Consider the following 276,600-nt stretch of genomic DNA (forward strand, 5'->3'; position numbering starts at 1 on the left):
AAAACATACTTATTTTATGTACCACATACAACTCCAGTATCTGTGAAATTCATTTGACAACTTGATAGTACATGTTATTTTTTTTTTTCTGGTGAGGAAGATGGGCCCTGAGCTAACATCTGTTGCCAGTTGTCATCTATTTTACGTGGGATGCCACCACAGTGTGGCTTCAGAAGTGGTGCTAGCTCCACACCCAGGATCTGAACCTACGAATCCAAGGCTGCTGAAGCAGAGCATGTGAACTTAACCGCTATACCAACAGGTCAGCCCGTTAAAACTTTCAAGGAAAAGCAAACTAGGGATGACAAAACAGGGGAGCAGAACTTGGATTCTTGACTTTGCCGTGACACCTGGAGCCTCTAAGAGAAATGAGAGGGGCCGGCTGGGTGGCACAGTGGTTCAGTTCATACGTTCCACTTCTCGGTAGCCTGGGGTTCACCAGTTAGGATCCTGGGTGCTGCGGGTATGGCACCGCTTGGCAAAAGCCATGCTGTGGCAGGTGTCCCAGATATAAAGTTGAGGAAGATGGGCATGGATGTTAGCTCAGGGCCAGTCTTCCTCAGCAAAAAGAGGGGGATTGGCAGTAGTTAGCTCAGGGCTAAACTTGCTCAAAAAAAAAAAAAAAGAAAGAAATGAGAGGAATCATTTTAGGGAATACTGAAATGAAATTCTTGAACATATACAATGTAGAATTCTTTTCAACCATGACTCTGTTGTTTTTCCTAGGAATCAGGAGCAAAAAGGAACTCAGGACAGAAAACAGATTTGTGACTTCCAGGACCTCAAGGGAGGAGCCAATGGGGACTGAGCACTTAATGGGTATGGAGTTTGTGTTTCTCTTTCTTTTTTACTACCAAAAGTTTGGAGCTAGACACTGGTGATGATTGCGCACTATCATGAATGTATTTAGCGCCACTGAACTGTACACTCGGAAGTAGTTACAATGGTAAATTCTACATTGTGTGTATTTTACCATAATAAAAAAATAAGTAAAAAAATAAGAAAGAATTCATGAATGCCTCCCAAGGACCTGGAGCTGAGGAAAACATGTCCAGTGGGTGCATTCAGCAACACAGGGACAGAAGTATACTTCAAACTACATGACAACTTCCAAGGGAGTCTCCAAATCATTTTCATCAGAAAGTCACTCTGTGGGAGTAAGAGAATTGACAGGGCCCAGCCCCCAGCGACTTCATAAGCACTCAGCCACCACCCCTCAGCCCCTGCCCCCACAATCTTCCAGAATGAAGCACTCAGATACCAACAAGACATATTTCAAATAGTTTAATTTTAAAAATATTCTATTCAGTGCTAAAATATGTCTTCACTCACTGTTGCCCATTTCCATTTTCTTAAATTTTTGAAACAAAAAATAAAATCATAAAGTTCAATTAAACATGCAGATTTCAAAGAAAAGGGAACTTTCTAGAAAGTCTGAGCTGAAGGAGTACTGTGGGGGATGGGTATTGTTGTCAGAACCTCAAATTCTTGCTGGGGGAGTTTGTGGCAGGAGGCAGGGGAGGCCGGAATGAAATGTGCAGTTGAAAACAGGGAAGGCTGCATGTGTGCATGTGTGTGTGTTGGGGGAAGGGGATGGTTACGGTAAGGGACAAAGAACTGTCAGCAGCTAGACAGCCCACGAGAGGCAGGATAACCTCAGGAATGGGCAGAAGCGCCAGGACAGCAAGAAATCTATATGGACTTTTCTGCCCTCCTGTAGAGAAAAGCCCTTCCCTTCCCTCCAAAATCTCTACCCAGGCCTTCAACAGCAGCCTACAGGGCCCCTAGCCCCAGGGAAAGTCCATGAATCTACAATCTCCATTCAAGTTCAAGTAGCCCTAAGCCCTCTCTTCTCTAGAGGGCGCCTTCCACATCTCTTTCCTCTTGTAGAAGCGCCAGCAGCTCCATCCAGAGGTTCTAGAGCAGAGACTGCTAGCTGGAGGTGACAGATGAAGCTTGGGATGGCTGAACCTCCAGCCTACTTGAGGTGGAAAAAGGACATGAGTGCTCCTCTTCCCAAGAGCAAGCAGACACAGATGCCAGGGACAGGAAGATGACGCTACCACCCAAGTCCAGTGTCGGCCTTCCAGCCCAGAAGGTTCCTATGTGCAGGCTCTGGGCCCCAGGGCTTGCCCTTACCCCAGCAACACAGCACGGCCAGAACCAGAATGCAATAAATAGAGGCAGGGGGTCAGGAGGTGAAGGGCACAGGATGGTGCTAGCTTTCTGACGTTGTCTGCGGCACAGCAGGTTGGTCCACACAAAAGCGTTTCAGGGGCGGAGCACCTGAGTCTTCCTCTTCCTCAGCAATCTAGGAGCAGCCAGAGAATGAAATTATAGGGCCACCCCTCTGGACCAGAACCTCCCCATCCATCCTAATTACAACCTTGAAGCCCACTCCCAACCGCTCGCAGATAACCAAACTTCTTCTCCTACCTTCTAACCTGGAGACACCAGTTCCCCTTGCTGCTTCCCCACCCTACTACAGCACACTCGCCGCCGCAGATCCTTTCACATCAGCAGAGCCCTTACTTTCTTCCTAGACACTGGGAAACCCACAGTGCCTCCTTACCTGCGTCTCTAGTGGAACTGGTTCCTCCTTTGTGAGGGTGGGAGGTTCATCAGCAACTTCTGAGGCGGGCAGGGAGGGCTCTGAAAAGGCAGCAAGGTCAGCGTCACTGCGGGGCCTCCTGAGGGAGACGCCTGTGGAATCTCTGCCTCAGGCTGGGGGAGCTTTCCTCCCAGCTATGTGGAGGCGCTGTGGCGAAGAGGCAACACTGGCCGGAGAAGCCACATATATTATAAGAAACTCGTAAGACATAACGCAAAGTGCATCAACTCCGAAGTTAGAAGGAATGCAATTGGAGACAACCAGTTCCACCACTCACTAGCTCCGTGATCTTGGACAAGCAATTTAACCTTTCTAAGACTCCAATTCCTCATCTGTAAAATGAGACAATAGCTGCCATTTCATAGGGTTTTTGAGGGACTTATCCCAGGCATCAAATATGAAGAGTACCTGATTCCTTTATTCTGTGAAAGGAGAAAATGCAACCATTCCTCAAAACAGCCCAAACTGCTAACAAATGGCTTGAGACTGCCAGGCTTTGAGGCACCTCCTCTAACCTCTTACTTTAAAGAGAAGCATCAAGAGCAAGAGGCAAGGCCCCTCCAAGATGCTCATCCGGGGTCAACTGAGACTCACCCTCAAGGATCTCCTGGCCCAGAGTAGGGGGCTGGGAGTCGTCTGTGCGGAAGTCAGAGGTGTGTGCGGGGCTCAGGGACTCGCTCTGCTGGGGGCTGGGGCTCGAGTTGGTGCTGCTGTCCACCTTGAGTTGATAGACGTCGGACACAGAACTCTGATTGCTGTTTTCATCTGAAAACCAAACATGACACAAAGGCAACAGCTGAGGGTGGTCACTTTCCTTGAGAGTAACTCAGTACAGAACCAGGGGCCTGGTGTCTCCTTAGGCGGCCACAGACACCAAAGGGTACCAGGATCACTGCAGACACCCGTTGAGCCGAAGGCAGCACTTACGGGGCTTCTACACACTGCACATTATCAACAGAGTCTGTGTCGACTAATTCAGCATTTTCTATTTCACAATGTATTTCTAAGCACCAGATGCAGCCAGAATCTTTAAGTGTATACAACATCTGTATTTCAGGAAGATCAGGATCTGCTTATTAATCCCTTCTTTATTACCTGCCAATTATAGATTGGACCTGGTGTTTTCTCACTGTCCAGCGGAAAGGAGGGACATAGCTGTGCCTCTCAACCTTCCCCACAACACAAGATGAGTAGAAAATGATCAAATCTGCCTGGTACTCTGGGCCATCTGAAGGAGGCTGGTGGTGTGTGATGGTGGTCAGCTCTTTAGCTGCCCAGGCTCCACCCGAGTGCCTGGAGGATCAAGGGATTCCCACCTGGAAAGCTCTGTCTGAATGCATAGTCACCACCTAAGTTAAAAACACAGGAGTCAAGGACTCCTTCCTCTCCCTCACCTCCAGCGGCCAGCCACCAGATCTGCTCTACCCTACTGCTCTGACAGCACTTGCGTTCGTTCCTTCCTCTCCTACTGCCTTGGGTCAGGCCTCATTATCTCGGGCCTGCCTCCTGCAACAGCCACTGACTGCCCTTCCTCAGTCTCATGCACTCCCAACTGTACTTCACACCACTGCCACAGTGATCTTTCTAAATCCTTCGACAGTTCCCTGCTGCCTAAAGGATAAACTCAAACTCCAGTGCTTCTCCAGGCAGGCATGAGATGGCCCTATCACGACCTACAAAGTCCCTTCTGACCTCTAGGCTCATTCACCGCCTGCGTTCTTCTATACACACCCTTGGCTCGAGCCAAGCTGGACCCTGACCTAAAAGGTGCTGCGTGCACAGATGTCTGGTATGACGCGCTCTGTCCAGGCTTTCTGAAAAGCCCCATACATGCCAACATTCAGCTCAAGCATCACCTCCTCCACAGAGCCCTGCGTCCCAGGCTCCCTTGGGTGGAAATGACCATCCTGTCATTTCTGCTCCTGTTGTATCCTGTGTACACCTGCATTTATTTTACACACCAGTTTCCTTCCACTATACTCTATGCAGGAAGGCTCTGTGCCTGACTGGTCTTTGAATCTCCAGTGCACTACACAGCACCTGGCACACAGTAGGGGTTCATTAAATGTTCACTCGTGAAAAGGATGAGATGGTGGCCAGACTGAGGAAACGAAGCCTCCTACCTCTCCCAGAACCTTATGATTGTGAACACCCTCCACACAGCTAGAGAACCTTTTCTCCTTCCTGTATCACCCTGACCTTGGGGGCCGGGGGAGGGTGGGAAGGGGCTACCTGCAGGCTCTCAGTCTAGCTTCAAAGAGACAACTGTAAGTCCTTTCTAGTCTTTCCTCCTATAAGACCACTACCTTCTACACTAGGTGGAAGTAGCATTTTATTATAAAAAGAATAAAGCTCCATCACTTTTGAGCTTAGGCAAACACTTTTCTCCCCCGAACATCAGTTTCCTTAAATAGGGATAATGATAACTGCCTGGTTTACATCACAGGCTGATGTAAGGATACAAATGAGAAACTGAAGTGAAAGTGCTTCCAAAACAGTAACTGCCACGTCGGCGTGAAAGGTGGTATGAGGCCGGCAGCGCTGACACACGCAGGACGTTCACTGAGATGGCTGAGGAGCACAACCTGTGCTCACAGTGGACAGCAGGTGCCCCGGCTTTGTGTGGCCTCCTCTAAGGCGCTATTAAAATATACAGTCTAAAGAAAAGAGCTTCTGATCCAGAAAACCAGGACCTAACACAAGGTCTGTCACTCACTAGTTACGTGACTTTCAATCCGTAACTTCACCTCTCTAGGCCTAGGTTTCCTTAAATGGAAACTGAGGATATTATCATCTATCTTGCAGGGTTATTGTAAGGTTTAAATGAAAAGACTTATGTAAAGTGCCTAGCAAGATACCAGCAAAATAGTAGGCACTAAAATGATCCATACAACTATTCCTCTTATTATTAACTGGTTCCTCTAAGTTTTCATTTTCCTGCAAGGAAGACATACGGATGCAACTCACCCTGGAATTCAAGAAGGAGAGAGGAATTGGCTGAGGCATCAGAGGGAAAGCCATTAGGTTCCCGGGCTGCTGAACTGTTCGATTTTGACTTTTCTTTCTAGAAAAGGAAAAAAAGAGGAATATGACAGAGCCAAGCAGGAGATTCACAGAGAGGGAGAAGGGTGCTGAGACACCACAGACGTCTGGATTAGGACTGAACAGGAATAATGAGAGCAGTTTGAGAATCCAGGACGCAAGGAACAATAGAATCCTGGACAAAGTGCCCCCAAGCCTCAGTGTCTCTATCTATAAACTGAACCATTCCAGAACTAATATGATGACTCAAAAGTGAGAGGCAGTGACATAGCTTCTACTCGAGCTCCCTGTGGTACTCTTTCTTTCTGCCCTGATCAGAATGCTCTATCCAACCTTTCACTATGTCGATAGGTGAGAAACATGAAATACCCCTTTGAGAAAGATTCCTGTTTTAGTACCACAGCAGGAAAAAAAAGTAAAGAACAGCCCTCTAACTGGACAAAGGAAGGAGTCACTTTATACATAATGCAAGCAGTGACAGGACAAATGGGCCCCTGCTGGCTCTATTCCTGACCAATCAACCCCATCCATTCAAAATGATCACCCTGTGTCCACCTTTGCCTGTAATATTATTTCCTTCAAGCAGGATGCAGGTTACACATGTAGGGGAACCACAGTGGGAAGGTAAGCACTAACTTGCAACAAACAACCCGGGAAAGGACATAATCTAAGCATTTGCAAATGAGACCATCCCAAAAGGCAAAACGTTCAAATCTGGGTAATCTCAGATTTCCTAATTCATGGGCCAGCCCTGATGGCCTAGTGGTTAAAGTTCGGTACGCTCTGCTTCAGTGACCTGGATTCAGTTTTGGGTGTGGAACCACACCACTCATCTGTCAGTAGCCATGCTGTGGAGGCAGCTTATACAAAACTAGAAGGACCTATGACTAGAATATACAACTATGTACTGGGGTGGAAAAAAAATTACTAATTCATACTTTTAATACATGTCTATTTATTGTACATGCATCATACTAGCATTACAATTTACAATCCTACCTCTGTAATAAACCAACTGTACACATTTATGCATGTCCTTCCCTTCATTCTTTCACATGCAGACATAATTTTAATGTAATAACACTTCACCATTTTACTACACAAGCTACATAAACATGATTTTTAACAGCTGCATAACATTCCATACAACATAATACACTCAATCACTTCTCAACTACGGGGCATTTAACTTTAATTTATTTAGGATTGTGTTTATTTATTGCTACTAGGAATAAAGCCCCATTGCTCAACTTCTACTTCTTCCTGGATTATTTTATTTGAATAAATTCAGAAAAGAATATTCCTTCTAGATCAAAAAGTATAAACATTATTTTTCTTGTAAAACACTGTACCTCACCACTCTCTAAAGGATGATGGCAATATATTTGATGTACTAGTTTCACTAAGAGTCATGCCAACATTTGGCTTTACCATTTTCTTTTTCTGATCTCTGACTTATCTTTATTTTAATGTTCTGTGTTCAGGTAAAATACGTAATTCATTATAGGAAATGCTGAAAATACAGAAAAAGAAATGAAAACCACCCACACAACCAGAGACAATCTATACAGATATCTGTATAAAAATGGATCATGATGCAGTATTATAGCTTGCTTCCCTTTTCCCCTTCACCACATTAAAAACATCTTCATATGCCACTGAGTAATCTTCTACATATCTTTTATAATGGTTACAAACCTTTACAAGATACAGGTACACAATAACTTAATGAATTCTCTACAATAAGATCTTTATTTTGCTTGCAATTTATAAATACAACAAACAATATTCTAATGCTCAACACCACAGATGTACCTTGCACACATCATGATTATCTCCTTAAGATAAATTCCTCGAGGTAACACGTCTAGAGCAAAGGGATAAATATTTTGAAAGCTTTTTTTCCCTCTCGGCTTTATTGAGGTATACTTGACAAATAAAATTGTAAGACACTTAAAGTGTATGCTGTGGTGATTTGATACACATATCCATTGTGAAAGGATTCTTATCATCCAGTCAATTAATACATCCATCACTGAAAGCTTGTAAACATACATATATGATCCACTTAACCTGTAGAAAGTTTGCACCAATTTACTCTTCCATCAGCAGGGTCCCACTCCCTTGTATCCTTCACATTTTTTCCTTACCAATTTGATCACCATTTTCCATTTTTCCCAATCTAATAGGTCTATGCTAGTACCTTAGGAGATGGCACACTACCATGGACCACTGGAGGGTGGATAAACTGATGGACCTCAGTGCCCAGCTCAGAAATCAACACAAACACTGTGAGAAGCCCTTGGGAGAGACAAAGGGACCTGAGCCCTGGGCAGGGAGAATTTGAAATAGGAAAGGGCCAGGGGCTTATTATGTGAGAAGTCGGTTGAGGGAGACTTTCCAGCACTGTCCTTCCCCCAAATATACACACACTACCCAAGAGATTTAACTGTCCAACCTTTGGGTAATGGCACCAGCGGAGCCAGGGCTGGATGAAGAATAAAGGGGGGCTCCAGAGCCCCCCCAACTTTCACCCACCAGCTCCTTGGGCTTGGCAATGACCAGGAAGGGTGGCTGCTCCCAGATAAAGGTAGCACGTGTAAGACCAGTACTTGGGAGTTCCCTGGCAGGCAGGAGAGGATAGGAGAGGGAGAAAGGGAAAGGCTGAACCTTGAGGCTAACCCCATTCCCTGAATTCATTTAGAGGAGGGCAACCAGAGTTTAGGCTTACATCCTCCCTTCAGTTACATATTACTAGCCAAGGCAGCTCAGAGGGAGCAAGAGATGAGTACATAGAAAAAGCGAACCAGACATTAGAGGGAAATTAGCACCATGAAAGACAATAAACAGAACAAGGTATACCAGAAGCAGCAGACTAATGAGACAGAAGAATTTAAATAAAACATGGCAAGTCTCCTCAGAAAGATAAGGATGATAGTGGAAAGCTGTTTTGAAGAAGAATCAATTAAGGAAATTTGGCATGAATAATCTAATTGTTCAAAATAAAACCTGAGTGAGTTTAGTAGTAGATATAGATACAGCTGAAGAAAAGAGTAATCAGCAAAAACTAGGCTGAGAAATCAGAATATATGAGGAAAGAACAAAGAGATGAAACAAATGAGAGAAAGCTAAGAAACAAAGAAGCTAGACGTGAACATCACAGGATATTCTTACAAAAGTTCTAGATCAAAGATAGAGAAGTAGTCTAAAAGTTTCCAGGAATACAAGAGGATCACCTATAAAGAATCCAGAATTAGACTGACAGCAGAGTCTCAACAGCAACACAAGAAGCACAACAGCTGAGCAATAGTTTCAAAATGCTGACAGAAAATATAATTCTTTTTTAAGATTGGCATTCAAGCTAACATCTGTTGCCAATCTTCCTTTTTTTTCCTTCTCTTTCTCCCCAAAGCCCCCCAGTACATAGTTGTGTATTTCTAGTTGTGCGTCCTTCTAGTTGTGGCATATGGGATGCCACCTCAGCATGGCCTGATGAGCGGTGCCATGTCTGCACCCAGGAACCGAACTGGCAAAACCCTGGACCGCTGAAGCAGAGTGCATAAACTCAACCACTCGGCCATGGGGCCGGCCTCTAGAAAATATAATTTTGAACTTAGAATTTCATATACAGGTAAAATGATTAAACGTGAAAATAAAACAAAGATATTTTCAGAAAGTTTTCTCCACAAAAGCCCCCTTTGACAAAACTCTTGAAGGATGTATTCCAGCAAGAAGAGAAACGAATCCAGGAGAAAGCAATAACAAATAGGCATAAAGGGATAGTAAATACTTAGTAATGTTTATTTTGTCTAATTAAACAATGACTAAAACAAGATATATCTGTAACAACTGAAATATCTGAACTGAAATCCTAGTCAAAACTAAGGACAGCGTAAGGATGGACGTGGGAAGGGGCAGAGACCAGAGTTAATTAAAATGCGTTATGAGTGTTATCAGGTTCAGAGGGAAAACACAGATTTGGATAAGCTTTATACATTGATAGGGATAAATAATAAGTATAAGTTTTACTAAGTTAGAGGTAGCCAATAGAAAAACAAAAGTAGAATGCAGAACTTTCAAATCATAAGAAAATTTGTCTAGTCATCATGAGGTGAAGAGAGAGAAAAAAAGAAAGTGTATCATGGCAGAAATTCTTGTCTATATTAATGAAATTTTTAGGTGGTCACATTTTCCCAGCCTTCCTGGCCACTAGGCAAGCCACGAGCTATTATGAGCACATACAGTGAGTGTATATATCCTGAACTGAATTCTAGAAAACTCCTTAAATTCACGAAAATACTATTTGCCCGTCCTTCCACTTCTCCTGCTGCCTGCAACCCGAATGTGTTGAATGAATGGCTCAACCTTGGAATACAAGGTCAAAAATGAAGCAGAAGGAAGGGGGTTCAGAAAAAACAAATGGAGCAACGGAATGAGGAGCTGTCAATGAGTAAAGAGTTTTAGTTTTGCAAGATGAAGAGTTCTGGAGATTGGCTGCACAACAAGGTCAACGTACCTAACACCACTGAACTGTACACTTAATAAATGGTTAGGGACTGGCCCCATAGCCGAGTGGTTACGATGGCACGCTCCACTTCAGCAGCCCAGGGTTTTGCCAGTTCAGATCCCAGGCACGGACATGGCACCACTCATCAGGCCATGCTGAGGCAGCGTCCCACACAGCACAACCAGAAGGACCTACAACTAGGATATACAACTGTGGACTGGGGGGCTTTGGGGAGAACAAGAGGGAGAAAAATTAAAAAATAGTTAAGAGGGTAAATTTTATGGTATATGTATTTTACCATAATTAAAAATAAAGTAACATGAATAGTCATTACTCTCTGAAAGATTAAATTTTAAAAAAAGGAGTAGAAAGGTTGGAAGAAACCTGGGTCTCTTAGAGCAGAACCATCACACCAGCCCTGGACTGTACACTTCTGTTCCTCTAAGAAAAAGAACAAAATAAACTTCTTTTTGTTGTGAGGAAGACTGACCCTGAGCTAACATCTGTTGCCAACCCTCCTCTTCTTGCTTGAGGAAGATCGTCACTGAGCTAACATCTGTTCTAACCTTCCTCTATTTTATGTGGGATGCCACCACAGCAGGGCTTGACGAGCGGTGCTAGGTCTGTGCTGGGGATCTGAACCCGCGAACCTCGGGCCACCAAAGCAGAGCGTGTGAACTTAACCACTATGTCACTGGGCCAGCCCCTAAACTTCTTTCTTAAACCACTGTCATTTTGAGTTTTCTGTCACCCACAGCTAAACCTAATCCTAACGTGCCCAAAAAGCAGAAAATGTGAAAAGGGGGGGAAAACTGAATTAGAAGACATAGCAGTCAAATATAAATCAAAAGAAGACAGGGTAGAAATTATAATACCAGACAACATAGAATCTGAGGCCAAAAAGAGGTGGACATAAGGGACAAAGAGAGACATTATACACTGGTAAGAGGAATGACAGATCAAGATGATATAACAACCACGACATAAACATACACACATCAAAAACAGAGTGTCAACGACATAAAGTCAAAATTGACTTAGCCACAAAGAAGCAAACAAACGCACAATTTCACACACTCGTCTCAGAAACATATAGAAAAAAACATACAAAAAAAAGCAAAGATACAGAAGATTTGGATATCATGATAAATGATTCAATTGTTTCATTTCATACCTAAGAGTATATTTGTTTTAATCACAAGTAAATGGTCCAAAAATAAATCATGAACTAGGTCACAAAAAAAGTCCCAATAATCCCAAGGAACTAATATCCTGCCAATTTAATAAAACAGAGTACCAATTTTAAAAGGATAGCTAAAAAAACCTCACATATCTAGAAACTAAAAATCTTTCTATCAAATAATCTTTGGGTTAAAGAGGAAACCAAAGAGGAACTTACAAAAAATTTAGCTGATGATACCATCAATGATATTTTGACATTCATATATGTCAAAAGTTATGGGAAACTACTAAAGAAGTGAAATGTATTTCAAAAACAAGAAAAACTAGAAAAAAGATCTAAGTGTTCAATACAAGAAGCTAGGAAAACAACAGAGTTAATCTAATAAAACACAAAAAAGGGAAATGATGGTAAAAACTAATGAAATAGCATACAAAAGACTGACAAAATTACAAGATGATTTTTCATAAAGATTTTAGAAGAGGTGACAAGACAGATCACATTGAGGGAAAAAAATGCAAATAACAAATGTGAAAACGGCAAAATAATTACCAATATAACAGGGACTTCAAAGTACAAAAGAATATGATAAGTAACTATGTATCAGTACACGTGAAGCTCTGACCAGCGTTCTTCAGCAGGGGTACTGCCGACATTCTGGACAGGCCAATTAACTGTTCACTGCACAGGACTGAATGACACACTGCCAACAGTTCAGCATCACTGGCCAATGAAGAAACACCCTGCCTCATTTCTAAACGCTCCTGGGGAGGCAGGGAAAGTGGGGAAGACCCAGCACTGCCCCCTATTAAAGAACCAATGGCACACGTGAAGTGGGGAAATTTCTGGAAAATACATAAAAGAGCAAAACAAGTATCAAAAAAAAGAGAAAACCTAAATACATCAATTACCATTAAAGCCACTGTACTCCCCCCACCAAAAACTCAGACAGGAGTAAAAGTGAGTTCCATTAAACTTTCTCATTTTAAACCAGTTGTTCCAGAAATCAAAAAAGAAGAGAAATTGCCTAATTTGTTTTAGGAGGCTGGTGTAATCTTAATACCAAATCAACGTAAAGACAGCATAAGAAAAGAAAGTTACAGACCAATTGTACTAATGAACAGATGCAAAATCTTAAATGAAATATTTGTGAATTGAACGCAATATTGTATTAAAAAAGTCTCAAAAACCAACAAAAACAAAGCATGTCCACATAGAATTTGTCTTAGGATCAAAGAATGGTTCACCATCAGAAACTTTATTAATATAATTCCCCATATTAATAGATTATTGATTAGAGAAGGAAAATCACATGAACATTTCAGTAAATACAGGAAAAGCAGCTGGATAAAGACCAACACCTATTCATAAAATTGAATAAATCTTAGAAAACTAAAAAAAAGGAATTATTTACTTACTTATTTATTTTGTTGAGGAAGACTGGCCCTGAGCTAACATCTGTTGCCAATCTTCCTGTTTTTGCTTGAGGAAGATTGTCACTGCACTAACATCTGTGCCAATCTTACTCTATTGTATGTGGGATGCTGCTACAGCATGGCTTGACAAGCACTGCTAGGTCCATACCCGGGAACCGAACCTGCGAACCCTGGGCCACAGAAACAGTGTGTGCGAACTTAACAACCACACCGCCAGGCCAGCCCCCGGGAATTTTTTTTTTTTTTTGATGAAGATTAGCCCTGACCTAACATCTGCTGCCAATCCTCCTCTTTTTGCTGAGGAAAACTGGCCCTGTTCCTCCACTTTATATGTGGATGTCTGCCACAGCATGGCTTGCCAAACGGTGCCCTGTCCACACCCGAGATATGAACCTGTGAACCCTGGGCCGCCAAAGCAGAACATGTGAACTTAACCGCTGCACCACCGGGCCAGCCCCATCCCAGGGAATTTTTTATTTTGATAAAGGCCACCTTCCCAAAAACTTACAGAAAGAGAGAAAACTCACTCTACTTGACATTAAGCCATTCTAAAAACTGACAGTACATAAAACAGTCACTCCAGTGCAGGAACAGATAAAACAAAATAGAATATAGAGTTCAAACAGATATAGATAGGAACAGGTACACAACAGAGATGACATCACAAATCAGTGGAGAAAGGATAGATTACTTAATAAACAATATTGGGGAAATGGCTCACTGTATTAAAGAAAATTAGATCCATATTTCCACTATTGAAAAAAAACCAAGAAACCTACATGGATTAAACATCTAAATGTGAAAGTTAAAACTGAAAAGCTAACAGAAGATACAGAAGTTCTTTTTTTCTTTTGGTGAGATAGATCGGCCCTGAGCTAACATCCAGTGCCAATCTTCCTCTTTTTGTTTGAGGAAGATTGTCCCTAAGCTAATATCCGTGCCTGTCTTCCTCGATTTTGTATGTGGGATGCTGCCATAGCATGGCTTAATGAGCAGTGTGTAGGTCCACACCCAGGATCCGAACCAGCAAACCCCAAACGCTGAAGTGGAGCATGTGAACTTAACCACTATGCAACCAGGCCAGCCCCAGAAGTCCTTAATGACCATGGAACAGAGAATAATTTAGAAACAAGACCCAAAAGGTAAAAAATGTAAGGACAAATTCATTAATTTGACACAAAAAAATTAAAGGACGTTATGACAAAGTTATCAGACAGGTGACATGTCAAAGACATCTGCCATGTACAAAACTGGCCAGTTTTTTTATATCTAAAATATCAATCAAAGAATCCATGCAAATCAGAAAGGTAAAGACGTGAAAGGCACTGCAAAAATGGGTGCAGCTGTGGGGCTGGCCCCGTGGCCGAGTGGTTGAGTTTGTGCGCTCCGCTGCAGGCAGCCCAGTGTTTCGTTGGTTCGGATCCTGGGCGCAGACATGGCACTGCTCGTCAAACCACGCTGAGGCAGCATCCCACGTGCCACAACTAGAAGGACCCACAACGAAGAATATACAACTATGTACCAGGGGGCTTTGGGGAGAAAAAGGAAAAAAATAAAATCTTTAAAAAAAAAAAAAAAATGGGTGCAGCTGTTCTGGAGAGAAATCTGGCAGCATTTAGTAAAACTAATTACATACGTACACCCTGTAACAGAGCAATCCCACTCCTGGGCATCCAGTTCAGAGAACACCTCCCACAAGTCCTCAAGAAGAATGGTTTAAGGGATGCCCACTGCAGTCATCTGTGCTAGTAAAAAGCTGGAGACAACACAAAGAAACAGACCCATAGACAGACACCTGAAATATGACAAAGGTGGTTCTACAGGGCAGGAGGAAAGGAATAGTCTTTTCAAAAAACGGTTCTGGGACAAATGCATATCCACATGGAAAAAAATGAAATTGGGCCCTCTACTTCAAAATATACAAAAATCAACTCCAGGTGTGTTATAAACAGTTACAGAATAATAAGCTTGTAGAAGATTACAGGAAGAATATCTTTGTGGCCTCAAAAAGTAAAAGATTTCTTAAGACATTTAAAAGTACTAATTATAAAGAAAAAGATTATTTTGTCTACATTAAAATTTAAAAAGTTCTGTTACTCAAGGCAGCATAAACAGAGTGCAAAGCCAAGCCACGGAATGGGCAAAGATACAGAAAGTATAATCAATAAAAGATTTGTGTCCAGAACAGAGAGAATTCCTGTAAGTCATAAGAAAAAGACTACAACCAAATAGACTTAAACAGGCACTTCCTAAAAGACAAAATCCAAAAGGCTAATAAATACCGAAAAGGTGCTCAATCTCATTAGTAATTACACAATTAGCCATCAAATTAAAACCACAACGAGGGGCTGGCCCCGTGGCCGAGTGGTTAAGTTCGCGCGCTCCGCTGCAGGCGGTCCAGTGTTTCGTTAGTTCGAATCCTGGGCGCGGACATGGCACTGCTCATCAAACCACGCTGAGGCAGCGTCCCACATGCCACAACTAGAAGAACCCACAACGAAGAATACACAACTATGTACCAGGGGGCTTTGGGGAGAAAAAGGAAAAAATAAAATCTTTAAAAAAAAAAAAAAAAACCACAACAAGACATCTTTACATATGAGTCCAACAATGCCAACTGCTGATGAGGATTGGAGCAATGAGAACTCATATTTCTAGTGGAAATATAAATTGGTACAATCACTTTGGGAAATAGCTGGTATAGGTCAAAATATACATAACCAAAGACTCAGCAATTCCACTCCTAGGAATATATCCTGGGAAAACTCATGCACATGTTGACCCACATACTGAATAAGAATGTTCACAGGAGCACTGGTCCTATTACTCCAAACTGGGAACACCCCAAATATCCATCCACGTGAGAGTTGGAAAGATCAATCACGGTACAGTCCTGTAATAAAATTCCATACAGCAAGGAAAAGGCACAAACAGCTCCGAAGACGAACGGATGAATTTTACAAGTGTAATGCTGAGCAAAAAAGCAAGACACACAAACATAGATACTTCATGATGCTGTTTATATAAGGTGACAAATGTTTACGAATGACCAGAGAAGTGGTAAGAAAAGCAAAAGCAGGACAGTGATTTCCTCTAGAAAGGAGGCAGGGGTGCTGGGAAGAGTCCAAGAGAGGCCTCTGCGGGAGTTGGCAATGCTCAACGTTTTGACCTGGGTGGCTTTTACAAGGGTATTAGCTTTATAATTATTCACTTTACTGTACACTTATATTTTATGTACATTTCTATATGTGTTTTATATTTGAGATATTTTTAAATAGGTAGGGAGAAAAAAAGTGGAGACAATCTGGGTGTTGATCACCCAGGGAATGTGTAGATAAATGTAGTCGCTGCAGATAAGAGAATATAATGCAAGGGTGAAAGGTTAACAACTCTATTTACAATTACAGAAACACAGAGAGTTCTCAAAAACAACGCTGAACAAAAGAGAAGAAATAGAGGTTTATAGGACAAAGCTATATATAGAAGTAAATTTTTTAAAAATACAAACATGAAACAACCCTATGTATTTTTCAAGAATAGACAGGTGTCCAAATAAACCCAGGGAAGAGGAATTAGAAAGGAATATACACTTAATAAACACATAAAATACACTACAGTGGGTAGCTAAGTGGATAAGAACAGGAGTCAGCAACTTCTTCTCACAGGGCCAGATAATAAATATTTTAGGCTTTGCCCACCATTAGGTCTAGGGCAACTACTCAACTCTGCCATTACAACTCAAAAGCAGCCACAGACAACAGGGAAACCCAAGAGCATAGCTGTGTTCCCATCAAACTATACTGACAATCACAGGGAGCAGGCACACCTGGGCTGGAGTTCGCCAAGCCCTGGAAAAGAGGAATGGGTTAAGGAAAGGGAACAAAGGGGAAAATAATAAAGTGAGAGAGGCTCTGCGTGGACCAATGACAGAGGGTGCCTTCAAGTATTTTCAACTCAATTCTGGGGAAATAAATTCCTTTAAAATGAAGAGGTGATCAAAGAAAGAAAAAAAGGAAACGGTACCTTTTTGTTGTTTTGATTTTCTTCCACACTTACCTCCTTGCTGTCTGTCACAGGAACCCACTTAAATATCCTAAGGGACGTGTCACCCACAGTCACCCACTTTTTCTCCCTAAAAGAAAGACACTTCTTAGAACTGACAAATAATAAAATTGATTTTCTGTTCACAACTTGTGCTTTTCTACTTTTCAGCAGACCATTCAATCCTAAACGCCTTCCAAACTTCCTCTGTCAAATCATACCTTAACTTTCAGTGCAAAATCACCCCTTCCAGAAGACTTCTCTACCAAGCTCCTTTACTCTGAAGCCTCTGCTTACCACCTTTCCTTACGTAAAGTGTACCAAAGCCTTGTTCCTCAAAGACTGCACCAATACAGAGTACCAGCACATTTTCACACTCAGGTATCGACCCGGCCATCATTTATTTTCCAAAAACTAACTCAATTCCATTGATACTCATAAAGCCCTATGAGACAGGGCCCTGCGGGAGGTAAAGGATATGTAAGATATGGTCCGTACCTTGGGAGCTCATAAGAATGCAAAAGGTAGATAAGCAAATCATTCTAACACATGAAGGCGGCAGGGAAGGTGAGAAGGAGGCTGAAAGACAGAGTAAGATTAGGATATACCACGGAAATGTGGAGAACTCCTGTGACTCCTGTGGAACTCTGGGTTGAACCACGATTCCATTTAACAATAATTGCAGGAGCGGGATAGGATGCTTGCAGCTAACAGAACCGAGCCTTACGTTGGTTTCAGGAAGAGGTGAAGGATGAGCCACGGAAAGACTGTTTTAAGGCTTTATTTCACAGAGGAAGTTACTTTTGAAATAAAGCTTTAAAAAAATGAGTAGTTTTTTTCCCCCAGGCACAGTTTTTTTCTCCTGTGGAAAGACAAGTGATATCCTCGAACAGAGGAGTAGCTTATGGACAAGTAGGGCTGGGGAGCTTGAAACATGATTTCTGAAAGTTTCATGTCCAAATTTGAGGTTACAAAAAAGCAAAAAAAAAAAGAGTAATGGCTGTTACTGTTGCTATTGCCGATGGTGTTCAGCAAATAATGATTTCACAGAAATGCAGAGACTGTGATGTAACAAAAAGAAGAATGGACTAAAGACTTAGGAAACTGGAATTAATTCCTGGATAAGCCACTCCATTTCCTCATTTATTCAACAAATATTTAATATTCAAGACCATACGCTAGGCCCTGGGCACACAGGGAACAGGATGCACAGTCCCTACCCTCACAGAGCCTGCGCTCCAGCTGGAAGCAGACATCAACCAACTCGCTTCACAGCCACTCAACCGTTAGGTTTACCCATATCAAATCGCCTTTTGTGTAGGTTACAAAGTCAAATACAAAAAGCGTCATGCGATTCAACTTAATACAATTGTGGAAAGTTCTATGAAGAGGACCTGACTTAGACTGGGGATCTTAAAAGGTGTCCTTGAGGAAGCAACTTTTGAGCAGAGCTGGGAGTTAACCAGGCAAGGGGGAGGGGAGGGTAGAGGGAGGAGGCCAGGCAGCAGAGCAGTAGTGTGGCTCCCGCTGATAGAGGGCCGGCATCCTGGGAAAGACGGTGGTTTGAGCTAGGCTGGTGAGGCAGGAAGGACCATCTTCCGTCTTTTTCCTGAGAGCAAGAGGTCACTAAAGCATTAGCCTAAGCAGTGGAGTGCTGTGAGCAGACTTACACTTGAGAAAAATGAAATCACTCAGTACGACAACATGGACGGACTGGTAACAAACAGGAGCTGAGGCAGGGAGATGGCAGGGAGGCTGGTACACAGTTTCAGCTGAGAGAGGATGGATGCTCCTCTGGCCTAGGCTGCTGACCCCGCAGAGATGGCCAGAAGAGAAAGAAACGCCTGCCAATTCTTAGGTTTCACCAAAACCCAAGGACGACTCGATTTGGAGGGGGAAAATCATTAATAACTTATCACTCATTAATATTTATGAGTCCCAACTATATATGAAGCCCTTAAAGAGAGAAGGAATTTGGTCTTGTGGGGAAACGGACAAGTAAACAGGCAAATCAAGTCCAAGGTACGGATGCCCCCAAACGGGGTGGAGGGCTGGCAGCGGGAGGACTTGCGGTAGGCTCCCCGGAGGGAGCCAACACCCACCCGGGCTCTGAAATCAGCAGTAGTAACTAGAGAAAAGCAGCCAAGAAGGTGGCGCACACAGGCGGCCGTGAAAGTCTAACGTGATGCGCGGACAGCCGGCGCCGGCAACGCACGTTCCGGGAGCCGGTCCCAAACGAGGCAGGTGTAGACGACCCTACTCACGGCTCCAAGGCCCCCTAAGAAGACGCCGACCCAGCGCGCCGCGTGGGGGCCGGCACGACGGGAAGAGAGGGCTCCGATGTGGACGACCACGCCTACTCCCGCGGCAGACGGGGGCACCGAGAACCTCGCCGCAAACTCAGCCCAGGTGGTACGTGGAGCGCTCAGGATGGCCCGCGGGAGACACTCAGAGATGCCAGTCTACTACGAGGGGCAGTTCGGGACGCTAAGGGATCCAAACGCCGGGGGAACGGCGTGGGGACGAAGCCCGCGGCCGGCTGCGCGTGGGAGCCAGACCCCGGGCCGGAGGGCGACCGAAACCCGGTGGCTCCTCCCGGCGGCGCGAGCCCGCGGGCAAGTGGGCGGGCCCGCGAGCCGGGCGGCCCGCTGATTGGTCGCGGCCGGCACACCCTCTGACCTCACGTCGACGCGAGCTGCACCCTCCTCCCGCCTTCTCCGGCTCCCCCTCCCCCCAGCGTCTGCCGGTCGGCTCCCGCCCCGCCCGCCAGTCCGGCGCTCCTCAGGGTCTGGGCCGGCGACCCCGGCCAGCGCCCTCAGCCCCGGCCCCTCACCATTTCCGCACTTTCTCGATGGCCGCCATCACCTTCTTGATGTCGTCCTTGGCCCGGCTGCGGGTCTCGGCCCGGACCGACCGGCCCGACATGGCGGCGGAGGAGCGGCGGGGGCCGGGGCACTGCTCCCAAGACGGGAAATCGCGCGCCTCACGCGCCGCCGCCCGCCCGCCGCAGCAGCGTCACCGCGGCCGTCGCCCCCTCCCTGCGCGCGTGCGCGAGGAAGCGCGCGCACCCGCCCGCCCCTTGGGGCTCGAGGCCTCAGCGCGCCTGCGCACCCCGCCCCGGGCGTCCCTCCCTGGGCGCCCCGGGAGTCCCCTCAGCCGGCACGCTGGCCCCGGTGCGGGGAGAGCGGCGGCACGTGCTGTGGGCAGGGCGAGGTGCGAGGCCCTGCCAGGTCCCTGGCTGTTTCCCGGGGGGTTTGAACCTTTGTCCTCTGGGCAGGGCCGCGGCCGTAACCTATATGTTAGGGGTTTGACCTTAATGGGACCGCGGTTCTGCACCATCCTGTCCTGCCTCCTGTCCTGTCTGGCGCCCTACCTCCTCAGATAATACTGCTGTGCTCCAACCAACCGCAGAGAATCTCACACGTTTCTTCAGTATGCCTCTGGGCCTTTGCACACACCTGTTCCCCACCTGGAATTCTCTTACCTCTTCGTCTGATGAAGTGACCACTTGCTCTTTCAACTCGGAGAAGCTTTCCCCTGATGTCCCGGGGTTCTGTTCGTTCATACTTAGCACGCTACATCACTGTCTCATTTAATCCAGCAGTTATTGATTAAATGATACCTGCGTTGTGCAAGACTCTGTGCTAAGTACTGAGAACAAAATCTGGGCTTTTGCTTTAAAAGAGCTTATAGTTTAGTAGAACATGCAGACCAGAAAACAGGCATTTAACATGCCATTTTATAAATGCTAGACTAAGGGAGGTACAAGGTGCTAGATGAGGAGTGTCCAGAGGCTTCTGGGAAAAAATGACCTTGAAGCTGAGCTCTGAAAGTCAGGTAGATGTAATTGCTCCAAGGCCTGACTGTGCCCTCAGACATTGAAGACACTCAATAAATGTTCGGGGGAATGTTGAATCTTCAGTGCAGCGTCCTTTCTCTTTGCCTCCCCCCAACCACTGCCACTACCACACAGGCATTTATTGATGCCTGCAGGATGCAGGGAGGGGCCTGTAGCAGCTGCTTCGGGAGACATAAAGGAAACAGGAGACAGCTTGCATCGGTTGGTAGTGGCTACTTCTCTGACCTCTACAGAAACTTCCTTCTGTGTGCCTAGAGAAATGCCTAGCTAAGCCTGAACTTGACGCAGCCTCTGACTACGACTGTTCAGCCTTTCATGATCTACCAACATCATGGCTTGATAGCAAATGTTATCTTGCTGGTGAGAGGTGGAAGAATAGCATCTGCCTGACCCGGGAGTGGATGAGCGGAACCAGCATGAGCCAGGCCAGACCTCTGCCTTGGGCAAATTGCTCTCAAGGCAGTAGCTTCCCTTCTCAGAGTAAGAGCTACAGTGGCCTTCAATGCCCCATCTGTCCCCACACCTCCTCTCATTAATTCTGTGACCTCACCTTCTACAACTCTACCCTTTGCTGTCTCTGCTCCAACTACACTGGCCTCCTCGCTCATGTGAAAACACTCAGTCAAGCTCCTGCCTGAGGACTTTTGCACTGTAGGCCCCTCTATCTGGAACACCCACCTGCATATATTTGCGTGGCTTACTCTCTCACCTCCTTTAGGTCTTACCCAGATGTTATCTTTTCAATGTAGCCTTCCTGGCCACCCTCTCGAAGACTGCAGTTCTGTCGCCACACACTCGGTATCCCCCTTCCCCAGTTGATTTTTCTCTGGAACATTCATCACCATCTGAAATACTATTTTATTTGTCTGTCTTGCTTATTATCTATCTTCCTTCCGGTAGTTCCATGAAGGTAATAACATGGCCTATTTTATTCTGTTCACTGATTATCCCTAGTCTGGAACAGAACCTGGCACCCAGTGGGGGCTCATTAAATATCTGTCGAATGTTCCACCTCAATGCTTGCCCTTCCAGGAGGCCTTCCCCAGCCTCCCTCCGCTGAACCCCCACAGGACCCCGAATACAGTCTGCATCACACTCAGAGGTGAGGATTCCAGGGCAGGCAGGAGAAGCCACCTCAAAGACCACATAACTTTGGGTGTATGTCCTCGTATGTTCCTGAAGATCACGTGGTATGTTCCTGCTTAATCGCAATTTGAGGTTCTTTTCTTCCTTCATTTGCTCTTTATTATCTGCCACCCCCTGAAATGTCAGCCCTGTGGGGGCAGAGACCCTGTCGTCAAGTTCACCTTTACATCCCCAATGGCTAGCACAGCACTGGGCACAGAGGGGGGCGCTTAATAAAAAGTTATCACATGAATGAGTGAACGTATGAATATGGTTCTTCTCCACGGGCTCTCTTTAGGGCCCACCCTCAGCTGTTGTCTCCCTTTCTGTCCTGTCCACGTGGCCTGTAAATCGTCGCACTTTCTTTGTCAGAGCGATGTAGCTCCGTGGCTGCACTCGGTCCTTGCCCCAGCCAGCACACGTGCCCAAGGCCCAGCACATCTCTGATAACTTCTCACGCCTCTTCTAAAATCCTCTCCGTGGCTCCCATTGCCTACGTTCAAACAGATACCATAGCCCAGTATGACTTAGGGCTCCAAGTATGATCCCAGTCACAGGGAAAGGGTGCTGGGAGACAGAAAGCCTGCGCTGGCATCCCAGCTCAGCCATTTACTTGTCTCGCGGCTTTGCGTGGGTTCCCTAACCACTCTGAATCCCAGTTTTGTTTTGTTTTTGTTTTTTTCCTGTGAAATGACTTCAATAACAATGGCTCTGTACTTTACAGAGTTGACCTGAGGACCTGGTGAGGGAGGGAGTGGACGAGCTTTGTAACCTGCAAAGTGCCTTACAGGCAGAAATATTCTTTTTGGCTTCCAGTGCCGCTGCTGCTGCCTGTGCTCTAAATTCCAACTGAACAAGACCCGTCCCGTGTCCCCTGAGCAGACCCCGCACATCCTGCCTCGGGGCTGTTCCTCACGCCATTTCTGCCCCTGAATGCCGCTCCCTCTCCTAACCCACTCACCACCCTCCTTTTGAAATACCCATCTTTCAAGACTCAACCTCCTCCACAATTGTTCCAAAAGCATGCAATCCCACCCTTATTAGGCCCCCCAGAGCATTGAGTTCACCTCTCAGCCCTTTTTATTTTACCTCTCAAAAAGCTGCGATCCTCACCTGGGCTGCTTCAGCGGACAACAGGCCCTGAGGAACCTGGTGGTTCGAGCCTGGAGTCCTGCATGTTCGGCTCCCACACTGGTATCCGTGAAGATCTGTTTGAAGAGAAGCCTTGAGGAGAGAGAAGGGCCTGAGCTGTGCTGAAATTCCTGTCTCTTTCCTTCTTCTTGGGTTCTGTTAAAAGCCCTGTTGAGAGAGAAGACAGAAGACCAGGATCAGGGTCCCCTTCTTTCCAGGAAAGCCACTTTGTAAGGCCACAGAGGCCCAAGAAACAGTCCTGAGGAGTAAAGGAAACCTGTAGGAGGTTGTGAAGGACTCTGCATGCCTTGTTAAGCAACAGCGAACTTTCTGGAATTCATTAAGAGAGGTTGTATGGGCTGAAAATGGAAATGGTTCAAGGAGGCCTTCAAAACATTCACAGGTGGGTCCGTGATGCATTGCTAATGAGAGTGCTGGGAAGTGAGAAACCAGAATACAGTCAGTGAGGGCCAGTGGCGGCAGAGAGAGCCTGGTGCTGCCCCCAACTGTGAGGAGCTTGTTAAAATGCAGGTTCCTGGGCCCTGTCCCCAAGGTTTTGTCTCCACAGTTCTGTGGATTTTATTTTTGGCATGTGTATTCTATTTCATATTTTTGAAATTTATCTTAATATATAACACATGCATGTGCTGGAAAATTAAAAGGGTACCAAAATGTTAGCAAGTGTTGAAGCTGGCTGATGGATACACGGGGGTTCATTCCACTGTTCTCTCGACTTTCATATACTACTCTGAAATTTTCCGTAATAAAAAAAAATTTTTTTAAGGTATATAGTGAAGTTCAAAGGTTAAAGAAAACAAAGCAAGTCCCTCCCTCTTTCCCTCCGTGGTCCTGCACTCGCCCTGTTCCCCACTGCCTACCTTTCCAGAGATGGTCTACACCAATGGTCTCAACCTGGCTGTGCCTGGGAAGCTTCAAAACATGCTGATGCCTGGGTTCTTCTCTCCCCCATCCCTTACTCCAGCCCCAGAGGTTCTGATTTAGGGGCCTGCAGCCTGGACATTGGGACTTCTTTTTTAAGCTTTCCAGATCCCTCTAATGTATAGCCAAGGTTGGGCACTACTGGTCTACACATTTACAAACATACATACAAAAATACACATTCAAATTGTAGTACACTTATGCATTATTCTGAACTTCTATATTTTAAAGATTTTATTTTTTCCTTTTTCTTCCAAAGCCCGCCCTGGTATGGTACATAGTTGTGTATTTTTAGTTGTGGGTCCTTCTAGTTGTGGCATGTGGGACGTCGCCTCAGCATGGCTTGACGAGCGGTGCCATGTCCGCACCCAGGATTCGAACTGGCAAAACCCTGGGCCACGAAGCAGAGCACGCAAACTTAATCACTCGGCCACGGGCCGGCCCCTGAATTTCTATATTTTATGTACTATATCATTGTATATGTTTTTTGTTGCTGCTGTGACAAATTCCAACAAACCTCGTGGCTTCAACAGCATGAGTGTATTATCCTGTAGATCAGAAGCCTGACTCAGACGGCGCTGGGCTAAGATCAAGGTGCAGTCCTTCCCAGAGGCTCTAGGGGAGAATCTCTTTCTTTTCCTTTTCTAGCCTCTAGGAGCTGCCCACTTTCCCTGGTTCACGGCTCCTGCCTCCATTTTCAAGGCCAGCAGCATCAGGTGGAGTCCTCCTCACACTGTCATCTCTCCTATTCTCTCTTTTGCCTCTCTCTTCCACTTTTAGGGACATTGTGTCCCTGTGATTACATTGGGCCCACCCAGATAATCCAGGATAATCTCCCTATTTTAAAACCAGTTGATCACCAGCCTTAATTCCATCTGCTATCTTAACTCCCCTTTGGCATGTGCGATGGACTGAATGTGTCCCTCAAAAGTTCATACATTGAAATCCTAAACCCCAGTGTGATGGAATTAGGAGGTGGGCCTTTTGGGAGGTAATTAGGTCATGAGGGTGGAGCCCCCACGAATGGTATTTGTGCCCTTATAAAAGGGACCCCAGGGAACTCGCCCTCCCTCTTTCTGCCCCATGTGAGGACACAACAAGAAGATGACCATCTATGAACCAGCAAACAAACTCTCATCAGACACCAAATCTGCCAGCACCTTGATCTTGGACTTCCCATCCTCCAGAACCATGAGAGATAAGTTTCTCTTGTTTAAGCCAGCCGGTTATGGTACTTTGCTATGGCAGCCTGAACTGAGAGCGCAGGAAACCTGACCTAAGACAGCAGGCTCCGGGGATTAGAATGTGGATGTCTTTGGGGGTGGGGGCATTATTCTGCTACCACACTGTAGAGATTTGTCTATACCCGGGGAAAATGCATTTAATGTATTTTTTTAAAAGATGATCTTATGTGTAGCCCAGTTTTCAAGCAAATGCTGGGGCCCTCCTTGGAAAGAGTATGCAAGATTGAGTAGGGAGCTCTGATCCGGTTTCACTATTTGTTTAAATATTCGCCTTACACAAGAACCAAACCAGCAAAAATATCCTTTATTTGTAACCTAGGTGTGTACAGCCAGGCCTGCCTTCTCCCCACAGCCACAGGGAGGAAATATCTTGTGTACTCCACACAGCCCATGGAAGGTGCTCAGCAACTATTTGTGGCAGGAAGGAAAGAAAGAAAAAAGGGAAGGAGGGAGCTCTCCTTACCCGCCTCCTGACACTGGGTGTGCCGGCTTCCCACCTGCCTCTGACTGAGCCTGTTCTCTCTTCTTCCCCAGCCCTGTTGCTACTTCCAAGCCCCTCCAGCCGAGGGTTCTATAATACTCTATGACACCCTGGATGTCCTCATTTTGTCATTTCTGAGTGCCAGGTACCATACTGGGCAGAGGGCTGTGCCTCACCCATGGCAGGTAACCACATTCTGGCCCATGTTCTGGGTACAGGCATGGCTGGGAGGCTGCAGAGCAGAGGAGGGTAAGAGCCCAAGTGCTGGAGCCAAGTTCATGTCCTAACTCTGCCCCTTGGGGAAGTCCCTTACCTCTTTGTTTCTCAGTCTCACCATCTGTAAGGCGGAAACAGAAAGATCCACCCAACTGTGTGGCGAAGTTTAAGTAGCCTAATGTGCATCAAGCACTTCGAATCTTGCCTACCCCATAATCAGTATTCACAATGTTACTGCTATTGTTGTATTTCCTGATGCTAGATCAGGCTCCTTCTGGATGGAAGGAATGCCATCCATCCATCTTTGCTTCCCAGTGGCAAGCACTGAGTATGGGGTGCAAAAACTATGCAAAAGATGGCTTTTGAATTAACGTGTGGCGAGCCACGTACTAGGGGAGCACGCTTCTTCAACAGAGTCCACACACTGAGTCTTTGACAATGATCATCAAGAGCCTTCATTTGTCACATGTATGTAGGTAGCTATGAGTGGTGGTCATCTGATGCTTTTGACTGCTCAGCAGCTCTCTCTCTGTAGCCAAACTTCTCTCTTCTTTGTTGGAAAACCACCTTCCCCTACCTCTGTCCCTGGAGTTTGGGTGAGACTGACTCTGCCCTTTGCCTCCAAGATGGACACAGATGGCCCAGGTGGACACAGGTGGCTCAGGTCTGGCCAGTCAGAGCACTGCATATCATCAGTTACAGCATCGGCTCAGGGATGGATATGTGAACTAACCAGGGTCCTCTGCAGGACTTTTTCTGGAAGTCTTTAGAAAGAGTCACTCTCTTTCCACCAGCAGCTAAACTGGAAGATTGTAAGACTGGAGCCACTGAACCATATTGATCACCATCTGAGGAGAGCCTTCTTGATAGTGAAGTCAGCACACAGGAAAACAGAGCTAAGAGACGGAGATGGGCAGATTCCGGATGGTCTCTGTTGAGCGCCTAGATCTAGCCATGCCTGAAGACCTAAAATTTTCATTACATGAACCAACAAACTCTTTTTCTTTGCTTAATACAAGATGAGTCAAGTATCTGACACTTGAAACTGAGGGAATCCCAATATAGTTCTGGTTAATTTATCAAACAAAACAACACTTCTTGAGTGCCTCTTAGATATAAAGAACTGTGAAACAGCTGAACAAGTTGAGACCAGAAAGGTTAATGAGTTATACAAGGTTGCATATAACCTGTGTGGGGCAGAGCCAAAATAGAACTCAAGTCTTTCCCCTGCTGTAGCTGCCTGTACAGCAGCAAAAGTAAGTACCCCTGAATTGGAAGAGAAGGTGTAAGTAACACGATCACAGTTGGGGTGGGGAACCCAAACACAGGATCTTTTACCTGCTGCAAAATAGGGCCAATAACTGAAACATCAGACTTGTGGCAAGGAAAGAGGTTTACTATAGAAAGGCAGCCAGATGAGGACATGGGAGTCAGAACTCAGATCCTCCTCCTCGAGGGGAAAAAGGCAGGGCTTTTTTGTCTGGGGTTTTAGGTAGGGAAGGGGGAGGATGTGGCCTTGCTGGTTGTCATCTTCCCACCAGTCTGTGTTTGGCCTTGAAGACTGAATTTCTTTTCCTTGACTGTCTGGGTTTTTCTGGTTAGTTTTCCTCTTCAGCCTGCATTTGGCCTTGTGAGGCTGAATCTTGATGTCTGGACCTTGACTTTCTAGGAAAGACAGTTTGCTGTTATACTAAGGACGGACAGAAAGACGTGGTTAGTTTCAAACAACAGTTGATGCTGCTGAATATGCACGGCTGAGGTTAGCAAAACTTAACTCAAAGTTTTTGTCCTCTTCTTCGAGCCCAGGGAAGAGTTTTTAACCTCTTCGTTCTCAGTTTCAGGGTAGAGTAAGGTATTAGGGATCATGGTTTAGATATATAGAAATCTGGCTGCCACACCATTTCCAGTCCCCCAGACTCAGGGGTTGTTTAGGAAAAACACTTTGATTTCTTCCTCTAGAGCTTTCAATTCTGATCATCAAATGTGTGGGGTTTTCCCACACCAACCAACTCTCCAACAACAGTGGGATGTCCTACAATTCAATTCGGTTCTGACACTCTCTACCTGGAGTTAGCACATCAGATGCCACAGGTTAAGGGCTCAGTCCTACAAAACTGCCTCTACCCCTACCAGTCCCCATTCGATTCAGAGGCCAATGGAAAGTCGAGGTTGTCAACTGTACTTCTGACTGACTGGCCATAAATCAGAGGATCCCATGACTTCCTCCTTGGGTTTGATTAATTTGCTAGAGCAGCAAACAGAACTCAAGAAAACGGTTTACTTACTAGATTACCAGTTTATTATAAAAAGATGCAACTCAGGAAGAGCCAGATAGAAGAGATGCTCAGGGCAGGGGTCAGGGAAGGGACACAAAGTCCTATGCCCTTTCTGGGTGTACCACCCTCCCAGCACCTCCACATGTTCACCAAACCAGAATCACTCCAAACTCCTTTTGGGATTTTTATGGAGGCTTCATTACATATTCGTGACTAAGCAAATCATTGGCCATTAGGGTTACCTTAATCTCTAGCTGGAGGTTGGGTAGGGTGGGGCTGAAAGTTCCAACCCTCTCATCCTGTGGCTGGTTCCCTTGGCAACCAGCCCCCATCCTGTGGTTATCTGGGGGCTTTCCAAAAATCACCTCATTAACATAAACTCAGGTGTGGTTGAAAGCATCTCGTTATGAATAACAAAAAATACCCATTTCACCTTTATTTTACCTTTGGAGCTATTTCTAGAGCAGCAAACAGAAACCAAATATTATAACAAAAGTTGCCCCTATTGCTCCAATCACTTAGAAAATTACCAGGCAATATGTATGGGACCTGTGAGCCAGGAACCATGGACAAAGACCAAAATCTGTGTTTCTTCTTATAAATCACATCACAAGGATAAATGAAGAGGTGTTCTCTACTAAGTGTATTAGTCAGGATAGGCTAGATTAACTCCCACACATCCCATGGCTTTAACACAATGCAAATTTATTTCCTGTTCGCGGTCACAACACAACACTGGGGTCGGGGAGGACCTGCTCCACCTAGTCATTCAGGGGCCCAGGTTCCCTCCATCTGCTGGCTCGTCCATCTAGAGCCTCAGCAATCTCCACTGCATCCTCTGCTCCCAGCTGGCAGAGAAGAGAAGAGAGAGCCTGGAGAACCACAGGAGGGTTTCTAGAAGCAGTCCCAGACTCAACAGACCACTTCCGCACACATGCCAGGACTCAGCACCTGGCCTCTCCTAATCTCAAGTCTAGGCTTGTATCCAGGAGAAAGAGAAGCATGGACACTGATGAGAACTAGCAATCTCTGCCACAGTGGGCAAGTCCCTGGCAGTCCTACTGATGAGGATCAAGGCTGCCCCGGGAAGAGAACCCCAAGATGTCTGCCCTTCATACTCATCTATATCATCTTCTGGGAAGCATAGGACATCCTGACTTGATCTGATCTGATTTTTATCCAAAGTTATAGGGCCACCCAATAACCAGACTCCAGCTGCTCTGATACCATTTTAACGACTTTTTTTTTTTTTTACATGATCTTCCCTTTGTCTTGTAAAGAAATAACTCACATACCTATGCCTTATAAGTTTAGCCCTAACCCTCAACCCATCGCAGCTCTTCACTGCCCGTGGGTCCTGTCTCCATGCTGCAGCTCCTTGCTACCCATGGGTCCTGTCCCCATGTTGCAGCTCTTTACTGCCCATGGGTCCTGTCCCCATGCTGCTCCGTGCTATTCTCTGAATAAAAGAGCACTACTGCCAGACCTTGAGAGTCCAAGAAATCTTTCTTTCGACTGCTCAGCTCACTGAGCCTGCATCACTACCACTCCCAGTGAATGAACATGGGGTTGGGGAAACTTGGGATGCAGCACATCAGGAAGTTCATGTTTGCCCTGGGCTCCAGATCACAAAAGGCTTAAAGACATTCAGGGCAGAGGCCACGTTGTTAGGATGAAAGAAGCACTCAAGGACCAGAGACTACTACAGTCATCAACATTACCTCCAACATCATCAACACCTCTTTCATTTTGGGTTTGTTGTTATGGTTGCTATTTTTCCTGCCTCTGGGCTCCCAAAGCCTCTGAAACACACCTGGGCTGTCAAACCTGCTGGCTCTATGGGGATGGTTTGTGTGCATGCCTGTGTCTCAGACTAAACATCATTTTATAAACTGTTAATGCCAAGGCAGAGGACTTAGCATTCATTTAAGATCTGATTGATTAGCTGGATCCAAGCCTGGCCCCGTGGCCTGGTGGTTAAGTTAGGTGCGCTTTGCTTCAATGGCCAGAGTTTGGTTCCCAGGCACGGAACCATACCACTCATTGACAGCCATGCTGTGGTGGTGACCCACATACAAAATAGAGAAAGATTGGCACAGATGTTAGCTCAGGGCAAATCTTCCTCAGGGGAAAAAAAATCTGATTAGTTGGATCTGAAAGACTTGAGAGAAAGTGAGAAGGGGGACCACTTATTGGACAGAGGGAAAAGAGATGATGCTGTCAGCAAACACCAGGGTGTGGGCTGTTGAATCTTGCAACATCACAATGGCCTCTGGAAGCTTTGTCATTGATGTGGAACAGCCCCCCTGCCCTCTGCTTCCATCAGCTGATTCCCCAGAATCACCACATGGGGAGACAATGATTCTGGGTTGCAAGGATTCCAGGCAGTCTTGGAGAGACCAGGGGAGCAAACAGGTCTGAGGGGTCTGGCAACTGCAGATGCTCCTGCCCCACCCCCACTGCACGGCTGCAAAGGCTTCTCGGTAGCTGCTGCCTTTTCTTGCCCATGTGCAGAGTTCAAATCGTCTGGTTGTGATGAAGGTGAGCTGAAGTCCTCAAGGTACTCAGGTGACTGTAGCCTCCAACCCCAGGGTTTGGCGTTTCAGTTCTGAAGCCTTAATGATCTCACTCAGCAGCTGTCAGTCGCTGGGAGGATCATGCTCCAGTGTGTAAACACAGAGGACGGAGAGACCCCAGAAAGTGATGGAATGATTTCTATTGGCAGCACAGTTGCATGGTGGATGGGGTAAGTGGTGGCCATAGTGAGCTCATTCACTGCTGAGCAGTAAGTATACGCGTTCATCATGTTAACCAACAAATACGCAGTGGTGCTGTGTGCTCACTTGTGTGGGTGCACTAGGGATAGAGAGAGGAGCAAGACACACTCCTAAGACTATAAAGTCCCTGCTCTCAAGGGACTTACCTCCGGATGCAAGGTCAGAGGCGGTGTGTGGTAGCACCACAAACAAGCTTCAACTCTATACTCCATCCCAGGGTTGAATTCTTGCTTGCCACTTAACCTCAACAAGCCTCAGTTTTTCCATCTGCAATATGGGAGTAATAATTGCTTCCTCACTAGAGCAGCCATGAAGTGAGTGAGAAAATATATGTCACGAGAGGTTATTATTAGGATTTTCCATATATCATGTGATGATCTTACTGATTTTATAAAAGAAGTACACGTTCATTGTGGAAAACATGGACAACACAGACACAGAACTTTATGCACCTTTTCCCAAGATGTTAGTCTCTGAAACACTTTACTGGGGTAGCTGTAATTATAAAAATATGTCCACATGCAAGACATTATCCAGGGCTTCAAGAATTAGAGAAAGATCAGCAAATGAAGGAGCTGGTGTCCTTGATGCTCCTGAGGGGTTGGGTGCAGGGGTGAGAAGACCCTGCTGCCCCTGGGAAAGTAGTCAGCCTGAGGCAGGGAGAAGGAAGGGAAGAGTCCCTGGGACAGAAGAGCCCCCTGTTAGGATGGGAAGGCCATCTTAATCTGTGTATTGTGTGGTTTAAAAACCTACAAGTCAAGTCTGTTTCTGACCCTCATCTTACAGCAGCCTCAGGTTCTGGGAGTTTAAAGGATGTGCCCGAAACCACAGGCTGGTAAAGGCCTGCTGCCCTTGCATCAGGTGTTGGAAATGGGCGCTTCAGAAGGGAGGTATCCAGAACAAGCACCCAAGTGGGCACCCAGGGATCATGAGGCCCGGCGTAACTGGGGAAGGTTCCAGGGAGGCGGAAGTTCTTTTCTTTGACTGATTGGCCCTCTATCAGGCTGTGAGGATACTGAAATTAGTCAGACATGCCACCTGCCCTCCAGAGAACTGTAGCACAGATAAATGACAGTACAACGTGGGGTAGCGATGGAGGAATGCTAAGGCTCGTGAAAGCGCTGAGGAGCCGTTAAGTAAGTCTGCGGTAATGGGGGAAAGGCAGTTTCCAAAGAGGGACTCCTGAAAGAGCCAAGGTGATGGCCCGTGTGACCAGGGACAAGCGTCGGGGGATTTCTCGGTGCTGAGCAGGGAGTGGAACAGCCCGCTAGAGGCTCCTTGGATGGCTCACCTGCAGTTTCTCCTCTCCTGGGCACAAGCAAGAAAACACTCACCCGTAGGAATAGGAACACAGCCTCAGACAGGGCAGTGGCGTGTGGATAATATTCAAAATCAAGGCTGAACAGCTCAGTGCAGTGGTTCCCAGACTTGGGCATCAGAATCACCTGAGAGCTAATAAAGGCCACAGAGGCCTGGGCCTGTTGAGGCAGGACAGGACCTGTACCCTTGTAGCAATACCCAGGTCCCAGGTGATTGTGGCACCTGCCACAGCTTAAGGACCGTTAAGAACATAGACCCAGACTCTATGGGTTTGAATCTCAGCTCAGCCACACGCCTCTTAAGAAGTGACCTGGGCAATGCTGTTGGTTCCTGATCTGTGATATGGAAATTATAACATAACTATCTCATGGAAATGCTGGATGAAACGAGTTATTATCAGGACAGCACTGGGAACAGTGTCTGCATGATAATGAGTGCTCCGTGTTAGCCACTATTATCAACTCTGTTTGAGCTGTGGGAGAAAGGTGCCATTAAAGAAGAAAAGAAAGTAAAGCAGAAGATTAGAGTATAAAATAGGGTCTTCCATAAGAAGTTTGAGATTTTTACAAAAACAAACAAAAAACCTCCCACTCGATTAGCTGGCATACACTACCAGCCAGTAAGCAGTCTGAGACATTTAAGCATGAAAAGGCTGAGCTCACTTGCTGCAGAGAGGACATCTACGAGGAAGGCAGGAGGAAAAGCTCTATCAGCGTGTCAGAGAGAAAGCTGGCGAGCTCAGCTCCCATGGCTTCCTTCCTAACGTGTCAGATGGATCCCGGGATGCGATGCAGGAATGACCACAGTGTGAACGGTTTCTGCATGGTACCCTGGCTGCAGCTGGTCTCTGGCATACTCGGAAGAACTTGAAGGCGAGAATGGAGAGCCAAGAATCAGGACCCAGATACTGGTTAAGGAAATATACAAGGCTGCTCCCACATATCCAGAACTTTCAGAAGAGCTCTGAGACAACCTGGCCAAACCCCCAGGAACTCACAATAAAATACTGTGTTTAATTTTGGATGTGTTAAGAAGAGCTCAGTATACTGCACTTGAAACTGCAGGGAAAAGATGAAGTGTGGTTAACAGAGAGGTTGACAGGGCTCCACGTGGGAAGAGGACTTCTGGAGAGAGCTGTCCTGGCCCTTCTCCTGCCATGCCTCTTTCCATGAGGCACAGAGTTTGCAGGACCAAGGAAATGTGACACCCAGAGCTTGTGTCCCCACCTCACCCACCAGACCACAGTCCAGGTACCCACGACCCTGGAATCCCTGTCCAGATTCAAACCTGCTTCCAGAGCCTCTATGAGCCTCTCCCTAGGTCCATTCTCACAGAGGTGATGCCACCATGGTGCACACCCTAAGGCCCGAGTCGTGGGCAGCCAAAGGGTGGTGGTTTGCAAGGATGTGATGGCACTTGGAGGTGTGGGCTGGAGTGTCCCTCGCAATGTGGGAAAGAATGAGGAGGGAAGAGAAGTGGAGCCATGGGATGGCCTGCTTTGACACCGTATTGTGGCACAGACCTGAGTCTGAGAATTCTAAATTCGAACTTGGCCTTCCTGGATGTTCTGTCAAGATAGGAGGGTAGAACACATTTGAGCTCAGCTTGATTTATAACTTTTAAATATCAAGACATGGCATGTGGGCCTCCATCTGTAGTCTTGCCTCTGGCTTTACAAATGTCAGAGATGGGCCTAGTGGTTAAAGGCATGTGCTTTAGCACCAGATAGGCATAAACCTAAATATCTGGGCATGCCGGTTATTGGTTATGTGCCTTGGGCCATTTACTTGGACTCTCTAATAATACTGATGTTAAGGTTCTTTCGGTTGCAGGAATATCCCAATGCAAATGGACTTAATCAGAAACAGGAATTCATTGGCTCTTATAACTGACAAGTCCAATGGTGGAAACCTCAGGAGTGTCTGGATCCAGCAGTGTAAACAGCATCCTTAGCAAGTAGTCTCTTTACATCTCTGGCCCTGCTTTCCCATGTTGGCTTCATTTTCAGGCAAGACCGCACATAGTAACAAGCTTACATCCTACTTACTAAGCAATCCCAGCAGAAAATTAAAGAGATTTTCACTTTCCTAAAGTCCTAGGAAAGTCCAGGGATCTGCTGATTGAATGTCCAGGAGGGTCTGGGTCTATCCTCTTTACATCACATGGATTAAGAGTTGGGGAAGTGTAGTTCACCAAATAAAAACAAAGATGTGGTTACTGGGAGAATGGCTGAGGCAGAGACACCAGTGAATTGGTAGGGATTAAATAAACACTCAGCACTCAATGTTGGCTGCTATTAATGTGATCAAGAAAATCCAAATGGACTCAAACTGGAGGATGGATACTGAATAGAAAGCAAGTGGAAACTGCACTTATTTTCCAAGTGCCCTGAATTCTGAATCAGAGCTGGAAGCTTGAAGAAATGAAGATTTGGAAATGCAGTCACAATCTCAGAAGACATTCAGAGGTTTGTATGAATCATGCTTTCAGCAGCTGTGGCTGGCTCTGCACTGCCAACTAGTGCCCATCAGTGGGACTCAGTCTTAAGAGCTGTGTGCTGAAACCAAGCCATGCTCACTGGAAGGCCTATATTTCTGGAATTTTGTGGAGGAGTATATGAATCTCCAAATTGTTAAGTTTCTAGACATGTGGCTAATTTGGGGCAATGTTGGGTCTATCTAATGCTATATGAAATAACCTACCATCACTGATAACTCATCACAGTACTATGTGCTTCCTTCCTACTTACCTCCTATAATTTCCCATTATAGAACAATCTTTTACATACGATATTCTTATTACCTTGATGGAAACTGACTATCAATAGGTCTCTAAATGTACTTTCATGGCTTATATTTTCTTTCTTTTTTTAGTAAGGAAGATTGGCCCTCAGCTAACATCTGTTGCCAATGTTCCTCTTTTTGCTTGAGGAAGATTGTCCCTGAGCTAACATCTGTGCCAATCTTCCTCTATTTTTTGTATGTGGGACGCTGCCAAAGCATGGCTTGATGAGCAGTATGTAGGTCCATGTCTGGGATATGAACCTGCCAATCCCGGGCCACTGAAGTGGAGCCTGCCAAACAACCACTATGCCACCAGGCCAGCCCCTATTTTTTCTTTTCTTTCCTTTTTTTTTTTTTTTTGAGGAAGATTAGCCCTGAGCTAACATCCACTGCCAATCCTCCTCTTTTTGCTGAGGAAGACTGGCCCTGAGCTAACATCCATGCCCACCTTCCTCTACTTTATATGTGGGACTCCTACCACAGCATGGCTTGACAAGTGCTGTATACGTCCATACCTGGGATTCGAACCAGTTAACCGTGGGCTGCCGAAGCAGAACATGCAAACTTAACCACTGTGCCACCAGGCGGGACCCTATTTTTTCTATTTTTGATGACTGGTAAAAATAGGCTATATACCGCCATTTTTAATATTTCTCAACTTTTATTTTGAAAAATTTCAAATCCACAGACGTTGAAACAGTAATATTAAAATATTAATGCTGCCTTCACTCACAAGGATTTCTGATCAAAATCTACGGCAGCCTCAGCTCTATGTTAATACCCAGGTGCCTTCTCCTTGCTTACAAGAGCAGCAGCCTCGTCTTTAGTGAGAGGAGCTCTGTCCTCAGGAAGTCTCCATAATGACTTCTCTGTAGTGCTTTCACTGAGCTCATTAGAAACTCACAGCCCCGCAAGGTACACAGGGCAGGATTTATTCCCATTTTACAGTTGAGGAAGCAAACTCAGAGAGGTCAAGTGATCTGCTCAAGGTCTCAAGCGAGTAATGACCCAGCTGAAACTGAAACTGAACACTTCTGACTCCAGTAACTCAACCTTCTCTGGGCACTTGCTCTCCTGGATCTACAGTGAGAGTAAAGCCAGAGCCAAGCAGATAGGCAAAGAAGTGTTTGAGTCTCATAATCCGACAACCAGAAAGCAAATATTCACCAGGAGCCATACACATAGCATTACCAATCAGAAGCCTCTTACCAGGAACATAAAACCACAGTGCAAACCGGGAGTGGGAGGATACACAGAGGGCACTGAAACGTCTGTCGGCTGCCCCTGGTTTGAGTTCAACACTTACTGAGTGCTTACTCTGTCCCAGGTACTGTGCTTGGGATACGGAGCAAGTCAGACAGACAAGCATTCTATTCTTATGGAGCTCACCTTCCAGTGGGTTAATGAACAATCCAGAAGCCGCCAAGGAGAGACTGGTGGGCTGCATCTGGCCCACATTAGTGTTGTTTGGTCAACACGGTGCTTAATTTTTTCCTTTTATAATTGCCAACTCCTAGCTTCTCTCAACTGGCAACTTGTGCGGGATTCCTTAATAGTAAGTAGCGGCCACTCCTGCCCCTTACCCAGGACACATGCACCCCCAGAGATCACTTCAGTCCCATTTCCTACTGTCTTATATCGGACAACTGTGGCCCAATTCATGCATTTACATTACCCACTTGATATCCACAGCATTTAAGCTGAAACCCCTGAAGCAAACAAATATCCAAACAAGATCATTTCAGCTAGCATTAAGTAGTACAAAATAAATAAAGCAAGCTAACGTGATGGATGTGATATGATTGGTGGAAAGGGCTACTTCAGACTGGGTGGTCAGGGAGGGCCTCTCTGAAGTCTAACTGAAACTGAGAACTGAATTATGACATGCACAACAAGTCTGCCAACCTAAAAGCAAAATGCTTCCAGGCAGAGGGAACAGCATGGGCACAAGTCCCCCTTGAGGCTGGAAATAACTTGGCTTGGTTGAGGAACAGCAAGGTTGGGGTGGCTGGGAGAGCAGTAACAAGATTACAGAGTAAGGAAGAAGCCAGATTACACGGCCCTTGAAGGCCATGGTGAGAATTTTGGATTTTATTCTAAGTGTGATGAGAAGCCTTTGAAGGGTGTGGGACCACTATAATCTGATTTATATTTTCAAATGGTCACTCTGCTATGTAGAAAAGTGATTTAATGAGGCACGAGAGGAAGCAGAGAGCCCAAGAAGCTATGTTATAGCAACCCAGTAGGTGCTAGTGGCTAGGACCAGGCTGGTAACAGAGAGATGGAGAGAAGTAGCAGATTCAGGATATAATCTGGACTATAACCAGAAGAATTTTCTGATGGGGTGGACAGTAGTAGTGGCAGTGGGGCGGAGGGAGTAATGAAAAGGGAGTAATTAAGGAGAACTCCAAGGTTGTGGCTTGTTCAAACCACAATTTATGAGTTGGAGGCAACTAGGAGAAGTCCCAGTTTTAGGGAGAGGGAATAAGAATTTGATTTTGGATGACTAAATTTTGCCTAGACTCAATCAAGTCTTCCTAGATCCCTCATTTCCTTCACCTCCCACATCCAAGCAGTCCTCATATCCAGAAGTTCAGACTTCTAAATACCTAATCTCTTATCAAACCTGTCCCTTCAACTTCAAACCCATTGCCTCTGTCCTGATTTAGACCCCTCCCTTGCCCTGACTTTGGCGACAGCCTTCTACAGCTATGAGTAAGTGAAGAGAAATCACTTAACAGACACGTGTCCCTCTCTCCCACCAGCCACCTCTGATGGTAGAGATCACGTCTTCTTCATATCACTCTCCGGTGCCTAGTGCAGTCATGGGCACAGAACAGGCACTCAAATGTTTGAGGAGCTGAAGACAGGATATAACTCTTGGAAGAGAGCAGCCCCATCTTCAGGTTCTATGATTGCTCCACACAACTTAAAGCAGAACCAGATACGAAATGCATGATCAAGTTCCAGAAACTTCACCTTCTCAAGGCATGTGTTTCTAATTTAGTTTCAAACTACACTGTGTGAGACCCATTTTCACCCAGTAGTTAATAAATGATAGTGGACAACGGATAACATGTATTACTACTCTTTTCCACTTGTCTTCCAGATCTAGGGACTGTATACTCTCTTACCCTGATAACATCTTTGTAAGGAGGTCAAGAGAGGATTATTCTCCATTTTACAAATAAGAAAACTGAGGCACTGAATGAAATCCCTTAATTACTTTGTGATGGAGTTAGGAGCTTTGCCTGGCTTAAGTCTAGCCTTTCCCTGACACTATCCCGCAGTCCTGTAATTGGAAGATAGCCCAGTTCCCATCCCTGCAGAAGCGCTGGTCAGTACTCAAGTGTTCCTTATGGTTTGCCTCCACTACTACAAACTTCTTTGGGTACCAGGGTGTGTGTTGCCACAAGGTCAGAGACCACATTCTCTCTCTCTTCTACGTACCACTCTCCTCAGCGCCTGGTGAAGACAGATTCCACCTCTTGGGCCCGGGACAAAAAGAAGCACCTTGGTCATTAGCCTGGGAGGTCTAGCAAGGCCAGGAGTCACAACCAGCAAGAAGAGAGATCTAAGTAGGCAAGAACAGTTTCAACGGGAAAAAGGAGAGAGGGGCCACCATTAAGAAAATCAGGATACTCTTTTCAAAAGGTTTCCAGTTGGGGAGCACCTGGGAAGAAAAGTGGCAGCAGGCAAGATCCTTCCTGCCACACCCTCCCAGAGTCATTTCTTCAAGACACCCAGGCTCTTCAGGGCCTCTTGGGCCTGGCTCAGCTGCTGCTGCAGCCTCTGGCGGGTGCTCTCGTTGGACGCCCGCTTCAGGAGGCCCTGCATTTCCTCCACCACCGCCCGGTGGCCGGGGGTGTTGTGGAAGAGCCGCACTGCCCGGTCCCCACAGGAGGCCAGGAGCCGGCCAGTGACGTCAAAGGACAGGCCAGCGACGCACTCCCCATGGACCTGCTCAAAGTGCTCCTCCTCCTCACCCCGCCGGGTGTTGTAGAGATGAATACTGCTGCCACTGGCCAAGGCCAAGACCTGGGCGTCAGGGGACAGTGCCAGGCGGCATGGCATGGTGCTTGCCTCTTCAAAGCGGCCTGTCCTCAGCAAGTAGGGGTCCTGCTGCTTCTTGTATTCCACGTCTGTGTCCCACAGTTTCCATGTGCCATCCTTGGAGACAGAGGCCATCCTGCAGCGTGGAAAATCATGGCTCTAGGCCCAATACACCCTGGAAGGGAGGGTGCTGGGACAGCACTAGGGGCTCCAGCTAGGAAGCCAGCTCCACTGCTGTGTCTACTTCCTGCCGAGGGCTGGCCACCCCACCCACTTCAGAGCTGCCAAAGAGACAGGCAGAAGGACCCAGGGTGCCAAGAGGGGCTGAGGGCCAGGAATCAGGTAAGAAGTCAGAGAGGATTCACTCACCTCCGGGAATCATTGGAGAAAGCGAAGAAGAGGACAGCTGCTGAGTGGCCTTTCAGTTCAAAAGCTCGCACAACCTCTTGGAAGTCCCCTTTTTTGCCAAAGCAGACTTCCCAAACTTTTACATCCGGAGTGAAGCCACATGAGGCCACAAACCTGCCATACAACCCAGGTTCCTTTGAAACTTAATTTTAAAGGCAGCTTGTTCCTGCAAACCCACTAAACCTCTTTCCTGAGAAAGTTAATAATCTTATATCTAAATGACACTGTATCTTTTAAAAGTGCTTTTATACACAACCTCAGTTCATCCTCACAGCCATGCTATAAGATACGCAGTACCCCCAAGCCCCCAGCCCAACCTTTTAAAAACAACAGATGAAGAAATAGAGACTAAGGACTTGAACCCAGGTGTCCCGATTGCACATTATATGCTCTTTCCACTACATGAAGCTAGCTCTCCGCTCTGCCTCTGGCCCCCAGCCCCAACCTTCGCCCGTCCCAGATGCCAAATCTCTCCTTCCTCACCTGCTACAAGGGGATATAGCAGCATGTATATTGTTCATCTGGTTGGTGTTGATGGTAGACAACACTTGACCTTTCAGATTCCAGATGAGGATAGTCGTGTCACTGGAAGCAGTCATGATGAACTTCCCTGAGTGGGGAGGGGAGTGACAGGAGCTGAGGTCAATGACCTGACCAACTGTCATTCTCCAAGGAGACGCTTATGAAGGCCTCTGCTGTCCAAAGTATGCATGCTCCCCTCCAAGGCCAAGGGTCACCACAGATGAGGACTTTGCTGAAGACTGTGGCTCTTACCTGCTTCCCCTGGGGACTTGCTGTGGCTCCTAGGACTCCAGGGGAGCCCAGAGGCAGACCCCCTTTGCCATACTGAGGCTAGGCATAACTCTCAGGCAGCATGAACTCATTCAGCAAATATAACTGAGGCAGTTCTCTCTTGCCTTGGGCGAGCTGCACCCTCTCAATGCCTCTCACCTGTGTCAGCAATGGCGATGTTGATGATGGGTGCCTTGTGCTTTTTAGGAAAGTCCTCTGGGGTGGCCGTGAAGGTATAGCCCCCATCCTCTCGCTTGGTCATCTTGAAGACACGGAGGGTGTCTCCATTGGCCAGCCAGACAATGAAGGCTCTAGGGACAGGGAGCGGACAAGTCACTCATTTGGACACGGAGGCCTGTGTGTGCCAGGGCCTATGCAAGGCTCTGAGGAAAACCAAACCTCCCTTCACGCCTTACAGTCCAACCTCAGAACTTAACCCCTGGGTTCAAAATCTCTTAGAACTATCAGAAGATAGTTCTCATAGCTTTGGCTCCTTTGGTTTCTCTCTAGGGTTTAGAAAACCATTATGGCTCCCAAGACTAATCTGGGACCCAGACTTTGGTACTTCCCAGGTGGGAACAGATCTTTCCTTCTCTGCTTCCTTGCTGTGTAGCTGCTTAGCCCTTCAGGAAGCCCCGGGCAGTGCTTAGGCCATCTGGATGCTCTCTTTCTGCCACTCCAAGGGAGACTCTGGGTACCCCCACTCACTATCCCAAACCAGGAATGGGAAAGACATAAGCCTGGAGCTGGGCTTCTGCAGGCAAACCTGAGGCTCCATCCTGTCCCACCTGCAGTCAGGGCTGAAGCGCACCAAAGTGGCATGGTCCAGCTCCACATTGGCTCTCATGCTACGGTGCTCCCGCTGCAGGAAGTCCTTGGTGCTCCAGATGCGGACAGTGCGGTCATCTGCACAGGTGGCCAGGTACTTGCCATTGCTGCTAAAGTCCATGCAAGATATGTTCCCACTGTGGCTCTAGGGGAGGGGTTGCAGGAAGTGTGAACAGGGACCCCTTGGCTAGATGGGGAAGCCCAACCTGCAGCCATGACTCTGGGACCCTGCTGCCTGGATTAACAGCAAGCTGCTGATGGGATGTGATGAGAAGAGACAGTATGAGGCATCCCCACTGATTTTGGTCAGAAGCAGAGGGGTCTGTAACATGCACAGAATGCTACAAAGGAAAAGTCTGCAGGGGTGTGAGTGTTTGTGCATGGGTACCCATGTACCTTCAGTGCCGCAGCCAAGAGGCGATGGGTGAAGTTGTGTTGTTGAGGTTTCTCCTTGCGAATTCGCTGATGCTGTTTCTGCTTCTTGGATCTCGAGGACTTGTCAAGGGGAAGTCCATTTGCTTTTTGGCCTATAAAGAAAGGCCATGTCAACCATCCATTCACTCAATCAACAAGCATTTACTGATCACCTTTGATTGGCCAGGCATTGAGTGGAGCAGCAAGAAATGACAAGATGTGGCCCATCCTCGAGAAGACAGTGATGTGGGCAAAAACAGAGGCTTTGGAATCAGACCTGGGCTTGGATTGTGTCTCTACCACTGAGTGATCCTAAGGAAGCTGCATGCTGTTAGTCCATATAGAACCTTGATGCACACTAGAAAAGGCAGCATGTCTGGGCTGGGGCAGCTCAGTGGGTACATGGCATGGCCAGGGGAGTAGAGATCCTTGGCCAGTCATCCCTACGTAGGGAATAATGTGCACAACCCAATCTGGTGGCCCTGGCCATGCGTAAGTTACTTAATTGCTCTGGGTCTTGGTTTCCTTAAAGAGAAGTTGGGAGAATTGAATGAGATAATATACACAAAAATGACAAGCAGAGTACCAGCACAAGTATTCAAGGCTCAAAGGAATCCCAGAGAATTCAGGACCAAGAGGTAGTCAACATGTTGAGCACCTAGCCTGTGCCAGGAATAGTGCCTGTCACTTTTGCATAAGATAGCTCACTTAAGTGAGAATCAGGCCAGGCACAAAGTCGGCATGTGTTAGATGGCTGCAGATGCTCCCCAATTCCTACAGGAAAACAACTCCTGCGCCCCCCACATAAAGATGGCCACAACCTGCCCTCTGCCTACCTGTCCAGCCCTCTCTGCTGAGCTCCCTCCTCTGCTCTCACCCTGGGGTCACACCACGTGCTGTCTCAGGGCTCCCTGCCTTCCCTGCCAGCAGCGTTCTTCCCTCCTCGGCCTCCGGGGAAACTCCCACACATCCTTCCTCAGGACCCCATCTCACATGTTCCCGACTCTTAGTGAAGATTTCCTGACCTGCCACCGTTGGGTTTCCCGTTTCAGGTACTGACCTCTTCTATGAACCCTCTTACGCTCTACCTTTCCCTTACACTTTCAGATGCTCCTCTCCTTCCCCGACAGTGGACTCCCTAAAGGAAAAGACCTCAAAGCCCACGGAGGTGGCCGCATGTCGGGGAGCTAGTCCGAGCGCCCATGAATGAACGCCCCCCTTTTTCATGAAGTAACGACCTAGCAGTGCGCTTGCGAGTTCGCAGGGCCCTCGCAGGGCCCGGGCAGAGGCCGGGGCTCGGCCACCGACAGCGGCAGCGCGGGACGCCGCTTCCCACTGGGCCTCCGGACGGCGCGCGACCAGCCCGCGAGGCGGCACGTCGTCCCGGGAAGCGAAGCTCCTTTCACCCGAGGAGAAACTGAGCGGTCCCCGGCACCCTCGCAGGTCGGACCACCCCGGAGGCGGGAGCGCGGTCCCCGCGGCGGCCCCTCCCCGCCCCCGCCCCACTGACCCGCCGACCCGCCGCATGTCTCCTCCTCCGCGCGCAGCCAACCCCGCGCTACCGCGGCCGTCGCCATCAGGGCCAGCAACCCGAGCAAGAGCGACAGCCCCATCAGCTCCGGGATCTGCGGCAGCTCCATGTTGGCGGGGCCTCTGCCACCTCAGCCTCTGCCTACGCGGGCGCCTGCACGCCTCCGCGGGGCCGCGCACGCACGCGGGGCGAGGCCTGGCCGTTGGAGCGTCTCGGGGGCGGGGCCTGGCCGTTGAAGCGTCTCGGGGGCGGGGCCTGACCTTAGGAGGGTCTCGGGGGCGGGGCCCGGCCTTAGGAGCGCCTCGGGGGCGGGGCCTGGCCGTTGGAGCGTCTCGGGGGCGGGGCCTGACCTTAGGAGGGTCTCGGGGGCGGGGCCTGGCCTTAGGAGCGCCTCGGGGGCGGGGCCTGGCCGTTGGAGCGTCTCGGGGGCGGGGCCTGCTCGTTAGAGGGGCCTGGCTGCTGAGGCCTTGTTGTCGCCGAGGGCTGGGGCGAAGATGTGCAGGCCCCGCTCAGGCTTTCCCTTGAACAAGTTACTGATAATCGTTTATTAAAGGCGTTGTTGCAGCCGTCACAGACTGGATCCTTTCAGGGAGGCAAGGCGGCGTTATTACTCTCTTTAACGGGAAACTCCGGGGCTTTTACAGTTAATGGAGAGGGAAAGGGTAGTCCTGGGCTCGAGCGCGGGACTCTCTCCGCAAAGACCTGAGATGGAGAGACACGGTGGGGAATCGGGGCACAGCAAAATAAACAGCCGCAGATAAGATTGGAAGGGTCTGGAGGGCCTTGAGTGCCGGCTCACTCCCGCAACCAGAGAGGAGCCCCCGCCGGTTATTACAGGGCAAGACAGGGCAAGATCCGGTCTCAGAGATTCTCTGGGAGGGCCAGCGTGAGCCAAGACTAAAGACAGGAGGAAAACCAGGGGGTGGTCGCAAGTATCCAAGAGGGAAGTGATAATGGGTGGCTGGGGAGTGGAAAGGAAGTTGAAAATGAGATTTTTAACAGGACATTTTTTACTTTGAACTAATTATAGATTCACAGGGAGTTGAAAAAAATGAACAGGAAGGTTCCATGTACCCTTCGCCCAGTTTCCCCCAATGCTAACATCTTACATAACTGTGACACAATATCCAAATCAGGAAATTGGCGTTGATACCATCTACAGAGCTTATTCGGATTTCACCATAAAGGAGCTATTCTGAAAGACTAATTTGATAGAATTTGGATTAGACCTGCTTAACTGGAGAGGGAATGTTCCCAGAATAGGCATGCTCCGTGGGCTTCCCAGCCCCGCACCCCAGAGCGAGTGGAAGTACCAGGGCCAGGGATTCCAGATTTGAACATTTCCATGTCCACGAGGGCGCCTCTCCAGATGGTGCAGGACTCTCTGAGGAGAGAGGCTGCTGCAGAGACTAGATGACAGACAGACACGCCAGCAACCCCGGCTGAGGAAACAGATCCAGTCAGAGAGCAAGTAAAGTGGCCTCATTTCCTTCCCTTTTGTCCTTGGAGGGAAGGGGAGATTGGCATTGACTCAGCTGTGGGCAGTGAGGTGGGGAGGGCTGGGAGGAGGTATCCAGAGCATCCTGGCGTTTTTCCTCCTTAATTTGCTATTCAGAACTGTAGGCCCAATGATGGACCAGTTTCTCCACCACCTAGAGACGAAGCTGTACTTTTAAGAAGAATTTCATTCACCAAGCATTTTGCATGTGACATTTATTGAGCTTTGCATTCCATTGCATTTTCTCACATTCCCATCCCACAGATTAGGAGACTGATGCTCTAGGAGGTGCTCATTAAGTGACTTTCCAGAGGTTGTGCGGGTGAAGAGTGAACCTAGGGACACATGCAGGTCTGTGACTCCAATCTATTGATGTAGGGACAAGGAGAAGCAAGAGTAGGGCTCAGCTCTGTACAGCTCAGTGGAGACTACAAGATTCTTTCACATCGATGAGTTCAGTTGATCTTTAGAGCGGCCTTAAGACAAGTGATGCTATGAACTAACGTAAACAGGTGAAAAAAAACTAGGCTCAGGTCAAGTAACTTACCCAAGGTCAACGAGGAAGCCAGCCAGAGAACCCAGAGTCCAACTGGAGTCTGCTACACTCCAAGATCCATGCTCCTCCCACCTTGCCACTGGGCTGTGGAAAGGCCTTGCCCTCACCCTCAAGTGTCATACAGCCCAGTTGGAGGCCAAGGCCAATACTCAGAAGGACAGCTAATGACACAAAGCAGGATTTGGGAAAGCTGGGCAGATCAGGGAAAGAGATGTGCTGGTGGATCCTGAGGGACAGTGAGACTTGGCTGTCCCTTTAGGGTGAGTATTTAGACAGGTGAAGCAGAGGGTAGGAGGGAATTCTGGGTGGGAAGTGAGTCATGAACAAAGGTGTGGAGGTAGAAGTAAGTGATTCCTGTGCAGAAGGGAGTGACCGTGCCAGCTGGTCTGGGTGAGTGTTGCAGATGGTGCCATAGGAAAGGATGCAGTGGGAGGGGGCATGTGCTGGGAGACAGAAAAACCTATGCCGCCTCCCTCCTGGGCTGATCATGCCTTGCGAGGGCAAAGCTGAATGAAACATCCCAAGAACCACTGGAGATTCAGGACTCCTTGGAATGTGAAGGGAAGGAGGCTGTGGAGAGAAATGAGGCTGGAGGGGTAGCGGGGCCCAGCCCCAAAGCACCTTGAACATCTGCTGGGAAACTTGGCCTCACCAGAAAGCAGGAGCCAAAGAATGAATGGAAGCACAACTTCAATTTGCAATTGAAGATCCACCTTGCACTAACTGGAGCCCTCCCTACCCCTTGCATCTGTGTTAGGTGAAACCATAAATTTCCTCATTGTTTAAGCATTGGTTCTCAAAGTGTGAGCCCTGGACAAGCACCATTGCAAATGCATGGAATCCATCCCAGACCTGCTGACTCAGAAACTCTGGAGGTGGGGGCCTGACAGTCTGTATTGTAACAAGCCCGCTAAGTGACTCTGATGCATGCTAAAGTTTCAGAGCCACTGATTGACCTAACTCGAGCCCCAGACATGTTATTTGCAGCTCAAAGTCTTTATTACAGTGGTTCTTAGCCTTGGCTGTATGTTGCAATCACCTTAAAAAATGCTGATGTCTGAACCCCACATCCAGGAGTTCTGATTTAATTGGTCTATGTTGGACCTGGTCATGAAGAGTTTTTAAAGTCCCCCCCCCCCAGGTTATTCAAATGCACATTTAAGTTTGAGAAGCAGCTGTAAGGGATACAGGAAGCTAATGCAAGAGGATATATAAAAGGGGATGCTCTGAGAGCCAGCCCTGATGGCCTAGTGGTTAGAGTTTGGCACTCTCACTTCCAGGTTCGCTTCCCGGTGGTAGAACCACACCACCCGTCTGTCAGTAGCCATGCTGTGGCAGGGGCTCACACAGAAGAACCAGAGGACTTACAGCTAGAATATGCAACCGTGCACTGGGGCTTTGGACCAGGCACTGGCCACGGGGATTGATCTTACAAGGTCAACCAGCCAGGCCTCTGTAACAGATATCATAGGGCAGTGGGGTGTGGGGAGGAGCTGAAAATGACTGTTTTCAGCTTGCAAAGTGTCTGGATGGTGGTGCCTTTCCTGGGGATGGGGAGCATGAGGGTCAGGTTGAAGGAGGAAGCCTGTGGGCTACAGTCTTGGAAATGATGAGGTCTGTTTCAATTCCTTCAAGGTTAAGGGAGCTGTGGAACATTCAGAGGGAGAGGTCGAGCGGCAGTGCGATACGTGGTTGTGTAGCTTTGGGGGAAGGCAGGGCAGATAGAGGATAGAGGGTCCTCAGCAGAGGCCAAAGGGGATGGCATTGCCTGGAGCTTGCCATAGGGTAGAAGGAGAGCAGGCCGATGAGGGACAGGCAAAGGAAGAGGCACTGTCGAGGAAGGAGAGTCTGGTGAGAATTCTGGATTGGCAGAGAAAGAGTGGTTCAAGAAGGAGGTCTGAGGGGAAGGCAAGAAGAGCGCTGGAAAGCAAGTGTTGGATTTGGCAACGAGGGAGGCAAGTGAGTCTGTGCATCAGCGAGCCTGGGGTGCATGGGGGGAGGAGGAGCCCAAAGGCAGGGGGCTGGAGGTAAGTGGGAGGGGAGGAGGGACAGACAGCAACTGTAGGTGACCCTCTCAAGGGAAAGTGGCATCTAGAAGGGAACACAGGGTCAAGGGGGTGTCTTATGGGGACCTTCCTGGCAGGGTGTGAGTACGTGAAGACAGCAGAGCACAAACTGCCAGGATTTCACCTTTCAGAGAGCCACTACAACCTGTGTCTGCAGCAGCAAGGAGCACTTAAGAGGCTGGGTGCATCTGTCACCCACACAGTAAAAAGTGGCTGAAAGCAGAGGCTCTGGAGACAGACAGTCTGGCTGCGCACCTCCCCAACGATGCATCCTTGGGCTAGTTGACCTCTCTGAGCCTCAATTTTTCCTCTATAAAAAGAGGATGATAGTAATATTGTGATAACTCTTCCATAGTGCTATTTGCCAGGCACTGTTGCAAGTGCTTTATGTACATTTACTCTTAAATCCTCATAACAGGCCTGGAGAGGCGGGTGTTGTGGGGAGTAAGTGAGTTAATATACATAAAGCACTTAGAATTGTGCTTGGCACGAAGTAAACACTAGATAAGTGTGTTATTATTATCATCCACATGAATGAGGGAAAGTCAATGCCCACGGAAGACCGTCTCCTGTTTACATCCTGCAAACGTCTCCAGAAGTCTGAGAAGATGTGAGAAGACCGGCCTCATGGAGCTTGAATGTCAGCTCCATGAGGACAGGGTACGGCAGTGAGGAATCCCAGAGCCGAGACCAGCGCCTGGTCCATAATACTCCCTCAGTAAATATTTGTTAAATGGATCAATGAAAGGATCAATGAAGTATTGGGGCCATTTACCCCGACTCCCCATCTGGAGTTTCAGTTCCTTCTAAGCCATCCCAACCAGTTGCCATCCACCCTCTGCTTGCACATCTCAGAGTGGGGAGATCACTAGCCCCTGTGGCAGCATGTTCTCCTTCTGGATAGTTCTGATGGGAGACCCTGTCACTTCCCCTCCTTGGTCCTGCTCTGCCCTCTTCCAACCTGGAAGGTGGTGAGCCTCTCGGAACCCTCTCCTGGCCATGGAGGGAGGATTTCCAGGACGAGTATCTGTCATCTCTCAGCTGGATGACAGCAGCGGCCTATGACGGCTCTCCCTGCTTCTGCCCTTGCCCCATGTGGGCTGTTCTCAACTCAGCACCTGGAGGGATCCTGTTAAGAAGTTGTGTCTGATCTTGTCCCACCTCTACTCAAAACCCTCCGGTGACTTCCAGCTCAGAGGACAAGCCAAGGCCCTTTCATGGCCTGCAAGGCGCTCTGCAAGACCACCTCTTGCTGCCAACCAGCTCTCTCTCCCTCCCAGATTGAGACGTGCTGACAGCCCCCAACAGTTTTTGTTTTTATTGGTCAAAAATTCTTTACAAAATCCATACACACTCATCCACACACACAAGATGCCTGCCCTGGTTTGGCCACCCCCTGCCCAGGTCTCTCCTGGGATCAGACCTTCCTGGCCTCACCCAGGGACGCCAGCCTGCAGCCCCTCCAGGCTACCAGTGAAGGCACAGAGAGGGAACCTCCTCTTCTGCTTATCTGCTCAGAAACAGGGGCCTGTGCCCCACCGGCCGGGGAGCAGGGGGAGTGACAGGGAAACAGGATTGTCCACGTCCCTCCTTCAAGCTCCCTGAGTTGCCGGCTTAGGCCTCTGAGTGTCACAGCTGCTAAAGCTTCCAGATCATCTTCTGGTTGAAGCTTTCCCATCCCCCCTTTGCAGACTGGAAAATGGAGGTCCAAAGAGGGAGTATGAGTCCCCCAGGTCACAGCGTTAGTCACTAGTACAGCAGGGACTGCAACTCAGTTCTTCCCAGCTTCCAGGACGCTGGAAGAGACTTGGGCCTGGCTCGACCCTCAGGAAAGGGGACAGCCAGGGCCTGGGGCAGGAGGGAGGGCCCAGAAGTTGTCCCTGGAGCCCACACCCAGGGAAAGCAGCCCCAGGGCAGCTGAGTAAGCGGCAGGGTCTGGCCAGCGCTATAAAGGGTTGCCAAGGGTGCCCTCTGTGACCGCCCGTGTGGCTTGCTCGGGTATACAGCCCGGGTCCGTCAGGATACTGGTGGATGTGCTCAGCTGGCGTAGGGAGTTCAGGACAGCTGGGGAAAGAGAGAGACACCTCCTGGGGTTAGGGCCCCACCCTTGGATGCGGAAGACAAAAGGATGGGGGAGGTACTAGTTGGCAAGACCGTCAGCACCTCCTAGGACCTCTGTCTGCAGGTGTCCTGGTGGCCGGAGAACCATTGAGGGGGCATGGTGGGATGGCTGAAACTCCAGGCTGTTAAAGACAGGCTGGACCTGGGGCTGAGAGAGTGGAACCCCCTGTTCTGAGGCCTGGACACTCTGGTGGGAGGGAGGTGGCTCACGTACTTGGTCGGAGAGCAGGCAGAGAGCAGTACTGGTCCAGCCAGGCCAGCGAAGTCTGGCGGAGGCTCTGCAAGCTTGCCGTGGACACCATCCCGTTGAAAGACTCGAACAGAGGCCGGATGAGGATGCTGAACTGGGCCCAGGTCAAGGAGCAGGCCTGTCGTCCAGCCGATGCCCTCACACACCTCACATGTAGGCCTCACATCTGGCCCAAAGCAGGGGGAGGGCCTGGCCGGTGTGGAGTCTTGAACCCGTAGGACCCCTACTGTAGCTGCCCTCCACCCTGCCAAGGCCTGCAGCTCTCTGGCTCTCAGCCCCCTCCCGCAGCCCCTCCACCACCCTTCTTCTGGGCTGGACTATCCCCCATCCCTGGGCTTCCTGCCCTGGATCAGTCAAGAGCTTGACCAGGTAAGGGAGGAGAGTTTCCACGTCCTCCCCAGGGCCCAGCTCACTTCCAAACCGGCCTTGGAACTTTCTGAGGGAAGGGCTGTGGTCTCCTCACCCAAGGGCTCCCCCCTTGGTTTCTTTCTGCTCCCAGCCCATCACTGGGCAATCCTGCTAGCCACAATGCCAAGGGCCTAGAAGGAGGGGGCGGAACCGGAGCCCCTTCCCCTGGGAGCAGCTCTGAGACCCTGCCTGGCTGTGGAACCAAGCCTGTAGTCGGGCATAGCCTGGTCCAGCTGCAGTGCTCACCCGGCCACTGGCAGGTGAGGATACCACCCAGAACTTCCAGTTGTGCAGTGTGCGGGCCCGGACATAGTCATCAAACATGTCTCGCATCTGGTCGAAACGCTGGTGTGTGATGGGCACCCCGGTGGCAGGCAGCTGCTGCTGGCACAGGCTGGGGGAATGGGGGGTGGGGTTGGGAGTCAGGCAGCATGCCCCCCGTCCCAGCGCCTGCACGTCCTCCACCTACTTAATGGCAGCGTTGAGCTCCTCGATCTGGTCCCGCAGCTGCTGGGCCTCCTCCTGCATGGCTGCCCGCTCCTGCTGCAGCATGGCGATATACTCGGCCGTCTTCTGCAGTGTGGTGGCTTTGCTCATCTGCGGGCATCACCAGGGAGGGCTCAGGTGCTGGAGGCCCCTCATCCCGGGACCCACTGAAGCACTGGGGCCGGAGGAGGCAACTGTGCATGTGGAGGGCCCTGGGATTTGGTCTGGGTTCTAGGAGTGCCAGCCTGGGTGGGGCCTCACCTTGAGGCTGGGCTGGGCACTGAGCGTGCTCACCAGCCCGTGCAGGGTGTCAAATCCCAGCTTGATATTGAAGCGCCGCTTCTGCTCCGCAGAGATGTGTGTGATGCGCCGGCTCTCAGTCTTGAGGGCAGACAGCGAGTAGGGTGAGCCTAGGAGGGAGTGCGGGAGGCCCTGGGGGTGCACACAAATCTTGGGGTGGGGGGATGGTGCCACCTTGTTGTTGTCTGGACGGCCCCGGCTTAGGATGGGTTGAGGGGGAGAGATGCGGACGCTCAGAGTTCCCGGGCCTGGCATGGAGCTGAGCTCCCCAGACAGCCGCCGCTCACCTCCTGTGGCAGGGACACACAGACCCACAGACAGACCGACACAGGGGAGAGGGTCCTATTGTCTGTCCCTTCATCCTGGCCCCAGATACAGTCCCCCACTCCTTCCCTCACTCTGTCCCCGAGAGCCCCCCAATTCCTGTAACCCCTCTTTACCGCTGGGTGCTGGAGGCGAGAGCCGCTCCACTTTGGGGACAATCAGGGGCCTGGGAGGGGCCAGTGTGGCTGGGCCAGGAGGTGGCCGGGGCGGTGTAGGGGCCGGGGTCGGGGGAAAGAAGGTGCAGGGGAACTCAGGGACCGTCTCCTGCTGGGGTGGAGAAGGGCGGAGAGTTGGGGTGAAGCCCCGGGGCTCGCCCCCACCTCCCAGTGCCGGCCATCTTACCGGGGACCCTGGGGGCCGAAGGAGTGTGCTGGACACAAGTGGTGGCTCCAGGGCTTGCTCAGGCTTGGCTGTGCACAGGCAGAACTGTGAGGGCCACTGGGGCTGGCCCCAACCCCATCATCACCCACACTCCTTATGGGTTCAGAGCCCACGTCCCTAATTCCTCGCCACCCTGCCCCCCAGCTGAGCCTGCCCCTTAACCTTCTCCTCTACTCCCACAGGCTCCCTGCTTCTGCATTTGGTCCCCATCTGCCCCTCTCTCGACCCTGCGCCTCACCTGCTGTGAGTAGCTGTGTGAGGCAGGGGTTGTTGTCCCCAGCAGTGGCAGTGGGGCTGGCAGTGGCAGGGGCCAAGGTGCGGGGGCTGGGCTTCTGCCCCCTAGAGGATGGGGTGGGGGGCTTGCCTCTGGGCCGCAGGCCTTGGGGCACTGTGAAGTGAGGCCCCAGTGGGGGCTCCGGATACCCAGAGGGGAGAAGGGGAAAGGAGGAGGGGGTGGAATGTGGGGCAAGTGGGAAGGCAGTGGGAGCAGGCAGTGGGGACACTCCCGGGGCAGGAGGGACAGTAGGGAAGGAGAATCTGGGAGAGAAGAGAGACTCTTCCTGAAGCACAGCAGGGGGCGGAGCCATGGGAGGGAAGTGGGGTGGGGGACAGGGCTCCAGGCCAGGCCCTTTGGCAGGGGTAGAGTATTCGAGGAGGGGTGTGGGTGGGGGAGGGGCTGGGAGCTTGGGCTTGGGGTCTTCAGGAAGGAGGAAATCAGAGCTCAGGAAGGCACTGGAGTCCAGGGGGCCAGGGCAGCTGCTCCGAGCCTGGTTGGGAGGACAGATAGAGAGCAGGGGAGAAAGCTGGCCTTTGCGGCCACCCCGGCAGCCTCCTGCTTTGGCTGAGCTCTGGACTGGGCACTAGGAGAGAGAGGAGAAATGATCCCTGCCCTCCAACACACACACCAGGGAAATTATAATTTAATAAGGAGAGGGAATGGAATACATTGATGCACAAATTAGGCATAAGAAAGAGCATCAATCTTCCTGCCCACCCATTCATTCACCAAATAATTTATCCATCCATCCACCAATCCATTCACTAACCCATCCATCCATCCATCCATCCACCCGCCCATCCATCCATCCATCCCTCCTCTATCCATTCACCTACATATTTATTCTCATCTATGAGCTAGCTCATCTATCTTTCCATCAGCCCACCACATACTAACCCATTCACCAATCCATCCAACCATCTATGCTTCCTTCATTCATCTACCAACCCATCCATAATCCATCTATCCACCATCTATACATTCACCAGCCATGTATCCAGCCCATTCATTGATTCACCAAACTCATTTATGAATTCATCTACCAGCCCATCCATCCAACCAACCACTCACCCACCTATGTATACACACCAACCCATGTAAGCATCTACCCCCATCTACAACCTGTCTATTCACCAACACACCCATCCATACACTCATTCATTCATCACTTGCTCAACCATTGGGTCACCATTTACCCAGTGCTGTTAATGTGCTTGAACTGTGTTAGGCATGGAAGTGCAGTGGTGAGGAAAACACAGCCCTTCCAGCAAGGAGCTCACTGTCTAGTCCAGGAGAGAGACCCCTCAGCAATGAACTGAAAAGTCTAATGATGGAGGGAAATGGCACCTATCTAACCTAGCAGCAGGGAGGCAACATCTGAATTGGGTGTGGCAGTTCCTGAGCCAAAATGGTAGACTCACCGTTTCCTAAGCATGCCTGCTCAGCTTCCTGACTCCACGCTCCCATTCATGCTTCTCCTCCCATCTGGCTTGCTTTCTACTGGTCTTTTCTTCTGTCCAAACCTGACCCGTTCACTAAGGCCCAGAACTCCCCCTCCTCCAGGAAGCCCTCCACAAGCAACCTAGCCCTCGGTGGTGCCTGCTCCATGCTCCCCTGCCCTCAGCCTCCCTCCCACAATCATCTTGTCAGTTCTGCTTCACCAGGGTCTTTCCTCCCCAGCTGAATTGCACCCTCCTGGAGGGCAGAGATGGGGTTTTTCTCCTGCTCCAGCCTCTTGGTCGACCAAGCACAGGACTAGCACCTGGGAAGTACCCTGAAAAACTCCTGGACATAGGCAGGTGAGTGGGACAGGGCTGGGGGGGGTGGGTGTGTGGCGAGCTCACCTGCAGGCGGTTATGCCCTGAGAGGTGGGTCATGCCTGAGGAGGCAGGGGGCACTTCTGAACCCAGGATCCCACTGCTGAAGGGGGAGTCGGCCATGGGGCTGAAGCTGGGGGGCTCTGGGAAGTTTGAAGGCATGGGCGTCTGTGGGGGGCGGTAGTTGGTGAAGAAATCTGTAATTGAGACACACAAGGCAGCAGCAGTCAGGGCTAAGGCCTGTCTGGAAGCAGGGGGAGGAGAGCGGGCCTCGTGCCCTGTCCCCAGGCCAGAGTGGCGGTGGGGTGGGGGCCAGCGGGGGAAGGGGGGGCTTCCACAGGAGATTGTGAAACTGGGAGAGTTTCTGTCTCACTCAGGGGAAGCAGCAACAGAGGCTCGAGTGGGATGGGCCTGAGTGGGAGACAATGGGGGACTGTGTGGGGCTGTGAGCAGGACCCCAGGCAGCAGCCCTCCCATGGAGCCCCACACTTGGCTCATGAGGCCCCCTTCCCCATCCCCATCCCCAGCCCTGGGCACTCCCGTGTCTGCTCCTGTTACCAGCCCTGCTGGGGACATAAAGGGCGGTAAAAGTGCCAGGGAGGGAAAGGGGTGGGGTCCAAGGGAGGAGGTCTGGGACGGGGAGGAGCCCCAGGGTGACAGGAGTTCAAGGGGTGAGTTAGGGGTGAGGGGGCGGGCAGTCAGCGAATCTGGGACAAGTTGCTTTGTTGGAAGGTCAAGAGATGGGGCTACAAGGATGGAGCCCGGGCGTGGAGTGAAGGGGCTGAGGGGGTGACAGCAGGGGTCAGAGGGTGGGCTCAGAGTGGGGGCAGGAGTGGGGGGCTGGAAAGCCTGGAAGAGCTGGCGGGGCGGGGGCCGACGGCTTGTTTGAGGTGCGGGTTGTGTGAGCCCCAGGCTATTCTGGTTTGGGGAAGCAGCTGCCCGCGGCTTAACCACATCCCGGCCCGGGCGCCACCCGCCCACCCGCTCCCTTCCGGGCACCTTTCTCTGACCCTGACCAGCCTTCGGTCTGCACCGGCGCCCAAGGCCTCCTGGTCTGGTCAGATCTGACCTCACCAGCCTTTGATGGGCCCAGGCCCCCAAGCCAACAGAGCTGGTCAGGTCTCTCTCCCAGGGGCCACCTCGAAGGAGACCCAGCAGTGGGACAGATACGACCACACAGAACCTCCAGCCTGACAGGGTTAAACCAGTGTGTGCCTCTTGTGTGACTCTGGGGCTCGGGTGTCGCTGGGCAGCTGGCTCTACGTGTCAGTGTGTGGTCTCCCCCGTGTCTGTCCCATGGTCTGTAGCTCTGTCTGTGTGCACCTGCCCTGATGTGAGGTGTTCTATGCTCACGTCTGTGTGTCTGAGTGTGTGTGTATGTGTGTCTTTCTCGGCCACAAGGTTAGAAGGCAGGGATCGTCTTGCTGTCCTGCTGCCTCCCTTTAACAGCAGGACTGGGTGGCAGAGGGTGAGCGGTCACTGATCCTCCACTCCCCCAGGACGATAAGCCTTGTCACTAGGCCCCTTGAGGCCTGGGCTCTAGAACCAGCTGCCTACTCAGCCCAGTCCCAGGATGACGGCCACAGAGCAGCTCCCTGCTCTTGTTGCTGCCCACTCCCCAGGTGTCACAGGCCTCATGGCGCAATGAGCTGCTGGGTCCATCACTGAGGCCCACCACCCCCTTACCATAGATTGCCCACTTGTCCTCATTGGCCTTGAGAGAAGTCGCTTCCTAGTCCTAGCCACCCACTGAGCCTGAGTCCCTTCCTAGCCGCTGTCCCCCCACTGACCTGCCGTCCTCTCCCCAGCCCCTCTCCCATCATCAGCCCCTTCCCCTTCCCTCGGCACCCCTCACCAGACCACTTGTACCTCACCGAGCCCTCCCCTCACTAAGCCTCCTCCCTCCCTCGAGTTCCGGCCCCCTCACTGGGTTTCCTCTCAAGTGAGGAGCTCCTGGGGAAAATCAGAGGCAGCCCCGCTGGCCCCTGTGCTCCTGCCCTCCCTGTGCATGGAGCTCTTGAAGGGGCCACACCAGCCACCTCCTCTGCATGACATCCCCTACCACAGGTTGCCCATGCTCGCCCCCACCAGCAGCCACCCTGGATTGAGAGACGTCGCTTCCTAGCCCCAGGTTTGCCCAGAGCCGGGGGTGGGGGTGGCTGGGCTCCTACCTGTGGCAGGGGTCTGTGTGCCCAGACAGGGCCGCTGCCCTCCCAGGCCGGTTTGCTCCCAGGGCACTGCCATCAACACTTCTGCCCCCACAGTCCCCACTCCCGCCCAGGGCTGAGGCAGGGGTGGGGGTGGTTCCTCATTCCCTAGTTCCCGCCCCACAGGCCTCCACCTCTTGACTGATGGGCCCAGGACCCTGTGGGGAAAGAGTGGAGGGGTCACCGAAACTACGCCGGGACCTCCTTTCTGTCCCCTGGGTCTTGGCTGAGACAGGCTGAGCCCCGATGTCTACCTGACCCCCAGAATGGCTCCGGAGTCCCCAAAGTGTATGAACTTCGGGAGCAGCCTCCAAGACCCGCGGCTGAATGAAGAAAGCAACGTGGGAGAGTTGGTTGTGAAAATAGAAAGAGATATCTGTCCCCATGCGCTATTACAGACATCAGTACCTCTGGTGGGATGGAAGAAATGAGTGACCCGGTGCCCTGGGGGTCAGGAGACGGAGGCAGGGAAACACACCACTTTAGAAAGTGCCTTACAAGACACGATACCTGAGATTTTCTTAAAAATAATATAGCAGGGGAGAAGTGTGTGAAGTCTAGAAGAAACAAGACTGGCCAAGAGTGATAAATGTTGAAGTTGGTGATGGTTCCACGAGCATTCATTGAACTACTCTCTCTCTACTGGTGTGTATGTTTGAAATGTTCTTTAATAAATAGCTTTTAAAATTAATTATGTAAATAATAAATAGACCCAAACAAATCAAAGTCCCTGAGAGAGTCCCAGCATCCATTGCTTTCCTGGGAACTCCCAGAGCCTGCAGCTCCAATGCCCCGGTCCCCTCTTCCCTGCCCAGGTTCCCTGTCTGACCCTGCCCGTCCACCCCACCCAGGGGGAGGGGTCTGCCCCACCTGAGATCTCCATGAAGTCATCCAGGCTGGGCTGCAGAGGTGTCAGGTCTGGCTGGATCATGTCAGCATTGCCGACGTAGGCTGGAGGGGGCAGTGGTGCCGTCAGGAACAGCAGGAAGGGTGGAGTAGGGGCACCCATCCCCGCTGTCCCCTCTTGGCGGCCTGCACTCCCACAGGCCTCCTCCCCTGGGAGCAGGCCCTCACCGTCCTCTGGGGGCAGCTGCAGGGGCTTCGGGCTGGGCTGAGTCATGGTGAAGAGTGTGTCGGAGATGTCGGACAAAAAGCAATCGAGGTCCAGAAGCTGCCGCGTGCCGGGATCCTCCTCCGGGCCCCCCAGCAGCACGGGCACCACGCTGGAGAAGAGCTGCTCGCACCATCGCTCCGGTGGCTGCCACCCGCCTTCCGCCTAGGAGACAGAGCCATCAGCAGCCCCGCTCCTCCCCATCTGGGGACACAGGGGTCACCCACTGCCCCAGGCCCTTCCATATCGCCCCGGCCTGGGAGATGAAATGATCAGCTGGCTAGAAGGCCTCTCTTTGCACAGACCCTCCTCACTTCTCTCTGGTGGGCCCAGTTTGCTGCCTGGAAGGCTAGGGTCACCCCACTGGCCTCTTAACATCGCCCCCCAGGTGACAGACAGGGATGGCCCGCTGAAGACACAAGGGTCCCCTTCCTGCCCCTGTGCTTATTCCCATCTGGACCCCAGTTCTTAGGGCCCTCCGTTCCCCCGTGCCTCCCCACCCCTTGCTCAGTCAACGAGAAGCCTTGGTGTTTTTCCACCACTGTGTCCACCAAGGCTTCCCTCCCCAAGGGGAGAAGGGCTCAGTTAGTCAGAGGACAACAGCCTCGCCCACTCCCTCACTTCCCATCCTCACCCACAGCCACTGTCCTACTCCCGCCACGCCCCGCCCCCACCCCCCCAGGAAGGAAGCTGTCAATTCTCTGGGTCCAGGGAGCACCCACCTGCTTGGGGGCCAGGAGATCCCCTTCTCTGCTGGACTTACGGAGCTGCAGGAACACAGAGAGGTGGACACTGTGTCCCTTGACCCCTCCTCCATCGTTCCCGCCAAGGCCTCCCCTACTCACAAGCTCCCACAGATCAACGAGATCCCCCACTTCCCCTCAGGAGCTCCTCTGCCCTGGGAGGTAAGGAGCTGCAAGGGGCCCCTGTGGCCACACGGTGGCGCTGTCGGCCTGGATCTTAATGGAGGGCGGAGTCGGGGAGAGCCCCTCCAGCGCTCGCAGGGGAAAGGTCCGGAGCCTCCCCCGGGCCCCACTGACCCGCTTCTTGTAGTAGATGCGCCACTTGTGGTACTCGCGCATCACCACCTCGATGCGCCGCTTCCAGTAATTCCCCTCCAGGACCACGGCCTGGGGAGGGTCGGGGAGAGGCTCAGTGCGAGGGTCAACACCAACGCGTCGTCCCCCCGCCGCGCCCAATCCGCGTCTGGGCCAGACCCTCCCGCCCAGGGCGAGGAGTGACGGAAAGGAGGGGCAGGCTTGGTGGGGAGGCAGGTGGGCGGTGGTCCTCAGTCTCAGCTACCTCCGGTTTCCGGTGCTCATCAGCCTCAGGCCCCTGCAGTGGGGTCACGAAGCCACACACGGGGCTCTTCCTCCGCTCCACATCTAAGAGAAGGGGGCCAGGTCAGCGGTGCCCAGCTCCGCCGTCTCGCACCCAAAGGGGACTAAGACTCAAGTGCCACACTGTGAAATCCTGCCTGGCTTTGGATCCTCAGATTAAGTGCCACCTCCTCCAGGAAGCCTTCCTGCCTGCTCTAGCCCTGCCATATCTCCCATTTCTATGCCCCTCTGTGAAACCTACCCCCCACACCTCCTCTGCCTTCCTTGGAAGCCTAGTAGGTGTACAGACAATGCTTGCTGAATGGGATTGTGGGGCGGGCCACAAGAACTGAGCTGCCCCAAGAAGGTTCTGGTCAGATTGGCAGGCCAGGGGTCCCCTGACTCAGGCTCCTTAGTACGGCCCTCGCTCATCTCAGAGAACCACTGCTTGTCCTTCAGGCCACCTACTTGAGCCTTTTTTCCACCTCCTCCACTCCCCTCCCCTCTCCAATCCTTTTGACCTATAAACACATGCCAGGCTCTCTGTCGCCTCCCAAACTTTCCCTTCCCTTGTTCCCTGGACAAGTTCACCTTCTTCCCCTCACCTCTTTGGTTCCCCTGAGACTCTGGCAGAGTGTCACTCACCACCTGCACTTCTGCATCTCCCAGTCCCACCTTCACCTCCTGTAGCTCAGCCTCCGCCCCCACGCCCGTCCCACCGACCCAGCTCCTGAACTCAGGGCCCTGGCCCTCCCCAGTCCCATCCTCCTGGACCTCAGCTGCTGAGCAGCCCCCTCCTCCCTCACCACCCCTCTCCTGCCTCAGCCCCGGGAGCCTTTGCTCTGTTTCCCAGCCTCCCTGACCGCTTTTCACCGGCCCCTCTGCAAGGCCCGGCTTGCGGCCTCTCTCATCCTGCCCTTGTCCAGTCTCAGACCCATTTCCCAGCTGCCTGGGGAACCTCCACTAGGATGTCCCAAAATGTGTTCCTCTCACATGTTTGGGAGCATCCCTCCCAAGCCTTTGCCTCCCTGCCAACACAGCCTCTCAGTCACAGGAACTCCCCATGACGCCCGGGGTTCCCGTCTAATCCCGGCACTCTCTCAGTTCCAAGGACCTGGGACATTTTCTCCTCCACATTCTCCCTGTCACCCCCTGGTCTGGTGTCATTTCTCACCTGACCTCCCTGTCTCCAGCCTCAACACCCTCTAGTCCCTCTTCCTGCTGTGGCCAGGCCAGTTCCCCCTGAAGCGCACTTCAGGCCTGAAGCCCTCCACGGCTCCTGAACCCTCCAGGATAAAGTCCATATCCCTTAGCTTGGCTTCCAAGGCTCCACGACTGGCCCTGCCTGCTCCTCCCCTTTCGTTCTCCTTCATATGCGCCACCTTGAAGCCAAACAGTGTCTTGCTGTTGCCCCACACAGCCCACACTCTGGTCTTATTCTACACGGCACTGCCCTTCCCTCCTCTGCCTTGTCCACATCTGCCCATCTGTCAGGAGAGCCCGGGGTAGCCCCCTTCCAGGAAGCCTTCCCTTCTCTGAAACCCCATGGTCCTGTCTGCCTCACTCTCCGCCCAGCCCTGGCCATTTCTCTGCGTGCTGGCCCCCGCTGGGAAGGAGAGCAGGAGCTGTGTCCTTTGGCCCCGAATCCCGGCATCTGGCACGGAGCTTGGCACACAGCAGGCCTTCGAAACGCTGGAACCCCCAAGCAGTGACTCTTCCTGGCAGTCCTGACAAAGAGGACAATCGCTCACCCTTCATGGGTGTTGGTGGGGGCCCATCCTGCCTCAGCCCTCGGCAAACTTCCTCTGGGACAAATGAGGACACAGAGGAGGAGGTCCACCCAAACATCAAATTTATTGGGACCTTCAGCATCATTTACAAAGTTCTGTCCTAAAGGACATTTCCGAAACTATTCCCATGGGATTGGGGGAGGGGGTCTGTCCTGGTGGCTGAGCATGGCTTGGACAGAAAACAAAGGATGGGCCCAGGGGGTGAGAGCAAGGAGGGTCTCCAAGAGTATCTGCCCCTGGCTTATACTCTTGAGACAGGGCTGAGCAGGCCCGGCTGGGCTCTCCCTCCCCTGCCAGGGATCCTGCACTCTGCACGGAAGGGCAGTGACCATGTGGCTTCCTGGAGCTGGGGCGGGCTTTATCGATGAGTTCACCACTGATAAGTTCATCCGTTCATGCAGCCACCTAATACACGCTGGGGCAGGGTAGCCCCGGGGGGTCAGGACGCTCCAAGCTTAGGTGGGAGAGCTAATGAGAGCACACATACAACATGAGCGAGTGCATGGGGAGAGTCGGCCCCCAGAGGCGCACAGTGCTCGGGGTGGGGGGGGGGGGGCTCACAGGACACCCAGACGAGTTTGGGATGTGGGAAAGGAAGGCGTCTGGGAGGCCAGGAGCCTGGGGAGGGGTGGCAGGCTCGAGGAGGCGGGGCCAGTCAGCCTTCCAGCAGTCTCCTTGTCTCCCTTTCCTGAAGCCCACCCTCCAACCTTGGGTGCTCAGGGAGGAGGGGGCGTCCTGACATTTGTTGTGTGCCTGCGTGTGCTGCCCCTGCGACCACAGTAATAACAATAAATGCCAGCAGCGCACCTTCCGGGGGCCCCTGAGCATGAGGGCCTGGGCTGAGGCATGGATGCTCTCACTGAAGACCCACGGCAAACCTCAGCAGCAGGCTTCCTATTATTCCCATTTTACAAGTGAGCAGGCTGTGGCTAGCAGAGGCCAGGGACTCTCCCAAGGTCACACAGCTAGCGCATGCTAGAACTTGCCTCAAACCCACCTCCATCTGTCTCAGAATCTGGGGTCCTCCCAGCACCCTATGCACTGGCTGGAGACCAGAGTCTGTCTGTCTGGGCCAGGACCCCCGGTGGCATCAGAAATTTATTCTGCAGAGACAGATATTTGTGTCCCATCCAGCTTTGGGGGGGCAGGGTGAAACTCTGTGGGGGGACACTGACTCCCCCTGGCCTAAAAGCCTTATTGTTTGGCCAGGGCCCTCCTGCAAGTTTCAGAAATGGCAGAGACCCAAGAAAACATTCAAAAGGCACAGAGCTCCCACTGCCCGGCCAGGCGACCTGCGTGTTCTCAGATGAGGACGGGAAGCCAGCCAGCTGGGAGCTGTGGAAGGAGTGCCAGGCTGAGAGCTGGAGAGCCCTGACCGGCTGGCCACACCTCTGCTTCTTTTATGCCCTGTGACCCTGAACAAGTCACTCACCTTCGGGGCCTCAGTCACTCCTCCATAAAATGGGGGTAATAATACCTATCTCCCCGGGTTGCTAGGAAGCCTTAGAGAAGATGATCTGTGACAGTGCCAGGCACATAGGTGAACAGAGACGAGAAAACACTCCCTCTCTCTGCTTGGATGGAACCCAGCGGGGCCAGTACAGAGAATGCCCTGTGTGCGCCATCCTGGGCCAGGCTTCCCATTGCAGTGCAGCCTTTGATCCTGCAGCAGCACCGAACTGAGCTGGACAAGGTCCCAGCACACGGCCGACAGTCCAAGCCCTCTCAGCCTCTGCTACCCTGCCACAGGGGTGAGTGAGTCTTGTATCCCCAAATAAATGACCGTGACCTCCTCAAGGGTACATTGGATTCAACCATCATTTATTGAGCACTAACTTTGTGCCAGGCCCGTTCCTACCCATTATCCTTGTGCCAACCATGCAAGGTAGGACTACTAGCCTCATTTTATAGATGAGGAAATAGGTTCAGAGAGGTTAGACACTTGCCTGCAGTCACACAGCCAGCAAGAGGCAGAAACAGGGTGGGAAACCAGCTCTGGGTGACTCCAAGTCCAGAGTCCCTTCTACTATACCACATGACCTCTCTGGGCGCCCTCCCCAAAATCTCCATCGGGGGGGCTCCTACTGGGTGTTCAGAAAGGACTTCAATGAAAGGCTGGTGGAGACCAGTGGAAGATTCTCAGTTTCCCCATTTGCAAAGTGATGCAATCGGCCCAGACATTGTCTGACGCCTCTTTCTGCCCCGGCCTTGGAGGCGCCTGACTACACTAATGGGATGTAGAATGGGTCTTGAACTCTTCCCCAAATCTCAGCCCACCTTAGGACTTCCAAGGGGTGACCCCTGCTGTGCCCAACTTCACATTCCCCAAGGCCCTCTGGGGGTCCAAAGCTGTCCTGGTGCTGGGGGCCTGGTCTCCCCAAAAGACCAGCAGCCCTCTGCTGGTGCCGGCCCCGAGGGTCCTGGGGGTTTCCTGGGCAGCCCCACATGCAGCCCACTCACACTGGATATACCAGGCCCTCCAGATGGCGTTGTTGAGGCGGATCTTGTCTCGGCAGAGCAGCTTCAGCCCTTTGAAATTCTTCCACTTGGGGGAGACCAGCTTGCCGCTGTTAGAGGGAGAGGGCTGGGTCAGGGGGTGCTGGAGAAAGGGGAAAGTGGGAGGGCGCTTCTGCAGGGCTGGCTCCACACTCTTCCCCTGCACCAGGCACTCACCTAGGGTGGGCCATTTGAGGGACCCCCTCACTCTAACTGGCCTGAGATTCCTACCAAGACTCAGACCTTTAAAATACCCTCCCAGGTCCCCACTAGGGGCCCTTGTGTTCTCTGGTGAGACCTGCTTGTTAATCTGCTGCCAGAACCAAAGCCAGGGCTGAACCCTGTTGATCAGCTCAGTCCTCATACCCACAATGCCCAGCGGCCTCACAGGCCTCGTCTTCTAGGCTGGCGAGGGAGGGTTCTGGGACCCATTTCTTACTGAAGGAAATTGAGCCTTGGGAAGGGTAAGGGACATGCCCAAGGTCACATGGGGGAGACTCACTCAGGCCCTGTGGCTTTTTCTCCATCAGTCCTGCTGGGCCCCTTAGGCCCAGGGGATGGATAAAGTTTGTCCAGGTGGAGAGGGAGCCTTTTCACTGCCTTTCTGCTGTCTGTCCAGTCCCGAACCCCAAGATGCCAATCTGGACCAAGTAGGAAGGTGTGCCCCATCTCAGGGGTATGCACAAGACAATAGTAATCAGGGCCCAAAGGAAGGCAGCTAGGATGGTGGAGTGGTGGCAGTGGACAGACAGCACCCTGACCCTGACCCTAGCAGTCAATCAAATCCACCAGACGGAAGGGCTTCACACAGGTGAGGAGCTTGCTAGGCACAGGCCAAGCCTGCCACCCGCCGGGAGCTGACCTAGGTCATGATGTTCAGGGTCTTAGACCCCTGCCGGTCCCTTCCTCCCTCCCGGCCTCCTCGTGGTCCACAGGCCGGGGGTGTATCCAAGTCTCCTCTGGCCCACTTTCTCCAACCCTTGCTCACATGCAATGCTGAGGCCCCAAGGCTTAGGCTGCAGAAAGCCAGGCCTGCTCTCTCCAGGGACCTCTCCCTCATCCTAGGGGTGAGGGGTGACTGGGTGGTAGTCTGACTCTGCAACCCCTTGGGTACATGGGTCACTGGATCCCCTCTCCTCTCTGGTCTCCAGGATCCTGTGTTTGCTTTGGGGATGGCGGGGGGGGGGGACTGCCACCCAGGGCACAACAGGCCTCATTACCCAAATCGAGTACACAGCCTAAGCACCCAGGCCTGCTGGCCGGCCCTCTCCCTCCCGAATGAGATAAACACCATCTGTCCAGCAGAGAGACATGAGGGGAGGGGCACTCTGATACCTCCTGGGCCAGCTTCTTTTGTGGCACCTGGGGGGACTCCTGAGTTTGTTGCGCCTGCCTGTATCCCAGCAACCTCCCAGCCCACTCTGACCACTCAGTGCCCCACCCCCAGCCTGCCTGCCCTCTCTCCTCCATTTCCCTGCTGAGCCTGTGGCTTTGTGGCCAGGCAGGGTTGGGGGAGATGAGACAGTGACAACATCCAGGCCCAGGAGGAAAAGATTTGGGCTGTGCTGGGCCAGGCAGGGGAGGGGAGTGGAGGGGTCCAGCCTGGAGCAAAAGCCTGGGGCCAGGGTTCAAGATCTTCTTAGACCAACAGAAAATCCCGGGAATCTTGGGGATGGGATGGGATGGGGAAGACTCAGAACTAGCTCAGCCCCCCACTCCGCCCCCGTGTCTCCCTATCTCCCTAAGGAACTCCTTTAGTCTCCCTGACTGGGTCTTGCTTGCTCCCCCACATCCCTGAGGCCATGAGTAAGTGTTTTCTTGGAGGTTCCAGAACCTGCCTCCCTGGGGCTTCCACCCACAGAACCATGGAACATGGACCTGCTTCTAGAAGAGAAGGCCCCCCTCAGCCACACTGCCCTGCTGAAGGGAAAGCTGGCCAGTCCTCCAGCACCTTGCCTTGCTGTCCCCTTCCCATCCAGTCACTCTCTTGGGACACCCTGGCTTCTGCAATCCTCTCCCCTCCCGGGAACCCCTGTAATTAGGGGTCTTTAGGGGCTAAAACTGTTCCAGTCTGAGCCTGTGTTTTCTTCTACCAAATGGGGGAATCCGAAAGTTCCTCTAGAACTCAGCCACCTCCCTGCCCTGTGCTTAGGCCCCCAGCCAGGGCCGGACAGCTAGATGGGATATTCCGGGGGTTTAGGGGAAAAGCACAGCCCCCTTCACCTCAGCTGCCCCGACTGGGGTCACCTCAGCCCCCAGTCAGCCTCTTAGTGGGGGTCGTTCTCGCAGTGTGCTCCCTCCCCTCCCTTGCCACCTCCCCTGAGCCTCCTCGCCTTTTGGTCACCCAGAGTCCAGGGTGGAGGGTGGGCATGAGCCAGCGCAGGTAGAGCGGCGTGTAGTATAAAGCAGGAAGCTGAAGTTGGGGGTGGGTGGGACATGGGGGGCCCTGGGAGGACCTGGGGTGGAGAAGTGCCCGCATCCGGTGTACCAGAACCTTGGATGCCCTGTCTCGAGCGTCCCGTGATGCCCGAGTGGGGGAGGGAGGAAAGGGACGGGAATTTGAACTTTCCACATCGTCCGGCGCCCTGGACGATCAGGTTGCAACATGACCTGGGCTGGGGCCAGAGCTTGTGGGCCAAGGTTACACCGCTCCAGCCAATGGGGTCGCGGCTGGGCGGCCGCGGTTGGGGGTGGGCCGCACTCCCCCGCAATCTCCACCCCGGCTCCAGCTCCCGGTCAGAGCTACAAGTGCGAGTCCGTAGCCAGCAGTTCTCAGAAGGGGAGGAGGCGCCGCGGAGGAAGAGGAATATTTGCACAGAGAAAAGATCAAGGCTGGCCGATCCTCCTTTCTCCCCTACGGTTTTCGTTGATAATTTATCCTGGCCCCTCCGCTCCAGGGAACTTTGCTCCAGGGCACTGGGCCAGGACCCTGGTTCGCGCCCTCCCCAGGGACGCGGGTGTGGAGCTCTGGGCGGGCGCGGCCCTCGCGCTCTGCAACGCGCTAGGCGGGGGTCCCATGCTGCGTTAGGCGCTCAGCCCCGCGCGGCGACCCGGGTAGGCGAGCCCAGGCCTCTCGGGTACCAGCCCCGAGCGCCTGCAGCACCCCCTGCCGGGCCACGGCTGGGAACCTCTGCAAGCTGCGCCCCCCTGGGTCCGCCCAGGGCACCCTCCTCCCGCCACCCTCGACCTAGTAGGTCAAGAACAGGTGTCCCGGCAATTAGGGGGTGCGGGGTGGACGAGAGGTTGGGTTTCGGTCGACTTTGCTATGAATTAGGACAACCAGGGGCACGAGGAGTATCTCGAGGGTGCAGGAATAGAGTGGTTCTGGGCCGGGGCTGCAGGGGAGGGAGAAGAGGGCTGCAGGTGGTCGGGTGGAGTGGCCCCGGGGTGGAGAGTGGGGTTAACAGCATGGCCTAGGGTCCTGGGAGCGCGAGAGTTGCCCTTGCATTTCTTTGAGGGGCTAAAGGAGTCGGGATCGCGGAGAGGGGCCCGCGGTGGGCCTGTGGAGGTCGAGGCGGAGGGAAGGTGGTGCGCGCCCTCGGGAGGGAGGAATGGGAACCAGGAGGTATGCACGCCGGTCGGGGGGCCGGTGCGCTGGGCCAGGGTCAGAGGACGCTCGGGGCTTGGGTAGGGGTTGTCCAGGGTGTGGCTGGAGTATCCAAGGGCAGCCAGGGACCAAGGCTCGGGGCCGGGTCGGGTGTCCGGGGCCCCAGCGCGCCGTCCCACCAAGGAGGGCCGAGGCCGTCGGGCCCCGGAGCCGCCCTCACCTGTAGGCCAGGCTCATGCACTCGAAGAGGCGGGTGAGTGTGGGGTCGATGCTGCGCGGCCCGAAGTCGGCGAGCCCCACGGGCCCCTCCTGGTCGCGCCGCCGGGTTAGCGAGTCGCTGTGCGGCGACGACACCATGAAGTGACCGCTGTGGATGACCTGCGAGCGGAGCAGCACGCTCGCGCTGCGCCGGATACTCGGACCCTCCGAGTCTGTGTCAGAGTCCGAGTCCGGGCAGGGGACGACCCGCTGGCCCTGCAAGCCCGCGGCCAGACCTGCCAGCGCTCCAGCCATGGTCACCGCTGCTGCCGCCGCCTCGCCTGGGCACGCAGGGTCCCCGGGCACCGCTCCTCGGGCCAGACCAGCCTCATTAGCATAGCCCCGCCCCACAATCCCAATTGGCAGTTCGGGGGGACCCCGCCTAGGGAGCGGACGAGGCGGGGCTTGTATTAGCATAATCAATACGCCAGGTGTGCGCGCTCGGGCCGGGGAGTTCCCGCGGGTCTGGAGTTTGGAAGAGGAGGAGGTCCCTATCTCCTCTCCCCCCTTTCCTTCTGCTGTGACCACTTCGAGTGCCGGTACAACCGCCCCTACTTCGCTCAAAAAGGGTCTCTGGAGGAGTCAACTATCAGTCGTTCACCCCTGAGCCTGGAAGCGCCTCAGTGCCTGGGGTTCCTGCTTCCAGGGGCGCCCTCCGGTGAGGCCCTTCACCTAATTACTACCAACCTGCCTTCCCCGATCTCCGGCTCACATTCACCCCCTCTCAGTCCTCCACAAAGCTGGAAGCACCCACCTCTCCCGAGTCTTGTGTGGCACACAGGGAGGTCTCAGCACCCCCAGTTACCATTATGATCATCACTACGCCTGCACAGAGGCCCCAGAGGGTTACATGAATCCCGCGCCGCCGGCGGGTTCGGTACAGTGGTGATGGGTGACGCTGGCAGGGTGGAGCCTTGGTCACCCTGCCCTGGACATCCCCAGGCAGGCCATTGCTCAGGAGCTCTGGACCCGTCCTCTCACCGACCATGAGGTCCAGCTTATATTCTTGCTCTGCAGGCCCTCCTCTCAGCCTGAGGATACAAACCAGACTGTTTGGTCTGAGGTATTCACACCTGTCCCCTCACTGGCACCTTTAACAACCCTCAGAGGTGGGGTTCTTGCCCCACTCCGAGGGGACACCAGAGTCCACAGGAGGAAACACACCCAAGGATCTACAGAGGGACAGTAACAAAGCCGGATCTAGGATTCGAGGCTTCCCACCCAGAGCTGTCCCTGGTGGGGGGCAAGGGAGGGCTGGAGGCAATGCTAACTAACCTTCCTTGGCTTTTGCAAGGTGTGGTCCATGTGTGGTCATAGGAGGGAAAGGGGAGGAGGTGGTCAGCTGGGGGCTAGAGGCTTGGAAAAGGGTCCCACACAGTCCTACACTCAAACGGCAGTGCCCTGAGGGCCCGGGGAACTCCTGACATACTGAAATGCTTACCAGAGGCTGCTGATAGGCCCGCGCTTCCACCCACCCATGTCCCTTGGCCAGGTACCCTCTGTCCCTGCCAAACAGTCACCTCATGTTCCCAGGAACCCCAGCTGCTCTCCCCCACTTGCTCCCTGATGCTCTCTGCAGGGGGTGCATTTTCCCTGCTCATCTCTGCCGAATTCTGGGGGCCCTTGGGTGCCCACCTCAGCCTGCCTCCTCTGGAGAGAGAGCCATCCCTAAATGGCCCTTTTGGGACCCATGGCACAGAGACCAACAGGATGACTACTTATCCGTTAGGTGCCTGTCTGCCTTCTCCCCCAGCCTGTGGGCCCTAGAGTGTCTGAACCCCCACACTGGTCACTAGGGATTTGGGGATGCTTGGAGCAGGGGGTGCTTAGTGCACTGAGAGGAGATGGTGGCCACGGTGGGGGGGAGGGCGGGGAGAGGAAGCAGGGTCTCTTGGAACCTCCTAGCTAGCAGAGACCTGAATTGATCCTTGCTCTGCCCCTAATTCCATGAAGGACCCTGGGCAAATCGCTGTCTTGCTGGGGTTCTGTCTTTCCACCTGTAAAATGGGGAAGTTGAATTCAGTGATTTCTTAGGGTCCCGCAACTCTCACCACCCTTGTGTCTCTGCTCTCAGTGTCCCCAGCTCACCCTACCATGCTCCCCCAGGCCTCCTGTCCCCAGGAGAAACTCTCAGCATTGTCTCCTGCGCTTCAAGAGACTCTTCCCTGAGCCAGGCCTCATTGGGTGCATTGTCTCCCTCGTTCCATGAGGCTCCCTTTCCCCTGCCATCGGCTGGCCTCGACAGGCATCTGCACCCCATTTCTGCCCTCCTCAGGGCCAAGTGACACCTTTGGAGGCCGAAGCACTGAAAAGACAATCCCTCCATGTGTCATTCAAAACAAAACAGCACTACATTGTACAAGAAATGCAAGGAAGTCCAGAAATTCTGATTTCTCCCATGATGACATCTTCAACTAAAAAAATACACATATCAATTACTAAATTTTTTTTCCAAAAAAAAATTTTAACCCCCCAACCTTGCTGGGGCCTTGAATGTGTGCTTCATCTGCCTTGTCCAGTCTCCCCAAGGCATCCGTACGGCCGTCTAAGGAATCATGCACTTCTCATTCCAGGCACTGTGTCCAACTCTTGGGCAGCCTCATCTGTAATCCTACTGGGGTAACACTACCTCCTGTCTACAGTTGAAGAAACAGGCTCAGAGAGCTGAACATTTGCTCAAGGTCCCCAGCCAAGAAAGGCCAGAGCCAGGTCTGACTCTGAAGTCCAGGCTCCTTCACCTCTGAGACTGCCGCCTTCTCCTCTTAAATATGATGCTAGCCATAGTCAAACTAGCTGGTGGTACGGGGGCCATGGCGTGCCTAGCCTTGGCCCAGCCCATGCAGGGTGCCCTTGCCCAGATGGCAGTGCAGGCTTGTGTGAGCCAGCCCGGCTCACCCTCTAGCTCCCTTTCCCACTCGGCCTCTCACTCGCTGCCTGGTGCTTATAGCTTCTCTACAGACAAGTCTTGTTCTCGTGGAGGTGCAGCACAAGGTCCTGACTGGGGTGTGAAGACCTGGCTGTCCCGGCGGCGATCCCGCCTCACGCAACACCATCCCTGTCTCCCAGCCTTTGTTCTCAGGTCCCTCCCCTAGGCTGCCCCTCCATGTCAGGAGAGCTCACCCATCCTAGAAGCGCCACCTCCACCTCTGACATCTTCCCTGAGTTCCCACAACCCTGATTCAGACACAACTCTGATTTCATTGGGCTTTGCATTCGAGTGAGTGGTGCATATGCCTCTCTGTCCCACTAGATGGCGAATTCTGTGAAAGCAAGAATCACATCTTACTTCTCTCTATAGACCACTTTCCTTCCATGTGCAAACGTGCAAATGGGTAATTGTTGAGTGAATGAGTTTATATTATATCTGTCTACTTAGTGTGCTCATTCTTTCTATCTATCTGCCTATCCATCTATCCAAACACACACACGCAGAGATAACATTTATTAAGCACATATTATGTGTCTGTCCCAGTGCAAGGTATTTCACTTTTGCAAAAGTTAAAAAATATAAGAAAGCAAAGATTCAACACTTTTAATACTCATAGAGACAGAAAGTAGATTAGCAGTTGCCAGGGTTTGGGAGTAGTTGGGTGTGGGGAAATGCTGAGTAAGTGCTAATGAACACAGGGTTTCTCTTTGGGGGATGAAAATGTTCCAGAATTAGATAGCAGTGATGGTGGCACAACTTTGTGAGTATACTAATAGCCACTGAAAAAAGGTGAATTTTGTAATATGTGTATTATATCTCACATCAGGCACTTTAATACCTTATTCCCTTCACTGGTAATCCTCTCAACTGTGTGTGCATGTGGGTGTGTTAGTATTTTTATCGCCATTTTACAGAAGAGGAAACTGAGGCTCTGAGAGGTGAAATGATTCAGAGAGTTATTGTGAGAGTTAATTACAAATAGCTAATATTTATGGAGCCTAACCTAACCAGTCTATGGAATCTTCATAACAGCACCATGATTTTCAACCAATTTTGTAGACAAGGAAACAGGCTTTGATGAAGGTCACAAGGTAAGAAGAGAGCTGAGATTCGGATGCAGGCATTCTGATGCCTGCGTGCCCCACAAGTACCTACCTTCTCAAATGAGAAGGACTAGCAACCATTCACGAGGACGTGGTGCGAGCAGAGCCTCGCCAGGATAGGGCTGCTGCCAGTGTCACTCTGCACAATGTCTTTGGAAAACTATTTGTCAGTATCTGCCAGAGCTGAACATCCACATACCTCACGACCCAGCAGTACCACAGAAATGTGTGCCTATGTGCACCAAAAGGCACATCCGAGACTATTCATAGCAGCATTATTCTTACTGACTCAATACTGGAAACAATCCAGATGTCTATCAACAGGCAAACGGACGACTACAGCGCCGTGCAGTCACTCTACGGAATATGAAGACAGCAATGAGAACGAACACTCTACAATCAAATGCAACCATATGGATGAATCTCATGGACAATATGTTGAGCAAAAGAAGCCTGACATGGAAGTGTATCTGCTGTAAGACTGCATTTATCTAAAGCTCCAAAGTGGGCGGGCCTATGGTGTTGGGAGTCAGGGCTGTGTTTAGCCTCAGGGTAACTAGAAGGGCTAGAGAAGGGTTTTCTGGGGTGCTGCTAACATTCTGTTTCTTTCTCTGGGTTCAGGTTACATGGGTGTGTTCACTGCGAATATTCATTGAGCTGCATACTTATGATGCGTGCACTTTTTATACGTATGTTAGATTTAAAAGTTTTTTAAAAGAGAAACCAAGTTTGCACATGCGCACACACATACACACACAAAATCTGCCGCTCCACCTCTGGAGTCACCTCAGATCCTGTTACCAGGCTGGACAGTCAGGAAGCCTCACTCAAGCCTGCCATGGCTGGGGGTGGATGGGCATGTAGGTGGGGGGAGGAGGGAGAGGACGCATCAGCCCCAGAGGAGAATTTGGCAGAGGGGGAGATCGTTGAGTGAGTGGAGGAAGTAGAGGATGGAGAGGTGGACAAGAGTGAGGAAGAGGAGTCTTAGCTCTGTTGCTAACTGGCAGCATATTGGGAAGTCATTTCCCCTATCTGGGTCTCAGTTTCTGCATCTGTAAAATGGATGAACAGAATCATGAAGGAAAAAATCATTAAACATGGCTACATTAAAGTGAGGAAGTTGGACCAGATTAGTTTTCATATCAGAGGCACCCAATTGTTTATCAAAAAATATGAGTCTCAATCTATTAGGAATGAAGAAAATCACTTCCCTTTGCAAGAAGCACACGTCACCTTTATAGACTTTCTGTTTCTCTATTCATGTTTAGCGATACTACAAGTAGCAGTCACATTGTTCAAACACTCTTAAATTATGAAAATACCAAGAAAAAAAAAAATCCTATGTAGACTACTCAGTCTGGTCTAGATGGGAACCACTGATCTTTGTGCCCTGAGATTGTGAGAGTGGAGGAGGAGGTGAGGGAGGAGGAAGCACAACAGAGTAGAGATCAGGTGAGTACCCAGTTATCTGTCCACTCATCCATTCATCTGTGCATCTAGTCATTTCCCTACTCGTCCATCCATCCCCTGATAGTCGATCTGTCCACCTATCTGTCTGTTCATCCACCTGTCTATCCCTTCGTAATCTGTCAGTCCATTCATCTGTCTCTTCTTCTGTCCATCCATTCATCCATCCAGTTCCTATCAGTCAATCTGTCCTCCTGTCCATCCATCCTTCCATCTATACATCTCCCCAAACTTCCATTTCTTCATCCATCCACCCACCCACATGCCCACTTGTCTGCCCATCCAGCACGCACATTAACTGCCCGTTGGTCTCAAACCCTTGGTTAAGCCAGGGGTGGGAGAGTAGGGGGATGCTCGGGTGCTTATAACCTGCCTCCTGCCTCCAAGCAACGCAGCGTGGGAGAATGAAGTGTACCCACCAGCAACGCAGAGGGGGCGGATGTAGTGCCTGGGATTATGGAAGTCCAGTGGAGGGAGGGCTGACCTGCAGCCTGGGCATCAGGGAAGGCTCTCAAGAAGAGGGTGTGCTTGAGGTGGGCCTCGAAAGACAAACCGGGAGTTAGCCATGCAGAGAGGGGAGAAGGTGTTCTGGGAGGGAACAGCAGGGGCAAAGCCCACAGAGCTGCCATGCTCCCCAGCTCCCTTGGGGCAGGACACAGGCAGCCACCCTCTGGCCCCACCCCTAAGCCTGGCTCCAGTGGGCACTGTGGTGTCTACACCAGTGCCACTCAAAGTGTGGACCGTGGACCAGCGCCAGGCCGTGGATTCCTTTATTAGTTAGTGACAAGATAAATACATAAATTGAGAGTGTTTAGAAATATTTATATCAATTTAACAGAGTTGAATATAATTTAAAAACTGGGTTTATAATTTGTATATTTTTTCAATTTAATTTTTCTAATAATTCATTTTTTGTTGTATTTTGCGTACTTGTGGCAGATTGAAAATGAAAATGGGCCCCTTGCCCATTTCCTTTGGGCTGCAGGTAGTTTGAGAAACACGGTAGACAGCACAGCTTACGCTCATGTATGCTTTGCCAAAGTGGCTTCCCGATCATTATCTCGTTTCCCTGAGTGCGGGCAGGGCGAGGACTCTCATCCCCATTTTATAGCATGACTGGCCCAAGGTTCTCACAGACGGTGAACGGCAGGGCTAAGATGTGAACTTAGGGCTGACTCCACATCAGGCAGCCTCCCAGGAGCTCCTGCCCCAGGCTAGGCTGAGCTGGGGAGGGGTGGTTACTGCCCAGAAGAGGAAGAGAGAAGCAACTGGAGAGAGAACAGAAGGCAAGGTGGGAGTGAGGTGACTGTCCTAGAGTGTCTGTGGGCACTGAGGGAGGCCAGAGGAGAGAGGCTGAGGGTCAGCCTGGGCTGCCCCAGATGGTCCTAGAAGAACCAGGCGGGCCCACTGGGATCTCCGCTTGGGAACACGCAGTGAGGCTAGTTCCAGGCCCAGCCCACTTCCATCCCTCTCCATCTTCTTCCCTCCTCTCCCCCATCAGCCAGCCTGGAGCTCCCCAAGGCCAGGGCCTTGGCCCATCCATCTGTGTTCCCAAAGGCAGCCCAAACTTTAGCCAGCAAAACCACCGGTCTCTGCCCGGCCCTTGGCAGGAACCACAGCCTTTTCAGACACATTCTTTCATCTTGTCCCTTGGGGAGACTAGATGTGCAGGGATTATGATTATTCCTTGTCACCTATGAGGGAACAGGCCCGGAGAAGTTAAGTCACTTGCTTGAGGTCACAGAGTGAGTAATCTAAGACTCTAATTCCCGACCCTGGACTTCTTGACTAGTAGGGTTAAATGGTAGAGAAGAGAGGGAAGCCATTCCCACAGGGCCCTGGGGTGCAGTTCATGGTGGGGCTGGAGCAGGGTAGGTGGTGTGCGAGGCCAGCTGTGCAGGAAGAAAACCAGTGGCACATGGCATGACCAGCAGGGTTATCTGTCAAGAAACTTTCCCTTCTCCAGCACTTTGGTTGCCTCCTGGGCAGCCTGAGAACCCCATCCCAGGCCAGGAAGAAGCAGGAATGACACGGGAGGGGCAACAGGCCTTTCTCCTACTCTGCTGCTAGGAGGGTAACACGGGATTATATTTTTGGAGGACCCTTTGGTAAAATCTGTTACACCAAAAATGTTGGTACTCTTTGACCCACCAAGTTCAATTGCAGGAATTTGTCCTATAAATATTTCCATGAGCGTGCAAAGATGTACAAGGATATTCCTTGCAGCACTGTTTATAACGCTGAGAACAGGAGAATGGTTGAATAAATTTTGATAAATCCCTACAGTGGAATACTATGGAGCTGTTAACAACCTCATCTGTAAAATGGGGATAATAACAGAATCCACCTCTCACAGTTTTTATGAGGATTAAGTGAATTAATACCTGCACGGCACTTAGATGGTAAATGCTAGTGATCATTATCATCATAGGTGTAGAAACAGAGGAAGGTAGCTAAGATGCAGTGCCGATTAAAAAAGAAAGTTACAGAAAATTATGCGAAGTATGATCCCATTTGAGTGAAAATTTATAATAGTAAACATTCACATACGAAAAGAGAAGAAAAGTTGGGACATATAGGCACCAAGCTATGACTTTGGTGGTCTTTGGGGTTAGGATAACAGAGACATTCACTTTGTAAATTTCTACTAGTTTTAAAGTTGTATAATGCCTGCGTATTGCTTTTGAAACCAGAAAAAATAAATCCTCCAAAAAAGTAAGGAAAATAAGTGGAGACAGTGGGGTAGATGACGGCCTGGGAACCCTCTCCCCTCTTCTTGAGGACTCCAAAGTCCAGAGATCATGGCTGTCCAAACAAGACGATGGGCTCCCTGGCTGGCCGACCGGACACTGGGGAAGATGGAGGCACAGCCTCCACTCTAGCCTCTCTGGACACTCATTCTCCTTCTGCCGGGCCAAAGACCCAATGGGGGATGCCTTCTCTTTAGGGCACAAGGCCCAGGGGCTGGTTCATCAGGGATTTGTGGGTCATCTCAGGCAAGCCATTCACCCTCTCTGGGCCTCAGCTGCCCTTCCTGTAACATGGACAGAAGCAGCCCAGCCTCTTGGTATGTTGTGAACAGCCAGGGGAGGAGAATGTGTACCAGTGTCACAGCAAGGCAAGGGTTGGGGGTCCGCCTGGAGTTGGTGTTTCACTAAGAAGAGCTGTTACGTTGGAGTCTGTCAGTCTGTAAAAATGTCAATGGCCACCATTTGCCGGTGGATAATTTTTACTCACAACATTTCTGACACCAAATGTATGATATCTTTTCCAAAACCACTTCTCCAATTCTCTGACACCAGCCAGGTGTCCTACAATTCAATTCAGTCCTGACAGTATCTACTCGGAGATAGTGTCAGATCCCACAAGTTAAGGGCTCAGTCCTACAAGACTGCCCCCCACTTCAGAAGCCAATCACAAGTCCAGGTTGTCACCGGTACTTCTGACCGACTGGCCATGAATTGGGGGATCCCATGACCCCTTCCTCAGTTTCAGTAATTTGCTAGAAAGGCTCACAGAACTCAGGAAAACACTTATGCACAATTACTAGTTTATAAAAGATACAACTCAGGAAAGCCAAACGGAAGAGACACACAGGGCAAAGGATGGGGTGAGGGTTGCATGGAGCTTCCGTGCCCTCCCCGGGTGCACCACCCTCCAGCACCTTGATGTGTGCACCCACCCAGAAGCCATCCCAACTCCTCCATTTAGGAGTTTTTATGGAGGTTTCATTACATAGCACAATCGATTAAATCATTGGCCATTGGTGATGCACTCAACATCCAGCCCCTCTTCCCTCCCCAGAGATGGGGGTGGGGTTGAAAGTCCCAACCCTCTGACCAGCCTTGATCTTCCTGGTGACCAGCTCCCATCCTGAAGCTATTAGGGGCCCCTCAAGCCACCAGTCATCTCATTTGCATACAAAAGACACTCTTATCACTCTGGAGATTCCAAGGATTTTAGGAGCTGTGTGCTATAAACCAGGGATAAAAACTAAATATATGTATTTCCCTTTGTACCACAACCAAGCATCCCAGTGGGCTGCCGGGCCCTGTGTATTTGTTGTCCTGTCTTATCAATCCACCCAACCACGTGTCACACAGGACTGGCTGTCCCCAGTTTATGGAGCACACCAAGGCTCAGAGAGTTTGTTAGTTTGTTTCTCCCACACAGTAAGCATACGTCAGAGAGTACAGCACAGTCACCCAGGTCTTACATTTGATGAGTAGTGTAGTTCGGATTTGAACCCAGTTGTGCTTGATGGCAGAGCCCAAGTGTGTCCTTCCATAGGGCTGCTCGGAGGAACTGTCCCTTTCACCTCCTCCCCCAAATATCACATGTCAGGTGAGCCCACCCAAGACTGAGCTCAGGACAGGCACTGGGTGGGGGTGGGGGGCTGCTAGCACATGGTAGGCACTTTGTGAATACTTCCCGAGTAGACGAAGGTCTGGCCAGTCCAACTCCCTGTGCTCTCCAGGAGGGGATGTGAGCAGCAGGGTCTCGCCAATGGCTCTGCACTCACATCCACTCCCTAGGACATCAGGTGTGTCAGAACCGGAATGAGCTGTGGAACTCAGCAAAGGCAACAGGCCTTGTGTCACTCAGAGGGCAAACTGGGGCTCAGTTTGAATCAGGGGCTTGCCTCAGATCACCCAGCATGTCATGTCAGTGACCAAGCCAGGTCTCCGAGCTCCCGGTCCTGGGCCCTCCGTGCTGCACCATGGAGTCTCATGAGAGAGAGCAGAAGAGCAGAACAGTACCACCGCATCAGGCTATCCATTCTGCAGATGAGGAAACAGAGGCCAGGAGGGCAGGTGTGCCCAGAAGTGCAGCCCTCTTCTTTGTGCCTGGATGGCATTTCTGGCCACCTCAATGTGCCACGGTGGGGTCTGTGCCTGGTCTTTCAGTGAGTCCCGGGAGAACAGATGTCCCTCAGGGCATCAGGCCCCTGGACTGACATGGAAAGAGGGTCCCAGGGAGGCATATCTCTCAGCCAGAGTCACATAGCTGGTGGAGCTCTGTGTGGGACAAGAGCTGGTATGACTCCCAGGGCTGCCCAGCATTGGGGAGGCCTGGGACTCCGGGCAGGGCAAAGCTGACTGTCACCCGCCCACCTACATACTGGCCAGCCTGCCCCATATCTCAGGGCCAGACAGGGGGCTGCAACATCTATTTGTCATCGCCAGGCCTTGCCCTGAAAATGTTCTGTTCCTTCCTGTCCTGCTGGGGCCCCCCTATGCAAGGTCCACTAAGCCCACCTCAAAGAGGAAAGGCAAAGGTGACCTGCCCGGCGCCTGAGGCTCAGGAGCAGGAAAGGCAGGAGGGGAGTGCATGAGGTGGGCAAGGGGCATGCAGGCCATATGGACACCCAGGAGCTGACCTGGGGAGTCAATGGGCAGCCAGCGCAGCCCCCTCTTGTGTGCTGCTCCTCGAAGGCAGAGCACATGCTTGCCCACAGCTGCCACCCGACAGTCCAGGCAAGCCTGCTTGGCCCCAGGTTACTGATGACCAGGGTGAGGCCTGGAAGAGGACGGTCATCCAGGGGTGAGGCAGAGGTAGCAGCAGGAGCAGAAACCAGAGCTTTGGAACCAGGCTGCCTGGGTTTGAATCCCAGCCCTGCCACTTCCGGCTATGTGACCTTGAGCCAGTGCATGGACTTTTTGGGGCCTCTGTTCTCTCATCTGTAAGGTGGAAAGAATATCTTTTCCATCTCAGGTTATCAGGAAGAAGGAAATAATGACAGAAAAGCTACACATTGTGCCTGGCACACAGTAGGTGTGCAGTAAATCTCAGTTCTTCCTTTCCCCTGCCCAGCTACCCTGAAGCTGAGGGAGCCCTCTCTGTCTTCCCCCGCCCCACCCCCGATCTGAGCCAAACTCCCTTCCTCGGCGGCCCTGACCAGGGAGTGGGAATTGGGCTACAGAGGGCCTCTCCCAGCCCAATAGCTCCACACAGGTCTAAACCTGCCTTTGCCCACCATGGGGCCAGCAGCAGGGGCCAGGGAGCTAAGGAGGGCCCTAGAGACAGTGGCCGCCTGAAGGCAGTGTGAGCATCTGGGCAGGTGTGGTCTGTGGATCCTCAAAGCACGGCTCCTGGGGCTTCTGTTCCACCCAGCAGTTTGTCAAAGCTCATTATGCCGGCCACCTCAGTTTGCAAATATCACCTCCACTGTGCAGCCCACGTATAGCCAGGTGATTTCATTCACAGCACTCCAAGACCCCAGCTCTCAGCGGCCTCTTGTCCGGGCCCAGGTTGAGCCCTGGCCTGGGATAGATTGTGTCTTTAGGGGGTCTGAGGGGTGTGCAGTCCGAAGATCACCCCTCAAGAGAGGGAACATGCTGGGTGCCCCAGCTCAGAGCTCCTTGGCTGGAATCTCCCTCCTCCTCCAGAAGCTGCTCCTGCCTGGGGCTGAGGAGCTGAGCCGCCCTGGGCTGGGCCGGAGTCGCCCATCTGGATCGCAGACCTGAGATTCCCAGGCCCCTATATGAGCCTTCCCCTGGATCCGGGGGCCTGGGCAGGAGATGCGGCAGGCCAGACACTGAGACTAAGGGGGGAACCTGGGCAAGATGGAGGCCTGGGCTAGATCCCTGCCACACCTGCCACCTGATTCAGCTGACCCTGTCACATCATCCCCTTGTGAAGGACCAGAGGGACTTTGCTGGGAGTGGGCTGCCCTGTCCTCCGAAGCATCTCAGTGTCCCACTTTATTGTGTCCTTGTCTCCATGCCAGTGGCCCAGGAACAAGCCTCCCCACGTCATGGAGGGAGCCAGGCCCAGAGAAAGGAGGTAATGTGCCCAAGGTCACACAGCCAGACACAGACAAGAACCCCAAATTCCTAAACCCAGCCAAGGCCCGACCACGGCCTTCTCTCCCAGCACGGTGGCCTCAGGTGACACAGGGCTGGGGGCAGAGTGGCCAGGAGCAGAAGGAAACCCTGGTCTTCCTGGCCAGACCAGTGGGAGTCCTTCGCCACTTCTCTAGCCCCTACCTGTTGGCCAGAAGCCTGGTGACCGTGAATCCACATGGCTTCCCTGCCCTACGGAGACATCTGGCTTCTCCCTGCCCAGTCAGGGGGAGCTCTGGTCCTTGCTCCTGATCCCAGGGCCCACCTGGAAGCAGCTTCTCTGCTGGCACCCACACCTGCCCTGGGCAGGGGGCAGTGACAGGGAGGGAGGCCCTCCTCCTGCCTCCCCAGGCCCACACTCAGCTCCAAGGAGAGTCCTCCAGATTGCAACGCAATCTCAGCCCAGACAGTGGGACCCAGGACGCAGCAGGAACCTGTGCACCTCACCCTTTGCTCCTGGAAGGCAGGGAGGATGAACTCTTGGTTTCTCGATCCTGAGCCCTCGTTGGGGTATGAGCTTGCCCCTCTCCCCCTGGCAGCTGAGCCTGAGTGAGGGGGGCAGGGACACAAGTATTCCCCAGCAGCCCAGCAGAGCCGCAGAAGTGCACGTCTCATTTGACAGGTGGGGAGGCTGAGGTCCAGGATACGGAGAGGAGACTACCACTCCCCTGGGGCCGATGCCCTCCACGCCCCTCACCTGGATTCTGCGCGGTCCGCGGGTGTGGCGGGTCCCAGACGGCGTCCGGGGCCGGGCCGCGAGGTGCTCGCGGGATGCTCGGCCGCGGAGGCTCCCACGTCTTTTCTGCACCGGCGGCAGAGTGCTCCGTGCTCTGCGCTGCGCCCGCGGACAGCTTTTAGCAGCGGGTGTGGACGCGGGCACTACCTGGCCCCCGCCCGCCCGCCGCTCGCTAGGGGTGTCCTTTGCCCCTTGATCCGGTGCCTCCGTCTCTCCTTAGCACGTGGGTGGCAGCCGCTCACCCGGCTGGCGACCTGTGGGGCAGCCATGGCCCGGGCTATGGGCCCAGGCGCCTGCCAATCCCCGTCTGGGGCGAGCTCGTGCCCGTTCACCTTTAACCCCCTCTCCCCGGGGGTTTGGTGTCTGGCTCCCAAACCTCGGGCTTGGCTCGAGAAGGGAGGAGCCACAGGTGTGGGGCCAGGCTCAGGTGGGCAGAGACAGAGCCTGGGGCAGCCTCGGTTACCTCCCTGAGCCCAGCTCCTCTTCAGCCTCATTCTAGTCCCGGGGTCCCTCTGTCTCTTGACCTCCCATCCTGCTCACTGAATCCCATTCGTTCCATGGGCGCTAGCTCCATCCGGTGTCTGCTCCTGAGCCATCTCCGGCTCTAGGCCCCCTTCCTCTCTGACTCCCCATTGCCCTCACTGAACCCCACTCCCACTCCCTAAGCAGCCCTCGCCTTCCCTTACCGAGCCCTCCCCCGAGCCCTCCACAGCCTCTACCTTCCCTGAGTTCCCATTACCTGCGGCAACCCCTCTTTCTGACCTCCTTTCTCTCCCCTGAGTCCCTGCCTCCTCCTAAGCTTGCCCCGCTCCCTAACTTCCCCCATCTGCCCTGCACTCCCAGCCTTGAGTCTGTCCCCCTCCCTGAACCCAACCACTTTCCTGAACCCCCCTCCCTCCCTCCTGCCTGCTGGAGCCCACTGTTCTCCCCTCATGGGTCCTCACGTTCCTCCTGACTCCTACATTCATTCCACAAACACAGGGTAACAGCCCAGAGAGCATGGGCCAGGCCAACGGTGGCCAAGCCTCTGATTCTCAGAGTCCACAATGACACATGCAACTCCTGGGAGGCCCTGCTGAGTGGGCTCCACCTGGGAAGGGAGGACTCAGGGCCCTAGCTCACCTGCCAGCTCCAAGGGGCCGTGTGGGGTTGAGGTAGCATGGCCCTGGGGCAGAGCTCGGCCAGGAGCAGGCAGTCCAGGGTGAACAGAAGAAAGAATGGGTTGATGGTGGATGTCCCAGGTGATGAACAGTTCCTACTGGTCCCATGAGCTTCCTTCCTTCTTTCTCTTGCTGGAGGTGGGCAGCAGAGTTTGAGGGAGCCCTGCCAAAGGCAACACCCAGAGTTCCCTGCTGACGGCAGGAAGTGGAGCACAGGGGTCTGTGACAAGGGGGATTCGAGGATTGTACTGGGCACAGAAGAGGCCCTGAATTGTTCAGGATCCTGCTCACCCTCCAGCCTGAATTTACGCTGCCTAGGGTGGGCATCTTGAGAAGGCGAGCAGATGAGGACGTCCCCTACTCGGTCCAAACCCCTCATACTTGGGAGTCTTCCTGGTGGGTTAGTCTGGCCCTTCTCTGCCCACTCTTCCCTCTTCTCCATGAGCTTCATTTCACATGGTCTCTTACTGTGGGTCTCAGTCCTGCTACCTTGGACAGGCACTTGTTCACAGGCAGAGCCAGGACCCAGAGAATGAGATCAAAGGCAGCGTGCATGCGCACGCACACGCACGCATGTGTGTGTGTGTGTGTGTTTGTAAGGGGAGTGGGGCATGAGCCAGGCCAGGGGCAGCCTCAGAGTATAGCCCTGGTTCTGCCACTGACTGGCTCTGCAACCAGACAAGGTACTTACTCCATCTCCCAGGGCCTCAGTTTCCTTATAGATACGGTTGCCAGATTTAGCAAATAAAAATCCAAGGTGCCCAGTTAAATTTGAATTTCAGATAAACAATGAATATTTTTTAAGTATAAGTATGTCTCATGCAATGTTTGGGGCATACTTATACTCAAAGATTACGCCTAATGTTTATTGCAAATTCAAATTTAACTGGGCGTCCTAGATTTACCCTGCAGAGGCAGGGAAGTTTGGACAAGATCTTCCCTCTCCAGGGCCCCTCTGAGCTCCAGCTACACCCTGTGAAAAACCTCAGGTTGACCTGAAAGTGGTCAGGAGGTGTTTGCATCCCTTGAAGAATAAGAGGAGAGCCAGGTAAGATGGGAAGCAGGATGGAGGGGATGGCTGTGGTCATAGGACCCTCAAATAAGACAGAAGGGGCAGAGGGAAGGAGAAGTTCCTTGAAGCAAGGCAATCCTGGAAGGCTTTCTGAAGGAGGAAGATTTTCATGGTTACTTTGATGCTGGGAAAGAAGGGAGGTGGGTTAGATGGTCTCTGGTGATTGCTCCCCCTCCATTAATGGAAGCTGGGGAGGCCTGGGGGGGGGGTCTCCTCATTTAAGGAAGTCTCCTGAAGATCAGTAGAAAGTATCTCCTCGTCCACATGTAGAGTCTCTAGAGTGAGAGGGCAGGGTCTCATTTCAACTTAGCAAGTCACTACCACTTCTAGCTACTGTTGGCCAAGCATTTACTACTGGCCAGGGTCCCGCCTACATCTCGTAAGCCCTCTATGGGTGAATCCCTTCAACGACCAGATGGCGTGGGCGTTTTCTCCCCATTTCACAGATGAGGAAACAGAGATGTTGAGTAATTTGTCTAAAGTTCATACAGGCGGTAGGTGGCAGAGCTGGAATTTGAGGCCAGTGTCCCGGCCCTGTACCTGCTGTATAATAGATCCTGTGTGGAGGGCTGGGACTGGAAAGATGAGACAAATGCTGTCCCTGCTCTCGGGAGACCTCTAGTCACGCAGGGGGGACGGCTGAGTCTTTAATGACTCCGGTACTGGTCAGGCTGGGATCGGGGCTGTGACAGAGAGTACGGGAAGGAAGGACCAGAGCGGGAGGTGTGCGCTAGGCCAAAGAGTTCTTCAACAGCTTTAGGACAAGGCACTGGGGGAAGGGCGTTCCAGGCGGAGGGACATCCTGCGCAGAAGCAGAGGGCTGTGGAAATGCAGCAGAAGACTGGGGAACAGTCAGGAGTCCGGCTTGACCGGAAGGGGGTCTAGAGGTCGAGTATGAGATTGGGGAAAAGGAAAAAGAGAGAGAATCATGTAGGAACACAGACATCAGACAAAGAAACGTCGACTCCATCTGGGAGAGGCAGGGAGCCATGGAAGAATGTCAAGCAAGGGCAGGGCTGGCTGGATTGCCTGGTGCTGCAGCAAGAGGGAGACACTGCAGGGGACAGCCCGGACCCCATGAGGTGGGGGCCTCAGCCCAGGAGTGGGAGTGGGGAGGTGGATGGGGACTTGCCAGCTGCGGGGTCTGACTGTCGGTGTGATTTCTGTATGTGCTTCTCCAAAAGGCTTGAGTCTCTATCAACTCTGGATCCAGCCCCAGAACAGGACCTGGAACAGGATAACATGCTTGTAAATGTCAGCAGAATTGTGTGAAGAGGATTTGGGGACAGATGGGAGGTTTAGGGTCAGAAAGGGATGAGAAAGACTTTCCTGACTTGAGCCTAAGTGCCTGACAGGATGCTGATGCCCTAAATCAAATACAGGGGTATGGGGGGAGACTGGCTGTGGGCAAAGGTGGGAAATACTGCACTGAAGGTTTGCCACGGGTGATGTCAGCAGGCTGTTGTCCTTGAGATGGCAGGTAATGTCCGAGCCTCTGAGGAGGCAGATGGCGGAGCTCTGAGGCAGCTGGGGGTGTCGGGCTGCTTATCTCTTCAGCCTGGATCAACGCCTCCTGTGTGCCTCTCCCTGTGCTGTGGGAACATGATTAAAATGTGGTAGGAGGGTGTCCCCTTCAGCAGAGACAAGATAGCTGAAGTCAAAGCCTTCACTTTTTACAAGGTTCAAAACAGCTACAAATAGTAGATTGTTTAGACACGTGTCTATATAATAAAACTATTTTTAACAAAACAAAGGGCCCACACATCCGTTAGAATGGCTAAAATGAACAGACTGACCATATAAAGTGTTGGTAAGGATATGGAGTAACTGGAACTCATACTTTGCTGGTGGGGATGTGAAAACTGTTTGGAAAACAGTTTGGTAGTTTCTTAAAATGTTAAGCATACAGTCACCGTCTGACCCAGCCATTTTACTCCTAGATATTTAGTCAAAAGAAATGAAAGGATACGTCCTCACAAAGACTTACATGCAAATGTTCACAGCAGATTTATTTGTAAAAGCCTCAAACTGGAAACAATCCAAACGACCACCAACAGGTGAACGGATAAACAAATTGTGGTATATCCATACAATGAAAGACAGTACTGTGATAAAAAGGAACAAACTGCTAATAAATGCAACGGTATGGATGAATATCAAAATAACTATTCTGAGTGAAAGAAGCCAAGCAAAAAAATAGTATGCACTGATGATTCCATTTATATAAAGTTCTAGAAAATGCAGTGACAGAAAGCAGACCAAGGGTTAGCTGGGGATGGGGTTGAGGGGTGCAGGAGAGACTGGAGGGAGGGATTACAAAAGACCATAAAGGAACTTGTGGGGGTGATGGACATATTATTGCCTTGATTTTGGTGGTGGTTTCACAGGTATGTACCTATGCCAAAACTCATCAAACTGTACACTTTAAATATGTGCAGTTTATTGTGCACCAAGTGTACCTCAATAAAATTATTTTTCAAAATGCAAGGGGGTGATAAACCCAAAATTCAGGAGTGTGGTTACCTTGGGTGTGGGCAGACAGGGGCACAGGCTTGGGTGGGAGCACCCGGATGCAAGATATTGGTGAGGTTCCTGTTCTGGGGTTGGGTGGTGGATTCACTGATGTTCATTATAAATTAATAAATCCACAAATAAATGAAATAAAAGCAGGCCAGCTATGGACCAGAGATGAGAGTGTATTAAAAAAATCAGGATTAATCAATTTCTGTGTACCTGAGGTCCAGATTTTATTAATTAATTAATTAATTAATTAATTAATTTTTTCTGCTTTATCTCCCCAAACCTCCCCTGTACACAGTTGTATATCTTAGTTGCCAGTCCTTCTAGTTGTGGGATGTGGGACACCGCCTCAATGTGGCCTGATGAGTGGTGCCATGTCTGCGCTCAGGATCCGAACCCTGGGCCGCCACAGCAGAGCGTGTGAACTTAACCACTCGGCCACAGAGCCGGCCCCTGAGGTCCAGATTTTAAAAGGGGGGAGTATGTGTATGCTGGGATAACTGGATATCCACATGCAAAAGCGTGAAGTTGGATCCCTACCTCACACCACATACAAAAATTAAGTCAAAGAGGATCAATGACCTAAATGGAAGAGCTAAAACTATAAAACTCTTAGAAGAAAACACAAAGGTAAATCTTTGTGATCTTAAGTTAGGAAATGGTTTCTTAGAGATGATGCCAAAGCACAAACAACAGAAGAAAAAATTGATAAATTGGACTTCATCAAAATAAAAACATTTGTGCTTCAAAGGTCACCATCAAGAAATTGAAACAACAATCTACAGAATGAGAGAAAATTACAAACCATATATCTGATAAAGACTAGTTTCCAGAAAATATGAAGAACTCTTACAACTCACCAATAAAAGGACATATACCGAATTGAAAAATGAGCAAAGGATCTGAATAGACATTTCTCCAAAGGAGACAGAAAGATGACCAACAGCACATGCAAAGATGCCTAACCTCATTAGTCATGACAGAAATGCAAATCGAAATCACAAGATACCACTTCACACCCACTGGGATAGTTATAATAAAAAAATTAAACAATAACAAGTGTTGGTGAAGAAATTGGAAAACCCTCATACGTTGCTAGTGCGAGTATAAGATGGTGCAGCTGCTTTGGAAAACAGTCTGGCTTTTCCTCAAAAAGGTTAAACAGAGTTATCATATGCCCTCTCATTGCTATATAACCAAGAGAAAAAAACACGTCACATAAAAACTTGTATTCGAATGTTCATAGCAGCATTATTCATAATAGCCAAAAAGTGGAAAAACCCCATGTTCATCAACTGATGAGTGGATAAACAAATTGTGGTCCATACATACAATGGAATATTATTCAGCCTTATAAAGAAATTCTGACACCTGCTACAACATGGATGAACCTTGAAGACATTAAGCTGAGTGAAATAAACCAGTCACAAAAGGACAAATACTGTACGACTCCACTTATACGAGGCCCCTAGAGTAGTCAAATTCATAGAGACAGAAATAGAACGGTGGGTGTCAGGGGCTGGGGGGAGGGGATGGGGAGTTTGTATTTAAGGGGTACAGAGTTTTAGTTTGGGAAGACGAAAAAGCTCTGGAGATGGCTGGCGTGATGGTTGCAGAACAATATGAAAGTACTTAATGTCACAGAACTGGATACTTAGAAATGATTAAAATGGTAAATTTATGTTATGTATATTTTACCACACACAAAAAAATCAAAAGGATCCATGTACCAATAAATGCTACATGAATGAGTCTTGAAAACATTACATTAAATGAAAGAATCCAGTCACAGAAGACCACATATAGGATTTCTTTCATATGGAATGTCCAGAATAGGCGAATCTATAGAGACAGAAAGCAGAATAGTGATTGCCTGGGGTTGGTGGTGGGGGTAGGGGTGGGAGTCGGGAAATGGGGAGTGACTGCTAATGGGCAGAGTTTCTTTGGGGGCGATGTAAATATTCTAAAATTGCGCCAATGGTTGCCTAACTGTGTGAATATAGCAAAACCCACTGAATTGTACAATTTAAATTGTTGAATTGTACGGCATGTGAATTATATCTCAGTAAAGCTGCGGTATTGTTTTTTAAAAGGGGGTGGCAATTGGATCCTTGGAGAAAAATGAATTTAAAGCTGAAGCAGGGAGCAGAGCCCTGAAGATGAAGTGTCCCCTTTGCACGGTCAACTTCTGGAAGTCGCTGGCAGATAGGTGCTCCATAAATCAAAACCAAGGGAGTGTTTCCAGAAGGAGAAACCCATTGCAGCTGCTGCTTTGGGGTACCGACTAGGTGCCAGGCTAGACACTTCTATCATGACGTCTAATCTTTCAATGCCCGTTTCACAGATGATGTAACTGAGGCGCAGGCAAGTACGGAATTTGCTCCTGGTCACACAGGAAGTGGCAGAGCTCAGAACGGGACCCAGGTCTGTCTGACTCCAAGGCTAAGGTTTAAAAACAAACCTTAAAAATTGTTAATTTCGTATGCAAGCTTTCAGACTTACCAAAAAGTATAGAGAATAACACAGTGCACACCTGTGTACCCCCACACAGCTGAAGAAACGGAACTATCAGTGCCGTCGGAGTCCCTGTGTCTCCTGCCTGACTGCACCCCTCCCCTGCCAGACAGCCGTGCTCCTAACTGGTATTGAACTGGTGTTTGTTGTGCGCATACTTTGACTTTGAACATATCTCTAAGCAATACGAAGTATAGTTTTGCATGATTCTAAATATATAAACAGTATTATACTGAATGTACTCTTCCGAGGCCGTCTTCTTTCACTCAGTGTTGTTTGTGAGATTCATCTAAATTGACGTGTGCAGCTGTAATTTGCCCATTTCTGTTGCTATGTGGTATGCCATATTCCACTGTCTGAAGGTTCACCAGTTCCTCTCCGTTCTCCTGGGGTTGGACATTTGGGTTGATTCCAGTTTTTTTTTTCTTAATTACAAGTAGAGCTGCTGTGAACATTCCTGTTCTTGTCCAAGAGAGCGAAAATTCCTTGGAGCCCGTATTAGTTTCCTATTGCTGCTGTAACAAGTTACCAAATTAGTGCCTTAACACAACACAGATTGATTATCTTACAGTTCTGGATATCAGAAGTCCAAAACGGGTGTCACTGGGCTGAAATCAAAGTATTGGCAGGGTCACACTCCCTCCAGAGTCTCCAGTGGAGAATCCACTTCCTGGCCTTTTCCAGCTTCTAGACGCTGCCTGCGTTCTTTGGCTCGTGGCTTTTTCCTCCATCTTCAAAGCCACAACATAGCGTCTTCAAGTTTCTCTCTGACTCTCACTCTCTGCTTCCACTGTCACATCTCCTCTGACTCTGACCCTCCTGCCTCTCTCCGGGATAGTCTCCCCATCTCAAGATGCTTAACTTAATCACATCTCAAAGTCCCCTTGGACATGGAAGGTGACATACTCACAGGTTCCAAGGATTAGGCTGGGGACATCCTTGGCGGCCATTATTCTGTCCACCACAAAGGGGAACAGCTCGGGGGTGTGAGATGAGTGTCTTTGAATCACGAGTTTGTCAAACTGCTCTCCAAAGCGGATTGATTCTCTCTCTCCCACTAGCAGTACATAAGCATTCCTGTGCTTCCCATCTTTGCCAACACTTGATGTTATCTGACTTTTTAATTTTTGCCGACCTGACAGCTATGAAATATCTGGGCTCTGACTGCTGTGTGGTCAATGGTGTTGAATGAGAAAAAGAGGGGCTCTGGCAGGAAGAAGCGGGTCGCTGGCCTTGGCCAGAGCAGTGCCCTTGAAATGGTGAGGGGGTGAAGTCAGACTGAGTGCAGGAATAAGGAGGGGAGGAAATGGACACAGGGAGTGCAGAGTGTCGAGGGGATGTCTTAGTCAGCTCGGCAGCTGTAACAAAACACCACAGACCAGGTGCCTTGAAACAGCAGGTCTTGATTTCGCACAGTTCTGGGGGCTGGGAATCCCAGGGGCAAGGCGCCAGCAGATCTGGTTTCTGCAGAGAGCTCTCTTCGTGGAATGTAGACAGCCACGGTCTTGCTGTGTGCTCAGGTGGTAGAGAGCGAAAGAACTCAGCTCTCCTTCTCTTCTTAGAAGGACACTAATCCCATCACGGGGGTCCCACCCTCATGACCTCATCTAAGCGTGATTACCTCCCAAAGGCCCCACCTCCAAATACCATCACATTGGGGATTAGGACTTCAACATATGAATTTTGGGGGACACAAGCATTCAGTCTATAACAGGCTACTTTCAAAATATTGGGGGGTATCAACGGAGAGGAAGGTATCCTCTCAAGGCAGAAATTAAAGGTGAAAGAGACAGAGCGAGCGAGAGAGAGACATAACAACCAGAGTGGGACAAGGCATCTTGGAGGAGGCAGGTGAAGGTGAGAGCCAAGGCGAGGGTACCTGGGTTGGCTCTGGCTGAGGAGAGGCTGCCCCTCCTGGAGACAGAGGAAAGGCAGGGCGCTGGGGCAGGTGCAGAGAAAACCCACAGAGGCGAGGCAGGAAGCGACAGAAGTGTCTCCCCATAATGGGCAGCGGAGTTATCTACTGAGTGGGGTGGGTGTGGGTGTGGGGGTCTGAGGAGTGTGGGGAAAGTTTACAGGGGACATTGTTGTGGGGCATTCAACAGGAGGCCCACTGGGCTGAACAAAGAGGGGTGGGGAGAAAGAGAGGATAAACTGAGGCAGGGGCCTCCCATCAGATCTCACCAGGGCCTCTGGCAGTGAAGAAGGCCTGTGGCTCAGAGTAGGAGGGGCCAAAGCAGGGCCGGGAAGGGGGAGTGTGTAAGAGACACCTGGAAGCTGGTTGGAAATAGTGGGTCCTGACGAAGCAGAGCAGAACCAAGGAAGGCATAGTCAGGAAATGGGGAAGCGTGGAGGGGCCCAGGACCATGGTGGAGGGACAGCAGGGACTGTGGGAGCCCAGAGGAGAGGGGCACACAACCCCACCTGGGGAGGTGGAGAGGGCTTCCTGGAGGTGGTGATGTTCCAGCTGAGCCTTGAAGGGGAAAACCAAATTTCAGTTATCATAAAAATGTAGAAAGCATTGCCTTCACAGTCTGTCGACAACCCTGTCCTGCCCCACTCCATCAGTTTTGTCTCTCTTTCTCAGACATCTCCACCATGCCCAGTGTGCTCTGGCTGGATTGGCAGAGTCCTTGTTGGGCTCTTTAGCCCCCATGCCTTGGCTTATAGACTTCTGTTTGGTTTCATTATTTTCTCCTTCAATTTCAGAACTCCTACTCATCCCTCAAAACCCAGCTCAAATGTCGACCTTTCTGGGGAGACTTTCTGGTTGCCCTGGTCCCAACTCTGTCCTATCTTAGTAGTGTGATGACATAGAACAAGCTCACTCCTCACTGTTTGATTTTAAACTAGCGCTTTAATCTCTGAGTGTCTGTTTCCTGACAATGGCACTGGCCAAACCTAGTTATGAAGATAAAGCACATGGCATCTTCTTGGCCTCACATGGGAATCAAAGAGGGAGACATCGTGTGGTGACACCTGCCATTTTGTCTCATACTAAAGTAAGCTGAGTGAGAATGTGACTCTGCCTTAATCCAGGAGCTCTCTGAGGGCAGAGACAACGCCCCACAGGGCCTAGCCCCGTGCCCAGCACAGAGAGGCATCCTGTGCTCTGTGGACACCGCACAGACAGGAAGAACTGAGACTGTCATTTACCTGTAATGTCACTTTGGGGAGGTGACATCATCTCTGTGAATCTCTAAAATAACAATAATTCATGTGAGGTGTTCACTTACTACAGGTAAGGCCCTTAACACGCACACGCTCTGATCCTCAGTGTGTGTCATCACCCCATTTTATGGAAGAGGAAACTGAGGCTTGCGGAGATGAATGACTTGTCCAAGTTAGCAGAGGAGGAGCTCCTGGCGCCCAGCCAGACTCAGAAAGTTGTTGGGTGAATCCGAGGGGGAAATGTGAAACAGCCCTGCAAACTGTAAAGTCCTGCCCACGGGGCGTGGTGAATGACGGCCGGGAGAAGGGGTGCGGAGAGACGCAGCCTCGGATACCCGGCGGGCGGCGGGAGGATGAGTTTGCGGGGCAACGCGCGGGCGCGGGAGGCGCGGCGCCGGGCGGCTCGGCCGGGGTGGGCAGGGGTGCGGCCCGCCTCTCCGCGCCCCACCCGCAGCCCCGCGCCGCGGCCCCTTTAAGAGCGGGCGGGGCGCCCTCTGGCGGCGGAGCGGCGCGCGGCCGGAGCCGGAGCCGGATCCCGGAGCCGGAGCGGAGCGGAGCGGAGCCGGGGCGGAGCGGGCCGAGCGGGCCGAGCCAGCAGCCGAGCTGGGGGCGCGGGCGGGCGGCATGTACCGGGCCCGGGCGGCGCGGGCGGGGCCGGAGCCCGGCAGCCCGGGGCGCTTTGGGATCCTCAGCACCGGGCAGCTCCGGGACCTGCTTCAGGATGAGCCCAAGCTGGACCGGATCGTGCGGCTCAGCAGGAAGGTAGCGCGGGGGGCGCGGGCGGGGGGCGCGGGGGACGGGCCGCGGCCTGCCGGACCTGCCGACCGACCCAAGGGCCGCGCGGCCCGGGCCGCGAGGCCGCCGGTGGGCGCGGGAGCCTGGCACGTATGAGTGGGCCCCGCGGAGCCGCCCCCGGGGGAGGGGGCGCCCGGAGCAGACCTGGGGCGGGTGGGGCGCGGGAGACCCAAGGAGGCGCCCGCGCACCCCCGGGATGGCCGCAAGGCGTGTCCTACGGCGGATGCTCCGGGGAGGTGTGTTCCGGGGGACACGGGGTGGCTGTGTTGTGTGGGGCCCTGGCTCGCACACCCACGTCCTGTAGGGCCAGAAAGGGGAGGTGCCTTCCATAGGGAGAAGTAGGGGCCTGTTTGACACCTGGGGGGACCATTGGGGCGGGCGTCCGGATTCTGGGGGTGCAGGAGGGGGCTTTGTGTCCTCCGTTGGGGAGGGGTACTGAAAGCTGAGGTGTGTATTCCATAGGCCACCATAGGAGAAAGTTGTATATTTCACAGCAGATAGGCCCAGGCGGGTTGTCTGGGGGGGCAGAAAGGGAAAGTGTCTGTTGGAGGGCGGCAGACAGGAGGGGCATGTGCATCCTACAGGGGACAGATGGAGGGTAGTGCGTTCTCCAGGGGCAGGGAGGGGAGGCTTGACCCTCCTAGAAACACAAGGAGAAAGCGTTCTCCAGAGCAAGAAAGGAAGGGGGTCTGCTTTCTGCAAGAGAAGGCAAGCTGGGAGCAGGTGCTAGGGGATCAGGGAGGAAAAGGGGGCGTGTATTCCTTGGGGTGTGGGGATTCCGCTGGAGGGCAGAAGGAGGGGGCGTGAAGAGAAGAGAGGGCGCCTTGAGGGGTTACTATGCGGGGACAGGGTGGAGACATCACTCTGGAGAGTAAGAGCAGGGGTGGGAGTGTTTTCAGCACAAACACCTGAGGAGGAAGCAGACAAAGGCCTGGAATGAGAGGGAAGCTGCCCATGCATGGGAAATAGGACAGGAGGGAGGGGGACTCCTCAGGGACCTGAGCAGACGGAGTAATTGAAAAATTAAAAATTAACTAACATTTGTAGAGGCCTTCATAGTTTTCCTCACTCCAGTCTCACAATAACCCTATAAGGTAGTATTTTCAGCTCACTTTGTAGAAGAGGAAACTGAGGCCCAGAGAGGGAGCTCAAGGCAAAGCCTGGTCCGGGCCTCGTGCAGTCTCTCCACCTGTTGGCTCGCCATCCTGAAGGGTGGGGTGCCTTTGGCTTGGCCCCTGGCACTGTTGCTCAGGGTGGCAGTAGGTAGACGTGGGCAGACTCCCTGAGTGGGCCTCTTGGCTCTTCTCTGCCGGCAGTTCCAGGGCCTGCAGCTGGAGCGCGAGGCATGCCTGGCCTCCAACTACGCGCTAGCCAAGGAGAACCTGGCGCTGCGGCCCCGCCTGGAGATGGGCCGGGCTGCCCTGGCCATCAAGTACCAGGAGCTTCGAGAGGTGGCCGAGAGCTGCGCAGACAAGCTGCAGCGACTGGGTGAGGGGACAGCTGGGAGAACCGCCTGGGGTGGGGGTCAGTTGGCCATATGACTGGTTGGCCTTGGGAAGTGCTAGGCTCTGAAGCGTGGGACTTGGGCAGACCTATTCCCTGGGCAAGTTTGATGGGTGCTACTCCTGGAAAACTCAGTTGGGGAAGTGAGCGGTCGGTGAGCAGAGCTGGGTTGGAGAGGCCAGAGGGGGCGCCTTGGGCAGTGGGAGAAAAGGGGGCCCGATACCCAAGGGCCTTCGGTGCTCTAGGAGACAAAGCCCCTGCTTCCTCTTTTGCACCAGCACTGGGGACAGAACCTTGGCGGGAGGTGCACAAACTGATCCCGTGGGCATTGTACAGAGGAGGAAACTGAGGCTCCAGAGGGGAAGGGAAGCACAGAATCACAGGCAGGTTGAGTCAGGATTGGGCCCTGGGGCTCTGTCCTGGGCGACAGGCCCTGAGGGCAGGGGCTATTCATTGTGTCCCTCCGTGGCCCTCAGAGGACAGCATGCATCGCTGGAGCCCCCACTGCGCACTGGGCTGGCTGCAGGCTGAGCTGGAAGAAGCTGAGCAGGAGGCTGAGGTGAGGGGAGCAGTGGCTGGGCCTGGGGACAGGGAGGGAGACCCATCCTATCGTCATCCCCCTGCCTTTATTCTTACAATGCAGGCTTGAGAATGCCTCCCCCAGGAAGCCTGCCTGAGGGCCTGGCCCCAGGAGGGCCCCCTGCATTGCTGTCCAGCTGTCTGCACTGGACTGCAGGACTCACTCTCCCCACCTGTGACACCGCCCCCACCCCGGGCTCCCCTGTTAATGTCTCAGGGCAGTGAAGGATGGGTCTACAGAGGAGCTGGGACAGACTTCTCAGGGCTGGGGTGGGAGCACAGTGCTCAGTGAAGGAGGTGGGGGAGGGAGGCCCTGGCCATGGCCTTGGTGAGAGACATGCAAGTCTATTTCAGGTGTGTCCCCTTCTCTGATCCTCTCATCACTGACCCAGAAGGTCTGGCAATGGTAAGGAAGTCAAAGGCTTGAGAGTAGAGGACATTTGTCCACAGTCACTCAGCAAGTCAGAGGCAGCCCAGGCTGGAACTCAGGTGCCCTGTCCCCCAGTGTGGGGTGCTCGCCATTGGAAGGGATTCAGGGTGGGAGGGAGAGAGGTCTTGGCCATGCTCCTCCCAAACTGTCCCTTCCTCCTGTCCCAGGAGCAGATGGAGCAGCTGCTGCTGGGGGAGCAGAGCCTGGAGGCCTTCCTGCCTGCCTTCCAGCGAGGCCGTGCCCTGGCCCACCTGAGGCGGACCCAGGCCGAGAAGCTGCAGGAGTTGCTGCGGCGCCGGGAGCGGTCTGCTCAGCCGGTCCCCACTGCTGCTGCGGATCCCCCCAAACCCTTCCCCGCTGCAGCCGTCCTGCCCACCGGGGCCTCCCGGGGGCCACCAGCAGTGCCCCGGAGCCTGCCCCCCTTGGACTCCCGCCCAGTGCCCCCACTGAAGGGCTCCCCCGGGTGCCCCCTTGGCCCAGCCCCTCTGCTGAGCCCACGGCCATCGCAGCCAGAGCCCCCCCACCGGTAGGATCCAGGGTAAGGCCCCCCAGTGGGGGGCCCAGACAAACTTGATGCGTGGCTCCTCCTCCTCCCCCATTGCCTGGGTGGGGGGAGGGGCAGGCCCCTCCCCTGGCCTCAGGCAGGCCCTGGCCCTGGAGGCTGAGCTGGGGAGGAGGGTCACCTGGAAGATGCCCAATGAGGGGGCCGGGGTGGGATGGGCAGGGTGTCATGCCTCTGGCACTGAAGAAACTCTGCCTTTTTTTCTCCCCGGCCGGGGCCTCTTGGTGATGGGCCAGCCCCAATGAAAGAACTTTACTCTTGGGGGCCTGGGAAGGTGCCCGCTTCCCCCAAGGGCCCTGCCTAGGGGGCCTATTGCACCCACCATTCCACTGGGCTCGCACAATGCCAAGGCCGACAGGAGTGTTTTCCATCATGTCCTGAGCCTATCTTTCCCCCAGTTCTGGGGCCGCCGCCTAGGAGCCAGGTGGTCAGGCTCCAGCTGTGGGGCCAGGGTCACCATGGCCCTGGGGCTACTACATGCCCCACTCATGCTCCAGACCCTGGGGCAAGGTAGGCCAGGGGCTTCTGACCTGCATAGGTGAGAGTGGGCCATCCCCAGGAAAGACCATTCTGTATTTTTCTGTCCCTGTCTCCTTAGAATGGAAGCTTTTTGAGGGCAGGTCCTTGTCTTTGTATGTTCTGTCCCCAGCCCCGCCTCCCAGGGGCCGTCAATAAATGTGATGATGAGGATGATGCTGCTGCCCGCCTCCTCTCTGCTCCCTCCACCAGCCACTCTGCTGTTGCAGCCTCCACATCTCAGCTCCTGTACTTCCTCCTCCTGAGATGACCTCCCTTCCTCTCTGCCCATCCAAAGCCCAGCTGTCCTTCGGGTCCAGCACTGCTCCTGCCTCTTCCATGAAGCTTCTCTGATTACCAACCCATGGGAGTCTTTCCTAACTCTTAACTTCCCAGCACCTCTGGCCAGAAGCACATCTCCATCACTGTTCTCCAGCTGTGTCAGCTGTATGCACCTTCTTTTCCTGGGTTGCCTGTAAGCCCAATCAGGATGGTACCTGCTCCTTCTCTGGCCTGCCAAATGACCACCCCACTGAGCGACAGAGGGGGTGCTACAGGGCTGAAGGGATCTGTCTTCAGCTAGGGTAAATACTAGGTGGCCAACTTGGCCAGTGAGCGTGGGACAAGAAGTTGGGAGAGCGGGAACAAGCCCTGGATCAGCTTAGGTCAAGTCTAATGAGATGAAGTTCGGCAAGGAGGCATGGAAGATCCTGCACATAAGAGGGGAAAGTCAGAGTGCTGTTGAAGCTCGCGTGATCTTGGTCCTTGTTAACAGGGATACAACCATCTAGAAAGAAGGAAGTACTGGGTTGGCTCTATTTTTCACTGAAGTTTTACAATGTAAGAGGGACCCCTCCAAAACAGCACCGTTGGAGTAAACGATGAGAAAGAGGATCGGGACTAATTCCCCTGAGGAAGAGTTGAGGGATCTGTTTGAGATGTGTGTAAGGTTAGTCTTTGACTCTCTAAAGGCTAGAGAGGTAGAGGCAGAGGTCCTGTGGAGCTTGACTCACATCAGAGCCGAGACCAAAGGGTGGGAACCACAGGGAGCCAGATTTCAGCTCAGTGGGTGGCCGTTAAGTCAGGGCTGCCACTGGAGGTCAATGGTCCCCATTCCTAAAGACGTGCAAGCAGTGCCTGAGTGCCTGCTTGATGGGATCTTTAGAGATTTAGGCAATGGTTGGAGGGACTGGCCCGTTTGAGTCCAGACACTCGGATTTACCCAGTAGGGTGCAGTCAGAGCACGGATAGCGCCCACTTGAGAATCTCCACCCCACACTGGCCTTGGCTCCCCTACTCCCTTCACTGCTAGCACGTGAGCTGCTGGGGGCTGAGGGACACTGGAACCACAGGGTGTCTGCCTGAGACGGTAGAAGACTGGCCCTGGAAGACCTGTCTTCTCAGTGCAGCCTGGGATAGGCTGGGCCCTTCTTGCCTTGACCTCTCATTCCTGGTCCATGCTTCTAGGGAGATTTTCGTTTGTCACCAAAAGGAGGAAAGGGGCTCAGGCTGGGCGTGTCTGAGCCTTCCTCCACTATCGTGAATTGGAGCCTAGTTCAGCCTCCCCTCCCCAGGGCAGGTAAGAAGAGAAAGGAAGGACTCAAGCAAGGGAAGGCCTGGGAGGGGAGAAGATGGGGTCCTTCAAAGGGCATTCCACACCCCTCACTTTCCTCACTGAGCTCTGACTCAGTGTTAGAGGGCGTAGGCAGTGAGGCCTCAGTGCTCAGCTCCAGCATGAAAATCACCTGAGGCAGGTGGGTACAGATACCACCGGAGTGGAGTGGGCCCAGTTATGGGCATGGGAAGGCCTTAGTGTTGGATAGTTAATTTAACCCACCTGCTTGAAGGTACATGGAATATTCTGGAGGGTTCCAGGCAGTCCGGGCTCTCTCTTGCCTGACAACTTCTAGAATTCTGTTTCAAGGTTCTGGGGCCCCAGGGAAAGTTCCTGGCTGTAATCCTCTGTGAGAGAGAACAAACTTGAGGGACTACATCAAGGGACCCATGAGAAAGGTCCCACCTATTACAGACCACAGGTGTTTTTACACACCAAAACCCAAAAATTGCCCAAATAACAAAACTCTCACCCCTTTTTGATAAAAACAAAGAGTTCCTGCCCCTCAACAAAGTCTGTTCTGTACACCTCCTTGTTTGGGAATCACTAGCTTCTTAGCATTTTCCTAAGCTTCCCTCCTTGTTTTCCAAATATGAAACATAACATTAAACATTAAATGTACCTTTTTGCCAATCGAGGCTTACCGAGCTAAGCAGGCCTGAACCAGTGTGGGCTCAAATCTTTACCACTGAATCGTGTGGTCACTGCAAAGCTGTGACTAAGAACTTGCCCCTGACCTCCAAAGCTAGAGAGATTCGAATGGTTTCCAAGAGACCAAGTTGGACTAGCTGAGGGTTTATCCCAATTTATACAAGGATTTTACACAAAAGATTGAGTGCAGGAATTGGTGTTACTGTACCAAGGGACCTCTGGCTTTGTCTAGGACCTTGCCATTGCCGGGGACTTCTCAAAGACTCTTCCTGTCTCACAAAGAAAGTAAGATTGACATTCTTCCTCCCTGCATAAAGTGTGAGCTCCGGTAACAACCAATGATGTAGCCTAGGCATCTGCAGACTCAAATGCCTGCGGGGGCCAGGAAGGTCACAGAGGCGTAAGGCAGTCCCTTTCCACAGAGATACACTCTCCCCCATTTTCCCGGAAATGCATGGTCCTTTTTTTGGTTTTTCCTCTTGATAGACATGGGGTACAGAGATACTTCTCTACTGTGAGCAAAATGGTGCAAGCGTGTGGAGCAAGGCCTTTTACACTTGCCCCTCAGTGGCAGTGCAGTGAACTGGGGAGCAATGTCCTATCTAAAAGGCAGATGCTGCAGCTTCTTCCAGCTGGTAATGCAGGTATGAGTGAGCTCAGTGGTGACACATTTTCTCATTTTTTGAGAGAAGTCAGAAATCTAGATTTTTATGCAAAGTCTCCCACGTTTTGAATGTTGGCTAAAGTTATTTTAAGGCACCATGCCAACCACAGCCAAACACTGTGTGTGGCCTGTGAACCACGAATCTCAGTCTGTTCTTGGCCCTCCTGAAAGGCCTTCTTTTGTCAAGCAGAAGTCCCTTCCCAGGACTGAGCATGTGAACGCCAAAAGGGCAGATGCAGAATGGCAGGGCCAACTGAGCCCAGGACCCCAGGTTCCGACAGCTCTAAGAGACAGTGGTGAGACAGGTAGATCTGGAGTGACACCATGACCTCCTGACAGATGGTAAAGATGACCTCTGCACTGGCTTCTTGGGGATGAGTGTGCTGAGTGTTCTCAGTACACGCAAGTTCACGAGGTGCAGACCCAGGTCTCACTATCATCCTAACACACTAACAGAGGAACCTCAGCTGCCTTGCACAAACCCTATGGCCACCAGAGCTACAAGCCAGGGCTGAGAGCCAAGTGGCTGACGGCAGGTAAGGCAGGCCTTCTAGGATCCTGCTCATAGGCAGGTGGCAGCCTGTGACCTCATTACAAGGCTGGGGACCTGAGAAGAGGCAAAGGCCAGGACAGAGCCCACTTTTCTTGAGCACTGAATTCAAGAGTGGACTGAAGTAACACCACCACTTACCAGCTGTCCCTCTCAGAATTGCTTCATGAGATCTGGTGACCTTCTAGGAAGCCCAAAGCTCTGAGAAATAAGCACCTCCTGCTCCCCCCATCCCCCACCATTTCCCCAAAAGGGAGTGTGGTGGCCACTCACTTGGGCTCCACTCATGGTGCCTCAGCCTCAGCTGTGGCTATGAGGACAACATATATATACATAAGGAGGCAATAATGACCAAATGGACAATCCACTGACCTAAGAGAGACTATCCTTATTCATTGTGGCTCATGCTGGGACCATTACAGAGGACAGGGTGCACCCAGTGAATGAAATGCCAGAGTCTCAGATGGTAGCAAGAAATCCTACTCCCTCAGAACTGGAATCTGTATTTCACTCAGTAACAAAGAAAGGGCAACAGCGGGAAAAGCAGTTTGGCTCAAGAGGAATAAAAGAAAGTCCTGACCAAGTCCAAAGACAATACCACAATTCCCAAGACACGTACACCTCTGAGTCCGGTCTTGTCTGTGTCTCCCCATTTACGACCTGTGTATGCTGCTCACTCGCCTCATACTGTACTTGCCCCCATTTCCAGCCCAATGAGCACAGCCTGGGGCAGGCTGGGCCCCTCCTGTCCATCTCCATCGTAGGTCCAACCTTCTAGGGAGTTTTGTTTTAGTTTGTGACCAAAAGGAGAAAAGGGACTAAAGTTGAGCATGTCTGAGCCTTCCCGCATTCTCAGGAATTGGGGATCAGCCCCTTGAAGGCAGGGGCTAATGTCCACGGCCTGATTCAGCCTCTCTCCCCAGGGCAGGTAAGAAGCTGAGAGAGGAACGACCCAGGACAATTGTGGGTGGTGGGCGGGCAGGATGACACTACGGGAACCAGTCAGGGAGTCCTTCAAAAAGCCTCCCACACATGGGGCCACCTGGTGCCATAGCAATTAAGTTCACGTGCTCCGCTTCAGCAGCCCAGGGTTCACTGGTTTGGATCCCAGGTGCGGACCTACACACACATCATGCCATGCTGTGGTGGTGTCCCACATACAAAATACAGGAAGATGGGCAAAGATGTTAGCTCAGGAACAATCTTCCTCAGCAAAAAGAGGAAGACTGTCCCAATAAAGTTCAAACATTGTAAAAATAAATAAGTAAACAAATAAATATTAGTATAAAAGGGATTGGTAACAATACTTGTGAATGACAGCACTTTATTAAAGTGCATTTGCCTTATCTGTTTCACTGAAGAAAAAAGAAGAGGATTGGCAGTGGATATTAGCTCAGGGCTAATCTTCCTCCAAAAAAAAAAAAGGAAAGAAAGAAATGAAGTCTCTCACACATCTCCCCCTTCCATCAAGAGCCCAGACTCAGTTTAAGAAGGGTAGGAAGGAAATGGGGTCTCTCAGAATTCAGCTCTGGCCTAAAAAACCTGAGGCAGGCAGGATGGCACTGCAAGAGTAGAGTGGGCCTAATTCTAGGCCTAAAGAGAGACTTACAGTTGGATGGTTAATAAACTTTATTGACTACCCTGCTTCGAGTTGCATGGAATGTTCTGAAACGTTCCAGAAGTTTCACACAGTCTGGACGCCGCCGCCCCCACCCCACCCCCCCTACCCCCCCCCGCCCCAGCTTCTGGAACTTTTTTTCTACCTCCATGTATGTTCTGGTGCCCCAGGGAATGTTCGTGGCTGCAATCTTCACTGAGAGAAAACAAACTTGAGAGGTCTATGTCAAGCAGCCCATGAGAAAGGTCCCCAGCTATTACAGACCACTAGTACTTTTACAGACAAAATCCAAAAGAACTCCAACCCCTTTTGATAGAAACTTTCACAGAATCTTGCCCCAAGGACACTGCTATGCTCCAACTCCTTGGTTGAGAATCACTAGTTTCTGTACGTTTTACTAATCTTCACTTACTGTAGTTTGCATTTAAAAAAGAACAGACCTTTCGCCTTGTTTTCCAAATATGAAACATAATAACATTAAATGTTCTTTCTAAAAGTACATTTGCCCCTCCCCCAAGCCCAGGCTTGCTGAGCCAGCAGGTCTGAACCATCACTCCTGAACTGTATGATCACTGCAAAGACAATGACTAAGAGCTTGCCTGCAGTCTCTAAGGCCAGAGAATCGAATGGATTCCAAGCGACCAAGTTCAAATCGCTGTGGGTTTATCCCAATTTATACAAGGATTTCACACAAAAGACTAAGTGCAGGAATTGGTATTAATATACCAAAGCACCTCTGATTTTGTTTAGAACCTCGACTTTGGTCCACACCCTTGTGGTAGATCTCTTGCACAGGTTTCCTATCCCACAGCTTTACACTCAGTGCATAAACGTTTGAGCACCTACAATCTCACAGCCAATCCACACCCGAAGAACAGGGTTAAGGGAGCCTGACTACTACAGTTCCAGCCAAGCGACGACCAACTGCTTAGCACAAACGAGACAAAAAAAAAAAAGCTTCAGCCAGCTCTCCATAAGAAACTGAGTTTCCACCACGTGCCTCCTGTGCCTCTAGCAGTCTTCTCTACTCCAAACTCCCCAAATTACCCACAGCCGCAGCAGCCGTGTTGCAAGGACTTGGCTTATGGGGCGTATGATAAGCACTGCAAGCTAAACAGGAGGCTGGGCCACATTCAGGCGACTCAAACTCTCAGTTAGTTGTTCTATTTCTGGGAGGGGATGAGTTGCACACTTAGCGATGGGGTTGGCTGGTAAAGGGATGACCAAGTGACAGGTACACTGTCCCAAGGATAAATCTGACTCTACCAGCATCATATTTTAACCACTGAGCCCATCAGAACTATGGATAATAAAGTGTGACAGACCTCAAGAGAGCAAATGATTTGCTCCTCTGCAGTCATGTGCACAGAGTAACTGCTCCAAGGTCATCCATTAGATAAGTATGGGCACAGGAAAGTCCATTGCGTACTCGATGACCTTGCTCTCCCAATCCCACATGCCACCCACAGAACGGGGAGCGGGGTCTGGGGCTGACCACAGAAGAATGGCAAGGTTCCCACATATCACATTCTTACCCTACATCAGGTCTCACCTGTAGCTTGGGGAACTCACAGAAAGACAAGGTTCGTACAACCCCAGAAATTTTCTTTTGGTAGCCAACAATTGGTCACATTGCACGTTTCAAGGTTACAGAGGAGCCCCACGGTACAAGCGTGGGGCAGGAGCAGCCAATGCTTGCTCGGGACTTTACAACAAAGCCAGAGCAAGTGTTCCAGAAGTTGTCAACCTCTGGAAGCAGGCACCCAAGGGACTCTAGAAAACCCTTCACTCTTGGGCTTTCGGGACTCTTCATCTTGGGGCCTTTTTCTTGGGCATCGAAAAGCCTCCCTTTCTGGACCGGAGTGGGAGGGATGTGCAGGTCCGCGGCTAAGCTGGGTGGGTGGGGAAGGACGGGGAGAGCAGTTCCTTCGGACCCCAGCAGAGGTAGACTATAAATGGCAAAGGGTTCGAGAAGACGGGAAAGGTCATCTTCGTGGGGCTGACCGGCTGCTCCCTGCCCTCCTCTCTCCGGTTAAAACCGAAAGCCCACGAGGATGAAGATGGCAAGGAGGAGGAAGACGAAAGCCGTGTCCCGGGTGTCGTCCCAGCGGAAGCCCTTCTTGGCCCGCTCCTCCTGCTGCCTGCGGAGGGCCTCTCGCCGGGCCCTCTGGCGCCGCTCGCGCTCCAGCTGCTCTCCGTAGTGCGCCTGGTAGAAGGCGTCAAAGTCGAACATGGTGCGGCTGGCGTCCGGCGCGGCCTGACCACGGCCGTGGGCCCGCGAGGCGGGCGGCGGGGCGCGGGGCGGGCCGGGGTCGGCGGCGGGCGTCCTGGAGGGCCGGACGCCGGGTCCGCGCAGGTCCTCGTCGCTGAGCAGGCCGCGGTCATACTTGCGGCGCAGGGTGGCGCTGCCCAGCACCACGTAGGCCTGGGAGATGCGCGTGAAGCGCTCGGCAGCCTCGGCGCTCCCCGAGTTGCGGTCCGGATGGTAGAGGAGGCACTGCCGGTAGTAGGCCGCCTTGATTTGCGCCTGTGTGGCTGTGGAGGGGACGCCGAGCAGCTCATAGAGCGCCGTGCGAGAGTAGGGGCCGTCGCCCGGGGAATAAGACCTCACTTTCAGGCGCAAGCCGAATCCCAGGTTTTGTGGCGCTCCACCGGCCTGCCACAACCTCCACATTAACAGCCGCGGGCACCTCACACCGCGCTTGGCTGCCATCTTGGATGGATAGGGCGGGCGGTGCAAGATGAACTGGCCAATGGGAAGCGCGGTGTTCGCGGCGCGTAGGCCCTGTAGCCCAATCGAGTGAAAAAGGAGGCGGGGACAGGGATGGAGCATGCGTATTACGAGGCGGTCGCGGGGCTGATGACATAAAAGCCGGGCTCCGGGAAACGCCGGTACCAGTCGTGCTGCCGAGGCTCAGGGATGGCGTGTCGCGGGCGGAGACCGGAGCACGGCGGGCCCCCGGAGCTGGTGAGGCCTCTGGCCAGCGGGCACTCCTCTCTCCTTTAGGGCCTCTGCGTTCTGATTCCTCCCGCTATTCCCTTTTTCTCTTTTCCCCGCAGTTTTACGACAAGAATGAAGCCCGGAAATACGTGCGCAAGTAAGGGGAGCCTGGATGTTGCGCGGCCTCGGGGGTCGGGAACCGGCAAGTTGCCCGGATTGCGGACGTTGCTTGTAAAACACGCAGAATTTGGGGGCTGAGGAAAGGAAGGGACCCAGCTTGGTCCCGTTTTTCCCACTGGCAAAGTTAACTTTAAGTAAACCTCCGAACCCTCTGGGCCTCGGTAATCTCAGTCTTTAAATGGGAGTGATTATATCTACTCTCTCTAGGTCGTTTTCAAAGTTTAATGTGACAGCGTGTTTTAAGCGTGTGGTAAAATAGGAGGCAGTGGATATGTGTAAGGGGTCAGTGCTGTTGGGGGGCAGGAAATGACATTCTTAGAATGCTTACTCTAGAATTCCTTTAGAATGTGTGCGCCTGTTTACAGTTACCTAGTTAACTCCTCATGACAACTGTTGGTGTAGTATCTGAATTTCTCGGAGGGCACTTATTTGTATAACTACGAAGTCATTTAGCGGGTGAAGGCTAGAGCGGGGACTCCCAAGCCTACCCTTTCTGATACATTACTCTGTAGAAAATTCTGCAGATACCTCTTCTCTCCTTTCTGTTTAGAGTCCAAGACCAGGAAGAAGGTCAGCAAAAATCTCTGGCCCAATCGTCATTATGTAGCAAATGCAAAGTTTTTTCCAGCTGCAGAGCCCTGTGTTTCACATTCTGAAAACTATTATGTGTGATTCTGTGATTCTTTCCCTTGATCCTGGGAAAGTCAGATATGCTATAGATCTGTTTGTTCAATATGGTAACCGGTAGCCATCAGCCAACCATTGAAATGTGTTTGGTTTAAATTAGTATGAAGAAAATGTAAATATTTTGTTGATCATTTCATATGTTGATGTGTTGAAATGATATTTTGAGCATATTGGGTTAAGTAAAATGTATTATTAGATATTTTGGGTTGGAGAAACGACTATTACAGTTAATTTTACGTATTTAATTTCATTCTAACTGTGGCTACTAGAGAGTCATATGTAGGGGCCGGCCGGTGGCGCAGCGGGTAAGTGTGCACGATCTGCTTCGGTGGCCCAGGGTTCACCGGTTTGGATCCCTGGTGCGGACATGGCACCGCTTGGCAAGCCATGCTATGGTAGGCGTCCCACATATAAAGTAGAGAAAGATGGGCACGGATGTTCGCTCAGGGCCAGTCTTCCTCAGCAAAAAAAGGAGGATTAGCGGCAGATGTTAGCTCAAGGCTAATCTTCCTCAGGAAAAAAAAAAGTCTCATGTGGCTTGCGTTATATTTCTCATGGACATCACTGCCATAGATTTTCGTTCTGCGTTGTTGATCCCTATATAGCAGAGTAAATTCTTCCAGAAAACTCTTTCTTAAGTAGTACAACATCAAATCCTGATTGAGTTGAAAATACCCTATGGTTAGTCATTAGTTAATCCCTTCACATTAGCTTTGCAGCTGGTGTAGTTAGAATTTGTGTCACAAAATAACTTGTTGCTGTATTACATGGACTTCTGGGTCATTTTCAAATAGTTGTGGTTGAGTTTGGTGACTGAGTTGGGTGACTGGGAGAGTATCTCTGGGTGATTGTGCCTTTTTTCCTTTCTCTGGCTGTTTGTGCTCTGGGTGAGGTTTTAGCCTAGAACTCCTTTATCACTCGCTTGTGTTTCTGCCTTCCCAGCTCACGGATGATTGATGTCCAGACCAAGATGGCTAGGCGAGCACTGGAGCTCCTTTATCTGCCCGAGGATCGGCCCTGTTACCTGTTGGATATTGGGTGAGAACCTGGGGCCCAGTTCTAACTGTCCAGGTAGTGGAGTGTCTTTGCTGCTCACACTGTCGAGTTCCTTTTTGATTGTCTTCCAGCTGTGGTTCTGGGCTGAGTGGAGATTATCTCTCGTATGAAGGGCACTACTGGGTGGGCATTGACATCAGCCCTGCCATGCTGGGTGAGTACGTCCTATTTAGCACTGGGGTAGACTGCCCTCATGAGTATGCAGCAGCTGTGCATCTGGTCTCTTTCCCTGAATTACTCTTCTTCGATGTAGATGCGGCTTTGGACCGAGAGATAGAGGGAGACCTGCTTCTGGGGGACATGGGCCAGGGCCTCCCCTTCAAACCAGGCTCCTTTGATGGTTGTATCAGGTAAGAGTCTTCACGTCCTGCCTTTAGTCCTTCAGGCCAGTGCTTCCCAAACCTGGCTATACAGCAGAGTCCCACAGGATACTTAAGAATATACATTCCCCAGGATTTTCAGATTTATAAGGTTAGAGCAGGGCCCCCAGATCTGTATTTTTCTGTATTTGGAAACTATCTCCTCTGATTCTCTTGCACTGCTGGCTTCAGGGTTCAGGGTTCAGGCAGCTCTGGGAGAGGTGCTTTGTCTGCTTCATGCCGGGATGGGGGAGGGGTGGAGGTCCCAGCCTCTGGGAGCCATTTTGTCGCCCCGGCAGCCATCTTGTTCCCGTCTCTCCACTCTCTGTGGTGGAGAGTGCCCCCACTGCTCCAGTCACTTCGGTGGCTTAGGAGTCCTTTCTGTGTCAATTTTGAGTTTGTACATAGAACTTTGATAACGGAGCTTAGAACACTGAAATTTCTGTCTGGAGCGTGAAGTTGTCCTTTCTCTTTGGTGAGTTGTGTTGAGTGTGGTGTGGTGTGTGGTCCATGGGGTGGAGAGAGGGCCTGGGGAGGAAGTCATAGTTAGCCCTCCCTGGAGGGACGCCTCCTCCTCTGGTCCTGGGTCAACAGTAGGTACCTGGGTAAGTAATGAAAATCTGGGTTTGCAGATTTTCCTCCAGGGTAAGGGATCAGCTTATCTCTGCAAGCAAGATTGTGGGAAACATTTCAAGGATAGCAATTGCGTTTTCGTGATGATTAGGTGAGATGTCCTAAGCTGTGGAAAACCAAAGACCAGTGATATGGTCTGTGTGTTTTAGGAGTAAATAGTCATTTTTTTTGTTTGTCTTAAAGGAGAGATGGTATGGCAAGCTTTTTTTTTTTTTTTTAACATTTGTTCTGTGTAAGACATTGCACAAGGTGCTGTGGAGTTTGGAACTAAAACAGTCCCTGTTTTTAAGACTCTCCGTGGTTGGTTGGGTGCTGTAAGATGTGGGCGAGACAGCTGAACACGAGGCCGAGTGTGGGGTGTGACTTGGGAGTTGTGGGACCCACCATCGTTGTGAGGAGAAGCAAGAGAGCACAGGAAACCCCTGAGGAGGGAGGAGGGGCTGAGGCTGGGCCTTGAAGATGGGGAGGGATCTGGAGAGTTGAGGGGGAGGGTTTCTGAGTGAAGGAAAGTGTGAGCAAAGGCACAGAAGTGGGTGGAGAAAGGAGTCTGATAGATCATAGGGATGAATGAGCAATTTCATGGAAGGTGAGATTGCATGGGGTTGGTTCCTAGAAGGCTTTTAACTCCATCCTTCAAAGTTGGGGCTTTATTCTGTGGTTGATGGGGAGTGGCAAGATCAGATCTGTGTTTTAGGAGTATCATGTAAGAGGAGAAGAGAGCTAAGTTCGGTGGTTGAAGCAATCGAGACAGTAATGCGTGCTGACCCAGGAGAGTAGTGGAGGGAAGTAAAAACTGGGAGAGGCAGGCAGACAAAGCTGTGGGGTTTAGGGTTCTGTGGATGTGTGTGCGCAGCACTGAGGAGGGGCATTCCCGAAAGGAGGACATGGTAAGTAGCTGCTCGAGGTTTTCAATCTGGGGCTTATGGAGACGCTTGGCAGGTATCCTTGAAGGAGGTGAGTGAGGAGGAGAGTGAGTGAATGGCTTTGTGTAGGTACTGTAAGGCATGTTCTCTTTGATTGGAGGAAGGGAATGAAGAGGTAGGTGGCAGAGGCAGCCTTGACATGCTGAGTAATTTTAAACTTAAGATGCATGTAGAAACAAGGACTGGCTGCAAGGAAGTGAATGCTCCCCCTCTCTATACCCTGTTTGGTTCAGTGCTGTAGAATAGTGACCTGCAGTGGACCTACACAGGCCAAGAAAGAGTGGTGAGCAGGAGGGTTTCACCTGGAGATCAAGGATGTGTATGGTGTTAGAGTCTTGAAGAGGCAGGGGGAGCAGTGGGTATTGGTCCCCTTCCTGACCAGATTCCTTTCCTTTTTTAGCATTTCTGCTGTGCAGTGGCTCTGTAATGCTAACAAGACATCTGACATCCCTGCCAAGCGCCTGTACTGCTTTTTTTCTTCTCTTTATTCTGTGCTGGTGAGTATGAGATCACCTCCCCATGTGGGCTGACTGCCTGTCCCTCCCTTGCCCTGCAGGTAGAGTGATGAAGTAGAGGCATCCTATGGGAAGGCCATTCAGATGGGACCACATGGGATGGCAGGACCTTATTGTGGTTACTTTGTCCAGGTCCTCAGGCTAAACAGAAAGTTCAGTGGGCTGAGACTCCCTGATGAAATGCAGAAGACACTGATGTCAAAATCTGAGACTGATTGCAATTCCTCTGTCCACTATGCCGAATTTTTTTTGGTGAGGAAGATTGGTCCTGACCTAACAGCTGTGCCAGTCTTCCCCTGTTTTTTGTATGTGTGATGCCAACAGAATGTGGCTTGATAAGAGGTGGGTAGGTCCACGCTCTGTGAACCCTGGGCCACTGAAGCAGAGCATACGAACTTAACCTCTACGCCACTGGGCTGGCCCCCACTATGTTGAATTTTAATCAGAAGTTGGTTTGGGGCATGGACTTCACACAGTGAGGGCAGGGGCATCATGTCCAGGCCACACAGGATGCCTTCCAGAGTGCTCACAACCCCCCCCAACCCCCTCCCGTACTGCCCATGCTCAGATGGGGAGCAGGGTGGTTAATTACCATCAAGAGAACCTTTGTTAGCTTTACTTTTGTGTTTATAACTGCTTTCAGGTCTCTGCTCCGGTGTCCCTCCGAGAGGCCTTCCTTGAACCGAAAGTAAACTCAGCAGTCTGCGTTACTCATCATCCCTTTGTCCTAGTTTGTTTTCTCTTTGGCACTTCATCACTACTGTAAATTAGCTGCCTCCCTCGCTAAAATGGGAACTCCAAAAGCTCAGGGGCTGTCTCTCTTGTTCATGGCTGTGTCCCTGGCCCTAAGGACAGTGTTGTGCACATAATAGGAACTCAGTAACTATTAGTAAATAAGAGGTGTCTGTGTCCTGACCCGTGGGATGTTTGTAACACAGCAGTGTCTCTCTCGGCAGGTTCGTGGATCCCGAGCAGTCCTGCAGCTGTACCCTGAGAACTCAGAACAGGTGAGCCCCTTGGCTGCTGGAGGCGCAGGGAAGGGGAGGGACCCGCAGCAGGTAAACTGTCCTGCTCCTCACTCACCTCTCCTCCTGCTGCTGGAGAGTGACAGAACAAGGATCCTTATGCTGATAGGTGGGAAAAGGAGGGAGTGAGCACCCGAGAGTGGTCCCTGTGGCCCCCGAGGGCACGTTTTATGACCTAATGTCCTAAGGAAGAAGAGTGGTACCTGTAGGAGTAGGGTAGGACGTTTGTCCTCTCTTGACGGATAAGATGGTATAACAGGTGATTTCCATAACCAAATGAGTAGACAGGGCAGTGGGTGAGAGAACATTAACAGTTGTCTGTTCTCTGGAGTGTAATGTAGTAGGAATGAGGAGTGAGGGGGTGAGGTAGGAAGTACAGACTCTGAAAGACAGTGGTGAGCTGTCCCTGACCAATAACATGAATGAGTCTGCCTCCGCATAGGTGGCCATTCATTTCCTGAGATTTGAGTGGGGAAGATGGGTGCCTGGGCTAGAAAGTGAGAATTAAGGGCTTGCCTGTTCTGTAATCCCCCCAAGGGAGGTGTATGCCATGGCTGGTTCTAACCTGCAGTTTCATCTATGTGGCTTTTGGGGACTTAGAATTGGGAACAGTCAGATACAGAAAACCTTCAGTTCTCCCAAGCAAGGTCTGTCCTGGGACCAGACTGGCTTAAGGGGAATGGAGGGGAAGCTGCTGCTTCTCCAGCCTGCCTTCCTAACTCACCACCGTTCTCTCATCAGTTGGAGCTGATCACCACCCAGGCCACCAGGGCTGGCTTTACTGGAGGTGTGGTGGTGGACTACCCCAACAGTACCAAAGCAAAGAAGTGAGTACTGGGGGCCACCATGCCGCCGTGCTGCAGGAGAGAGGATGGTGGTATGGCCTCGTAGGCCACTGATGACTCTAGGCCAGAGTGGTGCTGGTGGGTCACAGGGCCCCGACGGGCAGGAGGCTCTCCCTTTCTGGACCTGTAGATGGGAGGGAGGGGGAGGACTTGTCTCGCCCTGCAAGACTTTATTAGCCCAGCCCTCTGCACTTTCTTGTTTCAGGTTCTACCTCTGTTTGTTTTCGGGACCTTCGACCTTTGTGCCAAAGGTGAGGGACCTTGAGTTTGCAGGCCTGTGTCTTTTTGGTTCCCTTGTGGGGCTGGGCCGAGTACCTGTTGGAAGGGCTCAGGCCTTATGAGGTGGGGCAGAGGGCTTGAGAGATTTCCAGGGTGATCTAAGAGTACTTTGGTTCCTTCAGGGCCTGAACGGAAATGTGGAGGAAGAGGAGGCCGGGGAGTCCAGGTTCACGAGTGGGAGGTAACGCCTGAGGTGCAGGGAGTTGCTGCCACCAGGTTTGTCAGACATGGCAAAGCAAGTGGCGACAAGACGACTCCTCTACTCTCTGCTTTCACGAAACCTCTCGGGTTCAGAGTTGGCAGTGACACAAGGGTGGTAACAGGACTAGGGAACCTTTTGCGACTGTACCTGCACCTGCCTTGGGCTGAGTGGTGGGGCCCTTGTGGATGTCTGGGCAGCCACACAGCCTTATCCCCTTCCTCTCTGTCGTCCGCCTTGCCATTCCTGGCGGGCTGTCCTCCGTCCGAGGCTGCCACTTCCACCAACATCCTGCACCCCCTCCCCTCTTGGCTCCCGTGGTTCTCCCTTCCCTCTCCCACATCCTTGTCTTTACTCTCCTGGGTCGTTCCCATCCAGCATCCAGATGTACTGCAAGGTTTCTGCTGTTTTTGGACAGGTCCTCCCTTAACCTCATAACAGCTCCTAGCTACCACCCTGTTTGTTGGCTTCTGTTTATAACAGAACTTCTCGCACTTGCCTGTCCTTGCTGCCTCCCCTACCATTCTCTCAGACCTCTTTGGCTCATCAGTTTGCTCTTGTGGAGGCCACCATCAACCTATCTTGCCAAATCTGTTGTCGCTTCTCATCTTTTTTCCTTCTCTGTCTTCACTGTAACTTGCCTGCTCAGTAGGAGCTGACACAGCCGATTACTCCCTAACACTTTCCTCACTTGGCCTCCTGCCCCCCTCCTGGTTTTCTCTCAGCCTTGCTGGCTGTTCCTTCTCGGTCTTACTCTGCTGGCCCGCCCTCCTCTGGGGCACTCTGGGGCCCAGCCTGGACGCTTGCTGTTTCTGCGCTGCCTTAAACACCAACTCGAGGTTCGTAACTCCAGCTTTACATCCTTGCTCTCAACCCCGCCTCTCATTTCCGAACTGCCTCCTAAGTGTCCGTACCTGAACTTCCCACTGGTGTCTCCAACAAGACAGAGCTCTTGGTTTTCACCCCCAAACTTCCCTGCTCCATTCTTACCATCCTCAGTCATTCCTGTCCTCCTCACATCTCCCATCCGGTCAATCCATCGGCCAGTCCTGCCACCCCCAGCCTCAATGTACGTCCTGGTTCCAGCCGTTTCCCCTCTTCCGCCTGGCTGAGTCCCCGCCACCCCTGCCTGGATTATTGAAAGCTGCCTCACTAGTCTCCCTGCTTCAGTCTTTGCCTCTTTCCATTTATTTCCTGTGCAGCAGCAAGACTGATCTTTTCCTTTTTATTTTTAAAAAATATAAGTCATATGTTGCCATTTCTCTGTTCAGTATCTTCAGTTGAGTTCTCCTTACCTTTTAAAATTTTCCTTAATACCTTTAACTGCTCTAAATCATATATTTGCTTAGTTGGTTGTTATTTATATCCCCAACTAGAATGAAAATTTGGTAGGGACTGGTATTATATCCCTGACATCAGAAGAGTATCTTGTTGCTAAAACATATTTATATTTGTTGAATGAATAACTGATTACAAGGTAGTGAAGAGGGAGGTTATTCCTTAGTTCTGGCTGATAGGACTGAAAAGTCTTGAAAAATGGGCAGAGAAAGAATGAGTTTGGAAGGCCCACGGGTGGTGGAAATCATGAGTGTGTTCCTCGTGTCCACTACATATTTGTGCCATCTGACCCCTTGGCCCTCCGTGGTCATCCTCTTAGTTTCCTCAGGCCATTCCTGATGGGGATTTGGAGGCTCTTCTAGGTGTTGTCTGCTCTAAGGTGCCCACCACTTGCTCCCAGCGAGTGCTCTCCTCTCCTTCACAGAGGAAAGAGTTGTTTAACTCCCTCCATCCATCTTAGGATCCCTCTTGTCCTCAGACCGGTGTCTACAGACGACACGTCCTAACTGTAAACTGGGGTAAGTTGTGTGACCTGAGCATCCATTTCGCATCTGTCTACAAAGGGGGATCCTGCCACCCACTTGGGCAGTGTGTTGAGGAGTAGAGAGTGTGTTCGTGCAGGACTCAGCACGGTGCCGGGCACAGACCTCGTCTCCCCAGGGCTGCAGGCTCCCGCTCTTCAAGTCCTCAGGTGTGGGGAGGGCAGGGGAGGAGGCTGTTGTCTATTGGAAGGATATTCAGGGGCTTCTCCTGTTACTGTCACTTCTGTCTAATCACATTCAGGTCACTTACGATATATAAATAGGTGAAGAAAAAGTGTTTAAAATCTTTACCTAATTTATCTCTGATTTTTTCCCATCCACTTTGTTTCCCCTGTGTGTTCCTGGATCCTCCCCACCCGGCCTCCACCCTGCCCTTCCTAAACTGCTCTCCTGAACGCCTCAGCCCGCCTCTCGCATTTGCTGCTGCTCAACCACCACTTCCCTCTTGGCGCCTGTGGTGTGGGGCGCTCACCATCTTCACCTGCTGCCTCTCTCTCCGCCGATGCTCTTTCCCCTTGTCCTTCTGCGGCTCACATCTTGCCCCTGTTCACTGCCCCAGCTTGTGCTTCCTCAGAGACTCCTGGGGTTTAGTCCTGCATCTGCGCCCCCCAGTCGCAGCTGCCTTCTTTCTGCTTTGCACCTGTCCCGTCAGACCTCCCGCCCCTTAGCTGTAGGCCCTCTTAAGGTTCTTCCATGACCCGCTGCCTTTCTGTACCCTACAGTCTGGGTCTGTGTGTTGTTCCCTGGTTCTCCACTGCTTATTGAAGGGAGAACACATTCCTTGCTGGCGTTCTCCCCTCCGTGAACTGGCCCAGCCTGCCCTTCCCTTTCTTGGACCGCTGGCTCCAGGCACAGGGGACTGTCTTCTCTTCCCTCACCTTCCTCTTCAGTCCTTTGACACTCCCTCATTTTTGCATATTGCCTGTTGTCTAGAATGCTGCCCCCATCTTCTGCCTGTAGAAATACCAGCCAGCTTGTCTCTGTGGCCCACTTGCTTTTCCCAGACCATGTGCTGCTTCCCCGTCACTCCCTTAGCAGCTCCTGGGCCTCCCTGCCCTCGCTGTGCTTAGTGTGGGTGGTCTCTGCCACAGCCCCATCTCAGGCTAGTGAAGGGCCAGGCTGGCCTATATCCAGTGTAGAGCATCTGTGGGCCGTGCATGCAGGTGCTCAGGAAGTGGTCATTACTCCAATGGCAAGTGGCCTTGCAAGGTGTGAGTTATGCTGGAAATGGTTTGATCCCAGCTGCGGATGTGGTTTGGGGCCCAGGCACCCCCTGTTCTCAGGGCCTCCCTCCTGTGGGGCTGTGGGGGCTCCCTTTTCTCCTCAGCCAGGATTGGAGGCCCAGATCAGGCTTTGAGGATCATCGTTGGGGCTGCCGTGAGCTGGGCAGCCTTGTTTTCCTACCTCAGACATTTATGGTGGTTGGGAGCCCCTGCTTGGTTTGTACCAGGCTAGGGCCTGCAGTAGCAGCAGTGGGCATGGGGCTCTGGCTTTCCTTGGATAGTGCCAGGCTCTCATGAGCCAATCCTGGCCTGCGTTGCCCCAAAAGTAGCTTGGCCTCCTGCCTGCTCCACAGGCAGACTGTACCCATACCCAGTAAGTGGTCATGTACCACAGAGATGCCTGTGAGTGAGTGGGGCCTCCCATCTCCTGCCTTCCTGATAGCAGCTGCTGTGGCCCCAGCAGATGTTCCCAGGAAGAGGGCTGTCCAGGAGTGGGGACTTCTGTTGTAGAAGGGGCGTCAGAGGCCACCTAACTTGGAGGGAAGCTCACTGCTTTCCCTGCCTGGGTTCACATGGGAGACAGCCAGGCTGCTCCATCCCTCGGCTCATAGCTGTGTCTCCTGCCCAGGATCCCATACCGGATTGCGCGGCGGGGAGTGGTGAGGAAGAGCCGAGAGTGGGTGCTGGAGAAGAAGGAGCGCCGCAGGCGTCAGGGCAAGTAAGTACCAGTGGGCCAGGCTGGTGGGGGCGGGGGTCTGCCACTGAGGGCTCGCCTGCATCCAGAGGGGTCCCTGGGGTTCGTTCTTTCTTCTGAGACTCTCTGTTCTGCCCGCCCCATCCTTTCTTCACCACAGGGAGGTAAGACCTGACACCCAGTACACCGGCCGCAAGCGCAAGCCCCGCTTCTGAGCGGCTGCTTGGTCCGCACACCCGCGAGCTGTGCCGTCAGCCCAGGCACTCGCCTCCACCAAGTTTTCTACATTGAACTGCCTACTTCAGTTGACAACATAGTGTTTTAGAAAAGTTCTAAAGTTCTAAAAGTTATTTTTTTCACTAAAAAATGTTCTGAGAGCATCTTATTTTGTTCTAAAAGCAATAAACCACTTTCTGTGGCACTCTGGCGTTTTCCAGCTCTGTGGTCCTAGAGAGACATACTACTTGATTCTCCAGGTACAAGTGAGGTTTAAAGAATATAATGTACAAAAGCACTCTTTGAACCTACAGGGGGCACAGGTAGATTCCTTTAATTTAGGGCTGCCTTATATATGTTATATATATAATTATATGTTTAATACATATTTTATAATAACTAAGAATATCTATTACGATACTAGGCAAAGTTGGGGAGGATGGGCAGGATGCAATGTATCTGTGATACCCATTGGCCCGAGGCTTCTGGGTTTCCCTTTGGTCTGAAGGTATTAATCCAGCCCAGTGGCCCAGGCTGACCTTTGGCCCTGAGCCATCATTAGCTGCTGGCCTCACCAGCCCAGCGCCTGGTTGCCTCAGGAGCTTGTGTCCTGTCTGATCATTAGTGGTCAGAAGGGCAGGTCCTGCACTGGACTGTGTGGGGGACTGTCTAGCAGGCTGATAAGAGAGGGGATGCAGTAAGTGGGAAGAGGGGGTGGGTGTGGGCTGGCGGTACACAACAGGCATCAGGTGTTAAGCGGGAGCTGAGACTCAGGCTGGGGTGGAGGGGCCAGAGGGACTGGACACTGAAAGCCGAGGAGGAGAGGTTGGGATGCTGAGCCCACTTTCCCTTAGCCACACATACATTCATTCACCCCCAAGTTCTAAGGCCATGACATTGTGACAGTAAGAAACCTTGGGCAGAGGCATGGTACAGATACAAATGTTTATTCTACATAAAAACTTCACAAAATGGGCAGCTGGTTGTACCAAGACCTTTGGTGGAGGGGTGAAGGAAGGGGTAAGTCGCTGTTAAAGAAGGCAACACGGACAGTGGTCACAGTCACTGGGCAGGAGCAAAGCTGAGGGAAGGTGGGGCACAGACGTGGCCCGTCCCCTATGGCATGCACTTGCATGCACACTCCCTGCCTGCCAACGAGGAAGAGGGGTCTTGGGGTGGGGGCACATCTCCAACTTGCAAAGCCCCAAGATGGGGAGACTGGAGGTACCCCTCCTGGCTGGCTGCTGAATACTGCATCCGAGACACCTGACACCCATGTGGCACATCAATGGGGGACAGCAAGCGCAGGACGTGATTGCAGGCCTGAAGTGACACTGACTTTCCAGAGCACAAGAGAGCAGGGATCACTGTCCCAAACATGCAACACGATGGCTTGAGGACCTGACTAAGGCCTGCTGGGGAGTGGCTGGCCCAGGCTGTGGGCTTCAGCCAGGGCAGAGGCCTGACTGGGGCACCAGCCAGCCTCTCCCAGAATGTTACCTGGAGTCAGGCATAGCCCAGAGGGGTTGCTCCTGGTGCTGTGGGAATGTCAGGCTGAGGCATCCACAGACCTGTCAGACTCTGCCCCTAGGTAGGGGGTAGGAGCCCCAGGTGAAGGCGGGGGGCGGGGATCCTGGTCTTGACACTGCCAGAAGCCACCTGGCCACGGCACCCTGAGCCTCCCTGGCAGTGATTGGCTGTTAGAGGCTTAGAGCTGGGCTGTCTCTCAGGGCCACCCCTCCCCTAACCTGAAAAGCAGCACCATGTGGCCAGCTGGTCCCCACCCCTCAGGGGGCATGGCTTAGGGGGACAGCTGGAGAGGACAGGATGGGGCAGATGGGTTGGTCAGGAGGAGGTAAGGTTGGGGTCCAGAGAGGGCCTTGATCCCAGGAGAGGGGGGACCCCAGGCCAGAGTGGGATGATTGGGATTGTGGCAGGGGAAGGGGCCCATGGCTACCCTGGGCAGCCCTGCCTGGTAAGGGTGAGACAGCCTGGGCCAGGGCCTGAGTCTGTCCCTTGCTGACCCATCGCCACCCCGCTGGCTGTTTCCAGCCTGGCTCCCCTCTGCCTCTTCTGTACAGACGCGCACTGTTACAAAGATCATGCACATGACGGCTCAGGGCAGGGTGGGTACGGAGGGCCCTGTGGCAGAGAAAGGAGCAGGATGGAGTAGGAAGGACGGAGCTCCAAGCCACAAGGCGGCAGCAGCCAGGGGGCCTCCTCCAGGTGGACCATCCAGAGTGGAGTGGCAGGTGGGGTGCTCTCTATCCGAAAATGCCTCCAAAGGTGGAAGCAATGACAATGCCCAGGACCACACAGCAGATGATGATCATGATCTTCTTCTGTACCAGGGAGGCAGGAAGAACAGCTTCAGACAGTGCCTGGGAGGGTCTGGGGCTCAGGAAGGCTGAGCGCTCTGGGCAGAGCTTTGGGGCGTGTGGCACAAAAGGTGAGTGAAGGGGCTTGGGGCCACTGGGGAGGGGGCTGTGATGAGGGGTGAAGGCTGGAGAGTCTGGGGGATTGAACTGGGGGGAAGGTGATGGCCAGAACGTGTCTGGGCAGGTGTTACAATGGGGTGCCAAAGGCCTGAGAGTCGGGTGAAGGATTTGTGATGGTCTGGGGGCTCTAATGGGTGCATGCGGGACGGAGGCTGAGGCAGAGTTGGGACCACTGACCCGGCGGGCCTTGCTCTGGTACTTGACAGCCTTCTTGGTGTCAGACACAGCCCTCTCTACGTAGTCCACCGAATGCTCCACGTTGTACTCGATCCTGTCAATCATCTCCCCCTGCAGGGCGGGGGGTACTGGAGCTCCAGAGGGCCCCCCTCAGGGTCGGGAGGGGGCTCAGGGCAGGACATCGGGAAAGCACCCTGAGGTTAGGAGAGAAAAGTGGGGTGGTGAAGAGGATAGGGTCCAGTGTCTCCCTGTGCCCCTCTGGCCAGGCACCCTGGGGAGCTCCCGCCTCTCCCCGCAGAGCAGCCATCATGGGGAGGGAACTGGCCATGCAGTCTCAGCCAAGGGCGTGGGGACCATGCAGAGAACTCAGCTGGAGCCCTGACCTCAGTGCCTGGAGCCTGACAAAGGACAGCATCAGGCAGAGGAAGGCAGGGGCAGGTGAGCTGGTGTCTGGCTATAGCTCACAAGGTGACCACAGTGAGCCCCGCCACACTGTTGGGCCCAGCAGTCTGGTCCCATGCTGCCCCCAAAGGCCACTCCAACCTTGATGCTGCCCCACAGGACTCTCAGCAGTGGTGTGCCCACTCTCTCTCCAAGTCCCAAGTCCCCCGCCCTACTGGTGTCCACATCACCAAGCGCTCTCACCCGGTGGCGGCAGGAGCCTCCTTGGGGCCTCCCTGCTTCCTAACTTGGGTGACACCACTTCCACACTTAAGACCCTGTGGTCTAGAAGAGAAGCCAGACACCCAGCACCGCCCACAAGGCCCTGCCTACCTCATCTCCAACTACGCCTGTGTTCCAGCTGCATGGACCCCCTTTCTGCTCCTCAAATATGTCAGGCTCTTGCCAGTTTCAGGACCGTGGGGTTGCTGGTCCCTCTGCCCAGGCCGGCTCTTCACTCTTCCCCCGAGAAGTCTTCAGAGCCCAAAGGCCACCTCCTCAGAGAGGACTTCCCTGACCACCCCGTCCAAAACGGCCGCCGCAGGGACTCTATCATAGTGTCACTCCCAATGTGGCCCTTGGACTAGTAGCATGGGCATCCCCCTTGAGCTTGTTAGAAATGTCAATGCAAGGGCCCCCACCCTGAACTACTGACCTCTGGGAACTGGGGCCAGGAAGCTCACAAGCCCTCCAAGTGATTCTCAGGCACTTTCGAGTTTGAGAACCACTGCTCTATCACATAGCCTCCTAACATTCCTGAGCACCTGGCACAACTGGAGAATATTCCATTTATTTACTTATGCTACCCTTTCGCCCAACAGACGATAGCTCCAGGAAGTGGGCCCTCAGCTGTCCTGGTCACTGCTCTGCCTGACAGGGCCCACATGACAAACAGCTAGTGAAGAAGACAGGACAAGGCTGGGTGTAGGTGGCCAGGGCCATGCAGAGCCATGCAGCGCCTGGGGCCTGGTGGCCGAGCCATGCAGAGAGGGTCCTTCAGGTGGCAGGGCTCTGGAGGCAGTTTCAACAGCGGGGGCTTAGTTACCTGAAGACTTGGTCCCTCCCGGGCAGGGCAGCATGTCAGGCAGAAAGGATGGGGTCATTGCAGCCCTGGGTGCTGCTGGGGGCTGGGGCGGAGGGCAGTGGACCCAGGCCTCACCTGGCTCTCCACGAGCATGGCCATGTCCCTGAACATGTCGTGCAGCTCACGGATGCTGTTCTCCAGCTTGATGATCTCACTGTGCCGGGTCTCAATCTCGCTCAGGGCCTGCTTCGAGATGCTGGAGTCCATGATGATCTAGGAGGTAGGAGCAGGGGGCTGGGACCCAGGGGCCTGCTTAAGGGGGACCAGGATAGCAGGATGCCAAGGGTGAAGGCACCTGGGATGGGCAGGGCTTGAGCAAAGTGTTCTGGAAGCAGGACTGAGGCTTCCCCCAACTTCCTGCTTGGCCCTTACTTGCCATTACCTAATTTCTCTGAGACCCGATTTGCTGTCTGCACTATGGGGTTAACAACACTCCCCCTGTGCTTGCACGGAGTCCCTGCTAAGTGTGAGTGCTCACCACCAGCCTTGTACAGACCCGGAGTGGACTGCCCCAAGGACCCAGGCTTGACCCAGGTTCCTCCCACTGATTGTAACTGCCCTCCCCTCTCTCTTCCTGGGACCCACATCCCCTAGCTGCCTCCCACCCTGTGTGCCACCTCCTTCACAAGGCCCCCCTGCTCAAGCGTCACCTGAATGTAGAGATGGCTAAGGGCACCGAGTCCTCTGGGACGAGTAAAAGGCCCTGAGAATGGGGGAAGGGGTAGCAAGGAAGTGGGAGGAGCCAGGAGACGGGTCTTAATTCCACCTTTGCCACTAACACTTAGGTGACCTCAGCCTGGTCCCTTCCCCTCTCTGGGACTCACCCTTCTTTAAAACCTGTCTCACCAGGTGGCTGTGTCAAAATACTGCCCAGACCCAGCACTTTGCACACACACCAGGGGTCCTGGTGGGCGGGGTCCCAGTGGGAGGGTTGGGGTCCACACTCACCCCAGAAGCAAAGATGGCCGGGTTCCCACTCTCCAACATGTCCTCCAACTCCTCACTGGTTGTAGTCCGGCCAGCTGCGAGCAGGGGTCACACTGAGTCCCACCTCCCCAGGAGCAGAGCAACGGCCAGCCCCTCAGCCCGGCCCCACCCGCCCAGCTTACTGATCTCCAGCTGCCTCTGGATGCGGCCCTTGCAGCGCTCACGGTAGTCAGACTGCGTTGCGTTGTACTCGGACATGACCTCCACAAACTTCCGGGACAGCGTGGAGTGCTGGGGGTCCGGGAGGGGGGGGTGCATGGGTCAGGCCCCGCTCCAGAGCCTCAGGCCCCTGCCCACCCCAGAGTCTGGCCTGCACCTGTGTCTTCCGGATCCTCAGGTCTGCCGAGGAGCGATTCAGGCCTTCCTCCTGCTCGATGCTCTGCTCGATGCCTGGGGGACAGATGGCTGCTAAGCCACAATCTGCCCCCATTCACCACTGCCCCCGACCCACACCCCCCAGATCTGGCTCAGGACTGCCCCTGGGGGTCTTGTGTGGTCTGTCAGTGGGGCCACATCAGAAGCAGAGGAAGAGAGGGCACCAGGCACTGATGGAGAAGGCTCTTCCCAGTGTGAGGCATGTGCAAGTGTGTGCATAAATGCACACCCACTTGTGAGGCCTCGGGTACGTACAACGCTGCGTGTGTGAGCGCTTCTGTGCTGGGCCGGGTGGCTCAGGCCCACCCTGTCTCTCTCCTGCTCAGGGAGGCTCTGCACCCAACCAGGGGCCATGCCCAGAGTGGGGAGGGCCAGGTGTCCCCAGCCTGCAGGGCACGGGCCTGTATGTCTGTGCTCACACAAGCACACGGGGGCTTCGGAGTGGGCCAGGCAGTGCTGGCCACTCCTTTAACCCTATTTAGCTGAATGGGGGCACAGCCCAGAGTGGAGCATGCCCTCGATGAAGCTTCAGGCATCTGTCCGAGGCCCAGCCCAGAGCCTGGCACAAATGGGCCTTGCCAGGTAGCTGTTGAGTGGATGGCACCCTCATGAAGGAAAGCAAGGCCCAGAGTACCCCCTCAGAGTTAGTGAAAGCCCAGGGCTGTGTGGGGGAGGCAGGCCTGGGGTGCCGCCCACCCCCAGACAAGGCCCAGAGCCCAGACTCACCCTTGAGCTTGGAGCGCACTTTGTTCGCTGTCTTCTTTATGTCGGACATGAGCTCCTCCAGCTCCTCCTTCGTCTCTGGGAAGGGAGAAGGAGTGAGGGGAGGCACCCTGGGTTCCTCACACCTGATGTTCAGGCTCAGGCTGATGGGGACTCTGGGCAGACCCTGAGTCCTGGGTCTCCCCTCTTTCCCTGGTTGAGGCTCTGCCTGCCCCTACAACCCAGGGCCAGGGCCACAACAGCTGCAGCCTCACCCCCTCTCTCATGCTGCCTTCCAAGGAGCCTCCCTTCCTCCTTCACTGGCTCCCCCGCCCCCTGCAGATAACAGATGGGTCTAAATTTAAGGCAGAAATAATTGTGGAGCAGCTGGTGATGCTGGAGTTGGCTCTGGGGAACAGTTACTTGATACTTGGTTGAGGCAAGGTGGGGGGTGTGGGCTCACCTAGCATTACCTGGTGGCTCGGGGGGTAAGCATCCAGTCAACAGGCTGCAGGGGCCAGAGGCGTGGAAGCCAGCCCCTCTGTCAAGCACCCTGGGTGGGGCAACCATTGCTCTCCTCACAAAGCCCCCTCCATAGGTGCTGACGAGTAGAGGCCAACTGTTGAGTGCCCAGTGGGGACAGGAGGCACCTGGCCTGGGTGGGAGCTGATGGAGAAGAGCTTCAAATAGGCAGGCCCCCTGGGGCATAATCGGCTCTGGACGTAGCAGGGAGCTGGGTGTATGAGGGTGAAGTTGGGGGAAGGCAGTGGCATGGTGTTGCTGGCCTTTGTGCCAACTGGAACCATCTCCCTGAAGCTGGCAGAGGCCATGGGGGTGCCCAGCTTGCCCTACTCCTTGTGAGGGGTTGACTGGCAAAGTGGTGCAAGATGGCTGCTTCCTTCTGGGGTGCTGGGGGGAGTAATGGGCCCCAGCAGCGCTCCAGCCTCAGGGCAGCCCCCGGATTGAGCTCCTGGCTGCAACCTTTCTCATCCTCCTTCTGCTTGCCTCTGGGCTGGGGCTTCTCCTCTAGGGGATTGGGGAGAGACACTGACAGTGGCCGATCAGGTGGGTGCCACGTCCCAAGTGGAATGTGAGAGGAGCGAGGGGCTTCAAGGTGCGGAGGAGGGCTCCTGATTTGTATGAACAAAGGAAAACTTGGTTACCAGCTGCTCTGACGTCTCAGCCTCTTTTGCTCAGACCCAAAATAGCCCAGCCCGGATGGCAGCCCCCAGAGGAGCAGAGCAAGTCTCGGCCCAGGAAGGCCCCCCACTCCCTGCCATCTCTTCTTGTGACTCCTTCTTACCTCTGCTCTGCCTCTGTGCTAGAACCCTTCAAGGGGAGCCTCTCCCCTTGGGAAGTGCCCTTAGCCCACATCACCGACAGCTGGGTCCTGACTGCTCAGCTCATGGGTGGTGATTCTGAACTGGTGGCGACTGACATTGTATGACACAGGGAGAAGTGAGTGTTGAAGGTGGCACAAGGGAGCTGAGGTGGGGAGCTGAGCAGCTCCACTGCCGCACGGCCACCTGTCTGCCAGCAGGTGAGAGGCCAACTCGGCAGCTCTTTACAGTACTCTGTTCACACAGGCAGCGCCCCCTGACCAGGAGCCACCCACCCACTGCCCCCAGACAGATCTCTGGGGAGAGGGGAGCATGATGGCTGCCCTAGACGTGTGCGCTGCTTTGGGTTGTCCCTCTTCCCTTCCCACCCCTTCCTGGGACAGTCTCCTGGCTCCCAGCGCACTCATTTTGCCTTCCAAAGGCCTGGCACTTGGTTTGGTTGGTTTGGCACTGGCCTCGGGTTCAAGTGCACCTTGGGGCTGTGGAAAGATTTCCTCTGGGTGCTTGAGGATGCCACTGTGCCTGGGGTGAGGGCCATGGATAGGGAGGAAGTGCTGGAAATGAGCCTGACGTCAAGCCCTGGGCACCTCCCCTTGACCACAAGAGCAGCCAGGGCAGGAACTCGCCCCGGGCTTTCCCACCAGGTGCAGGCTGCACCCTCCATGAAAGCTGGAGAAGCGAGAGAGGAGGCAAGCAGGCCCATCACTGCCCCTGGGGCTGAGGGGGCACCCCCTTGAGAGGAGGGGATGTGGGGCCTGCGTGCTGCCAGCCCGGCACATAATCGTGTAGTAATCAGCACCTCACCAGGAACTCTGACAGCCGGGTTGGGGACCCGTCTGGGGACAGAGTGGAATGCGGACACATGCGGGCTCCCTGTGTGTGGGGAGAGAGGTGACCTCCTGGAGCCCTGAGAATGCCCAGCTCCGGGGTACCGGTGGCCAGGTGCCAGGGCTGCCAGCTCTTTCTGGAAGCTCTGCCTGTTTGGCTGGCCTGCCCTCCCACAGCGCTGACGCCTCAGAGCTGCCATCTGCTCCCCAGGGAGGCAGGGAAAGGGAGGGGCTGGGCTGAGAGGTCTCCTATTGATCCGAGGCAGCTCCCTCCCTCCTTCCCTCCCTCCCAACATCCTAGGGCTGCAGCCAGCAGCTGCCTTAGAAAAAGGCCAGCTTACCTGGGGGGCAGGGCTGGCTGCCTGACCCCACCCCTCCCACCATGCAAGTCTTTGCGTGAGGCCCTGGGTCCAGCAGGGATACTGGGCACTGACCCCCAAGCCCAGGCCTGGGACAGCTATTTCCTGAGGTTGCCTAGGGAGCCCTCCCCAACCTGGCCAGGCCCAGGTGCACCGCCCCGGCAGCAGGCCTTCCTGGAGGCCTGTGGGCCTGAAGCCGGCCCCCACCTACACACTCACTCTCATCAGGGTTGGGGGAGGCCAGGATGGCGCTGTGCTTCCGCTTCACCTCCTCCACATTCTCAGAGATCTTGTCAATGAAGCCGCGGATCTCCTCCACCTGTGGACCAAGGCCAGGTGGCCAGGAGGAGAAAATCCAGGGAGGGGTTTCTTGGGCCCAGGGCTCGCTCAGAGCGGGGCTGGAGGTCAGGGCTCAGGGAGAGACTGGGCTAGGCTTCAGGTCGGGGGGCAGGGGGCGTGAGGTGAGGCTGGCTGCTTCTAGTATCCTGGACCAGGGTGGGGAGAAGCAGGCAGTTCTAATCCCAAACTTGACTCCCCTCTGAGCTTCAGTCTATTTACCCTCAAAACGGGTTCATTAACTGGTGCCTGTGGGCTGCTGAGCCTGGCACAGGTGTGTAACAGCCCTACCAGTGTCCAGGGAGAGGCGGGGTGTGCTGGCTCCCACCTGTTCAAAGAACTCATCCATGAAGCGGTCTCGGTCCACAGTGACAGTGACATCGTCATCATCATCGCTGTCCTTGGCCTGCACAGGGGTGTGCACACATGAGCAGGACCTGTGGTGGGACCACTGGGTCCTGCTGGACTGGGATCCCAAACTGTCCAGCATCCATATATAGGAGGCTCGCAGGCTGCAGCTCCAGGGCCCCAGCCACCCGTCCGACCTCTTGGTGGGACAAGGCCTGGCTGTGCCCTCAGCGCAATCACAGAGAGGCCTTGCCTATCAAGTGGGTGACAGGACCAGGTCTCCATCTCCAGGCCAGGCCTCCTTCCCCTGCTCAGCTCCTGCCCCTTCCCACAGGACACGTGTCCTCCCAGCACACCCCACACCCTCGGTCAAGCAAACCTCAGGGCTTGGTGCCTCCGCCAGTGGCCCCAACTCACAAACTTGGCCTGAGACAGGCTTCCTGGCAGCCAGCGTTCTCTACTCTCCTGGCCCGATGGTTTTAATTAAGATGGGGCCTTGAGTTCCCAAACTCCGTTCTAGGGAGGGCCCTGGAGGGGGAGGCTGGGGGCTGTCCAGCCTGGGTACCACCATCTCCCTCCCAAAAGGTTGGATGGCTCAGACACGGCCGTGAGAGACACCGCCCTAGGGGCTCTGTGAGGTGCTGGCCTTGCCACTCAGCCCTCTTGGGGATCCGCTCTCCTTGTCAGTCCTGACACTGGACTTTGATCCTCTTTCCTTCCGGGCCCAGAGAGGCCAGTCATGTTGTCACCTGGCTGGCGGCCTGCCTTGGGCCTCAGGTGCAGGTGCAGGCCCCACCCCGCTGACCCAGGCACTGGCCCAGGAGCAGCTGTACAAAAGCCAGCCCATCGTGGGGTGGCGTAATTACACCTCTGCCTTCCCTGCATGCTGGCCATGCTCATTACTGTCTGCCTAATACACCTGGAGTCGCCAGGGTCAGCCCACTCTGGTGGCAAGACCAAGGGTCCTCTCCACAGTCATGGCAAGGACATCCAGGGCAAGACCATCACCCCTTGGACTGGGGTTCTCGGGCTTGGTCACACCTCATATCTCAGTGCCCCACAAGAGGTGGTGCCAGCTGGCTCGGCACTGGCCCTCACCTCGCTACTCTCTCACACCAGAGCCAAGGATAGGAGCAGGCCAAGGTCAAGGGGGTGGGGAAGCTGAGGGACCCGGCAGGCTGGGCCCCACGAGTGTGCTGGGGAAGGGCCGGTTCTGGGCCAGCAGATACTGACTGGCCGAGGGACTTCCCCCTGGGTCTGTTTTCTCCTCTGTGAAATGGGGACAGTGATGCCTGGCTGCAGAGGGGGAGGCTGGAAAAAGGTAGACACACAGCATGTTCTGAAGGCGGTGCCCCTGGGCTCTGGGGTCCTACTACCCCACCAAAGTGGGGACCAACCAAGAGAGGGGGTTGCTTGGAGTTTTATGTAGGTGGCTTGGGGGGGGCCTCTCATCAAGAGCTCACACCTCCTCCCCCAGCAGCTAAAATAACTCCTCGCTCCCACAAGTGCCTGTGGCTGCTACCAGGTGGCCTCCCTCCCCCCACCAAGCCCACCCATAGAAGCAGAGCATCTAGGAGCCATTTCCACCCTTTTAAGCCACTTTTAGGCCAGGCCCAGGAGCTGAGCCAGAGTGCAGCCTGGAGGAGCCCGGTTCCCCCTCCTGGGCAGCCTGCCAGGTTGGGAGGTGGCCCCAGGAGCTCCTGCCGTTCAGCGCCCTGCCCTCTCTGGCCTTCTGTGCCCAGAGAAGGGCAGGGGTGGATGAGAAGGGGTAGAAGGAGAATTTTCCTGCTCCCTTCCCAGAAAGAGTAATGACAGCTAGGGCCAAAGACAAGCCGCCTGAGTTCTCAGAGACGAGAGTCACTGCCACAGACCTGTGGGAGGCCTCTGTGGCCTCAGCCTGCCCATCTGTGAAATGGGGACCTATCTTGTCCAGGCATCCAGCTCTGACCTGCTACCTCCACAACCTCCTCAGAGGACTGAAGGCTGGACTTGAGGGGTGGCAGGAGAGATGCCCACACCCTCCTCCCGGCTCTCCACCTAAGAGGGTAGAGCTGAGAAAGGGAGACCTGAGGCCTGGGTTGGACTGGGGCGCGCAGCTGGGCGCTCACCCTGGAAGTGGCATTCAGACTGGCCCCAAAGCCAGCTGGAGGGTCCAGGGCCTACCCTCACAGCTGTGGTCAAACCAGCCGTGGCTCCAAGCAAGCCCTTGAGGGGATGCTGCAGGGGACCCTTTCCTCCCCAGTCCTACGGCTTCTTCCGCCCCAGGACTTCTCACCCAGCCCTCCTCTTCACCTCACTGCCCCACCCCACCTACAACGATCTCCCGTCCCCTACAATCCACTGGCTGTCCTGCTTTCCCCACACAGTTCCCTCTGATTGGAATGTGATTCCACGAGGCTGACATTCCCCACATCTGTAGATGCCACCTCCTCCCAGAAGCCTTCCTCAGGTCCCCTGGGTCAGTATCTTGCTCCTCTGGCTCCCCTCACTCTATTCACATCCCTGCTGGAGCCAAAGTCACAGACTCTCGGGCTCTAAGGGACCTGAAAAGTCACCCTGGCCGCAGCTTCCAGCCTTAACTTGCATGCTTCCTGTGATGGAGAGCTCACTAGCTTTCCCAGGTGGCTCTGCCTATCTGAGCCAGCCGCAATTGTCAGAAAGTCCTTCCCTTTCCTGCGGCTTGTCCCCAGACCATAAAGAACCTGTTGGTGCCCTCTCCCTGGGCTGGCCCTGCCAGAGGTCTGAAGCAGCATCCACACCCTCCCTAGGTTTTTCTTCTTAAGTTGACCATTCCCTCCCCTTCAGATCCTTCCCAGGGGCTCCAAATTATAGCCTCTGCCCCAGACTTGTTCCACTCGGCCTCTGTCTTCTCCTGCAGTACAGGGATACAAACTGAATCTGCCTGCTGATTGTGGTCTGAGCAGTGCCAAAGAGCTGACCCATCCCCTCCCACTTTCCACATGGCCTACCTCTGTTAATGCAACCAGAGATCACCTAAGTGAACATACAGCACTTCCTAACAAGGAAAGCCCCAAGCTCTTCCCCACCACTGTCTACTCAGTTGGATTTGGGGCTCAACTGAAGGTCCTTTTTCCTGTTTCATTTCTTCATTTGTTCTGATCCTTGTTCCAGTTTGTGAGAATCTGATGGCTTGTGACTCTGTTGCCCCCGGCAACTTCATCCACATCTAAGCCAGAGCCCTGTGGCACCTTTCTAGAGGTGTCCTCCAGATTAACTCAGACCCCACTGGACACTCAGTTCTCACTGGACACTGAATAAATGACAAGGATGTAGGATGTCAGCTCCCACCTCTCCTGCCCCCAACCCAGACACATTTCTGACCAAAAAAAGAACTAGGACCAGGCTGGCATGCCGTCTTCCTAGTGTCCTGCGCTAGCCAGGGTGGTCATCATACACAAGGTGGGCACCCAGATTTTTGCTGAATGATCAGGGCCCCAGCGCCCTTGGGAGTCTGCCAACCCTCTCCGAGTGGCAGTCACAGCTCCGGAGACAGGGCTGGGCTGGAGGTGGGGACTTGGGCAGCACCGGCAGGGAGGTAGCAGCTGGAGCTGTGGGGCAGGCACAAGCTCGAAGGTTCACACATCTTCCGGACGAAGCCACCGAGACATCATATGGGCACCTTGCCTGCCACCCGGCCAAAGTGGCTCCACCTCTTTCTCCTGAGCCCCCTCCCCTGAACCCCCCTTCCCAAGGGCCCCACAAGGCAGAAACTGGGGGACATATGCAATCAGGAATGAAAGGGGGGGGAGTGCTGCCCCCACCAGGCGACCTTCAGGAAGAGAAGACCACCAGGCAGAGAGCCTCTGGTGGAGGCCCAGCAGCCCTGGTGGTCTCTCCTGGCAGAGGCTCCAGGATTCCAGGATACCCTGGGGGGCGGGGGCAGGGGCCGGTGGGGAGCAGGCAGCCTCCAGGCCGGTCCCAGGGGAGGGGCCGGCTGGCAGCTGCCGGCAGGGTTGATTCACTCCTGCTAAGCAGGAGTTGCTGTTGTCTGCTTTCAGGTCTACTTTTCCCCTTCATCTTTTTAATGACTAATCAGAGTCACATCACTAGAGCAGAGCTGAGTCAGGGGTGTGTGAGAGGCCAAGCTGGGTCTCCAGGGACGAGGACTCTCCATCCCGCTCCCTTCACCCTCCCCCCATCCTGTGTACTCCCTCCTCCACTAGGTCCTTGCTTACAGCAGGGTCTGCCCCTTAGCAGGGCCCCAGAGGAGGTTGGGAGGCAGCTTTAGGCCATGGAAAGGGACTGGGCTCTGTTCCCAGGGGCTGTGTGACCTTGGATAACTCCCTAGCCCTTTCTCGACCTTAGTTTCCCAATTTGTAAGATAGGAGGTTGGACCAGATAGTTCCTGCAGGCCCTTCCAGCTGCGCCCCAGATGAAAATACGCCCAAATCCATGGTTTCTTCTGGGGAACGCCAAGGATGTGGTGGGAGGGAAGGAGGCAGCCCCACCCTGGGCCTATTCTTCACCCGTTTGCTCTACTCTACAAGGCAGATCCTGCTGGCTCCATTGTACAGACGAAATGAGCAGAGGGAGGTTAAGGCACCAGCCAGCCGGGTGTTGCCCCAGGACCCTGGTCTCTGCCCAGCAATGAGAGCTAAAGGGGAACTGGTGGGTGAAGCGGGACCTTGGGTTTCCCCATCCAGGCCTGCCTGGCCACTCCTGTGAGCGGGGCCCTGCTCTAGAGCGGGTGTCGGGACCACCCACCATTCTCTCTTGGTTGGGCATTCCCACTTCTCTGCTTTACTGGTCCTTTCTTTTGGACCCCCTTCCCACCCTCCTCCCATTCAAATCCAACTCCTCCTTCTGGGCCACCCCAAGTTCTCTTCTTCCAGGAAGGCCTCTTCCAGGGTCTGGCTGCCCCAACTCCCCCTCCTCTGTCTGTCCTCTGGCTCCTGCAGCAGGTTCCATGTGCCCCACATGGTCTAGCACGTAGATCAACACTGTTCTGGGCCAAGGGAGGGGTGTGCCAGCTCCAAGAAGTCCTCAGAAAGAAAACCAGGGAGGCCTCTGAACTCGGGAAAAGTGGCAGCTGCATCCAGGGTACCTGGGATGGAACGGCGTTGCCTGGGGACACCTTGCCCCAAAGTCTCCCAGCTATGTGAGTCTGGACCAGTCTGTGCCCCTTAGGCCTCCAGGGTGCCCTTCTGATCTCTGAGGGCTGCCTACAGCATTGAGGCCCCCACAGTGGCCCCCGATGATCCCTTTATGCTCTGTCTGCACAACGGGAGGATGAGCCCCATGAGAGGTGGGGGCTGGAGAAGGCTGGAGGGCTGGAGAGCACGGAGGAAACGCGCCAGCTCCTTCCCCAAGTGTGACTTTTATAAATAAGCTCCCTTCCCTCCCTTCCAAATGTGGTGGCGTCGGAAGGGAAAGGAGGAGGAGGGGACGAGGGAGCGAGTGTTGGGGGTGGTACAAGTCACTGTCCCAAGCACCACCCCTGTCCAGCCCAGCCAGTACTGGCCTCTTGGTTCTGGGGATTCTGGTCTGAAAATTCTGACTCCTGGGGCGCCAGGTCTCCCCCAAATATGGAATCAGAGACAGGAGACCTGTGAGCACTCCTCTTGCCCTGAGAAGCTGGGTTCTAGGTTTTCCTGCCTCCACTTCATAGATGGGAACCCAAGACCCAGAGGGCAGGAGCCTTGTGGGAATGGCAGCCCCCCAGACTAACCGTTCCACCCCAGCCGGGGTGGGCTCCTGCCAGCTCTTCCTTGAGGCGGCTAGAAACACCAGTGGGCAGGGCCACCCAGCAGTGAGTACAGCAGCCTGCAGGGGCTCCAAACGCCTGGTGTGGCGTCTGGAGAGGAAGCCTCAGTAGACTCAGAGAAGCAAGGCCTCACCGTCTAAGGGACCACCCTGGACCACCCTGTGTGTGTGTGTGTGCGCGCGCGCGTGTGTGTGTGTGTGTAGGGGGAAGGGGTCAGAGAGACACACACCAGAGCACGAGACCTAGGGTTAGCTCCCTACAACCCAAGTTCTGAGGATCCCCCAGTCGCAGGCAAGCCTAAGTCTGACCATCTTCATGACCAGGCAAAGCCTCTTTCTACCACCCCACTTGATCTACCAGACAAGTCAATTCTCTCTTGTGCCTCAGTTTCCCCTTCAGCAGAGGGGATGAAGGCTGATGAGCCAAAGGCCCTGTTAGATGTAAAGGACGGTGCTCACCCAACCACATGGTGCCCACATGTACTCTCATCTGACCACCAGGCGCCCAAACATCAGCAGATGCACCACACAGCCATTCATCGCAACCTTCTTTCTGACTCACCCAAGGACAGGAAACTGAGGGCAGCCGCAAGGGCTGGCTGGTGAAGTGTTTAGACACCACATAAGACAAGAGGGACCAGCTTCTTCTCTCCAGGGGCTGGGCACTCAGCCAGGAATCACACAGGTCTGACAGGAGGGTGGGGGCTGGCAGCAGGGCAGGGGAAGATGGAGGCAGGAGAGCACAGTTCCCAGCTCCACGACGCCCAGCAGACAAGGCTGGATAATGGGGGAGACCCAGGCATGAACGCAGGGAGCCCCCGAGCAGAGTGGACAGCCAAGTGATCGAAAGGCCAAAGGACACTTGAAACTTTCCCTATGAGGGAACCAGGTCTCTGGCTCTAAGCTGGGCAGCAGGGGGAGGACTGGGGAGCCCAGAGTCTCCCCAGAGACTGGCAGGCAGGGTCTGCCAGCAGCGTGCTCTACCAGAAGGTCTCATGAGACTCAACCCCGTCTAGACCTCTGATGCCTCCTCCCTACAGCCAGGCTTCATCTCCTTCACTGCCCCAACAGGCCCCCGATAGCCATCCCTAAGGGCAGAGGTGTGAACATCCTGGTAAATGGCAGAGGCCAGGGGAAGGGGGCCCTGCTGATGAGGAGCAGGCTGCAAGGGTCTCTGTCAGGGCTGGGAGAAGGTGGGCTCTGACTCACAACCTTTGCGCATCCTCCTACCCCCCCAAAACCCCGCTCCTACAGCCACACCCCAGGGGCCTACCAAGGCACAGGTGGAAAAATAGGTTCAGGTAGGAATCAGACCAGGGAACCTCGGAAGGGTCTGGAAAAGCCAGCCCGGACTGCCCAGAAGCCGGGAAGGTGGGCTGAGGGCAGGTCTGGACCTTTCAGGGACCCCGGCGGGCAGCAGATCCTGGTCGCAGGCGGATGGGAAGCCACAGGTGATGCGAGCTACAGGTGACGGGAGGGGATGGGGGCGGCGGGGAGCCCCGGGAGACCACGCCCGTCGGAGGAGCGCGCCCCACCCGACCGCCCGCCGGGTTTCCGCAGCGCGCCCGCAGCGGGCTCTGGGCAGGGGACCGCCCCGGCCCCTTCCCACCGCGGTCCTGCCGGCTGTCGAGACCACAAGGGGGTACAGGAGGCTCAGTGATGAGGCACAGTGGGGGGACATAGACGGGACCTGCTCCGCGGGGCGAGGGAGAGGTCAGGCTCCTGTCCCGTCACCGATATCCGATGATACCCCTCCGACCCCCCAAAACACGGGGGCGCCGAAAAGTTTATCCAGGACCCCAGGCTCCAGCCTCCAGCCCGCGGGCCAACGGGCCCGAGCTCACGCGAGCCCGTGGCCCCGAGAGGGTCCGAGGGGCGGGACCCGGAGGGGGTCGGGGTCTCCGGCCCCGCACCGCTCCCTCCGGCGCGGCCGGGGCGCAGGGGCTGTAGCCCGCGGGGCCGCCGGAGCCCGGCGGGGAGAGCGGCGCGCGGGGCGCCGGCGGCGCGCGGTGACGCGCGGGGCCGGACTCACCGTGCGGAGCTCCTGGGTTCGGTCCTTCATGCTCCCGGGAGTGGCCACGGCGCCGGCTGCAGCCTTATGAGCCCCGCATGCGCGGCGGCCGCCCCGCGGCTGCGCAGCGCCAGCCCGGCCCCGCCCCGGCCCCCGGGACCCCGGCCCAGCCCCCAGCCCGGCCCCGCCCAGCGTCGGCCGGTCCCGCTGGGCCCCAGCCTGGCACCTGGGGCTGGGAATCCGGCTCCCGGCCCCCATCCCCCACAGGGTCCCCTGCTGGGGTCGAAACCTGGGACCTCGTCCCCCTGTGTTCTCGACGCGGGTTCTCTGCCTGCGATCGGGCCCCAGAGCACCTGCTCCCTGCCCTGCTTCAAGCTGCCCTCGACTCAGCCGCTCAGCATCCCTCGTTCTGGATCCCGGATCTTCACCCCCAGAGCCCCTCACATCCCTGGGTACTTGCTGGAGGTTGGACCCCGCCCCGCCTTGATTTTATTGCCTTGGAACTTCCAGCACCCCCCTCCAAAAACCTCCTCCCCAGTTCCAGCCTCGGAGCCCCTACCCTTACCACTTTCCCCCTCATCTCACCCCGACTCAGGCTCTGGGCCCTCTTCCCCAGGATTTCTCCGTTCACAGGTCTGCTGCTGGGTGACCACGCTTTTCGTTTAGTTTCCACTCCCAGAAGGATATAGGAAACCTTCTGTCTTTGGGGAAGGGCGATCTGACTTATAGCCCTCACGTCCCTCTTTCCCTCATCTCAGCCCTAGGTCCCAGCCTCAGGCCTGAGATCCTACTTCCTATCTACAAGCTGGGGCATCCCAATCAGAGGCCCAGCTCCCTCTGGCACTAATGGGAAAATCTTAGCAGTACCCTAGAGGGGTGGTGGGTGGGGGCTAGTCAGTAGCAGATGCTCCTTTTCTGGTCCCTGCCAGACTTTGTTCAGATGGCAGCCACACACACCCAGCTGTTCCTTCTGTGTCCTGGCCCAGACCCTCTTGACCTCGAGCCAAGTGCTCCCCCTCCTTTTCCCCAGGGCTGCCAAGGTGTTGCTCTGGAGCTGGGCCAGCCCCCTGCTGCCCAGTGTGTCCGAGCCTGGCATTTCTCCCAGACTGTGGGCACAGGTTAGCTGGCTGGCAGGCAGGCTGGAGACACTGTCCCAGCCATCCCTCCTTTCTTGGAAAATCTGGCCCCGAGACTAGCTCAGATGTGGCCTGGCAGGAGAGACAGCCACACCCCTTCCAATTGTCCAGACCTCAACCTTAAGTGTCCCACAGAGCAAGTATTGGTGGTAGTCTGACAGACGCGAAACCGGGACTCATCTGCTAGGACTTGCCCGGGGTTACAGGGAACAGGTGGCAGGGAAGGTGCTGCCTAACTGTGTGCAGGCTGATTCAGTGGGGTAGGTCATGGGTACACCCCCAGAGCCCAGTGTCTGACCCTGTGGGGAGAGGGCAGGAAGGGGAAACACAGCTTCTGGTCTTAGAGAACCCCAATGTCATGCCAACCATCACTTACTGAGACGCATATTAAAGGGTAGCAGAAAAAATGAATAAAGAATGAGTGTGCGCCCTTCACCTCAAACTCTGCCTTTCTGATAATAGGTCTTACCCTCATTCAATCATTCATCAAACATTTCCTGGGAAACCACGCTGTGGGGCCACTGTTTCGCATTCAAGATGCTCCTAGCATAGTGGGAGAGACAGACATGGTTTCAATATGTGAGGGATCCTGGAGGGCTTCCCAGAGGTGGCGTTCGAGGAGTGAGGTTGCATCAAGGAGTGGTACAGGCATTCTGGACAGAAGGAGTGTTCCCAACGACACTGGGGTGGGGGCGGGGGTGGGGGAGCATTTGGAGAAGGTCAGCAGCCTGCTGTGGCGCTCACGTGTGAGGGTAAGTGTGGGTGAGAGATGAGGCCAGAGAGGGAGGCCTTGAATGTTAAACTTGATTACACAGACCAGGGGAGGCAATTGAGGGTCAGATTTTCATTCCTTTAATTAAAGAGTATTAATTGAGCATCTACTATGTGCTGACTGTTCTAGATGCTGGGGACGTGACGTGAAAACAAGACAGACAAAAGTCCTTGCCCTTATGGAGTACGCATTCTAGCAGAGGAAAGAGATGGTAAACAAATGAATAACATCTATAATGGTGAGAATATGCTATGGGGAAAATAAAGTAGGAAAGAAGGGGTGGGGTTGCTGGGTTTAAGGGGGGATCCCAGTTTTAAATTCGAAGGTCAAGGAGGGCCTTGCTGAGAAGGTGGCATTGGAGTAAATATCTGAAGGAGGTGAGGGAGTGAGCCATGTAGGTCTCTAGGGGGAGAGCATTCTGGGCAGAGAGAACTTCAACTGCAATGACCATGAGCAGGGAGCATGCCCAGCATGTTGGAGAAACAACAAGGAGGCGAGGATGCCTGGTGCATGGCGGGTGGGGCAGAGCTCAGAGGAGGTGAAGTCAGAGAAGTCGCAGAGGGGCCTTCTAAGTGACTGTGGGTCCTTGGGCTTTTCCACTGAGTGGGATGGGAGCCCTGGGAGGGTTCGAGCAGAGGAAGGACCTGATTCATCTTGGGCTTTCACAGGACTGCTCTGACTGTGGGAAGCGATTGCAATAATGCAGGTGGCTGGGACAAAGGTGGTGGCGGCGGTGGTGGTGAGAAGTGGCCATATTCTGGATACGTTTTAAAGGTGGAGCCAGCTGAGAGAAAGACAGGGCTCAAGGATGAGTGGAGTCTGGGTTTTGACCTGGACACCCGGAAGGACGGGGCTGCCGTTTGCAAAGGTGGGAGCTGACTGGAGGAGGAGCAGCTTGGGGGCGGGGTAAATCAGCATTTCAGGTTTGGGCCTATTAAGTTTGAGTTGCTCGTCAGACATCCCAGTGGGAGGGCAAGTAGGCCATTGCCTCTATGAGTCTGGAATTCTTGGGAGAGTTCCAGCCAGAAGCAGCCAGCATAGGCGGTTCTTAAAGCTGCCTCTTTCACAGCATGGAGGACAGCTGGACGCTGGACGGCCACTGTGGTGTCCTGAGAAACTGTGACTGAACAGAAGCAGGACCCGTCCGGCTGGAAAGAAGGGTCAGAGGCATTCAAGAGACTTATTTAATAATACTATACTTTATTTCAATTATGAAAAGAATATGTTTGTTGTAAAACCATGACAGATATTACAAACTAGAAGCAACAGGCCCTGGTGACTGACCATGTGCAGATAAGAGCGTAAGTGTCACCTGGAGGAGGAGCAGATCCCAAATGTGGGGGCGGGCAGGGGAGGAGTTCAGACCTGGACGGGTAGCATTTAAGGGGCCTGGCCCCACATCCAGGGGAGACGTGCAGATGGTCAACGAGCAGTTAACGTGGCTGCCTGGCTGGAAGGAGTAGTCTGGCTTGGGCTGGAGATGAAAGTTGTGGGCCACAGTGCAGGGAGTGTGTGCATGTGTGTCTGTGTGTGTGTGTTTCTATGGAAGAAGAAACAAGGGCTGAAGATAGAACTGGAATGTTCCCTGACAGGTGACGGACAGGCAGAGATGGAGGAGGCAGAAACATGGTGGGGGCTAGAATAGAAACTGCTGCACAGGGGCCGGCTCCGTGGCTGAGTGGTTAAGTTCGCGCGCTCCACTGTGGCGGCCCAGGGTTCGGACCTGGGCGCGGACATGGCACCGCTCGTCAGGCCACGTTGAGGTGGCGTCCCACATCCCACAACTAGAAGGACACGCAACTAAGATATACAACTGTGTACAGGGGGGGTTTGGGGAGATAAAGCAGAAAAAAAAAAAAAGGTTGGCAACAGTTGTTAGCCCAGGTGCCAATCCTTAAAAAAAAAAAAGAGAAACTGCTGCACAAGATACCATGGGTCCCCAGGGCAGCCTACTCCCTGGGATCAGGACCACTCGCAGAGGCAGGGCATTTGAATTGGGGCTTACCGGATGAGTAGGAGGTGGCCAGGTGGAGAGTTGGGGAAAGGCATTCTGGACCAGGGGTGTGAACAGGGACAGGGATAGAGAGAGAGCAGGGCTTCCTCCCCGGGGGAACCAGGCAGTCCCCATAACAGAAGTCACTCCCACCACATTCTTTACTGTGGATTATTGATGGACATTCAGTCCAGACCAATGCTCTGTAAAGCCCTGTCCCCACTCTAGTCCCAGGGGCATCTCTAAGCCCCAATATTGGCATTCTGCACCCCTGCACACTTGTTCAGGGCCGTGAGATTTCCCTATTGCCCTGGGGGCAATCCTGATACCCTAATATGGCTTTCCATGTCCTCTGCGGTCTGGCCCCGCCTCACCTCTTGGAGGCCGCAACCCTCCCAATAACGCCCACTCCACACCCTCCTCTCAGGCCTGGCACACTCTCCCCCAGTTCCCTCTTCCTCCTGTGCACCTGGACATCGTGTCCCTGACTGCCTAGTTTTGGGCTCCTTCTGTGTGGCCCCACAAAGACTTGTATTTATCCCAATTGTAGCACTTATTGTCCTGTGTGGACACAGTCTGTGTGAGGCATCTTTCCCCCAATTGGATGGGCACATCTCAAGGGAAGGAACAGGGTCATGTTCTTGCTGATTTCCCAAGGCTGGCACAGAAAGTGTGTTTGTGGAGTGAGCGATAAACACGTGCAGGCATGACTGAGCAGTGTCCTATAAAGGAGGACTGAGGGAAAGGCTGGGCATCTGGGGCTCCCACAGCCCCTGGGTGTGGTCTGGGGTTTCCATCCCACAGGCGGGCGGGTGGGGGGGTGCCTCTTGCCCAGAGGCCTGGTATTGGGAACTGCTGCCACCTGCTGGGCAAGGCCGGTGTTGCCTCCAGGACGTCGTCCCTGCTGAGCACCTGAGTGCCTAGGTTGGGAGGACAGTCACCACGTGTCCTCCAGCAGCCTCAGGCTGGTGGGGGAGACACCTTGACAGCAACAAGAGAATGATGGGGAAGTGGAGGGGCTGTAGAGCTCTGGAGGAGGAAGAGGAGGCAGCTGTGTGAGATTCAGGAACAGAGCTGTCCTGGGGGCAGAGTTGTGGGGGTGCAGAGCAGGAAGGGCAGCTGACCCAGGCTCCGTGGCTGGGGGGGAGAGTGTGTATGTGTGTGTGTGCGTGTGTGTGCGAAGTTCTGTTGTTGTTTCTTGGGTCTGGCAGGCTTATTCTTTCTCCACTCCTGGGAGGTCTGACCCGGCCCATTATTGTACAAAGTGAGGGGCCTCGCCTCGTTTCACCCTATCAGGGAGGCCCTGCATTAGTTCCACTTCATAGATGGGGACGATGAGGCTTAGGGAGATAAACACACACCAGGTCAGGAGGGTTGGGTGACACGGTTTGTAAGCCCCCCAGCCCTGCAGATCCCAGCTGTTTTGCCCACAAAGCCCAGCCCGCCATCCTGCTGGCAGCTCCTTCCCTCTCTTGGCGCCCCCCCACCCCAACCTGTAACTATCTTCCAGCTCCGCCCTGAGGTGAGGGCTCGGCCAGCCCAGGCAGTGGGGAGGAGGGAGATGTGGGCAGCTGAGGAATGAGTCTGACTGCTCGGCGTGCGATGTCTGAGGCACAGCCTTGTGATGGAATTCGCTATATGCCTGAATATAAGCTTATTTCCTCCCTTCCCCAGTGAGAAGATTAAAAGAAAATAAATTTGGCCCCAAATTCTAATTTAAACTTTTAGGGCTACATGTGAGGTTATCAACTCCCTACTTAGAACATTTAGTTAAAACACATAGCATTTAAATATTTAAAATCACATTTTTGGAATAACTATTTCAAAACAATTCTTTTCCACTCTCACGGCGTGTGCAAGTGTATTCCAACCCTTCACTTGCATTTCTGCCTCTCATTGTCACGTGTCATCCCTAGCACCTCCTGGGAGCCCCCTAATGCAGTTTTCTCGAATACGTCATCTTCACTTCTGCTTAGAAATACAAAACTTTTTGAATCCACGCATGACGCTGTTGCTGGAAATATTATTCCAAGTCATGAGAACGGTTATTTTTCATCTAAGTGGTAGGTTAGTATGTGATCTCCTTAGGGGAGCAGAGAATTATATAAAATAGCAATGCCCTGGCCCTTCCCCATTCTCCTTCCCCGCTTTCTCCTCCTCCACAGCACCTCCTACCATCTGGCCTCCCTCCCTTCCCTAGAGGGCGAGCTCCGTGAGGTCAGGGCATTTCGTCCGTCTTCCTCTTAATGTCCCTCACCTGGAAACATGCCCGGAACACAGCAGGTGCCCAGTAAGTATCTGTGGAACGAATGAATGAATGTGACGCTCCTAGGAATGTTCGACAGCCCAGCGGCAGGCAGGGCCGTGCCCGAGGATGGCGCTGGAGTTGGGTGGGAGGGCAGCCCTGCAGGAGCCACGCCCACACAATGGGGGCATCTATATCAGGGAGAGCCCAGAGGTTTTGGGGGGACTAGCTACATACAGGGAGACTGAACAAATTATGAAATATATTGACGACATTGGGGAGGGGGGTAAAATATGGAATGGAGGAAGGCTAGGATGAACCCTGTGCCATTGGACTGGAATTCAGGATTAAATATAAACTTTTTTCAATATGTATAAGTTCTATTAGAACCAGAACCAACAGGATAAACATTGAGAAAAACATGTATTATGAGGCATTGACTCATGTGATTATGGAGGCTGAGAAGTCCCACAGTCTGCTGTCTGCAAGCTGGAGATTTAGAAAGCCACGGTGTAGTCCAGTCTGAGTCCGAAGGCATGAGAACCAGGAGCACCGATGGTGCAAGTCCCAGGTGGAGGGCAGAAGACCGATATCCCAGCTCAAGCTGTCTGGAAGAGAAGAGAATTCAACCTTCCTCTGCCTTTTTGTTCTATTTGGGCCCTTAACAGATTGGAGGATGCCCACCCACATCAGGGAGGGCCATCTGCTTTACTCAGGTCACCAAGTCAAATGCTACTCTCTTCCAGAAACACCCTCACAGACACACTCAGAAATGTTTAACCACCTATCTTGGCACCCTGTGACCCAGTCAAGTTGACAAGTAAAATTAACCACCACACAGAAAAAGAAATAAACATAGATGTAAATGTGTTTACGTATGTGTAAAAATGTGTGTCTGCTGAGCGGGCCTGGGCATACAGATTACTCTAATTGCAATGAGCACAGCTGACACCCAGATCTTTGTTTCTAAATACCATTCTCCACCAAAAAGAACCAGATATTCTTGCAGAAATGGCTAATTCCAGGGCTGGGGCAGGGAAAAACAAGACGACCCTGGAATATCTTGTGGAGCTAGAAGGAAAGGAAGTGTTGAAAGAGTGATGGCACATATCAACACAAGAGGTCAGCAAGGGGCACCCAGTGACCAAACCTGGGACAGCGGGAGCATCGAAATAAATGATAGGAATGGGTTATGATCCATTGAATGAAACAGGAAACCACAAGTCCATCTGATATAAATAAATGGAGATGAAGAGAAAGTTCTTTACAATAGAATGCCATATAATAAATGTAAAAGGAATGATGAAATTAGAAAATCGCCATTTGTCTGGGGATGGCCCCGAGGTACGGTGGTTAAGTTCGCAGGCTCTGCTTTGGTGTCCAGGGTTTCACCGGTTTGGATCCTGGGCACAGACATGGCACTGCTCGTCAGGCCATGCTGAGGCGGTGTCCCACATGCCACAACTAGGACCCACAACTAAAAAAAACCCTGCAACTGTGTACTGGGGGTATTTGGGGAGAAAAAGCAAAAAAAGAAAAAAAAAGAAAAAAGAAAACAAAATCACCATTTGTGAACCATTGTAGTAATAATTAATTTGGGCAAGAAAACATCAACAGATGCTGAAACCTATGGGTGAAAGTCGGATGAAGGAAAGGATGTTTCATAGCTTCAAAGTACCTCCGTTCCCCAATACTTATTAATCATGATCAAGTGATCAACATTAATACCACTGGTCATGGTTCCAAATGATACTGGATACAAGAACACAGCCCCATTTCTGTGATATTTCTGCCCAAAATGTCTAATAGAGGTCTAATCATGAGGAAAGATTAGACAAACCCCAACTGAAGGACAGTCTACAAAATAACTTCCCTGTAGTCTTCAAAAATGTCAAGGTCATGAATTCAAAGTAAGGCTGCAAATTGTTCCAGATTGAGGGAGACCAGAGAGATGTGACAACTGGGTACAATGCTTGGTACCATATTAGATTTTTTTTCTTTTACCCTAAAAGGACACTGAAGAGCAATTTGAAGTTGTTTCCAAATGAAAAGTTAAAATAAACGAAATGCCTCGCTGCTTCCGGCTGACTCCCACCAGCCTGCAGGACGCATTCTGGACAAGCTCCTGCGGAACTCCTGGGATTGTCTGGGCACGGGGGGCCTCCTTTGTGCCCCCACTGCCCCAGGCCTCTGACTCTCTTTTCTGACTGTATCTGTGCTTTATCTCTGCTCGCCCTGGAGGTCCCTTAGACCGGGGGTCCTGCCTGGATCGCGCAGAGCAGTCTCTGGAAACACAGTGAATCTCCTCCACAACAGCAGTGTCTTTGGGGGCACAGCTCAACCCCACCTCTTCACCTAGGGTTCAACCAAACAAACGGTGGAGTCTGGCTGTTGTAGGCACACCTGGCTGGGTGGGACCCACAACAACCAGGAGTCAGGTCTGCAGGGGGTTTCCTGGGGGGTCTTGGAGAAAGTATTTACTGTTCAGGGCTGACCTGAGGACCTGATCCTCGAGAAGTAACCTTGCTAAAGAGGCCTCTCAATGGAGGAAATTCCCTCTTACATCTTAGATGTCAGTGGTGTGCTCAACAGTCACCATAAGGGACGTGTGGGATACCCAGACCCATGCCCCCACCCCCAGAGCACAGTGGACCCATCCACGCTCAAGGATCAGAACGTTGGGAATGTTGGAGGAATAATGAGCCATATTGCTAGGGAGGATGGACATTCAAGATGTCAGGAAGAATTTGCCAGGAATGATGAAACTTTTTTCCTTTAATTTTCTGAACTAAGGTTGTAGTTATATGTGTGGGTGATGCCATTCAGGGTTCCAAGATGCCAGCTCTTCAGGATGGGGGTCTGGGACACCTGTGTCCCAGCATGGGAGCAGTCCTGGCTCTTTTCCTCCTTTCTCATCTCCTGATGTGGGTAGAGCGCCCCCTTGGGGTGAGGGATGTATGTGACTGGACAGGAAGGGGCTGAGGAGCTCCGGGTCTGGCCAGAGCTCCAGGATCCAGAAGAGAAGGCAGGGGCCTGGCTGGCCTGCTGGGGGCGGGGCCTGACCGGGAGTGCCTTACCCGGAAGGGAGGGCAAAGGGCCCTGTCCTCTGTCTGCCACACCCCGCTGACAAGAGTCCCAGTCACCAGGCCAACCTGTCTGGGGCCGTCGAGAGGTAAGTGTCCTTCTGAACCCACCTTGTCTCTTTCCTGGGGATCAGGTGAGAACTCCTTTCCCCGCTGGGGGGGTCCAAACACCTCCCCCTCGGCATGGCAGTCCAGTCTGGAAGTCTGCTCTACTTCCGAGGTCCACGAGACTGGGGCACTGGGGGGAGGGTGCAGAACGTCCCAGACCCCCCCCACTCCTGACATCAGCATCAGGACCAAGGCCAGGGTGGAAGGTCCCAGGGTGGGGCCTCATCCCAGATCACGGCTCCCTCCTCTGTCACCCAACCAGACCCCAGAATCCCAAGCGGCTGGAGCACTGGGGGACACCCAGACAGAGCCCTCGCTGGACCAAGTCCTCCAGGAGCGGGATGAAGCCATTGCCAAGTGAGAGGCAGCTGCCTGCAGGGGTGGGAGAGCAGTGGGCGGCTCACCCTCAGGGCTCAGTCCTGCGAGAGGAGGGGAGGGGGGAAGTCAGGTATTCCAGGAGAAAAGCCACATCAACACCTACCCTGTCACAAGGTAGAGGCTGTGGCCATACTTGCTCAGCCCCAGGGCCCAGAACCAGATCGGCAGGGCCTGAGCCTCAGGCTGCTCTCCCTGTCGTCTGCAGGAAGCGGGCAGTGGAGGCTGAGCTGGACACATGCAGAGCTAAGTTGCGAGCTGTGGAGGCCCAGCTGCTGGAGGTCCTGGAGGAGAAACTGAGACTGAGGCAGGAGGTGGAGGCCTGGGAGGTAGGGTGGGAAGGCTGGCCGGGCCTGGGAGGCAGGGGGAGAAGGGCACCGAGTGGGCCCTGAATCAGCTCTCCTGCCCTCAGGAGGACATGCAGCAGCTGGTGAGGCAGCGGGTCGAGAGTCAGCTGCAGAGAGAGTCCAGGGGCACTCTGGGAGACCCCGTGGACCCCGGAACTGCCAGGGCCCCGCGGGTCCGATTCCCCCTGGGTCGGTGGGGACGATGGCGGTGAGCGAGCTCAGCCCAGGACCTTGGGAACAGTGTCTTTATTCATTAAAGCTTGAGGTCTGACCCTCTGTACCCTCATGCCCTCAGTGCCCGCCTGAGTTCTTCCGTGCAGAAATGTGGAGCACACGACAGGGCCTTGAAGCCTGGGGTTCTGTGTCCCCTTTGGCCAGCAACTCTTAGGCCAGGAAGCCTCGAATGGCAGCCAGGAAGTCCTGCGGGCGGTCGGCGTGGATCCAGTGGCCAGCATTAGGCACGGTCTGCATCTGGGCCCGAGGGAAGAGCCGCCTAATCTCAGGGTGGTGGCTGGGACTGTCCACCGAAGAGAACGTCGCCCAGAAGGGGTGAAAAAGGGAAGATGGGGAGAGAAAGAGAGGAGGCAGAGCAGGGAGAGATGGAGAGTCACATGACCCCACCTGCCCAGTGCTGCTTCTGGCTCTCAGGCGCCCCCTGCCCACGCCCAAGTCCTCCTGGAGGCAGGCTCCCCAGGCGGAGGGGCTGGGGACTGAGAAGTAAGGCATGGCCCTCCCGCCACCCAGTCTGGCTTACGGCACATATTGAGAATTTCCACCGAGGAGGAAGAGGGTTGGCCCAGGGTAGGATTCTTGTCGTGGTGGGAAGGCCATGATCTTGTCCACATGCTGGGCCAAGGCATCCAAGTTCACCCTCCACACGAAGCGCCCGTCTACCTCCACCAGGTTGGTGAGCAGGAACTGCCGCACAGCCATGTCCTGTGGAGGGTCTGGCAGTTGGGAGGTGCTCCTTGTGAGGCCTGGGGCTGCCACTCTTCCCTTAACGGGTCCCGGCTCACAACACTATCCAAGGGTTTGGGTGCATCACCTGGACGACAGGGCTGAGCTGCTCATCGGCCAGTTTGCGGGCAGAGGAGCGGGACACCTTGTCGGGGATACTGATGGCCCTCATGGCTGCCATGTAGGTTGAGAAGTCTGAGCTAGATGTGGTCTCCACGGGGCTGATGTCCACAGCAATCAGGCGTTCCACTAGCTCTGGCTGCGGGAGAGAACTGGACTGGGGACCAGCCTTAGGGCAGGTACAACGGGTCTCAGGCATAGTTCCCGGATCCTGAACTTGGCCATTCAAGGCTTGGGTCCCAGGTTGACTGCTGGGCACTCAGGCTCTACAGTGGATGGGAGGATGCCCCAGAGAGGGACAGCTCACCCTCTGTAGTGCCAGCAGCATAGCTGTCTTGCCTCCCATGCTGTGGCCAATGAGGACACAGGGCACTAGGTCCAGCTGGGGCAGGAGGTCCTGCAGGTCCTGGCTCATGGCCTCGTAGCTCACGTCTGGGCTGTGGGGGCTGTCACCATGGTTACGAGCATCCACTGTCAGCACCTGGGAAGTGGGGTGAGAAGGAGGCAGCGCTGGCATCCATATTTGGGGCACAGACAGTCAAAGGCCTGGGAGACTTGCAGGTTGAAGGGTGGAGAACCTGGGGAAAGATCCTGAAGTGGAAGAAGGGCCCAGAGGGTGAGAGGGCCTTGTTCCCAGGCCTAGGAAGCCCAGATGAAGAACCTGGAGCCACTCTGCCAAAGAGGAGAAGAACCAAAGAGTGTGACATCTTTTCTGAAGGTCTGGCCTGGCTGAGTGGCAACCCCAGAAAGAAGAGACGCCAAGAATTACAAGGGTTGGAGCACAGAAGGATGGGCTGCTGTAAGAGGTATACGCCCCCTGTCGTCCCTGGTGAACGAGTAGCTGCTAGCCCCTTGGCAGGGAGGGTGTTGTTGCTTAGGCATTGGACAGCTGAGCCTAGCCCAGAGTGGACCCCACAGATGGAAATCTACAACACGAACGAAGGACTGGATGAATGCAAGCACGAGGGAAAGAATGGGGTCCATCTAGGGCCTGGGTCTGCCCTGCAGCCCATATCCTCAGATGGCCAACCTGTCCTTTCATGTCTGCCCAGAGAGACACGCCACTCCTCAGCTGGAGCCCAGCAGCGAGGGCAGAGAAACTGGCCCCGCCCGCCCAGTCCCCGCCTCCCGCGGGACCCCACCTCTCCCGGAAGCTCACCCTCCGGCCTGTCTGCTGGGCCAGGGCCTTAGCGATAGAGTTGAAGTTGGTTTTGCAGCCGAAGAGTCCGTGCAGAAAGACGAGGGCCGGGCGGGCCGCCTCCCCATCCAAAAGCTTGTAGGAAAGAGGCACCGACCTGTCGGGAGGAGCAAGGATGGGGGAAGGGTCTGAGCAGGCTGGGGAAGGGGTTTGGGGGAGGGGCCGGGGGGGCGGGCCTAAGGGAGGGGGCGGGGCCGTCGGGGCCGGACTGGAGGGGGAGGAGCGAAGGACCGTCTCCCACCGGGTGCCCTTGACTGACCTCGGCTCGGCGCCGCCTCGGCCGCTGCTGCTGGGTGCGACGGGCCCCGTGGAGAAGCTGGGACTGCAGGGACGGAGGCCCCTACGGGGGAGCCCCCAGGCGCGGGCCCAGCAGAGCATGCTCCAGAACCGCCGTCCGAAGCGCACCTGGGCCGGCGCGCTCGTTCCACCTCCCGCCTTCGCTCAGAGCCCCGCCCACTTCCGACTGGAGCTCCGGTCTCTCCGCCTCCTATCGCGGGATTCCTCTCCTTCGCTCACGTTTCCTTACGTAATCCCAGAGAAGAGTGTGTTTCCGTACCCCAGCTCCGCCCCTTACGTAATCCCCGCAGCCAACGCGCCGGCAGGCGGGAGCACCGCCCCTGGCCACGCCCCTGGCGGTGCCACCCAATCACCTGTCCCCGCCCCTGCGGAGCTCCGCCCAGCCCTTCCCCGCGCAGCCTCCTCGCAGCGTGTACGGGCCCTGCGGTCTGGGAATCCGGTCTCCGCCGCTCTGGATGTCCTGGGTTTGGGGCGTGAGGTCTGGGCTGCAGCGGGGCAGGTCCATGGCAAGCCGAGAAGGCCCTGCCTCGGCCCATGCCCGGCCGCGCTCCTGGCCTGCTCCTCTGCCCTCACGCACCACCCTGGGTGCGTGCCATACTTTCCGTGCCGCTGGCGGCCGCGGGCGAGAGGCGTCAGGAGTGGCTCTCGTCGTCAGGGCGCCAGCTTGGAGGCGCCGTGCTCCACAGCCCGGGGCCCAGGCAGGCCGGTGGGAGTACGTCTTACCCATCTTGAAGTCGTCGACTCTAGAAAGAGCTAGGAGGGGCTCTAGAGGTCATCTGCAACTACTCTCCACTCGCGTCCTGTATAGAGGGGGAAACTGAAGCCAATGACTTGTACAGGAGGCAGAAGCAGAACCTCTGTCTGGTTTGTCATTCCTGATGTGGTCAAGGGGGGAGGCCAGGTATTTGTCCTAGAGAGGGCGTTGATTGCGCTGAGCTGAAATACCTCAGATATGCTCCCGTCACCCACCCCCACCCCCACCCCCACCCCCATTTACCAGCAGAGAAATAAACAATCCTCCCACCCATAGAACTCAGCACAGTCTGCAGGGAAATCGCCTCCCTCAGGAGCCCTGACCTGTTGCCATCTTTATCTTTTCTCCCCAGTCTAGAGTAGTGGTGGCCGCAGTGGCATTAGCTCAGGTCTCAGCTGGCTTCCACTGCAGTACATCCTTCAGCAGCTGCAAGAGTACCTGCTCTTGCTGCAGCATACTTCTGCTCAGAGACCTTCAGGGACTCCCCTTCTGTAAAGTTGAGAGTTGAAACTTCACAGCATCCCAAGCTTCTCCCAGTCTGATCCTACCTGCCTTCCTACCTATGCTCCACATTCTTTTACTCCCCAACCGGGCACCCCAAGGATGACACTGTGCACCTCCCTTTAGATCTTTACCCCACAACTCCCCCTGCTGGGACGTTGTGTCTGCCCCTCAGATAGCCAGCTGTCCAAGTCCTATACATCTTTTAAGGTCCCGGACAACTGCCACCTCCTCAAGCCTTCCCAGATTTCCCTAGTTGAAACGAATCTCATCCACCCCATGTCCTCAAAGCATTTGTCAGAGTCTACTGTACAGTATTATGGAACCGGCCTTCTCTGTGTCCACCATGGGCTGGGGGCTCCTGCAGGACTGGAGTCGTTTGGTTTATCTGTTGCAAAGTGCAATAGTAATTTTATTGAATGGTCCTGGAGAGATTCAGGGCATGAGCTGAGGCTCAGGTGAAGGTTCAGCTGGTGGCTGGGTCAGTGCCCCCTCCAGGAGATGACCCCTGGGCTAGCCAGGGTTACCCCGGCCTCTCCCCAACCTCTTTAGGGCAGGCCTGATGGAGTAAGGACCAGTAGGATGCATCCTAACTCTAGCTGGTAAATGCCTTACCTAATAAATGGCCCCCGTCTTGAGTCAGCCTGGGGACTGGCAGGTGTTTTCTTCTAATGAGAGGAGGGCTTTGAGGTCACTGGGGACTCTAAACACACCAGGTGCTGTGATCATTTCTTGCCAGCATAGTCATTAGGGGAATGATGAGGGCATCTGAGCCCCAGATGGGGAGTGGTCCCAGGCCTGGGAGGGGTCCTTGGAGGAGATGATGAAGCAGGGTGTTTTTCTAGAGTTTGAGACTGAAAGGGAAGGGAAGTGACATAATGTTGGTGATTCAGAAGGGTGGTATTTCAAAGGTGGTTTCCAACTGTCCTCCACCCCCACCCCAGCCTAGTCTGGCCCAGGACCCTTGACCATCTGCTGGGAGCCAGAGCCCTGGGTCTAGGGGCAGAAAGGGCCTTGAGACATCCCTGAGTCCTGGGCCCCAGCCCTGTCACATGGCTGGTTAGGGCCTCGCTGGCAAGCAGAAAAACCAGTCGGCTTGAGGTTTCCACTTGAACACTCCAAAGAAAGCAAAGGGGCCAGGAGACGGGTTGTTGCTGCCTGGGAAGGACTCGGGAAATGGTGTGTTGGGGAGGGGTCAACCTGGGGCTACCCACCCCTCCCCAACATGTTAGGACCTGGCCAGTGGACTTGCTGTCACTCATGGGGGATGTGAAGCTGCTGGAGGAGTGGTCTCCTGGAGCCCCTGGTAGGCTGAGGTGATGGGGGAGAAACGGGGTGCAAACGGAGTACGCGCTACGTCCTTGAGGAGGTCACATCTACACTTGCACGTCCATGTTCCCAGCAGTCCCGACCTCCCTGTGAGTGGGAGGGTGTCATCCTCATTTTACTGGGGAGAAAATGGGGACGCGGGAGGCAAAGTAGGTCAGCCCCAAATCACTCAGCCCGTGCACAGCCCAGTCCGAACTCCTTCCTGGCCGCTGTGACTCCTAGAGCAGTGCTCCGTGTGTTTCGTCCCACCCAAGGGGAGCGGCCCGAGGCGGCAGGGACACTGCGGCCAGCCCGGGTGGCTGTGGCATGGAATGGGTTAAGGCTGGGAGGCGGCGGGTGTCCCATAACTGCACCTGGCCCAGTATCGGTCACGTGGCCAGGGTTTCACCTGCCCCGCTGAGCAGGGACAATCAGGCTGCTTGTTCCGCTGTTGGTCTCCATGGTGACAGGAGGGCGCCTGGGGAGGTCATGGGGCAAATTCCTGCCAGCTGGCCGGGTGGGGCAGGGGTGTCAATAGTGCTGAGGCGGATCCAGCTCCCGGAAGACCCTTGGAGGTTTAGGGGAGCCCCTGTGTGACTCCCACCAGCCTCTTCCCCTCCCATCTCCCTAACGCCCAGCCCCGCTTCTCTCTTCTCAGATTTTGAACCTGAGTTTATTAAGCTGCCAGGACTTTCATATACATTATCTTGTTTAATCCCGCAGCAGCCTGTCCCACGTGGGAATGGTAATCCCATTGCCTCCCCAGACTCCCTGAGTACTTTGAGAACATTCGATTTTTCCTTCAATGATCAACAGATACTTTTGGGAGCCTCTACTGTGTGCCTTTCTAGACATAGCCATGAACAAAACAATAAACTTGTGAACCATACAACAGTGGATCATATTTATTTTTTTCAGAGCAGCTGGGGAGGCCTCTGGGGACCATTGGTAGAAGGCGGGTCTGCATGCTGATCCCCTAGCTCTGGTGTAAAGAACACCTCTGGGGGCCTCTCTGCCACCTCCGGGCCCCACCCGCACCTCCTGCCTCCGAGCTTCCCCACAGGCCCACGGGTTCTCCATCTCCTGCTTTCGTCTCCCACTCCTCTGCTCCAGAAACCCCCACAGGCCCTGCTAACAGCAACTCTGTTCAGCTTTTCTCCTTTCAGACTCCTGTGCCCAGCCACTGTACCCCCAGCAACAGTCTCATCACACACGCACAGATTCTTAAAGTAGGCGGAGTGAGGGCATCTCTTTTGGAGCAGAGGTGGTGCGGGGAGTCTATGTATTTTGCACCCCAGCAACTTCCATTCCCCTTGAGAAACACCAGCGTTCGGAATACACTCTAGCCTCCTCTGCCTGCATTTTGGAGCCTTCATTCATTGAGGACCTACTATGTGCCAGGCACTGGGATGCAAGGGTGAGCCCAGATCAACTCAAGACCTGACAGTCTAGTGGGGAAGATGCTAACGGATGTGTACTCACACGCCCAGTAAATATGCAAAGGAGAGTGAGAGCATAAAACCCAGGAATCTGACGGGCCCTGGGGTCAGGTAAGGTGGCTCTGCAGGAGTGACGTTGAATGGAGATCTGAAGGATGAGTAGGAGTGGGCCAGGTGGAGGGGTTACAGCGGAGGAGGGTGTTCCAGAAGTGGGAACAGCGGGTGCCATGGCGAAGCCTTCTCTATCCCAAGGCAGACTCTTTGGAGTTGTTCCGACACCTCCTTCTGCCTTCCTCCCCCACCCCCATCCACTCCCTCACCTGGTTCTGATGATTATCTCCCAAATAGCTCTCACATCCATCCACTTTCCATCTCCGCTGCCCCATCTCTCCCTTGCGTTCCACCGCCTCCCTGGACTCGCCCAGTTTGGCCCCTTCGGTCATTTCCCTGCATGGTATTCAGCATGATCTTTTCCAAACGTATAATGTATTTCCATGCTAATCTAGTCTGTTCCTTCCTGCAGTTTCCTATTTTTCTGTGTTCTGGGTTCTGCCCCCGGGGAAGCGTGTGGCAGACCTAAGAGTAGAAAAGCTGGTTTCTGTGTTTCAAAAGCCGAAGCCCCCAGGGGAAGGAATACCTCAGCTGAGACAACCATCTTGGCCAAGAACGGGAGGGGGGTCTGCCACCTGTTTCTTGGCAGGGTCCCCAGAGAGGAATGGCTCATGGGTCTACCAGGCAGGTAGGGCCACAGGCAAGCTGCAAAATATTTCCCAGTCCCACACTTGAAGCAGACACAGTGCAAGCCCCAGGACCAAACGGCCACTGAGACAGGATGCTGATGTCTCAACAGTGACCATTCTGGCCTGAGTGCTGCATGCTCTCCAACTTCTCCTCCCCTCAGCCTCCTACCTGCCCCCCCAGCACATCTGGCCCTGCTGAATATCCTAGAATTGTGGCCCAACCTCAGGAGGATTGAAGTTCAACTCGTTTCCAACTGCCTCAGCAGAATGGAGCATCAAGGAAATAATGTCATGGCACGTCTGTCTGTAGACTGACTTAAATCCCCTGGCTCTTCTACTCTGCAGTGGGGGAGGAAGGCCATGAACAAATAAACAAAGAAATAAATATGTAGGGGCTGGCCCGGTGGCGCAGCAGTTAAGTTTGCATGTTCCGCTTCGGGGGCCCGGGGTTCGCTGGTTCGGATCCCAGGTACAGACATGGCACTGCTTGGCAAGCCATGCTGTGGTTGGCGTCCCACATATAAAGTAGAGGAAGATGGGCACGGATGTTAGCTCAGGGCCAGTCTACCTCAGCAAAAAAAAGAGGAGGATTGGCAGCAGATGTTAGCTCAGGGCTAATCTTCCTCAAAAGAAAGAAAGAAAGAAAGAAATATGTAAGTACAAACTGTGATAAGTTCAGTGAGTGGGGTGCTGTGTTTACTAATAATTGGGGTGGGAGATATTAAGTAGGGCGGTAAGGAAAAGGCTCAGGTCAGGTGAAATCTGAAGGATAAGAAGGAAGTAGTCATATGAACGCCAGGAGGAAAAGTGTTCTAAGGCAGCGTGAATAGCATGTGCAAAGGCCCTGAGGTGCACAAGAACGTCTCTTGTTAGAGGAACAGAGAGGAAGGCAGAGGAAGCTGGAACAGAGAAAGCAAGAGGAGAAGGCATATATGAGATGGGCTGGGGTTGGTCCAAGCAGGGGCCCGTAGGGGATTTAGTCTTTATTCTAAGAGAAATGTGAGCCAGTGAAGGGTTTAAGCAGGGAGAGACAGGATTTACATTTTTGTAGGACTGTTCAGCTGCAGGGAGAAGGGAGAAGGTGGGGGCACAGATTAGAGGGGAAGTGAAGGCAAGGAAAGAGGCTATTCTAGTTGTCCAGTTGAGACATGATGGCAACTTTTGACTGGGAGGTGGCTGCAGAGGTAGACAGAGGTAATGAGTTTCAGATATATTTTGAGTTAGAATTAATAGGATTTGATGAAGAATTGGATGGGTGGAGAGGAAGATGATGAGAGAAAGGAAGGAATTGGGACAATCCCTAGGTTTCCGGACTGAACATAAGGGTGGGTAGTTGCAGCAATTACTGAGATGGGGAAGGCTGGAGCAGAACTTTTTTTCCCTCCACTATTGGTGGAGGTTCTATTGGCGGGGTTCTATTGGAGTTCCACTTGAGGCATGTTAAGTTTGAGATGCCCATGAGCTATCATAAGTTACCATTTACTGAGAGCTTAACATGTGCCAAGCTCTGTTCTAAGTGCTTTGTATCCATTAATTCATTTAATCCTCATAATGACTATGAGAAGGTCCATGTATTATTTATGGTCCTTCCTTTATAGCTGAGAGAACTGAGCTACAGAGAGGTTAATTAATTGCCCACGATCACACAGCTTGGAAGCTGCAGGGCCAGGATCCAATCCCAAGTAGCTGGGCTCCAGGGGCCATGCTGTTAACCGCTGCCCTCCACCACCTCCACGGCATCCAACGAGGCAGATAGGTGCATGAGTGGGGAGCGCGGAGGAGAGGTCCAGGAGCTAGAGGATGTTAAAGCCATGGGAATGGGTGAGACGCTCAAAGGGGACAATAGTGCATTGAAGGAAGAGAAAAGAGCCCAGGACCGAGGATGCTTGGGGTCAAGTAGAGGAGGACTCTGGAAGGGAGACAGGGGAGTGTGGGTAGGGGAGGAGGAAGGCCAGGTGAGGGTGGTGTCACAAGGAGAAGCATGCTGAGAGTTCTGAGGAGGAGGGAATAATCAACCCACCTATGTCAAAAGTGCTGAGAGCGGGAGTAAGCCCCAGATAGAATAGCGACCATTGGCCATGGCAACCTGGAGGCCACTGGGGACCTTGCCAGGAGCAGGTTGGAGTGGGGCAGGAGCAGACAGGAGTGGCTGATGGGCATGTGGGCGGGGAGGGAGGAAAATCAGGGGAGAGATAACTCTTGAGAAGGTGAGCAGAGAAAGGGGCTGGCATCTGTTTGGAGATGTGAAGTCCAGGAAACTTTTTTTTTTTTTAAAGATAGGCAATACACAAACGTGTTTACATGTTGGTGTGAAGAGTACACTAGAGAGGGTGTGGCATTTCACAACGTAAGTGAACGAAGATATTTCTGAGGGAGATTCTTGTATGTCAATACAGATCCACCTTTTTTAAATAAACTTTTTATTTTTTTAAAATTTAATTTAATTTAATTAATTTTTTTTTGAGGAAGATTAGCCCTGAGCTAATATCTGCTGCCAATCCTCCTCTTTTTGCTGAGGAAGACTGGCCCTGAGCTAACATCCGTGCCCATCTTTCTCTACTTTATATGTGGGATGCCCCCCCCACAGCATGGCATGCCAAGCGGTGCCATGTCTGCACCCGGGATCCGAACCGGCGAACCCTGGGCCATCGAAGCGGAACATGTGAACTCAACCGCTGCACCACCAGGCTGGCCCACAACTTTTTATTGCAAAAAATTTTAAACACGTATGAAGGAAGATCGAATCATTATCACCATCGCCCAGCTTCAACAATTATCAACTCTAGGCCAATCCTGTTTCATTTACACCCCGCGTATCTTCTCTCCCACCTGCACGTTATTTTGAAGTGAATCTCAGACATCATACCATTTTGTCTGTAAATATTCCAGTATGTTTTTCTCAAAGTTAAAGATTTTTTTAGTTTTTTAAATATTAACCACTGCATCATTTACACACTTTAACAAGTAGTACTTAATTCCTCAATGTTATCAATTATCCACTCACTGTTCAATTTTCTAGTTGTCTCACAAATTCCGTAAACTTGAAGTTTGAATCAGGAGGCAGTGAAGGTCCAGAACTCTGATTGGTGGCTGCGTCTTTTAAGTTTCTACTGCTCTAAGGTTTCTCTACATCTCTTTTTCTTTCCCTTGGAATTTTTTGGTTGGAGAACCTATTTATTTGCCCTGTGGAGTTCTCCACATCTGCACTTTGCTGACTGGATTCTGGGTTAATGTCTTCCTCTCTCCTTTGCATGTCCTGTAAGTTGATTTTGAATCTAGAAAATTGGTCAGATTCAGATTTGATTATTTTTTAACATTTTTCTCCAAGACTACTTACAGGAGACATTGTACTTGGTTGCTTTTTTACGGCAGCCAAGTTGTCCTGGTTAGGACGTCTTTGGCTGGAAACCCCAAGTCAAATCGGCTTGAGCAGTAAGAAGGGCCGCATCTCCCACAGCCAGAGAGCTGGAGGAAGGAGGGCCCCGGGGAGGAGACGGTTACTAGAGAGAAAGTGTTTCCAGGGTTCCAGGTGCCTCCTCTCCAGACTGATGTCCTCCTCCTGGGGCTCATTCTCTTTGAGGTTCACGTTGGTAATAGAATTCCAGATGTCACCACCTGGCAGGACAACATCCAGGGGAAGACGCGGTGCTGTCTTTCTTAGGAAAGTGGAAGCCTAGCCCTGCTGCCCCCGACTGACCTTCCCTCTTGTCTCCTGAGCTGGAACTGTCACATGCCCGCTCTAAACCAGCCGCCATGGACGGAAGGGAGCCAACCACCATGACGGGCTTAGTCTAGTCAGGACTTACCCGTGCAGCAGGGATGGGGTCTGTGCCAGTCATCTACGGCTGCATGAAACAAATACCCCACATCCTTGCACACTGTGTGTTTCTGAGCAAAGTTACCTAGAAGTGGAATTGCTGGGTTTCAGACTTTTTTTTTTAAGATTGGCAGCTGAGCTAACAACTGTTGCCAATCATTTTCTTTTTTTTTTTCTTCGTCTCCTCCCCAAAGTCCCCCAGTACATAGTTGTATACTCCAGTTGTAGGTCCCTCTGGTTGTGCTATGTGGGACGCCGCCTCAGCATGGCCTGACAAGTGGTGCCATGTCCGCGCCCGGAATCTGAACTGGCGAAACCCTGGGCTGCCGAAGCGGAGCATGTGAACTTAACCACTATGCCACCAGCCTGGCCCAAGTACTTTATTTTTTAATAGAAGTGGTCAAATTGCCCTCAAAAATCAGTTATTGTATCAATATATACTTCACCAACAGGAAAGAGGAAAACAAAAGAGGCAGGGGAGAGCAGTGGTTCAAAACCTGGGCTCTAGCAAGCCAGGCTGGCTGGGTCAGCTCCCCTGTGGAATATCTGCGTGAAATTTGGACAAATAGTATAACACCTCTTGCCTTAGTTTTCCTATCCGTAAAATGGGAATGATGATGATAATACCACTCTTCCCTCAACACTTGCACTTAAAAATTGTTAGCTGCTGTTCTTTTCTGAAATATTGGATATCATCAAGGTGCTGGTTACTCTCCCCAAATCCATTCTGTTCCCTTCTCTGCCTCTGGGAGTGACCTTTGCAGACTGTATCATCCTTGCCTTCTGGCTTCTGAGGGTGAGAAAAGAGAGATGCTGAGGTATTTTGTTTCTCCTACTGCTCCCTGGTTTGCTGTGGTTCCAGCAGAGGGTTTTTCCTTCCACTGGCTGTGGTCCAGGAACCCTTTTCCCACAGCTCCATCTTTCAACCTGGCTCCTGTAACTCGGCTTTCTCTGTTGCTGCTTTAGGCTTGGGGGTGGTAACAACTCCCCAGTGTTAGTCTCTCGATACCTCAGTATCCTTTGCTGAATCCCCTAACCCTACCCAGACCTCTCTGTACGTAAGTCCTTCCAATAACATCTCTTCAAAACCTAGCATGCTGTGTGCTTCCTGCTGGGCCCTCCGTGATACAACCAGTCTTTAAAGTTCCCAGTCTGAATGGGGAAGAAAATTTTGTTTCATTTAGAGAATTTAGAGAAATACCAATTCATGGGGAAGTGATGCATCTTTTCATATGTTTACTAGACTTGATAGTTTTTTTTAATAATTGCGTCTTCTCCTTTACCAATTATTTTATTGGATCGTTATACTTTCTCCTGTTGATTTGCAGGAACTCTTTTTATATTAGGTATATTAACCATTTTTCTGTTACATATGTTGCAAATATTCTCTCCATGTTTCTTAACTATCTTCGAATTTTTTTTCCTCTATATAAATTTTTTTTACTGTAAAAAACACATAATGTAAAATTTACTATCTTAACCGTGGAGTACAGTTCAGTAATTTTAAGTGTATTCACATTGTTGTGAAACATATCCAGAACTTTTTTTTTTAGGAAGATTAGCCCTGAGCTAACATCTACCACCAATCCTCCTCTTTTTTTTTGCTGAGGAAGACTGGCCCTGAGCTAACATCCGTGCCCATCTTCCTCTACTTTATATGTGGGACGCCTGCCACAGCATGGGTTTTGCCAAGCGGTGCCATGTCTGCACCTGGGATCCGAACCGGCAAACCCCGGGCTGCCGAAGCGGAATGGGCAAACTTAACTGCTGTGCCACTGGGCCGGCCCCTATCCAGAACTTTTTCATCTTGCAAATTTGAAACTGTATCTATTAAACAACAACTCCCTTTTCCCTCCCTCTCAGCCCCCAGTAACCATCATTCTACTTTCTGTTTCTATGAATTTGACTGCTCTATGTACTTCACACAAGTGGACTCATCCAATATTTGTGGGTTTTCGTTTGTGACTGGCTTGTTTCAATTAGCATAACATGCTCAAGGCTGATCTATATTGTAGCATATGTCAGAATTTTCTTCCTTTTTAAGACTGAATGATATTTCATTGTGTTTCATTCTCTATACCACACTTTGCTTGTCCATTCATCGGTAGGTGGACATTTGCCCTGCATCCATCTCTTGGCTGTTGTGAAGAGTGCTGTTAACATGGTGCATAAATGTGTCTTTGAGACGCTGCTTTTGACTCTTTGGGGTGTACACCCAGAAGTGGAATTGTCGGATTATATGGTAGCTCTATTTTTAATTTTTTTACCCCTATACTGTTTTCCACAGCAGCTGAACCATTTTACATTCCCACCAACGGTGCACAAGGGTTCCAATTTCTCCATATCCCTGTCAACAGTTGTTATTTTCTGTTTTTTTTTTTTTAATAGGAGCCATCCTAATGGGTATGAAGTGGCGTCTCATTGTGGTTTTGACTTGCATCTCCCTAATGATCAGTGATATTGAGCATCTTTTCATTTGCTTGTTGCTCATTCATATATCTTCTTTAGAGAACCATCTATTCAAGTCATTTGCTCATTTTTGAATCAGTTGTTTGTTTTTTTGTGCTGAGTTTTAGGAATTCTTCATGTATTCTGGATATTAATCATTTATCAGATGCATGATTTGCAAATATATTCCAAAACCATTCTGTGGGTTGCCTTTTCATTCTGGCCGCAGTGTCCTCTGATGCACAAAATTTAAAATTTTTGTCAAGTCCAATTTGTCTATGTTTTCTTTTGTTGCCTGTGCCCTTGCTGTCATATCCAGGACATTGTTGCCAAATCCAATGTTGTGAAGCTTTTGCCCTGTTTTCTTCTAAGAGTTTTATTTCTTATGTTTAGGTCTTTGATCCATTTTGTAGTTAATTTTTGTTTATGGTGTTAGGCAAGGATCTAACTTGATCCTTTTGCAGGTGGATTTCTAGTTTTCTTAATGCGATTTGTTGAAAGGACTGTCCTTTCCTCATTGAGTGTTCTTGGCATCCTTGTTGAAAATCACTTGGCCATATATGCAAGAGTTTATTTCTGGGCTCTCTATTCTATTCCATTGATCTATTTGTCTGTCTTTATGCTAGTACCACACTGTTTTCATCACTGTAGCTTTGTGGTATGTTTTGAAATCCAGAGTGTGGGTCTTCCAACTTTGTTCTTCTTTTTGGCTATTCAGGTCCCTTGAGATTCCCTATGAATTTCAGAATGACTTTTTCTATTATTGCAAAAAATGCCATTAGAGCTTTCATAGGCATTGCATCAAATCTGCAAATAACTTTGAGCAGTACGGACATCTTAGAAACTGCAAGTCTTCCAGTCCATGATCATGGGATGTCTTTCCATTTATTTTGTGTTTTCTTTAATTTCTTTCAGTAATGTTTTGTAGTTTTCAGTGTACAAATCTTTCACCTCCTTGGTTAAGTTTATTCCCAAGTATTTTATTCATTTTTATGCTATTGTAAATGGAATTGTTTTCTTAATTTTCTTTTCAGAGTGTTCATTTATTACATATATATATTTTTTTAGCTTTTTTTTTGAGGAAGATTAGCCCTGAGCTAACTACTGCCAGTCCTCCTCTTTTTTGCTGAGGAAGCCTGGCCCTGAGCTAACATCATGCCCTCTTCCTCTACTTTATACGTGGGACGCCTACCACAGCATGGTGTGCCAAGCAGTGCCACGTCCGCACCCGGGATCCGAACCAGCGAACCCCGGGCCGCCAAGAAGCAGAACGTGTGAGTTTAACTGCTGCACCACCGGGCCGGCCCCTATTTTATATTTTTTTATGCACTCAAATCTGATCATCTTTTCTTTGATTCTTTCTGGGGTTTGTGACTTGTTTAGGGAGGTTTTCCTTATTTCAATCTTATAAAAATATTTTTCTGCATTGTCTTTTAGTTCTTTCATGGTTTCTGTTGTTGCTGTCGTTAGACCTTTACTCCTTCTGGATTTCCAATGAATTGCCAATTCCCTAGTGATGATGAGGACTTGGACAGAAGGGAGGGTGGAAGGATAGGGATAGGAAAAGGTGTGGAGGCTGGAACAGCAGAGTGTGCTTAGCGGACAGCTTCCGGTGGCTCCGGTGTCGGGTCTGGGAAGGAGACAGTAAAGTGCCTGGAATGCCAGGCAGAGGAATTTGGGCTGAACTGTAACTCCATGTCCCTACTCAGTTTTTTCAAACTTTTCTCTTACTGTCCTGTATATGAATTTTCTATTTCAGCCAGGTTGGCCCTCTGGTCACACCCATGTGTGTGATTTTTGTGCCTGCCCCCTTGCCTTTGCCTAGTCAGCAACTCTTGTCTGGGAAGCCTTCTCCATTTAGCTCTGTCCATCGGAAACCTGCTTATTCCAGACCTCCTTCAGGGACCCCCGCCCCAAAGCCTGCCCACTTTTACGGCTCTTTATGACCTCTGAACTCTTTTAGAAACAACATATTGCTCCTTGATTGCACATAAGACACAGCCATTTCTCGTCTCCAAATTGCGCCATGGCCGTGAACTTTGTGTCTTTTTCAGTGAGCATCAGCTCCGTGCTGGGCCTTCTGCTAGGCTCGGGGCATACAAGGGGGAACAGGATGCTTAGGGCCCCTCCCCAACAGAGCTGATGGTCTAGGGGCAGGAGGAAGACAAGTTAGGAGGTGATTCTGGCACAGGGTGACAAATGCCATGGTGTAGTCCTGGATGCACAGGACTCTGTGGGAACAGGCTGGGTGTCAGGGACACTTCCCTCAGCTGAGACATGAAGTGACCTCCAAGCTCGCCAGAGGGGTGAGGTGAAGGTGGGGCAATTGTACCAAGAAGCGAGAACAACATGTCCTGAGGCCCAGGGTCCAGAGAGCACAGGGTTTCTGAGGAACTGAAGGACGTCTAGTGGGGTTGAGGCTTGCTGGTCAGGGTGGGGAGGAGGTGGAGCAACACAGAGGGCACGAGAGGAAACTGAGAGGCACGCACGCCTCTGCTGCTGCAGGGGCTCACGACATGCCATGGAGTCTGGGTGGGATCCTAAGAGCCATTTGGGGCAGGGGGCTGTAAATTCTAAATAAGGGAGTGACATGGTCAGATTCAGGACTGTGTCACGCGAGTAGTCCCTTGGCTATTCTGAGGCGAATGGCTTGGAAAGGGGCACAGGTGGGTTAGGGGTACGGAGAGGAAGCCTGGAGGTGGGAGTGCCTCCCGAGGCTGTTACAGAAAGATGGTGGTGGCCTGGTTGGGTCACAGCAAGGCAAGTGGGGAAGAAGATGAGAGCGAGAGGTGGCCAGTGACTTGCCCAAGGTCCCTCGGCGAGCACCAGAGCCCACACTCTCTTTTTCTCTCTACCCGCCCTGCAGGGCATACTGGTCTTGGCACAGCTGACCTTTAATGGAACTCTGGGACGGGAGGGGGAAGGAAGGTACTGTCTGTTCTTCCAGGCCTGCCACAGACCTTGAGGGAGCCACAATAAATGCTGTGTTTGTTTGATAAAGCTTGGCTTTTGGTCTCGGCAGGAGGAAGAGCTAGAACAGGTGTGGCAAGACCTGGGCAGCCTGCGGCACAACAGTGGGAGGTAGGGTGAGACAGAGCCCCAGGGCCTGGCAGGGGGCTCTGGGACTGTGGATTTGGAAGAAATCTGGGGACTTTCTCACAACCCAGCCATCTCCCTCAGAGTCCCAGGCTCCCACCTGGCTGAATACACCAAAATATTTATGATTCCAACTCACTTGAGGTCCTACTGTGTGCCTAGCAGTGTGCCAAGCTCTTTTCATGCCCGCAGGCACGCCTTCATTCCATGCAGGTGCTGGCCTGCATTGAGTGCTACAGACAGAGAGATGCCCAGGACAGTGCCCCTGACCTTGGGAGATGACCTGCTGGTGGGGAAGTCTGACAAGAAACAAAACCACAGCACAGAGCGGTATGTGCTGTAATAGGGTGAGAATAGGCTGAGTGGGAACCCGGAGGATGGCTCAGTCATCTCAACACCGCCCAGTGGTATTATCATACCCATTTTGTAGATGCAGAAACTGAGGTTCAGAGGAGTGAACTGCCCTGCTGACCTGATCACTTTGGTTCTGACTACTCTTCTTCTGCAAGAGGCGATAAAGATAAAAATGGGGATGAAAAAGACAAGTTCGAGGGGCCCCCATGGATCTGGGCTAACCCCTTTGTTGAAAGGATGGGGAAACTGAGACCCAGAAGGGGAAAGGAGTTGCTCAGCGTCACACGAGAAAAGGAGTGGACGTAGACACCAGCTGACTCCCAGTCCAGGTGTTCCTCTGCACCAAATGCCTTTCTCAGGTCTGAAGTTTCCTAGGACTCCTGATGGGCCTCTCCTCAGCTCGCGGTCTGTTTGCTGCAAACCCCACCGCCTCTGTTTAGACCCTAAACTCCAGAAAAGATAAGAAGAGGTTGAGTTAGGACAGACCCTGAAGCCAGGCAAGGATGAGTGTGTGTGCGTTGGGGGTTAGGATGGAGTGGGGTACCTCACTACCCCCCAGGAGGCCCCAGGGGAGCCCGGGCTTGGGAAGAGACCAGGGAGCGGGGGAGAGCCGAGGTCCTGGAGCCCTTCCCACCCCACCCGAGGATGGGGGTCTGTCTTCCTTCTCTGCCACATCCCTCTGGCTTGGGGGTGCTGAGGGTGGGCTACAGCGGGCAGGTGGCTCTGGGCCTCGGGCTGGAGCCCTGCCGGAGTGTGGCTGGGGGGCATCGTGTCCAGGCTGCCCTCTTGAAGCTGGTGGTAAATGAACAACCTTGCTCCTGCCTGCGGGGCTCTCTGGGACGAAGAAGCCACCTGGTGCCCCTCAGCTCTGGCTTGGCCTAACCCGGCTCCCTGCCTCACCTGGCCAGAGATTGTCGGGGTGGGGGGTGAAGGCAGATGCAACTCCTTGGCCCTCTGGCCGCCTCCCAAATCCCATCCCAGACAGGTCGAAAGAACATTCCCTGTCTCAGTTCCCTGCCCCTCACCTCCTACTGCTGGGCCCCCTTCCTCTCGGACCCCCCCCTCCCTGACTCCCACACTGAGCCCCACTTCCTCTCTCCAGCTATCCCTGGAGCCATCGCCATCCATCGCCTCCCTCACCTTCATATTCAGTGGCACTCTCCCTCGTTCCTTGCCCCCAGGCTGGAAGAGCAGTTCCCAAAAGGGAACCAGTTGGAGAGTGAGTAACGGCTCCCTCAGTCCTTTCCTGGAACTTACAGAGAATGACCTGAAGCTGGGGTACTCTTACTCTTCATAGTAACCTACTTTCTGTTCCTCGGGTCATAAAGGGTGACAGCATGTTGGTGTTCCCTAACTAGAGGAGGATTTTGTGGGAGCTAAGTGGAGTTTGGCCCTGAAAAATCTGGCTGCCACTGGGACCCTTTGCTTTAGCTTTCCTGCAGGCAAAGAAGTTGGAGATACAATAACTTCGAGATAATTTCAGGTCTCTCCAATCCCAAACACCTGTCTGGTGGCCCTCGCTCCCCTTAAGTTGCTCACTTGGCCTGGATTCCCTTTAGAGGCAAACCTCTTGGACGCACGGTCTACGTGATCTCTTTTTGCTTCGCACTTCCCACTCACTTTCCTGTTCACGGTGTCTGCCCCACGCCTCTTGCTAAGGCCACCAGTGACCGCCTTGCAGCTTTTAATCCCATGCTACTCCTCAGGCCTCATCTTGTCTGACCACTTCCACAGCCTTGGACACTGTCGCCAGCACCGGCCTTCTTGAAACCTTTCCTTTCGCTTTGGTTTCTAGAGTGACCTCACCCACTCCCCTGGTTTCAGTTGCCAGCTGTATGCTAACAATAGCCAAGTACGCCAACCCCTCCTGAGTTCCGGATCTCTGTATAGGCCTGGCCACTTCCGGACATCTCTGCCTGGAGGTCCCACAGGTTTGCCAAACGCTGAACACTCAAAACTGAACCCATCATCCTCCCCCAGCAACCTGCTCTCCTCTTTTGGTAAATGGCATTGCCATCCAATCAGTGACCTAGGGTGGGAAATTGGGGTTATCCTGGTTCTTCTGTTTCCCTCACCCCACACATCCAAATGGTTCTCAAGCCCTGCTCGTCTTGCTTCCTTAACAGCCCCTAGCCCCCGTGTCCCTGCCTTATCTCTGGCCTGCATCATCTCACACGGGACGACTGCACAACCTCTAAGATGGCCTCCCCACCTCCACCTCCCTCCTTGCATCCCACTTCCGCAGGGGCAGCTGGAGAGGTTATTTTAGAGCATAAATGTGACCAGGTATGTCTCTGCCATGATCCCATAACACCAGAGTGGGGTCTAAAGTCTAATTGGGCACGCGAGACTCTCCCTGACTCGGCTTCCTCTGGGCCCCTGGGCCCCATCCCACTGCCTCTCTCAGCCCCTATCCACCCAGCCCTGCAGAATCTCTCTCCTCTCCCACTGCCTGAACCTCCTGCGCCTTCCCCAAGACCCAAGCGCTTCCCAACCTTGTTTTCTTCAAGCATCATGGTGTCTCCAGAGGATTCTGAATCACCCCTCTTTCCCTTCCTCCATGGTCCCAGGAAGAAAATGAGGCCCCTCTCTCATCACTCCTCCCGGGGAGAAGATTCTGCCCAGCTTTACTTTTGATGGTGTGTTTTACTGAAACAATAGGTCTTTTTGTTCTCCTTTCCCAAATATGAAATCATAGCATTGAATGTGCTCTTTCACACGGCGCAGGGGAGAGTTGGCTGTGCAGCCGCACTGTGAGGACCCACCTCCAAGCACCGCCCCAAACGGCACAGCCTTGAGCAGAGGGTCCCTGACACCCTCTGCCCGCTTCCCCATCTCTCTGCCGCAGATGCTGGAAGAGCTCACCCCCCCCCCCCCCCCCCCCCCCCCGCCTCTCTAGATTGGGCCTTCATCCTCTGAATCTCCAGTGAATGAGGCCAGATGACCACCCAGCAAGCACCCAGCTCAGTTTACAACCCCCTTTCTCCATTAGTCACCCGAACCTCTGTCCCTTTCTAAGCTTCACCACCGCAGCGGGAGAGCAGAATCCAGCCAAGGCCAACCCTTGCGGGGGGCAGTGGTGGTGGGGACGGGGGGGTGGGGGGGCGCGCTCTGCAGGGTAGAGGCCTGTCGGTGCTCAGGACAAGGAGGCGCCTGGCAACTGCAAAACCAAAGGCTTTTATTGAAAAATATCAAGTGGCCCCTTTGAAGGCTGCTGGTCCCAGCCCAACGCGAGCTTTGGGGCCGCGGCCCGACGAGGCAGGCAAGTAGTGGCGGCCACCCCAGGCCCCCGCTCCAGAGGGGCGAGGTTTTACTGTCCATGCGGTCTGGTCCCTGGGCTTCGCAGTCCCGCTCCCCGGCCCGAGGAGGGATGGCAGCTGGCGAAGGGGGCGCCGGGCTGGCCCCTCTCAGTCCACCGAGAGCGCTGCCTGGCATCTGGGCTGGGCTGGGCTGGTCTCCGATGCAAGGCCGCACGCCGGACTGGCGCGCGCTCCAGCTTGTGGAGGTGGTGGGTCTCCCCGCGTCTGTCCTCTCAGACATAGTCCTTGCGGTCGTAGGCGGTGCCCGTGCCGCCGCCGGTGGAGCGCGGCGCCGAGTAGAGGATCTTGGCGGGCGCATATTTCTTCTCGCGCGGCGGGCACGAGCAGCAGAGCAGCGCGCCCCCCAGCAGCTGCAGCGCCGCGGCCGCCCAGCCCACGTACAGGCCGGCGCCCATCTCGCGCTTCTGCGCCTCCGGCACCAGGGGGTTGTAGAAGTCCCGGATGATGGTGTTGGCCGACCAGGACACCGGCACGAGGGTGAGCACGGCGGCCAGCAGGTAAAGCACGCCCGCCACGATGGTGATCTTGGCCTTGGTCGTGTCGTCCTGCACGCAGTTGGTGCACTGGGCGCCCACGAGCGCCACGAAGAGCCCGAAGGCGGCCACCAGGATGGCGACGACGATGAGGGCGCGGGCGGCCTGCAGGTCCTGCGGCAGCGCCAGCAGCGAGTCGTACACCTTGCACTGCATCTGGCCCGTGCTCTGCACCACGCAGTTCATCCACAGGCCCTCCCAGGTGATCTGCGCCGTGATGATGCTGCTGCCGATGAAGGCCGACACGCGCCACATGGGCAGCGCGCAGCACACGATGGTGCCCACCCAGCCCAGCACGCCCAGCGAGGTGCCCGTGATCTCCAGGCCCATGGACATGGCTGCCGCGCCAAAGCCGGCTCTGCCGGGCAGCTCCGAGTGCGGGAAGACTAGGGGCCGGGGCCGCTAGGCCTGGACGGGAGCTGCGGCGCGCCGACGGACGGACGCACGGAAGGCGCGCGCGCGCTAACGGCTCGGCTCTGCCTGCTCGCGCCGCAGCTGCGCCTGCACCTGCTTGTGGCTTTGTAGGAGGGCGGCGGCGACTGGGCTGGCCCTGGGCTGGGGCCGGTTAGTCTTAGATCCCTGCCCCAGCTCTCTGGCAGGGGTGGGAGGGGCGAAGCCGCGCTCTCCGGGGCCTTTGGACAGTGACGTGGCCCCTCTTCCCACCTTCACCGTGCGCCCTGGGAGGAAGGACTTGGCCAGGAGTGGCGCGCAGCGCTGGGGTGGGGGTGCCAAGAGAGGGCGGGTCCCGGGCCTGCGCCCCCGCCCCTCGTTCCTTGTCCGTTGCTGCTTGGAAACTAATTCCCCGGGCCGGCCGGGGAAGGGGTGCAAATCACAACCTGCCGGACGTTCCCCTATCCACCCTTGTTTCCAGCGCCGTTGGCACGGGCGGTCTGGGGAGCGGGCGCTGCCAGCGGCCGGGGATCCGCGGGGACGGGAAGGGCCCAGTGTGGGCGTGGCTGCGGCTGTTTTCCGGAGTGGGCGGCTGCTCCGGCGGGTGCACACCTGCTCCTCGCTCCCTCCGGCTTCTGAGGCAGCGCTCGCCGCGCACGATCCCAGCCTGATCCGGGCCCATGGGGTTGCCAGCTCTGGAGGTCTGGGCTCAGAAGCAAAGGCGCCCAGAAGATTCCCCTGAGTCCGTGCTGAACTCAAGTCTCCTCCAGCCCCCCGCAGCTCCCGCAGCTCTTAGCCCTCGCAGTGATCCCGATCCCTTTAGCTGAGCTGTTCTCCCCTCCCCGAAGCCCCCCTCCTCCTTATTGAGTCCCCTATCCTCCCTCCCTCTGGGCCCCGAGTCCGGGCCGGGATCCACCTTAATGAAATGGTGATGAAAGAGGTTTGAACCAAGCAGAAGACGGAGGTCAGTGACGTTGCCTGCGATGCCCTCGCCCCCACGCGGGCTCTGCCTCTCCCTGTTGAGCCCTTCAGAGTTGGCCTGGGAGGTTTTGCTTGGTCTTCCCCCGACTTGCTCTCTTCCCCTCACTCCAGCGCTTGGATCTTCGGGTTGTTCCCCAGTAATGCCACATGCTTCCACTTCGGGCCCCCTGGGCTTGCGATGTCTTTTGCATGGGACACTTGCAGATAGCCACATGGCACACTCCTTTCACTTTTCAGGTTTTGCTCCCAGCGAGGCTTCCCTGAGCACATTATTTAAAATCACAGCTACTTGCCCCACAATGTCCTGTCCTTTTTCATGCTTTATATTCTCCTTAGCATTTAACACCACCTGTCATACTCTGTATTTTTCTTCTCTCTCTCTCTCTGCTCCAGTGCGTCAGCTCCACTGGGACATCCAGAATGTCTCCAGATGGGCAAGGGTTTCTGCTGATTTTATTCACTACTGTATCTCCAGTGCCTGGAACGGTGCTAGATACTCAAGAGAAAGTTGCTTTAGTGACGTGAATGAAGGAAGGGCATCGCCTCCTTGTGTTCCTGCCACCTGACGGCCTCGGTCCTTCTCCCAGCATGAGCGCTGATAATGGGATACTGCCGCGTCCCCAAATCAGGAAGCTGTGTCATCTAGTTGGAACCAAGAGCACGTCCAAGTGAGATGAGTGACCTCGCTGAGCGGGCCTAGGGGCTTTTCTGGTTTGCCTCACATCTCTCAAACCACAGGCATGAAGCCTGTGTCCTCTTCCGTCCCAAGCCCCGGCGTGGTAGAAGAGTGAGGTAAACAGGACCAGAGGCCATGGAAACCAGGGCGCTACGTCTTTAAGGGGTAAAGTTCTTGGGCAAGGCCTTTTGGGGCTGGGCAGGGCTGGGAGTGACCGGCCAGAGGGCCCAGCTGGTACTGGGTGAGGGCTGCCCTGGGAGAAGTTCCTGTAGCCCAGGTCCAGCTTCAGTGGACGGCTAACTGCCAGTTTCCTGGTTAGTGGGGGTGGCTTTGGGCCAGGAGAGAGGCAGAACGCCCAGGCGGTGTGGCTAGATCTAGTGTGGGGGGCTGAGGTCAGATGCTTTTGGCCAGAGAGCGGGCCCGCCGCTATTGTGCTTGGGTGGGGCGCTGTGAGCTCTGTCTCTTGCTCGCTGTGAGGCTGAGGAAAGTCACATCATCTCTCTCTCTTTTTTTAATTGAAGTGTAATTAACACACATTATTCTATTAGTTTCAGGTGTATATCATAGTGATTCGATATTTATATACATTACAAAGTGATCGCCACAAATCTAGTTACCATACAAAGTTATTACAGTATTATACATCCCATGACTTAGTAATTTTAAATCATGTCACTTCTCTTAACCTCAGTTCTCTCCTCTGTAAAATGAGGAAACTGATGTGTACACACCCCACCTCAGAGGGCTGTGATGAGGGTGGAGGCGATATCGTGTACTGTAAACCAGGAAACAACCAGGACAGAACATTCAGATGGCGGAGGGACTGTGTGGAGAAGGTGCGGGGTCTAGCTGGAGAGACCTGAATTTGAGCCGGGTTCCACTCTCAGTAGTCGTGTGACCTTGAGCAAGTCCTTTTCCACCTTGAGCCTCAGTTTCCTCATGTGTGAGGAGGGGTTCTGAGGTGCTTGGGTTAGGGGGGCGGGCAGGAAGAGGTGCCTTGTTCCTGAGGCTGAGTGAGCTGGACCCACTGGGCAGGGCTGTGAGGAGACGAGGCCAGCAGGACAGAAGGCATCGTGCACAGGGGCCCGACTCCAGGGACTCTGTAGATGAGACTTTGGCTCTGGGCAAACAGCTCCACTCAGCTTTTTGCTTAATATCAAACGTGGTTCTTATAACTCAATAATAAAAAGACGAAGAACCTGGTTTAAAAATGGCCAAAGGATCAAAATAGACAACGAAGATATACAAATGGCCAAGAAGCCCATGAAAAGATGTTTGACACTGTTAGTCATTAGGGAAATGCAAATCAAAACCATAAAGAGATCCCACTTCATACCCACGAGGATGGCTAGAATCAAAAAGATGAACAGTAACAAGTGTGGCGGAAGATGTGGAGAAGTTGGAAGCCTCATCCGTTGCTGGTGGGGATGTAGAATGTTGCAGTTCCTTTTGAAAATAGTCTGGCAGTTTCTCAAAAGGTAGAGTTCTCATATGACTCAGCAATTCCACTAACAGGTATATACTCAAGAGAAGGGAAAATGTATGTTCACACAAAAAACTTGTACACAAATGTCCATAGCAGCATTATTCATAATAGCCAAAAAGTGGAAACATCCTAAGTGTCAGTTGATTATATAGACAAAATTTGGTATATCTATACAACAGAATATTATTCAGCCATAAAAAGGAATAAAGTTCTGATACACACTACAACATGGATGAACTTCGAAAATATTATAGTAATTGAAAGATGCCTGTCACGAAGGATGACATATTGCATGATTCCATTTATATAAAATATCCAGAGTAGGAAAATCTGTAGAGACAGAAAGTAGATCAACACACTCAGTCCATCCTCTCCCGTCCCCACTAGGCAGTCTCTACTAGGGCAGGAATCCCGCAACCTACAGGGTCGGAAGAAGTGACAGTTGTGTGCAGAGGTGATGGGGGAGAGCCCAAGGCCTGGCTGGGGACAAACCATGTGGAGCCCAGGGGTGAGGGTGCACAGGGAGCCCATCCATGCATACTGTGATTGCTGAGTCCTTGGGGAAGTGTCACCCTTTAATCCTCTGCAGCGTCTGGCTGTCACTGGAGTGCCGTGTGTGTGTCTGTGTGTGTGATGCATCGGAGTGTATGAGGATGAGAAATAGACAGTAGTGACTATGTAGATCACTAAATGGATGTTTTAAACTTTCCTGTCAATTTCATCTGATCACAGCGCTAAACTCTGCTCCGAGTGCTAGGCCAAGGGTCGCAAACTACAGCCCAGGGGCAGAGTTCAGCCTGCAGAGTTTTGTTTGACCAGCACAGTTTTTCTGAAAACTGAATTAGAATGCTTCTGGGTGGGGCATGCATACTCCAGTTGCTACTGGTACTCCATACCTACCATCCTTTATTTGTTTTAATTAAACTTTTCATTTTGAGATCATTGTCAGTTCACATACAATTGTGAAATACAATACAGTACACCTGAAATTACACAATGATATAAACCATTATGACCTCGATAAAATAAGTGGGAAAAAAATACTGGGTAAGAAAAAAAATAGTGAAGAAAAGAAAAAAGTAAAAAAAAACCCCCAAAACAATACAGAAAGATCCTGTACCCTTTACCCAGTTTTCTCCAATGGTAACATCTTGCAAAATTTACAGTAGAACATCACAACCGGGATATTGACATCGCCAGGATACAGAACATGTCCATCACCAAGAGGATGCCCCGTGTTGCTCTTTGATAACCACACCCACTCCTCTCCTGACCCCAACCCCTCCTTGCTCCTGGCAACCACAGTCTGTTGTCTATTTCTATACTTTTTGCATTTCAAGAGTTTTACATAAGTGGAACCATACAGTATGTGGCCTTTTCGTGTTGGTTTTGTTCACTCAGCGTGCTTCTCTGGAGATTCATCCCCAGATTCATCCAGGTTGCTGTGTTCCTTTTTATGGCTGAGTGATGGATATTCTGTGGTATGTTATCTTAAGTTTTTTTTTTTTGTCTTTTGGGTTTTTTTTTTTTGAGGAAGACTAGCCCTGAGCTAACATCTGTGCCAATCCTCCTCTTTTTGCTGAGGAAGATGGGCCCTGAGCTAACATCCATGCCCATCTTCCTCTCCTTTATATGTGGGACCACAGCATGGCTTGCCAAGCGGTGCCAAGTCCGCACCCGGGATCTGAACCCGCAAACCCCAGGCCACTGAAGCGGAACGTGCGCACTTAACTGCTGCGCCACCGGGCCGGCCCCTATTCTGTGGTATGGATGTAAACGTCTTGTTTCACCATTCGCTGGTTGAAAGACATCTGGATTGTTTCCGGTTTGGGGCTATTACAAATAAAGCTGCTGTAAACATTCATGTACATTCAGGTTTTTGTGCAGACGTCTTCTTTTTGTCAACTTAAAAGCAAATTCGCCTGTTATTTTACCCTCAAAGTGAGTTTATTCAGGAATAGTCAAAAGAATTACAATTTCAACACGCACATTATGGTGAACCATAGGGAAATCCAGAAAACAAGAGGAGCTGCTTTTATTTTTTAATTTTTTTTGAGGAAGATTAGCGCTGAGCTAACATCTGCTGCCAATCCTCCTCTTTTTGCTGAGGAAGACTGGCCCTGAGCTAACATCCATGCCCATCTCCTCTACTTTATAAGTGGGACGCCTACCACAGCATGGCTTTTGCCAAGCAGTGCCATGTCTGTACCCAGGATCCGGGCCAGTGAACCCCGGGCCGCTAAAGTGGAACGTGCAAACTTAACTGTTGCACCACTGGGCCGGCCCGTTTCCTCTTTTCTAATGTATGTATTTAGTGCTATAAATTTTCCTCTCAGCACTGCTTTATCTGTGTCCCATGATTTCAATCTGTTGTATTTTCATTTTCACTTAGTTCAATGCATTTTTTGATTTCCCTTGACCTATGGCTTTCTTTTGAGCTATGGATTATTTAGAAGTGTGTTGTTTGGTTCCCAAGTGTTTGAAGATTTTCCTGTTGTCGTTCTGTTGATTTCTAGTTTGGTTCCATCGTGGTCAGAGAGCACACTGTATGTTTCAATTCCTTTAAATTTGTTGAGGTTTGGTTTTGGCCAGGACACAGCCTGTCTTGGTATATGTTCCATGGGCTCTTGAAAATAATGTGCGGGGCTGGCCCCATGGCCCAGTGGTTAAGTTCGCGCACTCTGCTGCAGGCGGCCCAGTGTTTCGTTGGTTCGAATCCTGGTTGCAGACATGGCACTGCTCATCAAACCACGCTGAGGCAGCGTCCCACATGCCACAACTAGAAGGACCCACAACGAAGAATATACAACTATGTACTGGGGGGCTTTGGGGAGAAAAAGGAAAAAAATAAAATCTTAAAAAAAAAAAAGAGTGTGCATTGTGCTGTTGTTGCGTGGGGGATTTTAGGAGTGTTGATTAGCTCTTGCTGGTCGATGGTGTTGTTGAGTTTTTGTATACCTTTGCTATGTTCTATCTAGTTGTTCTATCAGTTGTTGAAAGAGGGACGTTGAAGTTTCCAATATAATTGTGGTTTTGTCTGTTTGTCCTTTCAGTTATGTTGTTTTTATTTTTTAAAGGGAGTGATCATTATCCGAGGAAATAATGTTTGTTTTTCCCTTACCCCTTCCTCTTTTCTTTTTTTTGTTTTTGGGAAAAGATTCCCCCTTAGCTAACACCTGATGCCAATCATCCTTTTTTTTCCTCTTCAAAGCCCCAGTGTATATCCTAGTTGTAAATCATTTTAGTTCTTCTATATGAGCCACTGCCACAGCATGGCAACTGACAGATGGGTGGTGTGGTTCCACGACTGGGAAACAAACCCAGGCCACTGACATGGTGAGCACCGAGCTTTAACCACTAGGCTTCAGGGCTGGCTCAGTTATGTCAGCTTTTGCTTCACATATTTGCAGCTCTGTTGTTTGATGCATAAACATTTAGGATTGCTATGTCTTCTTGGTAGATTGACCCTTTTATCATTCTATAATGTAGCTCTCTGTCTCTGGTAACTTTTTTTTGCTCTGAAGTGTTCTTGTAGACAGCATATAATTTGGCCATGTTTTTAAATTCACTCTGCCAATTTCTTTTAATTGGTGTATTTAGACTACTTACATTTAATGTAATTATTGATATATTAAGGCTTAGTCTGCTATTTTATTTTTTATTTTCTGTTTGTTCCTTATTTTGTGTTTTTCTGTTTTCTTTTTTTCTGCCTTCCTGTGGGTTACTTGAACAGTTTTTAGAATTCCATTTTGATTTATCTGTAGTGTTTTTGAGTGTATCACTTTTTTTTTTGGAGGAAGATTAGCCCTGATTAGCTTAATTGGAGGAAGATTAGCTAACTACTGCCAGTCCTCCTCTTTTTTGCTGAGGAAGCCTGGCTCTAAGCTAACATTGTGCCCATCTTCCTCTACTTTATACATGGGACGCCTACCACAGCATGGTGTGCCAATTGGTGCCATGTCTGTACCTGGGATCTGAACCGCTGAACCCTGGGCCGCTGAGAAGCAGAACGTGCGAACTTAACCGCTGCGCCACCGGGCCGGCCCCGAGTGTATCACTTTGTATAGCATGTTTAGTGGTTGTTCCAGATATTACATGCTATGTATATAACTTATCACAATCTAGAGGTATCATCATTTTACCAGTTCAAGCGAAGTATAGAAACCTTACCTCCCTTTATGTCCCTTTACCCTCTCCTATTTATAAATGTCTTAAATATTTCCTCTCTATATATTTTGAACCACATTAGACAGTGTTATAATTTTTGCTTCAAGTGTCAAACATCATTTAGAAAACTCAAGAGAGGAAGGAAAACCCATCGATATATTATATATGTATATTTTTTAATTGGTTGAGTTCAGCTATTATTTATTTAAGTATAAAAGTAATGCCTGTTTATACAGGAAAATCAAAATGGAAAAGAACATTAGAAAAATTACAGTCCCACTCCCTTAAAGGTACTGTTATTGACATCCGGTTATATAAATCCCAAGACCCTTTTCTAGTCATTTCTGTTCAAAAGTGGGATCCACTAGAATGCAAACTGGATGGTCAGAAAGCTCTTGTCTGTATGCTCCACCACTTTATTTGTAGTACTATAGTAGTGGCTAGCAGCAAGCAAGCTCTCAGCAAATACTTGTTGAATGAATAAATGAATGAGTCCTATTGTACTACTGTTTTATAACACACTGTAATTAAAGTTTTTCTTTAAAAATTAAAACAGTTTTCATTTTTTCATCATGCTAAAATACACGTAACATAAAATTTACCATCTTAACCATTTTTTTTTTGAGGAAGATTAGCCCTGAGCTAACATCTACTGCCAATCTTCCTCTTTTTGCTGAGGAAGACTGGCCCTGAGCTAACATCCATGCCCCTCTTCCTCTACTTTATATGTGGGACTCCTGCCACTGCATGGCTTGCCAAGCGGTGCCATGTCCGCACCCAGGATCTGAACCGGCAAACCCTGGGCCGCCAAAGTGGAACGTGTGAACTTTTAACCACTGTGCCACCGAACTGGCTCCCCATCTTAACCATTTTTAAGTGTACTGTTCAATGATATTAAGTACATTCATCTTGCTGTGCAACCATCACCAACAACCATCTCCAGAACCCTTTTCATCTTGTAATACTGAGACTCTGTATGTATCCACTAAACAATAGCTTCCCATTCCCCTCTTCCCCCAGCGCTTGGTAACCACCATTCTACTGTCTGTCTCTATGATATTGATGACTCTATGTACTTCATATAAGTGGAATCATACAGTATTTGTGTTTTGTAACTGGCTTACTTCAATTGGCATAATGTTCTCAAGTTACATCCATGCTGTAGCATATGTTAGAATTTTCATTTTTAAGGCTGAATAATATCCCCTTGTATGTATATACCACATTTTGCTCATCTTTTCGTCTGTTGATGGACACTTGACTTGCTTCCACATTTTAGTTACTATGCATAATATGAAGATGAGTTAACAAATATCTCTTCAAGACCCTGCTTTCAATTCTTTTGGGTATATACCCAGAAGTGGAATTGTTGGGTCATATGGTAAATCTATTTTTAATTATTTTAGGAAACACCATACTGATTTCCACGGCAGCTGTTACCATTCTACATTCCCTCCAACAGTGCATAAGGGTTCCAATTTTTCCACATCCTTGACAACATTTGTTTTTCGTTTTTTTGATCGTAGCCATACTAATGGGTGTGCAGTGGTATCTCATTGTAGTTTTTTTTTTTTTTTGAGGAAGATTAGCCATGAGCTAACATCCACCGCCAATCCTCCTCTTTTTGCTGAAGAAGATTGGCCCTGAGCTAACATCCGTACCCATCTTCCTCTACTTTATATGTGGGACGCCTACCACAGCATGGCTTGACAAGTGGTGCGTAGGTCCACACCTAGGATCCAAACCAGTGAACCCCGTGGCACCGAAATGGACCACGGGAACTTAACCGCTGTAACACTGGGCCAGCCCCTATCTCATTGTAGTTTTGACTTGCGTTTCCCTGATGATTAGTCATGTGGAACATCTTTTCACGTGCTTATTGGCCATCCATATATCTTATATGTCTTCTTTGGAGAAACATCTATTCAAGTCTTTTGCCCATTTTTGAATCAGGTTATTTTTATTGTTGTTGAGTTTTAGGAGTTCTCTATATATTCTGGATATTAATCCCTTATCGGATATACGATTTGAAAATATTTTCTTCCATTCCATGGGTTGCCTTTTCACTCTGTCCGTAGTGTGCTTTGATGCATGAAGTTTTGAATTTTCGTCAAGTCTAATTTGTGTATTTTTGCCTCCATTGCGTGTGCCTTTGGTGTCATATCCAAGAAATTGTTGCCGAATCCAATGTCATGAAGTTTTGCCCTGTTTTCTCCTGGGAGTTTTATAGTTCTAGTCCTTACGTTTAGGTCTTTGATCCATTTTTAGTTAATTTTTTTATATGGCGCTAGCTAGGGGTCCAACTTTGTTCTTTGGCCTGTGGATATCCAGTTTTCTCAACACCATTTGTTGAAAAGACTGCTCTTTCTGTGTTGAGTGTTCCTGGCACGCTTGTTGGAAATCATTTTAACACGTATAGGAGTTTATTTCTGGGCTCAGTTCTGTTCCATTGGTCTATTTGTCTGGCTTTATGCCAGTACCACATTGTTTGATAACTGTAGGTTTGTAGTAAGTTTTGAAATCAGAAAATACGAGTCCTCCAACTTTGTTCTTTTTTAAAGATTGTGTTACCTGTTTGTATATAACCCATATATTTGCTTGTCATGTTTTTTCTCTTCTGCTGTTCTACGGTTCCTTCTTTTATCACTTCCCTTTCTGTTTAGAGAGCTTCTCCTAGTCATTCTTTTGGGGTAGGTCTGCTTGTGACAAATTCTTTTAATCTTCCTTCATCTGAGAATGTCTTGCTTTTTCCTTCGTTCCTGAAGGATAATTTCACTGACTATGGGATTCTAGGTTCTTTCCTTTCAGCACTTGAAGTATATTGTGCCGCTTCCTTCTGGCCTCCATGGTTTCTGGTGAGAAATTTGCTGTTGTTCTAATTATTTTCCCTTACAGGTGAGGTGTTGTTTTTCTCTGGCTGCTTTTAAGATTTTTTGCTCTCAGTCTTTTGTTTTCTGAAGTTTAATTATGATGTTTCTTGGTGTGCATTTCTTTGGATTTATCCTATTTAAGATTTGCTTAACTTCTTGAATCTGAGGGTTTATGTCTCTTGCCACATTTGGGGAGCTCTCAGCCATTATTTCTTCAAGAACTTTTCCAGCTCTGCCCTCATTCTCTTCTCCTTCTGGAACTCTGATGACACAAACGTTAGGTCTTTCGTTATAGTCCCACAGATATCTGAAGCTTTTCCCCCAGTCTGTTTTCTCTCTGTTGTTCAGATTAGATAATTTCTTCTTTTCTATCTTCCAGCTCACGGATTCTTTCCTCTGTCTCTTTCCTTCTGTTCTCGAGCCCATCCTCTGAGCTTTTTATTTCAGTTACCATATTTTTCAGTTCTAAACTTTCCATTTGGTTCTTCTTTATATCTTCTATTTCCTTGCTGACGTTTTCTATTTTTCATTTGTTTCATGTACATTTGTAATTGCTCATGTAGTCATTTTTATCATGGCTGGTTTAAAATGATCTTTGTGAGGGAATTCTAACATCTCTATCATCTCGGTGTTGGCATCTATTGCTTACTTTTTTTCCTTTGGTTTGAGATCTTTCTGGTTCCTACTATGATGAGTAATTTTCAGTTGAATCTTGGGCATTTTTGTATAATGTTCTGAGAGTCTGGATCTTATTTAAACCTTCTGTTTTAGCTGTTTTATTTTGACACTGCAGGAGAAGGGCAAGGAGCTTCCTCATTGCTGCCAGGTAGAAGCAGAAGTCCAGGCTCCCAATTTGGTCTTGATTACACCTGGGGCAGGAGAGGACAGTAGCTCCTCAGAACTGCTGGGCAGGGATGGGAGTTCTGGCTCCCCAGGTGGTTTCCACTGATAGCACGGTGGGAGTGGCCTCCCCTGACACAACCCAGTGGGCAGCGGGTGTGGTGTCTTTTTACTACCTGGTGGGCATAGAAGGCCAGACTCCCCATGTGGTCTCCACTGACACTGCAGGGGGTGGGGGACGTGATGCCCCCTTGGTGGGGGTGTTGGGGTGCTTCTTTACAGCCTTTTGAGGATGGAAGTCTAGGCTCCCTACCTGGCCTTTGTGGTGTGGATATGGGAGGGGCCACAGTTCCTCTCTGGTATTTGGCTGATGTAGAGTGGTTGTGGTCTAAGAGTTTTCTTTCTCTGCTGCCCCTTTCCTGGTCCTTTGACTAGAGAAAGCAGGCTTTCCTTGGGGATTTCTTTGTCTGTGCCCATTGTTGTCTCCCAGTTGCCTGCTCCTTCACTTCCACATCTGGGATACATGAGGATTAAAGAAAACCCAGGGCACTCATATGTGCCATGAGGAGCCTGAAGCTGGCCAGCAGGATGGCAATGACGATGAGGGTGTCACACGTCCTTGGGTCCAGAGGTCCCTAACTGGTTGGTCTGCCTTCTCTCCACCTTTCAATCTTCTCAGGTTTTTTTTATCTATCAAGTCTTTGTTTTGCTTGGCAGAAGGCATAGGGAAACATCCATCTACTCCATCTTCTCAGAGGTGGAAGTTCCCCACCTATTGTCTTCCACCTGGCTCCGTGTACGAATTTTCGTTACCTGTTTGGTCCCTGTAACCACTTGAGTTTGAGACCTCTGGCTTAGCCTCTGAGATCAAGGTTTTGGCCCTGGGTTCCCTGCTGGCAACCAAAATGGGAAACAGGAAAACGAAAAGAAAGAAACCCTAGGGAATCTCGGTTGGGATTGGCTGGGGATAGGGGACTGCAGGAGAGACCCCGGTCCCCAGCCCCTGCAGGCTCACCTCACTAAGGCTTCTTCCCAGGGAATCTAGGGTAATAGGCTCTGTTACCTTCTAAGTTTATTTAAACCTTGGGGACCTTATCATATCTTCATCCAAACAGCGCAAAGTTAAACAAAGCAGCTTTTGTGGCCCAAGGAGAGAAGTTGATTTAAGATAGGGCTCTATCAGAGGTGAATGAACCCTTAATGCCTCCTGCCTTATCGCTGACACAGGCCACTTTCCCCTGTCTGGAGAGTCCTCTGGTACTGTGTGCCCTACTCTGAGCTCCAACCCAAAGGAAAGTCTTGCTGCTGGGGGGGAATTCAAATACTTTGTGGGCTGATGAGCAGCCCCGTGGGTGCCAGGCAGCCTTCCTCCCGAGCCAGCCCAGTGCCTGCTCAATGGCTTGTGACCACAGCGGCCACTGTGGCAGAGAGGGAGGCCATGCAGGGCTTTCTTTCACCAAGGCAGACCCCAGTGCTCACTGGCAGCAAAATAGCACCAATCCTGACTCCAATACGGCACCCTCCTTCCTTGGGTACAGCTAGCCTAATGTGGCCCCATCACTCCAGACTCCTTCTGCTGTGAGGACATCAGCCATTTGTCCACACCCCAGTAGATGCTTAAGTGGGATTTGCTTGGCTTCACTCACGTAGCAGGCTTGTGCCAGCACCACCATTCGTGAACTTCCTCAGGTCTCAAACACTGTTCTGGTAAATCCTGCAATATTGCTTCTGATCCAGAAGTTGGCTTAGAGCAAAAGAAGTGTGAGGTGATGTCCTGGGAGTCCTCCTCTTATCACGAACCCCGACATCTAGAAGCATCTGGCCTTGCAGGATGATGAAATGGCCTTTTGAAGACAGCCATGGCTCCACCTGGGAGACAACAGAGCGGGAGGTTGGGGTGCTGTCTTGCAGATGCCCTGACACCTCAGGATGTTTCTCCTGTGGGCGAGACACATGTGCATTTGCAGACTTCCTTCTCCCCTGGTCTGCAAAAGAGGATTCAATAATTTCACTGGACACCCCCATCGCCCCATCTCACCAATCAGAAGGAGGAGGAATTGCTTGCTGGGAGAAAGGCTATGCGGATATACGTAATAACGTGTTGAGATGGGCAGAGGGGGAGCAGAGCTCTTTAGCCTGGGGGTGGAAGAGAAGTTTTGGGGGCAGCTTCTAGAAGATCTGCTCAGGACTGGTTGTGGGGTGTGAAATCAGAACAAAGGGAAGGAAAGACGTTCTCATCTAGATTGCAGTAGACCACATATTTCGATTCCTTCAACATCTTTCCAAAGGCAAAGGTGGGGCGAGGGTTCCTAACTACTTCTAGATCACACTTTGTGAATGTGGCACCAAGTGTCGGCTGCATTTGTTTCCAGAATCTCAGTGTTATTTGTGGATCCAAGAACTGAAGGGCAAAAATAGGGGTGGCATATCCAGAGGGACACCCAGTGACCCACTCTCAAGTTTTGTTTCCTGAACTCTGCCAAAGGAGGGATGTTCTCCTGGGAGACTGTGTGATAAGAGGCCCATTACACTGGAAGGGAAGGAGCCTCCTGGCCATTTGGGGCTCATTGTGCCCCTAAGAACAGGCAAAAGGGGATCACTATTACGGCTGAGGTGATTGACTGTGACATGGAGGGTAAATCAAGTCACAGTTCCGGAGGGGAGCCTGGGCAGTATGTGTGTGGCTCAGGGACCCTCTTGGGTGTCTGCATTCTGCCGTCACCAATGGTGATGGCCTCCAGCAGGACCACCAAGGGCTGGGAGGCCCAGGGATGCAGGTAAAGTCGTCTCTGTGGGAGAAGAGCGCTGGCCCAGCTGAGGGGCAGCCAAAGCTGAATTGTGGCATGAGGGAGGGAAGGCACAACCTGGGATCAGCTGCAGAAACCAAGATGGCAGCCGCCATCTTGCTGCTAGACTGTAAAATTGCCCTCTTCCCTTTGAACGTATTAAAAAAATTATGAGATGTCTCAAACCACAGGAAAGAATACAAAGGTTACAAAGAATAGTATAGGAAACACCCACTACTCAGATTTAGCAAGTCTTAACAGCCTCCTGAAGGCCCTTTCCACCGCTTCCCGTTCTCTTCTCTTCCTCCAGGTAACATTCTCCTCGAGCTGACGCGTCATCTTCCTGTTCAGGTTTTTATAGCTTTGCTACTCAGGTATACTGTCCATCCATTCACAATACATAGGACTATTTTGTGCATTTAAAAATCTATATAAATGGTCTTCTATTGTACGTATCATTCTGCAATTTGCTTTTTTCATTGACCTATGTTTTCAAAATGTATCCATGTTTAAACCAGAAGCTCCAGTTCATTCATTGTAACTGCCGTGGGGTAATTCTCCTGTGTGAGTATGCCACACTTGATAGCCACTCTCCTCTGGATGAGCATTGGGACGATTTCCAGCTGTTTTTGTTGTTGCAAATAAAATGTGATGCACGTCCTTGTAAATGCCTCCAGGTGCATAATTGCGTGAGAGTTTCTCTAGAAGCGCAATGGCTGGATCACAGGGTATATGCACCTTCCACCTTACCAGATCCTGCCAAACGATTCTCTGAAAGTGTGGCACGAATCCACACTCCCTCCAGCATGTTGGAAGGTTCCTATTTCTACACATCTCTGTCAACACTTGGTAGTGTCAGGCTTTTTATTGTTTTTGTCATTCTGTGGGTGTCAAAGGGCATATCATTATTGTTTTAATTTGCATTCCTCTGATTATTAGTGATGATGAGCATCTTTCCATTTATTTATTATTTCAATGTTCCTTTCTATAAGCTACTTTTTGATGGTGTTTGCCCAGTTTTGTGATATTTGTCCTTTTCTTGTTGATTTATAGAATTTCTTTATATGTTCTGAGTATCAATCGTTTGTTGATTATATGGGTTTGCAAATATCTTGTCCCAGACTATGGCTTATCTTTTACCATTTTTATGTTGCCTTTTGCCATGCAGTTTCTCTTTTTGAGGCAGAAAATATATTCAGTGAGATGCTTAAAATGCACAAATCTTAAAGGTACAGCTTGATGACATTTTTACATTTGTCCCTGCCATGTAACCACCACCCAAAGCAAGATATAGAGCATTTCCATAAGCCCAGAAGGTTTCCTCCGTCCCTTCCCCATCCCTCTCCCCAGAGGTGGCCACTTTCTAACTCCTGTGGCCATTGATTACTTTTCTTTGTTTTTGACATTTATGTAAATGGAATCACAGTGCATACTCATCTGAGTCTGGCTGCTTTAACTCAATATAATGTGAGTGAGGTCCATTCATATTGTTGCATGTGTCAGTAGTTTATCCTTTTTTGTTGCTGTATAGTATTCCATTGTGTAACTATGTCACAATTCACATCCATTCTTCTCTTGAGGAGCATTTGGATTGTATCCAGTTGCTTTGCTGTCACAAATAAGATGTGACGCATGTCCTTGTCCTCCAGGTACACATGCCTGAGAATGTCTGGAGAAGTGGAAATGCTGGGTCATGGGGTATATTACAACATGCACCTTACCAGATGTTGCTAAATAATTCTCTACAATTGTTGTACCAACGGACACTCCCTCCAGCACGCTGGAGAGTTTCTGTTGCTACACACCTCAGTCAATAACTGGCAGCATCAGACTTTTTACTTTTGTTCTTCTGCGGATGTGAAATGGTAACTCCTTGTTGTAATTTGCATTTCTCTGATTGCTGGTGAGGTTGAACCCCTTTCATATATTCATTGGTCGTTCCAGTTTCTTTTTCTATAGGACGCCGATTCATAGCCTTTGTCTGTCTAGCTACTAGGTTGTTTTTTTCTTATAGATTTGTAGAAGTTCTTTATATATTCTGATTACTAACTATTTGTTGGCTTTATGGGTTGCATATAGCTTATTTTTAAACTTTTTTTATTGTCTTTTATCATGCCAGTTTTTAAATGTACCCAAGTTTATCAATTTTTTTTTCTCTTTTTCATATATCTTTTGTATCTTATTTAAGAAATGCTTCCCTCGGGGCCAGCCCCGTGGCTGAGTGGTTAAAATTCCACGTGCTCCGCTTCGGTGGCCTGGGTTCATGGGTTTGGATCCCGGTGCAGACCTAGTGCCGCTCGTCAGCCACGCTGTGGTGGCATCCCGCGTCCAAAGTAGAGGAAGATGGCACAGGTGTTAGCTCAGGGCGAATCTTCCTCATACACACACAAAAGAAAGAAAAATTTAAAAAATAAATAAAAGAAATAAAAAGAAATGCTTCCCTGGCTCCAAGAATAGAGATATTCTCTATTTTCTTCTAAAAGATTTACAGTTTTCATTTATGTTTAGTTTATTTCTAGTGTATATATTAGAATTTATATATTTCATATGTGTATCTTAAACATGCGATGCTGGTCCCCAAGTTGCTCAGTCTGTGCCTTTTCTGGAATCCGCTGACTCTTCTTTTGCTCCGGTGAGAAACGTGTAACTGTTCTCTCCCATTCCCGTAGGCTTTTTCTTTTGACTTAAGTTAAACATTGTCAGTTTTTGTGGCTTTCGATAAAAATCATCCTATCTAGCACACCTGCTGTCTTCAACGCGGAGGCCCTGGTCCAACTGGGGAGATGCGGCCTGGCCTTTGGGGAGAGTTCTTTGAGGGGAGCCAGGCCCTGCCCTTGGAAGCCTTGGTCTGAGGCGGGAAAGCATGAGGGAGTCAGATACCAGCAGCTGCCCGCCCAGTGGGCACCGCATCCTGGGAGTCCGCCCTGAGTGCTGGTGCTGGCCCCTGATGGAGACGGCCACTGTGGCCAGGGGCTGTGGGGTCCAAGGATTTCCTGGGGAGGAGATTTCGCAGCTGACTTTTGTTACATGGACACCGGTGCTGGGACACCAAGATTTATGTGTGTTCTCTGAGCCCGGGACTATGGAGGGAAACTGTGGGGGGCAGGAGGCAGTGAAGGCAGGGTGGGGGCACCTCCGGTTCTTGTGGTGATAAAGTGCCCAGCCCTGGGTCGGTTAAAACTCACTTTGTGCTTTTCCTCCTCAGCGGTGAGGCTGCTGGGGTTCGCCCCCACCCCACCTCAGCTGCCCCATGTCCTTCCCTCTCTTTCCCCAAGGAGCCTCTTAAACTGGCCCCTGGAGAAGCAAAACTGGATCTGGAACCAGCTGCGGCGTGGGTGTGGGTGGGCCTACACCTGGTCTGGTGTGCCTGTGAGCAGGTCTCGCGTTCACAGTGGCGAAGGGCTGTGTGTGTGCCTTCGAGTGTCTGTGGGTGGCAGTGTTGATTTCTGGGTCAGGGTGCTTGTGTTAGGGTTTAGTGCGTGGGCGTGTGTCCATGCTTGTGTGAGAGGGTGTGTGTTTCTCATCATCCAGGGTGTCCACACTTCTGGGCGTAGTCTGTCTCTGTCTGTGGGTGATGGTGGGAGGTGTGAGGTGAGAGTGGCCAGGCGGGCCACTGGTTGGCTGCTTTGGGGTAATTCCCAGGCTCTGTGGTGTCACAGAGTCTGGGAGGAAGGAACGAGTCACTCCTCCCTCCCCACCGAGCCTCAGAGAAACTTCTTCCCTGTCCCCAGGGCCAGGTTTCGCCAGGAGCCATAAAGAGGCCCTGCCCAGGCTTCTTCTGTTTTCAGCCAGGCTTGCTGAAACCGAGCCTGGGGGCTGCCTCGAAACTGTGCCAAGGGAGCTGCCCAGATGGGACCCAGCCCCCTTTAGGGCTAGATGGCCTGAACCCACCCTTCAGGGCTTTCCCTGATCTAGTCTGGTCTGGGTCCTGAGCCCCCTCTGCCCACCCTCATCACCTCCCCCTTGGGGACCACCTCTCCTCCCGACTCCCCTTCCTCCTTAAGACCCCCTCTTCTCCTTGAGCCCCCCTTTCCTCATTGAGCCCCGTCCCTTCGCTAAGCCTCTTTCTTTGAGTCCTTTCTACTCTCAGTGCCTTGTATCTTGACTAAGCTCTCTTTTTCCCTGCGGGGCCACGGGAGGGCGTGGGTGGGGATCAGAAGCAGGGGCTTGGTGAGGGGGCTGGTGCCGAGAGAGGGGAAGGGGCTCAGGGCCGGGGGCTGGGAGATGGCGCATGCCTTTGGCCTGGCTGCCTCTCCATTCTATTACCGACATTGGGCCAGGGTTTTACCATCTTCCAGGGCCCAGGTGGGCCTGGCTGTGACTGAGGGGATGACGCGGAGGGGCGGGGGGGGGGGGGGGAAGGTACGGGGGGCTGCGACTCAGGAATTGCCATCACCCCGGGGGCTCCAGGATAGCTCCCGCCTCTCCTTCTCCCCTCTTTCTCTCTCCTCACACAAGAACAGACTCGTCCACCTACCCTCCTTCCCGCCCCGCTCCGTGGGGGGCCCAGGAGAAGTCCCCTCCCTTTTCCCCAGGCTCTCAGTTCTCAGCCCTTGGTGTAGGCGCCCCTACCCGTCCCCTTCCTGCAGACCCAGGCCCAGGGCTTTCTTCCGGGCGACTCAGCCAAAGGCTGCAGTGACGCTGGCCTCCACTGGGGGGCCCTCCCCTGCTCCTGGTGTGCGCCCACCGCCCCCCCGCCCCCCCGCCCCCGCCCCAGTCCTTCCACGGACCTCACCGTCCTGCCCTGGATAGCCACCTCCTCGGCCTCTGCATCAGGGCCTCGCCCACACTTGCTGGGGCCTCCGCAGACACCCAAGGGCGCCCACCTTAGGTCTGCAGAGCCGGACCCTCGCTGCAGAGGATGGACCTCTGCCCCTCACATGGCACTGGCCAGCTTGATTTTTCATCGTAATGAAAACTCTGTAAACCCACCTGTGGTTCACACTGAACCCCTTCCATTCACTGAACCCCATCTAGGGGTCTTGGGCAGCGCCATGGCATTTCTGCCTGTCACAGCTCTCCCTTCTCGCTCCTCTACCCCGCCTTTAGCAGGGGCGATTTTCAAAATTTCCATCAACGGGAGGGGCGCGTCGTTGAGGCTGCAGTTCCCACGAGCGAACACGCGGGGGCGCCTCCCAGGAGAGCCACCGCGGGCCGGGGCGGCCCAGCCTCGGCGGGGAGCCAGCCACCCAGCCTTTGTCTGCAGGGGTACAGGGCCACTGCCAGGGCCTCCTTGCTGGGCATCCCAGCTCGTTCTGGACCGGGGCTTGTGGTTGGGGTGAGGGTGGGGATGTTGCCTAGGACAGGCACCCTGAACTTCCATTACCCTGCGCTTTCCCCGCACCCTTCCCCCCAGCCCCCACGATCCCAGCCAAGTCCGACCCTCTCCTGCCGGTCCACCATCGGACCAGCAGCCCTGGCAGACAGGACCTGTGCAGTTCTGAGTTTCTCCCCAGCTCCTGCGAGCTCGGGGCTCAGTAACGTCTGGGAAGCAAACTTGAGTAGACCTGATGCTTATTACGGTGGTTACACACACTGGCTTTTGTTTCGGACAGTTCCGGGGTCAAATCCTGCCTCCACAAGCTGTGGGACCCTGGGGATGTCACTCAAATGCTCCAAGCTTCGGTTTCTTCATTGGTAGAATATGTTCATATCCATTTTCTTTAATATTTATTTTTTTTCCAAGAAAAAGAGCAATAGCCATTGGAAACCTACTTATTTAACTCCAATTTTGTTTTCTTAAATTTAGAAGTGACTTACTGATTTACTATTTTAAACAAACCCCCTCTTTCCCATTTAAATGTTTACTATCTACGTGGCTGAAGCCTTCCAAGGAGATTGCTCCAGCGTGCATCTCCAGGTCCTTGCTTTGCTCTTTTCGCCAAAAAAATTCTAAACACAATTCCATCATGCATCTTAAGGGCTTCACTTGTCAAAAATAGGAAAAAAAACAACTTTGGAATAGCCAATTAAATTGAATTTTTAAAAAAATCCACAGATTGTGGTTTGGTTGAGGCAGAAATCCGCTCCTATTAGCCATCACAGGGTCCTGAGGGTCAACAGAAGCTGTGTGGGGCCTGCCTGGCACCTGACAGACATTGAAGTGCTTTTTGTTATTATTTTTGAAGACATTTTATTGAAATATAATTCTCATACCATGCAATTCACCCTTTTAAAGTGTATAAATCTATGGTTTTTAGTGTATTCACAAAGTTAGGCAGTCACCACCACAATCGATTTTAGCACATTTTCATCACCACCAAGAGAAACCTGGTAGCCTTCCTTGCCTACCCTACACCTCCACCAGCCTCAAGCCGCTAATCCGCTTTCTGTCTCTAAAGATTTGCCTATTCTGGACATTTCACTTAAATAGAATCGCACAATATGCGGCCTTTTGTGTCAGGCTTCTTGCACTTAGCGTAATGTTTTCAAGGTTCATATATGTTGTCATGTGTATCAGGACTTCATTCCTTTTCGCAGCTGAAAAATAATTCCAGGGTATGGACATAGCACACTTTGTCGATCTGTTCATCCGCTGCCGGCTGCTTGGGGTGCTTCCGCCTTTTGACTATTGGAATCGTGCTGCTGTGAATATTCAGGTAGTTATTATTATCAGTATTACTGGCCTTGTCCTCCAAGATGTGGAGGCCTGAGCTCCCAGCCTGTTCAGAACCCAGAGAAGGGAAACAGCTGGGAGGGTCGTTTTGTACCAGACTCATCCATTTTTTGGAACTTTTCTGCACGGGACGTTTGTCTCTTCTCCATTTATTTCTTTGTTCAGCCATTTATTTATGTCATGTCTGCCTTCTTTTTCACTCTCGTTCAGTAATAATGCTAATTCAGTAGCTAGTCATTGATGTGTATTCTGACACGTGCAGCTGTTCATGAGGAAGTCAGAGAAAAATAAATTGTCATTCCTGCCCTGGAGGCACTCCTGGCCTGGTTTGGGGGCAGGGGACAGCCCTACCCTCACACAGTGTGGTGAGGGCTCTGATGGGGGTGGTCACAAGCATTTGGGGGGCAGTCCCAGAACAGCCTTGGAGCTGGGGTTCGAAGGATGGGACGGGGTTTGCCATGTGGCAGAATGATGAGCGGGCACCTCAGGCAGAAGCCTCAGTGTGTGCAAAGCCTAGAGGGCTTGGAGGGACACGGTGTGCTTGAAGCTTGGTGATAAGGGACAAGTAGCTGGCGGGCAAGATGGCCAGGCAGGACGTCAGGAGATGTGTGGGGGGAGGGGAAGGCTGGGCTGGACTATGACAGACTTGAGTGTCCACACCTGGGGTCGGACTTCATCTTACTCACTCGGGGGACACCTGGGAGGACTTCTGTGGGGAGGACAAGTGTATGTCACAAGGTCACTGTGGCCTTGGGGTGGAGGCTGAGGCCGCAGAGGCCAGCGAGGGGAGACCATGGCTGGTGTGTGGGGGGGTACTGCCATGCCAGTCTGTGCTTGCTCTCTCCTCTCGCCCCATGTCCAGCAGGGACTGGAGTGCGGTGGAAAGAGAGGCAAGGCTGAGGCAGATGCTCTCCCTGAGCTTGACCCTGAGGTAAAGGCCAAGGTCAAGAAGAGCCTGGGTTTAGTGTTCCGCAGTGGGGACAGAGAGAAAGGATGGGGGAGAGGTTCATCCATTGGGAGACATGACTGGGGGGCTGTGGGTCACTTGAGAGTGTGTGGTGTCAGGGAAAGCTCCTACTGGGCACCCAGCACTATTCACAGGAACAAAAGGTGACACCTCTTAGTTGACAGCTGTGTGGTTCTGGCCAATGATTTCTGATGCCTCCGTGTGGCTGGGAGGCCACTGAGCCCCAGGCCCTGAAGGGGCCCTGTAGACTGGAGTCTGGAGGTTTCCATGGCGGCCAGGGCTTCGCAATGGCTGATGGGACAAGGAAGGACTCCCCATGTCCTGGGACCTTGAGTACCCCTGCTCAGAGAAGGAGCTGCACGAGGCACTGAAGTTGAGTTTCCTGCCAGCCTGCTGAGACGACAGAGAACTGGAATAAGGTGTCTGAAAGAAAATAAAGAACCACGGGACCCTTGCACATTCAGGTCTTGCTGGGAGCTTTGTACTGCCGTAGGTGGGGAGGCCCTGCCTGGGTGGGCTAGGGGGGTAGAGAGCTGTGGAGTGATGCAGAGAGACAGTGACGTCAAGCCAGTGGTGGCTGGCCAGCCCCCTGGGCATTTCCAGTTCCTCCAGCCCCCCACCCCTCGAGGAGAAGCAGAAGTGTGTGGAGGGAGAGAGGGCATGACCAGTGCTGTGGGTGAGGACTCAGGCACGCATGCGAAGTTCAAACCATGTGGGTTAAGCCCTGTTACACGAGAACATTGAAAAAGGAAAAAGTTCAAACCTAACCACAGCATGGCTGCTCCTAGCTCGGCCCCGCCTCCCGCTGCCCAGCTGCTGGGGCAGGTCCAGGCGGGGTATGAGGCTGGATGGATCCAGAGCTGGGAGCCAGCAGGGAATGAGGGCTGCTGGCTGGGCTGGGTCAGTGGGTGCACCTGGCAGTAGGACAAAGATCTGGCAGCTGGACTAACTGGGTGCTGAGAAGGCAGGGGATCAGTATCCGTGGGTGGTATCCACCCCATCTGGGCCTGGAGGCACGCAAGCGGGGAAAAAGCCTGGAGGAGGCCCGGAAGGCCAGGCCTGGGGGCCTCTGCACTGGAGGGAGGGGTAATGTCATCTCTGAGTCACCTGGGGCTGGGGCGAGATGCCACTTATGGTGCCTAGACTTTTGTCCCTGGCCTGTCACTGCTGACTCACTGGCTGCCCTCCTGAGAGTCCCCTGGTCGGCCTGCTAGTCTCTCTCTGCCTCTCGGTGCGTCACCAAAGCAGAGACAGCTTCTCTGTGAGTTGTCATCACCAGGTGTGTGCCCTGCCCAGGCTGCTCACAGGGAAAGGGCTGGGCTCCAGGATCCTTGAGGCCCCCACCTACGGGGCAGAGAGGAAGCATGTTGCGATGGCCCCAGACCCTGGCTCTGCCCAATGGACACAAGGCCTGTCTTGGCCCGGGGCCAGTGGGCTGCTCTGGGGATGGGGCTGGCCCTGGGTCAAGACAGCCCCTACCCCCGTGAATGAATGAAGGCCATCCTTCTCTGTCCTGAGTCCCCACTGTCCACCCGAAAGCAGGGCAGCCCTCCTGTCGCTCCTCCTCCAGCAAACCCGCCATACTGGCTCAGGTACCTCCCACAAGTCACCTCTGGCTGGGCCTGCCCTTGCTCAAAGCCTGACCATGGCTCCCCTCTGCCCCCGGGCTCCTGGGCTGGGCACTTGAGCCCTTTCCTAAGGTGTCCAACTTGCTTTCCAACCCAGCTCCATTGCCTGCCTGGCCCCAGACCCTGCAGACTCCCAGAAGCCCCCATCTCCACCACTTGCCACTCTCCTTTCTGGAGAACTCTCTCCTCTTCATAAACTTCCAAGGTTTTACTTGCTCCTCAGGTGTCCTCCTCACCTGCCGCCTCCTCCAGGAAGCCTGCCTGGGCCCCAGGTGGAGCTGATGTTTCCTCTCCAGAGTTCACACAGAGCTAGCTTCCCTGGTGTAGGGAGTTGTCTGTTTAGATCGGGTTGGGGGTCTCGAGGGCAGGCACCAGCCCCATTCCCCACTGTGCTCCATGCCCGGGCCTGGGCCTGGCCCAGTGCAGGTACTCGGTACATCCTTCACGAAAGAATAAAAGAAGAAGCAAGTGAAGAGTCCTAAGTGAGAGGGTGGGGGCAGAGGATCAGCCCCAGAATCAGGCAGGGCAAGGGGTGAATACTGGGCTTGTCAAGATTCTGGTGGCCCTGGAATGTCACATCCGTTCTTAGAATCTTTGTTTTCTCGTCTTTAAAATGGGGATGATGATGCCCCCGCATGGTTTTGTAGTAACATAAAATGACATCTTGTAATACTAGCCCAGTGCCCGGGCCACAGCTGGTGCTCCAAAAATGTTCGCTGACCGACTGATGGAGAGGGGGTAGGGGGAGGGGTCTAGCCGGGGGGAGGCTTCCCTGGCTGGGGAGCAGCAGGCTGGGCAGGACTGACTCCTCCATCAGATGAGAGGGTCCTCAGGGACCCCCTGACCTGGTCTTTTCCTTCTGCCGCCTTGGGAAAATTGAAGACACGACCAGCAGAGATGGGGGCTGCCCTCACGTGAGGCGGGAGGATCAGGAGGCAGGGGCCGGGGTGGATGGGAGGGGAAGGAGGGCTCATGTCTGGGGCCTGGGACAGGCCTCTCTGAGAGGTAGGGGAGTGGCCTGTGAAGGGCTGGACAGCTGGGCGGGATGGTGAGGATGGCCACGGTCATGTCTCAATGCAGACAGAAGCTGGAATTGGACACTAATTTAACGGAAAGTAATTAAGAACTCACTCAGTCTCATCTTCTCTTTGTCTTCTCCCGTTTACAGAAAGCTTCCCCCAATCTGAGCCCCTTTTTCTCCCCCAGCCCATTCCGTGAGTCCTCATCCCCTCACTCAGCCCCTCCCTCTCTCTGAACCCGTCTGCCATCCTGTCCCCTCTGTGCCTGGGCTGTGGGACTGCAGCCAGCAGGCAGCACTGCCGCCTGGCTTCTCTTCCTTGGAGACGCCACCCCCACCTTCTCCCTCCGCCCGCGTGGGGCCCAGCCTGGGGGCAGCACCGGCTCAGCCAGTCTGGCCAGACAGGTGTCCTGTACCCCAGGCCTGTCATTACGCAGTCCAGGGCCAAGTGGAGAGAATGGCCACTGGTGCGGGCTGTCAGGCTGTGGGCCAGGGGCTGCCAGCTCAGCCTGGGGCCAGGCCTCCACTTCTGAGCCCAGGGCCCGCAGCTTTCTAGGGTCAGTGCTGGGCCCGCTGACTCCTGCCAGGAGCATCTCGGGGGCCTAGTGGGCCTAGTGGGCCTGGCTCTTGGGGCCTAGACTCCATGTCTCCACCGAGCCTCGCAGTGCCTGGAAGGGTGGTGTTGCCGTCCTCCTTCCCCTGCTGGGGAAATTGACTGACAGTGTGTAATTCTGTTGCCTAGTGTCACAGAGCTGGTAGTGGCAGAGCTGGGACTCGAGCGAGGGAGGGCTGCGGTCATTTCTGATGAGAGCCACAAAGGGGCCACTGCATCCTCCCCCAGACTCTGAAAGTCCCAGCCTGGGACCCAGCCCTCCCAGCTGGTGCTGGGTGCACCCCGGAGAAGTCCCATCGCTGCCAGAGCCATGCGGGAGGTGGCCAGCCCACACTGGCCCGGTCTGGAAGTGACCGCCTGTTTGCTGTAAGCCTCCAGGAGATTCTCCTTCTGGAAGAATCCGGGGAGATAGCTCTGAAGTGACGTGGGGACACAGTCTTTACGCTTACAGAGGACTGTGACATCCCATTGCAGATACTTTCCTGAAATTTTAAAATTTTATGACTTAACGGCATTGTCTCCGGTTAAAAAGAACAAGATCTCAACTTGTGTCTGTGGGCTGAGAAGTCAGTGAACTTCAAAAATAAGTAGTTTTGGACCAACTTCCAGCTAGACTAATTTTTGAGCTCAGAGTGAAGCTGCTTCCTTTTCTTCTTTAAAAATGCTGCTGGATTTTATAAGGATCAAAATGTTATGTTTGATCGGAAGGAATAACTTGAAGGTGGCACTAGCGTTAGTTTTCCTGTTCCCAGACAATAAGGAGTGAAGGTCCTGGGACCCGGGTCTGCTCAGCCTGCTGAGCTTCTTCTGGCCGCCCTGGTAGGGGTCCACGGGCTGGGCGCAGGCCCTGGGCTTGGGAGGCAGCAGGACGGCTCAGGGTTGGATGAGAGACTCTATCGGCTCTTTTCCTAGGATGCTCAGGGAGCTGAGCTCAGGGAGGTGAGCACAGGGCGCTGGGTGTGTTTGTCGAGTTGTGTTGTACTGTGGTCAAGGACTGGGCTGAGCCCCTGCAGCTCTGGGGACAGGGGTCTGAGAAGTCCTAGCTGCCACCTGGTACGAGTGAGAGCAGAGCCGAGGAGTGGCTGCACGCTTGGCTCCTTCCTCCTCACGGGCCTGACCTCTTCAGCTCTCAAGCATTTTCACATCCTCATCTCATTTCACACATCTCAGACGGGGGACAGGCAGTCATGTCCTCATTTTACAAAGAGGGAAGTTGAGGCTCAGAGCTGGAACTGGCCTCTTAGGTCACAGGGCCGGTACGATGGTAGTGGGGTAGGGTGGGCAGGGATGGGTGAACTGGTCTGGTGGGGTAAAGGACTGTCCCTGATAAAGACCAGCACATCTGATACAGTCCTATTGGCATCAAATGATACAGTGTACGCTGGGAGAAAGGAAAAGAAAGAAGTGTGCTCTGCCCTCCTTGCCCTCAAAGCAAAGGTGACAAATGGCAGACACATTATAAAGTGTCACAGCAAAGACCATCTGAGCTGTTGTTGGGGGGCCCGGGCTCGGGGAGCCAGAGGGGTGCAGAAGTGTCTCGGCTCCGCTGGTGTTTCTCTGTGGCAGGTGGGTGGGACCTGGCCAGTGTCTCCTGGCAGAAGTCAAGCACCAACAAACACCTCTCCAGCTCCACTCCGGCGCACAGCTGCTCCGAGGCCTTTCAGGACCCCCTCCAGCTCCTCCTCCACACCTGGGCCCCTAGCCCACCTGAGCTCCCGCAGACCTCCCCTGCCCCGGGCCTGCCCTCTGCCTGGGGCTCCTCCTGCGCCTGCCTCCCCCCAGCCCTCAGCCCCTCCCCACCCTCTGATGTGCTTGGCTGAGCTGGGCGGGGAAGGGCAGCTTCCTAGTTAACTCTGTTGGGCCCCAGGTGGAAAGCTCTAGGGCCTGCATGCTCCCCGTCCCTCGTTCCTGCTTCTCCAACTGCCAGTTGGCTGTGTCCCAGGATAACAAGGGCAGGAAGTTGGTGTGTGTGGGGGGGCTGGCCATCTGGCCAACTCACTTCTGTACTCAGATGGCTTGCTGATGGGCTGGGCCACCTGGAGTGTCCGCCCCATCTTGGGCAAGCCCCCAGCCTCCTCTGGGCCTCAGTTTACCTATCTGTGCAAAGATAATGAGAGTCCCTGCCCTGCTTATTGACAGGGAGGCTGTGATGAGGTCATAGCAGGAAAGCACTTATTGTCCATCTCAAAGGCTGCTTATCTCTGCTGTTCGGCCAGCCACAGGCCTGGGTGCGTGCTGTTCCTCAGAGCCTTGTAAGGAAACCCCCAGGGAGGTGTGGTCCAGGCAGAAACCATCTCTGTTTGTGTTGGTGACTGTGCCTGTGGGGGGAAGGGGTGGGGAAGAGTGGGGGAGGGCGTCTGGGGACCAGGAGAAGGCCTCCTGCATTCTTGAGTGCCTTGAGCGTTAACTGAGCACCTACAGAGTGTAACCCCTGTGCCGAGCTCTGAGGCTGAATAAGGAACCCGCAGCCTCGTAGTGGAGACAGACGTGTTTACAGCCGACCACGATACAAGACCTCCACTTCCCCATCTCTCTAGGTTGTCCCAGCCTGCCCTGCGGTTCACCAGGCAGTCAACACACCTGTCTCAAATGCCTGCCGTGAGCTGAGGCTTTGACCCAAACCACACACGCTTGGTGGTTCTCCCACAGGAAGCTCGAGGACCACACACGAGGATTGGGCACGCAGCCGCCCCAGGGGGTCAGGGGCAGTGCTGGACAATGCTGGGGGCTCAAGGACGAGTTGGAGTCTGGCCCCTGAGGCGTGCCCCTCACATGGTGGGGGAGAGAGACACGCAGGGGTCATGTGGAGGGTGAGGGGTCCCCTTGATCTGGCTGGGATGAGCCCCCGCCACTGTCTGCCCCCTACAGTGACCCCTTCCTCTAGGTTCCCTCAGCCCCCTGCCCCAAATGGGCCCTTCCTGATCCTCGACCCCCTGCCCTACTTCCACCTCCATCCTGTTCCCAGGGGCACCTTTCCAAGGTGTGTGGACACCTCAGCCTGGCACCCAGCGCCCAGCCCAGGGCTTGGTGGTGGTTGAAGCAGAGGTTTCCGGACTTTCCCTAGGCCCACCCCCCCACTCCCCGGTGTCTGGTCAGACTGGATTCCTTGAGGTTTCCAGAACCAGTGGCATTTCCCCAGCCGTGCCTTTGCTCTTGCTGCTCCCTCTCCCAGAAGGTCCTCCTTCACCCAGTCCTGCTGCCTTGCACAACTCCGGGGCCACCCATTCATGGTGATTTCTGTCGTCACTGCCCTCTGCAGCATGACCCAAGAATACGGCACCCCCTGGAGTTGTGCTGTGCAGTCCCCCTTCCCTGGCAAGTCCCCTCCCCAGCACCCCACCCCCACCCTGTCTGAGTTCTCTCTCTCTTCAAAGTCTCACGGGACTTTGCACCCATCCTGGCTTTATTGGACAACTGTTTTGTGTGTCTTCACAGAGTAAACACCCATTTGCTGGGCTGATGTCCCAGGGTCGGGCCCATGGCTGGCTCATGGTGACCTCCCCCACTCAGTTCCAGCCAAACAGGCTTAGAACTGGCAGAAACTTCCATGGTCGGGGGAGGGTAGGCTTCCTTCTCTCTGGCCTCAAAGGCATCACCTCCAAGGCCCCTTCCTCCGGCAGGGCTGGGAAGCTGGGTGGTGGTGGTGAGAGATGGGGAGGGTGGGTGATGGACCCAGGAATCCTGGCCCCTCAGCTTCTCGTTCCCCAAAACTGGACTTCCTCAGGCCAACGCCAAGACTGCTGGTGAGGCAAAGGTATGAATGATGAGAACCACAATAGTAGTGATGAGGCCCCTGCTGAAGGAGGTAGGACATGACTACAGTAATCAAGGTGGGGCTGCTCTTCCACCTTCCCAGGACTTCATCCTCAGACCCTTTCCCTGAGGGTCCCCACCCCTGCCCACCCACTCAAGCCTGGAATGAGGGAGCCCTGGGGCGTGGCTGGGCCTGGCTGCCCTCCCCCCCATTCCTCGCCCCCAGGTGCTGGTGGCTGTGACTCAGTGTCTTGTCTCCAGGTTGACCTCAGCATGGGCCTGGGGGCACCGGGAAAGGGCAGTTTCCTCTGAGACTGGCTCTCGGGGTGGTGACTCAGGGGCCCAGGGCTGGGGCCTTAAATTGTCTTTGTTGGCTCAGGCTCAGGAATCCAGAGAAACTGGTCAGGGGGAGGCCCCAGAGCCTGAAACCCCTCCCTCTGCCCCCGCCCCTCAGCAGAGCCTATAACTGCTCCAATCTTCAGTTTGAGAGCGCCAGTAGCTGTGGGCGGCGGAAGGAACTGGTCTGATCACGCTTGCTGGGCTTGTGCTTCTGCTTCTCAGGAAAGACACTTGGCGGCTTCTGACTCTCGGGACAGGCACTTGGGGGCTGCTCCGACTGGCTTTGCCTCTGGACTCGCCCTGAGTGGGCTCCCTGTGGACACTGAGTGTCCGTCCTCAGCACTTGGACTCTTACAGCCCCCAGAGCCGGATCCCCACAGCCTCCAGGTCCGAGGCCCCTGCAGACGCTGAGCGATGGCTTCTATGGGGCTGCAGGTGATGGGCATCGCCCTGGCCGTGCTGGGCTGGCTGGGCGCCATACTGAGCTGCGCGCTGCCCATGTGGCGCGTATCGGCCTTCATCGGCAGCAACATCGTGACGGCGCAGACCATCTGGGAGGGCCTGTGGATGTCCTGCGTGGTGCAGAGCACGGGCCAGATGCAGTGCAAGGTGTACGACTCGCTGCTGGCGCTGCCGCAGGACCTGCAGGCCGCCCGCGCCCTCATGGTCATCTGCATTATCCTGGCCGTGCTGGGCGTGTTGCTGGCCGTGGTGGGCGGCAAGTGCACCAACTGTGTGGAGGACGAGAGCTCCAAGGCCAAGATCATGATTGTGGCGGGCGTGGTGTTCCTGCTGGCTGGCCTGCTGTCCATAGTGCCCGTGTCCTGGACGGCCCACAATGTCATCCGTGACTTCTACAACCCACTGGTGGCCTCTGGCCAGAAGCGCGAGATGGGCGCCTCACTCTACGTCGGCTGGGCCGCCTCCGGCCTGCTGATTCTCGGCGGGGCCCTACTCTGCTGCAATTGCCCGCCCAGAACAGACAAGCCCTACTCGGCCAAGTACTCAGCCGCCCGCTCCGGCCCAGCCAGCAACTACGTGTAAGGCGCCCCGGCTCAACTCTCCCTGTCGGCTTTGTTTCTCCCTGGACTGAGCTCAGGGCAGCCTGTGACCCCAGGATGGCCCTGCCACGGGCTGCAGGCTGCCAGGGGCTGAGTGAGCGTGGACAGAGCCGTTGGTCGGCAGCTCTCAGCCCCTGCTGGCCCTCTCGGACGCATACCCATGGCCTCCTCTACACCAGCAAGGATGGATGGAGAGAGACTCCAGTGCCACCCACCTCTGAATGGTCTGTGGATACAAGAGAGGGGACGGGAGCATCAGGGTGTGGCAGTGGAGGAGGGAGCTGGCTCCTGCTGGCCAGGACAGCTCAGCTGCCTTTGCTTGGGCTCTGCGTCTGAGTGGGTACCCTGCCCATGACCATGTTGGCCACTGTCCCCTTCTTTGATCTTCCCCACTCCCTCTGCCTGCATCCTCTGGGTGGGTCAGCAAGCGCTTGGGCTGTAAGGCCCCCTGGAAACCTGTGGTCGTGAGAATGGCTGCGGCTTGCTTACCCACCTGCTGGTGGGGCACAGAGGAGTTGACGGACAAGTTTAGAGGGGAGGGGTGCTACAAACTGGTTTGGGTAGTGGTGGGGGAGGGGACCACAGGCTGCCCGTACCCTCCGGCTCCTGCCCCGCAGCCTCTGCAGAACCCTCCACCCGCCCCATGCCCCTGGAGACTGGCCAGCTGTGGATCTGCCGCCACTGGATTCGCCACCCCTGCCAATGTCATCGGCCGGCCTGGGGAGGACAGGGGGAACGGTCTTTCTCTGGCCCTCACCCTAGGAAGTCCTGGGGGCTTTTCCCTCCCATCTATGTGGTTTCTGTTTTGTAATTTAAGATCTATTCATCACGGTAATTGCTATTATTTTCTACAATAAATGGGACCTGTGCACAGGAAGACTCTGTATCGTTTCTGATTTCAGCTGTGGAGTTAGGCGGAGCCGGGCTGGAGGCCTGGGCAGGGGGTCAGTGAGGGGAGGACCACTGGTTGTGGCCAGGATGGCAACACTTGAAAAACCGGTTTTGGGGAGTTGAGAAAAATTAGAACCGGCTTGACCTTTGGAATCACCTTGTTCAAGGCCTTCACTTGCTGGAGGGCAAACCCCGTACACAGGAGACACGGTGTGCACCCAGGAGCCTGGGGAAGTGTTGGGGACCCCAGGAGGGAGACCCAGCCCTGGGGAATGGGCCACCTGCCCTCTCTGTCGTTGTCCAGATTTGTCTGGGCAACCAGGCTGGTCTGCTCACCCTCCAGGTCCCACGGCCTGGCATTTGCTCAGGCTGTCCCTGCCCTCAGCCTGAAATGCCCTTTTTTCTTTCTCCACCCCTCTGAATCCTGCTTGTCCTGTAGTTCTAGCTCAGAGCTGCCTCCCCCAGGAAGCCTTCCCACGGCCCCTGTTCATGCTGACAGTCACCAAAGCCCTTCTACCCGCCCAGCTCACGGCAGTCTCCAAGCCTCACCCTGAGCTCGGGGTTCTGATCCCTTTGGGGACAAGGAGACCGGGCCCCGGACATGTGAAAGTGCTTGGCCGAGGCCCAGATACCTGGGTTCCTGGTCCGTGAGTCAGAGGTGAGAGGGCCCGGGACTCTCGGAGGAGTCATAAAGTCACATCTGTGGCCCTAGCATGCCTGGCTTAGGGACGGGCCAGGGTGGGGGCCCCCTCTGTCCTGTCTCTTCTCATTCTGTCCTTCTTGGAGACAGAGGTCACTCTTTCCTGGGGCAAGAGATCCACAGAGCCAGAGTCCTGCCTTCCCTCCTGGGACTCATTTAATAGGCTGCGCTCTCCTGAAGGCCGGGATTGGTGCCGTGGCCCACTTTACAGATGAAGCAGAGGAGGCCTGAGCATGGACCGGCTGAGGCCACACAGAGAGTCAGAGGCCAGCCGGGGACTGGGGACTGGGCCTCCCTCCCTCAACCTGGGCTGCCTTCTGCTTTCGGTACAGGTAGATGATGCCAGAGATGAAACCATCACTGTTGGAAGTGCTAGGCACCAGCTCGAGCTCGGAGGTGGCCAGTTCCCACTGGTCCACAGGCCAGGCCACCACGCGTTCCCAGGCCCCGGCCTGCTCCAGCCGGTCCAGGGTGGCCTCCAGTGCCTCCTTGTATCGCAGATTGGATGGGTTGGTCCTGGTGGTCAGACACACCAGCCCACCTGGGGAGGGGTGGGGAGGGACAGCCTGGGCTGGCAGCTGGTGGCTGGGATGCTAGCTTAGGCTGTATGACCCTGGGCAGGACCCTGCCCCTTGCCTGGCCTGAGGGGCCCTGAGGCTTGTGTCTCTGGGTGCGGAGAGGGGAAGGGGTGCGTGTGTGGGGTTCGATGGGCTGCTTCTCACCTGGCTTGGTAACTCGCAGGAGCTCAGGTATCGCACTGCAGGGCACCTGGCCGTCACTGAGGGCACCCACCATCAGCACTGCGTCGAAGGTCCCTGTGTGGGGCGTGCGGATGTGGTGTGGTGGCGTGTCTCAAATTACTCTGGAGGATGGTACCCACAGAGGGGCCTGGGCAGGGACCAGCTCTGCCACTAGTGTCTACAGGACCCAGATCCCACGCGAGATAAGGCCCAGGTAAGGCCCAGTCCTGGGCTGAGGTCAGATCCTGGGATAGAGGGCTCAGAGAAGGTCTCAGAGGCACTGGGGAGCTCAGACAGGGAACGGGGGCTCAGTGTGGGAGGGAGCTCGTGGAGGGCTCAGCAAGCAGGATGGAGGCTTGGCAAGGGAAAGGGGCTCTGTCAGATGGGCTTGGTCAGAGGGTGGGCCTTGGGGTGTCAGGGTGGGAAGGCAAGTACCTTCAGAGCTGGGCAGAGGCTCCTGACCCAGGGTGCAGAGGCTGAGGTGCTGGTAGAGGCCACGGGCCCGGGCCTGCTCCAGCATCGCTGGGCTCCCATCCACCCCATGCAACTGGAGGAAGCCCCGAGCCTGCAGCTGGGGTGGGAGCACTGTTACAGTTCACACCCACCACCTCCCAGCTGGGTCCCTGCACCTGGCGGAGGGCAGTGGACCCCACAGGGGATGTAGCCCAAGTGTTTGGAATCAGTGAGTCTGAGGGGGGAGGCAGAGTTCTGGGGGCAAGGGTTGCAGGAAATGTGAGCAAGCTGGGGGCTGAAGAGAGGGCAGGGGATTCACGATGGCCTCACCTCTGCAGCCACCAGGCCAGTGCCACAGGCTACATCCAGGATCAGGGCAGCATGGGGCGGGCCCGGAAGGGCTTGCATGAGGCAGTCCACTGCGAGGCGGGGGGCACGGTACTGCAGGGCGGCCACATCCTGGGGACAGAGTGCTGAGCCAACTGCCACCAGGGGCCCATGTTTGGGGGACATTTGTGTGGGTGGTCTCAGAGTCAGCCAGACCAAGCTGTGTTTGTGTGCTTGGGGCCCAGGCTTTGCTGAGACTACGGGAGAGGAGACCCAGGCATGAGGTGCTTTCCTCTGCCAAGGTGCCAGGACTGGATAGTCAGCCCCCAGCTACTGCTGGGGCTTTCTCTGCTCCACAAGGCAACTAAGTTCAGAAAGAGCACTCAATGGCACCTCATCCAGGCAGCCCCTGTGCCTGGGCTGCAGTCCCAGGTGGGGAGGTCTTGGCTCCTGATCTCCAGCGGCTGCCAATCTGGAGAGATGGGGACGGCCAGAGAGTAGGGCCACTGTGGGTGGGCAGAAGAGGGGCCATTCCGCGGGGACAGGACTGCAGGGTGAGTCTCACTTCATTCTCACAAGCCACCCTGGGATGCAAGGCTGACTATTCCCGCTTTGTAGATAGGAGACGAGGCAGGATGAGGGGAGGGGGGTGCAGGTGAGGACCTGGCCCGGTTTACCTGGTCATAGTCCAGAGCCCAGCGGTCATAGAAGAGGAGCTTCTGGGCCAGGTCGGTGATGCCGTGCAAGGCCCCGACCCGCGCACGCGCCTCGCTGAGGCTTCCGCCCTCCTCCTGGGCCATCCTCCTGTGGGGACACGGCCTCCGTGTCCTGAGGCCCACCTCAATCCCCACCCGCCACCCATCATGCACAGCAGAGGAGGCTGTCAGGACGCGGCCTCTCCCGGCCACCGGCGCAATCCCATTTCACAGGAGGGAACACTGAGCACAGGGAGGGTGAGACTGGACACGTGCGGTTCAGGGCTGGGGGTAGCGGTGTCCCTTGCGGGGGAGGCAGGACCTGCCCCCACCTACCCGCCCCCGGCCGCGGTGAGCGGGCTTCCAGGGCAGAAGGGTCTCTAACCGGGTAGGGGTCAGAACTCACCAGCTGGGTGGGCGCAGGAACTCTCAGCGGGGCCTGTGCGGCGAGCCTGGCCCCGCCCCCGCCGCCCTCCAGGATTGGCTTTCCGCGAGAGAAAGTACCCAATCAGAGGAAAGCACTGGCAGCCGCCCTCCACCACCAGCCAATGAGCTCAAAGTTCTAGGCCCTCCTCCTGCCCCAGAAGATCGCCCACTTTTCCGACATGGTTTCACTGTCTGCAGGTTTAGGAGCATGTCTGCCTCCTCCCGGCTCCCGGCGTCCTTCATGCTTCCTAAAAGCGAGGGCTCTGAGGCACTGCGAGCGTCAGAGTTCCTACGGGGCAAGAGAGGGACCTAGAATCAGCCTTCACTTTTAGAACACTCATCAAGACCTAGGCAACGCTGTCCAGTAGAACTTTCTGCCGTCCCGGCTGCTGAGCACTTGGAATGTGGCGAGTGCTACTGAGGAATTGCGTTTTAAATTTATTTTGTTTTAATCGCTTAACCATCCGTGGCTCGTGGCCTCCTGGCAGCACCTGCGTCCGCGTCGTTTGCTTGGGTTGCTCCAGGGGAAGCCCTTAGAGGAGCTTGTTAGAAATGCAAATTCTTGAGCCCCACCCCAGACCTAGTGAATCAGAATTAGATTGCTGGGGGGTGCGGTGGGAGTGGGGCCCAGAAATCTGCACTTTAACTGACTCTCCAGGTGGTTTGTATGCAGCTCAAGTTTCAGAAGCACTAGCCTAGAGAAGCCTTGTAGGGAATCAGTTAGGGCAGGCAGAGCTTCAGAGGCTGTTGACGTCCAGGCAGGAGGTGATGGTAGCTTGAACTTGGGTGGAGGTCATGGCTGCGCATGGGAGTGGATGAAGTTCTGAGAGGTTTAGGCAGTAGAAGCAGCGGGGCTCGATGACTGAGCCCGTGGCAGGGGGAAGCAAGATGTCAGGAGCCGTGCCAGGTTTCTGCTTGAGTCGTTGGGTTGATGGTGGTGCCATTCACAGCAGGGGAAGTCCAGGAGGAGGAGCAGGTTTGGGGCGAAGAGGATATCACAGTGGGGATGTTGAGTTTGAGATAGCTACGTGAGGATGTCCAGGAGTCTTGTGCTCAGGAGGGGGATCAGGCTGGAGACAGATTGGGGGTCATGAGTATAAGCGACAGTAATCGAGGCAGCTGGTAAAGTGAGATTGTGCAGGGAGAGAAGAGGAAGACAAGAAAGCTCAGGGTGGGAGAGGAGCGTCTAGGAGTGTTGGAGAAAACTCAGAGAAAGTTAGTAAGGATGCCAAAAACAGTGTTTCAAAAAGATGGGGGATGGCCGACATTGCCCAATGTTGCTGAGAGCTGGTGTAAAGTGAGGCTTAAGAAGTGAGCACTGGATATAGGGACGTGGAGGTCCTTGGTGGCCAAGGTAGACCCTGCCAGTGTACACCACTTGCCAAGTTGGCCTCTTCTTCTGAAGTTGGACTACAAGTCCCAGCCTCCCTTGCATGTGGGTGTGGCCACGTGGCTGAATTCTGGCCAGTAGAATGTGGGTGGGGGTAAAGTGCTCCATTTCCAGATCTGGACCATAAACACTTCTTATATGATCCTCTATGGAGTGGGCTCCAAGCCCCCAGAGAGTGGAGCTACAAGACGAAGGAATCTGGGACCTGAAATGATTGTGTGGAGCAGTGCCTGCCCCACCAACCTGCACTGGACTTTAACAAGAACAGAAATAAACTTGCGTTGTGTTGAGCCACTGAGATTTCAGGGTTTGTTATAATAGCTATTATCATTTCCCTCGCTTAATACAGTGACCCTGGCAAGAGCAGTTTTTGGGGAGTGGAGATAGTAGAGGAAACCCAGATTTCAGCTGTTACCAGCCAAGATCCAAAACCAAATCTGTCTTAGTCCAAAGGTGTATGGGGAACGTGTTTTAAACCTGTTGTGTTCAGGGGCAAATAACAGAACACCTGCATAGCAGTGGCTTCAGCAGAGGGAGATTTTGTTGTTAGTGCTGTCTAGTGGATTCCAACTCTTAGCGCCCCTGTGTCTGGCAGAGCGGAACCCTGCCCGGTCTTTTTGTGCTATCCTCTCGCCTTCCAGCACTGTGTCAGACAAGGCTCTGCTGCTATTCATAGGGTTTTCGCGGCCATTTTTTCGGAAGTGGTGGCCAGGTCCTTCTGCCTCGTCTGTCTTAGTCTGGAAGCTCAGCTGAAGCCTGTCCACCATGAATCACCCTGCTGGTGTTTGAAATCCTGGTGGCATAGCTTTCAGCACCACAGCAACACGCAGCTGCCACAGTGTGACACCCGACAGGCGGGGAGGAGATTTACAGGTCTAATAAAGGAAGCTGAGACTGCGCCGTGTGGGCTGGGGCTCAGTTATGCCACCAGGGACCCAGGCTCTTGTCATCTTCCCTCTTGGCCACCTTCTGCATGGAGGCCTTTGTCCTCATGTCTGTCACATCCTCATGGCTGCTACACCTCCTGAGAGGGTGAAGGGGAAATGGCAAAAAGCTAGGCCCGCTGAGTCTATTCCTTCACAAAACCTTTGTTGGAAGCCCCACTCCGTGACTTCTGCTTCATTCTATTGGCCAGACTGGGTCGCATGCTCACCCCTGAGTCATCAGTGGAAGGTGAGTGGGGCGGGGGAGGCTGGGCACGGAGGGAGACAGTGTTGGCCCCATCTCTTCAGCCTCATATTCTGTTCAGGCCAATAAATATTTTTTGTGCACCTACTATTTACCTGGCCCTGGGCGGGGCACTGGAGTCACAGAGATGAGTCAGAAATAGCCGCCCCCCGACTGGTGGGGGCAGTGGGGGAGGGGTGTCTTTTGTTCACGCTCCGATCACTGCCTCCTCAGTACCCTTGTACGGGGCTTTTCTAGCTACCCCCCGCCACCCCAGATCCCTTGTTTGTCTAGGGTGGGGGTAGTGGGTGGGCACTATGATGTTGTCAACTTGTGAAAACAGAAACCAGTTTAAGAGGCACAGTGTTGATTTGGGATCACAGAACTGCAGTTCCGGAGCCTAGACTCAGGTAGAAACCAAAACAGTGTCCGCCAGGGAGTAAAAGTCAGGCTTTTAAAGGCCAAGGAGGGAGGTTGTTGTACAAAGAATGTCAGTTGGAGTTGGAGGCAGAGAGCCGGTCTTGGCTAAACATTGATCGACTATCGATTCTGTCTTCAGATAGTCTGCAATCCTCAGCCTTTGTGATAGGGGAGTCCGTTCTCCCGCTGACTTCTCAAACAATTACTTGTAAAACAATTGCTGTTTTGGCCCCGTCCAAAGGTTTGGCCCAGTCCAAGGTTCAAGACAGCAGAGCAGTTTCTCTGGAAGGGCAGCTCCGACTCTGTTTTAAAATGGCCCCACTATATTTAATTTTGGCAATGTTGGGACATGTGATTATGGGGAGTGATCCTTCCACTAAGATGGATGGCCCCAGTAAAGGCAGTCCGGTTGGACCATCAGAAGGTGGCTTGGGGGGCTCCAGGAGAGGCCCTGGGGAGGTCCCGGGGGCCCTCACAGCCCCTCAGTGGTGACTGACCAGGAGGTGCACAGTGTGTGGGCACCAACGTGGCTCCATGGCGATGGCTCCTGGGCCTTGAAGGAGGACAAGACTTGCCATGGGGGACACCGTGGGGGCTGGTGGTCTCTGGAGGTTTCTCTGCTCCTCCCAGGCTCCAACCCAGGCCCCACTGACTTCTCTACCCAGAGCCCACTCCATTCCCACTGCTCGGAGCCCAGGAACCTGCTCTGGTCTTGTGGCGGGAGGCCTTTCTCTGACTCATCGTGTTTTTTTGTTTCTTCTAATCCTTCAGTTCTTTCAAATCCTAAGCTTTTGGAACCCGAAAGCCTTTTCTGTGTCTTTTGCTGAAAATGACCCTCCCCTGGGGCAGTGGACACCACCCAGTCCAGCTGCTGCCAAAGTAGGGGGACGGGTTGGGTAACAGGAAATAGTTTGGGGGTGACGAGGGGCATTAAAGGCAGAAGTTCGTGTTTCAAAACGAATGTCCACTCTCGCAGGTGTACAAGCCAAAGACCAAGGGCAGCGGGTGGCCGAGAAGGAGAGGCAAGAGTCATCCCGCGGCCAGAGAAAATGGCCGAGGGGAGGGCACGCCAGGCCAAGACTTGGTGATGCCAATGGGCATGAATTCTGGGGGAAGGCGTGACTTTCGGGGGGCCAGGCGTGTGAGGGGGGTGTGCACGTGTGTGAGGATGTGGGGGTTCTTGGGATGCTTCCAAAAGCAGGTGTCAGAAACCCAGCCCGGGGTGGTTTACAGAGTAGGGGTTTGCTCTTTCTTCTTCTTCTTTTTTCCTGCTTTTTCTCCCCAAATCCCCCCAGTACATAGTTGTATATTTTAGTCGTGGGTCCTTCTAGTCGTGGCATGTAGGACGTTGCCTCAGCATGGCTTGATGAGCAGTGCTAGGTCCACGCCCAGGATCCTAACTGGCGAAACCCTGGGCCACCGAAGCGGAGCGCACGAACTTAACCACTCGGCCACAGGGCCAGCCCCTGCTCTTTCTTCTTGCAAGAAGCCTACTGGCCCAGCAGCCCCCTGATTTTGCCAAGGACCCTGGCTCCATTCTCTAGTTTGCCACGCTGTGCGTTTGCTCTGTGAGCTCCTTGCAGTCACAAGATGGTGGCAGCACCTCAGGCGTTTGTGTGTCCGCGCATACCAGGCCCCAAGGCAGGCTGGAGACGGGCCTTGTCTCCTGGCCTCTCTCTCTGCTTTGCGGATGGAGGATATTCTTCCAGAAGCCCTTTGGCCGGGAAAGCCTGGCACTTCCAGGCTGGGGTGTGGGAAGTCAGTGTGGCCTCTGGGAGGGCGGGGGAGGGGAATGGCTGCTGGTGCAAGCTACAGTGCCTGCTCCTCTGTGTGTGCACACACCTGTGTGTCTGTGTCCAATGGGCACGAGCGTCCGCAGGCCTGGCGGCTGGTGTGGGCAGCACCCAGGCCACTGGGAGTGAGGTCACCAGGCTGTGAGCCTGGTTTCCAACCCTGAAGGAGCCGCGTGGAGCTCCAGCCTCAGATCTGCCTTTTGCAAAGATGGCTCCAGAAGGCAGCGTGGAGAGTGGATGGGCACCCGCGGGTTCTGAGGCTGTTGTAATTGTTCAGGTGAGAGCTGGAGCCCGAGCAGCTGGGGCTGCCACGAGGGGCTGCCTGGGGGTTGATGGGTTGTGAGGTTTGGGGGACAAGGGAGCAACTTCTCTTCCTTCTGGTTTCTTCCCAACCCAGCAGCTGCTCCTTCTGAGCTCCTCACTGCCTCCTCCTCCTCTCCTTCCCCTGTAAACGTGGGAGAGCCCTGGGCTCAGTCCTGGGCCCTCTGCTCTTCTCTATCCACACCCACTTCCTAGGTGATCTCATCCAGTCCTGCGGTTTTGAGTGCTGTTTGTATGCCGGGATTCCTAAATGGATCACTCCTAGCCCTGTCTCTCCCCTGAACTCTGCACTCGCGCCCCTGACATCTCCCCTTGGAGGCCATAGGCCTCTCGCTGGCAGCATGCCCTAAGCCAGCTTTCATTCCCTACCTCCCATCTCAGCAGATGCCCGGGCCTGGGCACCCAAGGGCTCAGCCCAAGCCATTTGGTGAGTCCTGCGGCCTCCCCCCTCCACCCCTCCTACTCTGGTCCCATCCACCCTCTCCGCTTGCCCAGACCCCGGTGGCAGCCTTCTCACTGGTGTCCCTGCCTCCCCCGTTGCCCCCACCCACAGTCTATTTTCCTCACAGGAGCCAGAGGTAGTATTAATTATTACTTTAAAAGCTTTTATGGAAAATTTCAAACACACACAAAAGAGGATATTAGTACAACTACCATGTATTTGTTCATCACTCGATTTCCTAGTTAACAAAATATGTCCAACCAGAAAGACGTTTTTACAGTGTAAATTTGATGAGGTACTCCCCTGCTTAAACCTAAAATCCAAATTTCTTCCCAACCTCATCCCTAACCTCTCTGCTCCTCTCTCTGCCAGCCTGGCCCCTGCTGTGCCCAGAACATGCCACAGTGACCTCAGGGCCTTTGCACTGCTGTTTTGGGGCCTGGATCACTCTCCCCTCAGGTCTTTGCTTCACTGGCTTGCTCTTGACCTTCAGGTATGCACCACCCAGAATGAGCAAATGTTAGCATTTTGTTGTTGTTGCTTCAGAATATTTGAAAGTAGAAAAAGCAGAAAGCATTACAGATGAAGCTGACATTCCTTCTGACTTCTTCCCTCCTCCATCTGCGGCCCCAGGGAACCAGCTCCCACCATGAATGGGTGCAGACCTTCTAGGTCTCGTTTTTATATTTTGACTCCATGTGTGTCCAGTACAACAGATAATATTGCTTAATGATTTGAAGAAATTTATATAAACCTTATCATTTTATAGCTATTACTCTGTAACTTTCCTTTTTCATTTAACACTATGTTTTCGAAATCTTTCTACGTCAACATGTACAGATCTCATTCATTTTAGTCATCCCTCGGACAGATACACCCAGTTCATTTTTCTGTTTCCCTATGGATGGAAAAAATGCTGCCACAAATAGCCCCGCACATATTTTTTTGTTCACAAGTGGATGCTTCTCGAAGGAGTGCTTTCCAGGCTGGGGTTTGCAACTCACTAGGGGGTAGTGAAAACAATTCAGTCAGTTGTGAAATAGGATGAATAGACAATAAAAAGAGTACATTGCACGTAGGAAGGGTAATTATCATTTTGACTTCCTGTTTCTGTTTCACGTGTGTGTCACGGGAGGCTTTGTACAACCCATTTCTTACCGTGGGTGGCTCTCAGGATCCAAAGACCAACATGGGACTGCTGGCTCAGGGTGTGGGACCGTCTCAAGCTCTGGTTGCCTCGACGGGTGGTGCCTTGGCAGACCTTTTTGTTTTTGCACACGAGTATGAGATAGTATCTCACTGTGGTTTTAATTTGCATTTCCCTCGATTACTAATGAAGTTGAACATCTTTTCATAAGTTTGTTGCTCTTTGGGTTTCCCGCCTGTCCTGTGAATTGCCGTTGCCTATGTGTTCTGTTGAGTCTCTTGATCTTACCTTATTTATCTTTTATTTGTAGGCGTTCCTGAGATAATCTCTGTGTTCTGGATACTGATCCTCGGACAGTTTCATGGGTTGCAGACATCTCTCCCAGGCTGGGACTGCCTTTTGGCTTTCCCCATGGGCTCTCTCCAGCAGATCTGTCTATAAGGAGTTTGTCAGCGATTGGGGCCAGGGCAGCGCGGTGGGGAAGAGGAGGCAGAGGCTGCACGGCCGAGGCTGGTGGGGCTGATGAGGAGGCTCAGGACTTCTTTCAACAACATGGTTGAAATGGTCAGGTGAGGGGGCACTGAGAAACTTTTTCTTCTCTTATTAAATATTGTATACATTTAAAGTGTACAAAACTTGATGTTTTGACACATGTACACACTGTGAAACAGCCACCACAATCCTGCTATGGAACATATGCATCACCTCTCCTTAGTTACCGTTTGTCTGTGTGTTGAGAAGACGTAATAAAATCTACTCTCCTGGCAAATTTGGGGTACACAATACGGTGTTCTTAGCTATCTTCACCATACTGATCTCTAGAACTTATTTATCTTGTCGAACTGAAACTTTGTACCCTTTGACCAACAGCACTGCATTTCCTCCAACCCTAGCCTCTGGTAACCGCCGTTCTACTGTTTCTATGAATTTGTCTTTTTTAGATTCCACATAAAAGTGAAATCATGCAGCATTTTTCCGTCTGTATCTTGCTTATTTCACTTAGCCTAACGTCCTGTAGCTCCATCCATGTTGTCAGGCTTTCTTCTTTTCAAAGTTTGAATAATAGCCCATTGTGTTTGTGTGTGTGTGTGTGTGTGTGTGTGTATCTATCTCTCTCTATCTCACTTGTAGGAATGTAAATAGGTGCAGCCACTTGAAAAACAGTATGGAGGTTCCTCAGAAAATTAAAAATAGAACTACCATATGATCCAGCCATCACACTGCTGAGTATATATCCAGAGGAATTGAAATCAGGATCTTGAAGAGATATATGCACCCCCATGTTCACTGCAGCATTATTCACAAAGCCAAGATGCTGACACAGTGTCAATATCCTTCCGCGGACTGAGGAACATTTTCTTTAGGACTCAAGAGGCCGGGCAGAGAAAAGAGCAAGTACAGAGACAGGGACTGGTGGGATGGGTCTGTGGTGGGTGGGAGAACATTCCAGAGAAAGGTTTGGTGAGCTGGCAGAAAACAAGTGCACTAAACATGTTGGTTCTGAACAAATTGATCAATAAATGAGTTGATGAAAATGATATTTCCCGTTGCTGTTTTCTCATATGTGGATGATTTTTGTGTCTCACAGCTGTGACTTTGCAATCTGTTGCTGACATTTATATGTTTTTGTCCATTTATACGAACTTTTATTTTGGGAGTGAATAATGTTTTTGAACAAACGGATGGTTTGACAAGTTTATATCCTTCTAAAGAACACTTTTAAAGCATTTTCATGTTAAAAAAAAATGAATTAGTTTTAAGGCAGCAATGACCCTTATTTATATTTGGCAGTGTTCTTTTGGAATTTAAAAATCTAGTCTGGGACGCCACATGAATTGCCTGAAAGTAGTTTGGTTGAAATGAATATTTCCACATATGGGTTTATGGATTCATACAATTTTGGTGCACCCTGAGGGTGATTTCTTTTTACAAATTTGCATATATTTTTAAAGCAATTTTGTCCAACTTGTAGCTTATTTTGTTGTTAAAAGTTCTTGAGTTCTTTTTCTACCACCAGACGCTGACTTCACTTGCGCACCAGCCCCGACGCATTGGCTGGGGCCCTTCACAGATCCTATTTCGTTGACTGCCTGCAGCCTCACCTGGCAGGTTTGACAAGGTATATCCCAGTTTTACAGATAAGGAAGCTTGAGGCGGGAGCGTAGACTTGTAATTAAGCAGCAGAGGTCAGTTCACACCCAAGTCTGCTCGACTCCAGAATCTTCTCCCTGAACCAGGATGGGTCCCTCAGGCTTTCCTCGGTTTTTAATCGTTATGTTTGCATCGAAGTGGCTTCGATAGTCATCTTTAGAAAGAAAAAAAATTCAAGTTCCAATAAGTACGAAGGCATGTTTATCATTTTTGTGTCCTTCTGGGAGAAAAGTGAATGAAGATTTGGAATAAAGTCGTTTTAACATTGGAACATGGAAGAAAGAGGGAGAGTATGAGTCCTGATGATTTCTCGGTAGTTTCGCTTCCAGCAACCCAGGCATGACCGGACCTGCCCCGGGCGAGCTCCTGGGGATGACGCATATTGTTGTCACAGGGAAACTGGCCTTGCGGGCCGTGAAGGGACAAATAAGCCGCCGAAAACTTTCCACGGACTCGCGCAGGTGCGCCGGGCCCGCGCCCCTGGTCTCTGGCGCCCCCGCGCGGCCGCGTGCCGTCCTGCAGCCGCAGGGGAGCGCACCTGAGAGCCCTTGGGCGCCGGGGCTGGGGGAAGAGGGGGCTTCCCTCTCTCCTGGCGCCCTCCGTCCTGGGCAGGGGAGGGGAGTCTCCACGCAGCTGGGCAGGGACACGGGAATGGCGTCCTCTGGCGTGCGGCAAGGCAGCGGCCGCCGATAACTGGGTTATCTCACCTGGTTCTTCCTGTTCCCCTTGAGGTGTTGCCCAAGGCCATACAGAACGAGGGTGCTCCGATGGCCTTGAACCGAGGTGTTGAGTAGGAAAGAGAGGGGGGTGGGGACTCCCTGCTGGAGGATCCCACTTGGGGCTGCCTTCTGCAGCAGCCCCTGCTGCCCTCACGTCCAGCCTGGCAGGTAGGGACCTCCGAGGCTGTTACTTGTTTATTCACTGGTTTATGAATTCAACAACTACTTATGGAGCTCCTACTATGAACCCAACACTGTTTAGGCATGGGACACAGTAGTGGACAGGACTGATGGTCCTGGCCTTCAGAGGTGGCTTGGCATGAAGATGAGGAAGGAAGGTGACGGCAGTGACTCTGGGTTTTCTGGCTCGTGGGACTGCATGGCTGGGGCTGCTGTTCCCCCAGCTAGGTTAGGGGAGCTCCTGAGCTGGTTTCACACTCCAGGGGGGGCCTCCGACCTCTGTCACTAGATTTCCAGCCTTGTGGCCCCTCGGTGTCCCTCCCCTCCTGTGGTTTGGGCAGCTACAGAGCCACAGAGAGGCCTTGCTGAAATCTAGCTCGAGGACCAAGATGAAGGCTCTGGCAGGGGTGTGGGACAGCTGAGTGGAGCTGAACCTGACCTTTTAATGGGACTTGAGAGGCACCCTGGGGGCCACACTGGGGGCAGTGGGGCAGAGTGAGGTCTCCGTGATTCCAGCTCCCACCTGGGTGGGCAGCAGCACCACCATCTGCCCTTCATGCGGGCCTTCTGAGGGGCATCCCTGACCCCCGCCTTGCTTGACCTCTCTTGCTACTCAATCCTCTGTTCGGAGACAGTTCTCCATGGGTCTCTCGTGTTTCTGCACACGAATCGATTGCTCTGTGTTCTGGTTGATCTTTTCCAGGATGTCTGTGTATTGATGCAGCTTGGAATATATAGTGTCTCCCTCTGGCTTGCTTACTGCCCATTATAAAAGATGTGGGTCCCCTGAGCTCAGAGTGTCTCTTCTGTAACACGCTTACTCCACGTGCAGGTGTCATCTGGCCCTTTTCACATCGCGCCGTGGGATTCGGGACTCAAGGAACCAATGCAAAATGCTTATACTTTAGTTCACTGCTAGTGCTGTGAGTAGTAAATTGTCCTTCATCTCTGACCCAGGAGTCTTGAGCCTTCTCCTGGCATCTGAGGAACTCTGCCAGGCTAACTGGTTAGCGTGCAAGCAGGGTACGGTCTTGGACCTTCCATTGTTCTTGACAGGGGAACCCTGTCAGTTCCACCTTCCGCATGTTCCTGGCATCCGTCTGCTTCTCTCCATTCCCAGCGCCACAGCGCTCGTCCCAGCTCCCGTCGTCTCGTGCCTGGAGGGTTGCTGTTGCGGGTTCCTGCCTGGTCCCCCCCAGTCCCCTTCTCCTGCAAGTTTACCTCCTCATGCAGCTGGAGGGGCCGTCCTAAACCCCTAGCCATCTCCACTTGCCTTGTAGCCTCAGCTCTTCAATGGCTTCTGTCCTTTAGAAGAATATTCTGTGGCCCAGGTGGCCCTTGCCAACCTCACCACCTCCCTTGTTCTCCTCCTACATTCTGCTTTATGCTCTAGTAATACGGAATTGTTCGAATCGTGCTGTTGCGTCTGCCTGGACCTTCCGGCACACTTTCTTCTCTGGAAAACTCCTACCCATCCTTCAAAACTTAGCTCAAGGAGGCCTTTCTGAAGTCCCTGTGACCTCTCAGTGCCACAGTGTTGGAGAAACAGAGGATGGGTAGGGGAGGGACAGGGCAGAGGACAGAGTGGAGGGACTTTGCACACTCCACCCTCCAGCTGTTGCCCCAAGGGAGGAAATGAATGGGTGAACAGGACTGCCCTGGGCAAAAGTCATCGTTGACATTCCAGGGACTCATTGTGACAGGCTGCCCTGTATGGTTGGGCAGGTTGTATCCTGCACAAGCCTGCCTGGCTGAGCTGCGAGTGAGGACTGAAATCACGCTGTGTGCATGTGAAAGGGCTGGGGCAGCACGCCCTGCTGTAATCTGCGCAGAGGTGCCCTCCGCTCACAGCACCCTGTCTGCCAGAGGGCAAATTTTTTACGATTTCTGAAAGACCCCAGGGCCTCGTCCTGCACCCCCTGGGGCCATCTGCCGGCACCCAGACAGGAAAGCAATGCTCAAGATTCCCCATTCTCCCAGAATTCTAATTCTTTGGCACTAACCCGAGGTTCCGGCCACCAATCCAAGATGCTCCGGGAAGCCTGTGGCCTCCTCTAGCCTCTTGTGGCCCCGAGGGGGCTTTCTCAGCAAATGGCCCCCCTTCCCTCAGCACATGCCCCTCTCCGCGACCCTCCGAGACCCTTATGTCGGCACATCTTCTCTCCCCTTCACGGTGCTAGCCTGGCCTCAGAACCCGCCGAGACGTCTCTGAGACCTGAGAATAAAGGTCGCAATCTCATTTCTCTGCCTTGTGACTGGGACCAACCTTAGCAAAATGCGGGAAGAATGAATGGGGGTGCTTACGTCTGGGCTTCTGTCTGCCTGTCAACATTTCGTCACCTGCGGCCCTGGGGGAGAGACTTCTATTTCCCAGGCCTTCCATCCGATCCGTTGGGGTTTGGAATGATGGGGAATGGTGCGCATTGCTGCTTCAGTGGCCTCCTGCAGGCCCCGAGGACTTTCTCCGGGGCGGGAGGCAGCTGAAGGGGGATCTCTTGTGGCAACTGGGTCCCCACGGTGACTTGGCCCCCACCCTGCGGTGTCTGTGAGGTCACCCTGCCTCTCCCAGCTGGAGGAGCGGGAGGAGGGCAGACATGGAGGTCGTCCCCCCGGTCAGATCCAGCCTCTGGGGGATTCTGCGGCTGCTGGCGAAGCTCTGTGTGCTGGTGAGTGGGGGTGAGGGCGGAGGGGTAGGGGCCACACGCCTGGCCCTTCACAGCTGCCTCAGACCTGCTGGACCCTGTTGACCGTGGAACTAGGTGACTGCCTGTCCCCTGGAGCGATCTGCTGGCTCCCCGAAGCCCCGCCCCCAAGCCACAGTGCCGGAATTTTCTCTATAGAGGGTCATTCCTGGGGGTTAAGCATGGCTCTTCCCAGCCGTCTTTGTCAAACAAGTACAGCTGACCAGGGCCACATCTCCAAATCACAACTCCTCAGAGGGCTGAGTCATCAGAAAAGGGTCCCCTGGGTCGGGACTGTGGCCTAGGAAGGGAGATCACATGGTGCAGTAGAAAGAGACAGACAATTGGATTTGAATGTTGGCTGTGCCACTGTTTAGGTGTGTGACTTTGGGCAAGTCACTCCACCTCTCTGAGCCTCTGTTTCCTCTCCTGGGATTGTGTGGGATATAGTAGGTTTCTCTCCTTGCTGGTCTCAACACTGTGAGCTGGAGGCCAGCTCCTGTTTCCTGCCTCCCACCTACTTCCTCTCCTAGCTGGACCCCTGGGGTCCCTTCCTTTCCCAGCATAGCCCTACCCCCTCGGCTCTGCTGATCCCGCCCATGGTGGGGCACATAGCCAACCCCCAGATGGCTGCCTCTCACACCGTCCCTTAGGGCTCCAGGTGGTCCTGTGGACAGGGGCACGTGGGGTCCAGATGGGTGGGCGGGCGTTACTCAGGGGCTGGGGCATTAGGGCTGTGAGGAGGGGCCATTCAACTCCAGGACTCAGGTGAAGCTTTCTCGCTTACAGACTCTTTCCCCACCCAGCGCCTCTCTTCCTCCTGGTGGGTGGGAGACGTCATACCCACACTGTCACCCAGGACGGAAATCTGGCTATCTTCACCCCTCTCAGCGGGCCAGTTATTAACACCGTCACCAGCCCCCATGCCTCACATCTCTCTGCCCCTAATGGCACTGCCCTTCGCCCCCAGGTGCCCTCATGACACCGAGAGGCAACCGATGTGCAGGGAGGCCCAAGCGTTCACAAGAAGAAACTGATCTGGGTTTAAATCTCGCAGGATTAGAGCATTGAGGGGATGGTCATTCCTTATATAATAATAACAACAATGATAACAATAATAATAAATCTACCTCCTTCAGTCTGGAGCATTATAAGCAATCATTTAAATCAAAGGAAAGAAAACCAAATATAACATGAAACACTTTCTAAAGTTCCCTTCTGATAATGGAGTACTTAGAAGTGGGCAGATAGGGTCGGCCCGGTGGTTAAGTTCGTGCACTCTGCTTCGGCAGTGTGGGGTTTGTGGGTTTGGATCCCAGGTGCAGACCTAGCACCGCTCATCAAGCCATGCTGTGGCTGCACCCCACATACAAAATAGAGGGAGACTGGCACAGATGTTAGCTCAGGGACAATCTTCCTCAGTAAAAAGAGGAAGATTGGCAACAGATATTAGCTCAGGGGCAATCTTCCTCACCAAAAAAAGAAAAAAAAAGAGAAGTGGACAGATAAAGATCATTCTTGTGCGTGGAGAAACAGAGGCCTTGAGAGGGGGAGGCCCTGGCCCAAGGTGGGCTGGCAGTCTCCCACCTCTAATAAAACTTGGAGCAGATGGGGTTCCAGCCCCCAGTGAGTGACCATGGGTGGTGACTGCTTCTCCTTCTCCTGCAGCTGGTGCAGAACCGGGCCCACCTCTATAATTTCTTGCTCCTCAAGATCGTCCTCTTCAACCACTGGCTGTCGGGGCTGGCCCAGGAGGCCCAGGGGTCCTGTGGCCAGCAGGCCTACCCACCCACCCCGGTGCTCACAGCCTGCCCCATGGCCCGGGTTCTCCGGGCTGGGCTGGCACTGATGGAGGTTCCTGTGCAGCTGGTGCTGCGGGCACCCAGGCTGGTGTGGGCAGGCATGCTTGGCTGTGCCCGGGCCTTTAGCCTGGCCCTGAAGCGGCTAGGCGCCTGGGAGTGGCTGGGCCTGTCTGTGGCCACCTGGATGGACCTGCTTCTGTCATGTCTACACAGCCTGATGCTGGTGGTCTTGTTGCTGCTGCTGCTGACCTGGAAGTTGTGCTGGAAGGCCCACCGCTGTAGCCTGGGCTGGCTGTCCAGCAAGGTGGGTGGGTGGGGTGTGGGCTGGGCTGCTGAGGGCCAGCTTGGGGCACTGGGCATGGCCAGGGCTGGGCTGGGTCCGGCAGCCAGGCAGTGCAGCTGTGTGAGCTCCTGGTGACCACCTGCCAGTCTGCTTGCCCCTTCCAGGCGCTGCTGGAGAACTGCGTGGTGCTGGAGCTCCTGGCCCTGCTGAAGCGTCTGTACTGGTGGGTGGAGAGCACGACAGTGCTCACCTCCTGGCACCTGGCCTATCTTGTCACATGGACCACCTGCCTCGCCTCCCACCTGCTGCAGGCTGCCTTTGAGCACACAGCCCAGCTGGCCCAGGCCCAGGAGGCTGAGCCCCAGGAGGCCCTAGGGCCCTTGTCTGAGTCCCTTTTCCCTGAGCCCCTGGCCCCCCAGGCTGGGCCAGTCCTGCCAGAGCATGGAACGCCTGGAGAATAAATGTGTCCCCATCTGCCTCTCCTGGTCTGGTCTGGCCTAGGGTCTCACTCTCCATCCCTCTTCCCTAGTGGGCTGGAGGAGTGTGTATGCGTGTGTGCCCACATGTGTGTGCATGTTCATGTGTGTGTGCATGTGTGCCCTTGGGCTGCCCCGGGAAAGAAATCACATTCCGTGAGCACCTGACCTGTGCCAGATGACCATCTCAGACACTTTACACACATAATTTAGTTAAATCTCATAGCAGCACAGGCATCCGGTTGGATTAGCTCCATTTTCCAGATGAGAAAATTGAGCTGCAGAAGACCGAACATTCCCAAGATGCCAGAGTAAGTTAGGGGAAGAGCCAGCACTGGGCCCCAGGTTTTTTGTTTGCCGGAACCCCTAACTTTCTCCAGGTCCGTGCCTGTGGTTCTCAGGACTGTTGGTGCCCAGGGCTTAAGGGGAGATGGGTAGTTAGAGACTCTATCCTCTGGGGGGTGCCAGGGCCTCACATTTCATTTCAAAGATTTAGAAAATTCCTTCGAGAGGTAGTTACTCCTGAGCTGGTCTGCAACTAGCCCATCCATTGATTTACCTGCTTAGCCACTCTCTGTCCCATCCATCCACCCAGCCAGCCAGCCAGCCAGCCAGCCACCCACACATCCACCCACCCACGCACCCATCCATCCATCCATCCACCCACTCATCCATCTATCCATCCAGCCACTCACCCACCCACTCATCCATCCATCAGCTTATTGACCCACCCAACTACCCATCCATCCACCCACTCACCCACAGATCCCTCCACAGCTCCACCCATCCACCCATCTCCTCCAGGAGAGGGAAGCATCCAGTGTCTCAGACTCGCCCCTAGCTGCCCAGGTCCTGCTGAGGGGGTGGCTGATGTAGCTATGCAAGCTCAGGCTGCAGTGGGTCAGAGCCCCAGACACCACTCTGAGGTGAGTGATTCTGTGAGAGGAGAGGAAGGGATGGTTTCTTGGGAGTTAGCAATCACCCCTCACTCACTCCCAAGCCCAAGGGTGCTGGGAGTGTGGGAGGACGTTCCAGAGAGTTCTGCCCTGCTTTCGCCTTCTCCATTCTGGTTCCCAGGGAAGTTGGGGCCGGATTCCTGCCCTGCCTCCCATATGCACTTGCAGATGGCCCAAGGTGGTTGTGGGGTGAACTTTCAGGCCCTTCCTCCGAGTCTGAGGAGCAGGCCCGGCCTGCCCCGCGGGGAGACATCTGAAGGGCTCCCATCTGGCCAACGAGGCAGGCTACCTGCTGGGGGGAACTTACAAGATCCTGGCGAAGGGGTAGATGCGGCTGGGATTCCAGAATCCCCACACAGCCCACAGGGAAAGCTGAGTGCAGAAGTGTGTGAAGTTGGCTACTGCTGAGGGTGGGGATGGGGGGAGTGGGATGGAGGTCCCTGTGGAGGTGGCTGGGCCATGAGCTGCCGGGGCCCAAGCCGGGGCTTGACAGGGCTGGAGGCTGTGGGGCCTGGGTGCTGGGAGGGAGGGGCAGGCAGAGAGGGGCCTCAAAGGCCAAGAGAGGAGGGGAAGGATGGTGACAAGTGCCTGGATGGAGCTGGGGGATGGGCCGGAGTCTGGACAGCCCTGGGCAGTGGGTTTAGAGTAAGATTGAATACTGGTATTTTTTCCTTCTACTAAATTTTTAAAAATTACCAAAAAAACAGAGATGATAAGGTAAAAATGTTTCCTTCTTCTCTGGTTCTAAATTGGAAAGAAACAGGGTCAACGGTGCTGTCTTTCCAGCCATGATTCTTTGCAGATATGCACACCTGCATGCCTGCTCACGTAAGCACCTAGAGACGGTGCTGACGGAGAGCCGATCCTACTATACATACCGTTAGGCAAATTGCTTTTTCTCACTTGATCACGTGCCACCCACCCGTTTCCAAGTCGATCCACGCGGATGTCTCATCCTTTCTCATGGCTGCTTTGAGGCCTTTCGGGTTGGCTCCTGGTCCTGCTGTTTCCCACAGTGTAGCTCTCAAGCATGGGAGGGGCTGGGCCTCTGAGGGACTGCCTGGGGAAGGGATGGAGGGCGTAGGTTGGGAGGTGGCCCCTGCCCTGGGGAACTCCTCTCTGACCTGCTACATGCTGTGCTCCCACCCCTCCTGCCACAGCCCTAGGAGCCTGGGGCTGAGACCTCACACAGCTGGAGTGAGCCTGGGGAGAGGGGCCCAGGGCTGGGGGCAAAGAGATCATGGGTCCAGTCTACCAGAGGGGAGAGGGCCTAGCTGGGCCCTGGACCTGCGGGTGAGGTGGGGCCGGGAGACCAGCTGGGCCTTAGGACCCTGCTGCCCTGAGCGTGCCCACCTGCTCAACTCACCCCCTCCAACAGTTGGCCCCCAAACTGTTGGCTGCTGATGGAGATGAGACCACGACTTTGTAAGGGCCTCGCCCCTCCGTCCACACTAGGGCTGTGAGGGGGCACTCTCGTGTGGCCGTGCCTCGGCCCAGTGCCCACCTACAAGACCCGGCAGTGAGAGAAGACTTCAAAGGCTGGAAGGCAGAGGAAGGCTGGGAGCAGACCAAGGGCTCTTTGGGCTGGGGTGGTTGGGAAGGCTTCCTGAAGGAGGGGGCATTTGAACTGGGTCTCCAAGAGAGGAATGTACTGCAGCCAGAGGGCAAGACCCTGGGTGCTGGCCCCAGATCTGCCCCTTGCTGTCTGAACTTTGTCAGGCTCCTACCCTCTCTGGACCTGGGTTTTTCTAGCTGCTGTTGCAGATCCGTGCTCAGGCCAGGGCCCCAGGCTGGGTTCTAGGGCACAGACTGACACCTGAGTCCCCCCACCGTGGGAAACATCCAGGCTGGGGAGCTGGGGTGGCACTGGACAGGGGGAGGCCAGTGAAAAGAGACAGCCCTCCCACCCTGAGCCTGAGGTCTGAGGAGAAGGCCCAGGCTGGGGGCAGATGCTTCGGTTCCATAGCTTGGCCCTGCCTCTCCGTGTGACCTTGGGTGAGGCCTCTTGGTGCGATAGGGTCCCTCCACGAGCTGAGAGTGGTTCCCTGAAACCAAGTCCTCCCTGAACGTAAGTCCTCCCAGGGCTGGGGCCTGGGAGGGAGCAAGGAAGGGAGGAGGGTGAAACCTGTGCTTGGCTGCCCTTCGCACACAGTGGGCACATCAGGGACTTGGGGATCAGAAAGCCTCTGGTTTGAATCTTGGACCCATGACCTCCTGGCCATGTGACCTTGGGCAAGTTCCTTAACCATGTGAGCCTCAGTTTCCTTATCTGTGAACAGGCACAATGATAGCACCCCCTGCCTCACAGGGATGTCACTGGCTCTGTGCACGGTCTGGTGAGGGAGGCGGTGGGGATCCCAGCTCCCTCGCCCAGCCTGCCCGCTTCCCGGGGGCTACAAGGACCCTGTCCTGAGGCCAGGGGTGAGGGCGGTCAGTCCGTCCATCTCAGGCCTGTGAGTGTGCAGGGGCCCAGCCCACTGGAGGAAAGCAAGTGGGGGGCGGTGGGGGGGCCGTGGGCAGGGTGGGGGGAACTGGCTGAAGGGCTGGCCAGCAGCTCCACGCAATCTGTCTGCTATGCAGTCCGGGCCTGGCCTGTATTTATTTATGCTGAGCGTGTATTTATATCAGCCCCTTTCTCATTAATAGGGCAGGAAATGGCTGGAATTGTTACATACCTGGCGGCCCAGGGGTCCCACTCGGCCAAGACACACAGGGCGCTGGCCGCCCCGCCACGGATGCGAGGGGCCCCCTCCTCAGTCCCAGGCCCAAGTCCCTGGCCTCTCACTGACCCCCCCTTCCTTGAGCCCCCTCGGCTTCCTTGAGCTCCCGCTCACCCCCTGAGCCCACAGCCCTGAGCCTGGGAGAGGGACTCATTTCCAGGCCTCGCCCTGTCCCCCAGCTCCCCACCCATCCTGACCCCAGGAGAGACAGTGGTGTTGGGGTTGTCAAGGCGAGACTGGAGTACGGGGCTTGCTGGGCAGACCCCAGGCAGAGCAGCGAGAGTACAGGGCTGAGAAATCAGGGTCCCCTGGCTTGGGGAGGGGATGCCGGAGCCCTGGGGAGGGAATCTGGGCAGAGGAGGAAGTAGGGGTCGTGAGAAGGCTTTCCTGTGGCTGGCAGTGGCCCCCAGGTCTCTGCTCCCCACAAAGCTGAGCTCCATGTAGGGTTGGCGAACCCCTCCAGCTTTCTTCCCATAGGACCCCGCAGCCCATGGAGGCTGTCTCTGAGGATGGGGAGTCGGGGCTCATCCTGCCTTCCTGGCCACTGTGGCTAAATGAGGCTTCCCCGCTCAGGGCCCAGCAGCCCTCGCGCCGTCCTCAGAACCACGCCAGCATCGCTGTCCTGGCCCCAGCTCTTGGGCACGGGCCCCAGGTAGGGCTGCCAGAGCCGAGAGGCGCGGCCCCCTCCCCAGAGCTCTGGCCTGACATAACCTATTAGTGCTCCTCACTTCGGCCCACCGCCCCAGCCAGCTCCCCGCCCAGGCCAGAATGTGCCAGGCCTGCTGTCCCTCTCCTGGGCCGCCTGGTCAGGGCAGGTTTCAAAGGAGCTGGTGGGATGCCTGCACCCAGGGTGTAGCCGTGTCTGTTCAGCCCGCCTCTCTACTGGGGTCTGGGGATGCTCTCCACTCAGAGGCCTCTTCTAGGACAGGCCTCCTGGCAGCTGCCCCGTGGTCAGGTGGGCCTGCCCTCCGACCGCTGCCCTCCTGGCTTAGACTCCAGAGCTGGGGCCACGGTGCAGATGTGGGGACTGAAGCTTAGAGGATGAGCGGTTCTCCTGAGGGCCTGCCCTTTGCCCTCATCCCTGTCTCTCAGCAGTATTTCTAGGGTCTGGTGGAAGGGGGTCAGGCCTCAGCTCTTAACACTGAGGAGGGGGCTGCCGGGAGACATCAGTTCTCTAGGCTGGAGGCCCCCTGGGTGGTGGGAGGCTCTGCTGCAGTCCCTGGACTCTGCCTTCGCAGGGCTTCTCTCAGCTGTCCCACCATACGAGGCAGATGTGCTGAATGCAGAGAAGGGCCAGCCTCCATGGAGGGCACCTCGTCTGGGCTCTCTTACGAAGGCTTTTCCCGGACACCATTTGGAGCCACTAGCCCACAGAGCCTCAAGTCCAAACCCAAGCCGGGGCTGGGGCAGGTCCCTGGAGCCCCTCCAGCCCTGCCTGGCCTGGCCGGTGGCCTTAGACAGGCTGGCTCCTCTGGGAGCTGCCCATCTTTGTGATGGGGACACCGCACCCCACACAGGGGCTGGGGGAACCGATGTGGCAGGTGAGGGGCTTGTACAGGGCCTGGCCTACGGTGGGTGCTCAGGGAGTGGGAGCACCCCTTCTGCCACCTCAACTTGGTGGCTGAGCGCCCAGGGTTGGGGGTCCGCGATCGGCCCGCACCCTCTGCCTAGCTGGGCTCCTGTCTCTTCACTCCCCAGTGGAATAACACTGTCTGGAGTAGGGGGAGGCTGAGGGGTGGGGCCCCCAGGGCAAGGCTGCCTCCTCCAAGATTCTCCTGGGGTGGACTGTGTCTCCCCAACTCACGAACCCTGCCTCAAAGGTCAGGGCAACGCCTCCTCCCACTGCTTGGCCAAGGATGTCCAGGTCGCCTAATTGTGTGGGGCTGAGAGCATCTGTATAGGGGTGGGGAGAGGCAGGCATCTGGCCCCAAAGTGCCCCCCCAAAGCTGCCTTTGGTTTGGGGGATCTTGGACCCTCTGCTGCCATTGGAGGTCCTGCCTGTCCCTGGCTTGTGTGACCCTGGCCAGGTGCCTGGGCTCTGTCCTGCTCATGCAGTGAGGCATGAGCTTTTGGGTTCTGTGATCCTGAGTTGTTTTTTGTGAGCCCTGAACCCCTGTTGGCCCCGGGGCCCATGGGCTGAGTTGGGGGTGCTGAGGAGGGCATGAGTGGGGAGGCCCCTGGGCCCGGGTGCTGCAGCTGAGCCCTGCAGCCGCTCCTGCTCAGACCGTGCACATCTGGAGCTGTGTTCCCTCCCGACTGCAGGCCCACATCTGGAGCCCAAAGCTGGCTAGCCGGCTAAACACGGAGCATCTGGGCCGCAAAGAGCCTGCTCCCAGGTTAATGCAGCCCATCTGGGCCCTGGCTGCTGCTCTGCCCCTTCTCCATGGTGGATGCTGGCTGCACATCTGGAGGGCTGGAGCCCTGTGGCCACCCTGGGTCTGGAGTTGGTGTGGCCTGGGGGTCCCTGCCATGGGGCGGGGGTCCTGTGTGCAGAGGCCTCACTCTTCCTTCTGGATGACACAGCTCACAGCGCCTCTCCTGGGGGCTGCCTTGGGAATAGCTTGGTTTTGACATAATGTGGATACATGTCCCCTACGAGGAGTGGTGACAGCTGCCACTCTGCACCAACTCACCCTGCAGCCCCTTGGCATTGCTTGAAAGAGTTTCTGGGCCCCTAGTATCGGTGCCTGGGGTGCTGCAGGGTGTGCCACCAGCTGTGGGGGGACCTCACTGGGTTTCTGTCACAGAGCCCACCTTACACCATGTGCCCAGCTGTCATTTCCCTTCTCCTCCTCCCTTATCTGCTAATCTCCGTGCTCGGCCCGATAGGGGCTGGATGTCCCCATGGAGGCCCCAGACCCAGAGAAGAGAGACTGGAAAAGCAGGGCTGGCATGAGGGGAAGACCACCTCGGGGCAAGGGGCTGCAGGGGCAGCGACACACCATGGGACAGCCAGGGGAGGGAGGCGGGTCGGGGTTGGAGGAAACTCAAGCTGTGGGAACTGCCCAGCAGTGGCCTGGATTGGTTCCTCCTCAACGGAATTATAGACCCTGACCTTCTGACCTCACTGGGGACATGGGACCCTAATGCATGAAAACATGTGGAAGTCTTAATTCACTGCCATTGTGGTAGTGAGCTCCCTGTCACGGGGGGATCCAAGCTGGCAGGGCTGCTCACCATCAGGAATATGGTAAAGGCTGTTCTCACAAGGAGCCCAAAGCTGTGTTGGACAACCTCCTAGCATTATGCTTAAGTCCTATTATTCCAAGATTCTAGGATTCTGAGATGCTGCCTTCTCAGACTCAGAGCCTCCTATGACAGCAGGTACAAACAGCCATGGCATGCAGGGCGCTGGGGGACACAGCGGGAGAGGGACCCTGGGAACGCAGAGAAATGTTGCCAGCCTGTGGCCTGAGGCTGAGAGCCTGGGCCCATCCCTACCCAGAATGGACTCAGCTCTGGTGCTGGCCCAGCCTCTGAGGCCTGGGTGTGAGCACAGAGCCCGCTGGTGCTGCATCCTGTGGTCAAGCTTTATCAGAGCATCACTGGCCCCAGCTGAAAGGAATCTTTGTTGCTGTGGCCTCCAGCTCAGAGGCCTGGAGCGACAGGCAGTTTAAGCCACAGAGCTTCATGCCTCCTGCACCTCCTTACCCATGGAAAATCTGAGTCAACAAACATGCACGATGGAGACGCAAATAAAAAATAATGAGGGCTAGCGTTTATTGAGTATTCATTCTGGCCAAACATCATTCTGAAGGCTTTACTTGTATTAACTCATTCTGGCCTCCCTTGTGAGGGAGGCACCGTTGTTATCATTAACCCATTTTACAGATGGGGAACCGAGGCTTAAAGTCCACCCAGCCACTGGGTGGCACAGCTGGGATTCAAACCAGGCAATCTGGGCCCAAAGTCTGTGTCCTTAACCACTGTTCCCCACTGGCTCTCTGCAAGCCGGGTGGGTGGGGAGACAGAGAGTGGAGAGGGAGATAGATAGAGCGAGGCAGAGAGAGGGATGGCTCTTAGGCCCTGAGAAATGATGCTGCTGTCCCCAGCCCAGGAGGAGAAGCAGACAGCTGAGTTGCAAGGGCCATCCAGTCCTGTCTCCCCTAGGCCTTTGAGTGAGGCGTCCCCGCAGCAAGGGGCAGTCCCTGCCTTGTCAAGGCTTCGAAGGCCAAACAGAGACAGGCTTTGCATTACTGAGTCTCGCTGACCGGGGATGGAGCTGAACCCCTGGCTCTTCCAGAAGGCAGAAGCTGGGGGCTGCTGGGGGCTGTGAGTTTCTGTTCCCAGTCTCCTGGGGGAACACCTGGTCCTGAGGTGGGGGCACTGTCTGGATGGTCAGTCCGAGCTTCCAGTGCTGGGGCTGGGGGTGTCCATGGGTGCGTGTGTGTTGGGGTGGGGTCGGGGGCCTCCCTCTGTCTGCTTCTGTCGCCATCTGACCTGTCAGAGGACCTGGCAGGGGGAAGGAGGGAGGGCATTCTGGGGCCGTCAGCATCATCTTGGACCACTCTGACGGACCTTCCTTTCCCTGGTGCCTTCTCACAATGTCCCCACCACTCAGAACCCCTGCCTCTGTTGGGCAGGAACATGCCAGCCACCCTCCCTGGGAACCTCCTTCACTCCAGGCACTATGGTGAAGACCTTGCTGTGATGTAATATCTCACTAAATCCCCATGACCATGGCAGAAAGGTGTCATTATCACCCCCATTTTACAGATGAGGAAACTGAGGCTCAGAGAGGCTCACTCAAACAAGTGATTCAAATCCAGGCCTGTCTGACCCCCTCACTGAGCCCCCGATTCCCACCCTTGCCAAGAGGGCTGGGAAGAAACCTTCCCCCATTCTCGAACTCCTGGGGGAGGGCCAGGCTTCCCAGAGCCCCAGCCCAACGCCCCCGTTCCCTAGCTGGGCTGCCTTCACCCGGGCTCAGCCTGGCCTTTGGGGGCTGGCTGAGGGCCAGGCTGGAGCAGAGGGAGTGGGCAGTGTGAGTAGGACAATTGGCAGTGAAAGGAGCGGAAACCCTCTGGGAAGTGAGGGGGTGGGAGGCCAGGCCAGTGGGGGCTCTAGACAGGCTGGGTCCCGGGGCCACGGGGCAGGGGGCAGCGGTGGGAGCAAGAGGGTGTCCAGGCCATGCTTCCGGTGTACATTTGAGGTGCTCCCGCCTGACCCTGCATGGGGAGACTGAGGCAGGAAGGACTGATACGGGTCCTGTCCTGTGGTCACAGGGGCCTTGGCTCTCCCCGGGGTGGCCCAGCCTGCAGAGAAAGTGGAGGATGTCCTGAGAAGACCCCGATGAACTTGACTCGACACTGTGGAGTTTGGCAAGTGGACGAAGACAGCACCTCCTCTGCCCCTGGGCAGGCTGGGAGTGCCCGGAGAAGGGGGGGAAGCTCAGGGGAGCTCAGAGCCCCTGCCTTAGCTGCACCCTCAGCTGGCCTAACTTCCCCTACAGGCTCACCAGGTGGACTTCCTGCGGCCCTTCCTGGCCGCTCACCCCAGGGCGCTGTCCTGTGACAGCCCTTATGTTATGGATGTAGGCCTGAGTTACAGATTGGAGGCCATGGCTCAGCTAGTAGATGGGGGAGAGCCAAGAGCCCTCTGCTGATGCCAGGTCCCGATGCCTAGACCACCTGCTCTGTGTCCATCTGGGTCTCCAGGACTGGGTCTCTCTGGGCCTCGGTGCTCTGGTCGGTGACCTGGGAGGATGTGTCCTGCCTGAGTGCCTGGGATAGGACACTGGTTCTCCAAGCGGCCTTAGAATGCCTGCGGCCCTGCAGCCTCGCTCGCTCAGGGCCATCACCGCAACTCCCAGGAGGGCAGGGTCCAGCCCTGTCTACGCACCTGGGTTGGGCCGAGGTTTCCAGATGTGACTCTGGACTGCCAGGTAGTGGCTCCGTCAGCTGGTCTGAGGGATGCTGTGGCTGAGGTCTCTGCCTCGAGCCCCTCCCCTGCGGTGTCCCCATCTCTCTGTCCATCCCAACAACCCCTGGCCTCACTGCTGGCACCTCTTTTTGCAGGAGCTGCTGTCCCGTGGCCCTGCCGCTGGGCCTGCGAGGGCGCCATGAGCATCCCCTCCTCCTGCCCCAGCCCGGAGCACCCTAGGAGGGCTCTCAGCACTTGCCCCCGGGGGCAGGAGGTTATTACTACTAGGTGCTGGGGTGGCAGGGGCCCGCCCGGGGGCCCAGCGCCCTCTGTTTCCTTCCTCTGAGCTAGGATTGAGGGCCAAGGGCTTTGACCATTGTCTCAATGCACAAACACTTCTGGATGCCTCCTCGGTGCCAGGCCCAGGGCCGGAAGCAGAAGCCCTCGCTTGGGGGCAAGCCCGGTGGTGCTGTTAACCGGGCGCCTTAGATCGCTCGCCTCCTGCCTCTGGCCTCAGTGTCCCCCTGAGGAAGGAGCTCGGACTGGAGACATTGACGAGACCTTCCAGATCTCACTTGGGTGAAGTCCACCTCACGCCCGGGCGCACAGAGCCCATCACCCACCCACACTCCCAAGGCCACAGGGCTCCCAGTCCAGTCCCCAGGCTGTGACTGTGGCAGCCTTTCCAGCTTCCAGCGCGGGGGGCCTTGTTAGCGACAGGATGGAGGGTCTTCCTGCCTCACTGTCTTCAGGGCCAGCCTGTGGGAGCCTTCAGGGAGCAAATCCTCCCAGACAAACCGGGCCAGTCAACAAACAGGCGACCCAAACAACCAGGAAAGATTACGAAACCCAGATGCAGGGAAAGAGGCCACTGCGAGCCTCTCCAGGACACGGGGCGGCGAAACTGGGCCAGGCCTGTGGGTCAGAGCCTGCCTGGCCCAGACTATTTTTGTACTGTCTGGGGGGCGGGAGTTGAAATCCCAGCTGTATCTCACCAAAACATTTTCCCCTTAAGCCCGGGCTCCATGTGGTTCAAATTCATTGTCAGTTAACTCATCACTCAAGGCTCTGAGCCACACCCCTCCCCCCAAGAAAGACAAAAACACACAGTCTCTGGCACGCGGGCGAGGTGGGCGTGAGGGGCTGTGACAAGCAGGCTGGCTGCCCTGACCTGAACTGCCCCCAGCCGGCCGCCCCTGCATCTTCCCTGCTCTTTCCATCTCGGCCTCGGTTTCCTCAAAGGTACTAAGAAGGGGTGGGCTGCTGGGTAAGCCCCACTGGGGTCAAGTTGGGAGCTTGGGGTCCCTGACTCTATCTCCCCCGCCGCCCGCCCCGTGCTGGGAACAGGAAGCTGGTGTGCTTTGAAGGTCCAGGCACAGGAGTGCCGGGGGTCACCCCACGGCACCGTCACGTGTGGCCGCATCTGTGCCAGATCTGCTTTGTCTTCTTGCTGCTTTTCACAAGCTTTGCCGGCTTGGCTTGCCCTGGTGCTCCTCTCATCGGGGCTGTGTCGGGGTTGGTGGGGGCAGAATCATAAGATGGGAAGGAGTGTTGGGAGGGAAGCCACCAGAGGGCATTTCAATCTTTATCAAACGTGGGGATGGGGACTCTGCTTTTACAAATTGCACTGACACTGTGGCTTCCTGACCCAGGCGGCCAGTGCTGTAGGTGACTTTGGTGATGGGTTCCCCGGCCCATCCCACCCGCGTGTGCATTGATCCTGCAGCCCCTGCTTTAGCCAATGCCAGGTTAGCGTTTCTCAAGAGGAACTTCAGCTGGGGCAGAGCAGCACCCACCTGCCCCCCATTCCATTTTGGGTTCTGTCTCCCCCTTGGACCGTGGGCCTCTCCAGGGCGGGGTGAGGCTCATACCCCCGAATCCTCAGTGCCCGGCATGCGGCTTGGCCCAGACCCCAAGTGTGGCAAATGCTTGTTGAATGAATTAATACATTTCTCAAGTCACATCAAAGTGCTCTTTTCATTATCTTCAGGCCAGATTAATCCAGAGCCACAGCTCTCTAGATAAATATTGACAATCTGGCTTTTGCATATCCACAGTCGGGAACAGCCCTCCCTTTCTGACTTAGGCAGGCAAGAAAGCCCCGGTCCCTAGAGAGAGGCGACCCCTGAGCTCCCCTCGGCCACATCGGGGATGCCTATGACCTCTCTGGCTCTGCTGACCTCTGCTGGGCTGCCCCTTCAGCTTTGGTCTCTGGTCCTCGGACTGAGGGGACCAGGGTGGAGCTGCAGGAGTGCTTTCCTGGGCAGGGTCAGCCAGTTCCTGAAGCAGCGGAGTTGTTTGGGTGCAAACATTTCCCTGTATTGTCTGGCTTCAGGAGGCAGCCAAGAGTCGGTGCAGGAGGGAGGGGGCGGGAGCGGGAGCGGGAGCAGGATCCTTGCCCCCTCGGCCCCAAAGAGGGTAAGAGTCTCAGAGCACACAGGTAGGGGCTGGGAGATGGTCCCAGGCCCTGGGGATGCAGAGGGACTAGGAGAAGACAGGCTGGGCAGGGTGGGGGTGTGAGGTGGAGACACGAATTGGTCTTTGGTTCAAGTCCAGCCGAAGGACGAGGCTGTATCTGCCCCAGGGGTTGCCCGGAGACGCCATCACTCCCTGCTGCCTGGGTGTCCCAGCCTTCCGTGCCTCTCCCATCCGTGATGCTGCACACATCTGGCCTCCCCTCTTGGCTAAGCTTGCCCCTCTTCTGAGGCTGCTGCTCAATGACACCTTTTCTGGGGACAGTGGCTCTGGAGACAGGGTCTCCTGGAGGCTGAGAGAGGGATGGCCATGCTGAGCCCTGGTGGGTCTGCAGAGTCTCCTGCTCTCTGGACCACAGGGCCTCTTACCAGACACAGCCGACTCCTGCTTTTCCTCCCTGAGACTCTGGAAAGAAGCTCGCCTGTGTCAAGATGGCAGCGGGCAATGCCACTTTGCATTTTGGATGTATTTCCCAAGTGAAGCTCTGTGGCTGTTGTTTTGAGAGAAAAGAAAGGTTCTGGATGCAATAAGCCAGGGAAACACTGGATTCTACAAAGTCAGACAGGCTTCTCTCTTGCAGGACTTCTCAGAGCCTTTAATTGTTAACAGGGACTTTGATCTTCTAAGAAGGGGCCCGAGTGTGCAGTCTTCCCCAGGCTTATTTGATACCAGTGTCATGTTCCCCATGGAACCTTTCTCAGGACAAGTGGGACATCCTCTGGGCCACGCAGGTTTAGAGGACACTTCAGGGGTCACTGGGCTTGAAATTCCAAGTTACCCAGCAGAGGTGGGGCTGTGGGCGAAGGGCTGCTCCCCTTACGTCAGGTGGGAAATGACCCTTTCAGCATCGGATAAAGCTGGCCACGGCGGGTTCCCTGGTGTCAGGCTAGTGTGGAGATCCGGCCACACGATTTGTCCTCTCTTCCTCGGCCTGGAAGGGAGACGAGCCGGCAGGTGGACAGAACAAGGAGGTTAGGACAGACCTCGTCTGTCTCTCACTCATTCTGAAAATATGAGCCACGATTAGGCCAACTGTGGCCAAGGTTGGGCGAGACCCAGGCAGCTGGGAAGCTGGGAGGACGTCCCTCACCCAGCTGGTCTGAATTTCTGGAAAGGGCAGCCCCAGCTTCAGGACAGATCTGACTGCAGGGCCTGCTTCTGGCAGGTTCCCAAGACTCATAACACGCTGGGTCTCACCCTGCAGCTCCTGTCCCCTCCTCACGGCTGGAGGCCCTGGATCAACTGGCAGGCTCGGCTCTGCCCAGCTCCTGGGGCCCAGCCTACCCTCAGTTAGGGCATCTCTGCAGAAGACAAGGTCAACGTTCAGGTGACCAGCCTCCAGTGTCGTGTCCCAGTTCTAATAGTGGAGGCCCCTGTCATCAGGTCTTCCCTGCACAGGAGTCCTACCCCAGAGTCCGGCTGGGTGCTGGTGACGCTCTTGCCTGCCGCTGGACTTCCCCAACTATGCCTTCCTGCCTGGTTCCCAGGTCCCAGAATCCTGTCACTACATCCCATTGACCTGCTGGACCTTTTCCTCCTGTTAACTTTGGGTGGTCCTCTTTGCGTCTGCCTGGGCCCCAGGCCCGACCTGCTGGATGGGCTCCTCGCAGGTGACATTGTCCGAGAGCCTGCCCCATCTCAGAGGGAGTCCAGCCGGTCAGTCCAGCTGTTCCAGTCTGCAGCTCTCAACAGTCCTGGGGCTTGGACATCAGGCAGCAAGAAGGAACCATTCTACTCAAGCCTGGGGATAAGACCAGGCCTCTTGAAACTCATTCACTCACTTGTTCATTCATTCAGTTACTCATTATTTCTAGCCACATTTGCAGAGTTGACCATGGTCATGCTCTAAGTCGGTGGTTCTCAAACGTGAGTGTGCACCATAAGCCCCCAAAGGGCATGTTAAAACACAGATTGCTGATTCTGTAGGTGTGGGGTGGGGCCGATAATTTGCATTTCTAACAAGTTGCCAGGCGATATGGATGGAACTGGTGTGGGGACCACATTTTGAGAGGGCAGGTCTAAGTCATTATCAGCTATGAGTGCCCACATATGGACTAGCTTATCAGGCCATTGAAACCACAAGCTTCCTCCCACAGGGAGGTCTGGACAGTGTAAGACTTGTGGAAGGATCTGGACCTTAGAAGGGAGAGTGGAGACAGACAGAGACCCGTAGAGCCAGTTGGGGGCGTAGAGGACAAGCTTTGTCTTTTTCCTAGGCTGGCCGGGCCCCAGAGGTCAGGGTCTGGGACACAAGGGAGGCAGGCAGGCCTAGGGATGTCTGGGCCACGCTGAGCGGAGGCTGGGATTCGGCCACGGGCCCGGTGCACCTGACCCGTGGGGCTGGGAACAATGGCTGGGCCGGCACTGCCTGGCCTGCTGCCCCGGCACATCTCTGTTTTCTTCCCAGCTCCGCTCTTCCCTGGGTCTCCTCGCTCGCTCCCTCTCCGGCGGCCCGTCCTGGCCGCTGGCCCCTGGACAGCACATTCCTTCCTGCTGATTTCCTCCCAGCGGCTGCAAGCGCACGTTCTCACAGTGAGGAAGGGGGGCTCAGGCGGGCCTCCCTGGGGCTCTGGCCCCACATGCAGAGACTGGAGGGCACCTGGGAGAGGGAGGAAGACCCCCTCGGGCTGGGGCTTCCCCGGTACCCAGCCAGCTCTGGGAGCTTGGAGTACCTTCTCTCCACCAGGCACCTCCTGCTGTTCAGCGAGGCCCAGAGACAGGGCCCCTGCACCCTAGTTCCATGCACGGCCACATGGGCTGTACCCTCTGCAGAGCGTGGCCACGGTGCAGCTGGCCCTGGGCACTGTCTGCTCTTCCTGGAGGCAGGCTCATGCCAGGCCTTGGTCCCTTCTGGAACAGGACTTCCCAATGAGTCAGGCCACCATTTCTGAAAGATTTGTATGCAGGGAAGTGTATGGGTCCAGGGTCCCCTCCCAGACAGCCCTGCCCGGCCCTTCTTTCATCCCACCAGGGCCTCCTTGCATAGAAGCAGGTAGGCTGTGACACCCCCCGCCCTGATTTGATAAACTGAGACTGGGGAAGGTGGTGTTGGCCACTGTGACATGATGTGTCAGGGGCCTGCACCGTCTCTCCCTTCCCCATCCCTGGCTGGCCCCGTCATTCAGAGGGCCCTGCAGCCCTGCCTGGCAGCAGAGGGGCTGGCGTTCATGTCCTGGTGTCCCCGGAGTCTTTCCTGGGCTGTTTATGGTGGGCCAGGACTCTGCCTTGGGGTCAGGTTCAAGGTTCATTTGTGGGGTTGGGTCAGGATCAGCGGTCAGTTGGGGATTGGGGTTAGGGTCAGAGCTCAGTCTGGGCTAGGCTCAGGGGTCAGCCTGCATTTCAGGCTGGAGTTCCGTGTGGGGTGGAGTTGGGGTTTGATTTGGTGTCAGGCTCAGTCTGGGGTCATGGTTGGGCTTAGCCTAGGCTGGGTGTTGGGGTCATTTTGGGTTTGGGGTCAAGTTCAGACTGACATCAGACTAGGCGCTCAGTGTGTACGGAGACAGGACCCTTGCTTGGAGCTGACTGAGGCGGGTATGTATTAAAGGTGATCCCTGTCCCGTCCCCTCCCCACTGTCTCCGCCTCCCCTATGACAAGCTGGCCCCCAACTCCTGAAGCCTCATCAGGGGCCCAGAGGCGGAATGGTGGCCAGGGCTGGGGTCGGTGGGTGGCCAGGGCGCTTCAGTCTGGTTCTCTCTTCAGCAAAATGTGTCCTGACGCCTGTGCTGGGCCTGGGGACATGGGGTGTACCAGCTAGCCCCTCGGCCCTCTCCAGGCCTCAGTTTCCCTGTCCCAGAAGCTCTGTGTTGGTGAGTTGGGCTGTGAGCAGAAACCTGGACCTGGCACTATAGGCAGCTGTGTCAAGAGGATTAGAGGGGGGAGGGTAGTCAGGGGTCCCTGCAGGAGCTCTGGCCTAGAGGGAGGGACTGGACCGGGCACGGGGAGAGGGGAGGGCCAGGCAGGACAGACTTTCCTGAGAGCCCACTGATGAGGGTCTGCAGCCAAGGAGGCATCGACTGTCCCTTAGTGGCCAATGGCGCCACCTCCATAGTCAAAGGGCCTCCTTCCCTGGCGTGGAGCCTCCCAGACCACATGGGCTGTGGCTTTAACATGGGGCCTGATGAGGGTGCTTGATTCTGGCGCTGGACTCCAGATGCCCCCAGGCCCTGTCTGGTAACTGATACCTGCCCTCCTCACTGGCAGGGTCCCCAAAAAACCCTGACCATGGCTTTGCCCAAGGGAAGGCAGGTCAGAAGAGCAGGGGCCTCCCTTGGGCTCTGGTCCCTCTCTCGTCTCTCGGCTCAGCCCCCTAGTCTGGCCTCCTCCTGTCAAAGCCGCAGACACACAAGAGAAGCCCCGATTGACGTCAGGAGAAGAGCCCACGGGGCCTCTGTCTCTCTCAGAAATTTGGCTGCAGTGCCCAGCGTCGGATGTCTGTGGTTTTTAGAAGGTGAAAATGGCCATGGTTCTGCTTCTGTGTCTCCACCAAAACCTGGCAGGATGGGCGGTTTGGGGGAAGGTGGGCTCTGGGCTCCTGGTCCCAGTCCAGGGCCGGGCTGCACTGCTGAGCCCCTCCCCTCACTGAGGTCCCCGCACCAAGCCCCCTCTCCCTTGCCTCCCACTCACTTGCAGACCCCGAATCCCGTGCTCTGCTGTCCCTAGGAGCTCCTGCCCCTGGCCCTCCTGCCCCTTCACCTTCCTCCCATCTCTCCACTGGCCAAGGCCTGATCTTCCGGGTCTGTCCCCGTGCCAGTGCCCACAGCCCAGACCCCCAGGGGCTTCGTGGTTCATGGGTCTCTGGGCGCCCCCAAACCCCCAGACTCAGGCCCTGTATTCTAATATCTGTGCCCCCACACCAGCCCCAAGCCTGGCACACAGTAGGTGCTTCTGAGCCTTTCCTGGGTCAGGTGGATGAATTCCTCCTTGAAGCTCTGTGTTCGCTCCTGCGACATTTGAACCACTGATTTCTCGGAACCATTCAGCGCTGCAAGCTGTGGCCGCTGGGAGGAACGTGGGAACGTGGGGAGTCGGATGTCAGCTGTGCCCTCGGTCAGCCTGACCTGCTCCAGCCCCAGGGTGGCCCCTCCATGCAGAGGGCTGTGATGGCCAGGCTCCCTCGGGGTCAACACACGGTCAGCAGGCCTGTCCTGCCTCCCAGTGCCTGCCCTGGACACCAGAGCCCCTCTCTTGTCTTCAAGGGGCCACAATCCAGGATGGATGGGGAGAAAGAGATTCAACCTCTGATTCTCACCTTGAGCCTTCTCATGGCCACTGCCAGGCTATACACATGACCCCTTGCCTGGACCAGTGTCCCCCACACCACGGTCAATCTGACCATGACCTTGCCTTACTTAATCCCCTCGGTTTCTTATCATGTACGGAACATGGTCCAAGCCACTGAGGCCAGCCACCCACACACATGCTTTCCATCCCCTGTCCATTCACAGCTCTTCTGGCTCCCGCTAGCGCCATTCACATCTCTGAGCCTTCATCCAGCTCCTCCTCAGGCCTCGCATCCCAGCCAGGCTGGGGGCAGGCCGCCCCCTGCCCTCCCCAGGCACTCCGCTAGAACTTGAGGTCTCCTAAGTGCTGGGCAGTATCTGGGCTGTTCCTCCGACCACTGCATCGTGAGCGTCTCAGCTGGTGAATCACTGTGCGATCTGGCAGGAGCCGGCATCCTTTGCCCCGATTGTACTAACGAGGCCTGGAGAGGAGAAGGGACAGTCCCAAGGTCACACAGGCAGATACGGCTTACCCCAGTGGCCTCTGATTCTTCTCTGCCATTTTCCCTCTATTGGTCTATCACTGTCTCTACCTGGGGTCACTTGAGTGGGCTTCACAGAGGACTGGGCTGCTGGGGAGAACCCCTATTCCAGGAAGCCATCATGATTTCCCCCCCGACTCCCCTATCCTCTGAGCCATGGACACTGGCTGCTGTCCACCTGTCTTGGCATCAGCTTCTTGGCATGATACCTGCGAGCATAATTGTCAGAATCTACCTTCACCTCTGGGCCCAGGGTCTTGGTGGCCTCCTGCTGCCAGCACAAAGTGTAGCTGAACCAACTCGGGAGTGGGAGGCAGCAGCCCTGGGTGACAATCTGCACCAGCCTCTTAATTGCTCGGTGACCTCAAGCAAATTCCACTCTGGGCCCCAGTTTCCTGCAAAACGGGGGCAACCTGCCAGGCCTGGCTTCCTCCAGGGGTGATTAGATGTGATCGTGGCTGTGAAGGTGTTTGCTGAGTTGAATAGCATCTTGCAGGTGGATGTGCAGGCTCCACACAGGGCCCGGCTCAGCAGAGACCAGGCGGCTGACCACATGTGGCGCCTGGCCGAGGGAACGTGGCAGGTGTCTGGACGCTGCGTCCCCAGGCGACTTGTGCAGGCAGCATTCCCGGCAGCTCATGCTACGTTCCCAGCCGGTCCCACTGCTGGGGAAGGGTGGGGGGCCACCTGGCGCTGGCCCAGCCTGGCCGGCCTCCCACCCCATGTTTTGTTCGCAAAGTTTGGAATGTCCTGGGACGCGGAGCTCGGCTCCCTGGGGAGACATTGGTGCCATCTCCTTGATCTCATTGCTGGACAGGTTTCTCCTTCATTCCAGCTCGGGCCTCGGCAGGATCCCAGCCCCAGCTGCTGCCAGTCCCAGTTCGTCTGTGTCTATCCCAGCGTTGGCAGCCAGAGGCCATGCAGCTGGGAGCTGGGGGGCTTCCCGGGGGGGTTCTCCCGGCCTGTCTGCAGTGGGCCCTGGGCATGCCTCCCAACCGGTTCTCTGCAAACCCTTTCCCAGCTGTCTCTCTTCACAAACTCCTTTGCCCAGGACCCCCTGATACGGGGGCCCTGAGGTCTGTTCAGAATGATGTTCTCAGGACCTAAGGGACTTGGGAGGGGACAGAGCTTGCCAGCTGCCCTGATTTCTGTTCCCCTTAGTAGGACGGGCTGTGCACAGAATGGGCTCTTCTAAGTGTGTGGGGGAGCAGGTGTCAGAGATGCAAAAAGATGCGTGTGTGCAGGTGCATGGGTTTTCTTGAGCTCCAGTTTTAAATATCCCTGGACTTGATTAATTGCAGGATGAGGTTGGGGGGAAGGACTAGGGAGGTCAGGGGTCTAGTTCAAGGGGAAGCCCGTCCTTACCTGGTCAGCGTGCACCTCTGGGGTGGCTGGATACTCTGCACCCTGACTTGGTCCCACCAGCACAGTCTGGGCTCACCTGGCTGGGAAGAGGGGAGGTGCAGCTAGTCCTGTTGTCAGAAATGTGCAAAGGTGTGTGTACGTGCGTGTGTGTTCACACACATGGTCATTCCTGAGCCTCCAGTTCAGGAAGGAGATTCATCCTTTCCTAGCCAGTGCTCCTGGTGTAGCTAGCTCCTACCTGGCTGGGTCGTGGGGCTGGGGCACCCTGGTAGTGCAAAGAGGAATCCTCTCTGGGGGAGACGGAGCCCCAGAGGGCCCCCTGTGGTCTGTCCTCAGCTTGGGCAATCCCTGCCCTGATGTAGGTCAGCGTCCGCCCCAGCCTGGCTAAATGCTCCTCTTTCCACATCATTAATGCAGAGACTAAATAAGTCAGTCCCTCTGGCAGGCCCCCTAGCCCCCTAGGCAGCCTGGCTGGAGCTATTAATATTCCTCATGTTTATGACCCCCTGGCCCTGCTGACAGGCTCCTCTCTCTAGCCGTTGAAATTAATTTTGTGAATCAGAAGGGGGGCAGCCCGTTGGAATCCAGGACGATGACATCTCCACCTCCCCCTGCGGCGAGTCCTGCTCGCTAATTCTATAAAACAGTCACCGTGTCCAACCTAACCCAGGGCCGCCCGCCTGGCTGGGGCTGCCTCATACTTCTGCTATGCTCTCCCCTGGGAGGGGGCTGGCCCTGGCCCCGATGATTCAGGCCCCTTGACACCTTGCACTGATGTCAGTGGGAACAGGGGCCTCAGGCCCCAGGACCTGCTGGCTTGTCGCCTGGGTCCGCACCCTGCACGGGGCTGGCCGGCTCGTGCCTCGCGTGACCTTCCCATGGATGAGGCCGGGCTGGGAGTGGAGGCTGGGCCAGACAGCCTCTCCCTCACGCTGTCCTCGTTTCTGAGAGCTGCCTGTACTGGCGCCAGGCCGTCCCCCGGACTCCTTGGGGTTTCGAGGACTCGTTCTAAAATTAATATAGGGGAATTCGGGGAATTCGTGAACAAGTTCCCAGAGAACGTGGCTGCCCCGGGGGGAAGGGCCCCCGCATCTTCCCACCCTCCCCCATCTCTCATTTTTCTGCTTTCCTATGTGGGCAGATCTCCTGTCTGTGGGCAATCTCACTCCACGAAGGGCAGGGCTGGTCGCCTCACTCTGTACATTGGGCACGGGTCTTCCCCTCCATCCTCAACATGGAGAAGTCTCTGGGGGGAGTGCTTTATACAAGATATTCTCTTAACTCACTTGAAATATGATTTGCAAATATTTTCTCCCATTCTTTGAGCTGTCTTTTCACTTTCTTGGTAGTGTCCCTGGAAGCACAAAAGTTCTTAACTTTGATGGAGTCCAATTTACCTGTGTTTTCCTTGTGCTCTTGGTGTCATAGCTAAGAAAACATTGCCAAGTCCAAGGTCATGAAGATTTACCCCTATGTTTCCTTCTGAGAATTTTATAGTTTTAGCTCTTACATTTAGGTCTTCAATCCATTTTGAATTAATTTTTGTATATGGTGTGAGGTAGGGATCCAGCTTCATTCTTTTGCAAGTGGCTATCCAGTTGTTCCACACCATTTGTTGGAAAGACTATCGTTTCCCCATTGAGTGGTTTTGGCACCCTTGTCAAAAATCAATTGACCATAAATGTGATAGTTTATTTCTCAATTCTATTCCATTGGTCTATCTGTCTATACTTGCAGGAGTACTACAAAGTCTTGATGACTGTAGCTTTCTAGTAAGTTTTGAAATCAGGAAGTGTAAGTCCTCCAACTTTGTTTTTCTTTTTCAAGATTGTTTTGGCTATTTTTGGTTCCTTGAAATTCCATATGAATTTAGGATGAGTTTTTCCATTTCTGCAGAAACACCATTAGAATTTTGGTAGGGATTGTATTGACTCTGTTTTTGGCAGTACAGCAGTCCCCCCTTCTCTGTGGGAGATGTGTTCCGAGACCCCTGGTGGATGCCTGAAACCGTGGATAGTACCTGACCCTATATAGACTATGTTTTTTCTTATACATATGTACCTATGATAAAGCTTAATTTATAAATTAATTAGGCACAGTAAGAGATTAACAACAAGAACTAATAATAAAATAGAACAATTGTAACAACATGCTGTAATAAAAGTTACTATAGATCTTAGCAACCTCAGCATATGATTTTTTTTCTTATAAAGTCAAGAACTTTCACCTTTTCACTTAAATGAAGTACCTTATGGCTTCTCTTTGGCATGTCTGAATTATCAGCATCACTGTTCTTGCACTTTGGGGCCATTATTAAGTAAAATGAGGGTGACTTGAACACAAGCACTGTGATACCACGATGTTTGATCTAATAACCAAGACGGCTCCTAAATGACTAACGGACGGGGAGCAGGGATCCGCTGGACAGAGGGGTGAGTCATGTCCCAGGTGGGATGGAGCGGGATGGCGGGAGCTTTCATAACGCTATGCAGAACAGGGCCCAGTTTAAAACTTATGAATTGTTTATTTCTGGAACTTTTCATTTAATTATTTTCGGATCTTGGTGACCATGCAGAACTGAAACCCAGGAAAGCGGCATCGTGGAGAAGGAAGGACTCTTGTGTCATCATCTTAATAATGTTACGTCTTCCAATCCATGAACGTGGAATGTCTTTCCATTTATTGAGAGCTTTCATTTCTTTCAATGATCTTCTGTAGTTTTGGTGTACAAGGTTTGCACTTCTTTTGTTAAATTTATTCCTAAACATTTTATTCTTTTTGATGTTACTGTAAATGGAATTTTCTTAATTTCATTTTTGGATTGAATCATTTAAAATAGGATTTGACTTAAAGCATCAGCCTAAGCGTTGTTTATGATGCAACTTATCAAGACCCCACTTACATAAATGTGAGAGCCACCTGTGACCCTCAAGCCTGGGTCAGCCGCTCCCCAGGGCCTGCTCTGTGGCCCGCTGCTGGGCCTCGCCTGTAGGGTGCCGTCCCATCCTCACCCTTGTCCTCCTTGCCTCCAGTCTCTCTCTGCCCGTTCAGCCTCCTCCCTGCTGCCCAGAGGGCTCTTATGAATCTGACCATGTCAGTGCCCTGCTTAAAGCCCCCAGTGGCTCCCCGTCATGTCTGGGAGAGAACTGTGAGTTCTTTGGCCTTCTGTTTAGGACCCTTCATCCACATTAAAGGCTGCTGTTGCCAGCTCTGTGCTGACAGCCCAGTGACATCGTCACTGAGATGGACCAGATGCTGCAAAGCCATCAGATTCAAGGGACGCTCGGCAATGGTGCCAGTCAGTGCCTCCTCTGCCGTCTCTATCTCCACCTGCAGCACTCCGTCCTCCCAGCTTCCCACTCGCCTCCCTCCCCTCCCTCAACTCCCTACACTCTGTTACCAAATCCTGTAGATTTTACCTCCTCAGCCCCTCTTGTGTCTGTCCCCTCTTCTTCATGGATGGCCACCAAGTTTAGGCTTTATCTTAGCCTGTTCACAGGCCACCAGAGTGATCTTTCTGTAACATAGGTCCTCCCGGCTTAAAACCTTTAGCTAAGCCCCCATGGCCTCCAGGGACAGGTGCTGACCTTCTGACCTTGCCCACCTCTGCCCTCTCCTTGGGCCTGCTGTGCACCCTCTGTGAGGCCCCTCCAGACCCCTATCTCCATGCCCAGGACAGCTCCTCACCCCAGCTTGCCTGGCAAAGTCCTGCTGCTTGTGCTAGACTCACCTCCAGAGTCACCGCTTTACCTCGGTCCCCACCTCCCAGGTGGAGTGATCCCTCCTTCCAGGTGTCAGCCATGGTGCTTGGGACACTCCGCCCGTCTCCCTCCCCAGGCCGGGACCATGCTCAGTTTTCCTGCATGCCAGAGAGCCGGGCGGGAGTCTGGAAGAGGGCGGCCATCAGTGAATGTTTGCTGGGCACCGAGAGGATGGGTGAGGTGGTTGGGGAGGAATGGAGCCACGAGATGCTTTGGAAAAGGCTAGGTTTGGTGGTCCATGGTCAGGCTCACATTTGAGCACTGCGGTGACATGAGGAGTCACCAGTGGGTCTGTGGGGAGGCCTGTGGATGGCTGATGTGGCTCTGGCTGTACCAGCAGGGCCCTGGGACTGGCTGTGCCTGTATGTCCCCAACCCTCCCAACTCCTGTCCCTCAGGACTCATCTGTCAGTCACCCCCTACCCCAGCTGCTGGGCTCTGGTCACCTCCATTTCCTCTCCTTGTCCTCATCCATCTGTCCACTCCAATTTGGCTCACCCACTGCTCCATGAGACAGGGGCCTCCCTGCTCATCAATCTAAGCGGCTGAGCAGCGTGGTACGGCGTCCCTCCTGCCTACGCCCGTCTTCCCTCCCACCTCTCCAACCTTCCTCCTCAGCATCTCCCTAGGACCAGGCCCTGCTCTCCATGGCCCCCAGCTCTCAGCCTCCTTGTCCCGTGTGCTGCCCCATGGGTACTGCTGGATGCTTCTCAGGCACTCTGATTCTCCATGGCTGTATGTCGCAACCAGGCCCCCTGCCTGGCAGGACACTTCTCCAGGGCACGGACTCAGCGGGCTTTTCTCGGAATCCTCAGAACCTAGCATGGACCCAGCCCAGGAGGGGCTTGACAAGTGGCTTAAGATGGAATTATTTTGAAAATGACTTACTCTCTGCTTTCCTCTCGCTCAGAGATGAGGTGTCACTTGAGAGTCACAGGGCAGCCTCCAGAGAGGGGGAAGTACATGACTGGATTTTGGAGGCACTTGTATTCTCACTAGGGACGGTCCTAGGACCTTCTGGGGAAAGGGAGTGGATATGAGGGGCCAGCCCTGAGAATCTTTCCTCCTTTGGACAGTAAGCATTATGGATCCAACGACAGGAGGCCCCCGACCCTGTGTCCCATGCCTCTCTCCTGCCCTGGTCCCGCCTCAAGCTTCCTGGTCCCCCTGCATGTGAGCCTATTTGCAAGCCCGGCTCGGTGCCTCCAGACACGCACGGCAGCCTGGGCCCCCGGTGGCTGCACAGCCGGGAGGAAGCTGCCCACCGGGGTCTGAGCTCTGAGCCCTCTGCACTTGGTTCCCAGCTCCTCCCCGCCGTGCCTCCTGCCAGCGCCTAATCACTTCCATCTGCCCCACTGACTCACGGGGCTCCAGCTGTCAAGGTTCTAAAACTTTCCAAATTCCTCCCCACCCTGTCCTTCCAGGCCATTTCCCCAGCTCTGGCTCCCTGGCAGCGCCCCTGTATGCCCAACCAGCTGCTCCTTCTCACACTGGACGCACCGAGCAGGGAAGTGATGGTTGGCAGAGAGGGCTTCTTCGAGGGGCTGAGCAAGATGGGCCTCCAGATCCCTCTCCCCACAGGGGAGGCCCTGATGGCAGTAGAGAACATGAGAGCTGGAAAACCAGGGTTGAAAGAGCCATCGGGACAACCCGTCCATTTTACAGATGAGGAAACTGAGGCTCAGAGCCAGCAGCTGCAGGGTGTAGAATCCAGCCCTTGGGACACTGGTGCAAGGCTCTCCTCTGCTCCTCCCTCCCTCGCTGTTACTCTTCTTTCCACCCCTAGCTCTCCCTTTTGGCCATGGGAAAGGCAGCTTCAGCCGTGGCCTGCCCTGCCTCAGGGACCAGAGCCACTTAGTGACCAGTAGGGGTCTCTCCATGCCCCCCACCTCCTGGCCTCTCCCCAGCTGGCCTGCTCCTCCCCCGTCCCTCAGGATATTTCCTGAAGAAGTGTTTGTACCTAAACAGTATTTCCAGGGCAACTTGCATTCCTGGGGCGGGGGGAGTGAGAAGGGTGTGGGAGGAACGGATCCCACTGTGACGCCCCCGTGACCCACAGCCCCTCTGGGTTTATGGAACTTGGGGCCTGGGAGCCCGTCTCACCCTTGATCTCGGACAGAGTGTGAGGATACTGCACGAACCCCACCGCCCTCCCCTTATACAGCGCATCCTCTGTGGACGATCTGTGTGCGTGTGTGCATGCGCGTGGTTGGGGGGCACAGAGTGCAGAAGTTCTCTCAGCCTGATCAGGCAGAGGGAACCCTGGGGTGAACAGCTTCCTTCTCCTGCTCCTCAGGGAGCATGTCAATGCTGGGGACTCTCTCCTGGGCAGTCCCTCCCTTGCCTGCGCACCTGTCTGTCCCCTGGTACTTCTGAGATGAAATCCCCCCCTTGGCCACACTAGCCAGGCTATGCGTGGCAGCATCTGTCCCCTTCTGCAGCCCACCTCGCCCCGACAGCCTGCTGCACACCCGCTCCAGGACAGCCCCCACTCCCCACCGCCAGGCCTCTTTATGGCCTCCTCCTCTTTCAAGCCCAGCTTGAGGGTCGCACCTCCTCCTCCTCCAGGCAGGCTTCCTTGGGCTGCCAGAGGGAGCTGACCCCTGCCCCACCGGCTAGCTCACACCTGGGGCTGACCCACAGTAGCTTGGGTCCCTGTGTGTGAAGTGGCCTGATTCTCAGTTTTTGTTTCCTCCCTCCCCAGTGCAACTCCAGGGAGGGGTCCCTGTGCCTCTGCACCATGAGCCCAAACAGGGTCTGGAGCCTGGATCCCACCTCATCTGGATTGCCCAGGCCTTTGCAGACAAGCCTTCAGAGAGGGCCCAGACCTCGGCCCTTCTGTCCTGGACTTCCCTGAGGACCTGGGTGGGGAGGGACATGGTGGCATGGCCAGGCCCAGGAGGGCAGAAGGCCAGAGGGTATGGTCCAGAGTGGGTGACCCAGTGAGGGCTGTGTGGCAGAGCAGGACAAGAAATGTGATGGGGACGGAGGGAGGGCTGTGGCCCTTTGCCAAGCACACCCCACATGAACCCCTGCAGGGAGACCCTCCCTGCACATTGAGATCCCTCCCTCCCCTACAGTAAGCCCCTCCCCCATCACTAAGCCCCTTCTCCTCTCTCTGCGCCACCATCCCCTCACTGTCCCTGCTCACTGTCCTCCCCCGCCTTAAGTCCCATCCTAACTGCACTCTCTACCCTCAAGCCCCTGCCCCCCCCGCATCCCCCTGACTTGCAGAGTAGCGAGCAGCTCAGACCCTGGTGCTGTGGCCTCTTCCAGGGTCTGGCCTGGACCCAGGCGTTTTCTAGGGGCACCTCCGGTCGGTTCCCCCTTCGTGGCACGCCGGGAATGCAGCCCCTGCACACACAGGCCCCCTCCGCCGCGGAGAGGAGCTCAGTCCCGTGGACTTTTAAGGACTGAACAGGGAGCGAGCTCCGTCCCGGGCCTGGCCGAGCTGTCCTCCAGATCTGGCCCCGTCACGGAGGGGCTTGGCTGGCTGCCCCAGTGGGGAGGGGTCTCAGCGCTTAGATCAGGAATGAACGGGGGCTGGGCACATGTCGCGTCTGGCTGGGCCTCTGTCCCTCCTTCGGCCCCCCTTGGGTGGTGCTGAGGGCTGAGGACCCCTGCCCCTCTCTAGCAGGGGGTCCAGGCTGGGTCTCAGGGACTCCAGTTTGGAATGCCCACCCTGAGTAGAGCCTCTGGGTGCTCCTCAGAGGGGCCTGGGGATGATGACTATAAGGGTGCCCGTGACCACGGCCACCTTTCCTGACTCAGCCCACATCGTTCTCCAGGGCCCTGAGTTTCATTACCACTTCCATTTTATAGATGAGAAAACTGATGCCCACAGAGATGCAGCACCTTGTCCAATGCCTTATAGCCGGTGGATGGTGCAGCCAGGATTCAGACGCAGTCCTTTATCTCCTAGTCTCGGGGGACGGAAGATGAGGCAGAGGGAGAGTGGCAGCACCCTTCCGTGTCCCCCGTGATCTTTCCCTTTCCTTTGCAGTTTTGGGTGACTCCACTTCCCCTTGGGCCATCGGGTGGCTCCTTGCCCGTCTGTGCACATGGCTCCTGAGCCACATGTGGCTCCCAGGGGTGACTTGCAGACCTTCAGACCCTCCACTGCCCAGTTCTGCCCCACGGCACTGTGGGGCCTCACTTCCCCAAGGTGCCAGGGCTCCAGGAGGGCAGGGCCATGTCTGGGTCATACTGGGTCCCTGGCATTGTCCTCTACAGGGAGGCCTTGGCCGGGAGCTCGGCCAGACCCTGGGGAGTAAACGGACTCACAAGGGAGCCCCGAGGTGCTGGGGATTCCAGTTCCTGCTGGAGGGGACCCTGTCCGCCCTCATGGGCCCCCGAGGCCATCCCTCCTGAGCCAGCCAGCGCTCTCTCTGCCCCGCCACTCTGCTTGTCTCCGCGACTTCCTGGAGGACCTGGTGCCGGATGTGGGATGGAGGGACAGGCTGGACTTGCATTAGTGTTTCCTGTGCCTTGGCCCTGTGTCACCTGGGGTTACCTGTGACAATCTAGGGAAAGAAAACACTGTGGATTTCAGGCCAACTGTGTGTTTGCCCAGGGTCTTCACCAGTGTTGCCCGATGACCCTAAGGACCCCTGATGTAGGTTACTGACTCTGTTTTCTACACAAGCAAAATTGCCCTCAGAAAGGTGGAGCAGTGTAAGCGTGGGGTCAGGAGTTAAATTCAGGTGGGTCTGACCCGAAGTTCGAGCCCTTTCCGCTGTCCCCACAGAGCCTCAGAGCCCCAGGTCTGGGGTGAGGACTGCCTCAGGGCCAGCACTGTTGAGCCCTGGAGAAGGTGGATGAGGCGTTTTCATGGGGGTCACCCACAGCCTCCGGGGAGGGGCATAGCAGATTGTCCCTCACCGGACCACACTGCTGCCAGCCACCCTGGCTCGGCGCTCCGTGCCCACACACCAGTCTTCAAAGTCCCCACCCTGGGAAGCCTCCCCTCTCTGACTGACCAGCGCAGGCCTCCTGGCCCGAGTCGGGAACTGTTTATACCTGTCCTTAGCACAGAGATTCCTCGGGGGACCAGCTGGGCCTGCAGGTGGGTGATGACCTGCTGCCCTCTTTCATCTCTCTTCTCTGGGCTGCCTACGGTCCCTGATCCCACCCTCGCCTGTCTCCCCTGAGGGAGAGATGAGACCTGGGGTTTCTGGTCTGATCATGGAGGCTCAGCCCTGGTCTGTGATGATGGTCTGAGGGGGCAGGGCCACATCCTAGGACACCGATCTTAACGTGTTCATGCATGTGTGTGTGTGTGTGTGTGTGTGTACACACAGCCCTGACACGGGGGGCTTGCTTTTAGGGAGACATAATCTTGTTCTGAAATGATGGTCTGAGGGTGAAGACAAGGCCCTGGGGCCTGAAATGGGTGCAGAGAGAGACTGGAGGTAGCTAAGTTTGTCTACTCCTCGACTGCCCAGGAGTGGGCTTCGTGCTCTCAGCCAAGCCTGGGACTGGTATCTGGGCACTGGGGATGGGGTGGGCCAGGCTCCCACAGGGAGGAAGGGGCATGGGGGCAGGAAGGGGCTCACGGAGGGAAATAGGCGCAGCGGGGTGGCGAGCAGCCTCGCTTGCCCCGGACTCCTGGCCCGCCTTCGTTCCCTGGACACAGAGCAGGTGGCAGGCTTCCCCGTGTGTCCCCGCCCTAGCCCTGCTGTCTGGGTCCCAGACGTGGCCTCGGTTTATGGGACGATGTTCCCTCCCTGGCCAGCTTGGCGGCCACTTCAGACATGCTCGTGCCTGGATGCCCCCTGCCTCGCCGAGGACTCAGGACACAGTCTGCCTCCCCCAGCCCCAGCGCCCCGCCCTGCTAATCCCTGCGAGCGGCGAGGCCAAGAATGTCTTGCATACTCTGGCGGTCGGGCTAGCCACGAAGCCTGTTGGAGGGGCATGAATCACGGCCCCCGCCTGCCAAGTGCTCACTTGGGACGTGTTCGAGGCTGGCCGTGCCCAGAGTTGATGGGGAGAAGGGAGGGAAGGAGAGCTGGCAGCGGTGATGGGCAGACAGAGCAATTTTGAGGGGAGCGATGTCTGCTGGACCCATCCCTGGTGGCAACACAGAAATTATGTTATAGAATTTTAGGAGCCTGGAGTGCTACAGTATTGATTTCTCAGAATTCCACAGGTCTGAAAAGCAAGATGCGTGGAATGCCACACTGCACCCCTCCGACAGCACCTTGATGCGAACGTCCCATTCAGCAGGTGACAAAGTAGAGCCTCCAAGAGGGCAGAGGGGTCTGCTCCAGGTCATGTGTGGAGTCAGAGTCAGGGGCTGGCTGAACCCAGCCCTCCTGTCTTCTGTCTGAGGCCCTTTGCAGCCCCACACGCTCCTGCCCTTCTCCACACAGTGAGCAGTGTCTCTTCCAGCCCCCTCCCAACATGTCCATGTGCTCCTGGATGATGGGGAGGGTGGGAGTGTCAGGGCAGGTGTGAGGGAGGGTCTCCTTCTGCTCCCGTATTTACTCCCAGCACGTAAGCCACCCCATGTCAATTCCTGCCTCCCTGTCTGCAAACCCCCTGCCGAGCTAGCCTTCCCCTCCCTTCTGTCCCCAACATGAAGGGGGCCTGCATGATGCCATAGTCTGCTCCCCCTATCTGTACCGCTCACTCGCTCGCTTACCCAAAAACTGTCTGCTAAGTGCTGGGGGTCCTCTGGACACAGAGACCTCACCCCAGCCATCACCCTGTTCTCCTGTGTCTGCAAACCCTTCCTAGCCCCTAGCACATCACCACACTCGATTCTCTCTCATCTTAAAACGAAAAAAGTCCCTCTCGGTGCCCCCGCCCCCATGTGTCCCCCCCTCCCCCCGCCCCCCGCCCCAAGCTTTCTCCATCAGTCCGTCCCTAGTCAAGTTTCTTCAGATTTGTCTTTGTCTACATTTCCCATCCCCCACCTCCTCACTGCCCGCTCTCTCCAGAACTCTCTCCAGTCTGGCTTCTGGCCCCAGTCCTCCACGGACAGAGAGCTGGATCCTTGAGCTGCTCCTGCTGCTGCCCCCCGAGCCGGCCATTGCTAAACCCACCTGCCCCGAAGCCCTGCCTGCCCTGGTCTCTCTGCCCTCACGGTGCCTCCCTCTGAGCGCCGCCTCCGCTGGTGGTCGGCCCAGGCCCTCTTCTCTTCTCACCGTCTTCTTCCCAGCCAGCGTCCTGATTACCAGACACTAGGGCTGATTATTGCCCCAGCTCACCCCGATGTGATGGCCAGCCGGCCCTCCCCAGGGCCCCAGACCAGCGTGTCCACACCAACTTGCCACGCCCACCTGAGTGACCCACAGGCTGTCGCCCTCAGCTGTCTGTGCTCCCCTCAGCCTGCTCCTCCCAGGGCCCCCCCTTTCTGTGAGGGGCCCCACCACCTACCTGATTCCCGGGCAGAGGTGCGGGCGTCGCCTGAGACTCCTCGGTCTCCCTCACCCGACCCTTGGTCCCGTTGGTCCACCAAGGCCAATCCAAGCGATCTCGTGACTTGATTCTCTCCCCGCTGCTGTCGCCTTCATTCTGACCTCATCCTGGCCACGGACGATTGCAACATCCACATCCCTGGTCTCTGCCCCTCCAGCAGGCCCTCCAGGGGGAGCCAGGGGGAGCTCCTTCAAATGCAAACCTGACCCTGCCACGCCCCAGCTCAGCGCCCTTCGCTGGCTCCCTACTGCCCACAGGTCCTTAGGGCACTCTGTGGCCAGGCCCCCTCCAGCCTGACCCAGCCCCAACACGCCCACCTTATGTTCTGCCCATCTCCAAATGCTCATCACCCGAAGCCGGTCCACAGCGAGTCTTGTTCTAATCTTTCACCTGCCGTTCCTCTTGCCCAGAAGGCACCTTCCCTTTCTCAGTGGGACGAACTCTCTGCTCAGCCACGGTCCCTCTGGGGGCCTTCCGTGCTCCCACAGCACCCGCACTTGCCACGCTGCTGCCCACGCTGGGTCCCCGACTCGAGTGCAAACTCTTTGAGAGCAGGGCTGTGCCCGACCCTTCTGAGTCTCTCCATGGGGCTGGGGTAGAGCGAGTGCTCAACACGAACTGCTGAACGAATGAGTGACCCCAGGGAGGCCATGGTCCTCTGTTTGGGGACTCTGCTGAGATGACCCAATCTGAGCCCCCACTGCACTCCTGCCTCTGGGCTCTGGCAGGTCTGAGTTCTGAGCATTTTTGCCATGGGGCTGATGGCTGGTTGGTGTGGGAACTCAGTCTCTTCTGGGATTCCTAACCCCATGGGAGAGGAGCAGAGCAGGATGGGGGCCTGGGAGCTGAGAGGGCTGGCAGCGAATGGAGGGAGGAGCAGGTGGTCAGGGACCAAGGGCCTGTCCCTGGGGCTGGCACTTGGCACCATCTCTGGGGCAACAGGGCCTTCGAGGTTTCGTTGAGGAGGAGGCGTGAGACCGGACTCCCCGTCCGTCTTCAGGCCTGCCCGGGAAGCCCAGGCCGAGAAACAAGGGCCTGGAGGAGCCAGTGGAGAAATGGAGTTTGTGCCATGGCATTCAATGTGTTTGCAATAAAGGGGAAATGGAAAAAATGTTAATTTAATTTTGACAGTACCCTGGGGACATCGCTCATGGCTCTGAGCTCTCTGCCTGCCATCCTGTCCAGCCCTGCTTCGGGGGGACTCCAGGGAGCAAGGGAATGTGGGGGTGAAGGGTGAGATGGTTGGAACCCCGTCCCAGGATGTCCTCTGCTCCCTGTCACTGAGCCAGCTCCTCCCCTCTCCGTGAAGCAGCCTGCCCTGGCCTTCTAGAGCCATGTGCCTTTTAGCCAAATGAAGGCTACTCGTCAGGGAAGGGAAGACGAGGGGCTCACTGCACCTGCCTCCCAGAGGAGGGCCTGGGGATCTGAAAAAGACCCCAGCTGGGAGGTGCCAGCACCTTCTGCCTTCAGCCTACATTGCCCGGAACTCCTATGGTCCCGTGTCTGCCCCAGAGCCCGGGGGGCTGGAGTACAGGGAGAGCCTGAATACAGAGACCTGGCTTCAGGAGCCAGCTCCGCTCCTCAGCAGCTGGGTGGCCTTTGCAGAATCGCCTCTCCTCTCTGAGCCTCCGGGTTCTCCCTGGGAGGGAATTCCCATCCCTGGACCACTGGGTTGCAGTGCCTGTGTCTGAGGGCCCGGCTGCAGGCACTGTTGGGGACCTTTGAGTGGGAATGGGGGGCACGGGACAACCAGGGGCTCTGATGCCCACTGCTGCCACTCAGAGGGTGAAGGGCTGGGCTGCTCGCCCCCACATCACAGGGCTGTTGACTTCCCTGCATGTTGGCCTCTGCGTGTCCCTCCACGTGTCACCTTTGGAGAGATGAGGGCAGCACAGGAGTCAGGAACATGTTCCCTCAGCTCCTTCAGGAACTCTCAGGGTGTGGTGGCTTGACCCCAGCTGCCTTCATGCCGCTGTCACCCGATGCATTGGTTTAGGTCGTCCCAAAAGCAGACCTTGAGACAACGACGTGGGTGCAGGTCTTTTATCTGAGGGGACATCGCAGGAGGCACAGGTAAGGTTATAGGGAGAGGGAGACGGGGGGGCGGCTGTGGGGGGGCATGGAGAAAGCCAGCCAAAGGTGTGCTGCTGAGCAGGCAGCTGGGGATCCACCCCAGGGACCCTCCGACACAGTGCTGCCCAACAGAACGTTCTGCGATGATGGGAGAGTTCTAAATCCTCCTTGCCCAAAGAAGCAGCCACTGGGCACATGCAGGCCGCAGAGGACTAGAAATGTGGCTGCTGCGGTGGAAGAAACGAAGTTCTGCTTTTATTTACTTTTAATTAACTGTAGGGAGTTCCTGGGGTGGCCGGCGCGCTGATCCACTGATTGGGGCTCTGTGCTCAGGAGCATCAAGTCCCCTGCCTTTCTGGGAGGCACCCAGCAAGTTCTCTGCTGCCAGAGTGGCCCCCAGGCAGAGAATAAGAAAGAGGCAAGAGCGTGAGGCCGGAAGTCATCCTGTGCCAGGCTCGCCAGCAGCAGACAAACTCAGTGGGCGCAAAGGTCTGGGTACGGCGTCCACAGATATGTCTCGTTGGCCAACTGCTCACCTGCTTCTCAGGCTCACCCCTCTCAATGATCCCGCCCTGTGAGGATTTCTGGGGGGCCCGAGAAGCCTCACACGCTTCCATCCTCGATTCAGCTCCTCTCCACAGGGCTGTTGCTCTCCACGGTGAGAGCCCTCCGTGCCAACTTCTCTCTTGCTGTCTGCTCCCCTCAGCTGTTATGGCTGCTGAGCCCACCTCTGAGGGCACCCCTTGCTGCCACCTTGGGCTGACAATCCAGGACACAAGGGTGACTGTCACAGCCTCTGATCTGTCCCTTTCCTCTCAGGGCAGAGGGGCGGTCTCTTGGGTAGGGAGAGAGGGCAACTCCTCTTTCTGTGGGATCTGCTCCATCCGAGGGGCCCACAGCACGGCTTCCGGGACCCCAAACTGTGGCTGAGTCTAGTAAGGTGAATTTCTACTCCTGCCACGGCCCTGATCTCCCCAGGGTGGCCCATACACCATGACCCCCGGGTCACTCAGTCCTCAGAGCCAATTCCTTAAACCCAGTCTCTCTCTGTCTCTGTCTCTCCTATTGGTTCTGTTTCTCTGGAGAACTCCGACTGATACACTGCATAAAGTTCCATTTATTAAGGAAGGCATCTTTGTATTCCTAAGCATTTGTCAGGCGCCTGCCCTGGGCCCTGCAGAAACACCAGTGAGGGGGCCCCATGCTGCCACTTCTCCTCCTTGGGCCTTGGCGTAAATGTCACCTCCAGAGGAGCCCCATTGGATCTCCCTGAAACCAACTGTCCCACCTCATTATTATTCTCTGTTTCGGCACTGCAAATCACAATTTTAAATTATTTTATTAATATCCTTTTTTTTGGAGGAAAGGTCTGTTTTCTGTTTACTTACTAGAACCCAAGTGCCAGGAGGGGCTTGGCGCACAGTCCACAAGAGATGTTTATGAAGGAACGGACGGATGCGTGCACGGGGAATGCCACTCCTTGCTCTCAAGGCCCTCTCATCCAGCAGGTGGGTGCGGGTGGGAGGTCGGATCCAGGGTCCCAGGCATCGGTAGGGGCCTTAGTGGAGGCTCTGAGAAGGTCTGTGTCCCAGGAAGCTCAGGGAAGCCTTCTCGTGTGTCCTGAACTCCGCATGTGGACCTCACACGTGGACTCCAACCTGCACCCCAGCCAGTGGGCCAACTCTCTCTCTGTTTTTAAATTAATTTATTTTAAAAAGAACTTCCTTAAGGTTTAATTTACGCGCAATAAACCACGTCCATTTTAAGTTCCGTAAGTTTTGATAGATTGTATAGACCCACGTGACCACCACGAGAATCAAGATACAGAGCATTTCCATCACTGCACAGATTTCCCTCCTGCCCCTTTGCCATCGACCCCAGACAACTACTGACCCACTTTTTGTCACTATCGACCATTTTTGCCTTCTTTAGAGTTTCATATAAAGAGAACCATACAGTTTGTCCTCCTTTGTGGCTTCCTTCGTTCAGCATGCTTTGAGATCCACCCACGTTGTTGAGTGCATCAGTAATTGATTCCTTTTCATTGCTGAGCAGCGTCTCTTGGATGTACCGCTTGTTTATCCATTCACGTGCTGATGGACATCAGGACAATTTCCAGTTTTGGGCTATTATGAATAAAGCTGTTATGAACATATGTGTACAAGCCTCTGCGTGGACATGTTTCTATTTCTCTGGGGGTCTACTTAGAAGTGGGATCACTGGGTCATATGATAAGTGTATGTTCAACTTTATAAGTAACTGCCCAACTGTTTTCCATAGTGACTGAGCCATTTACATTGTCATCTGCAGTGTATGACAGTTCTAAATACTGACTCAAGGGATTATAAAATTTCTTTAAAAATTTAATATTCATTGTGGTGTAATTTACCTACATTGAAATGATCAAATCTAAAGTGCACCATTCACTCAGTTTTGACAAATGAGTATCAAGACAGAAGCTTTCCATCATCTCTGAAAGTCCCCTGTGCCCCTCCCCATCAATGTCCCCCACCGCTCAGAAGCAACCACTGATCTGATTTCTATCACCAGAGCTGAGGGCTGCCTAGTCTAGAATTTTATACAAACGGAATTATTCAGTATATACTCTTCCGAGGTCCAGCTTCTTCTGCTCAGGATGGTATCTTGGAGATTCATCCATGATGCTGCTTGTACTCTGCTCCGACTCCTCTCCCACCGTGTGGATGCACCACAGCTGATTTATCCACTCTCCTGTGGATGGACATCTGGGTTGTTTACACTTAGGGGCTATTAAGAAAAAAGCTGCTCTGAACATCTGTGGTCAAGCCTTCGTGCGGATATATGTTTTTCACTTCTCTTGGGTAAATGCTTAGGAATAGATAGAATTATTAGACTGGATGGCAGGTATACATTTAACTCTAAGAATCTGTCAAACTGTCTTCCAAGGTGGTTGTCAGTTTATACTTCCACAACAATATATGCGTCTCAATTGCTGCGTGTCCTCTGCAACATTTGACGTTGTCAATCTTTTTCATTTTACCCATCCAAAAGGGTATATAGCGGTATCTCATGTGGTTTTAATTTACGTTTCTCCACTGATTAATGATGCTGAGCACTTTTTGATATATTTATTGACTACTTGTTTGTTTTCTTCTCTGAAATGTCTTTTCAAGTCTTTTGTCCATTTTTAATTGTGTCACTTGTCTTCTTGTTGATTTGTAGAAATTCTTCATATATGCTGCATTCAAGTCTTTTGTCAGATGTATGTTTTGTGAATATTTTTTCCCAGTCTGTGGCTATCCTATTCATTTTCTTCTCAGCGTCTTTTTTTTTTTTAAGATTTTACTTTTCCTTTTTCTCCCAGAGACCCCCAGTACATAGTTGCGTATTTTTAGTTGTGGGTCCTTCTAGTTGTGGCGTGTGGCTTGATGAGCAGTGCCATGTCTGCGCCCAGGATCTGAACCGGCGAAACCCTGGGCCTCCAAAGCGGAGCCGTGAACTTAACCACTCGGCCACGGGGCCGGCCCCCTCAGTGTCTTTTGAAGAACAGACATTTTTAATTTTGATGAAGTCTAATTAAAGTTTTTTCTTTTAAAAATATTTTTAAATTTAAATTTTTCGTTTCTTAAAAGTATTTTTTCAAATATTTAAGAAATATTTTCCTAACCCCAGGTTGGAAAGATATCCTTCTGTTTTTTTCTAGAAACTTTGTAATTTTACCCTTAACTTTCAGGTCTAGGATCCATTGCAGATAAACTGTCGTGTATGTGTGGAGAAGCGATCAAGGCTCGTTTTCCCCCCATTCAGGTACCTGCTTATTCCACCACCCGTTGAAACGTCTTTCCTTACCTCATTGAATTGCTTTAGCATCTTTGTTGAAAATCACTTGGCTGTAGATGTGTGGCTCTGGTTCTGGACTCTCAGTTCTGTTTCACTGATTTGTTTATCTATCCTATGCTGGTACCGAATTGTCTTAATTGCTGTATTTGTCAGCCTTAAAGTCAGGTCGTATAGGTCTTCCAACTTTGTTCTTTTATTTCATGATCATTTTGCTACTCTTTGCATTTTCATATAAATTCTAGAATAGCTTTTTAAGTTCTAGAAAAAGCCTACTGTGATGAGGATTGGGATTTCCTTGAATCTATAGATCAGTTTGGGGAGAACTGACATCTTAACAATACTGTCTTCCAATTAACGAACACAGTACGCCTCCAGATTATTTGTCTTCTTTAATGTCTCTCAGCAATGCTTTTTGTTGTTGTTGCTTTATTGAGATATATTTAACATACAACATTATGCGAGTTTAAGGTGTGCAGCATATTGATTTGATACATGTACAATGCAATATGATCGCCGTTGAAGCATTAGTTAACACTACTATCGTGTCACATAATTATCATTTCTTCTAGTTTTGGGAACTAGATCTAGTCTCTTAGCGAGTTTAACGTTGATGATACAGTTTTGTTGTCTCTAATCACTGTGTTGCGTATTACGTCTCCAGGACTTATTTATCTATTAGTTGCAAGTACATATCTCAGCAACGTTTTGTAGTTTTCCATGTACAGCTCCTGAACATATTTTGTGAAGTTTATCCCCAACAATATTTTGTTAAGGATTTCCTGTTTGTTTTAATACTATTGTAATGGTATTTTTAAAAGATAATTTCCAGTTTTTCATTGCTAGAATATACAAATACAATTGATTTTTACATATTGATCTTGAATCCTGTGACAGTGCTAAACTCAATTATTAGTTCTAATAACTTTTTTTGTAGATCCCTTAGGCTTTTCTATAGAGATAATCACGTTATTAGTAAATAAAAACAGGTTTATGTCCCATTCCAATCTTTCTACTTTTTATTTCTTTTTCTTGTCTTATTGCAACAGATGGGTCCTTCAGCACAACGTTGAGCAGATGTGGTGACAATGGACATCTCTTCCTGTTCCCGCTCTTAGAGGGCAAGCATTTCATCTTTCACCATTAAGTTTATTCTTAGTTACAGGTTTTTCTTTAGATTCCCCCCCCCAACCCCCCCATCCCTCTCCCTTCTCCCCTCTCTTTCTCTCCATTGTGGTAAATATATATATAAATAAAATTTTCCATTTTAACCATTTTAAGTGTACAATTCAGTGGTATTAATTAAATTCACAATGTTGTGTAACCATCACCACTATCTATTTCCAAAACTTTTTCATCACCCCAAGCAGAAACTCTGTATCCATTAAGCAATAACGCCCCATTTCCCACTACTTCCAGCACCTGGTAACTTTGCTTTTACCTTTCTGTCTGTAAGATTTTGCCTATTATAGATATTTCACATAAGTGGAATCGTACAATATTTGTCATTTTATATCTGGCTTCTTTTGCTTAGTATAATGTTTCCAAGGTTCATCTCTGTTGTAGTGCGTATCAGAACTTCCTTCCTTTTTATGGCTGAATAATGGTCCACTATATGGACACACCACATTTTGTTCAGACATTCTTCAGTTAACAGACATTTGGGTTGTTTCCACTTTTTAGCTATTGTTAACAGTGCTGCTAAGAACATCCATGGACAAGTATTGGTTTGAATAACTGTGTATTAGCCTGCTCAGGCTGCCATACAAAATATCATAGACTGGGTGGCTTAGACAAATGACATTTGTTTTCTCACAGTTAGTTTTGGGCGAGAACTCTCGTTAGCTTGTGCACGGCCACCTTCTCCCTGTATGCTCACATGGCATTTCCTCAGTGGCTACCATGGAGAGAGAGAGGATCTCTCTCTCTTTTCTTATAAGGCCACCAATCCTATTGAATTAGGACCCCACATTGATGACCTGACTTCACCCAAATTATCTCCCAAAGGTCCCATCACATTGGGGGTTAGGACTACAATGTATGAATTTTGAAGGGATACAAACATTCAGTCCATAGCAACCTGTTTGTAGTTTCTTTGGGTATATATCTAGGAGTGGAGCTGCTGGGTCATAGAATGGTAATTCTATGTTTAATTTTTTGAGGAATTACCAAACTGTTTTCTACTGCATCTGAATGATTGTACACCCCCACCAGCAATGTGTGAGGGTTCTGGTTTCTCCACATCCTTGGCAATACTTGTTATTTTTCTGAATTAAAAAAAAATTATAGCCATCCAAGTGGTGTCAAGTGGTATCTCATTGTGGTTTTGGTTTTCATTTCCCTGATGACTAATGATGTAGAGCATCTTTTCCTGCGCTTATTGGCCATTTGCATATTCTCTATGGAGACTGTCTACTTAAATCCTTTGCTTGTTTTTAAATTGGGTTGTTTGTCTTTTTGTTGTTGAGTTGTAGGAGTTTTTTATATATTCTGGATATCGAACCTTGATCAGATATATGATTTTCAAATATTCTCTCTCATTCTGTGGGTTGTCTTTTCACTCCCTTAATAGTGCCTTTGAAGCACACAAGTTAGAAGTTTTGATAACGTCCAATTTATCTATTTCTTTAATTTGTTGCTTGTGCTTTTGGTGTCATATTTAAGAAACTGTTGTCAAATCAAGGTCATGAAGATTTCCCCCTATGTTTTCTTCTAAAAGTCTTATAGTTTTACTTCTTAAATTTAGGTCTTTGGGCAGTCTTGAGTGAATTTTTGCCTATGGTGTGAGGCAGGGCTCCAGCTTCGTTCTTTTGCAGTGGATAATCAGTTTTCCCTTCCCCATTTGTTGAACAGACTGTTTTTCCCCACTGAATGGTCTTGGCACCGTTGTAAAAAATCAATTGACCATAGTTGTGAGAGTTAATTTCTGGGCTCTCTGTTCTAGCCCATTGGTCTATATGTCTGTTTTTACACCAGTACCGTGGTTTTATTTTTTTTTCAATTGTTGTAGTTTTATAGTAAGTTTTGAAACTGGCAAGTTTAAGGCCTCCAACCTTGTTTTTCTTTTTCAAGATTGTTTTGAGTATTTGTGATCCCTTGAAATTCCATATGAATTTTAAATGGATTTTTCCATTTCTGCAAACCATGTCATTAGGCTTTTTGTGTCTGTGTGTGTGAGGAAGATTGTCCCTGAGATAACATCTGTTGCAAATCTTCCTGTTTTTTTTTCCTCCCCAAAGTCCCAGTACGTAGCTGTATGTGCTAGTTGTAGGTCATTCTAGCTCTGCTATGTGGGGTGCTGCCACAGCATGGCTTCATGAGTGGTGCATAGCTCTGCGCCCAGGATCCAAACCCAGGAACCCCAGACCACCAAAGTGGAGCACTTGAACTTAACCACTTGGCCATGGGGCTGGCCCCTCATTGGGGTTTTCATAGAGATTGTATTTTCATCTGTTTTGGGTAGTATTGTCATCTTAATAATATCAAGTCTTCCAATTCATGAACATGGACTACCTTTGCATTTACGGAGGTCTCCCGCAATTTTTTTCAGCAATGTTTTGCAATTTTTAGTGTACAAGCAGTGCACCTCCTTGATGAAATTTATTCCTAAGGACTTTGAAAAACTCTGTTGTGGATGGAATTGCTCTCTAAATGTCCTTTTTGCATTGTTCATTACTAGTACATAGAAAGACAACTGATTTTTGTGTGCTGATTTTGTATCCTGCAAGGTTGTTGAATATTTTAAATTCACTTTTACAGGTGTTTGTGTTTGTGTGTGTGTATGACTTCTTTAGGATTTTCTACATATGTGATTGTATCATCTGTAACAAGAGCTGGTTTTACTTCGTCCTTGCCAATTTGAATGCCTTTTAGTTCATTTTCCTGCCCAGTTGTTGTGGCTGGAACTTCTAGTTCTATGTTGGATAGAAGTGGCAAAAGTGGGCCTCCTTGTCTTGTTCCTGATCTCAGGGACAAAGCTTTCAGCCTTTCACCATTGAGTGTGGTGTTGGCTGTGAGTATTATACATATGACCTCTATCTTGTTGAGGAAGTTCTCTTCTACTCCTAGTTTATTGAATATTTTTTATCATAAAAAGGTGTTGCATTTTGTCAAATGCTCTTTCTACATGAATTAAAATAATCATTTTTTCCCCTTCATTCTATTAATGTGGCACTTTATATTGCTTGACTTTTGTATGTTGAACCACTCTTGCATTCTAGGGAGAAATCACATTTGGTTATACACATAAATCTTTTAATATGCTGCCAAATTCACTTTGCTCGTGTTTTTGCATACTGGGGGGATTTTTGTATCTCGATCTGTAAGGGATATTAGTCTGTAGTTTTCCTGAGTGTCTGTCTCTGACTTTCTCAGGGTGATGCTGGTCTCATAGAGTGACTTAGCACGTGCTCCCTCCTCTTCAATTTTTTGGAAGAGTTTGAGGAGGGTTGGTGTTAATTCTTCCTTAAATGTCTGGTAGAATTCACCAGTGAAGCCATCTGGTCCCGGGGTCTTCTTTGTTGGGAGGTTTTTGATTACTGGGTCAGTCTCCTTACTAATTATAGGTCTATTCAGATTTCCTCCTTCTTCTTGAGTCAGTTAGTTTGTGTGTTTGTAGGAATTCATCCACCTCAGCTAGGTTACCTAATTTGTTGGCATACAGTTGTTCATGGTATTTTCTTAAAATACTTTTCATTTCTATAAAGTCAGGAGTAATGCCCCCTCTTTCATTTCTGATTTTAGTAATCTGAGTTATCCCTACTCTTTTTCTTAGGCAGTCTAGCTGCAGATTTATCAATTTTGTCGATCTTTTCAAACAACAAAATTTTGGGTTTTTTAAATTCTCTTTACTGCTTTTCTACCCTTTATTTCATTTATCTCCACTCTAATCCCTATTATTTTCTTCTTTCTTCTAGCTTTGGGTTTAGTTAGCTCTTCTTTTTCTGGTTCCTTAAAGTATAGAGTTAGATTATTGATTGGACAGCCTTCTCCTTTTTTAATGTAGGCATTCACTGCTATAAATTTCCCTCTGAGCACCATTTTTGCTACATCCTATATGTTTTGGTATGCTGTATTTTCATTTTGTTTGTCTCTAAGTATTTCCTAATTTGCCTTGTGATTTTTTTCTTTGAACCATTGGTTATTTAAGATCATATTGTTTAATTTCCACATATTTGTGAAATTTCCAGTTTTCCTTCTGTTATTGATTTCCAGCTTCATTCCATTGTGGTCAGAGAAGACTTGATTTCAATCTTTTAAAATTTATTGAAGCTTGTTTTGTGGCCCAACATATGGTCTGTCCTGGAGAATGTTCCATGTGCTCTAGAGAAGAATGTGTATTCTGGTGTTGTTTACTGGGGTGTTCTGTGTTAGGTCTAATTGTTTTGTAATGTGCTCGTTTCCTCTTTTTCCTTACTGATCCTCTGTCTAGATGTTCTAGCCATTATTGAAAGTGGAGTATTGAGGTCTCCAATTTGATCATAGAATTTCTATTTCTCCCTTCAGTTCTGTCAATATTTGGTTTGTATATTTTGGGGCTCTTTTGTTTTATGAATAAATATTTATAATTGTGATAGCTTCTTGATGAATTGGCTCTTTTATTAACTTATTGTGTTCTTATTTGTCTGTTGTAACAGTTTTTGACTTAAAGTTTACTTTGTTTCATATTAGTATAACCATCCCAGCTCTCTTAGTTACAGTTTGCATGGAAAATCTTTTTCCTTCCTTTTACTTTCAACCTGTTTGTATCCTTATGTCTAAAGTGAGTCTCTTATAGGCCATATATAGTTGAATTATTATTATTTTAAATGTCCATTTTGCCAGTCTCTACCTTTTGATTGGGGAGTTTAGTCCATTTACATTTAAAGTAATTACTGATAGGGAATGACTAGCTTCTGCTATTTGTTTGCTGTATGTCCTATGCCTTTTTGTTCTTCATTTCCTTCATCATTACTTTCTTTTGTGTTTTAATTTGTTTTTTGTGGTGAACTGTTTGGATTCCTTTCTTATTTCCTTTTGTATATATCTTTTATGTATTTTTTTAGTGGTCACCATGGGGGTTACAATTAACATCTTAAATTTGTAACAATCTAGTTTGAATAGACACCAACTGAGCTTCAATAACATACAAACGCTCTGCACCTCTACAGTTCTGTCCCCCACCTTTATATTATTGTCACAAATTACATCTCCATGCATTGTGTGCCTGTTAACACAGATTTATAATTTTAATGCTTTTGTCTTTTAAATCATATGAAAAACAAAAAAGAGGAGTTATAATCCAAAATTATAATGACATTGTCTTTTATATTACTCACGTAGTTACATTCACTGAAGTTCTTTATTTTTTTATATGGCTTCAAATTACTGTCTAATATCCTTTCATTTCAGCCTGAAGGGCTCCCTTTAACATTTCTCATAGGGCAGGTCTGCAAGCAATGATCTTCTTCAGGTTTTGTTTATCTGGGAATGTTTTAATTTTACCTTAATTTTTGAAGGATAGTTTTTCTGGGTATAAAGTTCTTGGTTCAAAGTTTTTCTTTCAGCACTTTAAATATATCATCTTTCATCTCATGCTTTGCAATGAGAAATCAACTAGTAATCTTATTGTGGATCCCTGCTCTCTCTTGCTGCTTTTAAGATTCTTTGTCTTTTGACAATTAGTTATAATTTGTCTTGGTGTGGATTTCTTTTAGTTTATTTTACTAGGTGTACTTTGAGCCTCTTGGATGTATAGATTCATGTCTTTCATCAAATTTGGGAAGTTTTTGATCATTTTCTTCTTCTCCTCCTCCCCCTCCTCCTCCTCCTCCACCTCCTCCTCCTCCTCCTCCTCCTTCTTTGAGGAAGATTGGCCCTGAGTTAACATCAGTTGCCAACCTTCCTCTACTTTGTATATGAGATGCCTCTACAGCATGGCTGGTGAGTGGAGTAGGTCCACACCCAGGTTTTGAACCTGCAAACCTGGGCCACTGAAGCAGAGCATGTGGAACTTTAACCGCTCGGCCATGGGGAGTTCCAAGGGGAACGCGTGAACTTAACCGCTGTGCCACTGGGCCAGCCCCCACATTTGCCATTTTTCAAATCTACTTGTTCACATCTGTCGTTGAAGCTCTCTAGTGAACTTTTACTTCAGTTATTGTATTTTTCAGCTCCAGAATTTCTATTTGGTTCCTTTTTTTAAATAATTTCTATCTCTTTGTTGATGTTTTTATCTTGTTAACCTATTGTTTTCCTGATTTCCCCAGTTCTTTGTTCATAGTTTCCCTCAGCTCTTTGAGTGTATTTAAAGTCTTCATCCGGTAAGTCCGATGTCTGAACTTCAGCAGGGATGATTTCAGTTGCTTAATTTTTTCCCCTGTGAATGAGCTGTACTTTCCTGATTCTTTGTATGCTTATAACTTTCATTGAAAACTGATCATGTTACTACATATTATAATGTAGTAACTCTGGAAATCAGATTCTCTCTTTTCCCCAGGGTTTGCTTTGGTTGATTTTGACGTCTATTTGTTTAGTGGCTTTTCCAAACTCTTTCTGCAGAGATTGTATTCCTTGTCGTGGTGGTCTCTAAAGTCTCTGTTTCATTGTCTCAGTGGTCAGCTAGCGACTTGACAGAGATTTCCTTTAATGCCTGGAGCCAAAAAGAGAAAATAACAGTCCTCTCAGTCTTGGTAGCTGGACTCTGAGCCGAGCACTCCTTCAGTGCTGGGTCACGCTGCCCACAGCTCTGTCTTAGCCCTCTGCCTTCTGCTTGGGTGGAGCCAGCAGAGTCACCAGAGGTGAGGCCGATGGACATCTGAGGTCCTTTCTGAGCATGTGATCCATCCTGGGCTGCACACGGCACTCTGTTTTCCTCAGTCTGTGCAGTGGCCGTTCCAAGTCCTTAGCCCCCAATAACCTTCCTTCTCTGTCTCCTCCTCCCCAGGCTTTCGGGTTCCATCAGCCCCTTGTCCCATCTGCTATCCCTTGCCCCAGGAGGACATGGGGCATATACGACTTTTAATCTTTCCACAGATGCTGCTGCTGCCTGGAAAGCTGCTCCAGCCTGGTGGGGGTAGGGGGCATGAAAATAATTAGCCTCTGAGCCACCCCTCAGGGAACCACTAAGACAGGTCAAAACACACAATTACAGTATTTTAAGAACAAAGTCTGTATTCGCCCCCTGGCACCAGCAAGCCACACTAGGAATGCAGGCCACCATCCTCAGAGCTGCCACCATGCTGGGGAATGAGGAATGAGAGTCAGATGGGTGAAAATGCCACAATGTTCTCTTACTAAAACTCAGTTTTCCTTCTTCCTTGTCAAGCATCTTCCTGGTTGCTATAAATTTTGGATTAGATTCCAGAGTCCCCCAAAAAGCTGATTCAGTCCATCTTTGCCAGCTTATGGCTGTTTCTGTGGTTGTTAAATGTCCTCCTCCACCATTTTCCATGACATCACACTGTCTCTCTCCTTTCTCAACTTCACATTTTTATTGCGATGAAATTTATAAATAGTAAAATGTACAAATCTCGAGCACACAGCTGGATGAATTTTATGTTTGCATGCACTCATGCAGCTGCCACTCAGATCAACACACGAAATGTTTTCAGTGCCTCGGAAGCTTCCTTCACGCCCCTTTCAGGAGAGTTGCCCACTGTCTCAGGTAACTCTTACAACCCTGTACGAACTTTTTATACATGGAATCAAGCACGGGGCACTCCTCAGAGTCTGGCTACTTTCACTCAGCCTAATGTTTTTGGGATTCATCCATGTTATTGCATGTAACGAAGTTCACTGACACAGTTCCTCTGTGTCACTGTACCCTGATCTCTATCCATTCACCAGCTGAGGGCATTTGGGTGGTTTCCAGTTTGGGGATATTATGAACAGAGCACTAGGAACACTCCTGCATGTGCTTTTGGTGGCTGTGATGTATGCACTTTTTCTCTTCGTTAAATGTTTAGGAGAAGAGCCCGCGGGTCACCTGACTCTCGGGGGATGACCTGCTCCCTGCACCCAGTGGCCTTGTCTCTCTGTCTACCCAGCCCGGACTCTGGTTTGGCGTCTGCTTCTTGAACTCCACGACTCCCAAGAATTCTGTGGCTTTGCCCCACCGGCTTCTCTCTACCCCACTGAACTCTCATTTGTTGGTCCTTTCACTCCTCTTAAACCCCAGCTGGAGCCCCCTGCCCATGGCCCTTCGCGGCTCCCTTCCCCATTGGATTAGCCATCCATCTTGGCTATCTCATGTCTTTCCAAAGCCTCAACCCTCAATCCAGTGAACATGGAATCCCAGGCTCGACCTTCAGCCCTGCCTTCCCTTCCAGGGGTGAGCCGACGCTAACCGCTTAGTGGGCCTCTCTGCTTGGGTGGCCCCAGACTCCTTACAGTCCACAATTTTCCAGCTGCCCTTTCCATCGTCCCTCAGCTTGTCCTCTCCCCTCTGCAGTGCCCACCTCAAGGACTGCTCCACTTTTCCTCCGGCCACACAGTGGGTCCCTCTCTTCCTTCACTCTATTTCCTTACCCCCAGGACCAATGCGGAGAATCCAAGTACAGTCCATAGCACCTCGCCAACATCTTGGAGAGCATCCCCTCCTCTCTAGCCCCAGGGCCACTGCCCCAGTTCAGGCCTTAGCATCCCTTTTCAGCTCTCCTTGCTGGGCTTCCAGCCTCCAGCTTTGCCTTTGCTGGTCAACTTGGCCTGCGGCTCCACATGTGTTCCCCAGGCTGGCTCTGGCTGCGTCTGCCTCGGCGGCAAGGCCACGCTCGAGGCTCTGCTTTTGGGCTCGGGCTGCAGCTGAGCCAGCCTCGAGCGCCATTCCTCAGCACCGATCGTGCATGGCGGACACGCTCCGTGGCTGGGGCTCACAGACAGGTTTTTTGAGTTAGGGATTTGGAAGAGACCCCGGCGCTGGTTGCAGTTCAGAGCCCGTGAGGCGCAGGAGAGCCCTGCGTGAACTCGTCTTTCTTGGGGCGGCCGGACTCAGGGCTGAGCCGGCTGGGGAGGTGGGCTGGAAAATTTCACACTCCGGCTCGCCACTTGGCCGGCCACTGCATGTTTGGCCGTTCAGGTGACGTATGGTGAAGCCTCAGTAAACCCTTGCTTTTAGCAAACTGTCCGGGCTGGGGCCACCTCCAGATGGGTCACAGAATACTCAGTGGGGAACCCTGAGAGGCAGACCCTACTAGGAGGAGCTTGTGCTCTTGGTGGGGAAAGGAGAGTCATAAGGAAATGAGAGGACGAGATTGGTGGCCATTTATTGGAGGGGGGATGCTGCTGACCATGTGAGACTGGAAAGCTAATTTATTTGTCTTGTAATGTGTTCACAGCCCTCTGGAAGAGACACATAATACATCCAGAGAGAGGGCATCTTCTCATCATTAGCAGTAGAGGTTCCGGAGCCAGACTGCCTGAGACTCACATCTAGCTCCACCACTTGTAGCTGTGTGACCTTAGGCAAGTTGCTTAACCTCTCTGTGCCTCTATCTCCTCAGCTATAAAATGGAAATAACAATAATAGCACCCATCTACCTAACTCTCCAGATATTTGCAACCATTAAATATATTAATACAAGTGAAGCATTCCGGGCAGTACCTGACACCTAGAAGTTACTCCCTAGAACACTGGCATTGTTACTACTATACTTACCCCAACCCCCCTCTCTGCCACTCCCTCTCCATGCATTTGCCTTTCAAGCCCCACAGCAGTACTTTTGGCCCTCTCTATGCTGGGGAACTCTTGCTCCTCCTTCAGACCCAGATCAGAAATCACCTCTTCTGGGAGGCTGTCCCTGACCCCGGGTCCCTTCTCTCTGTTGCGTCAACACTTGCTCTTTTTAATTTTCAACATCTGTTTACCTGTCTGGCCTTTTCACCAGCTGGTGAGCAACTTAAGGGCAAGCCTGTATCTGAACCATTTCCCTGCTCCTGGCAGCCCCATGCCCCCAGGGCTGGCCCCAAAGAACCACCTAATAACTGCCTGTTGGGTAAATAATTGAAAGAAGTAACGTCACATGATAAGGAAACATGACAGAAGACTGATGTAAAAGCCTACACCGTGGCGGGTGCCATGTGTTTGACCAGGCATAAACTGATGCTGTTGTTGCCCAGAGCGGGGGCTGTGCTGTGAGATCCTGTGGCTGGCAGCGATCAAGGCAGGCTTCCTGGAGGCGGAGGGGTGGGAGTGACGTACCCAAGCTGGCTCCAGCTGGCTCCAAAGATGTCAAGCGCTGTGGGATGGCAGCTGGTGTCCCCATGGTCTGCCCTGGGCCATTCTGTGGCCACTTTGGGGCTGGAGGAGCTTGGCAGAGTGTAGGCCCCGGCTCTGGTCTAGGGCAAGGGCCGAATGTGGAGATGGTGGTGGCGGGGACCAGCCCCCACCCGGCGACACACGGAACCTCTTAAGAGTGGATTTCACGCTCCCTGCCCTGATGCAGGCCGTCTCCGCTTCGCTTGGGAAAAACAGAGGTCTCGCTCCAGCCTCCTGAAACCAATTGGAAACAAACCTTTTCTCCCTGCCCCTCCCCCAGCAACCGCGGAGGCCCCCAAAAGGCAGAAGGAGGCAAATGAGGCAGAACAAAGTGGTCCAGGGGCTCGGACCCAGCTCCCCGCAGCGAGCAGAGTGGCCACTTCTCTTGGACTGATGGGACCCGCGTCTGCTGGTCTTTTCAGAGCCTCACGCCCATCGCTCTGTCCGTCCTGCCTGTTCACCAGGGAGCCACAGGCAGGGCCCGCCGAAGCCGCTGCCGGACGGAGAGCTGAGGCCTCGCCTCCTCTGCTGGGCAGACGCCTGCCCGCCGCCCCTCGTCCCGGTCGTCCGCGCTCCGCAGCCTTCCACCCGGGCCCGGCCCACGGCTCCTGCTCACGCCCTGTCCTCTCCCAGGGCTCTGTCATCCAGGCGGCAGAGAGGGCCGGGCCTCTCCCCGCCCACTGGGCTCACGCCTGGCTCCTCCCCTCCACTGCCTGGTTGACCTTGGCTAAGTCCTTGCATCTCCGAGCCTCGGTTTCCCAGGCAAGGTGACCGCCCGCGCGAGGTGGAGGATGCCCCGTGGGAGGGGCTGCGGGAAGGGATGCATGCGCGTTAACGCCACCCGCTTGCCCGGCTCATGTCTGTCCCCCGCCTCTGCTCCCCCGGTTCCTTGCCATTCGTGGTCCAGGTCTGGGCCGCCGCCCCCAGGAAGCCTCGATGGGCCGTTGTAACCCTTATGGATGTCACGTCGGTATTGCACTCTGTGCTGTTCAGCACCTACCACGCACCCCTTGTTATGTTTATGTGTCTGGTTATTTCAGAAAAAGCATGATATTGGAGGCCAGAGGTCTGCGGTTGAGTCCCGGCTGCCCCACCGCAGCCCAGCTGAGCCAGGGAGGCCGCCCGCCTGCTCTCCCGAGCCCCAAGGTCCTCGTTTATAAGCGGAGACAGTTATAATCACGCCCACCTCCCGGACTTCTTATGGGACGCAAATGGGATGCATGCATGTGAGAGCACTGTGTAAACTATAAAAAGCACTTAGTCACGTTGCTGCTCTCTGTTTCTAGTCTGATGGAGGTTTCCTGTGGGAAAGATCTGCTTCTCCCCGAGCCAGGGTGGCAGAGCCGCGAGGGCGTGTCCCGGGCGGTTGCCCAGGGCGTGGCCCTGCTGGACCGCGTATGGGGTGCCCGTGTGTCCCGGTGGGAGCAGGTCAGGAGCGCTGGCCCTCCGTGACCCAGACAGCCCCCAGGAGCGCCGGCGGGGGAGGCGGCGCTAGTGACCCTGCGAGGGATTTCCGGCTCTGGTCCCCGTCTAAAGACATCCAGATGGTCTCTTGAAGATGTTACCCAGGAAGCCAGTTGCCAGACGCGAGGCCTCCGAACGGAGGTCCAAGGAGACAGACCCAGAGGACACAGGAGGACACATCTGATCGTTGAAACGGGAAGACAACTGAAAGGCTGGACTGCCCAAAGCCCAGCTAGAAACCGTCAAAATATAACCACCCAGTGGTAAACAGAGCACGGAGATCAGATTGTGAAACGGAGTACCAAAAAATTCCAACTAATCGAGTTATGAAAATCCCTTTTTGAAAATGAAGGAGAAAGGCTGCCTGGTGCAGTGGGGTGGAGGGGCGGGGCTGGGCCGGGGAGGATGTCTTCCTGAGGGCCACACCTGGGCTGGACTGGGTCTGCTTCTCTCCTGTTCCCTGGGCCCAGCCAGAAGCTAGGTCCCGAGCAGGCAGCAGTGGGATCCCGGAGGACCTCAAACGCCGAGCCCAGGAAGTTGTCACCTTTGAGGCAATGGGGAGCCGTGAAGGGGAGTCATACAGAGAAATCAGGTGGCCAGATATGTGGACTTGAGCGGTAGTGAGGAAAAGATTAGGGGAGGTGATGTTCAGTGTCAGCAAAATGGAGATGTAGTCACGAGACAGAGACAGAATCTAGGGGACTCGGTGGCTGGCGGGGTATTGTAGGTGGAGGGTGGTGGTGGTGCTTGAGGACGACCCACACATTTTGGGGTCAGGAGACCGGGTGGGTAGGGAACAGGAGGGGATGGCTTGGGACAGAGAAGGATGATCTCAGTGTGGGGCTCGTGGAGTCTGTGGTGGGCCGGCCAGCTGGACACGTCTGGTCCGCCTGGATAAACAGGCTGGAGTTGGAAGTAGAAGCCCAGCCTGGAGTTTTGGTCTCGGGAGTTGTCTGAGATTGGGTTTCTTAGAAACAGACCCTGAGATGCGAATTTTTGTGCAATGATTTATGAAGGAAGTGCTCCCAGGGGAGACTGGAAAGGGACTGGGGACACGGGACAGTGCAGGGGAGGAAGTCAAGTGAAAGTGTGATCTCAGGCACAAGCCCCTGAGCCCGACCCTGCGGGGACTCGAGGGCACACTGTGCTTCCCCGCCCGAGTGAGGCGACTTGACTTTCCAGAGAAGGAGTGCTCCCACAGGTGTCCGTCAGCAGTCGGGGACACCACAGTGAGGGTGGGGAAGTTCCTGGCATAATGGCTCTCTGCCAGTGCAGGGAAGCCTGCCCCAGCAGCCCAAGGGCCGTCCTCCAAAAAGGGCCACAAGCTGGTGTTGGAGGGGACAGCCCACCAGGCCGGGGACGCAGAGTGGTCCCCGGGTTTTGCAGGGAGGGAGACGGGCCACATCAGCCCCCATGTCAGCAGTGCGTTTAGGGAGAAGAAAGCACTGAGGGTGGCCCCGGGTGACGCTGACAGTCCGGGCTCCTGGCTGGAAGGGGCCTCAAAGCCCACCTAACCCACTGCCCACTGATGCTGGAGGCCTTTCCTCTCGACAAGTGTTGGTCACAGTGACTGAAACTGAAATGACTTCAGCAAAAAAGAAATTTATTGACCCGGGTAGCTGGGAAGTGCAAGGGTGTGGCCAGGTCCTGGGGCAGAAATTATGTCACCGGATCTTTCTCCAGCTTTCGGCTCTGCCCCTCATTGTGTGTTGGTGTCTGTCTCAGACATGCTTGCTCCATGAGTTGGGAGGGCTGGTGTCTGGCAGCTCTGGGCACTAGCCTTAAAATTTCCAGTACGAAAGGAAGAGAGATGCTTTTCCTTCCAGCTGCCAAATACCAAATCTCAGAGAAGATGAATTGTCTAACGTCTGCAGTAGCTCCTAAGAGGTGTGCCCACTCTCCTCTGTGCACCTTTGCAAATACAAACGTCCTTGTGTCACCCCATGAATGATATGACATCTGGCCTTCCTTCACGTCTGGCCCCTGCCGACCAGCCACACTGACCTCTTTCCATTCTTTGAACTTGGCCCCAGGGCCTTTGCATTTCCCGTGCTTTGTGACCAAAACTCCTTTCTCCTCTTTTGGTCTGGGAAGTGTGAGTTCCCCTACTTCCTCTCTTGCAGAGCACTGCTCCTTGTGCACAATTATACGTTCCTGTCTGTTTGGAATGTAAGCTCTCTGGATCTGTGTGTGCTCACCCTGACTCAGAGCTCTCAATAAAAATGTATTAAATGAATGAAGGAATGTTCTGTCTTCCCTGGAGGGGCCAGAGCTGCAGAAGAAGTCTCCAAGACTCCAGGATAGGCAGTCGGGTGTGGGTAGATGGAGCCAGCAGGTGGGTCCCGTCTGCCAGAGTCCTAGCCCAGTGAGCAAGAGTGGCTCTGGGCCTTGAGGTCACCATCCTGGAGGTCAGAAAGTGCGGCAAGAGTGGAGCCCCTGTTGTGGCTGCTGCACTCTTGTGGGCTGGGGGCGGGGGCAGTTCTCAGACTGTGGCCGGGGTGAATTGGAGCTGGAGGCTCCAAGGGTAAGGAGATGCCTTGGCCTGGAAAATCACATCACGAGCTCGAGGCTGGCCCCAGGACAAGGCGGGGAAAGTGCTCAGAGGCTGGCGTTCCAAGAGGCGGCCTGTGCAAGCAGAGAGACTAATTCTTGGAAAGTGGAAACCCCCAAGGGGGCTGCAGCGGGTCTTTGAGCCACTGGCGAGCGCCATTCTGGCTTCAGGACCATCCAGAGTGGTGAAAACAGAGTGGCTGGAGATTCTGGCCACCTCACGGTGTGGACAGGACAGTCAAGTCCAGAGGATGGGGGCCATCCTCCATGGCTGCAGCAAGCTGGAGCGTGGGCCCAGGTATCCTGGCTCCTGGCCTGGCCTCTTTTCTCTCTGCCAGGCCGCGGCTGCCTCCTCCAGATGGGAAAATCCACGTGGCATTTCTCCTGGATTCTGGAAGGGGTAAGCGAGTGTGCATGTGGATGCTCACAAGTCTTCGTGTGTAAGGTGAATTTCCTTTCCCAAGCATCCTTGGGCGGGGCGATTCTCAAAAGCATCGCTGCTCTCTGCATCCCTGTAGGCTGCCTTTGTCAATTCACTTTATTGTTTTTCGAAATGTTTTAATTTGGAAATAATTTTAAACTTAAAAGCTGCAGGAATATTACAAGGAGCTCCCTATGATGTTTTAAAGCTAGACTCACCACTTGTTTATATTTTGCCTCATTTGCTCTATCATATAATCTACTTCTACACACACACAGAGACACAAACACACAGACACACACAAATACAGACAGACACACAGACACGTGGACACACACAGACCCATGCATTAAAAACTAAGCTCCTACTGACACATCCAATTCCTATCCGACAGCTAGTGTACTTTAGACTTCTCGTTTCCGTGTACGTATGTTCCTCTTCTCCAACAATGAGAAACCTGGCTCATTTTCTCATTTTTTTACTCATTTGCTCAAGCGTAGAATACAAGAAAATAGTTTCAGAGTTGACAACCCATACCACTGTAACAGGCAAACCTACTAATTGGACTAATTGGAGTACATTATTTCTTTACAGTTCCTAACATAAAATTTAGCATAGAAAATGCACAAATCTTAAGTGTATAATTTGATGAGTTTTAACAAATGCATACACTTGTGTTCCCACAGCCCGGTTGTCTTGGTCAGCTCGGGCTCCATAACAAAATGCCGTAGACTAGGTGGCTTACACAGCAGACGTTTCTCTCTCTTGGTTTGGAGGCTGGAAGTCCAAGATGGAGGTGCCGGCAGATTTGGTTCCAGAAGAGGCTCTCTTCCTGGCTCGCAGATGGCCATCTTCTTGCTATATCCTCACACGACAGGGAGAGCAAGCGAGCGAGCTGTGGTGTCTTTCCTCTTCTTACAAGATCTCTAATCCCACTATGGGGACCCCATCATCATGACCTCTGCGAAAGCTAATTACCTCCCCGAAGCCCCAACTCCAAACGTTATCACACTGGGGTTCAACATGTGAATTCTGGGGGGACACAAACCTTCAGTCCATGACACCTGTCAAGGTGGAGAACATTTGCATCCCTTCACAATGTTCTCCAGGGTAACTAACTAGAGTGGAATGGCTGGGTGATCAGGAAGTCTATGTTTAACCGAACAAGAAATGGTCAAAACTTTTCTCACAGTGGGATTTTTTGTTTTGTTTTGTTTTTTTAACATTTCCCCACACAATAGAGGAGATTGTTGCTCCCCATTCTCACCGACATTTGGTATTGTCAGTCTTTTTAATTTCAACCTGTAGAGTAGAATCCTATAGTCTTAGATCCTTTTTTAGTGCAGCCATTCCAGTAGATATGGCGTGGTACATTTAATGATACACAAAATCATTGGGATTTTAATTTGCGTTTTCCTGCACTAATTATGTTGAACTTATTATCATTTATAAAACTTTGAGAAGTATCTAATCTTTAGATTTTTGCTCGTCCTTTTATTGGGTTTTTAATTTTTATTCTTGATTTATAGGAGTTATTGGTATATTCTGAATACAAGTCCTTTATCAGGTACATGTTTTGCAAGTATTTTCTTTCAAGTCTGTGGCTTGTCTATTTATTTTCTTGTTGATGGCTTTTTTTGTTGTGGTGATTACACAGAACGTGAAATTCACCATCTTAACCATTTTAAAATGTAAAATTCAATGGCATTTAGAAGATTCACAATATTGTGCAACCATCACCACTATCCAATTTCACTTTCCTCACTCCAAAAGGAAACCCAATACCCATTAAGCTGTCATTCCTTGTTCTCCCATTTTCCAACCTCTGGCAACCGTTAATCTACTTTCTGTCCCCATGGATTTGGCTACTTTGAGTATTTTCATATTAATGGAATCCTACCGTATGTGGTCTTTTGTGTCTGGCTTCTTTCACTTAGCATAATGTTTTCAAGGTTCATCCACATTGTAGAAAGTATCAAAACTTCTTTCTTTTTTATGGCTGAACAATATTCCATTGTATGACTATATCACAATTTGTTTATTTATTCATCAGTTGATGGAAATTTGGGCGGTTTCCATCTTTTGGCTATTGTGAATAATGCTGCTGTGAACATTTGTGTACAGGTTTTTGTGTGAACATGTGTTTTGAACTCTCTTGGCTGTGTACCTAATAATGGAATTGCTGGGTCATAGGGTGACTCTGTTTTTAACTGTTGGGAAACTGCCACACTATTTTCCACCGTGGCTGCACCATTTTGCATTCCCACCAGCAATGTACGAGGATTCCAATTTTTCCACATCCTCACACAATGTATTTTCCATTTTTTTGATTATAGCCATCTTTGTTGGTACGCGGTAGTGTCTCATTGTAGTTTTGAGGTACATCTGTCTAATGACTAAAGATGTTAAACATCTTTTCATGTAATTTTTGCCCATTTATATATTTGATTTAAAGAAGTGTCTATTCAAGTCTTTTTGTTATTGAATTGTAAGAATATTTATATTCTGGATACTGCATCCTTACCAGAGGTATGAGTCAAAAATATTCTCTTCTATTCTATGGTTTTTTAAAAAACTTCTTTGATAGTGTCCCTTGGTGTACAAAGTATCCTTTGATGTTTTAAATTTTGATAAAATTCAATTTCTCTACTTTTTCCTTTGTTACTTGTGTCTTCAGTGTCGTACCTAGGAAACTATTGGTAAATCCAAGGTCATAAAGATTTACTCCTATGTTTTTTTTCTAAGAGTTTTATAGTTTTAGCTCTTACAATTCAATAAAACAACAACAAATAACCTAATTTTTAAGTGGGCAAATGATTTGAATAGAAGTTTCGCCAAATAAGATATACAAATGGCCAATAAGCATGTGAAGACATGCTCTATATCATTAGGCTTCAGAGAAATGCAAATTAAAACCACAATGAGATACCACTTTCCGCCCACTGGGACGACTCTACTCAAAAAGACGGACAACAGCAAGTTTAGGATGTGGAGAAACCAGGACCTTCATACAGTGCTGGCAGGAATGTAAAATGCAGGCTCTGTGAAAACAATTTGGCATTTCCTCAAAAAGCTAAACATAGAATTGCCCTGTGACCTAGAAATGCCACTCCATTTCTGTGAGTTGTGGGTTTTTTTTTTTTTCCATTTTATTGATATTATCCTTTGATGCAGGAAAGTTTTAACTTTTCACGAAGTTCAATTTATCTGTTTTTTTTGGGGGGGGGGTGCTTGCGCTTCTGGTGTCATATCTGAGAAACTGTTGCTTTTTCTAAGGTCATGCAAATTTATCCCTATGTTTCCTTCTCAGAGTTTTATGGTTTTAGCTCGCATGTTTATGTCTTTGATCCATTTTGAATTATGGTCTGAGGTAAACGTATATCGTGTGATGGGAAGGTCCAGCTTCACTCTTCTGCGTGTGGGCGTCTAGTCGTCCCAGCACCATTTGTTGAAGACGCTCTTCTTCCCCCATTGAATAGTCTTGGCATCCTTGTCAAAAATCGATTAACCATAGATAACATGGGTTTCTGTTTGGACTCTCAATTCTATTCCATTGGTCTATCTGTCTGTCCTTATGGCAGTACTACAAGGTCTTGAGGACTGTAGCTTTGTAGTAAGTTTTGAAATCAGGAAATGTGAGTCCTCCAACTTTGTTCTTCTTTTTCAAGAATGTTTTGGCTATTTGAGGTTCATTGCATTTCCATCTGAATTTTAAGATCAACTTGTCCAACTACAAAAAAGGCAGCTGAAATTTTGAGAGGGGTAGCATTGACTCTGTAGGGCAGTTTGGGGATTATTGCCATTTCAACTATGTTAAGACTTTCTGTGTATGAATATGAGGTGTTTCCTTATTCACTTAAATCTTCTTTAATTTCTTTCAACAATGTTTTCTATTTCAGTACAAATTTTATATTTCTTTTGTTAAATTTATTCCTAAGTATTTTATTCTTTTTGGTACTAGTATACATGTGATTGTTCTCTTCATTTCATTTTGAGGTTGTTCATTGCTAGTGTATTGAACTATTTTTGTAGATTGATTTTGTATCCTGTAAGTTTGATGAAGTGTGTTTTCTGTATACAAGGTCATGTCATCTGCAAATAGGTAAGTTTTACTTCTTTTCTAACCTCAATGCTTTTTGTGTCTTTTTCTTGCCTTATTGTCCTGGCTGGAACCTCTAATACAATGTTGAACAGAAGTGGTGAGAATGGATATTCTCATCTTGTTCCTGGTCTTGGGGAAGAAAATTTTCAGTCTTTCACAATTAAATATGGTGTTAGCTCTGGCTTTTCCATAGATGGCCTTCGTCAGATTGAGGAAATTACCTTCTGCTCCTAGTTTGTTGAGTGTTTTTATCAGGAAAGGGTGTTGGATTTTGTTTAATGCTGTTTCTGCATATGTTGAGATTATCGTGTGTTTTTCCCCTTTATTTTGTTAATATATTTCATTGATTGATTTTTGTATATTGAACCAAGCTTGCATTCCTGGGATAAATCCCAATTGGTCATGCTGTATAATCATTTTTGTATGCTGCTAAATTCACTTTTCTAATATTTTATTGAGGATTTTCCATCTATTTTCATAAGGGATATTGGTCTATAATTTTCTTTCCTTGTGATATTTTTGTCTGGCTTTGGACCTGGGTAATGCTGGCCTCTTACAATGACTTAAGAAGTGTTTCTACCTTCTCTGTCTTTGAGAAGAGTGAGAAATATTGGTGTTAATTCTTTTTTAAACATTTGATAGAATTCAACAGTGTAGATATCTCGTCCTGGCTTTTCTTTGTTGAAATTTTTTTGATTACTTACTCAATTTCTTGTTATAGGCTCTTTCAGATTTACTTTTTTCTTCAGTTACTTTTGGGAATTTGTGCATTTCTAGGAATTTTTCCATTCTGTCTATGTTAGCTGATTTATTGGCATACAATTGTTCATAGTGTTCCTTTATAATCCTCTTTATTTCTGTAAGATCTGTATTAATGTCCCCTCTTTCCTTCTTGAATTCAGTAATTTGAATCCTCTCTCTTTTGTTCTTCATCAGTCTGACTAAAGGTTTGCCCCAATTCAATTGGTCTTTTCAAAGAACTAACTTTTGGTTTTGTTGATTTTCTGTATTAATTTTCTATCCTCTCTTTCATTTATTTCCATGCTAATCTTTATTATTTCCTTCCTTCTACTTGCTTTGGGTTTATTTTCCTCTTCTTTTTTTTTCTAGTTTCTTAACATTGAATGTTAGGTTATTGATTTGAGATCTTTTTTCTTTTTTAATTTAGACATTTACAGCTATAATTTTCCCCACTGCTTTTTCTGCGTCCCATAAGTTTTGGTATGTTATGTTTTTGTTTTCATTAATCACAAAATATCTTCTAATTCCCCTTGTGATTTTTTTCTTTGATCCACCTGTTATTTAAGAGTGTATTGTTTAATTTCCATATATTTGTGAATTTTCCAAATTTCCTTCTGTTATTAATTTCTAATTTCATCCCATTGTGGTCAGAAAACATACTTTGCATGATTTCAATCTTTTTAAATTTATTGAGGCTTGTTTTATGGCCTAACATATCATTTATCCTGGAGAATGATCCATATGCACTTGAGAAGAATGTGTATCCTGCTGTTGTTACGTAGAACGTTCTATAGATGTTTGTTAGGTCGAGTTGATATATGTTCTATTTCCTGATTATCTTCTGTCTAGTTTTTCTCTTTGTTGTTAAAATTGGGATTTTGAATTATCTAAAGATTATAGTTGGATGGTTTATTTTTCCTTTCAGTTTCTTCAGTTTTTGCTTCCTGTTGTTTGGGGCTCTGTTTTTGGGTCATATTTGCTTACGATTATTATATATCTTCTTGATGGATTGACCCTTTTATCATTATGTAATGTCCTTCTTTGTCTTGGTAACAATTTTGTTTTAAAGACTATTTTGTCTAATATTAGTATAGACACTCCTTCTCTCTTTTGGTTACTGTTTGCATGAAATATCTTTTTCCATTCTATTACTTTAGATTTATTTATTTATTTTAAAATCCATTCTGCCAATCTATGCCTTTTAATAGAAGAATTTAAATTTAATCCATTTAATTTAATGTATTTATTAATAAGGAAGGACTTGCCTCTGCCATTTTGCTATTTGTTTTCTATGTATTATATGTCTTTTTGTTTCTTGGTTCCTCCATTACTGCCTTCTTTTGTGTTTTACGGAAATTTTCTCGTGCACCATTTAGATTCCTTGTTGTTCCTTTTACTGTATATATATTTTAGTTATTTGGGATTGCCCTGGAGATTTCATTTAATATTTTAATTTATAACAATCTAGTTTGGATTAATATTAACTTAATTTCAATAGCATACAAAAAATCTGCTCCTATGTAGCTTCATTACCTCCTGCCCATACTGTCCTTGTTCAACTGCATCTTTGTCCATTCTGTGCCCATCAGCACAAATTTATAATTATTGTTTTGTACAGTCATCTTTTAAATCAGATGGAAAAAAAGAGTTACAAATAAAAAAATACATTTAAACTGTCTTGTATATTTAACCATAGTCCTCTTTCCTGGTGTTATTTATTCTTCATGTGGACTTTAGTTACAGGCTCGTGTTATTTCATTTTAGCTGGAAGGACTCCCTTTAGCATTCATTGTAGGGCAGGTCTGCTAGCAAAAAACTCTCAGTTTTTGTTGATCTGAGGATGTCTTAATTTCTCCTTTTTTTTTTTTTTTTTTGAAGGATAGTTTGGCCAGGTATAGAGGTCTTGGTTAACAGCTTTTTCTTTCAACACTTTGAATATGTCATCCCGCTGTCTCTGGCCTCCATGGTTCCTGATGAGAACTCGGCTGTTAATCTTATTGAGGATCCTCTGTGATGATGTGTCACTACTCTCTTGCTGCTTTCAATACTCTCTCTTTGTCTTTTGACAGTCTGATTATGATGTGTTTATGTATGGATCTCTTTGAATTTTTCCTAGCTGGAGTTTGTTGAACTTCTTGGATATGTAGATTAATGTTTTCATCAAATTTGAGAAGTTTGGGGCCATTATTTCTTCAAATATTCTTTCTTCCCCTTTCTTCCCTCTCCTTCTGGGACTCCCACTATGCATGTGTTGGTATGCTTTGTGGTATCCCACAGGTCTCTGAGATGCTGTTCATTTTTCCTCATTTTTTCCTGTTCCTCTGTCTTGATAATCTCAATTGGCCTGTCTTCAAGTTCTCTGATTCTTTCTTCTGTCTGCTTGAATCTGTGGAGTCCCTGTAGTGAAATTTTCATTTCAGTTCTTGTAATTTTCAACCCCAGAATTTCTATTTTGTCCATTTTCCATGATTTCAATCACTCTATTGAAATTCTCTGTTCAGTGAAAAACTGTTCTCATGCTATCCTTTAGTTTTTTAAACAGGGTTCCCTATAGCTCTTTGAAGATATTTAAAATAGCTGATTTAAATTCTGTCTAGAAAATCCAATGTCTGGGCTTAGTCCAGCACAGTTTCTATTGATTGCTTTTTCCCTCTGTGTGTAGGCTATACTTTCTTGTTTCTTTACATGCATCTGATTTTTTTTTTTATTGAATACTGAACATTTTGGATAGTATAATATGTAACTCTGGAAATCAGATTCTCCTCCCAGGGAGTAACAGTGACAGGGTTTGTCACTGTTGCTGCTTATTGTGGGTGTTGTTGCTCATTTGTTTAGTAACATTTCTGATCTAATTCTGTAAATTCTGTGCTATTCCTCATTTGTGGCTGCTGAAGTCTCTGTTATGTTAGCTTAGTGGTCAGCTAATGACTGGACAGAAATACCCTTATCCCTTCCTGGAACCCAAAAAGTCCCCCAATCTTTGCTGAAGGGCTTTAGGTGCATGCCGTCCGCACTCAGCCTGGCCATTTACAGCTCCGCATTAGCTTTACTTCCTGCTCGTGCAGAGCCTGAAGGCCAGGCAGAACTGATTGGTTAGGGCCTTCTCAGGTCTTTTCTTAGTGAGTGTGCATCCCTGGGCATTTGCCTTGCCTTCTGGATTCCCAGACATATGTCAGAACTTCCAAGTCTCATTCCTTAGCTCTTCCTACCAAATTTTCTGGTTAGACTATTGTTTACCCCAACCGTTATCCAGTGCCTCAGGCAGTGGTGACTGAAACACTTGTCTGTAAATGTTTTTGATAAACACTTCTACCGTCCACCCCTAGGTAGTGGCTCTAGTGCTAGGCCAGTTTTGAATTAGGCAAAATAAGACAAGCTTTCTGAGCTGATCTTACAGGGAACCTCAGATTGGTCAAAACAAATAATCACTTTTTTTGTAAATGAGATCTGTTCTGCTTCCTCCACCACCAGCAATACAGGTTGTTATTTTCAAAGCTACCGCTGAGCTGGAGAGTCGGAGATGGGACTGGCTAAGTTTAAATGCCACAAAGCTTGCTGTTTTACTGAGATTTAGATGTTTTTCTTGAATAAGTGCTTCCAGGTTGCTGCAAACCTTTCTTTAATTTCCATAGTTGCAAAAAAATAATTCTGACAGTTTTGCACTATTTTATTGCTTTTATTGAGGATTAGAATTTTGGAGTTCCTTACTCTGCCATTTTCACTGACATCACTCCTCCAGTAGCACCAAGTTTTTGAGAGTCATTCATGTAATTGCATAAATCACTAATTTGTTCATTTTAATGAAGGTGGTATTCCATTGTATGGATACACCATGTTTTAAAATTTATTCACTTTTTAATAGGTATTTGAATTCTTTACAGTTTCAAGCTATTATAATAAAGTTGCTATACATCTGTGTATGAGGCTATGTGTGGGTATGTGTTTTCATTTCTCTTGGATATTTGTCCAGGAATGAGATTGCTGAATCCTATGGCAATTATTTGTTTAACTTAGTAAGAAATGGTCAAGCTGTTTTCCAACGTGGCTGTACCCTTTACATTCCCACCAGCAATGTATGAGTGTCCTTGTTGCTCCATGCTCTGTCAATAGTTGGTATGGTCAGTTTAAAGAATTTAACCATTTTAATAGTAATGCATAGTGATAAAGCATTTGCGTTCTAACATGCACTTCCCTAATGACCGATGAGGTCATGCATGTTTCATGTGCTTGTTTGCCATTTATACATCTTCTTTTGAGAAATGTTTATTCAAATATTTTCCCAGTTTTAAAAATTAGGTTGTTTTCCTTCCTATTATTGAGTTGTGAAAGTCCATTGTCATATATAGATAGTGTGAAGATTTTCTCCCATTCTGTGGCTTACCTTTTCCTTTTCTAAACAAGGTCTTTTTAAATTACAGCTTTATTGAGATATAGTTGAAATACAATAAAGTGCACATATTTAAAATGTGTAACTTGATAAGAGTTGACGTATGTATATACCTGTGAAACTATCAGCACAGTGAGCACATCATCCCCCAGAACTTCCTCGTAATAACCCTTTCTAGTCCGTCTGTCCTCTGCCCCGACATCTCCCCTCCCCAGGCAACCATTGATCTGCTTTCCGTCACCGTAAACTACTTTGCATTTTCTTTTTTTTTTTCAGCTTTATTGAAGCTGTCTTCTTTGGAAAAATGTCTATTCAGTTCTTTTGCTCATTTTTAAATCACATTGGTTTTTTGCTATTGAGTTGTATTAGTTCTTTGTATATTTTGGATATTAACTCTTTATCAGATATATGATTTGCAAGTACATTATTCTATTCTATAGGTTGCCTTTTCATTTTGTTGAAGTCAAGCTATTTTACAGCTGGCTAAAGGTACAAGCTCAGATCCTGATATGAATTCTTTAAAGAATTTTTTAAAATTCTGATTTCAGTTGGCTAATTTTGTCATTTTCTTTTTGACTATTGAGAAGAAAGCTTTAATTAAATTTATGTGTTTGCCGAAAATGTCTCTTACTATTGCTTACTTTATTATTTTAAAAATATTTCACATGAAAACAAACAGCTCTTTTCTCCTTCTTTCTTGCTATAGTTGTAGTGCTGGCCCCTGCATCTCCATTTGTATATCAGTAGTATGACTTTGTCTTAAATTTAAAAATTTGTGCATACTTATTTTTTAAACCAGAAAAGGGAATTAATTATATCACAATAAAAATTAAAATGTTTCAATTTAATTACTGATTACAATTTACACGAGTATCATTATAACCAGTGCTTTCTACATAAAATATTCAAATAAACACATTGCAAAGTTACCATGGTGCAGAGAAAAATACCATGCAAGTAGAATCAACGTCAATTGATGTTGACTAGATGTGCTTATGTGTTATGTGCTTCTAATATGCAATATTAGTGGAATGATTGTGTCATCTGGTAGGTATATATTTGACCTTTTAAGAAACTGCCAAACTGTTTTCCAAAGTGGTTGTACTGTGCTACATTCCCCCAGCAGGGTGTGAGAGTTCCAGTTGTTTTACATCTTTGCCAGCGCTTCATGTGGTCAGCCTTAAAATGTCAGACACTCTAAGGGGTTGTACCAGTGTATCCCTGTGGTTTCAAATAGCATTTCCCTAGTGACCAATGATGTTGAGCATCTTTTCATATTCCTGTGTGATACTGTGATTTATAATAAGAAATATATGTTTGGCCTTTGTTCCAGTTCCTGGCACAGAGCTCTTAAAACCCTTGGATTTTCCTAAGTGATGAGAGCAAAAAAAACCCCGATGTCTTTTGTTATGTTAATGGGTGATTTTTGGAAAGCCACTGGGTAACCTGAGGATGCGGGCTGGCTGCAAGGGGAAACAACCAGGTGATTAGAGGGTTGGAACTTTCAGTCCCACCCCCTCCTCACCTCTGGGGAGTGGAGGGGGATAGAGATGGGGTTCAATCACCAATAGCCAATGATTTAATCAATTATGCCTCTGTAATAAATCCAACATAAAAACCCAAAGGGACTGCTTGGTGGTGTTGAAAGAAACACACACCAAAATTGCTGTTGGAATTGTACTCTGTTTTATCTTCTTTAGAGAAGAGTCTGTTCAAATATTTTCCCCATTTTTGTGGAGGAGGGGAGAGATTGACTTCTTAATGAGTTTTAAGAATTCTTTATATATTTTAGATACTAGTCCTTTCTTGAATATGTACTTTACAAATATTTTCTCCCTTTCTCTAGCTTGTCTTTTCCTTTTCTTAATAGTGTCTTTCACAAAGCAAGTTTATAATTTTGATGAAGCCCAATTAATCAGTTTTTTACTTTGCCAAGTGCAGTTTTGATGTCATATCTAAGAACTTTTTGCCTAACCTAAGGTCACAATGATTTTCTCCTATGTTTTCTTCTAAAAGTTATACATTTTATTTTTAGATCTATGATGTTTTTGAGATAATTTTTTTGTATAAGTTGTGAGGTTAGGTCGAAGTTCATTTATTTTTGTGTGTGAATATCCAATGTTACAGCTGTTTGTTGTAAAGATTGTTCTCACTCCATTGAAATGTCTCCCCTTTTGTCAACCAGTTAGCCGCATTTGTGTGGGTCTGTTTCTATAGTTCCTATTCTTTTGCATTGATCTCTTGTATTCTGTATTCTACTGCACTGGTCTATGTGTCTGTCTCTTTGCTAGTACTACATTGTCTTGATTACTTAATGTCTGCCTTATAGTAAGTCTTAATTTACCATAGTGTCTGTCTTCCAACTTGATTTTTCTTTTTCAAATTTTTTGTGGCTCTCCAAGTTCCTTTGCCTTTACACATACATTTTAGAACTAGCTTGTGTGTGTCTGAAAAATCTACTAGGATTTTGGTTGGTGTTTTGTTAAATCTACAGATCACTGGGGAAGTACTGTCATCCTATAGACCGAGTGTTCCCATCTGTGAACGCGGTATGCCTCTTCATTTATTAGGTCTTTCAAGATTTATTTTAAAAGTGTCTTGCCATTTCTACCATAAATATCCTGCACATATTTTGTTAGTTTTATATGCAAGTATTTCTTCTTTTGGTGGTCTTGTAAATGGTACCATTTTTTAAATTTCAATTTTCAATTGTTTGCTGCTGGTACGTGGATATAAAATTGTATGTTTCAGTCCTTATAAATTTGTTTATAGTTTTAGGATTTTTTGTGTGTGGGGATTTCTTGGGATTTTCTGTGGAGACAATCATGTGTTCCATGGATAAGGACAGTTTCAATTCTTCCTTTCCAATCTGTATGCCCTTTATGTATTTTCCTATTTTATTGCCCTGGCTTGGTCTTCCAATACAATGTTGAATAGACATAGTGAACATGAACCTTCTTGTCTCCTTCCTGAACTTAGAAAAAACATTCAATCCTTCACCAGTAAGTATGATTTTAGCTCTAGATAATTTGTAGATGCCCTTTATCAGATTGAGGAAGTTCTCTTGTATTCCTACTTTGATGAGAGTTTGTACCTAGAATGGATGTTGAATCTTGTCAAATGCTTCTTCTGCATACATTGATACGATCATTTGCTTTTTCTTCCATAGACTGTTCATAAGAAGGATTGCATTAATTAATTTTCAAATATTGAACCAGCCTTGTATTGCTGGGATAAAACTTGCTTGGTTGTGGTGTCTTATTGTTTTATATACTGATGAACTCAATTTGCTATTTTTTTTTGAGGCTTTTATGTCTGTATTCATAAGGACTATTGGTCTGCCTAGACTTCTCTTTTGTGCTATCATCGTCCAGTTTTGGTATAAATGTAGTGTGGCTTCATACAATAATATTGGGAGTATTCACTCTTATTCTATTTTCTGGAAGAGATTGTGTTGAATTGGTGTTTTTCTTTAAATCTTTGGTCAAATTCTCCAGAGAAATTATTTGGGCCTGGGGACTTCTTCTTTCGAAGGTTTTAACTACAAATTCAATTTCTTTAATACTATGGGACTGTTCAGTTTATCTGTTTACCTTGAGTGAGTTTTAATAGTTTGTGGTTTTTGAGAAATTGGTCCAATTCAATTTTCCCTTTTAAAATTTTGTTGTTGTTGTTATTTGGCTAGAGGTTTAGGAATTTTATACATCTTTTCTAAAAACTAGCTTTTGGTTTAAATGATTTCTCTATGGTGCTTGTTTTCGATTTCATTGGCTTCTGCTCTTATCTTTGTTACTTCCTTCTTTCTGCTTGCTTTAAGTTTATCTTACTCTTCTTTTCATAGTTTATTAAAGTGAAAGCTTAGGTTATTGATTTGAGACCTTTCTTATTTCCTAATATAGTCATTTAATGCTATAAATTTCCCTTTAATAGTATTTTGGCTGCATCCCATAAGTTTTGTTTGTATTTTCATTTTCATTTAAATTAAAATATTTTCTAGTTTCCCTGGACTTCTCTTTCACTCTGGATTATTTAGAAATGTGTTGTTAATTTCCAGGTATTTGAATATTTTCCAGTTTTACTTCTACTATTGACTTCTAGTTAATTCTGTTATATCTGAGAAGACACTTTATAGAATTCTAATTTTAAAATATTTATTAAGGCTTACTTTATGACCAAGGATATGATCTATCTTGGTGAATGCTCTATGTGTACCCAAAAAGAATGTATATTATACTGATGTTGATAGAGTGTTTGTCAATTTTAGTTGGTTGATGGAGTTATTCAGTTCTTCTATAGCCTTGCTGATTTTCTATTTTTTCTATACATTATCAAAGAGGAGCATTGAAATTTCCAACTGTAATTGTGGATTTCTCCATTTCTCCTTCAGTTCTGTCAGTTTTTGCTTCATATGTTTGCAGTTCTGTTGTTAGATGTATTCACATTTAAAATGATATTGTCTTGGTTTATTCCCATTGTGTAATGTCCCTCTTTATCCCTGGAAAATTTCTGTGTTCTGAGGTATGATTTGTTGGATAGTTATACAGCCACTTGAGCTTTCTTTTTATTAAATTTTACATGGCATATCTTTTCCCATTCTTTAACTTTGAACCTACCTATATTAAAGTGTATAGCTATGTGGGTTTTTTTTAAAATATATTCTCACAATCTTTGTCTTTTAGTTGGTGTGATTAGACCATTTATATTTATTGTTGTGTTTGCATTTAGGAATATCACATTATTAATTATTTTCTGTTTTCTCCCTATGTTTTTTATTTCCCTTTTTACCTTTTCCTGCCTTCTTTTGGGTTATTTGAATATTGCTTAGTATTACATTTTAATTTATCTTTTGATTATTTTACTATAGCTCTATAGTCTTTTTAGTGGTTGCTCTAGGATTTACCATATATATACTATAATCTTCACATTCTGCTTAGAATTAATATTTTAACACTTATAGTGAAATTTAGGAAGCTTACACGTCTCTTTACTCTCTTTATGCATAGTTGTCATATGTGTTACATCAACATGCATTGAAAACACCATTAGAATCCAAAACTGCTCTAAAAAATAAAACTATTTTAAAAG

At 52.2% G+C, this 276,600-nt stretch overlaps 13 protein-coding genes, 4 long non-coding RNA genes and 1 other non-coding gene across 40 annotated transcripts; 8 read left to right on the plus strand and 10 right to left on the minus strand.

Moving 5' to 3' along the window:
• Positions 1-1,269: 1,269 nt before the first annotated feature.
• BCL7B (BAF chromatin remodeling complex subunit BCL7B) lies at positions 1,270-23,367 on the minus strand. Of its 2 annotated transcripts, XM_014729899.3 has the most exons (7): positions 23,210-23,367; positions 22,915-23,100; positions 16,833-16,908; positions 5,579-5,675; positions 3,206-3,376; positions 2,573-2,652; positions 1,270-2,311 (listed from the first exon to the last, which is right to left on the minus strand). In XM_014729899.3, the coding sequence occupies exons 1-7, from the start codon at positions 23,350-23,352 to the stop codon at positions 2,219-2,221; spliced, it is 846 nt and encodes a 281-aa protein (XP_014585385.3). In that variant the 5' UTR covers positions 23,353-23,367; the 3' UTR covers positions 1,270-2,218. The 2 variants fall into 2 exon arrangements, with proteins under 2 accessions (XP_014585385.3, XP_023511208.1); XM_023655440.2 differs by lacking the exons at positions 22,915-23,100; positions 23,210-23,367 and adding an exon at positions 19,651-19,921.
• Positions 23,368-27,187: 3,820 nt separating this feature from the next.
• On the minus strand, positions 27,188-33,050 carry LOC138916985 (uncharacterized). The gene is made up of 3 exons (XR_011424280.1): positions 32,848-33,050; positions 31,012-31,132; positions 27,188-27,477 (listed from the first exon to the last, which is right to left on the minus strand). It is a non-coding gene; the product is annotated as an uncharacterized lncRNA (long non-coding RNA).
• Positions 33,051-35,609: 2,559 nt separating this feature from the next.
• TBL2 (transducin beta like 2) lies at positions 35,610-43,257 on the minus strand. 3 transcript variants are annotated; one of them, XM_001504496.5, is made up of 7 exons: positions 42,974-43,257; positions 41,446-41,576; positions 41,010-41,194; positions 40,381-40,532; positions 39,913-40,039; positions 39,391-39,543; positions 35,610-39,157 (listed from the first exon to the last, which is right to left on the minus strand). In XM_001504496.5, exons 1-7 carry the CDS (start codon positions 43,101-43,103, stop codon positions 38,695-38,697), a joined length of 1,341 nt encoding a protein of 446 aa, XP_001504546.1. In that variant the 5' UTR covers positions 43,104-43,257; the 3' UTR covers positions 35,610-38,694. The 3 variants fall into 3 exon arrangements, with proteins under 3 accessions (XP_001504546.1, XP_070086928.1, XP_070086929.1); XM_070230827.1 differs by having other exon boundaries at positions 42,702-43,135; XM_070230828.1 differs by lacking the exon at positions 42,974-43,257 and adding an exon at positions 42,563-42,970.
• Positions 43,258-48,417: 5,160 nt separating this feature from the next.
• Positions 48,418-79,466, minus strand: MLXIPL (MLX interacting protein like). 15 transcript variants are annotated; one of them, XM_070230837.1, is made up of 17 exons: positions 79,248-79,453; positions 62,366-62,472; positions 58,099-58,181; positions 57,837-57,926; positions 57,519-57,563; positions 56,760-56,961; positions 56,556-56,636; positions 53,506-53,675; positions 51,623-52,244; positions 51,346-51,413; positions 51,120-51,270; positions 50,854-50,969; positions 50,641-50,760; positions 50,363-50,490; positions 50,164-50,287; positions 49,450-49,579; positions 48,418-49,178 (listed from the first exon to the last, which is right to left on the minus strand). In XM_070230837.1, exons 4-17 carry the CDS (start codon positions 57,876-57,878, stop codon positions 49,060-49,062), a joined length of 2,118 nt encoding a protein of 705 aa, XP_070086938.1. In that variant the 5' UTR covers positions 57,879-57,926; positions 58,099-58,181; positions 62,366-62,472; positions 79,248-79,453; the 3' UTR covers positions 48,418-49,059. The 15 variants fall into 15 exon arrangements, with proteins under 15 accessions (XP_070086938.1, XP_001504554.2, XP_070086933.1 ...); XM_001504504.5 differs by lacking the exon at positions 79,248-79,453 and adding an exon at positions 66,169-66,562 and having other exon boundaries at positions 51,623-52,151; XM_070230832.1 differs by lacking the exon at positions 79,248-79,453 and adding an exon at positions 66,169-66,534 and having other exon boundaries at positions 51,120-51,267; positions 51,623-52,151.
• Positions 79,467-90,179: 10,713 nt separating this feature from the next.
• VPS37D (VPS37D subunit of ESCRT-I) lies at positions 90,180-94,282 on the plus strand. Its single transcript, XM_023655450.2, has 4 exons — positions 90,180-90,485; positions 91,835-92,006; positions 92,498-92,580; positions 93,198-94,282. The coding sequence occupies exons 1-4, from the start codon at positions 90,348-90,350 to the stop codon at positions 93,558-93,560; spliced, it is 756 nt and encodes a 251-aa protein (XP_023511218.1). The 5' UTR covers positions 90,180-90,347; the 3' UTR covers positions 93,561-94,282.
• A 6,512-nt stretch (positions 94,283-100,794) lies between these two features.
• DNAJC30 (DnaJ heat shock protein family (Hsp40) member C30) lies at positions 100,795-101,919 on the minus strand. The gene has a single exon (XM_023655456.2). It carries the CDS (start codon positions 101,917-101,919, stop codon positions 101,239-101,241), a length of 681 nt encoding a protein of 226 aa, XP_023511224.2. The 3' UTR covers positions 100,795-101,238.
• Positions 101,920-101,973: 54 nt separating this feature from the next.
• Positions 101,974-113,066, plus strand: BUD23 (BUD23 rRNA methyltransferase and ribosome maturation factor). Of its 3 annotated transcripts, none has more exons than XR_011424281.1 (13): positions 101,974-102,174; positions 102,267-102,304; positions 103,957-104,052; positions 104,142-104,224; positions 104,324-104,420; positions 106,386-106,482; positions 107,457-107,507; positions 108,267-108,352; positions 108,576-108,621; positions 108,772-108,830; positions 110,611-110,704; positions 112,580-112,669; positions 112,806-113,066. XR_011424281.1 is itself a non-coding variant. In XM_001504510.5 (12 exons), the coding sequence occupies exons 1-12, from the start codon at positions 102,127-102,129 to the stop codon at positions 112,858-112,860; spliced, it is 846 nt and encodes a 281-aa protein (XP_001504560.1). In that variant the 5' UTR covers positions 101,974-102,126; the 3' UTR covers positions 112,861-113,066. The 3 variants fall into 3 exon arrangements, 1 of the variants encoding a protein (XP_001504560.1); XR_011424282.1 differs by having other exon boundaries at positions 110,647-110,704; XM_001504510.5 differs by lacking the exon at positions 110,611-110,704.
• LOC111767658 (small Cajal body-specific RNA 20) lies at positions 112,012-112,143 on the plus strand. Its single transcript, XR_002799470.1, has one exon. It is a non-coding gene; the product is annotated as a small Cajal body-specific RNA 20 (non-coding RNA).
• Positions 113,067-113,792: 726 nt separating the features above from the next.
• Positions 113,793-130,213, minus strand: STX1A (syntaxin 1A). Of its 4 annotated transcripts, none has more exons than XR_002812193.2 (10): positions 130,092-130,213; positions 122,316-122,393; positions 121,871-121,970; positions 119,150-119,224; positions 118,365-118,438; positions 118,171-118,279; positions 118,010-118,083; positions 117,137-117,274; positions 115,537-115,730; positions 113,793-115,203 (listed from the first exon to the last, which is right to left on the minus strand). XR_002812193.2 is itself a non-coding variant. In XM_023655455.2 (10 exons), the coding sequence occupies exons 1-10, from the start codon at positions 130,119-130,121 to the stop codon at positions 115,126-115,128; spliced, it is 867 nt and encodes a 288-aa protein (XP_023511223.1). In that variant the 5' UTR covers positions 130,122-130,213; the 3' UTR covers positions 113,793-115,125. The 4 variants fall into 4 exon arrangements, 1 of the variants encoding a protein (XP_023511223.1); XR_011424284.1 differs by having other exon boundaries at positions 117,023-117,274; XR_011424283.1 differs by having other exon boundaries at positions 116,311-117,274.
• A 2,831-nt stretch (positions 130,214-133,044) lies between these two features.
• On the plus strand, positions 133,045-136,732 carry LOC138916986 (uncharacterized). Its single transcript, XR_011424285.1, has 4 exons — positions 133,045-133,138; positions 133,225-133,279; positions 136,137-136,261; positions 136,595-136,732. It is a non-coding gene; the product is annotated as an uncharacterized lncRNA (long non-coding RNA).
• Positions 136,733-137,549: 817 nt separating this feature from the next.
• Positions 137,550-140,415, plus strand: LOC138917218 (BICD family-like cargo adapter 1). Its single transcript, XM_070232576.1, has 4 exons — positions 137,550-137,560; positions 139,639-139,764; positions 139,991-140,111; positions 140,195-140,415. Exons 1-4 carry the CDS (start codon positions 137,550-137,552, stop codon positions 140,339-140,341), a joined length of 405 nt encoding a protein of 134 aa, XP_070088677.1. The 3' UTR covers positions 140,342-140,415.
• On the minus strand, positions 140,359-144,602 carry ABHD11 (abhydrolase domain containing 11). The gene is made up of 7 exons (XM_023655457.2): positions 143,779-144,602; positions 142,664-143,501; positions 142,366-142,501; positions 141,514-141,687; positions 141,175-141,345; positions 140,884-141,065; positions 140,359-140,646 (listed from the first exon to the last, which is right to left on the minus strand). The coding sequence occupies exons 2-7, from the start codon at positions 142,780-142,782 to the stop codon at positions 140,514-140,516; spliced, it is 915 nt and encodes a 304-aa protein (XP_023511225.1). The 5' UTR covers positions 142,783-143,501; positions 143,779-144,602; the 3' UTR covers positions 140,359-140,513.
• Positions 144,603-160,319: 15,717 nt separating this feature from the next.
• CLDN3 (claudin 3) lies at positions 160,320-165,628 on the minus strand. The gene has a single exon (XM_070230843.1). It carries the CDS (start codon positions 161,345-161,347, stop codon positions 160,691-160,693), a length of 657 nt encoding a protein of 218 aa, XP_070086944.1. The 5' UTR covers positions 161,348-165,628; the 3' UTR covers positions 160,320-160,690.
• Positions 165,629-189,592: 23,964 nt separating this feature from the next.
• CLDN4 (claudin 4) lies at positions 189,593-192,079 on the plus strand. The gene has a single exon (XM_005598688.4). The coding sequence runs from the start codon at positions 190,556-190,558 to the stop codon at positions 191,183-191,185; it is 630 nt and encodes a 209-aa protein (XP_005598745.1). The 5' UTR covers positions 189,593-190,555; the 3' UTR covers positions 191,186-192,079.
• An 848-nt stretch (positions 192,080-192,927) lies between these two features.
• Positions 192,928-207,670, minus strand: METTL27 (methyltransferase like 27). The gene is given in 8 exon segments (XM_001493717.7): positions 192,928-193,212; positions 193,214-193,334; positions 193,516-193,608; positions 193,969-194,104; positions 194,317-194,445; positions 194,991-195,117; positions 195,415-195,723; positions 207,469-207,670. Coding segments are annotated over 6 exon segments (816 nt in total). The 5' UTR covers positions 195,114-195,117; positions 195,415-195,723; positions 207,469-207,670; the 3' UTR covers positions 192,928-192,998.
• Positions 200,178-203,652, plus strand: LOC106781521 (uncharacterized). Its single transcript, XR_011424286.1, has 3 exons — positions 200,178-200,481; positions 201,340-201,460; positions 202,425-203,652. It is a non-coding gene; the product is annotated as an uncharacterized lncRNA (long non-coding RNA).
• Positions 207,671-207,702: 32 nt separating the features above from the next.
• On the plus strand, positions 207,703-210,408 carry TMEM270 (transmembrane protein 270). The gene is made up of 3 exons (XM_001493736.5): positions 207,703-207,830; positions 209,514-209,951; positions 210,095-210,408. Exons 1-3 carry the CDS (start codon positions 207,759-207,761, stop codon positions 210,389-210,391), a joined length of 807 nt encoding a protein of 268 aa, XP_001493786.2. The 5' UTR covers positions 207,703-207,758; the 3' UTR covers positions 210,392-210,408.
• A 7,372-nt stretch (positions 210,409-217,780) lies between these two features.
• On the minus strand, positions 217,781-241,457 carry LOC138916987 (uncharacterized). Its single transcript, XR_011424287.1, has 3 exons — positions 240,687-241,457; positions 229,547-229,626; positions 217,781-228,121 (listed from the first exon to the last, which is right to left on the minus strand). It is a non-coding gene; the product is annotated as an uncharacterized lncRNA (long non-coding RNA).
• Positions 241,458-276,600: the final 35,143 nt, after the last annotated feature.

This window comes from Equus caballus, chromosome 13, assembly GCF_041296265.1.
Source record: "Equus caballus isolate H_3958 breed thoroughbred chromosome 13, TB-T2T, whole genome shotgun sequence".
Lineage (NCBI taxonomy): Eukaryota > Metazoa > Chordata > Mammalia > Perissodactyla > Equidae > Equus > Equus caballus.

Bases quoted from the DNA above. Each gene is read 5' to 3' on its own strand.
- CLDN4 (XM_005598688.4), top strand. From the start codon at position 190,556: ATGGCTTCTATGGGGCTGCAGGTGATGGGCATCGCCCTGGCCGTGCTG.
- LOC138917218 (XM_070232576.1), top strand. The intron at 139,765-139,990 runs GTGAGAGGCAGC...TGTCGTCTGCAG, and splicing joins CGGGATGAAGCCATTGCCAA to GAAGCGGGCAGTGGAGGCTG. The intron at 140,112-140,194 runs GTAGGGTGGGAA...TCCTGCCCTCAG, and splicing joins AGGAGGTGGAGGCCTGGGAG to GAGGACATGCAGCAGCTGGT.
- MLXIPL (XM_014729924.3), bottom strand. From the start codon at position 66,461: ATGGCTGGAGCGCTGGCAGGTCTGGCCGCGGGCTTGCAGGGCCAGCGG. The intron at 52,245-53,505 runs GTGAGCTCGCCA...TCTCTCTCCTAG, and splicing joins CAGGGCATAACCGCCTGCAG to TGCCCAGTCCAGAGCTCAGC. The intron at 51,414-51,622 runs GTGAGGCGCAGG...GCCTGTGCACAG, and splicing joins CACACAGCTACTCACAGCAG to CCAAGCCTGAGCAAGCCCTG.
- BUD23 (XM_001504510.5), top strand. From the start codon at position 102,127: ATGGCGTGTCGCGGGCGGAGACCGGAGCACGGCGGGCCCCCGGAGCTG. The intron at 102,305-103,956 runs GTAAGGGGAGCC...CTGCCTTCCCAG, and splicing joins GCCCGGAAATACGTGCGCAA to CTCACGGATGATTGATGTCC. The intron at 108,622-108,771 runs GTGAGGGACCTT...TGGTTCCTTCAG, and splicing joins CTTCGACCTTTGTGCCAAAG to GGCCTGAACGGAAATGTGGA.
- ABHD11 (XM_023655457.2), bottom strand. From the start codon at position 142,782: ATGCTCTGCTGGGCCCGCGCCTGGGGGCTCCCCCGTAGGGGCCTCCGT. The intron at 141,346-141,513 runs GTGAGCTGTCCC...TCTCTCCCGCAG, and splicing joins TGCTGCTGGCACTACAGAGG to CCAGAGCTAGTGGAACGCCT. The intron at 141,066-141,174 runs GTGATGCACCCA...GACCCTCCACAG, and splicing joins AGCTCAGCCCTGTCGTCCAG to GACATGGCTGTGCGGCAGTT.
- BCL7B (XM_014729899.3), bottom strand. From the start codon at position 23,352: ATGCATCACGGACCCACCTGTGAATGTTTTGAAGGCCTCCTTGAACCA. The intron at 23,101-23,209 runs GTTTCCTTTACT...CTCTCTCAACAG, and splicing joins TCCTTCACAACCTCCTACAG to GGCTTTTAACAGAACCCAAG. The intron at 16,909-22,914 runs GTGAGGATCGCA...TCTTTCTTTTAG, and splicing joins TGTCCGCTGAAGCAGCCCAG to GGAGAAAAAGTGGGTGACTG.
- TMEM270 (XM_001493736.5), top strand. From the start codon at position 207,759: ATGGAGGTCGTCCCCCCGGTCAGATCCAGCCTCTGGGGGATTCTGCGG. The intron at 207,831-209,513 runs GTGAGTGGGGGT...CTTCTCCTGCAG, and splicing joins TGGCGAAGCTCTGTGTGCTG to CTGGTGCAGAACCGGGCCCA. The intron at 209,952-210,094 runs GTGGGTGGGTGG...TGCCCCTTCCAG, and splicing joins TGGGCTGGCTGTCCAGCAAG to GCGCTGCTGGAGAACTGCGT.
- DNAJC30 (XM_023655456.2), bottom strand. From the start codon at position 101,919: ATGGCAGCCAAGCGCGGTGTGAGGTGCCCGCGGCTGTTAATGTGGAGG.
- CLDN3 (XM_070230843.1), bottom strand. From the start codon at position 161,347: ATGTCCATGGGCCTGGAGATCACGGGCACCTCGCTGGGCGTGCTGGGC.
- TBL2 (XM_070230827.1), bottom strand. From the start codon at position 42,990: ATGCGGCGGGTCGGCGGGTCAGTGGGGCGGGGGCGGGGAGGGGCCGCC. The intron at 41,195-41,445 runs GTACATGGGTAC...CCCCTCCCCTAG, and splicing joins TCTTGGCTGCGGCACTGAAG to AGCCACAGTGGGAACATATC. The intron at 40,040-40,380 runs GTGAGAGGCATT...CTCCCCACTCAG, and splicing joins CATCGCCATTGCTGACACAG to GGAAGTTCATCATGACTGCT.
- VPS37D (XM_023655450.2), top strand. From the start codon at position 90,348: ATGTACCGGGCCCGGGCGGCGCGGGCGGGGCCGGAGCCCGGCAGCCCG. The intron at 90,486-91,834 runs GTAGCGCGGGGG...CTCTGCCGGCAG, and splicing joins TCGTGCGGCTCAGCAGGAAG to TTCCAGGGCCTGCAGCTGGA. The intron at 92,581-93,197 runs GTGAGGGGAGCA...CTCCTGTCCCAG, and splicing joins AAGCTGAGCAGGAGGCTGAG to GAGCAGATGGAGCAGCTGCT.
- STX1A (XM_023655455.2), bottom strand. From the start codon at position 130,121: ATGAAGGACCGAACCCAGGAGCTCCGCACG. The intron at 119,225-121,870 runs GTGAGTGTGTAG...CTCCCTTCCCAG, and splicing joins CTCCCCCAACCCTGATGAGA to AGACGAAGGAGGAGCTGGAG. The intron at 118,084-118,170 runs GTAAGCTGGGCG...CCCTGCTCGCAG, and splicing joins CCAGAGGCAGCTGGAGATCA to CTGGCCGGACTACAACCAGT.